Source organism: Pagrus pagrus (genome assembly GCF_965226575.1).
Source record: "Pagrus pagrus genome assembly, chromosome: 10".
Classification (NCBI taxonomy): domain Eukaryota; kingdom Metazoa; phylum Chordata; class Actinopteri; order Spariformes; family Sparidae; genus Pagrus; species Pagrus pagrus.
This window is the reverse complement of record NC_140194.1, coordinates 8,434,772-8,703,486: the sequence shown is the minus strand read 5'-3', so window position 1 is coordinate 8,703,486 and position 268,715 is coordinate 8,434,772. Positions and strand designations below refer to the sequence as shown.

Genomic DNA, 268,715 nt, shown 5'->3' with positions numbered 1-268,715 from the left:
GTGAACTTTAAAGTCTAAACAATATAATTATAGAAAGTTCCCGATGAAGATCTTTTTTATCGCGCTGTAAAGAAATGGCGGCATAAACGGTCTGTTGTTTCGCCACTTAACTCTTTGTCTTCAAAGGATTTGGGCAAAATCAGGAGCTAATTTTGTCAATTTTTATCCTTCCTCATGCCTCCCTTCCTTGCACAAGTCTCACATTTAGTGTAAGTGCCAAAGAAGTGTGTTACATGTGACAACCAACACACCTTTGGATGTGTGGGCCTGGAAAGCAAAAAAAAAAAAAAAAACTGGGTGAGACTCACTGTAGGCCAACAATAAAAAAATAAAAAAAGGTGAAAATCGGAATAAATGAAGCCGATTGTAGAGTAATCCTGTAACCAAATAATATTTAACACATGCAGAAACACTCCAGATATTTCCTGCCGCGCATGTGTATGTACACGCACTCCTGTACGCATGTCCGCACATACAAACAGGCTGTGTACAGTATCCGATTTGGCCTCTCCTCTGAGCTTTCTCACCACGACCACAATTCATTAGTAATTGACCGCAGCAGCCTCACTCATTAAACATTAACAGGCTACTGGTGAATAATTGATTAATGATATGAGGCGATCTGCAGCAGCATTCTGACAATAAGAGTGCATGGATGAGAGGGGGGAGAGGGCCGAATCAATGCACTCACTCACTCACTCACTCGCTCGCTCACTCACTCACTCTGTACTTAATTAACTCACACTCATGTTTTAGCAAGTGTAGACAAACTGCACACGCAACGATTTTTAATGACATTTCGGCGGCCGAAAGCCGGCGAACGTATTGACTCACAACCTCATTTAGAACGAGAAGAAAAAGACCTGAAGAATAATGTCACCACCTCTGCGCTCCTCAAGATTCCTATCAATCTTAGTTTTGGAGCCGATGACAGTTTTTTTTCTCAGCCGGTTGATGCCGTGTCTCATTTTCAGACAGAAGCCTAACCCAATTTCTTAGAGCAAACACTCTGCCATTTGTCAGTCCCAACAGGTACTCATGGAGTGTTTTTTGTGATTATTTCAGCCAGACTATTGCAGTCCTATTTGCAGCATTTGTGTGTGTGTGTGTGTTCCTGTGAAAAATTGTGGATGGGTCACAAAATTGCACCCCAAAATAAAAGAAAAAAGGAGGATGCTGGAGGGTCAACACACAACTACCACAATCTAGGATTACGCTCGTCTCTAATATGATGCCCCCGTCGCCAGAACAATTTCATTCGTCAGTGCCTTCAAGAGCTGTTACAAATCACTGCTGTAATAACAAACATCCCTCTGTGTAAAGGTTTCATTAGGTTTAGGCAAGAAAATTACTCAGGTTTGGGTTAAAATAACTACTTTATTAAGGTCAGGGGGACCTTTGTCTACCTCTCGCTTAAGGTTATGGAAAAACAGTACATACGGTCAAATAAAAGACACCAACAATGACTTTTGCAAGAAGACAGGAAGCAAATAGTCAACTATATCAAATCCAGTGTAATGTTGACCAATCTGTCTCGATATCTACTGTATACATGATATGCCCATCAGTACGTTAACATCTTTAGGAGACAGTAAATGGTTGGAACAGAGGGATAGTTATAAAAGCACCACTGTTACTAAGAAGCGATGAGAGTCATGTGATGTATTTCATGGCCTTGCAGGAAGGACGTGGAAAAACAAACAGAACAGGCAGGTTATCAGACGGACACGGACACTGACAGACAATGATAAAAGATATATGATATAAGATGACATTGGATTTGGTTCAAGATTAGGTTGCTGCCCGAAAGTTGTCCCTTTTTTCAATGACGCATGTGAAATATCAGAGCTGTGTGAGGAAGTACGCAGATTTTACAGCCAAAACACTCATTTTCAATCAAAAAAGTATTTCTTTAGTCAATATTTTGATTAGAACTGATGCTGTTGGAGTTAGATTCATGTACTTGTGTCGGATTAGAGAGCAGCAAAATGTTGATGTTTTCATCTGTGCTAATTTCAAACCGCCATGCTGCTACAGCAGCTAAACAATGGCTGACAGGGGTGGGGGCGGTTGTATAGCTCCTTTTGAAAGAACTAACATTGTAATGACAACTTACCACATTGTCTTTATCCTGCCTCTTTTTTCAGCATGCCAACAAGGTCGTTAAGAAAAATCGATAAGGTTGTGCCTGCACATGTGTTAAAATCTGCATGAGATGGAGTGAGGCAGGGACAGACGGTCACCAGAGAGTACTCTGCCACGTGACACTGAGCAGATACTGTGAGAAATTACAGAACCAAAGAGAACAAGGATCAAGACAGCAGGTACTCGGAGGCTAGAGGATGTGTCGGGTCGTTTCATCCTTACTGTTACAACTTACCTCGAGTCATGTACCAATTTACTCAGGGAGTGGGGCTGGTTGTAATAATACATCTTCTTGTATTTGACATCAGTTAAAGTGTTGTAATTTAACTAACTTCCTGTCCATTTTGCAGTTAGCGATGAATGTGACATAGCAGAAAACAGAAACTCTGCGTGATCGCCAGCAGACAGGACCGCCTCTTTATGGAGTTCTCTGTCCTGATTGGATAAAGTGGGCAGGGATACCCGAGAATTTCTTTTCTCTTTTACTGCGTGAGCAGCAGGAGGAGAGACGTGTGTTACTGACCAAACACTCAGTTGGGATATAGAGCTATTTAACACTTAATTCAATAAAAAATAAAAATCACTTACAGCAGCTTTAAGGGCTTTAAGGACTGTGATGTTATTAAGTGGCTCTGAACGATCCCCGGTCTCCCCCTTGTTGTCTTTCCGTACACCACATCCATCTATTGATCTCTCACGGCCGTCCACTCTCTCACACAAATACATCTTGTCTGTCCCCACAAACAGTGGACCTCAGCCAACAAATACTGTCCCCCTTAATGAAAACTGGCTTTTGGTTGATTGTGTTATTTTTTGTTTAATGAAGGAAACAGCTGATGGTTTTGTATACGGTGTAATGTAACATGGAGAAATGTCAGAAATCCCTGCTACCAGACTGTACCCTAATGCTTTTAAAAACGAGTAATTAGTAGTTTATATTTAATATATTGATATTTTCCTGTGGCAGGACCCACTTTTAAAAGTACAAAAAGGCAAAGACACAATGTGCACACATTTTAAGTGTCTCTCAAGAGCCTCCTGCGTGTTTGAGAACACGGCCAATCTGTGCTCGGTATCAAATTGGCCGATTTTAATTACATCAACTCTTTGATTGTTTTTGCCCCAAAAAAGCCTTCAAGCATCCCCAGTGATGGGAATTTCTCATTGTCAGTGGTGAGGCAGAGTTTCATTAAAGTTATCTGACATGAAGCTGATGGACATTCAAAACAGACAGGGCTGGTTAAAAGTGTGGGAATAATACAAATGATGCTTTAACGGCCCCCGTAATGATTTGACATGCAGAATGTAAACATCGCTGACTTGTCACCGTGGTTACGTCTGTGAATATAGGATGATCTTGTGCAATTTGTTGACACTGTACAGCGTTCATGCTGACTGGTGCACAAGCAATTTTGACAAAATGTTGCTGCAGAAGTCAGCTACTGGAAACAAATACATTCTTTTACCACGTTAAAATTGGATCTGAAACAGGGAACACAGGACAGGATACAGTTGACACACACACACACACACGCACACACACACACACACACACACACGCACACACAGTAGTTATGCTGACACTCACGGAGTGAAAATTAGGATAATGACAGTCATCTAGCAGCGAAAATAAGAGCTGGAGTCAGGCTGAGAGAGCACCGGCTCATCAGAGAGAGAATAGACTGAGATATGTCCACTGTCAGCGCTGATGAAACTCACCAGGACTTGGCAGGGGCCAGTCACAGAGGTGCTCGATGATGAATGGGGGCAGGCTCACCCCTTTAAATCAACTAATGGTGTGTGTGTGTGTGTGTGTGTGTTTGTGTGCCTGTGCTCGTACAAAGTGTGTCTTGCCTGTCTTGGCTCCTGACACTCAGAGCAGTTAAGGAAGCAGACCAGTTCATTATCACACGTTTTAATATTTAATTGTACGATTTGATAAAAGATGATGTTTCATTAATGAGGTGATCCATCCCTGGGTATCAAGAGTCGTCCAAACTAGCTCAGCGCTCTGATATTGAAACTTTTCTGCGTCTCTGTCATCCTGTTTTATGCTTCGGTTTTACTCGGGGATGCGGCGTGTTGTTTTCTGCTCTTCCGCATGTATTTTTAGCTTATCTCTTAATCAGTATTATCTAGCGTGAGATTTTGTTATCCGCTTGTGCATGTATGCTTTAAATAGCACAGAAATAATTTCATCCCTGTCCATTAATCTCCCATTTGGTTAATTATCACAGTTGCTAATTACAAACCTCTCGACTGCAGAAGACCTCCTCTGCCTGTTCCTTCCCCTGTTCCTCCTCTCCGTTCCCTCTCCCTTCGTTCGCCACATGGCAACAAGACAGTTTGCACAGGAAACTTTAAATAAAGAGGAAGTTTAACTATGACAAATCGATTAAATATGTCTGGGAACGTGCCCAAAACTCAAGAGATCTTCAGTCCTGTGCAGACAGCGACGTTGGATGAATCTCTAGCTCCAGCCATTAGATTCCCACCCACCCCTGTTTTTTTTTTTAAGTGGGTGCCTCGGTTGGTGCTGGCGATGTATCCTCAGCCGTCATGCTGCTATTTCTGCCCATGCCAGTCGCTCCAGGATGGCTGCTCTGAGAGGGGTGCTTTGAAGAGCTGTCCAGGTGAGAGCTTGGCAATGGCAAAGCTTTTTCTGCTCTTTCACAACACAGAGTGCCCTTCAGGGACTCAAATTGCCCTGCAGTGTAATGGATAATACTCAAATCCACACTGAAAACACACAATGACACACACACAGGCACGTGCACAAGAACTCACTGTAAAGCTTCCTATACATACCCGCCAGTAACGTATACACAAAGCATATGTGCACTCTCTTTTTGGGCACACACACACCCTCAGTTCCTTCACATATTAAAATAGCAAGTTGGACTAAACAAAAAAGGCGGAAGACAATTGCTCTGGCATGAAACTCTCCCTTGGTACCGTTTCAAACACAGGGAAAAAAACAAACTTAAGTGCTCTAACAGTTTATTTTTCTCTCCGGACTTCAGCTCTTCTCTCAGTCCACCTCTTTTTGTTTCCTCTTCCCATCCTCCGTTAATTTCGCCTCCCCTCTTCTAATCAGCGGAAACATAGCTAGACTACAGATGAGACCATATGTGCCTGTGTGTGAGTGTGTGTGTACGTGTAATTATGTGTGTCTAATTATGTGTGCTGTTCTATTCAAAGACACCGTGGAGAAGGCAACGGTGGGGTAGTGAAAAAGTGAACTCATCACTTGACAGATCCACAGAGGTGCTCCCAAAAATGCACTAAATGTGGACTCCAAGAGCTGCTCCCGCTGCTCTCTTCTCTCTTTCCGAATGCCTTGAAGTACACATCCTGTGTGGACTGACGTTCCCTCACAGAGCAACGGTGTTTTTTTCTTTGCCTCCAGTGTCTCCCTGTCCGTCCATCTGTTTGTCTGTCTGTGTGGTAGGATCCAACTGGACCCCTTTTTAGCCTCAGTTTTAATGTCCATAAAGTCTTTCCAAGGTTATGGGGGTGCACTGGATCTCTACAGCACATTCAAAGTTTTCAGACAGAATACAATAACTTCACCCCTGAGTTTTAAAATCCTTTCTTTGCTATGGTTTGAGTGGCACAAAACTTAATGCAACCAAGTACATCTGAATGATCTTGGGCCTCAGATTGTGATGAAGGGAGCAGCTGGCCAGGGAGGGAAAGAAAATGAATCATTATTTTTCGGTTGCATGGGCAAATTGTACATGTAGTATGGTAATATGATATGAATGGCCTTCACAGCTTCTTTTAAAAAAAATACTTTATGTTTCCCTGATGTCCTAAACATCAAGCCATCTACTCAAGATTGCTGTAAGATTTGACTTTCAAGATAAGTGCGTCCGGAACGGCTAATACATTCATTCATGCATCTCATTAAAGGTGAAATTTGTAAAATATGGCCAGAATTCAAATGTAGCTCCAAAGCTGCACTTTGCTTGCTGTCCTCGGCTCTGGCTCGCTAACTCAGATGGCTGTAGAGACAGTGGCACAAGAGTTAGCGTTTGCAGGGACCACAGATCACTTTGAGTTTAGCTCAATTAAGGTTTAGCAACCTGAGCGTGAAAATGGCTGGACACCAAATTGAGACTGAATACAGCCTCCAAGACTGATGGAGGCGATTTACAGCAGGGCTGACAAGAACTATGACTTTGGGGATGAGAAGAAACATCAGGTGGGGTTGGCAGAGGCCTGCAGTGGCAGAGCGCTGAGAGAGTTGGGCATCAGCAGCGGGAAAATACACTGTCTTGAGCAGGAATATTTTCACATCTTACTCTGAGGATTGTTTTCGAACAAACCCAAGGCTGTTTTGAGTTAATGAGGCAATTAAGCTCGTCTTGGTTCGATTCAAAACGAGAAACATGAATTCAGAAGGTCTACAGTTTTATTTGTCTGATTGGTTTTGTGTTAAAGTATTTCCTTTCTTGATATTTTACACTAAAGCCAAAGCTACACTGAAGAGTTTGTGAAACATGGTGGACTTGCTGGCTGCCATCTGAAACCAGCTGAAACTACAGTGGCTAAATGATCAGACTATTGTCTCATGTGGTACAAAGTTGTATTAAAAGATAACATGGGCTGGGGCTAGCTGGTTAGCATGCTAACTTCAAGACCTGCAACACAGCAGAAGTCTCTGACATAACGTCAGCACTGTTGTTTCTTCACATTCTGTTGATGATGTTCATTTTATAAACGTTCTAGCAAGCACACACATGATATTACATTCCCATAAGCACACAACCACGCACAAGAACAAGCACTTTTAAACATAAAACACATAAATACACAGACACAGACGCACACACACAGCAGATTGCTATCACAAGTGAACCAAAGTTATGTGGGTAATAAATCATTTCCCTCCTCACATAATCTCACGAATGACAAAGTGCATATAGATCAGAATGTATTTTATTCATGAAAGTGTGTGTGTGCGCCTGAGTACACAGATTTTCCTCATGACCATTTTACATTTTTTTTCATTTCCGGTGTGTGTGTGTGTGTGTGTGTGTATCCGTGTGTGAGGTGAAAGGATATGTGTGTGAACGGTGTCATACAGCCTTGGGGGTACAATTTTGAATCGTAGCCTTAAGGTGGTCCTCCTGATCTAGTTAACCAAGCCAGTTACTGTGGTGCACCAGGTGAGCCAATGTGAATGGATAATATCATGGTTTATTGGCTGCCAGACATTGCTATTGGGCCTACATGTTAAATATATGGTTAAATTTGGACCACTGATGCTAAAAACTGCTGCTAAAAACTGCTGCCATTTGCTTCTGAGATTGAATATTTTATGAATTTCTACCAAAAAACAAACATCATTTGTTCATTATGTCATCGATGAACCCCGATTTTTGATGTTTCAGGCTTCAAGCAGATTAGAAGAGGATTATTACTCTTCACATTTGAGTATTAGGCAATTTGTTACATTTTAATCAGCATCAGAATCTGCTTTATTATGCATACACATACAAGGAATGTGATTCTGATTTTACATGGCTTAGAAATAGACATTCATCTAAGAACAAGAATAACAAAAACTAAACAAATAGAGCATGTATGGATCTGTTGGTTGTTTGTTTTGGAGCCATGGTTGGGGCCGTAGATTCTAACCTGCACAGACCTTGTCCACATGCACACGGTTTCTGAACATCCATTTTCAGCAACCTAAAATGCTGTTTATATGTGAATAAAAGGCAAAAAGACATGGAAAAAGCTTTGTTTTAAGAATTACCTGGGTAAATAGGGCCCTACATATTCAACAAACAACCCCCTCCTTCACATTTTCTTTAGTATATGCACAACTGCATATTAATCAATCAGTCACTGTAAACCAATCAACAGTAATGAGCCATATGTAGTCCCTTTTATGATGTTGACATATGGTACACATGCCTCTTCTTCCTTTCATTCGTCCTCTTCCTCTACCTGAAGTAAAAGTAGCGAGCGGGCGACTTGCGTTTCCAGCTGGGCTGGGGCATGAATCTGTTTTGCATGCTGGCGCACAGTCTGCAGGAGCAGATCTGGAGTCAGTTTCATGTCTAAATTAGAGCACTCAGTAGCACCACATTGTAAATGAGTCTTAATGAGTTTCCCAGCCTTTATTTTCTGCACTGTTAGACAGCCCTATGGCAGCACTGAGATGTCAGCCGCTCCTGCTGGGGCTAATATCCTCCAACCACCATGATGACACTGCCACCAGTCATTCACATACACACAGGTAATTGCATGCTCCAGGCATATATATATTTGTGTGCGAGAGAGTGTGTGTGTGTGAGACAGCTTGCTGCGTTCACCAGGAGATTTTGAAGGAGAGTGTATCCAACATAAGGCAAAGAGGAATAACATAGTTGTTGATAAAGGACAGCACATGAATGATACCCCATAACAGTGCAAATATGAGTTTTAATGCAGCACATTATGTGACGGTGCATGTGTGTGTGTTTGGACACACATTTGTGTCACCTTAATGACAATGAATCTTAAAAACACTATATGCTGTATATGCTATCCCGAAGGAGATAAATGCGAAAGTGGAACATGTTTTTTGGTGTGTATGGCGAGTGCGTGTGCGCGTGCGTGCGGCAGTAATCATCTCATGACTCATCTGAATACTAAATCTCTCTTTTAGACTTCCATGCAAAGCACCTCAAATCCTCATGTTTGCTGCTTAATACAAAAACAAAAAAATCATGCTCGTTTTTGCATTTTTATCACACCGCTGGCAGCATCTGCCACGAAGACTTAGAGATCTGTTAGCTGAGTATGTGGGGCAGCATACATTAATCATGGCGATATTGAGTGGAGTGACAGATACTCATATCAGCATTTACATAAACAAGTGGAGCGGCGTATGAATCCAAATGATGTACCATAAAGTATGGATGATGTCAGACAAGAATTGTACCGCAAACGCTGAGGAGCATGAGGCTGTAGGTGACAGGCAATCCAAGGAGCAGGGATTGTAACCCAGCATAAGCCTGATAACAGAACACAGCAGTCACCTTGTCTTCTGCGGGTCAATCTGACAACTCTAATTGCTTGTGTCTGAGGGTGCTCGTCTTCTGATGTTTTTTTGTGTGCCTTGTGAGGGTAAAAAAGAGAGGGCTTCTCCCGGCTGTGGATTTAGCATGTCTGCATTCAAAGGGCAGGAGCTGATCTATGAAAAGAGTAAAATATTCGAGGGATGAGTGCCAATCTAATAAGGCTGCTAAGGATACGATGAATAGAGCATCACAACAACTATATGCACTGTAATCTGGGGGTGTTGCGTCACCTCTTACAGCTAATCTTCTTAGGAGGAAAAAAAGCAAGCGACAAGGACGCTGCTTAGCTAGCAAAGAGCAAAGAGGGAACAAATACATAAAGGAATCTAACTCTGTGAGTTTGCCTGTCTGTCTTTGTCTGGTTTTTCTCTTTCACTGCTGATCCGTCCTTGCCGAGCACACACACGTACTCTCCGATCACAGATGGGCACATATACTTCAGCAAAAATAGGAATTACAGACACTTGCTCATCAAATATAGTTTGAGAAAGTATGATTAATCAAAAATACAAAAAATGAATCCTATACAAATGTTAGTAGCCTTAATATGGGCCTGACCTTAACCCCCTACACTGTAAAGATGAGCCCTGCTAATTCATTATGTCATTGATTTGAAGCAACCAATCAGGATATTTTGATGGTGTGATGCTGCCAATTCAGTGCATGCTGGGTAGGCTCTGTCAAAAGTCAAAGTCACCATAGACAGCAAACACGGTGATGCACTACTTTTTTCAGAAGATAATAAGGCCGAGCATGTAGCAGACGCCTCTATCAAAAAGTGCAGTGTAGTAAGAGCTCTAACTGTACAAGCAACCAATGAAAAAGAGAAAAAAACAGTCTACAGTTTAAACCTGGGGGTTTTTTTTTGGAACAAAATACTTTAAATATTGTTTTTCATCCCAGGCAAAAATACAAATAACAAAACACTCTTAAATGTGTATTTTATTTTACATTCAATTAAAGTACTACCCATCTCTGCCTCTTGTTAGTCTCTCTCAGACTTTTATGTTGCTTTTCAATCACACTTGTTGCATGGTAAGGACAGTAACACAGATACAGATACCATCAGATCATTAGTAATAAAGGAGACCATTACCCTGTATGTGGAACCCATTCTATAGATTTGCAGGAAAAATGCAAATCTTAGATCATCTTATCATTTTGAGGTACTTTAATTTAATATTTCCATTTTCTGCTACTTTATTTTCCACTCCACTACATTTATTTGCCAACTTTATTTCCTAGTTACTTTAAAGGTTGAGATCACTCAGTGTTAATAGGCTATTTCTTATGACGTAACCAATCAGATAGCTGTAGTGTTGTGGGCGGGACATTAAGTAAGACCACAGAGTGGTGAATGAGGACAGAGTGCTGCTTCCGAGCCAAAGTTTTGCAATTTTTTATTGATTTATTTTATTGGCAACAGGACAGAAAAAACAATGAAACCAATAATCAGAAAAATGCTGATTATCGGCCCCAATAATGAGCCGGGCTGATAATCAGTCTATCTCTACTAGCGATCCGCTGATATTTCCTGTATCGCCACCAGCAGGTTGACATTTTACTGAAATGACTCATGCTAAACTAAGATTGTGAACCTGGTAAATATTATAGCTGCAATACATTAGCCTGTTAGCATTATGTTTGTGATCATCTTAGCAGCTCTGTGAGGGTGCACAGTGGTGCTCTGAGCTATAAATGCTATTTTCTTAGTGTTGTTAAACCGATGCAGGTGGGAGAAGGTGAAGTATTTTTGCTCCATTACAAATGTCTGTTTGTGAGCGTGAGCGTGTGCATGCGTGTGCATCTGTGTGTATCTGAGCATGTATTGCTAATCGATAGGTCGCAAGAGGCTGTTATCTGTTATCTGTTTTTGTAACAGTCAGTAGTAAATCCCTCAGGAGAAATGTTCACTATCATGGTATTACACACCGAGTTTCTCATTGTGCTGTCAGGCCACCCTTCATGTGAGCGAGCGTGTGTGTGTGTGTGAGCGTGCACGTGTTTCTTTATAGCTTGAGGGAAAAGCGGCAAACTCACGTTCAAGTGCAGGCTGGATAGAATACACACGAAGCGTCAATATTTGTGTGCAGAGGCAAAGATGTAGCTTGCAGGCTGTGAAGCACCGATAAATCTTAAAATATCAGGAATCAGAAAAACCACGCGTATCAATACATAAAGCTCCTGCTGTCCTTCTCTTTGTCTGAGGGCGTTTTAATTGTATTTAAACACATAGATAAGTGCACTATCTGTGACTCTAACTCCGCTTTTGGGCTGAATTTTTAGGCTGACTTGAATCTTTCTTGAAATTCCAATATATTTATAAATTTTGTGCTCTCACAGAAAAGCACCACCTTGTCTTTCCCTCCCTCTCTTCCCCACCTCTCCTTCACCTCTTCCTGCCTCAGCCCCAGCTCATTCTTCACTCCCACCTCCTTCCTCCTCCTCCTCGCTGGGTACAGGGCAGGGTAGCAGAACTGTCTCGTCTTTGAGACGTGAGGAGTTTGATCTTCAGAAAGTGGAATCTAGATAGCATGTCTCGCTGTGCTTCGGGGATCTGTACGTGTGCGCGCGTGCGCATGCGAGGGAGAATGTGCGCCCACATGTGTGTCTACGTTACGTATCCAGAGGAAGATAAAAGCCTTAACCCCCGACATTGCTCGGTTCTGCTAAGTAAAGCAACAGGAATAGGTCGCAATTTGAGCAGCAGAACCTCTGCATCGCCTTCAAAATTCACACAAAATGCAGTCATGAGTCATACTATAGAATGCCATCACCTCAACACACACACACACACACACACACACACACATAGACATCTACCTGCCCTTTCTGTCTTATACTGTTATTTTTAGACTTGAACATTGACCTTATTCAGCTGGCAGGCATAGATCCATAGATAGGTACAGCTCAGATAGATAGATGGTTGTTTAGTAGTACTAAAAGACACAAGTCTTTTGTTCACATTTGTTTTGTTTTGTGGGATAAAAGCAGTCAACAAAAGGCCCGTCTGAATCCAAGTAAAACTCGGCGAAGAGTTTTGTCCCACAAATGACAAAACAACAGAATATCTAACTGCAAACTCGCAAAATTAATGTGCAACTTTATTAACAAAGAGCCAAATTTGTTCCCATTTTCACTTGAACCCCGTCAGAAAGTGCCAGCAAACATAGATTTTTTTGCGACTCCTTTGTGTTAAACAAATCAAACGGTACAAGCGTCGTACGAACATCTCGGCGCTTCTTCATTCTGTGGATAACACGACGAATCAAAGCCAGTGTTTGGCCTTGATTTTGTCTTTTGAAAATCATTTCTTTTGCTGTCCATAATACAGAGAGCGCTCGTTCCCCTCCTCGCTGTGGATATAGTGCAGGAATGTCAGGGCTTCACTGAAAACGTGTGTGGTTGTGTGCTAACCCATTCGTGTATTTCTCGTATCTGTGCAAGCGTCTCTTTCTATCTTAAGATCTGCTGCGAAAAAAGATCTTTTCAGGAGAACATGACCCGAGCGTTTGACCACCACTTTCCATTTCTTCCTGTCAAACACATGACAACATGTTCCTTAAAGCCTTCCCACCCACACGCTTTGGGTTTACTTAATGAAGCCATATGTGTCTCCTGCATACTTCCGAACAGGTGTAGCTTTCAGACAGGAGCCGGTGTATTTTTGGCAGCTTGTGTGTGAGTGTGTGTCTCCCGCACATCTGTATGCATTTTTTTTTTTTTTTTTTTTGCAGTTGTGCGTTTGTGCCTGTGCACATGTTCAGGGAATAGGTGATGTGTGTTTGAAGTGCAGAAGCACCGACCAAGTGTTGCATACTGTTGGATGGCTTTGTTGCCAGATGAAACAGAGAGAGAGAGCGAGCGAAACAGAGAGAGAGGAAGAGAGAGCTGAGAGACGGAGCTGAACTTAAGTAACCCTCCCGCACTGTCTCTCGCTTTGAATTTTAGCAAGAATTTTAACTGAAGAGTTTAACTTTCCTGATTGTCGCTGCCTGAGCCTCTGCCAAACACTCGAGCTGTGTCAAGGTAAAAAGCAACAGCAACTTTTCTGGGCGCGTTAAACTCCACAGTTTCTGAAAAACACCACTGTCGGTAGCCAGGCTAAAGTATTACGCCCGCAGAGAGATGCACATGTACGGTACAGTATGGCGTTTGCATAATGAGAACGTTGTATAAACTTAATTTCCCGGAGGCTGCTCTCCTTGTCAGTGTGTATGAGTTTGTTTCCTTTTTGTCCACATGAAGCCTCAAACAGGACTACTTGCTCTTTTCAAAGCAAAAAGGTCACCGTCTCCACGAACCGAGACGGCCAGGGTTGTAAAACAAAACTCAGTGTTTCATCAGCGTATTACCATAAACATTTTACAGTAAATGTCTTCTCATCCTCGTCTTTCACGACACGTCAAAATGTGTACGGATACAGGAAGAAACACAGAGCCCTGTTTTGTAAACAGCATTTTCTGCTTTGGTTTCTGAAACATGAGTCATGCACTTTTTTTTAGCTTAGTGAAAAAGGTGCGGGTGAGGGGGAGATGCTCTTGGATTCAGCTGATTTACTTTCCCCACGGCATCGTGCACTTTTACGCTCAGTGGGACTCTTTTAGCCTAACCTTGATCCATGACTGAGGGCTGACTTCACTCCACTGAAGGTGTTGCACAAGCACTTTCTTTATCTTATTTCACCACAAAAGCTTCCCTCCCTTGTGTTTGTAGTTGAAAGCCATTTTAACACATAAGTCATTTAATTTGTTACATACGTAGAGACGTTATTTCCATTTGAATTTATCAATTAATTCATCAGGTTAAAGTTTCAACACAAGTTTGTTTATACTTTTACCCCATAGATCAATTCATTTTGGTAGTAGCAGATGTTTTCCCACAGATTCTATGCTATGATAAAATTAGTAATATAACTATCATTAACTTTTGACATAAAAATACTTCAGGTGTCTTGATTTTTGACCAAATACCTCTGTATGGATGTTGCGAAGATATTGTAGGGATGACTATTAGTACGTTCACAAAACATTGACACAATGACATTTCGATAAAGTAATGACTAAATGGTTAAAGGCAAGTATTAGAACAGTCTGGTAAGTTCAGATAATTACATCTCTTTACAGTAATGCAGCCAACCACAGAAAGATGACACTTACCATATCACAGTAAAGATAGATTTCCCAGCATGCCTTGTCTTGTCCTTGTCCAGTGTTGCTGTGTTATTTACAATATCCTGGTTTACACACACACTCATACACACTATGAAATGACTGCCGTGAGGTGTAGTCCCCTGTTGTTACCATGTACATAAGCATGCACTATTTTTGAGTTTGTAACTCTGATTGGTGTTGCTGGTGTGAGACACACACATACAAACACACACGCACACACACACACACACAGATTGACAGACATACAGACACACACACACACACACTCTCAAAGAAACCTGTTTATAGAAAGTAATGGAGTTACTTCAGCCTCTCTCTCCTCTGGTTTTTGTAGTTTCCTTCACTCGGGTGGATGCTAACATGTGGACAGCTACAGCGGTGAGGATGAGGTGGATGAATAAATCCACTGGTTTATCGCTCCCAGCATGCGGTCCTGTTTATAGGCAGCCTGTGAGGGAATTCAAATCGACTCCGTTCTGGCTCTCTCCGGATTTCTATTGTTAGACCCGAAGAGATTGGGTACCTTTCCTTTCCCTTCTTCATTCTCTTCATATTCCTAGTTTCTCCTCTCCGATTCTTTCTTCTTCTTTGCTCATGAAAAGCTGTTAAAATATATGGCTTCAGAATATGGAGAAGCTGGAGTGCTTTGTTTTGGCCGGAGAGCAGCCTCAGATGTGTTCCTGTTAAAAATATAGTATTAGAGAGATAAGAAAATTCAAGAAACAAACTGCACACACGGCCTGTCTTCTGTTTACTTTTCTTTTGTGTGTTGGCAGTCCCAAATGGCCTTTCTCTTTGTGCAGGCTGCAGTTTTGGTTTTTCACTTGCTATTCAGTACATTGATGTCTGACTCCAGACATCTCCAGTCGTGTTTGTGGCAACAAAACTAGGTATTTTAAGACAAAACATGATCTTTTCCTTCTTCCAACTGTGTGGTCTTTGTGCCTAAAACCCAACCAGTAATCACATAGTTGTAGTAGTGTCAGATAGAATAGAAAATAAATTGTCGACGTTCTGGCCGTTCGGTGGCATTAACTGATTGTTTTGCCACTTGGGGGCAGCAGAAACATGCTGTACACAACATCAACAAATTATGACCTTGTAAAACGAGTCTTGATTGTTTACACATTCAGCAGACGCAGAGCCCCATGAGCATTCACGCTCATTATAGCTCAGTTTTGGTCTGCACCAACTTCTGAGGGAAACATCTGAAACTGCTAAATGCTCCTCCATGTCAGAGAGTGAATCAGTGAATCCCTCCCCCATCCTGGGAAAAATATGATTTGTCCCCTCCCCAATAAATCCCTGTAAACACAGCTATGTAATATAAATAATATTAATAACACACAATAAAAGAATAAAAGCCCTTATTCCCTCTAAGCCCTCAGCAGTGGCACATGATGCAGGTGCATGTGTGGGAATCTGAGGTGATTGTTGATGGCTGATCTCCAGTAAGTAGTTCAAACAAAAGACTTCTTCTCTCACTGAACACATTTATAATTGCCACCACTCTTAATTTTCCCTGCACTGAAATACACGTCACTCTTTATTAGGGATGTCAGTGTTTCATAAGCCGACACCAATTAATCGGTGACTAACCGAGGCTCTGATTGAGGAGCACTGGACTTATTTCCACACTTTGTTTTGTCACTGTGGCAGCGCTGGAGGAAGGAGCATGCCGGACGCAATCTGTAACCAATTAACAGTTACAGCTGACATCCCTACTCTTACGTAAGCCAGCGGTTAGTGAGCCACAGTAACAACCGGTGTTTACAGCTGTTTGAATTTGAGTCAGTGAAAGAAGTGGAAAAGCAATGAAGTTTTCGTTAGCTGAGTGTTCTGCGGCAGAGGAACAGCACCGCTTTTCGTGACCCCAATAGTAATTTGTCTTGAGAAAATGTCATTCGAAGCTAGTTTTTTGCCCCTGAAACTGGTCTTAAAACCAAAACAATGTACTAAAAGGCACTAAAAAGCTCTGTGAACTGGACTGAAGCTGCAGAGTCAGGTGATAATTCTTTGTACACATACATTTTGTTAATGTGAAAATTACTCATTCTCATATTTTAGTTATATAAAAAGTATTTATATAATCTTTAAAATGAGAAAGAGATAAAATCTTGGTTATCTCATGCTTTCTGTTATCTCTCCTCTCCATTCCTCTGCTGACCGGCGGACGTTCAGCAGACTGTTAACATTCTGACCATGGTGAAGTAACAAGGTGACTGATCAGGCGAAGGTAAGGAGCTGTCACATCATTCATCACAGAAAACTACAGGAAGAGGAGAGGGAAGGATGCTGTGGTCAGAAGTCAAGGAGCTGTCCCTGCATGCATCTGAGACAACAGTGGGGTAGAATACAGATAAACAATCTGCCCCAGTAAAAGCAAATTTAATATGTCAAAAACCTCATTCAATAATTTATCATTACCTTGATTTCAATATGAGTGTAATGCTGGAGCTGTCCAGGATTTTCTTTTTCGACAGAAATGGGAAAAGACTGAAATGAGGAGGTCAGGCAAAGATGTCATCAGTAAGTGACAGAGATGGCTTGGGTCCTAATGGGGAACCATACTGTATGGCCTGCTTCACATTAACAATTTAGCCCTGAATATCTATTAATCTGCACGATAGACTCCACAAGTCAAATATTTATTAGCCCTGATTAGGAAATTCATATTTTAGATATGACTGTGTCTCATTCCTCTCGGCTCATAAATATTCACATCATTTCAGATGATAACCTCAGAAGATTTCAGACTAGACAGAGCTTCTCTGTCAAAGATCCGGCCGTCCAGACGTGTAACGTATCTGAAAAAGTTTCTCTGAACTTTGTTTCATTGAGTGTTGGAGATTTCAGTCGACGATTATGGCAGACACTTGTTTGCATTTGAGTCAAAACCACAATCCTGCCTTTTGTTGTGAGTTACTTGTTAAAATGGCTGTGTGTGTTGTTTTTTTCCCCTCCGTTTGTGTGTGTGTGGTTACATTTTGAGCAGTGCAGATGAGTAGGCCTGGGAGTTCTCTTGGGAACAGATGAAATCTTCAGGAGCAGCATGAAAAGGGAGCAGAGATAGAGAGGATGGTGTTTGCCAAATTAGCCTGAGATCAGATTGGATTGACTGAAACTGGTCTGTGTGTGGTCACATTGTGTGTGTGTGTGTGTGTGTGTGTGTGTGTGTGTGTGTGTGTGTGTGTGTGTGTGTGAATGAGTGTGTGATGATGTGTGTGCGCTCACTGGCAGAGTTGTGTCTTTACAAGTTGAAGAGACCTCCTATTGGACTATACGGGTCATGGGAACCTGCTCTCTCAGGGTCTCCATTGGCCATCTCTACACACACCCCCACTACACACACACACACACACAAACATCAGAGGTTGTAGTGTGACATAGTGCTTCTCCCTGTTGCTTTGCCTTCCTGTATCAACACTTCCCTCTAGAGCAGATTAACACCACTTGTTTTTGCCAACTAGATTACAGCTGTACGTGCCGTAACCTGTAGTGGAGACTCTGAGGGCCACTGGCCCCACACTGCGCTACACAGGCGTCTATATCACACGTCTTTTCATATCTGTGTCCACAGGTGGCAGAGTAGTGCTGCCATATATCAAAACACTCATGCAGCACAAACTGGAAACACACAAACTCATAAAAATGATGCCCATTCGCTCCTGTGACATTGTTCAAGTGTACAAAAAGACCTCAATCCACCTCAATTGTTAAAGACAGTAAGATTTCTATGTCTTTTGATTATAAAGCTGGTCAAGGTCCTATATGAATACTGTGAAAGTACACTCAATCCAGGGAGAAAAGCACACATATTCAGAAACTGTGCCTTTAAACGAACTGACAGGACTTCCGTTAAGTTGTGATGTCACAATGACACAGTCACCGCCTTCAGCCACGCCCCCAGCACATCTGTGGTTGCATAAACATTCATGGGACTGACAAGGTGGATTGTGCCTGCTCAGGTCTGTGAGAGCTGACCAACCAGAGCAGACTGGGGTTTTTTGGGTGGGAAGCCTTAAAGAGACAGGCGCAGAAATGGAGCCTTTAGACTGTTGGTTGAATAAAAGGCGAAGCAGCAATGCACTTTATGAGAAAAATAATGGGCTCATCGAACGTTAAAACATGTGAACATTTTTTAGTGGACAGCCGAAATAGAAGTATGAACCTGAAAATGAGCGTAATGTGGGACCTTTCAGTGGTTTCGCATTTTCATAATTGAAAACTGCATTGTAACATTTCACTGAGAACCGGGCACTCCGCTCTCCCTCAAAGAGCCTTTGCTCAGTGTAAACAAACGGGAAAAGGGGGAAGGCAAAATGTTTAAGAATGACATCAAAAATGATTATCCTTCTTAAATCAGCCGACAATATGATGCATTACCTCAATTAAGCTCATTTTGGGGGGTCGGATGATTCGCAATCCATTAAGCAATATGCAAATGGCTGTGTTTGTTTGGGGAGGTTGGGGAAGGATGGAGGCAGAGAGGGAGAGAGAGAGAGGGAGAGAGAGAGAGTGAGACGGGAAGAAAAGGAGTATTCGGTGTAATTGGCCAGGCTCCTATCCTCCGCTGTGGGCCTAATGAGGTACACACACCACACATACACATACACACACACACACACACACACATCACTTGAAATTTCAGATATCAACTGTGATGGCTGTTTGCTCTTAACTATGCAAAAATGCTTTTATGTATAATCAATAAACCTTGACAGGGAAGAGTTTGAGGGTATTGAATCTGGAATTGTGAGAGATATTAAACATCGTGTGTTTGTGTAGGTACATTAGGTGCAAGTGACGGGGACATAACGCAGCACGTCGAGGCTGACTTCTCTGTAACACAATTAATCACTCCATTCATGCCTCGACAAAGAAGTACAAGCCACAAAGAAAAGAAACGACAAGAAGAGAAAAGAAGCGAATCAAACTTGATTTGCAAATAAAAAGGTCCCATTGAGAACATCACCTGGCTGCCCTTTGGACTCCCTCCCCGCCTTTTGCACAGAGAGAGTAAGTGCACGACCTGTAATGAGCTAATCCGTGTGCAGCCGTGGTCAGGCCTGCTCAGGGAGACTGTGTTCTCTCAGGCTGAACCATCACTGCACTGTCGCCTCTCCAACACTTAATGACTTTCTGCTCCGTGGACAACTTGGGCCAGAGAGATTACATATAAAAAAGACTGAGGGAGAGGGGAGGACAGGGAAAGACAAAGAGAGCGAGTGTGTGAGAGAGAGAGAGAGAGAGAGGTTGGGGGGTGAGCAGTGAAGCATGCCAGGTTCTCTAGGTGGTATAAATTGGTTCAGACTGCATGTTGATCTTGATTACTGATCGGTTCTGTTCTGCCCTGCACTGTCCAGCCAACAGTAAACTGAACACATGGGCTAAACTTCATCTCGCCCGCAAATCGATATTTTGCACCTGAGAGTTTTCAGAAAGCAAGACAGGCAGGAGGGCTGAGCCTCCGCTGGCAGCGGCTCACAAATGTCAGTTTGCCAAGGATCTCCCAGAGCCGTCCCAGGGAGCACGGCTTGTGTACATCATCATCTATTCATTTATGTTAGAAAAGATAAGGCATCAGTGCTTCTACTGTGCCTTTATTATGCACACGTCAGCCCGAACAGCTGAGAGTTGTGGAATCAAGGGGCGTGACTTTAGGGCGACTTTTGTATGGACTCAACAATCAAGATGTAAAGTGTTAATTAGCGAGATTTAGAGGTTGCTGGAAGGCAGATTTTTCGTTGACCCGTTTCCAGTTTTTATGCTAACCTAAGCTAACCGTCCCTTGGCTATAGATTCATATTTAATGGACACACATGAGAGTTGTATGATCTTCTCATGTAGCGCTTAGCTCTCGAGAAAGTGAATAAGCGTACGACGCACAATGTTGTCTCGAACGAGGCTGCAACTAAATTTCTACATAATGTCGCTTTAATATGGAAAACAAGTGGAGCAGCATGTGACACCTTTAGCATTTCCTTCAGCTGCAATCGTTAGCGTTCAAGTTTTTATACAACCCTGATTTCCAAAACATTTGGGACGCAGTGTGAAGTGTAAATAAAAATAGAATGCAATCACTTGCGAACTACTGATTGTGTAATGGCTGTAAAACGATTATGACACCATCCGCGTAGAGATTGGTTCCATATAAACCTCGATTCACTATGCTATTCGGCCTGCCCACCCAGCTCGAAAAAAAACAAAAAACGAAGGACGAATTCTGGCACAAAGGAAGCACGTCTGCTGTTTCCGACCAAGACAGGAAGGGAGGCATTGTTTTTCCTGGTCGCTATCCTCAGGTAACAGTGGGACAACCGGAATAACTAAAAGAACCCCAAGATGGAGGAGCTGTGGAAGGCAAAGAGGGGGAGTGATAGAAACTGAGGTAAAACATGAGTGAACAGACGGGCATCCGCTTGATTGTGTGTGTCAAAGTCTGTTCCCTCACTCATGTGTTTCCTCTTACCACCCGGACTCAAGATGGTTCCTACCCGACATTCTTTCTACTAGATCAGTAAGTAACAAAACCTGAATTATTAATACAACCAGGTTTTAACTCTGCCTTGTCAGAGCACAAAGATCATAATTTTTAGGTCAAATTGGGATTCTTACGTTGTATGTGATTCTTACCACAGGGAAACGCTCGGAGGGAGGAATCGGAAAAGTTCTCTAGGTGCCCAAACTTTAAGAATCTCTTCCTTCAGCCTGTGTGATCCATCCAGTGTGGAAACTGCAGAAAGATGTGGCAAGATTACACCAAATGTTTGTTGACAGGAAGCAGGTCACAGTCAACAAGGGTCTCATTGTAATGTGTAGATGCTGTGGATGCGCTGCGCCGACGGACGGATGAGGAGGACTGAAGGCAAAGCCGAAGATGTCAGACCAGCCTTAATGAATCTCTCCCAACAACAGGATGCCAGCTGCTCTCAAAGTTCCCGTTGTCAGAATCTTTTCACTAAAGTTTGCAAAGTACGGCAATCTTCACTGAAAATATCTGATTTTCCGAGTCGTGGGGTGCCGCCGTCGTGTGGCATTGTGTCAAATGAGAGCTCATAACTCACTCGGATGCAAATGCCTCGCCCTACCTGAATATGAAACCCCCACAACCGACGCCAGTGTGATTTCAATATCAGATGGCTCGGCCTGATAACAATACCTCTATTATGCAAACAGATGTTCCTTACAGAAGTGGATCCAGATACAAGCGGCACTGTAAATGTAACGCTTATAAAATAAATAATATAAAAATCTTCTTTTCCTCGTCGTCCCTTGCCTCCTTTCTCCTCTTGGGCCAATTACGGGCCGAGTGGAATTTTGTTCTATCTCTGTGCATCTCTCTTCCTCTGACCCCTGGGCTCATTCTCATGCTAAACTACTTTTCATTTGCTAACGACGTGGCACGGCTTCAGTCGGCCCGTCTGAATATGTATGGAGGCTGCGAGGAGAGAACAGGTTTTATGGAGATGCGGTTCCATCACTGTCGCTCTCGCTCCCATAGTCCGCTCCATTACTGATGACCCCGCGTTCGGCGCATACAGTCGACGAAAAGAGCGCGTTCGAGTTTCGTTGTGTGTATATGCCAGGGTCTATCTGAATGAGTCCCGCCGCGTACGAGTGTGTGTGCGTGCGCATGTTTGTGTGTGAACAATAACCCCTCATTTAGTCGCCCCTCATTCGGTCATTACATCCACTAATGCAGAGTATGCATGGCTCCACTCATAATAGCACTTCTCTGATATGCAAAGCGAGCTCTCCACTGCACCTGGCATCCAGACACACACTTCTCATCAGCAACAGTCTCCTCACCCTAATTTGCTTCCTGTTCAAATGTAATAGGAAACCACTCATACAGGAAAATGGTTTGTTTTGTCTGCCTTGATAATAATGTGTTACGGGGTTTCGCTGAATGTGGCTGTGTGTGTTTGTGTGGAACAAAGGCTTTGTCGAGGTGCAGACAATGGGAAATTGGAAAATAGGAAGCAGGGCTACAGATGGGGATAAAAGTGTGGCTACAGGTGTGTTAAATTTTGCACATGCAGACATTGGGATAATTATTTTTGCTTTTGTGTGCGCCAGTAACGAACGAATCAGTGTCACAATCATGCGAGTAATGCAGGAGGATCTGGATGACAACCCATCGCTCGGGTAAATGTATTAACTTGGCCGAATCATCCTCAGTACATGTGATAATTAATCATCCGGCGACGTTTCTATTACCCAACACGTCTTCAAGTGTGTGTGTGTGTGCTCATGTACCTGTGTGTGCGTCTTTAGGTGTTTGTGTGGGCAGCAGATAGAACAGAAGGTGTGAAAAAGCGGATGTGACCGCAGGCTGCAGATTATGACAGTCAAGTCTGTCTATCCACACCTCGTTTTTATCCCCTCTCCTCTCCTTGACTAAAATCTAAATAACATCAGTCGAGTGTTTAAAGTTTTGGCAGCGGCCATGTCCTCATTTCGCCTCTTAATCGATTACTAATGCCTGGCAATAAGGGCTCCGCGCTGTGAAGTTGCACCTCGGGGGGTGGAGAAAGGTTGGGATTTATTAAAGAGGACCGTTCAGATGAAACGAAAATTTGAGTGAGGGAAGCCTATGTTACTGAAAATAACTCAAAGGCGAATGTTATTTTGAAAATTCAAATCCCTTCAAGATTTGTTTAGGTTTAACATCAGGTCTATCATAAGCCTGGGTATAAGTTTAGCCCGTCCCCGTGAATCCAGAATAAGTGCGTTTAGGATTTTCTGGTCTTGCAACACTGCGAGCTCTCCACTTTTTCAATGAGTCTCTAACACGGTGTATGTTCGTGGTAGCTCTGCTGTATGTGTGTCATATTGCAAAGGAGGAACAAACCCTGCATACCTATCTAAAAAAAGGTTGGGAAGGGACACATCACCATGACAACACAGGGAGGAGTAGGACGAACGCCATTAAAAAGATGGAAGCAATGTTGTGTATCCTGTTATCTCATCCCCGCACAAAAACATACATTTGTGTGTATGGATAAAAGAGGGGAAAAAAAGCGCGCACACGCAAGTGCACATACGGAAACCACACGCACATGCACTCATTATCCCTCCGACACACACCCACCCAGCACACACATTTTTGCTAATCCATTTATTCAGACCTCGCCTAATTTGCCACAGCGATGACAAACTGAAGTAATTTCCTGCACATCTTTTTATTCCAGTTCAATGAACTCTTAAACAATTCAGCTTGAACTTTGATTACTTGCCGCTCATTTGCATACTCTTAGTTCGAGCCAACGTGTCCTCACGCCGGTGTGGAGCTGAGGTGACCTTAAGAAGAAAATGTGAACAAGACAGGCACATACTGCACTTTTATTAAGAAATCCCATTTTGTCTTAATGAGGAGTGTTAGCAGCTTGACGAAATCATCAGCTGCTTTTTAATCATTGAAATCACTTATCATTTCTCAAAAAAGTTTACCTGAGGAGGAGGTGTGTGTGTGTGCGTCGGAAAAACAACGACAGGACGATGCTGTGTGGCAAATTTGACAACTGTTATCAGTGCGAGCCAAACATGTCAGCAGCAGCAGTCAAAGTGAGATTTAACACACAGATAATAGTGACATCTGGTGGTCACTCAGCAGAATCATGAGCCTCGTGTGTCAAGTTGAGCTGATGACGAACAATAGCACTGCTTATATCTCAGTTTAACAAATTTGCTCCCAAAGGGCGTGCAAGACTTTCTCCGCAGCGTCTCCGCTTTGATCCTACTTTGATTTTGTGTTTAACTGGCAGGCAAGTGAACCTTTGTCTTGTTTCTCTACATCTTTATCACTGCATGTACACACACACACACACACACACACACACTGAGAGTCTCTAGCTCTGGGAATGCTGGCTTTCCTCTGTGACATCAAATTTATTTAATCAATCCAGCACAACCCCAGCTGTCCAACATGAAGTGTTTCCCAATTATCTTAATGTGATTTGCTCCCTGCTGTTGGCTGCGACACTACTGATTACGATGTAATAAGATGCTGAGTGTACACACACACACACAAACACACACACGTATAACATATTTTTTTCTGTCTTCTGTACTCTCCTGTCATCGGATAGCCAGTGTAAGTAATGACAGGACACGCTGTGACAAAAGGGGTAGGGGGGACATAAACCCCAGGAGAGGAGGGATGGTGGGATGGAGGGACAGGATGGATGGAGGGATAAAAAGGCAGACAGACACAGAGCCTTTAGGCCCTGGTGGAGCGTACAGCACTGCTTCCACTGTCATCAAAACCGGCAGAACGGCAGGGCAGACATCATCCTAACTATGTGGTGACAGGGCGGACGAGACGTTAAATACACATTAGGAGGCGCGTCACAACCCCTACAGGGAACAGACAGACAGATGGAATGGAAGAAGACAGAAAGAGATGACAGATAGGTATATCAGTGCCTCAGCCTCAGAGGTCTTATGAATCCCAGCAGACAACACTCCCTCCCTTTGGTTTAATCCTAAAAAGTCAGGATGCAGGAGAGGTAACAGTTCTGGCGCCTATGTGACTTTGTGATGACAGTGTGAATAAAAAAGATATAACTTGGGAAGCGGTGTGTCCGAGGCGCGGAGATGTGAACATACAGCGCCTCGTGCGTGGAGGAACAAACGGCTGACAGCAGAGCAGCGGGTCTGCTGTCAGCAGGGCGACCTCGTGACAAACGAGGGGAAGGAGGGTTAAAAGAGGCAAAAAAAAGTTGTGGCTCCCCTGGGTATTCTTTGAAGACCACAGCCCAGGAGATAGTCTGACCCCTGGAGCTGCGACCACCCCTCCGACCCGAGCTTGTAACCTGGGCACATGGAGGAGAGAGCATGGGAAGCGGTCGCTGCTCTGTTTTCGGAGCCTCGAGGCTGCGGTGAGGAATAACATCTCCAAAGCCGAGAGCCTTAGATTAACTACCCAACAGTAAGAAAAGGAAATATAAAGGAAGAAAGAGTTCATTCATCCATTATGTATTAACCACTCTAGTGTATATGGTTATTATGCAGATTTAGCACAGCACAATATTATTAGTACAGTACTATTATTTGATCACAGACAATACGCTTGTATGCCTGGGCTTAGTTTCTACATTACATTAAACTGAGGAAGAAGTGGAATTTTTTATTTGTGTGTGTGTGTGTTGTCCACAGGGTGCCGAACCTCTGCAACATTATGACATCCCAGCCTCGGGGTCTATTGAAATCCACCAGACACACTCCCTCGCTCTGTTTGTTTCTGTATCTCTCTGCCCTCTGTGCCCCGGCCTGTAATCCTCCTCTGATTTCGTCAAAGAGCTCATTAGAAAAACCTCTTCAGTCTTTTTTTTTAAACCTTAATTATTTGTCTAATTAATTTCAGGCTCCCCTTTTTTAGTAAAAACTGTGATTTGGTTAATTACCACTGCGACCGTGGATCAGCAGCCGCTCTTTTTGCTTATTTATACCAACCACTTGAACTTAAGCCGCGCTGTTTGGAGCATTTTATGGGTAATTGCCTCTTCATTCAAGTATCACATATTGTATTGCCACAAATGAACCACATAACAAACTCTCCTAAAACATGCAAATGTCTACCGTATATCTTATTCCAGATGCTGAATTCTTTATGTCACATCTGTCAGCGTCGACTCTCACCTGATTCATCTCTCCACGTGTGTCACGGATCTTGATCCGGGACTGGTTGCCTGCGCGAGGACTATCTGATCTTATGCCTAACTGCCATTATAAAGTTAGAGCACTGACATTATAATGGTGCTCCCGTCCCTGTTTTCAATTTCACACTCAATGGCTTCCATGTGGTAGAGCTTAATTGGGGCATCATCAGGGGAGTCTTTGAAATTGTATGTCTGTGTGTGTGCATATATAGATATGTGTGTGTGCGTGCGTGTGTGTGTGTACAGAGTCCCACTGTTTTACTGTCAAAGAAGCTTTGCTAAGAGACTTTAATAACAACCACAAAAGCAGGTCTTTTAAAGAGCGTTTCCCTTTGTGAGCGCACGAAAAAACCCAACATCAATGAGTCTGTGGATCAAAAACAGAAAACCTCTTTAATGAAATAAACATCTGGAGGTAAAACAACTAAATCAGCACGACTTCAGCTGTGATTGTGAGTCCCTGGTTATCAAGAACGACGCATAAATTCATATAACTTCATAAAATGCGATAAAAAACACTTTATTATCTGTTTGTGTGATAGATATATTGTTCATAAGACGCTACTGCAGATAATTCTGCAGCAAAAATATTGTGCAAGAGAAGCGAACCCTCTTCCTAGATTTCCGCAGGGAGAGAAAGCAAAAGAACGGGGGAGATAGTTGACTTAACTGCTGCTGATTCTGTTTTCCTTTAGTCTTTTGTAGCTGTTTATAGAGAGTAAGGTGTCTTCAGCTTTGCTTTCAGCACAGGATGAGAGAGGGTATCAATGAAGAATGTTACAAAAGGTCGATTTCTGCTGTCGGTGGCTCAGAGTGCAAGGAAATGTGTGCCGTGGAGTGTGCTCTGTCAGTGGAGACAATGTGACGCAGTGCACTGATGGCTGCTCTGGATGAAAGGGGAATTAGGAGAATAAAGAAGACATATTATGCTCACTTTGAGGTCCATAATTTTATTTTGGGCCGCTGCTAGAATAGGTTGACATGCTTTAGTGCTCAAAAAACACATCAGTTTTCTCATTTTGTCCAGTGCAGCACTGTATTCCCCCTCTGTCTGACACGCTTTGTTTTAACTCCTGTCTCTTTAAGGTCTTTTACATGCACAAGAAACTATATAAAACAATGAAGGAAATAAAAAAAACAAGAAAAAGCATAATAGGTGTCCACTTTTAAAAGTGTGGTGTGTAGGATTTAGGAGGTTTTAGCAAAAGGAAATTGAATATAATGTTCGTAATTATGTTTTCATTAGTGTATAATCCCCTGATACCTGATAATGAGCCCTTTATATCTTCGGAGAGAGCAGGTCCTCTTCCAAAGGGCTGCCATGTGCACTGTCATGTTTCTACAGTAGCCCACAACAGACAAAACAAACACCGACTCTAGAGAGATCCTTTCATTTTCAGGGTGAGGGGTGTTCAGTTGGTTGTAACCTGCAATCTCATCGCGAGATGCCACTAAATCATACACACTGGAGCTTCAGTCTTTAAAGTTAAATCTGTCATATGGTAAAACAGTTTCAGATTTAACCAGGGTTTTGAACCACAAATGCTGACCTTTACGCCCCTTTCCCCTCCGACAGCTTGAGTCCATCAGCGGACTTAATTATGTATGGAGACAAACTCTTGACTAAAATATGTGCGTTTTATTGTGTGCGGTTTTGCTTTGATAAAACATGTATTTTGCAGTGTTGCAGGTGTGCGCTCTGAGTTTGACTGTTTGACCCGCCAGGCTCAGCCCAGCTCAAAGACATCAAACACATCAACCTGAAGCTCTATCACTAACCACACATCAAAGGTCTCAGTTCTTTCTGGCTCCATCTGTCCTTTCATTCCTTCCAGTCACTCCCCGGGCCCAGAGGGACTGTGTCAGCTCTTTGGGACGGGCAGTCAACAGACCATTTCCTTTTAAAGGTAATAATAAAATTCACTGGTCTGAGGAGGACAGTGAGTCCATGAAAAACAGGTTTACAACAGTGACATTCATTGATAGAGTCTACAAAATGGCTGCAGTTAAAGTCAGCAGGGGTGCAGCTTAGAGATTTTGTCAACAATCCAAAGACAGAACACAATAGAGATCTATAATCCTCGACATTTCCAGCTCGGGGGCCTCCGAATCATTCGAGCGCTCTTTCTCGTAATCAGCCATCGCTGCATTTCCCTTTGTACTGTACAATGTAAGTGATGGCTCATATAAAACTTTACCTGATGAACGAGGAAATGATGTTACAAGCCACAGTCTTGATAATAGTTATCATAAGCAATATTTAACTTTTATGGCTCAATTGTAAGAAATCAGAACAGATGTGATGTGCAGACACAGGCCATATGGATAGCCAGGTGGCTCAGGGTTTATACTGTAGCCAGGGGCAAAGAGCAAACAGCTGCTTTTGATTACCTTTAAGCTTTGACAAATAGAAGAGTGCAAAATAAACCAAGTCGAGGAATTAAGAGGGAGCCGCAGCTTGTTTTGCTCAATCTTAAATATTATTTTTTAATTCTGCTTTTCTATATCTACATCTCTGCTCTTGTAAATGCCACAGTATATAAAGTAAGTACGTAAATATTTGTATGTATAAACATATAAGCTAAGTTAACCCTTTCCTGGTTTCATGAGTACTGTACTTATTTGTGAGTGGTAACAATTTTCTTATCTAATTCTTGCCAAAAAGGTGAAAACATGTGTTTCCCAAATTCTTGACCTATTGCTTTAAGCCTAAGGTGCTGCTCATATGCTTTAACAAGCTCATACAGCACAATTAATATGTTTGCAGTACATGTGACATTGTTTCACAGCATGGAAAACATTTTTTTTCTGACATCGGGGCCTGCTTGAAGAGATTCAAGAGCAATTTAGGATTAGAGAAGTTTAGACAAGATGACTTTCGGGGCATTCAACCCATCAGTGCATGGAAAGGGTAAGTGACTAACATTTTATACATGCACAGTATTTTGACAGCATGTCCCACACTTCCTCAGACCTGTACAAGAGCTGACGTTAATGGAGACGCTATGAAAACAATCTGCTCCACGACTTGGATTCTATCGCGCTAAAACACGTGAACGTACGCGGTGAAGAGGTATGATGAAAGGAGTATGTGTCACATATGATGATACGGTACATTAACCACAGCTACCAGCTATATCCTCGAGGAAGGGCCTGACAGAAACAGCTTAAAGAGAGGGAGAGAAAAGCAGACGGAGAGGTTAGGGTACTTGAGAGTAAAGTTATAAACAGCAGGAGAGTGCGCATTTACAGACCTGCCCAGTTCTTTCATTCGGCCGATGCGTCAGTGGAACAGGTGTGCTGTATCAAGCTGTACGACTTCACATGACCACTACAGTGTAATAATATCCAGACCTGAAAAATGCAAGCATCTTACCCTGCATGTATACGTGTGCATGCATGAGAGCGTGTGTGTGTGTGTTCATGAAGGCAGGAAGCTAATCAAATGAAATACATTCCATATTAATGTGATTTATTACTGCTGTGTAGCCAAAAACCTGATATTGCCGACCGTCAGCAGAGGGAATGAATCTATTTCAATTCTAACTAACGACACATGCCACAGGCCCCAGGATGTGTTGTTTTCCTCTTTGCTGACAGCCTGTGTTCTTGTGTTCTCCCCCAAGGGATTGTGGGTTTGAAGAAGTCTGCTCTAGTTTTACTCTGAATGATAAACGCAAACACATTGAACAAAATGTGTTCACGTTTATTTAGGATTCAAAACTACAAAGCGAGTCTCGACAATTTCAGCCTCATTCAGACGTGAATCAAGTGGCCACATTGTATGATGCGTTTTGAAAATAAAAAATGAAAATTCAGCATTGAAATTTAAATAGGAAGCAAAAAATGTTTTGTTGTTTGAAACTTGACTATAGAGTAGTCGATAGAAAAGTAAGAGGAAACAATGCTGACATAAAATCTAAAACATTTTATCTTGGTTTCCTGTGTTCCTCTGTCAGACGGATAAAAGATTAGGAAGCTGGAGGAATATCAGCGCTCTTAGAGTTTGATTCTACCGCACAGGGTTGTGGCGAGTTCTGGCTGCTGGTACGGTTTGATCCATCCTCCCTGTAGCTTCATATCACACCAGGAGCGTTTCAGGATTGGAACATTTTTCCTGCCCGATTTTGTAGTCTTGCTAAGATTTTTCCTACATTTTTGTGCCTCTACCACAGGTAAGAAGGCTTCGTACAGTACTTAAATTATTTCTTTCTTGCTGTGTTTATTGTGTTATACATCCGCAGTCTGCACGATATGTTTGTTTTTAAAAATTTACCGGATGCTCTATCCTGTGTCGAACTTCGTGCTTGGCTTGATCTGCTCTGCGCAGCTTGACATGGCTCCCATCAAACATAGACTAAGCAGAGCGCAGAAGAGAGACACTTCTGAAACGCGTTGTGTTCCTGTATTGCCGAGAGTGGACACAATCAGCTCGGGCAGCAGCTGTGCCCACTGGAATCAAGCCCTTACTGTGTCTACCTGTCAATCAGAACACTGTCTCTAATTGGACGGTGCCATATTGTAACCTTGCAAACAAGGGGTCAGACTAAATTCACAAAACACAGCGATGAAGGTCATCTCACAATCACGAGATCATCAGGAAGGGTCACTCAAAACACGCTTCTCATAATAGGTTTTCCCTGTTACTGCATGTCAGTCATGATGCGGTTTCCTGTCCGGATGGGCCCAGATTTTTAATGAAGCCAAAACTGAGCCGGTGGTTACCATGGCAACACAAATGTCTTATCTCATTGCCCTTGCTCTTTTACAAAAGTTGGAAAAGGTCAAATCTTATGTTCTAGCAATTCCCAAAGTCAGAGATTATGCGAGACCTTGATATGATATGTTGTAAACCGTTAATGCTTTAAACACACACACATACATACACATGCAGGCGACCTCGTGCCAGACACCTCATGATTGATTACCAGCCTCGGGCTATCCCTCTGTCTGAACTTCCTGGTTTTTAAGCCTTGTTTCCTGCGAGGATCATTGCTTTTTGTGATGTGATTAACTCAGCAGAATGAGGTCATGATTCATGCTGGGGTCTTCAAACAGGTCGAGGTTAGACCAGAGACAAGAGACAGTTTCCCAGGTGGTCTGGCTTAGGGGGTGAGGGGGGCTGAAAGGTGGGGCTAAAGGGGGAAAGCCATGGGGTTTTATGTCGTGGTTTAAGGTTAAGGTCTGGTTTAGGGCCAGAGAAATGGAAGGTTGGGCTTTAAAGTGCATTTCATGTTTTTAGAGCAGCTCCAAGGAACTTTTCATTTTTGGTTAATTATGGCGGCCTCTGTGGACAAAAGTGGTATGAGCACCATCACTGCTCGTCGTAGTGATCTTAAGCTAGTGTTCCAGACTACAGAGTAGTTCTGTCCTTGGGCTGTGAAAGACTTAAAGTCATGGCCTAAGGCGTGCTGGGGATGACTTTAGGTCTATTGGCTTTGCGTTTTCTGGCTGAGACTTAGAGAAAACTCAATACCACTCAGATCTGTTTACTAAATATGAAGCTTCAGCCAGGATCTGGTTAGTGTGGGTTACCAGGTGTGATGAAGCTCTTCTGACTGTGTCCAAAGATAGGAAAAAAATCCACCTATCAGCCCCTCGAAAGCTCGCTTTTTGTTTTGGCTTTTGTTTAATCCATTAAAAAACGCTGGTTAAAAAAAAAGTGTAAACCCACATAGAGTATATCTGCCTGTGTGTTGACCAGCCAACATATGTAGTGTCCTCTTTTCGGTCTGTCCATCACTGTCTTGAAAACCAGTGCCCTCATATGACCCTGTTAGCCTGCTAATTGAGTCTCTTCCGTTAACAACCATATGGTATTGGTTTCAGTTGCACTGCTCCGATCTAATGAGCTATCCCATGTGGAAAAAAATGAAAGCCTTTAGATTTATAACCGACTCCTTCCAGTGATTCTAAGGACTGACCCGGCGATTTGAAAGGTTAAAAATGTACTCCAAGCTAGCACAAACTCAGCTAATGGCCATTACCGCAAATGAAAAGCAGATAAAGGGTTTCATTTAGCAAACTTTATCACTGCTTTACCCCTTTTATCCTCTCCTCCTCTTTCTCTCCTCTCTCTTTATTGTCCATTCCTCCTGTTATGGGCGTCAAAGTCGGGCAGCCCAGTGCACCCGGACTCCCAAGTGCTATACCGACACACAACCAGTCTTCACTTGCAGCAAAGAAAGTTATTCATACGTTGGGATTACGATAATGTGATTACAAAACAAGCAACTTTTAAAGATTTACAATGCCAAGTAAATAAACACTGGATTAAAGTGGGTCACATTCAGTTTGACTCCATAATGCCTGTTGGCAGCGCTGAAGCTTTAGCTGTTCAGGTGTTTTCACACCACATATTTTCAATTGGTTTTCCACACAGTACTCCATTCATGTAATCAGCCATTAGAGATTATTGTTGCATGACACAATTAGGTGTTACCAGCCTGTGACAGTGTTGCATTAACATAGAGCAACGGGGAGAACGGTGCCAGACAGTGAAATTCCATATTTAAAACACTGGGCTGCTGCTTTTATCGCTCCCATACGCCGCCACACACAGAGAGACTCGAAGGCTACAAGTTGCTTCCTGTTTCAGCACCAACACCCTGCAGGTTAATAAGCACCGCGGTGGATGGAAACCCCTGCCACTACTTCTAGCATATATCCCTGGCTTGTCCCAGTGCCACTTCTACTTAACAGTGAGTCATTGTACCAATCACTCCTCATTTCCTTTCCAGTGAAGGCTTTTGCTGTGTGGCAGCAGCCGGAGTGCAGTATCCAGCAGCATGACACAGCTCTCATTATGGCCTAATGGAGGTGAAGGTGTTTTTATGGCTCAGTCTGGCCTGCTCAGCCAGTCAGCTGCCACACAAGACTCTCTCAGAGGGCCTTATTACAAACGTCCTACCACGACTACTTACAGATACACACACACATACACAGAGACAGACACACACACCTGTAATTACTCAATCTTGCCAAGACCCTTAGACCCTTCAACCCTGCACTTTGTTATGTGCCTCCACCAGGGGCCCCTACCAAACCACTCTGTAAGTGGCCTTACTTTTATTGAAACTCCTAACTGCTGCGAATTGTTTCCAATTAGTCTAAATTGGTCAGTTAAATCGCAGGTTTATAGTGAAAGTAGGTGACTCGCTGAATCACCTCAGCGTGGATTGTGACCATATTAGCATTGAACTTCTCTATAATGATGCCGAGGCTCCTCAATGAGCACAATGTGTTGGTAATTGGGTGCTTAACTGCTCTTAATTGTTCTCAATTGTTCGAAATACAGTAACAGAGTGATTTATAACTTCCAACAGGGCCAGCCAGCACCAGACGTCGACGCTGAGTGTTCCCCAAAGTGAAGCCGTAGATTAAAAACACACTTGAGGTAGACTTTTGGGATATGGAAGTCACGCTCCACTGGCACGCACATTATCGTCAATGCGTTCCTCTGAGACCTAATGAAAGTCGTGTAAATGCATTCCATTGTTATAATGAATAGGTGCAGAAATGCAAGCCTAATCATAACTGGCTGAATGGGGGAGTCAGTGGTGCGGTAAAGAAGATTAGAAATAACAGCAGAGCTGATGGTGTATCAGTAATTTGATCATATAGTCTAACTCTGGCTGCAGTATGTTGGCATGTCTCTTCTAACTTCCAGCGAGGGGATGCCAGACTGCGGCAGAGGTACTTGAGCTCATGATTATGTTAAATAACTCACGTAGTTTCTGGTCTATATTGACAGGATTCAACAACACATTTTTCACTAGACAGAGAAAGCTTATTCTGATGGCCTCCGAGCTGGAAAGTTTACAGCGCTTTGGCAAGAGCAGCGAGGTTATCATAGAGTCCATCTCCCTTTTCTATTTCGTGCTCTTTTTTCCCCCCTCTCCGTCTGCCCCGACTCTCTCGCTCTTTACGCTTGAGTGACCACAATTACAAGCTGAAGCCAGCACAGGATGCGGCAGTGATTTAAAATGATTCATTTAGGGAATGCAGAGAGCCGACACACCGAAACACATACTCCCACCGCAGCCCCGCATCCCACCCACATGCACCAAAAAAGGCTAAACGTAGAGCTGCACAAAAAAACTGTAAATATCCACAGGTATTGATTGATTGTGCACAAGTTCTTCCCAAAGAACATTAAAATTGCTGCCCCTTTAGTTCTGATTAACAATGAAGTGTGAAACTGAAGGCTTCCCATGTACAACCTCACACTGTTTACTCTGGCATGTCAAATGCCGACTCCATCTTTAAAGGCGACCTGTCTCAATGTTTGTGAATGTGGGACCACCCCTGGGGACGAACCCCCGCCTTCTCTTACCACCCCCGACTGAGTGAACTGTGATGTTTGATAAGCTGTGAGAACTCTGCAGTAAATTCGGCCTAGTTGGGCCACAGGCACTGCTGTGTTTCTATCTACAGTCCTCTCTCTCTCTCTCCCCTCGGGTCTTCCCTATCTATCCTACCCCCACCATTTGATGACCTGAAAGTTCAGATATGAATCACATGTCAACAATGTAGCAGTAATAAAAACAACAAAAAAAAGAAAAGCCTGTGGAGATGGAGAGAGAGAGTGAAGCCAAAGCGGAGGGAGAGAACGAGCCGACAGTCCCCACTGGCACACAACAATTAGGCCCTCTGACAGGAAGTGGAGTGCACATGCCTCCTGTCTCCGCTTCCTTTCTCTGCTGCCAACATTTGACCCTCGCTGATACCGACAACCCCGACATGACCAGTGAATAACATCGCTGCGTCAAGCGTATTGTCTGAGAGCTCTGCGTGGGGCTCTGTATATCTGATTTATGCCACGTCGTGGAGGTGAAAAGATTCCAAAGTCGTGAGACGTGAATACAGTTTCAACGTTTTGGCTGTCATCTTCAGCCAAAGATAATAGGATGAGCGCGTGTTTAAACCACTCCTGTAGATTTTTGGATTTATTTTACACAGTGAGAACAGCTGATCGAGGGAGGAGAGGTCTCCCTGATAAAATGACACACAACGCAGCTGTGCATCATCACGCAGACACACACATACGCTCACAAACTACACATGGGGGGGGATGCTGTTAAATGTGTTTTGTTCAAAGACTCGCAGACCATCTGAGGCCGCATGTCAGCCTCCTCCCCTGAAGGTCTAATTTACACTTCTATCAGTCTCTCCTTCTCTTCTTAAGAAGTACTACCGGCTTATCCGATGAGATCCACAGATGTTTATTTCACCGCGGAGGAATGCGAAGGCCCATCAAGATCTCAGACGGACGTCAGCTCAGCTATTTAGTCTGGATACCATGCCAAAAGAAATGGACAGTTTTAAAGGCTCTGTCTGGATTTGACTGGAAGGGAAGTACCTGTTTTTTTGGACATGTTGAGAGGCATTGTTCGGGTTAAAATACACCATCAACAGCCAGCTCCACGATAGACGAGATACTGTCAATTCTGTGGAATTGAAAAAGCTCGAGTCAACACCTGTGATCTGTGAGTTTGGATTTCTGCTACACCCCATGTCTGCTCATGACTTTTCCCTTGAATAACTTTCATTTTTACAAGTCATGGCAAGATAACAACAGTCCATTTCCTAGGACAGACACTCCCTCCGTCATGATCGGTACTTTCCTCCTCTCTCCTGCACAGAGAAGATAAAGTGATGCTGATGTTGGCAGCTCCTCACTTGGAAACTACCTGAGTGAGACATTTGTGGTTTCCTGAGCAGAATAATTTGCAGATAGAGAACAATTTCAACATCTTTAACCGTCCACAGTGGAATAGCTCGTTCACCAGCAGAGACCCGAGATTGCTAATGATTGGGAATAAGAGATGCAACAGGAGAAATAAAGAAAACACTGTTAAAGTCACATGTGTTTTTCTTTCTTAGTGCGTTTTCCAGCAACATCACCTTTAAAATAACTGCGCTGAACAGGAAGTTATCTTCTTACAATGCTTTTCATTTTATTCTTCTTGTGCGGGTAACAAGGATAGATTTCCTGCAATTTTGAGTGTTTGATTTGAATGTTTTACTTTCTCTCCTTTTTCTCACGGAGCGGACTTTTACATTTCACACAACAACACACCCTCTTGATGTGTCACACGTTCTCCGTCCTTCTCCTCTCCCAGCTGCCGTACATCCCACCTGTTTCCACTTTCAGGTCACTTCACTCCTACTGTAGAGCTCGTTGCTCTGTAAAGCCGCAAAGCTGCGTGCTCCTGATGGAAATAAATAAATAATCCCACGCTCAGACACTTGAAAATCACCAACAATCTCAGAACATAAATAAACAAAATGGAGACACTTTCTCAGCGGGTGCTCACTCGCTTCGCTACAGTCTCAGTCTAATGGGCCTACATGTTTAGTGTTTACCTTTGGCAGTATGGCTTGGTGAATTTTGAAATGTATGTGTTCGAGTGTGTGTGTGTATGTTTGGGAAAATGCAGTTAATTGGGCTGTGGGTTTACTGTTTAGACTGTGTGTGCGCGATGTTTGAAGCTGTGACTGTTTGCCTCCCATTTAGTCGGGGAAACACAGTTGGTGGTGTTTTGTTTGGGTCACAGTGTGAGTATTAGAGGAAGAGAGAACACTAGATGAAGGCAACACACAAAATGAATTTTTATGCCTGAGATAAGCCAGTGTTTGTTTAAAAGTTACATAACTTTTGAAAAGGTTTTGTGGGAAGTTACAGGGAGAAAGTAAACAAAGATGAGGTGATAGGGGAAAGTCATTACAGCGCATTCGCCGCAGCAGTGATTGAGAGCGTACTCTAGAAGTATTTCACCGCTGGAAAGATGGCCCTTATTTAAAAAAGGCCTGTATTATTATCTTTTTCTCAAAAGGCACACAACCATCCATCCATCCATCCATCCATCCATCCATCCATCCATTATCTGAAACCACTTATCCTTTTCAGGGTCATGGGGGAGCTGGAGCCAATCCCAGCTGACATTGGGCGACGGCGGGGTACATCCTGGATAAGGCGCCAGTTCATCACAGGGCCAAACAACCATTCACCCTCGCAATCACACCTACGGACAATTTAGAGTAACTGATTAACCAAACATTTGCATGTCTTTGGATTGTGGGAGAAAGCACGAGTACCTGCAGAAAACCCACACAAGCATGGGAAGAACATGCAAAAACACCACACACGTGCCTGGTCTCGAACCCAGGTCCTTCTAGCACAAAACCTACAAAAAACAAAATGCGTGCATACAAAAATACTGAAGTGCAAGTTGATATAGCAGCTCTAAACTCCACCAGATGATGCGTTTTGCTCCATTCACTCGATTATACCACTAACGTTGTAGTGATACAAAGTGGGCAGGAAGTTGACAGAGCTGGCAGATGGCAGAGTGCACCTGTTTAAAGGTCTAGTGTGTAGGATTTAGTGGCAACTGGCAGTGAGGTTGCAGCTTGATCTCCAGGACTAGAACCCACTCACTGTGTAGATGTTAAAGGCTCATTCTAAGGTTACGAAAATGCAACAGTTCTTATTTTCAGGTGATTTTAGACAACACATGATTAAGAATATCATGTTCTCTCTAGACCCTTGAATTTTGACCTTGAGAAAACATTTCTGTCTGATTTATTTAAATATGTTTCCAAAAGTGATTAAACTATTTAAGAAGTTTAATCTGGCAAGTGAATACAACTTGCAAGCAAACTCCCACACACTGTCTAACTTGCAAAAATACCTGTATCCATGATACTCGGGTACGAGACCTTCATCAGGCATTTCTTTTCTTTTTTTACCTGATGAAGGTCAAGTACTGAAATGCTGCAAATTAATGTATTTTTGCAACTTTTGGTCTACTTGTTCGTCTCCTACGCACCTCATGAAATGAACTCTCAGAGAAAAGTTTTACATTTAAAACTAAATGCTCTCATAAAGTGTAAATACCACCAAAAAGAACAAGCTTCTCGAGACTGTTAAAGACATTACTTCATTTAATGTACTCTGCCTTTTTTTGTTTAAACTTCTGATGCTACACTTTCACATTATGGCGAGCATTCATCAAAACAAGCAGAGAGCATGAGCGGTTCACAGCGGAGCACCTCTAAATCCATGTTGTACAGTGAGCACTCTCCATCTTAGCAGCCACACACCGCAGAGAGGCAGTTACAGTTGGATCTATATTTTTACACAGTGACACCCGCAGTGTGAAAAACAGCCAGCGGTGCTGTGATATAGTGCACTGTACTAAAGATGTCCAAGCACAGCCATCATTTAGAAGTATGGCGACAGCTGTTTGAATGTGGGCCATATAGTTTTATTGTGTTTGCTGTCATTCATCATTTTCAGGGCACATTAAAGAGCTTTATGGTTACCTGTGTGGGAATCACAGCAGGAGAGGCTTAAGATAAGCCTGTGTGTGAAGGTGTCGTCTAAACCATTCATAAGCCACTACGCAGGAAAAGATACACAACACAGTAAATAAGATGCACCACAACGTCACATCTTTATCCACCTATTTTTTTTTTTAATTTGTGTTTATTTGATCTCAGCTGCAGTTCTGTATGTTCGAATTTTCTGGGGATACTCACGGTCCCTCCATGCTTGTTGACATGTCTAGTTGAGATCTAATTAATGATCTCTTATCCCTAATCATCGATAAGTAACAACCATTGATAATTAGGCTCTGCTCCAGTTGTTTTAGAGCACTACGAGCCTGGTGGCAGCTCACGTAATCGAGATTAGTTAATCAGTTCAAGTCTATTGGCACTAAAGCTCGGAGGCCTGCCTGTGTGTGTGTGTGTGTGTGTGTGTGTGTGTGTCCCAAGCAGAGTAGGAGCTCCCTGGGTGACCAGGCCTGGCTGACTGCCTTCTCGCTGGAGATCTTCACGATTACTGTTAGAAATTACTCACAGATTGCACTGCATTCTGTGCCCTTTGTGTTATTGTGCACAAGGCCCTCTCCCACATGAATACCACAAGCATGTTAAAACAAAAAAAAAGTCTTCTTTCTCTAAACAACTGAGGACTGCGAATCTACTAATGGAACATTAATGCCCGAGTTTATAAGAATTTCTGCTCTCTCACCTCATTTCGCAGAGCGTTTCAGCCTACTGGAGGCCATAACTTAACCTTCAGTGTTTTACCGACTGACAAACCTAAAGAAGATGGGACAGGGAATACGGACCTAACACTGTGAAGTGATGTATTGGCCACTTACGTATCCCAAACACATCATGTGCCAGTGAAAGTGTGCCCAATTTGTTAAGAGTTAATCCCTTTGAATGAGAGAAGGTTTTGCATCCTTGCTCCTCTCTGACTTCAGATAAGATACTCTCCCTCCTCCAGCGTCCACCATCTTCCACTGTTTACATTTTCGCAACACTGTCACAATTCATAAAGGGAATAATCAGCACTATCCAAGATGGTATATTCTTCTGAAAGCCACTAGCTGCTGATCTCACATTTCTGCAGCTTCCCACCTCATCCAGACTGAGCGGTTGATCCTCCTTAATGGAGGATCAACTGGATAACAACATTGTAGAAATGACTGAGGATTAAGGGGCTATTCTTTGGTTTGCTTTATCATGTCTTGCATTGCCAAATCCTTTCCATTCACTCACACTTCATATATCAAGGGATACGGATAGGCAAAACACAAAACAAGCTAGCATTTTGTCAGGAGTTCACATGGGGAGAAAGATAATAAGCATGAGCATGTTTTCGCATGTGCCTTGTGCACAACACTATACACATTCACATGCTGTCTATCTGTGTATACAACCCTGAAGCCAGAAAAATCACTTTAAAATGAAACCCTGGTTTTGTACCACCAAACACTAAAATGAAACCAAACTATAATCACAGCTGTAGTTTAACCACAATTTTCATTTTGCTGTACGACTCTTTTGTATTTTGAGGCTCAGCAGACATTTTAAGCTTCGGACAAATGTCTCCTCAAGGTTGAACTTGGCTCAACAATAGATGAGAGACAAATTTAAAATGTATTTTTGCTCCTGCCTCTAATTGGAAGAACGGACCGCTCACTGGGCTGACGCGGTCTCTGCTCCTGATTTTTAAATAACTTGGCAGCTGTGCTGGGAACGTTGCCAAAATCTTCTTAAACTATTTGCCAAAAACTGTTTCTCAATTAACCTTCAACAAAAAGTACACAATATTCTGGCAGTCGCTCTCTTTCTTGAGGCTAGGATTTTTTGGACACGTTTTAGATTGTACAAAGAGGCTACAAACAGTTGCTTAATGATACAATATGTAGGAATTCTGTATCAAAATGTTTGAAAAACTCCCAGGTCTTCATGTTTACATTATCTGTTCCTCCACTGATCACTGCTTCAGTCAGGCAGATTAACAGGAGTGAAGATAAAACAAATCTTTCAAAGGGAAAAAGCAATTTCTAGCTTTCCTCCAGTCAGTTAATTTCTCCAGATTAGAGCAGAATCCGATATAAACGTTATTCCTCAGGTCTGCCTCAGCCCTCCGACACTTGAGCCGTCTCTGAGCAGCTGAACGGCGGCTTCTCCTGACAGCACACTTATTTTGATAGAGAGCCGCAAACGATGGAAATTACAAAAGTTTAACTAACCAACATGTTAAAAGAGGTTAAGATACCAGACATGAACTGTAACATCTCCAGTTTGAATCCACCTTTGTGCCTGTCTCTCTCCCTTATTTCCTGTCTCTCTAATTAAGACAAAAATAATAAACATACTGAGTTTTTTAAATGTATGCCAGTTTGTCAGCTAAAACTGTATAGCCCCAAGCCCATGTCCAACACACACACGCAGAATGATAGAATGTAACTAAGTAGATGTACTCAAGTACTGTACTTAAGTACAATTTTGAGGTACTTGTACTTCAAATCTTCTGTTACTTTATACTTCCACTCCACTACATTTTGGAGAGAAATATTGAACTTTTTATCCCACTACATGCACTTGATAACATGCACTTGATAACTTTAGCTACTACATGCTTTGCAGATTACATCCTACATCAGAGCCAAACTAGCGCTATATTAATTTAATTTCTTTTATAGCCAGTTGGATTAAAAACGCATTCATTTTGATCATCAAAAAAATGCTTCATATTGGTTAATACATACGTGTAAATATAAGTATATAATTTACTTTTTTGTACTTTTGACACCTGAGTACATTTAATATCAGATACTTTAAGACTTTTACTCAAGTACCATTCATAAAGGTGACTTTCACTTTTACTAAAGTTATAACGATACCTTTTAGTCAAGTATGACTATTGGGTGGTTTTTGCAACGCTGCACACACACAGTGGTTAGCACGGCTCTCAGGAGAATGGGCAGGGATGGGGTGGACACTGGACACACAATTTATGTCATCGGGGCTGCTCATCACTAATGGTTTTACAGTGTGTGTGTGAGAGAGTGAGGATTTGGGAGTTGTCCTGAGGAAGTGCACACCCTGACACCGAATCTCCCATCGGGCAGGGAGGACACCGTTTTAACCTGTTAACCCTATAACCTAATCCTCTTAGGTAACTTTGAACTGGTCACATCTGCTGAAGACACACACCCAGAGCAGGAGCAGCAGGTTGGGTTAACCACCACCAAAGCACAACAGCGCGCATGTCCCATTTCTATTTAGGAGAGGGACGGGCTGCAGATCTCTCTTCTGGGTCCAACATCTCAGCTCTCATCTCAACTGAATGCGACCTCTGTGAGTACTTGGCTCTGACCTTTCCACAACTTCTGCTTAAGGAAAACAAAAATCTGTGCGCACTTGGACGGACTCCTGTCTGTGTGTACATGAGGGACAATGCCAAAGAAATCCATGTTTACTCCAGAATCACTGGGACCGCACGCTCCCGGTTAGAGGACACGCGGCCAAGGCATCCCACCCAGCAGGATCTGCAGGCTGAACCCAAATACAGCTGTTCTTTCCTCTCACCGGCGGTGCCTGTGGGGGAGTCTCAAAGGAGAAAACACCAGGTTCAAAAAGATGATCAGCCTCGGCCTTCTCCACGCGCACAGATCCAACTAACAATTATAAGATCTTCCCTGTGCCAGGACACGCGCCTCAGTGATAAATTCCATCTGAGTCACTCCCATTTATTGGAAAAGAGAAGTCATGCAAGGCTCTTAATCTCTCCACCCTACAATATTGTAATATCCTTAGATTTATATCCAGTGGCTGCTGGGGAAATTTTTCTTTTACATTTTCAGTACAGTATGTGAAAGTCATACGTCAGATGGATGTGCCAAAGCACCCTACTGGTGCACCACACCAGTCTATTTAAATGAATTTAAATAAAATACTCTGCTTGGAACAGTAGTATTTGTCTGATAAGGTTTTTCCACCCAAAAAGTATAATTACCACGTTAAAATGACCCTCATTTAAAACCTACAAAGTTTTCCATTAAAACATTGCACATTAGGTAACTTCTCCAGTCAGTGGCCTCGACCAAAGGCACCGGCTCACATCTGGAGTTGGTCCCCTGGCGATGGCGTTGGCTGACCGCTGCTCCTCCGGGATGTGCTAAATGCAGAAAACAAGTCTGGAAGTCCATAAATGTGATAAAAATAAAGATCTTCTTCTATTATTATATGTCTGTGGTGCTCAAATCAACCAGCGCACTGTATCTTATGTTATCTATAACATTCCTGTCATACTTCCATACCACTTTCCAATAAGACCTCCTTAATAAAAGGGTTATAAACTGTAATTAATGGCTTTATTAGGGTTTGAACAGTCATCCAAAACCTCCTCCAGCATTACACTTTCCTTTTTTTCCCATCTTTCATCAACCTCCTGGAAGAGGGCTGCAGAACATCTGGACCAGAATCCATTTATTATCAACTTCTAAACAACATTAACAACTGCAGACTTGACTGATTATTCTAAGCACGTCTTATTAATGCCTCTCTACCCCATTTTACTGTAATCCCCTATATGCTTATCTCATAGAGCATACATTTATTTCTAATTAGTGTTTGTTGTTTTTGCTGTGGACCTGTGCACTATCCAATAAAACAACACACTGTTACAGAAACACAAGGGGGGGTTGGATGAAGTTTGAGGATGTGTAGTGGCCTGGCTGGTGCAGATGCTGGGGGCCCCTCCCCTCCAGCAGCAGCAGCAGCAGTGTTCAACTGGGAGTTTGCCACCGGCGAGCTGCCACTCAGTTAACCAGCCATCCAACACACACACACACACACACACACAGACACAGAGGGTGCACCAAGAGTTCAAGAGCGCCAGTGTGTGTTTAACTACAATTAAGGGGAGTGGAAATATTTGGGGGGGAAGTATTCAGTTTATCCATCCACTGTAGATTTTGGTCGGGACGCGGTTGCGCAAGTGTCACACTACTCCCGCTCACTTTTCTCTGCGCGTCCGGCGATTAGAGGAGAGAGGCGCTGCTGTCCACAGCCGGAGAGGAGGCTGCGCAGGTAAGAGCCACGTTATTCCACTTGCGATCTGTTGCATTCAGGAACCGACATTACTTGATGTTAGCAGCAGTTTGTTTTTTTCTCTCTTATAAGGTTTTCCACACATGCTGTACTGCAGAATATTAAGTGTAAAGTGTGACCGAAGAAGTTCAGAGGACAGGCTGAGACGCATGAAGTTAAACTGAAGATGATGCTAAATAAAGTGTTACGTCTTCACCAACTGCCTCTCAAACATGTCCAGGCTTCATTATGAAGACAGCGCACAGCCTTTGGAGACGGTTTGTTGCAGATTTACGCATCTCCCTCTGCTGTTGATGCGTCTATCTGTGGTGTTTTTTTATATTTCAACTTCTCCCAGCTTGGAAAAGTTTTTTAAAAAACAGAACTCTTACTGCACATTTCTCCCAAAACAATATAAACAGCTTTGTTCAAGCTTTCACGCAACACAATGGATTGCGAAACGATTTTATGATCACATGAAGAGTTTGATCAAACCCATAAGAAGGGTGTAATCCTTTTCAATCACTGGAACTGTAAACATTAGCAGCCTCCGTGCAAACAGTAATTGGATGATAGTCATGCTGTTGGATGGATAAAAGCACTTTAATTGCAATTTCATGCAGCTGAAACCCAAAATCACTGCATGATGGCGCATGATTGCTTTATTTTACACGCTGAGAGATTTATGGAGTTGCAGATGTATATAGTAGTTTATATAGGGGGAGGAAGGGGGTCCAGATCCTCTCAAATTGAATGTGACTAGGTGTGCTTAATCAGCCAAGTCCTCATCCAGCAGATCCACACTGCAGAGCCGCAGCACATTAAACATGTTGATGGTGAACCTCCTTGTTTTCACTTGTGGAGCTCACTGCAGTGTCTCTGTCGCTTTACTGTGCAGAAACAGTCCTGCGGTGGGTTTAATAGTGTAGTTATTTATTCTTCATTCCCCTGCCTGCAGTCTAACAGTCTCAAGGACCCGCTCTCCACTTACTGCGCTTCTAAAGGTTTATCTAACTCCTTACAAGGAGCTTTGGGTTGAGGGGGTGTTGTGAGGGAGAGAGAGGCTGAAGGGACTGTCGAGGGGAGGCAGAGAGATGGGAGTTGTGTGGATATTGATTTCTCTGGCTGTGTTTCAAGGCTTTTGATCAGTTTGACTAGAGGTGAATAAATAACAGCCGCTTCAGCTCAGTATTAATTTTACGGCTGTTGTATTTTATCAGGTCTTTGTGTGTCAAATATCCTTGTTAGTTTGGATCATATTCAACCAACCTCATCCTGTTCTTCAGTCAAGGTGAAGTTGACTGAAAGCCTGCATAGTCGATAAAAAATGTTTTATGTCGTCTTGTCTTTGGTCAGTTGAGTCGTTTTAGGTCATCAGATTATACAGAACTTTTTTCGTCAACCCAGTCTTATTTCACATCACTTTTTATCTCATCATCATCTGATGAAAACAGAATTTTTAGTTGCCCAAAAGTACATGACAAACTTTTGAACAACACAACTAACACCCTGAGTCCTGACTGTGCCCCGCTGTCCTGATGAGGCGTGTGCAGCATGAACATCGCAATTAATGTCGTTCCAGGACCATCACTGATGATGCTGTTGTGATGTCATTGCTTTGCAACTTGTGTCATGTCATAATCGATCTTTTCAATTTACGAAACAGCGTAGAAAAACTCCACCTGAAGTGGGGCGTCATGGCTAAGTGGGTTACGTATAAAAGGCCAGGGTTCGTTTCCTCGTTTCACTTATTATTTTCCTTTTCAGATTGCTGGTGTAGTTTAGTTTGGTTTAGGCAACAAAGTTACGTTTAGGAAAACTTGATTTGGGTTCATATAGACCCTTTCACAACGTGTAACAGGAGTTAAAAACGTCTTTTTCCCCCAGAGTGACTTAGCTATGACATTACAAAGACTTAAATGGTCAGTTTCATTGATGGTCCTGGTCTGGAGCAGAATTAAGGATGTTTGAGGAACAACAACAACATGACGATATCAGATCGTACCGTGCAGTGCAGGAAACACAACAACAAACAAGTTTCCAATATTTTGTCTCCTCTTTTTTGTCAAAGAAAATAAAGTTTTCTTTTTTGAATCTACATTAAGTCTAAAAAGTTTTCATATTGATACAGGCACAGTTTAAAGATGTCTTCATCTCTTCTTTGTCATGGAAAAATGGTTGTTACCAAACATATTAAGTCCTCCTTTAAACATTGTCCAGTTATTACGTCGCTGCGGAGGTTTGTGCCAGACATACCTAATGCAGACTGCTATATGTACAGGCAGAAACAGGTTCAGTCGAGTTGGAGATGGGGCCGACTGAGCACTGCTGCTGAAATCACAGCCTGGAGATGTATACTTGTGAGCTCTGCGTGGACTTCTGACGCTTTGCAGATAAAACTGTATCCTTACTCATTTCTGTGAGTGCTGTGGTGGAGGTGGTGATTAGGAAAGTGGATTTGATAATATGTTATAATGTGAGACTGGTTGAAGGGCTTTTCAAAGGACTACGAGGGCTCCTTTGTTCACTGTATCGATTAATTCAAACTCCATGCTGTGCTTGCCTTGAGCCCCATAGCTGCTCTGACTCACCCAGGTTCTGTTTGGCGTGCCTGGACTGATCCGACATTACTCTAAAAATCACAGCATCGGTGTTCAGCTGTGTTTTGAATGGCCTACAGCGCCATTCCTGCGCTCCGTGACAACAACACGCAGTTCATGTGCCGAGGCTTTTTCCTGGACGGTGATGAAAACTGAACACTGAAAGAGTTCTTTCTCAAAACTCAACAGGTTTCGGGGTGCAAAGTGTTATTAAAACATACTTGTAGCCATGCTGCGTGCTAGCTTAACCTTATATGGTGATGTTTCTGGAATCCTTTAGTGCAGACGGACAAAACAGCCAGGGCACCTTTACAGCAGTTAGTGTGTTTAGAGAGTCTACAACGGCTAGGTGCCAATGACTTGCAGACAGACGGCCCGGCTGGGTTAGCCTGCCCTGTGGCTCAGTGTTTCCTCTGCCTGTGCTTAACTGTATGAGTGTTACCACATTACAAAAGCCTTCCTGGGCCAGAGAGGGAACAATAGAGTTGCGGCCCACATTTGTAGGAGACTTAAAATGCTCTTGAGAAGAGTCGTTGCATAGCACACACGGGTGTACCCCTGTATCCCCGGGCCATCCAAAGACAAGTGAGAGCACTTACAACTGTCAGTTTTCATGCCCCATTGCTCCCATCTGCCTACCTCAGGATGGTATTAGCTTACAGGCGCATATGCTCATACATGCAGACTCTCATACACATTCAGAGCTGTGCACCCGAGTCATGCCCTGGTCAGCATGTGTAGAGTTACTTGTTTTGTTGTCCCTTATCAACAAACCTATCAGCATGTTTATCCATGTGCTGTTGTCTCAGTTACATAGCTGCTTCTCTGTTTTGAATAGCCACTCGACTTTGTTTCCACTTGTTGTTTTTCCGTTTCAATCTTCTCTATTGAAAAGAGTTAAACCGCAGATCCAGTATCGCTTCTCACGCCCACTTTCCCACCTTTTCCATTCACCCTCAGTGTGACAGCAGGCCTGAGCTGGCACTGTCACAGCTGTATATGGTTGAGTAGTGAAGCTGTGGGCTACGTCTCCCAGAAATTGGAGGATTAAACGGCAAAATTTAACATAAAGCGAGTCTCCAACAAAGGCAGCACCAGCGCTTCTATCTGTCTTCGGTGTATTCGGTTACCGCACCAGCAGTTGCACAGAGTATTCCCTTACTGGTGTTTTCAGATAACAGCTTGGGGAGGGACGAAACGTGGACAGACAAGACCTCAGGGTAGGAATTTTATCCATCTCCCTCGGTTTATCCCCGCAGACGAAAACGGAAGGAATTCCACAGGAATGTCCTCTCGTCTGGGCACCGCCATTCACTGATTTCATGCAAAGCGTGGTTGTCATGAGACGTCTGTCATTTTTAATGTGGTGTTGTGAATGTGTTTATGCGATGCAAAACAGAGAGAAGTCCTCACATAAACGCTCGTAACAGGGCCGTGGAGTTAACTGTCAGGAGTCCACTGTTGTTCACTGTGTGAGAGGGGCTTTCTGTAATCAGGCAGCCTGTGGAGCTCTGATTTATTGGATTTATTAGAAGGTAGAGGGCTGCAGGAAATACAGACTTTCCTAATGGCGAGGGATCAAATGATCCTTGCCCCTGGTCCTCAGAGAGGTATCAGATATCCTTACCTGGCATGCTGTGTACTATGCATTTATTCATTATTTCGGGGTTAGTAACTGCAGTGTTTTCAACTTCAAAGCCCGTATCTGTCTTTATCACCACGTTTGCATGATTAAATTCTGTGCGTAAGGGGATATTTTGGCAATTTATTTTGCTTTGGTTTTTTGGAGTGATACGTAATTTCCCAGGAGATACACACATGCTGAGCTGATAGTGTTTCACCCAGATAAGGTGGAGTAATGTTTGTGTTTAAAAATCTAAAATGAATCACAGCTTGCTGCCTTGGTGTTTACTTTATGACCTGGGTAAACAAATTACTGAAAAAAAAAAAAGTCAGCTATAAGTGATGCTATAAAAGCTGCCAAAAAGGCTTTTCGTATAATAGTGTGTAGGTTGAGGTTTGTGATCTAAGTCCAGAATAATCTCGCATCGCCGCGAGGATCACATGTTTCATATTTACTTGTTATGGCAACAGTTAATTCTCAGCGTACAGTTAAACACGGTGAGATCTGGAGTAAGTATGTGTAGTGTTAACGCTGTCAAGGCAAAACAGTTTAGACAGAAGTCAGAACATATGGATGTTGGACCCGTCAGATCAATATTACTAGTATTTATCAGTGGACTTTGGACTGACAGTAATGTTTTGCTTTGTTTCAAGAAGTCCTTAAGCTTGTTATGCAAAGTGAAATATATGATCCTGTCTCTAAAATATACACCACATCACAGTGCCAGGACATAAGGAAAAAGAGTGGTGCTTGTCTGTGTTTGAAAAGTGTTGTGTTTCCTCTTTACGGCCGTCTTTAACTGGAGCTATAGCTTTCAGAACAACTTTACAATGTAATGCTCCTTGTGTATGCTTCATAGTTCGCATGTAGTGAAAACACAAACGGTGTGTGACCCGCGGTGGCTGTCCTGTATTTTCCCTATACGAGACGTGAACTCACACAGACTCACTGGGGAGTTGCATGCTTGCTTAAATGCGAAAAAAAAGAAAAAGATGATTGACTGTTGCCAAGAAAAACATCTAATGTCTTGAGAGCTAGAAACAATTACCTATGTTGTTCTGCCAGGTCAGTGCCTGTGGTCGGGGAATAAAGACAAATAGCCGTGCTAATGCACTCTGTCCTGTGGAGATGGAGGGCTTTGATAATAGTGGACTCTACAGGGCACCTGGGTGTTGCTAAATGCCTCATTAGGGGTGGTCTCTGTGTGAGAATGCCCGTGGCAAGAGCACTTCTTCACCATCTGCTCCGTCCTCATGTCTGCTGACGACTTCTCCATGAAATGCGACGTCTTTTAAAAGTCCAGCTGCTTTTGATTTCTTACGGCAACTTTATTTTTTATCAATTTGTACCGTTGTTAATTACTAGCTGCTCGTGAACGGTTATTTTTTACAGCGCGCCGCATTTGTTTGATGTCGAGCCCAAAGCCAGTATATTTTGAGGAGGTGACATCTTTAACATGCTATATGTTGGGCTGAGATCAGAAGCCAGCAGCACCATGTTGGCGGCTGGCTTTAAATCTGTCACCATCGCCATCAGGATTGTTTCCCATCACCCCCTGCTACGTGTGCCGGCCATGCTGCCAAAGACAACAGGGACTCTGGCGGCCAGGAAACAGGGGTGTTAGCTTAACCCACATGGCACAAGCTGTCTGTTTCTTCTCTTCCTCACCTCTCCCTCTCTTTTCCTCTATCTCTCGTGTTCACTCTTTCCGAATTATTGACTGAGTGGCGAAGCATATTTCGTCTTTCAATCTCCTGTTGTCATCCTTCTTAACAGACGGGGGGTTCTTAATGCCCCTCTTGTCACACTTGAGCTTACTGCTTTGTTTGTGCTGTATTCTTCTCGAGGAGTGCTTCACAGGCCTGCGCCGCTGACAGATGTGGGCACTCGAGCGGCGCAGAGAGATACATTACCCGAACGCGACTCACATGGGTGAAATCATGTCACTGTGCCCCCGCAGATACCGCGGGGAGGATGAGCCCCGCCACCAGCACTATCGCTGACGCTCAGAAGGAGTGCAAAGACTGCACGGATTTAAACCCGCTCGCTTTCTCGCTCTCGTCTCTGATTGCCCATCCATCACACACAGCTCCATATCTGTATTTCTAACCCCGAAGGTGTGAAGGTGCCTCAATTTGTCATCTTATTTAAACAGCAGCCTGTTTATCGGGGCCTAATCCTCGCCAGTTTAAAGCTACAGGGCGCTTGGATGGGTGCCACTCTGCCCTGATTCTCAGTAATGAACTCAAGTTTCAAACACCGCATGACAAAACCGGACAGGGAATAATAAATGAAGTGAAATGAGTTGTACTTTTACAGCCTGTACCTGTCTGCCAGCACGGCGTTTTTTTGCATTTAATCAACGCAATAATGAATGCATGTGCTCAAAATGTCGCCTTATATTATTTCCCAGGCGCCGCAGAGGCAGCATTCGTCCCAAACCGTGATTGTGTCTTCTCTGCAACACGCTTAGTTCCAGCATGTGAGATATGCGAGTGTGTGTGTGGCACGGTGGATCTATTAATCTAGGTTGACACTGTTTATGTTGTCACAAGACAGGTTGATATGTGTTATCTGACATGGGGGTGGAAGGAAAGTAATGAGGGAGAGGTAGCAATAAGGCGGGGGGAGCATTCTTTTGATGCATTCATTAATTTCTTCATCGATTGCCTGGTTAATTATTCGCTAGACGGCGGTGGAATGTGCAGGAATGCAGGTTTGAAAACACTGTTAGCGCTCAGTGGGTACGTGCTTAGGGTGATGCTATAATAAGGTTATCATGAGGTAAAGATGCTTTCCAAGTAGCAACTTGGCAGGATGCACCACTTTTCTTGAGGTGGCACAAACATACTGCTTAAAGGCATGTAATTGTGCTGATTAGCACCCGATTCAGACTAAATCGGGAGCAATTGATTAAAAAGAATGAGGATTCATTTCCCGTAAATCACTGGGTATTAGTTTCTTGGATTAGTATCTAGCTTTTGTGGATTTTAAATGCCAATAATCCTTTTTTTAGAAAAGCTTTTTAATTATTTGTTCATTAAGGCTTAGTTTCCAATTTCTTGGAAACTGTGCTTCTCATATTTGTGGAGGAAAGATATAATAAGTAACATTTCTGCAGTAAAGTGTCTGAAATTGACTTTGTTGTGTTGTGTATCCCAATGTTTCCAACAATGGATAAACCGAGAGAAATACATAACCTTACTCAAGTTAATGGTGCGTTTCATTTGCTCGCCTGCTGCCACAGCTACCACGGAAACAGGAAGATGATGCGTCAGAGAGTGAGGGAGGAATTCGGCAAATGTGACTAATCTAATGTGAATAGAAAAAGCATTACCTCATCCATGAACATTTATGTAACCCGTTTTTCATTGGTTGTTTTAACACTGAAATCTCCCATGATCCCCCACTACCAATGTCTTTTGTCTTGTTTTGATTGAGAGACCCCTAGTGGCAGAACTAAATACTACGTATTTAAAGGTCCAGTGTGTAGTATCCATCTAGCGGTGAGCTTACAGATTGCAACCAACTGAACACCCCTCACCAAAAAAGGTACAAGGCCTGCTCCCATTTAGGCCCCTAAATATCCCTAAATCTCACACACTGGACTTTAAATGTAAAGGGTCAGCGAAGAGAAGAAAAGAAAATCTCTGTGCCGGCTCATACTTTCAGTAGCAAGCCCTTTGATGATCACAGTTTCATACTTGAAGCAGTGTAGGTACACGCACGTCACATGGGTGCTACTGGAAACTAGGAGTAATGAAAACTTTTCAGTCCCAATTGGACGTTCGCTAACTTAGAATAACCGCAATTGGAAACGTCGTCACATTTTTCCAACGTGTAAGTGTCTAAGTTCCCTACTATAAATAACCAACATATGTCAAGTTTCTGCCACTTTACTTTGTCCCGTGTTCAATAAGCGCACATCGCTCAAGCTCTCCTCGCTTGTTAGTAACAGACTGTTCCCATGACTGTTCGCTCATACGTCTCACTTTGCGCTGAGTGCGAACCAGTGTCCGCGCCGCAGCCCTCTTTAATGCACTGTGAAGTCCCAGACAGGACACGGCCCATTTTTTTTACAGGCCATAAAGGAGGAGCTGACAGGGTCATCAGCCAATGCTAAAACTATTGGCGAGTATCATTTAAGCTAAAGAATTAAACTAGTAATCAAAGTCAAAAGAAGAATGAGGAGAGTGAGAAACTGAAAGAGGCATGGCGGAGTGAAAGAAAGTAGAATGCGACTGTTTTGTTAGCCTGACCTTTGTTGTGGGCAAACAGATTTAAAGGCAACACAAAAGGAAAGCCAGAGACAGGCAACAGCTGATGTAGGACAGGTAAAGAGAAGTGGACATGCCTGCAGGGTTCCATGGTGAAACAGCTGAATAGCCCCAACAGAAACCTGTGTACATATCCTGCATGCAGTTAGATGAGACTGCACATACACACTCATGCACACCCACACACACACACACACTTATGATTGCTCCTCCCTAGCTTGACTCTTCTCTCCGGTCTCCCTCCAGGGTTGCAGAAAAGGACAGAGTGAAAAACGGAACGAGACCTCTCATCCACACGCCATGAAGACAGAGGGCTCTGTAAATCAGAGTGTGAATGAAGTCGGGGCTCTGCGCTGCATGCCTGGCAGTAATTATGGCAGCACAGGGAAGAGGATTAAGGTACGAGCCCATCCCGGGGTCCCATTAGTGGGATTGATGTTGTTGGCCACCCTCCCTTTTGGAGCGAGCATCAAACAGAGTGTCCCCAGGGTCCAACTCAGCCACAGAGGTAAGAACTGAAATATTGTTGATTTGACTGGTTTGATATTTACATTTACTTTGATAATTATGTATTTTTACAGTATGTGTCCAGGGCAAAAATAAGTTTGTGTAATTTTTGAGTTATTTGGGATATTTTATCTCATGCCAACAGCCTCCACCATCTATTTTTCCACCCATTTCTGTCTGGTAGCACTTAGCCACTCCTTTGTCCTTATTTCTCTTGTGATTTTGAGCACACAGCCCAGAGAAAAAGTCAAAAGAGAGATTGGTAGACTCAGTCGCCCCGTTAAAGTAAATGGCCTTAGAAACATCACTATAAAGTTTAGTGAGAGATTTAAATCTCCCTGACTGATCCATGAGTCCACTTCATAATTCGTCATGAGTCCGTATTACATAAACCTGCAGTCAGTTTTAATAAAATACAGTGTCGATGCAGTCCGGTCCTATATGTCTAATTCACATTCAGAACATACACTACATGTCACGTTGATGCTCTTGGTCCATAGGAGACTGTCGCTCAATCTCTTGTGTGTATATTATCCGATCCCGGCAATATGCAGTCTGTCCATGTGTTTAGTTTAGCGTCAACTGAGTCTGTTTGCTTTGTGCCACCGGGGGGAAAGCTAAATTATTGCTCCCTCTAAAACCCATTCTAAACTCCAGCTCAAACTTTACTTCAAAGTCTCCATCCCTCATGCAATGTATCAGCTGCACGAAACCACACAAATGAACTTCAGTCTTGCTCCATAAAATTGAATCCCCGCTGTGACCTAAAAGTAAACTCGCTCTGACTTCAACCTCCAAAAAGCTCTCTACTGGTGAAAGGCTTTCCAAAAGCCAGTATGGCTGGAAATAGATACACATGCATGTCCTGAGTGTCCAACATAAATATATGTAAGTAGCTGCAGGAATAATGATTGCAAGGGACAGTGTTTACTCAGCAGTTAGGCTAGTATTTAGTTCTACAGTTTGTCTTATTTTATGTTTGTTCCAAACCAACCGGTTGATAAAATAAAGCAGTTCATCAGTCCGTAGATGATTGCATTTTAATGGGGCCATATATCTGAGACGACTTTTTTTCATACTTCATCGGGGTGTGTCTCTTGGAGCACGGCCGACTAAACTTTACTGTTCATTCAAGAGATCGGTCATCTTACTTTGGACCTCAGGTTAACAACAGCAGAACCATGCCCATGTTTGGCTCTCTCAGTCCAAATGAATGAAGCAAAGAAGAATCCATCAAAAGCAAAATCACCTCCAACCCAGTGCACACATCATGCACACAACTTGTCACCATATCATCAGTGCACGCTCTTCAAAAGCAACACCACCGAGCACTGATCACTCTTCAAACATCACATCGCATCACCCCTCCTGTGAAAGCCCGGCTCCAGGGAGTGAAGGGTGAAGTGATCAAAGTGAAATCATCCCTGATTGACTGAACACCTCCAAAACAACGCCCCCTCTGCTCCAAACGTACGGACTTTCCTCTGAAACTTCAGGCACAAGTTCAAGTTTCACCCAAAGTCAAAACATAGATGGTGTGGCTTTCTGCCAAATGACTCGAATCATCTGGTCGTGATTTATTTATTTTTCTAGATTTGTCACATATTCAGATCGTTGTTTTGCCTTTGTTCCTAATGCGTAACCAAAATGATTAAGTTACACCGCATGCATTCTGTCCACGTCTTGTTGCCTTTATTACTCATAAACCACAGTTTATTAAGTCAAGACAATTTATAGGCCATTTTCCCTCCACTTGTAGAAAGGCTCTGTACTGTACCTCCCTTCAGTGAACAAACTTGCTTAATATAATTTCAGTAAATTAAATCAGGCTGTTCTTGAGCTCTTTTGCCTTTTGTGACTAAACATTTGATAGAGGCTGTGACGTTACTCTCTGTAACCTGAAACATTGAACAGAACATCCTACACTACATATTAATGGCAGAAAGAGGCTGTGAACATCCAGCATGAAGCACTGCTAGCTTAAATGCAGAGTTCAACAATCAGCAGGTTACCTCTAATAAATATCACTCTAATTCATGCTTAAATGATGTAACACTTGTCCCAGTGTCCCCATAATAGAGATTAATATACAGCACCATTACTAGGGTTGGGCCGATTTGAACATTTTCAAACTGGTTTGATATAAGGTCGGACCGGGAACACTGAATTTCACCACTCGATGTTGCACAAGACTCAGCTGCTCCCAAGAGGAACATAATGAGAGCCGATTACTGAGACTGTAGCGCTACAGTCCATCAGGGCAACTGCAACCCATCGTGTTTTCATTTCTCACAACAACTCAGCTTAACTTAGCTTCTCTCTTTAACATCAAATTTATAGATAAAACAAGAGTTCAACGAGTCTCCCACAACATGTTCCTGATAAAGTTTAGAAATGAAGGGTTTCTGTCCACTGAAACGCTACAGGGCTTTTACTTTGAAACGGATACAGGAAGTGGTTAGCCACATGCTGCTAGTTCTCTCCACTTAATGTTATCTCTGACAAATGTTGGTTCAGTCAGTTGGCACAAAATCAAACCGCTTGAAGCTCTTGTACCGTACCGGCAAAACCAGGAACCTACCCAACCCTAACAGCAATCAATCTCTTTAAAGGAATCTAAGCATTACTTTTCTCACCCTGTGTTAGGCGATCTGCTGCACTTTTACAATGACGGACATTATAGTTTTATTGAACTTAAATCTAGTCTATCAGCAGAGCCTGAACCTGATGGCAGCGAGCCAGCAGGGTGATGCCTTACTCAAATAAATGTGTGGAGGAGAGTGCCCCAGAGCTCCAGCAGAGGAGCTAATCAGGAGTTGTTTAGGGGTTTAAGAGCGCTCTTCTTTTGGGAAAGGTGTGCAGCGCTATGCCATGCGGCAACAGCTAAGCAGGCCGTTTCAATGGGCTCATAGTACTTTGTGTTTACCGAACAGATTAGCGTTAGCCAAGGGCTAGCGGGCCTAATCTCTCTGTAGGGTTTAGTCCGCCTGGGCCATGATGTGTGTGTAGGGGTGAGAGATATGAACATGTGGGGGTGCTGTGTGTGTGAGCTTGTGTATAGGAGGAGGTATTAAGCAGGATTGCGTGGTGTGGAGGGGTCTCAGAAGTTCAAATATTGAAGGTTGGTGACCTCTCCAATCCTTCACACCAAGAGGGTAATCACAATGTCAATCCTTTCAGAGTGACTCCCACAGGACTCCCCCGCAATGAGCCAGTGTTTATTCAAGGCATGTTGCTATACTGGCGCACTGAAAAGACCCTGGTGATAGAAGAGATTTCCTCAAATCAAAGAGATCAAGGACACCGTTCTGAGCTGAGAATGGAGTCAGTATTCAGCTCCCAGACGCGCATGTGCCTCGGAAATCCAAAGACCGACCGATATTAATGCAAATAGTGTGTATACAGTATATTTTAACTCTTTATTGTCACACTTCATCAAAAAATTATGCAAACGCAGACGATGAGACAGGCAGGTTGAGCAACAAAAAGCGAGTTGTTCAAAGTTCAAAATCCATAATTGAGATTCCAAAATCCAAAGAAGAAACAAATGGCAGGCAAAGGAAAGTCCAAGGAAAAATCTAAAAAGTAGGTAAGAAATACAAAACTGAAGACAAACCAGAAGCCACGAAGAACAAAGCACGGACACAGAGGACACATGAGGAGCGGGATCACACACAGACTTAAATACACAAGGGCTAATGAACAAATGAAACACAGGTGTACACAGAAAGCTGGGGCGGGAAAACAGACAAAGACAGGAAGTGGAAAGTAAATCATGACACTCAAGTTTATGATCTACAAAATAAAAGACACAACTAACCAAAATCCCAAACCATGACATTTATATATAATTTAAAGTTTTGTAAACCATACCCCGATTCCAGAAAAAGTCAAATTCATACTAAGTAAAAAACAGTTTAAACATTAAATAACTTGTCTTTGTGATGTATTCAGCTGATTTATCGAATAGATTTGCTCATCATTCCATTCAGCTAACGTTTCACACAGCGCCCCACCTTTTTTGTAATTTGGGTTGTATGTCAGTCAACACTTAACTACACCATCATCTAATGGCTGAGCAACAAGTCATCCAACTGCTCTTATGATCTAATCTCAGATTGCTCATGACAGACATGTGCTACAGCCACAGCTCATGTTTCTGGAGATGTTCAGGCATCAGCAGAGTGAGGGCCAGTCAGGGGAGTACTTTTCAAATGCTCCTTTTAAACGGACGGTTTTAAAGTGAGAGATAAATGATATGAAAACACCATGATTAAGACATCCGACAACACATCCTCCAAAGCGGTGTGCTGTCGACTGCTGTGCTACTGTATCTCCTCTCTATCAGCATGTGTGGCTAAGGTGTTGAACCACAGAGGATTAGGCAGTTTCAAGTCTAGCCAAGACACGTTTTTCTCTAGGAGAGGAAACCCAGTGCTTGTTTTGGGGGATTTCGGTATGAGTGAGCTGAAGAGAATAAATTAATCTTGACATCTTAATCCGGCTGAGATATATTTTTTTCCCAACGCACCGTAATCTAATGCATTACGAAATGTATGCTAGGATTCATTAATCTCGTTGTTTGTCTCCTTATCTGTCTGTCACTCTCTCTGTGGGCCAGAGCTGCTGCAAGCCGGCAGTGTATCTCTGTTCCTGGGCCCCTCCGATGGCCTCCACTCCCACTCGCTGCTGTTGGACGAGGAGAGAGGTCGTCTTCTCCTGGGAGCCAGGGATCACATCTACCTGCTTGACCCTGACAATCTGGCCAGGGCCCCCAGAAAGGTACACTATGTTGTAAACAACACAGATTCACAGATCAGGAATGAGTTAGATGCAGTAGATAAACAGCCACTTTTACTTTTATGGTTATTCAAGCCATTTAATATACTTGAGAGCTTGTTTAGGGAGACTTTGAAGTGTTTACAGCAGTGTTAAGAGTCCCCACGCCCTCTGACAGAAGGATAGTGCCTGGAAGAAATTCAAGTTCGAACAGGAGATGGTGTCTCCCAATCCCCAGACATGCAAACTCATGCTTGGAGTCACTTGAGACAACCTAATCACCTCTGTTATTTGCTGCGAACAGCTCATTACTATAGAAAGTCATTTAGCTTCAGCTCATGACACTTATACCTGTCTTGCCATTAAGTGGGGTGATGTAAGGTATTATTTTTCCATTACTGTGTAGCTAAGCTGAAAATGCACTCAGCCGTGTTTTGTTTTAGAGAAGAGCTCACCTTTCAGTCAACAGCAGTCTGAAACTGTCTGTCTGGTGAGGTCAGGGACATCACGGTGGAGGGCACACGCACGAGTATATACACATTTACGGAGCTCACGCTTACGCATATACACAAACGCCGGGATGCATTTGGACGAATGCCACATGTTAAAGTTTGTAGACGTGAGTGTGTGTTTATGCAGCTGAGGCTGATACGCTGGTGGGACGACGGTGTGTTTATTTGATTTTTATCTGGTTGTTTTAATTCTTAGTCTTGCTCTCAAAGTGGTGCCTTTCTGTTGCCTCTCCGGTCATTGATACTGACGCCGGGGTGATATGCATCAAAAGTCAAATTCTCCCTGCCTTTTGGGACCAACCGTCAACCGCAAATGAGGTCGAAAGAGGCAAACTCAGTCTTTATCAGTTAACGAAGAGGCATACCTGGAAAGGGAGCCTCAGGCTGCAAACATTCCTGTTGTTTCAACCTTGATTTTCAGGAGATAACTTCTACACAGTGAACATTTTACCACCGCATTTATGATCTCTATATGCTGTTAAACTAGGCCACTCATCTCATATTCGGCGTCTCAAAACCAGTTTAATCCCTCATAGAGGCCGCAGACTGCTCAGTTTACAGATCACGTTGTAACACTGGTTTTCTGTATGAACTCCTCAGCGGCATGCAATGATTCAGAATCATGAGATGTTCTAATATTTGTGCCGATGTGTTTACACGCGCACTGAGGCTCCGTCGACCCATGAATAAGTGCGGCGATAGCTCTCCTTGGTAGGATTTAGGGGAGGTAACACGCTAAGCACATAAGCCTGTTATAACACATGTGTGAACATGCTGGGGTACATTGAAAGGACACAGGATGCTATACACAAATCGCTCTCCTGTACCAGCACCCGAAGGTGTTAATTATTGTAAAACTGAGATCAGGTTTTAAAAATGACGCAAAGAGAGGCGAGGAGCAAAAAAGTTAGCCGGTGATCAGTGAAGTTCCCACGAAGCGGCTGATGGAGCGTTATTTGCTTCTGCATAGTTACGAGTTTCCTGTAAAAATAAGCAGCAGCGAATAGGAATGTAGGTCACGCCCCGCCCCACAGGCGAACCAGCTAACGGCAGCTAACGTTACATTTAGCAGCAGTTAGCGCTTGCTTTAGCAACAAAGCTACCGGTAACTGTCACCGAGAAACTGCAAAAACTTTTTGCTCCTTAAAACATGACAGTCAATCACTGAATAAAGTTATACAGGTGAGTTTTTGTAGTTTTTGTTTTTAGAAATAAAGGATGCTTTTGTACAGCAACGTATCTGGCGGTGTTCCTCTTTTTATACACCCATGGCAATGTGATAAAATAAAGAAAGCGTTTATTGGATGAAAAATGTATACAGTCCATTAACATTTTTTAATGATTTTCCAGGAAGTTTCAAAGTTCCATTGAAAATACCAACAGAACAGCTTTTTCCCCACTGTTTGCCCTGATACTGGCGTATAAGTGAGATATGGAGCAAGACATATATGAAAAAAAATAAAATAAAATTTAGATAGCACTTTTCAATGAACAAAGGACTGGATAAAGTCAACTGTTCTGGAGGACACAAGTTTAGAATAACTACGGTAAAAGCAATATAATGTGCCTTCAAAATGGCTTTCATACATTAAGGAACTGGCCGGCCTGAACTTCTCTGGCAGTTTGCTCCAGAGTTGAGGGCACTGATGGCCTAAAGAGCCACTAAAAAACCTTCTGGGGGATCTCAGGCTGCACTTAGGCTGCTATCAGGGTTAGGGGATCAGGAGCTTAGTCGGTGGTACTCTTTAAAGTGATCCATAAAATTTTATTTTCCACTCTAAAATGCACAAGTAGCCAGTGTAGAGATGCTAAAACAGGAGTATTATGCTCTCGTCTTTCAGATATTGTGAGAAGTCTGGCTGCTGCATTCTGAACCTCTTGAGGCTTAAACACATCATATTGTTATTTTATTGATTCAACAGCTACGACTGCAATCCAACAGTCTGGCAAACATTTGAAACATTTAATGAAAGCGTAAGTGACAGTGGAGAAGTTTTTTGAAGATAAAGCTCAAAACTTGAATTATAGAAGCGTAAAATAGCTGTATGAACACTGTTTTGGATCTGAAGTAAAACACATTACGAGTTGTACAATATTTCTCCTTCTGTTTATCTGTCATTAGATTTACTGGCCTGCTCCCCGGGACCGAGTCGAGATGTGCAAACTGGCAGGCAAAAATGCAAATGTAGGTGCATCTAAAGAAAGTCACTTCTTGTCAAACGCGTGTATAAAAACATTGTGTGTTGTAATGTACCATATACCTGTTGAATATTAGTTCATCCTTGCTCTTTTTCTGTCCCGGCTTGTCCTAGTTGGAGTGTGCTAACTTTGTCAGGGTGCTCCACAACTACAATCGAACGCACGTCTACGCCTGCGGGACGGGAGCCTTCCACCCTAACTGCGCTTTCATTGAACTAACCGGCCACAGAGAGGTAAAGTAGATTTGAGTGAGTGAATTCCAGCAGGAATCATTTTGGCACGAGTTCAGGAGTTGGATTTAAATTTTTTGAAAGAGTAATATAATCGTGCTGTTCGTCTCTCAGGATGGCGTGTTCCAACTGCTGTCTACTACAGTGGAGTCTGGCAGATTGAAATGTCCTTTTGACCCCTTGCAGCCATTTACCTCAGTCCTCACAGGTAAGATGAGCCACCACTCAGTACTCTGGCGGTCCTCTACCTGCCTTATCTCTCCTGTGCTTCAGAATTTTATTACTGCTCAGCACCATTTACCCACGGACAAATTCTCCATTAGTTGTTTGAGTGAATTTGTATTGGTGGAGTATCTGCATCTCAGCACTTTTTCTGCACATGATTTGGTCAACAAAGAGGCAAGCAGACACATTTCTCAGGCAGCGATAAAGTCACTTGGCAGAGGACTGTAAACAACAAGTGTTTCTGAGCCTTATCTCTCTTTCACATGTTTGTTTCTTGAAATGTTTCTCAGTCTGTGCCCGTTTGTAAATGGCCTCACTAAGGGAAGCCAACAAAATTGTAAAAGCTAAATGATATGTTTTGTGATATGTTTTTATGGCATTGTATATAATTATAGACATTATTTGACTTTTCATGTACAAAAATGTACGTCTGTCTCTGTCCAGATCAGTACCTGTATGCAGGCACATCTTCAGACTTCCTGGGCAAAGACACAACATTCACACGCTCCCTCGGCCCTCCACCTGACCAGCACTACATACGCACGGACATCTCCGAAGACTACTGGATCAACGGTACGCACACGCTTGCGCGTATCCACATTGACATGTCGAGTGCACTCAAAACTTGTTATTGCTCTTTCAGCAAACTTCCAGCCTCTCTCGTGACACAAAGAGCCTCTCTGTGCCCTCAGGATGGTTATTGGCATTCCGATGCAGAGGAAACAGCCCACTTATTCATTTAGCTGGAACTTTTATATGAATGCCATAGCTGAGAAGGGACCACACCTACAGGGGAATTTACAGTGTGCCACAAAGTTCACAGTCTTAGTCACACAACCACATAGCCACACTAACACACACACACACACACACACACACACACACACACAAGCATGCGTAGTCATCACTGGGGAGGGAGTCTTCTCTCTCTGTGTACATCTCCAGGCTCCAGTGTTTTACAGCCACTGATGGGTTGTCGTGTATCAACAGTTGTCACAGGCGTCTAAATCCTTACACATGGTCTCCACATTTCACAACCGCACAGTCAGAGATGTTTGGAGTAATTACGTCTCTCCCTGTCCCTCTCTCTCAGTGTGTGTATACAGCATGTGTTGGCGCAGGGCAGGCGGGGAGAAAGAGCACATCGTCTCCTGCAGTGTTTCTGTTTCTGTTCCTGTGAGCCTGTGGAACATCTTTCCAGTGCCGCAGGACTAACAACGACCTTCTGTCGAGCGTGTTAGCGGTCGTACATTAAGCTGTTCCAGTCGGGGAATCACCCTCTGGTGGTTGGCTCGGCTTCTCGGGGTTGAGCTAATGTTGATGTAATGTCACTGCAACACTTAAGCTTTTGGACTAGTTCCCCTCTGAATCAGGACACTGATGGCAACATGCTGTTGATAGTCCCCCCACTATTTCCTGCATGTAGTTTCTGCTTTCCTTATTTAACATTCCTTTCTTCTCCTGGTGTCTTAATTCATTTAAAGGAGACATATGCTCATTTTCAGTTTCACGATTTTATTTTGGGTAACCACTAGAATAAGTGTAGATGCTTTAAGTTTTCTTACACAGCAGCACTGTAATTCCCCCTTTCTGTCTGTTTGTTTTGGCTCCTGTCTCTTTAAGGCCCGCCTCCCAAATACCAAGACTGTTCTGATTGGTCAGCTCACACACGGCTGAGCCTGCACTGCTCATTGCGTCTCCGGATGGCTCTGTCACGTTTTCAGCTTCCAGTTAGCATCACTAATATTAATATATATATATAATTCTACATACAGTACATGAGGCAAATATTGTGAACCCTGCAACTCAAAGCGATCCAGAGAGAATTATCATCCAACTCTGCTGTTCCCCTCGGCTCTAGAGAGTGTTTTAGCCTCTTTCAGCTCCTTGTTTTGGTCCTAGAGTCACTTAACTGTGTTTCACTCTGAACAGCTTTAACCAACCTCATTTCAAGCTGCAGCAGGCAGTTGTTTTCCCTTTTAAACCCACCGAACGCTAACTGTGAAGTACCAAACGGCAGACAGACAAAGTAAGCAACTAGCTGTTGAGTGTAATGGAAAATATTGCAGCTACAAAGCCAGATTCTTGGCTTGTTGTCTTTGGAGACCAAATTGGAGCAAAAAGAAGAATGAATATTGCTCTTCTATTCATTGTGTGTACAGAAAAACAACTCAAACTCTGCTGCTCTGTGTCTGCCTGATGGGAAACTGTTTGCTAACAACTTTAAAACTATGTCAATGCTGTGTTTACAGCTTGTTCAGCGTGCCAGGAATTAATCCAGCTTCAAATGCAGGATTTTCTTTCTTGTAATTAAATACCTATATTGTGGTATTACTACTTTTAATTAAAGGATCTGTATACTGTTTCAAACATGACTAGACTAGATATTTGAGCCTGGGTGTTCTCTGTGGCACGCTGCTGCCTAACAGATGCTGCACGACAGGCTGAAAATCATCGCAAAGTAAACAGAACTGCTTTTAAACTAACCTAAATATCCTTGCAATCACTGTATCATCCATTAATCCAACTGTATGGCACCCTTAAGATGTATGTGCAGCCTCAGCTTTAGCTCAGTAAATAGTTATGGTAGTAAATCAGACCGTTCTGTAGAGATACATAGCAAGACTGTAAATAAAAGTGTGCTAAGTGTAGTGTTAATGCCACCGCAAGGCTGCAGCGCATGGCAAAGCCATTACCGGACTTATTTTAACACTGTCCTCCCTCTTTCTCTCTTCCTCTTTGTGTCTTCAGAGGCCAGGTTTATATCTGCGCATCCCATCGCAGACACCTACAACCCAGATGACGACAAGATATACTTTTTCTTCCGGGAGGTGTCGTGGGAAGGCAACGACAAGAGCATCGTGTCCCGAGTGGCTCGTGTGTGCAAGGTGAGATATTACACATGAGAGGTGTGGAAAGTGGGAGGTATAGCGACGCATGGAGGGAGGATATAGACGGGTGGACAGGGAGGACAGAAAGAGGGGGGTAGAAGAGAGCAAACCCCGGCTAGGATACTATACACGACGTAGAGCATTGTTTAGTAATAAAAGAAATGGTGCTTCATTGGAAGATTAAGATAAAGTTTGTGCAATCTAGCGGGACTATAGAGAAAGACAGTTGGAGTACAAGACCTCTTACAGTGTGTGGGAGCCATAGCTCCTACAATGATGTGATCGGATAAAGATCTTTGTGTCGGCCACTACAGAGGTGTTTTATGTCCCCCAGGAGGAGGCCTTCCTGATACATTCTTCTTTTGTAGTCATCTGAAAGAGTCTGTCAGGGCCAGTAAATCACGGTCGGAGCCCCTTTGTGTTCTGCTGACAGGGCATTCATAGTGCTGCTGCCTACATCGTCACAAAGGTCGATGTAATTGAAAGATCTTTGCAGCATCTCATTGTCGCTTTTAAAAAAGTGATAAAGGATGGATGTTTTGTAGCAGCGCCATTCAAATCTCAGAGACATTGCACGTGTGGTACTAATACATTTGGCAGATGCCTTTATCCAGTGCAACTTACAGTGAGGACATTGAGCCTCGACTAGCAGCCTGTTCTCACCGACAGTGTGTCAAATTTGGCAGCCTGGTCAGTGTGTTTATAAGTTTGACGCTGTAGGTACACCTCTGGCGTCACTTCTTGAAGCGTCCCTCCAGTGCAGTAGTGTAAAGGGCGAGTTAAATCCAAGTCAGGAGGTGGTTGGACTGGTTCGAAACTTCATTGAAAGGTCTTGCGACCAGGGAGAACAGGATTTGCGTGCAGAGTGTGGCCAAGAGTGATTTGTTTTGAAGTTATGTTATGTACACGTACGTAAATGAAATAACTTACAGCATCTGTAGTCCTTTGGCAGGTCAGAGCAAAGAAACAGTACAAATTGAAAAGAGAACTACATATATGCACATCACAAATGTCTGCTTGTCAAATAAAGGCAAGTCATGAAGTCCTCAAGATAGAATGTCAAAGTCAGTGATCGTGGAGCTGAGCAGCTTTTAAGAGACTTTTTAAAGTGCTGATAGAGCTGCAGCTCCACACATCATCAGGCAGGGTGTCCATTGATTTGTGTCTGCTACAGAGGAAGCTGATTGCGCAAAAGCAGTGCAGAAAAATGGTACGGCACAATCTTGTATAGAGGATATTCAGGAGGATGTAATTTACTGAGGGAGTGTACTCTACACAAAGCTGTGTAGTGGACGGTTCAGATGTTAGACGCTGAGACATTTGAGGAGCATATTGTGCTTCAGTGCCCATTAAGTTCTATTTGACAGCATGTCAAAACAACTGTAAGCCCGGACGGCGCTGCACAGCTGACTGAGGACAGGATCAGGACGGATTCGTGATTGAGGACCTTTTGTGTGCCATACAGCGCGCCATTAGTCATTCCAAATGGGACTTGCCGTCACATCAGTATGCTAGCATTCGCAGGTCTGTTGCTACATTCTTAGAGAAAAGCTTTCAGCGTATTTATGACTTGGGAGTAAGCTGTAAGACAGACTGGAGGGAGATTCCTCCGGATTACAGCCCGCTGCTTTTCTTCCTCTTTCAGCTATCTCTCTCTCTCTCTCTCTCTCTCTCTTTGCATCTTGGTCTTTCATTATCTGTGTGTTTTTTCCCTGCATGTAAAAAGAAAAGAGAGCACTTCACTTCAATCCTCTTTGAAGATTATCACCATTGTGAAACATTGTCATTAAGTGCTTACATTTTTTTTTTTTGCCGTCTCTTAAACACAAGTGTGTTTTTGTGCGAGTTGACCCACAACGGTCTTCTCTGTACCACTTAGGCCAGCTTTAATGGGGAGGTTCTCTTAAGTTTTCTATGCATTACAAAGAGGTGCACTTGAACGCTCTTCACGTTGCACAATCAAAGGTTTCCTACTTAAAACAGCGATTCATGTGCTAAGATAAAAACCTGCATTGACAATCAGCAGCCTCACTTGATTTCAGCGCTCTCTTCCCACATCCTGCACTTCCACTTGTTTCTCTTCTCCGTTCATGTTTTCCCTCTTCTGCCTCTCCGTCTCCTCCCTCTCCCTTTTCACTTACACCCGACGCTCATTATACTAACAAGAAGGTCTCCTTTGTGCTGGTTAAATAAGCAGATCCATCCTCGAGGCACGAGGTTCACCTGTTTATTTTCCTGATTAGAGCAGGAAATCTGACTCAGACTGCGATTCTCTGTGCTGTCTCTGCGTCTAAGACCATGAGATAGATTACGGTTGGATTGTGGTTAAGTACAAAGCGTGTGTATTTTTAATTTGTGGTCGTCTTTCGGCCTTGTTGGACAGCTGCGCTACGCTGACTGTGGTTTTCTTACCGTGTATGTGCTTGTGTTTCAGAATGATGTGGGTGGGCTGAGGAGTCTGACCAACAAATGGACCACCTTCCTCAAAGCCAGACTTGTGTGTTCCATCCCCGGACCGGACGGAGTGGACACACACTTTGACGAGCTCCGTAAGTGACTGTGAGAACAAAAAAAGTGAATATGTAGGCCAGTAAATCATACAGAAAGTAGCTTCAGAGTGCACTTCAGAACGGGATTGAGTTTACAGTCGCACCGGCAGCAGCAGCAGCAGATATTATTGTGTAGCTGCTGCTTCATAAATAAGATGAAGAAGAAGGCAATAAAAATAAATAACCTTTATGTTTCCTGTCCGTTCTCTTATAGAGGACATCTTTCTGCTTCCTACCAGAGATGACAAAAACCCTATAGTGTATGCAGTCTTCACCACCTCCAGGTAAGTTCAGTATTCATCACCATCATCATAAACACCACCTGTGCTCTCCACTTTTCTCTTAATCTGGTCTCTTGTTCCCTCTCAGCTCCATTTTCCGTGGCTCTGCAGTGTGTGTGTACAGCATGGCGGACATAAGGGCAGCCTTTAACGGACCCTACGCCCACAAGGAGGGGCCCGACCACCGCTGGGTAGAATACGAGGGGAGGATACCGTACCCCCGACCGGGAACGGTGCGTTCCCCACCGACAGACATGGAGACAAACCGACAGCTCTGAGCTAAAGATGATTTTCTTCTCACTGATTAGATAAATAAAATCCACAGCTTTCTTGCTAATTACAAAATAATAAACATTGCCTAATTTAAAAGAGTGCGCCTCGGTGGATTCGAGGGTGAAACGTTCAAGATGCTGTAGGGAAATGCTCACATCTGCAACCTCATAATGTATGACACAGCCTCGGCTTTGATGAGGTCACTCGACATGCTAATCAGATTCTTGTTTCAGTTTGTTTAAAAAACATAATCAAGGGAGAGAAAGGGATGCATGGAGAATTTAGTGTGTGTGCTTCAGGTGTACAGCTGAGTGAGCACTGTGTTTGAGCCATAGTCTACACAGAAAGGGGGAACGGGGGTGACACACATGTTCCAGATGTGCTTTGCTTCATGCTATTCTTTATTTGACCACCAGAGGGAGACATGCACCAGCAAATTGTTTGACAGAGCCCAGTGGTCAACTTCTGCACCAGATCAAAATTTTTTTTATTCTATCCTTTAGTGTCCCAGTAAGACGTATGATGCGAGGATCAAGACCACCAAAGACTTCCCGGACGAGGTGGTCAGTTTCATTCGATTCCACCCTCTGATGTTCCGCTCTGTGTACCCGCTGACCGGCCGACCCGTGTTCACACGTGTCCGGGTGGACTACACCCTGACTCAGATTGTGGTGGACAGAGTTCTGGCAGAGGATGGGCAGTATGAGGTCATGTTCCTGGGAACAGGTGAGATGCACACCACTCCTCCAAGTTGTCTGTTGAAAAGTCCATATTTGACCAGCAGATGGCAGTAGATCACTATGAGTTGTTCTCAGCCTGATGCTGTTATGGTGTTAAAAAAATTAATAAAAGTAAAGTTGCACTTGAATCCCATATCCTGCTTGAACAGATATTCTTGGTCCAGTGTTGAAATGTTGTTAGAGAAGTTGTCAGTGTCCTCCTCTCATTTGTATTAGATGTGAAAATACTACAGTACTCATACCTGGCTGATTTACATTATCCACTTCTGAATGAAAAATACATGCGGTATGTTTTTTGCAATCAACCCTCCTCCCTCCCGCCTCTCTGTCGTAGACGCCGGCTCGGTTCTGAAGGTGGTGAGCATCACTCAGGAGAATTGGTCGACGGAGGAAGTGGTGCTCGAGGAGCTTCAAGTTTTTCAGGTTTTGTGCTCAACACAGCTACACGAACAAATCCCACACATCCACAACACAAGCACACACACTTTCATGCGCTGTGACTCTTCTCCCAGCGTGAAATACTCATCATGCCTCTGTTACACAAACATATTGTGGTTATTAATCAGCGTTTGTTGTTTTTTAATCCGACACTGCTCCGATAATGTTTGTTCACCGAGGTGTTAAAGCTGTTCAAGTTAGTTTGTTTGACTTTTTTTTTTGCAGGCTCCCACTCCTATACTCAGTATGGAGATGTCTTCAAAACAGGTTCGGCCTCATTCTCATCCATTTTAATCCCACACTCCCCCTCTCCTCTCTTGTCTCTGCCTTCATTCATTCCACGTACATTCATTTGTGTGCATAATGCCCGGTGTGGCACAAGACATACTGTTTTTTAGCCCCAATTCATTCATGTATTCAGTTTTCATCTCTCTCTTTAGCCTCCCTTGTTTCCTCATAGCTCTCTCTCGCCCTGCTGCCTCATTATCTTAGGGTCAGGGGTGTCAGTAGACACTTCAACCCCAATCACAGCTTCCATTAATCTCCAGCAGTGTTTGACCTGTGTGTGTGTGTGTGTGTGTGTGTGTGTCTGTATGTGCATGCTCACTGGTGTTTTCTGTTTTTGAAGTTCTGTGTAGGAATCTCTTTGACTTCAGACGAGTCAGAGCAGATCCGTTGAGTCACATTTGTAAAAATTCCTCACGCTGACAAATCCTTAAATGTTTGTGGTTTGTTTCAGATGTCTGCTTAAGGTTTTGATACTTTAAATCAGTTATTCTTGAGCTTAAATCACAGTTTCAACCCTAAGAAAAGTTTATTGGGTGAAGAGTATGTGTCTAAGGAAAATAAATAAATAAATAAATAAATAAATGCACAACAAAATTTCTAAATTTTCTTTTCAAACAAACCGCACAATGAGCAGTTTCATGGACTTCTTTGTTTGCTGCTCTTTCTCTCTGCGTATATTTTCATGCACCTCTAACCAAATGAATTTCCTGTATGGATAGTGAACTTGAACATGAAACTGATCTGCATGCCCCTAAAGAGTTTGGTGTGTGTGTTCACTATAGCAACAGCTCTACGTGGGTTCAAGTGAAGGGCTCGCCCAGGTTTCACTCAGCAGGTGTCACCTGTACGGTCACGCCTGCGCTGAATGCTGCCTGGCACGGGACCCCTACTGCGCCTGGGACGGACACACGTGTGCACGATACATCCCTGCATCCAAGAGGTACGCCGGAGTATTGAAAACTCACTTTGCCGAGTTGAATTCATTATGTAGCGGTAGCCAAAGCAGAACCAGACGCACACATTCATATTTAAAGTAATACACCATGTCCATCTAATCTGCAGGGTTGTTTAATTGTAGACTGCTTCATATAACTCAATATACCACTATATATATCACTACTTATAATAGGCAGAAACACTGTAAGATATAAAAATTAAAATTACAAAAATAATAATAATAATACAGTTCTCACACAAATTTGTATCAGATATAAGAACATTTGTGGGAAAATGTACTTCCTGGTGCAGATTTATGTCTTCGGTCCTTGCATGAGGTATAATTCTTTAGCAGTTGTTCAAGCTGTATAATGGAAAATGCCAGTTTAATGGTTATTTCCTAATTTCATTGTCCTACTTGTGGCAAAACAATTGTAATCTGACACGTGTGAGCTCGTTGTAAAATTAAAATTGAATGCAGAACTTTTACTTTGAAGGTGAGCTGCCTCTGTCTCCGGCTCTCGACCTTGCATGTTCAATTTTCTTTTTGAAATGTATTTTTTTGGCCTTTTCGTGGCTTTAATGATAGCTGGCAGGCAACAGGATGAGAGAGAGGGGGGACGACATGCAGCAAAGGGCCACAGGTCGGACTCGAAACTTGGGCCGCTGCTCTACCTACTGAGCTACTGGGGAGCTGCATGTTCAGTTTTCTCTGTATAAGTAGGATAATAGGACAAGTTGACTCTCTGGTCCAATGAAACATATTGTACGCCTCTGTTTAATGCGACAGTGACAAAAGCAAAGCGTTAATCACATTTAGACAACATTAGCTGTTGAAGAACAAGCATGAGTCAAAATACAGTTGTATTACCACAAGCAGGACAATGAAATTAGGAAATAACCCCTAAACTGGCATTTATCATTATACCACTTGAATAACTGCAGATGAAGTAAACTTCATGCACGGACCGTCTTGGTAGATTTTTGAAATATCGTGGCAGAGTAGATTAACACTAATAAACTTGCAAATATGTGTGATCCAAAAAAAGAAAACTGGTTTAAACTGCTTTGACCCTTCGTTGCCCTACTTCTCAATGGTATGTGTGTGTGTGTGTGTGTGTGTATGAGTGTGTGTTTTCCCGGGGCTGCTTCTTTATTCTTGGACAGTCAGGCAGAGTTCATTGTTCTTGCTAAATATGTTTTCTCTCTTTTGGTTTTCTCTTCACCTCTTCATCATTTCTCCATGCCAGAGGGTATAAGTCCATTTGAGGCATTGATTAGAGATGTGGTTCCTCAGCTGATTAATGCGACTGTCATTCCACACCTCCAGAGTGTAGCCCTCCAGGTGTTTGTGCACGCCGTTTGTGTGTCTGCGTTGTTTTTCGTTTTTTGCGCCCTCGCTTGCACGAATCAGGCTCTACAGAATCTATACCCTACAGTTAGAGGTCACACTGTCAGATTATTGGCCAGCGGGGATGCTGTTATGGTTTGTGGAATAGTGAAGGCCCTGCTTTTGGTCTCACGGGCTCTTTGAAAGCTGATCTTCACAGTGTCAGTGAGTGTAGGCCACAGATGTCCCATCACACAGGACTGACAGGAGGCGGAGGAGGTGAAATGAATACAAACTGAAGGAGCCCAAGTGAATAACACCCAGCTAGAGGCCAAAGAGAGTTGATTATTTGTTTTTTTTTCATTTCCACTTAAACATGTAGGTAGGAAAACAAATATCAAGCTGCAAATGAGGTTACAAATGAGTTACTTTCACTGCAGTTTCACTTGTTTCAGGCATTATGTAAGTGTCAGCATCTTGAAACAAGCCATCGCAAGGACAATTTCCACACAACTAGTACATTGAGGGTTACCAGTCATCAGTGGTCATCTTAAATCATATTTCAAGTGGTTGTAAAATATTGTTGCTGGAGGAAATTGTCAGGCATCTTCTTCAGATGTTCGTCACAGTGTTCCTGTTTTTCCGATATATGTAAATATGACAATCCAGTTTGAGATGTGTGAGAGGTTTATTAGCTTCTTTGCTCCACTCATTTGATCTGAAAATGTGTTTTATGTTTTCAAGAAATACATACAAGTTAAAGTGGTTGTTGGGCAGTAAAATAGTCCCTGTCAGTGTTATAGGTATGTTGCATTTTATTGCTGTAGATTTTTGAAGTTGAGCTGGTTTTAACTAATAGATCACTCTTTTTTTCAGCTTTGTGCCAGTGTGTTGTCCATCTGATCCAAGATTTATTCAAATACTTCATTTATCCTAAGAAGAAGGATGATTATTTTCACTTGACAGGGAGGGTCTGATGAATGATGAAAAGTAACTAGTAACTAACCGACTATCTGGAACAATATAGTGGAGTAGATGTAGAAAGATGCATAAAATGGAAAAAACTCAAGGAAAAAATCCTCAACTACCTTGAATTTGTACTTAAGTCAAGGACTTGAATGCATGTGATTAGTTACATTCCACATACTGTTATCAGTATTATACTTTATCTACTCAGTATTTGTGTCTGGCACGTAAATAAAAAACAAGATTGTAAAGAAATCCTATGAAAAGCATGGCACGTTACATGGACCTGTAATCTTAATAAACTATGTGTTTGTTTTCCAGACGAGCCAGAAGACAGGACATCAAGCACGGAGACCCTGCAAGTCAGTGCTGGGACACAGAAGACAGTACGTAGACTTTGTTCTCTTCAGAAGTTCAGCCTGTATCCGTTCTCGTAAAACCGTCTGTTCTTTTACTTGCAAGCTGTAAACACACATCCAGTGAATGAAAAAATAAATAAATCACTTAACTAGCCACCAGAGGAAACCTGCAAGAAGCCGAGCAAAGACTCGCGGATCAATGACTGTCTTGTTTTCTTTAGGTGTTGTCGGGGGACGGGTGGAGGAGAGGGTCCTCTTTGGGGTGCAGAGCAACTCCACATTCCTCGAGTGTATCCCCAAATCTCAACAGGCCCAGATCCGGTGGTACATACAAAGAGCTGGTTCTGAACGCAGGGAGGAGGTCAGAGAGTGCGCTCATCTACACACTTGTACACACAAACACACACCACCCAAACATAAATTACCTCACACTCTCTCTTTCCATTCCTACTTTCTCTTTCTTCTTCGAGGTGGACCTTGTTTTTGCTTTTCTTGACTTTACTGTACCTGAGGGGTCACATTTCTTACATGCCAGGTCACGAAGCAGGGAAGCTACCGAACCAAAGAGCATTTATTTGTTACATAAGTACTTAAAAGATTCCAAAAGCACCATCCTTCACTTCAACCGTCACCGGCTTTGACTTATGAGCCTTGAACCCATTAGCATCTGTTGGTGCTGCAAATCACGCCGCTGCAGGTCCTGCTTTTATTGGTGAAAATAAAAACAATGCGCGGGCCTGGAGGATAGAGTGGAATACCCAAGAGTCACATCTGTTGTGGAATTATAGGCAATAAAGGAGCGGTCCAGGGTCCGAGGTAGTTCCTTGAATAAAGTGATTTTTTGATGTTATTTATCCGGGGCTTTCTGACACTGTCTGCAGCTCCTCTGTCTTTGAGGAAGATATGACTTGAATGATTTAAACCAGACAGACCTGAGGAGATGTGGACGAGACATGAGTTATGTCATATGAAATATGAGGAAAAGAAAACAACACATAATAACATTTTTAGCCTGCATTTAACCTCTTTTTTGCATTTTCTCAAAGAATAGCCAGCTGCTTTTGCCTGTTGGCCACCGAAGGCGATTCAAGGGAGCCTACATATTCTGCTAGTTGTTTTCTGGGCAACTTGACACAACAGATGGTTTTATTCCACGAAACCAGCTGAGAAGTCATTCTTTGAAAGTGTTTCAAAAAGGGCAGGCACAAAATACTTGGCTGGTGATGGGACAAACCTTATCTCCATTACAGTCTATCACGGGCCAACTTAAACAATGACATCAAGCGGAGCCAGTTGCTAAATCAAACTCTTGCCTAAGTCAGTTGGGAGAAGAGCCAATACATCGTTATCATCAAGAAAAGCCTTCAGTGCCAGTAACTGCTCTTCTTTTAGTGAATTATATTCATCTGTTCTGAAGTAACTGGTGCTATTGCAACATCTACGCTAACTCTTGAGGAGCCGCCTTTTTTTTTTTTTTCCAACGAACAGTCGCAACGAAAGCCCGTAGCTGCCAGTCGTTCCTCAAAGGATTCTGACTGGTTCGAACTTCTTCAGTAAGACCTCAAGCCTCTCTAGGTTTTTACTATCCGTTGTCTTTTCAGTTGCTGATCAGTCAGGAAGCAGTGAAATTAACACAACCTGTTCCCTAATCCCCAACATTTATAAGACTTGCAACCTCTTACACGGTAGTACGATATCTTAGCGTCCCACCCTGAGCATGATCCTCCTGTCAGAGGAAAGTGGCCGCCCTGTGAATACGATCTATTGCGTAGGACGGACATCACTGTAACAGCCAGATTCTAGGAGACGGGATGGTGGACAGAGGAGGACGTACAGGGACATAAAGGTAATGCGGTTGCGTTTGAGGCGGTGAAAGAAACTCATTGATGATGACACCCGTCTCCTGAACGAGACAACAGAGACCTGCTTGCTCAGCACCTCAGCGTCCTCCCCCTCCCCTATCCAAACATACAAACCTTCCTCCACCCACTGCGAGTGGGCCCGCTCACCACTCAACCCACTCAATCCTCCTCTCCCTCCCCGCTTCCCACTACACTTATTTACTCCCACGACTGGTCCCCTGTCCCCTCTCTCAGGGGTGAATGTAAACACACTGACAGGTGCAGAGGTCACTTAAGACCCATGTGGTCCTTTACAGGCCTGCGTGGCAGAAAATCCCGTGATTTCCTGTGTGTGTGTGTGTGTGTGTGTGCATGTTTCTTTATGATCCCCCTACAGCAGAAATCATAACAGAGCGCTCCCTGGGGACAGCCATGTGTTTTGGGGTAATGAACACAATGGGGTGTTTTCTGTGTTTGTGTGTCTAGGCATGCAATGATATGTGACCTATTGTACCCTAGACAAAGTGATGAAGGAGTGAATGCAGGAGTTCTTCCTCCCTCCGGATTGTTATGTGATAGAGACAGAAGCTAAACAAATAAAGCAGAATATAATGGATAATATGACATTTTAAGATGACTTAAATGGTGATATGTATCCTGATGTACAACCTTAAAATGCAGCTTTAGTGTTTGAAGAAAGTCCAGATGTAAACCTAAAGAAACCAGATGGTTCATTATAATTCAAACAATGTTTTAGGGGAAACAAACATGAATATTTTAAATGGACAAACACAGCTGTATAGTACAGCCTTTACATAAATAAATGGATGTTACTCTTTGGCATGGCAGCCAGTCAACATTTTAAATGTCTGTAGACATAAATTACCCAAGACGAAAGAAAGCCGCAGCACAAATGGTTGGACTTTCAAGTAATTACACATGGTTGAAAGATACTACTAATGGGCTAATCATTTAAATTCAATTAAAATGGCTTTCAAATCGAGTTGAGTCTAATACTGAAGTTTCCTCTCTTCATTGTGCTCACAGGAGACACGTGTCTAGCTGTGAAATAAGCGCATAGCCTTTTGCAGTCCTGTTTGCTTCTCTCCCATGTGTTAATATTTATGATTAAGCACATGATTAATTGCTTTCTTGGCCGAACCCTAGGAATGCTGCTGTGCTGACAATCGACACAAAGTAAAAGGGAGTTCAAGTGAACCCCACCAAGCTGGAGGTCAGAGAAACAAGTGTACTTTTTCAGGTGATGGGAGAGATTAGTTATGGCGTGTTTTTCAGACTGTCTCAGTGGAAGACCTTTAAATGGAGGCTATTTGATTTTTTCCCTTGTCTCTATACGGAAATATGACTTCGCTGTCACTGAAGAGGTAGCTCACGGTGGCGCTGGTGGATAGCCTGATGTATGTGGCTCAGGAGAGCTCAGGGTAAGGCTGTTGGCTGCAGAGGTGCTGAGGGCTGGGTCACTGGAAACAGAGCCGCTGTTAGTTGGAAACGAGCTGGATCACTGAAGTCAAAAACAAAGTAAGATCTCTAAGAGACAGGCACAAAAGACAATGCACTAGCAGGAGCCATGTACCGCACAGTGCTGATGAAATCATCTGGCAGCAGGTAGCATGAAGACCAGAGCCTTTCCAGCAGGTGCTGATTGCCAATCTGCTGCAGGTGTGTGTGTGTGTCACCAGCTCTGGTGAGGGGAAACCCCGCCCAGCCTCTCAGTGCACCTCAGCAAGCACAACAAGCACAGAAAGAAAATGCCAAAACACAAATCCACCACAGAAACATGACTGACAGAAAGGGGGGCCATCAAGAGACAGGTGCTAAAACAGAGCATTTTAGTTGTGTGACCTGACAATAATAGACTAGATGTGTGTTGATTTAGTGTGTTCCATCTTGTAGCTGGGTGAGGTAGATGGATGCATTGTTTCTCTCTCGTGGGACAAGGCGGTCTACCTGCTCTCACAGCTGTGCATGTGGTGCTGGAGCAGGTGATGTCTTTAGTGTCCGGCTCATTTCGACCTCTCACTCTGTGCTTTTCTTCCCACTCTGTTTCCTCCCGTCTGTCATCCCTCTTCCTCTCCTGTCCCTCAACATCCCTCATCAGTCCCACCTTAATCTCTCCTCACTTAATTCCTGCTTTCACGCTCCCTCCTCCTCCTCCTCCTCCTCCTCCTCCTCCGTCTACTTTGTTTCCCCCTACTTTTCCTGTTGTCTCCACAATTTCCCACAGTCTCTTCCCTTCTGCGTCTCTCTCCACACTCTGCGCCAACACTTATTCTCATCCTACACTCGTACACACACTCCCTCTTCTCTTAACGCGCTCGTAAAGGTCAGCTATTAAAGATGTGAGCTGGAAGAGATTCCTCTGTCGTCCTCGCAGCATGTGAGAATGCGTGTGCGAGTGCCTGTGTGTGTGTGTGTGTGTGTTCACCACCTGGGGCCTGGAATGCTGGCCCATTAGGTAATTTCTAACAAGAAAAGCATGGATGAAGTTGAACCTCATCCACGGTGTTCATTAGAACAAAGCACAGATTTCCTGTAAGCATGGGAAGCTCTTAATATGTCAGACTTTGAAAGTACTTACCCACACTCGAGATTCATCTGACTAGTAAAAGTTGCGTTTCACTGGGTTTGCTCAGCATGCACGCACTGTTAACACATACAAATATGCATGCAAATGTCCCTGCTAGCACAGAACTCCAACTATACGCTTAAAAGCTTTGTGTGATACCCGGATACACACAGACACACAGGTACACAAATAAAGACAGACCATCTGGGTGAGTTTGAATGTCTGGCATTGGCATTTAGTCACAGATGCCTTGATTTTTGGATGGCAGAGCTACGAAGGCAAACAAATATACGCATGAATACTTATTGAGTGATTTTAAAGTCTACACAGAGACTTTGCATACCTGACATTTCACGTTTTAAATATATATCCCACGTGTGTGTCAGGTCAGTCAGGTGTGTCAGGAAACGAGTATGTGGTAGGAGACAGGCTAGAGAGCTTAATGTGGGTAAGGGTCAAGGTACAACGAGCCTCTGAGGCCTGAGGGTCTGCCTCTGGCTGGACAACACATCATCAGTGTCAGACCTGGAAACCACACACACACACACAGACACAGTTTCATATGCAGAAGGATATGAAAAAGCAAGCTACACACACACACACACACACACACACACACACACACAGGGAAATATTGTTTTGTCCATGAAGTTTAGCCCCTGGCCTCTTTCTCCAGCTTTCTTATCAGTTGCACCTCTGGGGGGTCGCCACAGGCGCGTGGGAGGTACGCTTTTGAAGCATCCGCACATGCACGGACACACACACTTGGACACGCACATGCTCTTTCCCTGTCCTCTGAACACAGCTGTGTTGTTTTAGGACCTGACAGCAGCCGTGCCACCTGATGAATCATGGCGGATGCTAAGTGGAAAGAGCGGACCACAAACATTAGCACACTACTTACCCTCACGCTTTAACGTCAAGCACACACACACACCGAAAACCCTTCTTTTGCCTTTGCTGACTGCTGACACTCATCACGCATCTAAAGATCTCTCCACACCACGTCATGACCCTCGGGCCCCCACAACACTGTGGGTTACACTCACCACACCCAATTCAATATGTTTCCTGTTTCAGGGGTCATTACCATGTTTAATGCACCTTGGATACAAATCAGGCGTGAAAAAATATGTGTGTAAACAGCTTGGCAGGTATCAAGCTGGTGTCGTTCTGATAGATGTTGTTTTGCTTGGTAAAAAAAAAGAAAAAAAAGTGAAGACAGCTGTTGTCCTTTGTGATGAAGCCCTCATGTTTCTGTCTGTCTCCCAGGTCCGGCTGGATGATCGAGTCGTCCACACAGATCGAGGTCTCCTGATCCGCTCCCTCCACAGCTCCGATGCCGGCGTGTACGTCTGCGTGGCTCAAGAGCGCACACACTTCGCCCACACTCTCCTCCGTCTCACCCTTCAGCTTGTTACGCACGGACAACTGGACGGGAAGCCTAAGCCCAGCGAAGACCCCGTGGTGGACCTACGCCACGCCGCCGAGTCCCGCCAGCGTTACAAAGACTACCTGAGAGTGATGAGCTCCCCCTTCAGCTCTCTGGAGGAGTACTGCGATTCCCTGTGGCTGGAGAAGAGGCCGTCGAGGGCGCGAGGACGAGGCTTAGGAGCCGGCAAATGGAAACATATCCAGGAAATGAAGAAGAGCAGGAACAGGAGACACCAGAGAGAAGGAGGAAGATAAACAGGGGTGGGTGGTGAGGACAGTAAAGCAGTGAGGGGTGGGGTAAACATGAAGCAGGATAATGAAGCAGATGTGACACAGAACTGCAAAGCTGCAATGACAGATCAACTCAGAGCTAATAAGTCTTGACTAACATTTAAATATACAGTGCAGGGGTTCAAAATAACAGTTTTAGTATTTTTGGGTTGTGAATACGTAATCGATCCGGCATGAAAGAGCATTTTATTTTAAAACGCCTTTGAAACTACAGAAATTATTCTGTCCTATTTGCAGATGACATGATTCAAAAATGGTTAGTTGTCCACAGTCGTCCGTTGACTTGATGAGCTGACCAGATGAAGGATTGCAACATGACTGATCTTTCCTAACAAACAGTACAGACCGTCAGGTAACAGATGCTATCATTTCATAATATTGAAACACATGGGTCAATCGGTGAGTTTCGGCGACCAGACAAAAAGACTTTTTACTCGTGGTGATGACAATGCATTCATGTTGAATGACTGTAAATATGTACAGGAGACACAGCATGCTCAATTTAACCTTATTACTGATCTGTATAACTAACGATCATCATGTGTTATGTTTGGGTTGACAAAACGACATATTTTTGTACAAACGTTTCACTCATATGTACTGTAGGTTGGATAGATGTTTTTCTTATTGCTGTTTTGGAAAGTTATTTAAATAAATTTGTCTGGGAGCCTCTGTTCTCTGAATGGCTTGCTTACGTTCTGTGAAAAGATAATATCAATATGCAGGGATCTACTCCTGTTTAAAAGTGCAGTACTAGGCACTCTCGAGCAAACAGCAGACAGGTTGAGAATGGGTTAGGGTTTTGTTCGGCTGAGCCTCTCCTGATATAGTAACACAAGTCCCTGTGCACTGTATGCAGATGTCAGAATGATTCAGGACCAGCTGGTGTCTTGTTGTGTGTCAGTGTTTGTATGTGTGTGTATTTGTGTGTGAAAGAGAGCGTCTTCAGAATAAACTGATAAAGCTGTGACGACATCAACATCAGGGTCACGATACAACACAGTGTGTCTGACCTCTACAGTGATTTTTGACTTACATAATCGCATCATACACGGTGCATGGATGTGATGCTCAAAACAACATGATAAGGATCTTCCTGAGAAACACATGATTAGAGTCATATGAGTCCAGCATTCAAACTGTCTTAGTGGTGACCTCTGAGATTAGATTCTGAGGAAGCTGCTAAAATACTGCAGGTATCACTGGGTACACATGTCCCATACACATATAAAGATACTGGAAAACATGTTCCTCAATAGCCTTTAATTCTTTTGCTCTAATTTACAGGCTTCCCTCATTACACAACCTTTTACTGGTTTACCATTAGCACGACCTCCATGCTGCTCATTTCATTATCTTTACTTGCCCTCAATATGCATACGTATGAGCGTACATATGAAAAGCATTCAGGTCTCCCATTTTGTTTTTCTCCATAGTGATTTCTTCATGTTTCTTGTAACAAAGACAATAAATATTTTAAGCACTTCCTCCTCGTCTATAGTTTATTTATCAGTCAGTGGCAAAGAACAAACTACATCTCCCCAAAAAGGGACACCAGAAATGGACCAGAACAGGCTTTAAAAGACTTGTGCTCCATGAAACTAATTCTTGAACCCACTTTTGTACACTTTGACCACAGTATAGACAGAGGCAAAGGTATACATTTCATTGAAACAATACTTTTAGATCATCAAAAAGCAGCATCTTGGATGTTTGTCTAAAATAAGTGTTAAATAGCTCTGTATTCTAACTGTTATAGAGTGTTTGGTCAGTAACACATCTCTCCTCCTCCTGCTCATGCAGTAAAAGAGAAAATACATTTTCTGGTATCCCTGTCCACTTTATCCAATCAGGACAGAGAACTCCATAAAGAAGTCCAGAGGGCAGAATCCTCCTGTTTGCCGCTACGTCCGGCGATTACCGCTCCGCGTTCATGTGGTGATGTAGAGAGGAGGGAGGGGATTGCTAACTGCGAAACAGACAGGAAGCCAGCTAAAAGAGTGCCAATGCTTACAACAGCCTTAAACCACTCATTTTTCAGGTCTTGCACATAATTTCCCCCTTCTGCCCCGAACTTTCAAGGGTCTATAATGCCATACTGTAAGAAAACTAGCGTGAAATTCACAGGAAATAACTGGCAGCAAGTCACGAATGACTGACTGTAGAGGAAATTACAGTATTTTACTGTGTTTTAAACAAAAACCTCCTTCCAAAATGTATGCCTATATGACAATCAACATCAATTGCCACACCCTATTAATAGCACAATGAAGCAATGTAAAGCTTTTACCAGACTGGGTACAAGTAAGTGATATTACAAGACTAAATCATTCTTCCTGTAGGTTACTTTCCCGGGAATCTCATACATTTGACGTAACCATCCATTCCTAAATAAAAGATCCTTTGTGAGATGTTAATGAGCTCTTCATAATGTAGACATAGTTGTGCGTCAGGCAGTTACTCTGCAGACGACTGTGCGCAGAGCTAACCTGACCTTCACATTTGGCTGGAGAAGAACCAATGAGTAAAGATGACTTACTGCGATAGACGGGCAGACAGAGGCAGTGGGGGGTCGAACAAGGAAACAGATTTCAGGGAAAGAAACCAGATTTTACGGAAGGAAGTGCCTAATTTGATGTGATTGGTGTAATGAGCATGCAAGTTGGCCCGGGACCCCTGTAGTGGTCTTACAGGACATTCACACATGGATAAAGACACATGCACACAGTATGCTCCTTTTCCACATGTCTCCGTTTTAAGTGGTTTCTTGTGTCCTGTGGTTGTGTGTACATGTACATTAGTAATCTGGTTTGAGGTGTATCCTGTTTTTAATTACATTTGGGATAGGGCATTTGCATGGAACATGAACAAACAAGTTCTTCATATTCCTGTTTACATGATCGTGACGGTATCCAGGTCTGTGATCATCTGCCTGCAGGTGTGTCCCGATTTCTCATCATCTCAGCCACTGTGAGATTAACATATCAGAGTATCTTAGTTTCTATCCACTGCATCCTCATGTCTGAACAGGTCCAATGCCAGTGACTCCCAAAATAATATACAGTACAGTATATCATTGTTCCCAAAATAACTTTGTCACAGTTCATCAAAAAAGAACCCAAACACAGACACAGAGGCAGGCAGATGAGCCGATATCCAAAGTCCAACAACCCAAAATGCAAAAAACAAAATGCAAGCAAATAAAAGTCCAAAGAAAAAAACTAAAGACAAACTAGAAGCCATGGAGAACAAAGTGGAAACACAAAGGACACACAAGGACCGGGGAACCGACAAAGAGTAAAGGAAAAACACAGACAGGTTAATGGACAAATGACAGGAAGCGCAAAGCGACACATGAGACATGAGGATAAACTGTCAACATGATTGTGGCTGGGCGTGGCTTCCCTGGTTGGCTGGAGCTCCTGCCTGTCACACACCTGCAGCCCATCTACTCATCAGCATCTAAATACTCTGGTCTTCTTCGCTGCCAGACTGTTTCTGCTTGTCACTGTGGTATTTATGGCTAAACAACTCGACTTTTTCCTCTTGTGATACTTTGTTTGAAATCTCCTCCACCTCTGCCACAAGACAAACACCTCTGTGGATTCACCTGTATCTCACTCACCTGTGCCTCCACCTCTGCCTCTACCTCCCAGTACCATGAGCCCCCGCTACACCACCTGCTGTGCCGCTCACCTTAGCCTGAGCCATCATCAACTCTCCTTTCACCTGAGCAAACCAATAAATTCCTTCAAACCTTTTCCCTTGACAGTTTTTTCTGGGCTCTAATATTATTTGCTATAGTATACCTGGTACAGAGCCTATTCATGGCTTATATGCCTCTATTTTCAGGATGCATTATCTAGTAATACATAGTAGAGTTTTAAACACATTTCAGTGTCTCTTTTGATTTAAAGAGAGGCTCAGAATTCAGAAAATGCCTTCAAAAACAATCATCGAGTGTTTGATGTCACCGCCCGGTGTTGGCTGGCACATCCACCAGCGAGCAACACAAATTAATGTCGGGTTTATGCAGCTGTTCCCGGGTGTAAGAATTTAAAGCAAAGGTGTTTTCCAATAAACACTGTCCTCACAGCAAAACCTGCACAGCGCCACGCCGCAACTCAAGATATCAAAAACCGTGACAGGAAGACTAAAGGGAGAGAGAAAGAGAAGAGCGGAATTAAGATGTCAAACCACGGAGGTTTTTCTGCTTCTATATTACAGGGTATTTACAGCTGTGCAGATGTGTGTGTTTATCAGGCGTTGACATTGAACCTCTGGGCCTCCGGGTGGAGAAAGCTAAGTGTTGTATGAGAGTTGTCGGGCTGGGCGGTATTGATGGTCGCCTGGGGGTGATGGAAGGCGAGTGGTATGTGCGTATGAGCTGGAAACAGTTGTTCCTTCGGAGTAATGACTACCTGTGCTCCCCCTTCCTGATTTACGGTCGTCCACGATCTCTCCTCACTCCTGGATTTGTGGCAGGACAGGCAGGATGCAGCGAACGTCCTAACCACACCCCATGATAGATGTTTTCATTTATTGAGTAAGGAGCTGCTTTGAAAATCCATGTAAATGAGACGTCTCCTCTGAGCGCTACTTGTCCCGTCGGTCTCCCTTGCTGTGGAGAAATGCTTCGATGTCCCTGCGTCAGCCGTGGGGGTCATCGCTGCTGATTGGATATCGGGCGTCGTTTGGTGTCGTGCATCCACGCATATCCGCTTTCACAGGGGTTTTGATCAGGCCCATGTTCTTCTCATTAGGGGTCAGGGGTTACATGAGAGGCGGCCTGGCTCAGACATCTCTGGTATCAAAGTACCAGAGTTTAGGGAATGCTCCTTTTAGATTTTATCAACAGAACTTGCAAGTTCGAAAATCCAAGTAGCAGCCGTACTGATTGTACTCACATGTCTTTGAGTATCATCAGATATAAAACACATGTAAATGTGGCTAAATCTTGTGTCTGTGACAGTTTAAGGTTCGTCTGGCCTGTGGTTTGTATAATTCACGTCAGTCTTTCCCGACTGGGTTCATGGGACAAGTTTCTCAATTCATGTGGCATAGAAATGTCATTCACTTAAACACTGAGACATTTTCAAACACGAGAAAACTTTTCTGATTATATAACCACTGTTGTGATGACACCACGACTGCTGCTAGTAGGACTGCGTTGGTAACAGCTGTTAGATCAATTTGGAATTACCTCTACGGATCAAGGATCAGTCGTTAAATCATTTTAATTATCTTATACGGAATCAGACGGAAAACGTCAAACCTACGGAAGCTACTGAAATGTGCAGCACGAGAGTTTGTCTGATATTTTTTGTACAGACTGCTGAGCTGGAAAGGGGAAGATAATATGATTATATGAAAAACATCCTTTAATGTTCATTTGAAAAGAAAACTGTACTTAAAGCTGTCCTTTTAACTAACTTCCTGTCCGTTTTGCACTTAGCAATCCCCTCCCTCCTGTCTACATCACCACACTCACACAACTGGCAGCTCTCTTTGCGTGGCCTTTTATAAGCCGTCGCAGGGAGTGCTGCAATTGGTAGGTTTCCCTGTTCTGCCATTGCTGGTGCAGGTTACGGGACAGGAGGATCCTCCTCGCTGCACGTTCATCTGAGCAGACAGGACCGCCTCTTTATAGTGATCTCTGTCTGATTGGATAAAGAGGGCGGGGATACAATTAAAGCAACTTTAATTTCGCCTCCACTTTTTAATAAAGTCCTTCACCATCCTGTTTATTTATGAAGGCGTCCGTCTACACAACTCTCATGCTACAGACATGTGAAAAGGATTATAGAGTAGCAGACCTCCACATTTAGTGATCAGGTTTCTAGTTGGACTAATTAATCAAAACAGCATTGCAATAATAGTGTGAAAATCCAGTGACTGAGTTACTGTATCCGTCACCAGTTTAAATAAATATAAGGCTTGTTTTACCTTCTTAAAAGAAGAGGCTAATTAAAACGGGCTTCTCTCGAGGATTCAATCTGATGTTTTTTATGATCTGGGGACAAGGTTGCTGACCTTGTTCTGTTTGTGGTCAGACTTTCACATCAATGCTGGACAAACTGTCCCTCTACAATATGACTATAACTTGTCTGAGGAAGTGTAAACTGAAATGAGATACTGTACAACCTCTCAATTTGCTGGGATGGTATGATACACAAAAATGTTTGAGTGATCGCTGTCTAGTGCTACTACCTTGCAAGAAGAAGCAAGTACTGAGTTTCCTCTAACACTGTGGTGCTTTTGGTCAGCTGATCAGGTTTATATAAGGTCTGCTGGATACCAATGTTCCACAGGTGAACTCTGAACTCTCCTCGCTAACCCTTTGAGGCCTTTCCGTCTCATCACCTCTCCTCCCATTTCCTCCCTTGGTCCTTTTCCATAGTTTTCCATGCATCTGTATCGGTTAATCTCTCAGGCTCTAAGGTTTTCCTGTGGAAGGCCCAATGAGAGTTGTGCATGATTAGAAACAACCTACAGTATGTGGCCGTCCCGTGCCCGCCGTGTATTGTGGAAACCTACTCCCACAAGAGAACACCTTCAGCCATGAAGGTTAATGAGCTCAGTAAACATGGAAATCTTCCAGAACATTGTGGGCTGGGGAGGATTTTCAGCTATTTCCCATGCTTGGGTGTGAAGAAAGCACTCTCATTTCAAGCCTGATATTGTAGATTAACAGTCAAATAATCGCCCTTATTTTCTCAAAATAACCATTTCAAACAGCCTCAGGTTACCGTGATTTCCAATGCGGTTGTAAGCGTAATGACTTCAACTCTGTCAAAATATATATTGTGTGTTTTTATACTGTGTCAGATTCTTGGAAATTTTGCAAGATATACTCGAACGCATTCCTGCGTTATGTTGTAGTGTGCTCTAATGCTGTGTTGACCTAAGTTTGACCCACAGGGTTCACACTAACATGTGGAAAATACAGAGGATTAAATATGACTGAATGTTTATGTCAGCCACCCGCCTCAAAATAATCTAAAAGACTTTGTTTGGTCAACGTAGAAATTTAACTTGGAGCGTATAAAAATCCTCATTAGTCTGTTTTTCAGAGTTTCACTTTTCAATTGTTTTTACATTTTGTCAGAAAGAGAACATGTTTAACTTGATCAAGATATATTGGTGCAACTAAACCCTGTCAAATTTGAACAAATATTCCTCAGCCAAACAACCAAGTTTGTGAATTATGTTACTTTCACAGTTATTTGACAGTGAGTCCAATGCTTGTGAAATGTTCCACAGAAGAAGAAGAATCATCTCCCTTTTCTGAAAACATACTAACTAAAATTTGTATCCAACTCTTTGACAGTTTATGTATTTTTGTTTACAGTGGAATTTTTTACAATATATGAGAAAAGTCAGACTTTGGTTGTTATACCTCAAATAAAAGCAATTCTCAGTAAAGATCACAAACTGCTTCCTAACTGTAGAGAAAGTCATCAAAAGCACACACGCAGAAATATATCACCTTAAAGCAGTATTATAAAAGGTCCCATATTATGAAAAACACATTTTCTCTGGTGTCTACATATAAACTGGTCCTCCCTGAGCCTACCAACTCCCAGAATGAGGAAAGCAAACCAGTCCTGCATGGTCTCTGCAGCCCACCCACTGGTGAAACGAGGATCCTACAGGCTGTTCAGATTCAGCTCCTGTCGTGACGTAACGACAGGAGGGATTTTCATAGGCTGAAAACACTCCCACCTCTCCCCGGAGACATCCGAGAGGGGGGCGTTCATCCCCGAGGTGAAGTTCGGTGTCCAGCTAAGCTAGCGTAAACTAGCAGTGTTTAGCAATGTCGTCGGTCAGGGCTAGACACGGTCAGTACAAAGCTGGCTTTGCCTCGACACTGACCCTCGTAAAAGGATCAGTCCCAACCATACAGGACCCAGCAACTGCACCCGAGCCACAGGTAAGTGTCGCCACGTGTTGATAGTATTTACAGTTGCCTACAAGTTTAGTGAAGTCAGCTTGATATTGGCTAACTCGTTAGCTCCGCTTCGGTCCGCTATGCAACGGCGTTTGAAGCGAGTTCAATGTTAATAATATTACGAGGGAGCTTGGTTGTCACAGTGAAAAGTCTGGAAACATGTGCAGACTGGAGACAGAGACTATGCGGACAGTGTCCAAGAGTTTGGAGACTGTTGGAGACAAACAGCTTTCGCTAGCTGTTTTTAGACGTTAACTGTTGCAGGTCAGTGGGGGATGGGAGCCGGGTGGTTGTGTCGGGGAGTCCTGCTGCAGCCGCAGAGTCTGTATTTTTCTGAGCCTCTCCTTCTGGGTCCGATTCTGGGTCAAACTGGTGTGGTTGAACGACAGCATCTCGGCGAGCCATAGTGATACATCCACCGTAAACATTAGCGCATGCTACCGCTAGCGTCAGCGGCATCCTCTCCCTGAGAGGGGCGCGTGGCAGGACGGAGCTCATTAGTATTAAAGGTGCAGGCACAGAAACAGCTGCTCTCAGTAGAGCGACTTTAGACAGCTGAAGTTCAGGACCACGGATGGGTTTGGGGCAATACATTTAGAATACAGTGTTGTTGGACTTCTGACAGCTGTGTGAAATGATGAAAAACAGTATAATATGGGACCTTTTTAAAATAAAAAATATAATATTAACAACAAATAACAATAAGGAACAATAAAAGAAAGACAACAAATAACACAACACATACTGATTTGTAGTACTGTAAGCATATACAGAGTTAAAAAATAATATTAGGCTGACAGATATAGTCATTTTATTGTTGTTGTTAATCAGTAGATGGTAACTACAGTAGCCTGATGTCAAAGGATTTCAAGGGATCTTGGCTCATTACACAATTCAAACTTACATTTATCTAATACTTAAAGGTGCTACAAGTAAGAATTTTAGTTAAAAATTTAAAGAAGCCAAACAAGAGTAAACACTGACATGGCTTTACGCCGCTGGAGACAGCTCTTGGCAAGAAGCGGGATGAAGTTTGAAACTTGCAACATTTCTTCTAGACTGGTAATTTAACAGCTGCTAACGTAAGGCTATTAAGCAACAACATACAAAGGTATCTAGCTGTATAATGTTACAGACAACGTTAACACATAAGCTAAGCTAAATTAGCTGTATGTTGAAAGAAAGGCCAATGGGAGAGACCAAAACATTCTGGTTACATGCTGAGTGAATTTGATACGCGGCCAATTCTTACATATAGCACCTTTTAGCACCGTCTTTCAGCTGGAGCAGAACCTATAGAGCAACTGAGTGATTCATACGTCTGCAGACAATGCTTTAAAATTATACAGCTAATTTAATGTACTTAATGAATTGGCATATCAGGTTAAGTGTCTTGCATCAGCCTGAGCCTTATTGCATTAGGGATTACAGTGTGTTGAAATAACTGGATGTATGTGTGTGTATGCAACATCGGAACGGACCACATTCCTAACTGTATGTGTTTCAGTATGTGTGTTTATGTGTGTGTGTGTGTGTGTGTGTGTGTGTGTGTGTGTCTCATATTGCTGCTGGCATCCACAGACCCCAGGGGCGAACATAGTGTGCATATCCATGAAATAGATACGGCTTTCAGCAGAGTTTGATGCCACACCTCATTGACCTTTAGCCTTTCAATCGGTTTTTCCAATTGGTCACATATCTTTACTTTATCCTTGCTTGGCTGTGCAGCCACGTGGACTACACTAATCTCATTTGGAAAATACTTGCCTGAATCATGTATCAGATATCGGCTGTACGTGTAGGAATACCATACCATATATATTCACGTTCAAAAACGAGTGCCTTCATAGCATCACTTCTTTTTTTTCTCATTTTTTATTTAACTTCTCGAGCACTTTGGCAACGTTGGACACTATGAAGAGTCTTTAAGCAGTTCAGCAAAGTCACCAGAATAAAATGTTGACATGCATATGTTCAATTTGTACTTTTCATATATTTCATATCAACATTTCTACAATATATTTCATATTACACTCAGGTTATGTCCATAAACTGACTTGTTGGAGGGGATGGTGGTGGTGTGACAGCTGGGTGAGGCGGATGCCACGTAAGAGAGCATTGTCTTGCTGGGACAAGGGTATTTTTAAAGAGATGTCATGACAACGGCGAACAAATTTTACAGCGACAGGACAAGGTAAGCCTAAACATGATCTTTCCTTAACCTTAAAGGTTTTATTGATACCGTACAGTTTTTGCACCAGCTAACATTAATGTTGCCAACACTTGTGAACGTTAACGTTGCTCTCACTAGCTAGCTAATATTAACGCTGCTAACACTAGCTACCATTAAGGTTGCTGACGCTCCCTAGCTCACGTTGGGCTAACTATCAAACAATTAATTCACAATCACGATAAGGAAAAGAAGAAAAGAGATACTTTTATTCTGCACCTTACTACAAGCTCTTTAGATAAAACATTTTTTTTGTCTACATGAAAGCATTCTCAATATGACCTATAAACCTAACCTGACCCTACACACTGTGTTCTTGCAACATAAAACTCAAAATCGAGCATAAAGAAATGTATAGATTTTCAACTTATCCATTGTTTGTAGAAGCGTACATTGCTAACATTTATTCTGCCAGTTTGGTTGAGCAGTTCAGCTACTGGAAAGACATTTAAGCATCAAGTGCCCATCTGTCCCTTCTCCCAAATTAAGGTGACTCACGGAGGGTAATTTCTGTTAAGCCCCTCTGATGGATGCAGGGACTACTAACGAGACAGTAGTACATGGAGATAGGCTGACAGAAAATGATACTAAAGGTAAAGAGTGAGAGGTTTTCATCATATTGATCTGAGACACTGAGTGGGATACTTGGCAAGTGGTCAGGGCTATCAGATGTTAGGGTGAGGAGAGGAGAGGGAGAGGAAGGAAGCAGCGGAGCGGGAGAGAGAGGTGAGAGAGGAAAGTGGGATACTTGAATGGGATTAGTATCCCTCTGCAGCCTGATGGCATGCGGTGGCATCTCCTCCTTCTTCAGTCATACCACATCACATCATGCCACTGAGGATTTGGCGGCTGAAACCGAACACCCCTGCGACGCTGCCCTCAGACACGACTCTCTCCGCTTGACTCCAGGGTGAGAAAAATTCCTTTTCCTTTTGAAAGCCAATTTGTTATGCATTATAACCAATAACAATAGGTTTTAGAAGCTGTGTTTTCCCCGTCATGGTCAGACTCCTGCCTGTTGGGGTCACTAATTCACTTGCTCATTCACCTAAACTGCGTGAGTGTGAGAGCACTGTGCAGAGCAGCCTGTATCATGCAGGGGTGTTTCTCTTTCCCTGTGTTTTTACCTGAATCTGGCTGATGTTGTACATATATGGAACATTATAATACTATTGTGGAATTACATTTTCAAGTTTACATTATCATTTTAGTCCCCTATGGCCTTCCATACATTGTCTTTTTATTGGCACTGACTGGTTGTGATATCTTAACTTCTTACATCACACTAAGCATGAAGCGACAGTATATCACTGGGTTTTGTATCTTTAGGATAAGCTGATGAGCAAGGATCAATATTGAAAATGTTAGATCAATTTTATTGTGTGTCATTCCTAATGTTTGTGTTGTTTAAACATACAATTACAATATAAACTTCTGCCTCGGGTAGCGAGTCGAGTGCAGAGCCGGACTCTCTGGAGAATAAACACATCGAATACTGATCTGATCCAGAGCTGTTTGCTGACTGGGGAGAGCTCAGAGATTACTTTATAAGTTTGGGGATTAAAAAGTGGATTTATCTTCACTCCCATTCATCAACCTGACTGCAGCAGCGATCTGCGGAGAAAAAGTTTTATTCAGTCTTGCCTGCCAATTTTCCCTATTCCAGAAGTAGCATAGGGCAACCAAAGAAACCGCACCGTTACTCTGAGTAAACTTGTGGATTTCTCTCTTTAAACATTGTTGGAAACATTTGAGATAATGTAAGTACACAACTCAACAATATATATAACAAAGGTCTAGGCATTTTTAGACATTTTAATGCAAAATTCCTGCATATATGTATCTTCAAACTATATGGCCAAAACCTGATTTCATATGCTGTGTTCAGGTGCTTGAAAATAAAATAAAAAAATGTGTAGTTTATCTAAGGAAAAAAAGCATGCATACCAATCAATGCTATCAAAAGACATCTAAACATGTGCACATGTGCTGTGGGCTTGATGCAAACACTTCCCCCCTTAACAGCTTCAGTTAAACCTGTTTTGATTCTCCTTCTCAATTATCAGCTGCAGTAATGAGCACGGTAATGAGATAAACAGATCTTCACATTTCTAAAAATATAACGAATCACATCGGAAGGTGCGATGGAGCTCAAATGCTTGTGGCTGGCTCAGAGAACGGGGACTTTAGCTGTGTAAAGGTATCATAGCCCCGTTTAACACGTTAACAAACAAGGTGGTGTAGGGACTCGAAAGACTGCATGTGTGTTTCCGTGTGTGTGTGCACTCCTGGTATGCTCTAAGTATTTTCCAGAGGTGTGAATGGTGATGAGTTGCCAGCGTCGGGAGATCAAAAGCTCAGATGAAAAGTTTGTCACTATAACAGCTGCAGCACTGTGGATTTCCACTTGATACTTGCGAGCACAGTGAAGGCTGCGGGCACCCCCATTCTTAGGTCTCTGCTGGATGACTTTGTTTCCTATAACTCAAAACACTTACACAGAATTTATTGAGACATTTCTGCATGTTTACCCTGGTTCGTCACATTTTACAAGGTCCACATTGGCTGTTTCGCAAACAATCTGTTGTTCTTTTGCAACTACACACACAATGTTCCTCTGTGTTTTTCTGTGGATGATTTCCAAACATAGCTGTTTTATTAAGAACCAAGGGGTATTTGATTTAAGTCCCCAGGTGCCTCGCCAAATTCGCAACAACGTTGCATAAGACAAAATCTGGACAAAGTTTACTTCCAGGAGAGGCAGTAAAACGAGGAACTACGGTTACAGGCTGAATAATAAAATAAATCCAACTATTAAACCCAGCAGGAGGATTTGTTTTGACCTTAAGAGATACTTTCCCCACTGCATGCAAAGTGCAATATCATCACCAGACTAAGATATATATAGACAGGCATTTCACGTGTCACATTTCTATTTATGATTGCTAACAAGATTCGGTGCTGGCACCCCGGTGAGAAAGGAAAACACCCGCAGTGAAAAGGCAGTTAGTACAGGCATTCTCAGTATTAATCAGTTTCATCTGAAAAGATGAATGGACGGGCCGCGCTCCTATTGAGGGAAAATTCCCCCTCCAGATTCATGGCCATTCACATGTCCCAGTAATGAATGCCAGTCATCAGCAGTCTAGCAGTCCAGTTAGCCGGGGCTATTGTATACAGCTGGAAATGAAAAACGACATCCGCGGCTCGACACTCCATACGTTGCTTCATCATTCATAAAACTGATGTCATGGCCTGGTGATCGCAGCGGGTCTTCACGTGGCTTCCTTGTATTTTAAACTGATTTGTGTGACGGATGATTCAGTGCTTTCATAAAAGCGAAAGCTGCCTGCGCCTTCCTCGCCTGTGATAAGCCCCCGTCTTCTAGCATTTGTCTTAATGAGCCCATTCTACATTCATTACGAGCGAGCTAATTACTTTCCTTAATCGTCACCAGACACATGGTAGTCTATTATGAATATTATTTATGATAGACTGTAAAATGACTGTATTTTTGAATACTTTCTTTCTTTCTTTCTTTCTTTCTTTCTTTCTCCCTTTCTTCCTTCCTTCCCTCCTTCTTTCCTTCCTACCTCCGTTCCTTCCTTCCTTCCTGTGGTTTTGGTAACCTTACCCATATGGCTCGGTCTTTGATGTCTTTCCCAAATCCAAGTGCATGTTGGTTGTCATGTTGCTTCGTAGCAGGCGCATTCCTGTCTTCCAGCGTGTGGGCCTCCCAACACACTGACACAAACACACACACACACACACACACACACACACACACACACACACACACACACACACACACACACACACACACATATCAGTGTCTCAGTCAAATCAAAAAAGACATTCTGCCCCATATTCTGCCAATGCTGGTCCAAAATTATTTAAATTTAAGAAAAGTAGTAACAAGTTACAACTATTTAAATGCAGCCAGACGTGCTTGCACAGAGAGAGGTACGAAGGCACCAGTTTTGGCAAGCATGAAGGGCACCGCGATCATCAGGACAGAGGATGTTCGGTAGCCTTCTGCATTTGACAGATGACTGCGCTCACTGCCGTTTTATGGCACCTTCAGCCATGCTGAGAGTTGAAATATGTGAAAGAATAAGCAGAGCATATATTTCACACCAGACATGGAGGTCACATCCAACCTGCTATGAATTTTATGGTGGTTCAGATTCCCACTCAGTAGATATATATATGCGTGTGTGTGTGTGTGTGTGCGTGTTTGCTAGATACAGAGAAAGTGAGAGAGACGAAATAAAAGTCACAATCAACTTGATGAATGGTGTAACATTCTCAGTGGAAAGTGTCATTTCACGAGATTCATGAGTCTCGGTCCTTCCAGCTGTTCAGGTCTGCGCGCTGGATTCAAGGCTCAGCCGTTACTGTCGGCGGTGTCTGATATCTATCTTGGGAGTCCTAGACGGTTTAAAAGTTCATTCAACTGTACTTTTTGCCTCATTAATAGACGAGCATTTACTACTGTTTGTACTGTAATCACACCGCTGTCGACACTTATGAATTACCCGTTTTTATATCGGATAACATAGTAGGAAAATCAAATTAATGCGTAATATAAAAGACAAGCTATTTAATGGCGAAGGGATAATTTCCGTGATCATATTTTACACAAATGATCTCAGTAACCTTTTTTTTCACTGGCTTTGTTTATGCAAAGAGAATGCTAATGGTCATTCATTATTATGTGTGTCTGTATAAGTGTGTGTGTGAGTGAAATGGTGCAAGAGAGAGATAAAGAGAGGCAGATTGATCACAGAGAGAGGTATTACTCCCCTGTGAGTGTTGTAAGGGCATCACTATTATGCAGATGAGCGCGTTAAATGTAGTTGGACACCGCCCTGCATGTCATTAAATGTATAATGGTAGTGGGACCTTAATGTTAGGCTGCTATTTTAATGCGATCCATCCTTCCCCCTGTTGTACGCTGAACTACACCGAAACCACCATTAACCACCTGGCAGAGCCTCTCGGTTGCTCTCACTTAATTTTTTTTTTTTTTTTTACATCTCTCATTCTGCTCGCTGTGTTCAGCTCATTCTCTTGTTCCCTCAAATCCTGGTTTTGTCTTTGTCTGCCTCAGCGTGCGCTCTCTCTCTTCTCTTTTCTCTTTGTCTTGCATTCAAACCCAAAATAAAAATACAGACAGCAGCCAATTACCTCCGGCTCATCCTATTATGCCACTGGGCAGCTAGCGTAAATATAGCGGCCCATACCTGTTTGTAATGATGAGCTCAGAGGACCACAGTGAAACCCATTACCCCAATTACCCAATTATCTCAAATGACGGGTGATTATCAGACATCATAACCAGTACTGCTGTAGCACCAACTCTAGAATAGCTGTTTTCCTGGCTTGAATGTAGCTATTCATGTCTCCGTTTTCTTAGTGTCAACACAGGCGCACATGCAAACACACACACGCATGCGTTTGGTCCTTGGCCGGCTGTCATACGCCTGTTTTGACAGGTCACTCAGTGCAGTGTTTCCTTTTCTGAACCATTCAGGGATCACGGATGAAGCTCTCGTATTCGATGGCAAAGGAAACAGAGCTGTTAGTGCGGGGTCACAACCTCTCACCAGACATGTGAGAAGACTGTGTGTGTGTGTGTGTGTGTGTGTGTGTGTATGTGTGTGTGTGTGTGTGTGTGTGTGTGACACAGGTCACACTGTTCACCATCCAGTGATATGTTGTTTTTGTAGCTCCTCTGCCTCCCTCTATCCATCCATCTGTCCACAAACCCAGATCCCAACACTCGGTAAATAGGGCTCTGTTAGACCTCAGAGAAATAAAAACTCCTCTAAGCAGACAGCAACACAGATTGCATCTCTGTCCTTAAATCAGTGATAATAGCCCGAGGTCTTCATGAATCTAAAGTCAAGAAGCTCCGGCAGTCCTACTTCCTGATGATTATCCATCTCCTCCCCCTCTTCCCGCCCCCTCGTCTTCATCTTCCCCCACCCACCTCCTACAAGTCATGGCATCACACCCAGCGATGATGGACATCTCAAGCACAGACCACTGTTTACTCAGTCTAAAAATAAGAGGTCGGGCTACAAACGCCATAACTCGCGCATGCCTGACATGTAAGGTGCAGCAGCTTGTATTTGCGTGTGTGTGTGTTTCTCTTTGAGAGTTGGAGGGGTCATTGGTTCGGTCATGTGTGTGTATCTATGCCAGGTAAAAGAGATGTCCAATGAAGGACGGAGGCTCCTGTGTCCCATGGGCCACAGTGTCACTTGCCCCCTGTCTTGCCTCTTGCCCTCCACACCCGCCCTTCGCTGGTGGTAATACAGCCAGGGCTATTCTTAGCTTCTGTGTCAAGCCTGTCTCTGGGGATCAGTCGAGGGGTCTCCGTTACATGACGCACACACAAAGACGCACACACATGCACACAGGTGTCTTGAGACATCTCTATTTGATCTTTATTAAGCCCTCTAAGTCTAAACCCAATTTAAAGAACAGCCCTCGAAGTACGTGATCATGTTCCACCGCGACTGAAAGCTCAATTAATTGAGCGCTATGCAGATTCGGTTGCTCCAGCAGGATGCCTGCAGTTGACATGTTACTCATGACGGCCTGACATGACACAATCCAGAGAGCAAGCAGTATTTATGGACTGCAGTTATATGTCTTGCGAGTCTGATTTTTTTTCTAGCAGAATGCTGACACATATTTTATTCGTATTTTCAGTGGCATTTGGATAAATTAGCTCGAACACTATATTTTATGTAGGTAATAAAAATATTTCAGTATGAGGTTTCAGGAGCATGTGTTTCCAGTTAAGGTGGGAATGCAGAGCCCATACCTCGCATTGGAAAGCGAAACATCAGTTCCTCTGCAGTTGTAACTTAAAGGGTCTGTACGTAAAAATTAAGTTTAAAACGTTGAAGAAATAACTCAAATTAAAACTGTGGTGCCCTCAATCCAACATTTGAGGATGAGGAAGTAACGCTGCACAAGTATTAATTCAACAGATGGGCATTTCTTACATTTATCACCTTTTGGCATCTGTTTCTGTAATCTGTTTGTGAATTGTTACCCCTCCTTGAATCCTTACAGGGTCATATGGTGAGGTTGTGGTGGTAGTGCTAATGGTAAAGTTTAAGGTTAAGGTTGGGGGAGTGAAATGTAGGTGAGAATGTCTGTATGCAACTTTTCATTTGTGCAGCTTTGCTCTCCCTGCAAACTGCTCGGTGCTGTTGCAGAGGAAACCTGAAGTTGGTCTACAGCTTTGCACAGACAGCTGCCCCTGAGTGACTCTGCATGTGTCACATCAACACAAAAACTGATGCTATTGCCCCTTTATTCACCCCTGGTTACTCTAGCCTCTCCATGATAATGTGATAGCTGTAACTCAATACTGCTTTTAGACGTGTGAGGCTTAAATCTGCTTCCTATTACAAATGTATTACTCCCAACACGCACTACATAAGAACAAGCCTGCCTGTGTTTGCTAGAGAGACGGTACCACCTGGCTTTTGGTGGCAGGCTTGTGTGTGTGTGTGTGTGTGTGTGTGTGTGTGGGGTTCACATGCCTGGATCAGGAGTACAGTTGAAACTTCCCTCTCATGTAAATCCTGAGGTAAGCGGTCCGAGCACGTAGCACTTCATAACAAGGGCATAGCCTTACGGACCACACGCATGATCGGCACCCTGCTAAAGCCTCGCAGAGGGTAGAAAATCCTGTCAATGTGTCTCTGTGTGTGGCAGAGGAAGGGACATGAAGAGGAAGGTCTGGATTAGACCTCAATACAGCTGTTCTGACCGGGGCGAGGGCCAAGACACTCCTCACTTATTCAGTCAACTTCACACACATTACACACATGAACACCCACAAATACTGCAGCAGGATTACAAATGTTGCTTTAAATAATTAGGCACATAGATAAGTAAATCACACTGAAGACATTGGTGGGACATAAAAGGAACAGACTGTGCGAGCTTTGATCGCGGATATTATGACATTTTATAGCTTAATTCATTATTAAAGGGTACACATAATTGTGTAATTTCCCATTAATTATGTGTGGCCTTATTGCCAAATTAGATTTACCAAATGTAAAAGAGATTTTACACTTAAATTGCCTAGCTATGAATCAAATGACCTTCTCTGACCATGGAGAATTTGGTAAATACAACATTATTTGCCAATAAATATGAGCAACTGGCGTAAATTTGCAGTAATCCAAAGGTATTCCTTGTATTGTACGATGCCCTGGATGACAACATTAGGGTGCTGTGATTGTCTGTCTGCCAGTGACCATCTCCTTCATCCAGCACCACACTCCAGGAACAGAATTACACCCCACAGCAGCATATTTAAAGGCTCACTGGCTACATTGGTCTACACTACAGTGTCATCTGATTCCTTTTTTTTTTTTTCGTGTGATGATACTTTTCATTTGTATTCTTGCGATCAAAAGGCATAAGGCTACGCAATCTATAAAAAAACATTAATTTAAATTCAGTTAAACACACAGTATCCTGTAAACTAGTACAAAACTGCAAATACTGGTTATTAAACAGTCTCAATTTGAAACTGATGCCATTACTGTATGTATATGACCTATAAGCATTCAAGACTAGCAAAGATTGTATGGTGTAGTGCTGAGGATTTTCACTCTGCTGTTATTTTTTACACACACACAGGCCTGAAGAATACACACGTGCACAAACAGGACCTATATACATGCAATAAATAATGGAGCGATGTGGCTTCCCTGTGGTCAGACACCACAAAATTTGGCCGTGCCACAGAGGTGAACTGGCATTTCTCCAGCTACCAGTCCACACACCGTACTGACTGATCCGTGTGTGTCTTGAACCAGCCACCCTCTGATCCCCAAGCCAAGTCCCTACGGATCAAGCTTCTGCTGCCTCAGTCTATGTAGGATAACATAACCTAGGGATATGAACAGTTCACCATCTTCCCATAACAGTTATTTATCTAACATAACCACAAATTGAAACATTATCTCATACCACAGCTAAGAAAATTGCATATAAAAATAAATAAGTAATAAATTATAAATAATAACAATAAAACTCTCTCACTTCCAAAACAAATGCATGCAAAAGCAAACATGTGGGAATATAAGATGGCTTTGGTCTACACGGGGTGCAAGAATCAACAAAAAAGGAAAGTTTCTTGTAGCTGCTTTAACAAAAAAAAAAAAAGCCTAACACACATAAATGAATAACTCTTTGCTTTTGTTACAAAAATATGTACTCGGTCTATTGCTGATCACTGTTCACCATGTTGTACACAGTGCTGCAGGGCCATGTGTTGCACAGTGCTGGTCTACCATACTTGGTTCAGTGGTTGTGTAAAAGAGTCTGCAGTCGTTTTGCTCTGCAGCAGAGCTCTAATGCCGCGTTTCTGGTGGTTAATGGCCTCCCATGAGCCCGCTCCTGTTTTACTACCCAGCCTGTGGGAGGGAGGGAAGGAAAGAGTGATGGTGCCTGGGGGAGAAAAGAAGTACAGAAGCCCAGAGAGAGAGGGAGAGAAAACCTAAGTTGGGATAGGGAGAGTTTGCAGGATGAAAGGAGGAATGATGCATTGATATGAGATGTGGAAGTAAGAAGTTGACAAGGGTAAAAAGGTAGAGGGGGACAGGAATTGTGGTGTGAGACATGGTGTAAGGTGACCTAGAGCCCTGCAGCCAGCCTGACTCCTGCTGATGGATGGGCTGTACACCAGGAGACGTCAGACTACTGGAGCTAAAAACTTGACATTTACCCACACGACATCCTGAAGTAGTGAAGTGCATTTCTGCTAACGAAATTATACACAACTAGCCTCAAACATCAAACCTAAACTGAGTTTGGAAGTACAAATGCAAATCTGGCTGTACCCAGTCACCACCCTGACAGCATGAGCTATTTATTTCACACGGTTTCTGTATGTGTGCGGTGTGTGTGTATGTTTTACTGGTTTCTGTATGTGGCCTCCAGTGTGCAAAGGTCCACCATCAAGTTCAGGGTCACATTCGCACCCATTAATCACAGACGAGGCACCAGATTGAAGTACTGCCTCAGCGTCTCTGCCATTCTCTCCCATTCAGCAAGCTGAGGTTGTGGTTTGCCGTTCAAGGTTCAAAATCTACTTCTAACCGCCCGCTCTGACTGCTGATCGGGGGATTTTCATTACCTTTTCATCTGTGTGGTCTATTTTATGAGTCCATCATGATAAACTCATTGCGCGCAGACAAACAATGCTCTAATATTCCAATGGTTTTGCAAAAAGATCAAAAAGGTAATTTTAAAAATAAAAAAAATTCCATTCCAGTACTGGTGCAACTATAAAAAAATAGTATCTTGAGTATTTCACTTAAAGGTGCAATATGTAAGACTTGGCCACCTGTTGAATTCATACTCCAAAGGAGCCACATATTACCAGGATGACTGCTAACTGTTGCTGCAGTTAGCTGGTTAGCTCAGTTAGGTTCTAGCGGTTTTTGCCTGGGATCTCGGAGCACTGGGGGAGTGCGAGCACAGTAGCTTTATACCACTGGGAGGTTTCCTAGCCTGGGACAGGAAGGGGGACCCAGCGGGGCGCAAGGCAAGCAGGCAACAGAACCAGGCTTAGCAGCCTCTCAGTGAACACAGCTGGACCAGGACCGAATACAGCCTTAGGGACCAAGAGAGTTCAGTTTGACAACAAGGAATACATTACAGAGGCGATTTACAGTGGCTTCTGAGTCTGAGGACATGCAGCATAAAGATTGGGACAGGAGAGGCATGAGGCATTCACCTCTGGAGGCCAGAGCTATACTATTGGACTATTGCCACTTGAGGCATCAAAGTGGTATTATGAGAAAGCAAGGGCTAGTGAGCATGCTAACTTAATCAGATACTGTGATGTAAATGAATCAGAGCAAGCACAGCAGACTATAGGCAAGGTCATACTTATGCGTCACTTAATAATAGCTTAAAAATAATTGTTTTATGTGACCATAAACAAAAAAAGGATATTTGGGGTGAAGGAATTCTTGAATGAATCCACAAAGAGAGCAAATCTTTCCGTCTCCATTTATCTTGGGCTTTATGGCAAGCCGACAGGAAGCTGTGGTGGCAATTTAGTACCTCTGTAGTCAATAGAGTTGGAGTCAGTTATAGGGCAGAGAGATGAGCAGCCACACCAAAGCACCCTCCCTGCAGTTATATATAGAGCCTGTGCACCCCCGCCCTGCTCTGGAGGTGAATGGGCCATACGCAAACACATTCTACAGCCTGACCTGTTTTCACACCCACCTCCTCGGTTCTGCTTCTTTTTCCTCTTCCCATTCTCACATCTCCGACATCCCTTGTTTTTAGTTAGTGGTTTGGCAGAGCGGCACGGTGTGTGGTTTAAGAGAAAATACAAAGCACAAAGCTGTCTCGTGGGATAGCTATTAGCTGAACATATCGGTTCACTCCCTGTCGTGACTGTTGCCCGAATTAGTATTTATATATGTTTAAATACAAGGTTTCCGTTGCACTTTTGATTTAATGTCTTAGCAGTAGCGTGCAAATTAACACCCAGACTGTATCTGAGAACACACAGACAAGAGTACACTTTGTTTTCTCAAGATGGTTTTATATTGTGCTGACTTGTTTATAATGGTGAATTAAATGATTTAGGATTTCAAGACAGTGAGAGAGGCAACAAATAGAGAGAGGGTGAGAGGGAGAGGAGGGATGAGAGAGACGAGGGTAGGGGGTGGGGGGGGGGTGCTGACAGCAACAGGATGCATGGACAGTGTCACAGAGGCCAGTGCGGTGTGGGATTGGTCGAGGCCTCCCATGGCGCTGTGAGTGTTTTCGGCGTGCGGGCTGTGACTGTGCGAGAGGTCGGAGCTGGATGGACACTGTGGCTATTGTCCTGAAATGGCTGAGTGCTCATTTCCTCTCACTGACCAGGTGCTGAGGCCAAACAGATGACCTGCGAGGAGTCTGCGTGTATATGTATGTGTGTGTGTGTGTGTGTGTGTGTGCAAGCACTTTCACATGTGTTGCTTCAACCATCAATAAACATTTTAGTGTTAATGGGTTTATATGTTAGCAACAGCAGAAATGATTTACAGTTACAGCTCAAGATGTGATAGCATTACTGTACCCTAAAGTGAAAAATAAATCTAAATTAGTCTATACTAATTTTTTGTTAAGCATACTGATGAAAATGTAACCTAATTTGTAATTTATTGCAGGTGTTAAATGTGCACTATATTGTTAACATATCATTAATTGTATATTTCTATACAAAGAGATAATAATTTTTTACATAAGTAAAAAATGTATTCATGTCATGTTTTTTTCAAATTTAACTTTTAACTTTTTAAACTTTTTTTTAAAATAAATTATATTGGCAAGAAACTAAAAAATTAATGACACTATACTTTTGTACATTTGCAAATTAAGTATATTTTAACAACATTTTGTTAACACTATTTTGGGTGGGTGAAAGTATCCAAGAGAACAAGGAAAATATGCATTTAGTGTATTCATTTCGATTTAACACAACTCCAAGTATAGTAATTCTAAACACTTTAAAAGTACATTAAAGCATATGAAATATACTATATATATATACTATATATACTAATATAAGGTAGTTAATGCCATTACGGCATTGTCAGTTCTTGCGTTGTCATTAGAGTACTTGAGATGTAATGTAACATGTGTTGGTTAACGCTCATATTACAAAACGACAGCTTTACTGCAACAGTCTGCACACTGTCATTGATATTGCACCATGTATGAAAGGGTCAGATAGGAAAGCATGTGTGTTTATGTGCCCAAAGATTCGCCCAAGTCCTGGCTATTTAACTCTCAGTCTTTATTGGGTTTGTGCCCCTCCCCTCCTTCTCCTCCACATGTATTCTCTGCAGAGTTAACTCATGAGGTGTTGTTTTTATTGCTCTTTCTTGGTGGGTCCTGGCCACCACATGGAGCTCCTGCTGTGAGCGTAAATCAACACCTTGTCGCACACACCAGCTTATAACCACCTGTGACGAAACACCCAGAGAAAAGGGACTGGTGGAGTAGAATTAAAAAACGAGAGAGCCGGAGGGAGGGAGATGTTCTCCCGTTCCTCCTTTTTTTTTTGTTCTTGCCGTTCATCACGTGGCTCATTGGTGACTGAATAACAACAACAGTGCCAGGAGACACTTTCCATTCACACACTTTCCATTTCCCTCAGATGGACTGACAAACACAGACACGCAGACACCAGTCTGCAGTGTCACCAACAGCTGCTGCCCCGTAACCCTTGAAACAAAAAAGGTGAAGAAGGTTGAGAGAAACTCAAGGGTGGGAATGGTGCGAGACGTGTTTTCAGAGAGCGTTTCTGAAAAGCTAAAAAGACTAGACAATGTGATTGTAGCTGGAAGGCTGAAACAAAGAGGATTATCTAATTTCTTTGTTGTCACATTTGACTGGTTTAGTGTGGCCTCAGTAGCACCATGACAAATTAAGGACACGCTCTCTGCCACACTCTCTCTGTGGTCCAGATGCTTTGTCTATTATGAACCAGACACTGACACTCACCTGATCAATCACATTTACTCACTCTGGATCACAAATGACACGATCGCAAACACCAAATAGGGGACAAATACTTAAGGATTCAGGGAGTTCAGACTGAATCTTTCCTTCGTAATGTAGTGGCATCCAGCGAAAAAACGCAGGATGGTTTGGCAGAAAAGTTGAACCTTGAAATCAAATACATTGGCATGGAAAAAGCCTTCAGACACACGGATCTGTTTCTCAAACTGGATTTCCTGGATCATATTTCATGTCTCGCCGGTAGCTGAAGCAACATGCCCCTTGTTTTTAAATCCAGGGTATTTTAAATCCTCTGTATTGAGTCTGCACCGGGCCCAAAATGTTTTCGAGGAGCCCGTAATTGCTAGCAGTGCTCCTGGACACACCTATCTAAAGCTTCTCATCTTCTACAGTCACCTATAGTCCACGCAGTCGTCGGTCCTGCGCAGGTCTAGTTACCAAACATTTCCGTCTCAGGTAGAAATAATAAATAGTAAGGCTGGGCAGGTCAGATTAGAGAGACCGGTGTGTATTTTCATACAGCTGAAGACAAGGGCTGCATACTAAAGCTCTAATGCCCTACAGATGGTTCCACTCACTGTAGTCAACTACAGGACGTACCCTCTCTCCACGCCGGCTATTTGATATGCTGAAGCTTGACCAGACCTCTGATATGTCTGCAGAGACTTTGTGGGAGGATAGACAGGAATTCGTCAAGGATTTACCACATCAGATAATAATCTGCATGTCATAATCTACAGTGTGCAATCATCATTTCTCACTGATTCAGGTTTTCCAGAAAATTATTAACCAACGATCGTCACTGGATCACTTTCGGGGAAAAGTTCAGTGCTAGGCAAATAAAACAATACAGTTATCTGAAGACGCTTTCAGTCAACAAGAGTCTCCAGGAGACAGTTTTCATTTCAACTTAATGTCACAGAAAAATGTTTTTATTTCCAGACTGTTGACATTTAACAATTACAGACACATAAATCCATCCAGAGTAAACATTCTTCTTTCCATGATAACGACTTGCGCTCTCATGCTTCTGTAAAACTAACAGCTGCAACAAGTCCAGGCAGGGTTCTTATGGGGGTTCATCTCCAACAACATTTTAGAAAAGGTTGAAAATCATTAGATTAAAATATCATAAAAGTAGATGAGGGAGGTTGAGAATTACTGTTAAGCACCGTACGTGGACGATGTAAATGCAGATATGTATGGCAACAGTCACAAATAACAGAGATGATGATCTCAGACTGCAGTAGAGTATTGTTTTAAGCCCAGCCTGGTTGGTGCTCTGTTTCAACAGGATGACCTGGGCTTATATAGCCTACCCCATTTGCCCGTCTCACCATCTATCTGATACGCTGAAGCCTGACCAGGCTCCGATAATGTCTGTGTAGACATTCTTGGAGGACATACTTTATACAGCAATTCGTCAGGGATTTACAGTGTCAGATAATGATCTGCCTGTCATAGTCTACAATGTGCATACAAGAGCTCCTACTGGCTCTGGCTGTTGGGAGAAAAGCTCAAATCACTACAAGGTTGATTTAACTGCCACCCACATTGTGACTGCAGGTCAACTTAAAGGAAAACCCCCAACACATAACATGCTTTTAAAAAACACCTATATGTAAAATACAATCATGTTACAAACCCAATGATGCTTTATGAAAAGTTAAATAGCGAAGGACAGAGGAAATCTTTCACTGAGGCAATGTGATTATGATTTTGGGCTTTATAAATAAAATTGATTTGATTTAGAAGTTTTGATTAAGCGATACACGAGAGGGTGTCACCGCAGTGATGTTTACAGACGCATGACTGTCGTGCCATGACGTTCAAGCTCACCCTCAAGTGTAATATTACCATTATGCAAATTACCAATGAAATAAAAGATTTAATCAAATGTTGTAGGACAATAAGCTCTCAAAGACAAACAGAAAAAACGTCTTGCTTGTGTTACTTTGTTTTCATGGAAACACACATTAGGGAAGGATTTCCTCATGGCCTGTATGAACAGGAATAATTACAGAAACCAAAACCTGTTTCGGTGCACTTATGAGTGCCTGACTATGGTTTAAAGTAACACTCTGAAGAGATTGGTATTTTGTCTGATATGGTGCAACCTGCTAATCCTAGTCAAAATGTGCAGACCTGCCTTTTGTTCAACAACCAGAGAGTTGACAACTTTGCTAACACAGCCAAATATTAAACCAGTGCAACAACACAAGACACTTAATTAGCCAGCTAATGTTACTGACTACTCAACAGCAACAAGTCCAGCTCACCATCTGTCATGCGGCCTTTGATTTAGTGAAGCTGGCGCCAACGACTACATGCCAGTCTGAGATTAACTCTTGCCTCTTGCTCGGCCACTGTCTCCTTTCCTCTTCTTAGCTTCCTCCTATATTGTCCTCTTTGGTCTTTTTTTCTCCGTCATGATGTCCTATTCCGGCCCCAGTGGCGCTCCGAGCAGAGTCGGCTAACGGAGCTAACTTGTAGCTACGGTGCACTCTGTATATCACAGAGTTGAGGCAGAGCAGTTTGAGGACTTCAGAGGGAAAACCAGAAAACACCAAAACCGATCCCTGATAGTTGGGTGCTGTGTGCGAGGTACTGCCTCTCAACCTTCTACAAGTCATTGTACCATCAGATTGGTTTTAAAGCTGTTATTTTAAGGAAAAAGTTACATAATGTTGATTTAAGGCAGACATTAAAAATAACCTATCATTTCAGACTAATGCACCGAACAGCACAGAGTCATAATAATGAATAAAATCTATTGTTGGAGCTGATTTTCAACCTTAAATTACACACACCCCTTCCGCTTTCTTTAAATCTGGGACAAGGTCAGGAGTTGTGTAATCAGAATTCGTCTCGCTCTTTTTTGGAATTACTGTCCGGTCACATTCGTTTCTCTCTTCACTTCTGCATTACCGCGGTGCAGGTTGTTAAAGGGCATCTGCAGCGTCTCCGTGGCGCGGTGCTCTTTACAGGGGAGGTCAAAGAAGTGTCACGTATTTGAAATGGCAGAACGGGAATATGCGTGATTACTGGTGAAAGGTTAGCTGTGGACCCACGAACGTTCACATTTACGTCCTCACTTCTTTCATTAAACGGAGTGCTCCGCTCGTTCAGTCAATCTGCTGAATTTACACAAGTTTTATGTCTTCAGCCGGGGTTCACTGACTTTTAATGAAAAACTGTACTTTATAACTTTGATTGCTCAACAGTGTCCAATTTGGGCGATTAAGTTTAATTTCAAGCCAGTAAACAGTATAACTTGCTCTGCTGCTCTTCTGTTGTTAAGCCACTAATCACACTGGAGCCTTGAATAACTGTTGTTTACCGAGGTCCACCAACAGTATGCTAATCTGTACAGACACATAATTATCTCTTAAGACTTCTTGTTGGCTCTTGGCGACTCTGTTCCTTGAATTCCATTAGACTCGCAACTTTTTGGTCATGCTAAACCATCTTGTCATTTAATTTGAATTAAACGAGATTTTGCTGATGGAGCGGGTCATGCCTCGGTTCAGCCATTCATCACGCACTTTATTTCATTATAATCAATTTCATAACGGACAAATTATTCATCCATGTTGTTATATGTAATGCTATTAGACTGGGCCAGTCTGTCTGGCTCTCTCCCCATAGGAAGACAGACAGGAGAGACAGTACAGCTCCTAGCACAGAGAGGCTTTGTAAAGGTAACACACACACACACACACACACACACACACACACACACATATGTGCATCCATGTGCATACGCACACACACTTCCCAGCACCGCGGCGACAGGCAGTCCCACTCCGTTAGGGGTAAAAACACAGAAATTAAACGCTGCGTGCTTGTGGTTTTTAATTTAGCGTGCTGACAGCCATCCAATAGTCCTGTGGTGACATTGGATAACTTTACGACCCTGGTAAGCGCAGCCCGGGACAGGGACCAGGACAGACACCCACTTCAGCTTCAGCCCTCCCCTACACACATACAAACACACATACACACACACACGCAGATCATTGAAAACTGAACTGAAACAACAAGACTGAATTACTACTGCAGATGTTCACCGTTTGATCAATCACTTGAAATACTTAATGCGGGGACATAATGGAGCTATTGATCATTTAGTGAAAAACATTTCTGTGGTGAAATAATAATAATATTGTCAAAAATAAAAATTTAAACAGTTACTCACTCACAGTAAGCCAAGTCTGCGTCGGTCGCTGTGGTCTCTGTAATTGCCTAATTTAGAACCAAATAGCCACTTTCCTGGACAACGTTTATAGCAGCCACACACAAGTGCATTGTGTGTGTGTACGTGGTTGTAAGTATTTGTTGGGACTTTACCATTGTGCTGATTGCCAGTTCAGTAGTGCTGACTGTATAGTATTTGTGTACTCTGTACTTCGGACATGTAAAGAATTTATGGTTAAGAAAGCATCTCTTGTTCTCAGGTTACCATAGTTCCATTACTAGCTGTTGAGTGATGAAAACAGATCTGACTCTTCGCATTTGCCCGGTGAAACCTTGTGGCCCGGTGTCTTTACTATTGATTGGCTAAACCCCGTCCTGAGTTGACGGTATTGACATGCTGTCAAGCGTCTCACTGCCATTTGACTGTGCTCGGTGTGACCTTGGTAGTGTAAGCTAAAGTGTAAGCTGTCACTGTAGTGTGAGGAGTAAAACTGTTCAGATCAACATTTACAACGCATCAAAAAACATGGCTTCCTTATTAATTTCAACGAGACCACCATGTTGGCACAGCAGGTGTGGCGAAATGGTGCGCTGTCAAAAAACGTATGGTTGTCCATTGAAGAGTTTGTGTGATAAAATATACATTAGTACACATTCCAATAGAGAATAAATGATGCGGTGGTGACTTTACACAGTTGTAAAATCCTGTCTTATAATATGATTAACCTTTTTATTGTAACATTAATAAGCCTTTCAATGAATGGTAGTACTGTTTCATTTCCCACGTTCTCATTCCCAGGTCATCAAATAACCTTTTGTCACTCCCCCCAGCATTAAATCAAAGTCCTTATAGGCAACTCTTGCCACTCGACAGCCACCGTTGCAATGCTCCCAGGCATAACAAGACCAGGCCCCTATCTCAATGAATGGGGAGAGAGCCAGAACTTCCCTTTAATGGCCCTGCGACATAAAAACTGCATGTATAGACTTGCCAGTGAATCTTATAAAATCTGCTTTAAAAGTTTGGTGACTTTGCTGTTAAATAAGTTTTAAAATGCCTTTTCCCCACAAGTTATACTTCTATTGGTTTTCGATACACTAACTTCTTTGAGTTTAATGTCTTATCTGTGGATAAACTCGCCTTGCTTGGGAATCTTGCGAATTATTGTGATATTTACTCCTCCATGCTCATGAATCTCAACTGTGTGCTCCAGTCAATGCAACAGTGAGATTGACTGACATCTATCCTGGTTCAGCTACTATAAATCAGATGATTGGCTTTTTTTGGGGGGGGAAGGGGCCGTAGATGTCATACAACTGGAGTTTTCTGTTCAAAATACCTTCGGTGATCTGTCTCTGTCTTATAATGTCTCTGATTTAAAACAGACACAAACCCTTTAGTTTTTTCCAATACGTGGTTAACACTGAACAAAGGTCACAGTTTGGTTAGGCAACAAAACGACTTAGTTAAGTTTAGGAAGACATTACGAACGTGACAATAAGTGACGTCGTCTTTGTGAAGTTACGTACATGACGTTTGTCTGACTCAAGTTCAGTACATTATGTACTTACATAAGTTTGGCTTGACATGCACATGAAAAGAACAGCCGTCTCCCGAGTTAAAGTCTGGTTTTCATTTGACCAAATCATCAAGCCCAATCTCAACTCCCCTCACTTGCTCTTAACATCTAATATTGCCATGGATGGGTTTACATTGGAGTTAGTTGATAGCCCACTGCGTTTCATACGGATGTTTACAGGTTGTGCGTCCTACTTGTTTGCTTTAGTGCACTGCTGTCTTGGGCCTGAAAGTGATCAAATCCAGCAGGAATGTGTCAAAATTTAATGTATGATGTAGTTTTTTGCATTTATTGGAATTTGCACGCAGAGCTGATTGATGATACGAGATCACAGACAGCCATGGAGTCACTTAGTTACTACAGATGCACACGATTGCGCATAAAATGAACATACAAGAGAACACATGAGTAAAAAACCATGCCTGTGGTCTATGTGTTTTGCTTTCTTTATGAATACAGATGTAAAAGTATATGAATCGGGGCGAATGCTGCCTCAGAGGTGGCCTTGTGGGGACATCTTGAAAGTGCTTGCTCTGTAGGTGCTGGATATGTGGCTGCTCCATTGCCGCATGGTGGTGACAGTGTGTGTCGAAGAAAACCACGTGCGATGCCAAGAGAATAGTTCCGTTTCTATGTGTGTGTTTTTATTGAAGCTCGATCTAAGTGGATTGTGGTCAAGGCTCATTGGACATCCAATAATAGGCTCTGACGGTGAACTGCATTAACATGATGTGAGAACGCGTGTCTCCAAATTAATACTCAATGATGTGTGTGTGTTTTCTGAATGAAGACATGCAGAAAACGGGTCATATGAAGTCATGCGTTGGACTGTCGGAGAGGAAAGATTTGCTGATCTGCTGGAATAGTCTGAATGGTTACCAGGCAGGCTGTTCTTCTGTGTACAGCACTTTGGAGAGTTGTAAATCTTGTTCATTTGGGAACCATAGGCTCTACATACTGTAGCCTTTTTATGTGCCTGTGGCATCTGGAACACGCAGTCAGTCACACAGACTCCGTGAATGAGTCACAGATGAGTCTTTCTCCGTTGACTGGATCTCTGTAGTGCCATGCTTGTATCCCCGCACATCCTCTCTCAGCAGGGAGACACTCCACATCTGTGATTCCCCACCCACACTCTTCATTCACTCTCGATACCTTGCCCGTCTCTCCCTATCATGCGCTCACTCTTTGCCAAATACTGCATACTCCCAGGTTCCCCACAGAGGCAGGCAGCAGGCGGGCATGCCCACTGCCAGCCCCTCGGTCTCCTCTGAGAGCGGCTGACGTCACCGCTCTTCTCCCAGGTGACTCTCCGAGGCGCATCAACACTTTCACACACACCGAGATGATTTTTCACATCAAACCAGTAACTAAGGAACTGTGTGTGTGTGTGTGTATGCGGACACACACGAGCACAACTGTGTTTATGTTTTAAAAATAGATGGAGAGAGAGAGACAGAGATGCTAATGATCAGCGGTTGGCAGATGGTAGAGTGATGTAGCGAGGAGTGATATTACTGCCCACTTAAACTCATCTGCTGTTACTCCAACCCCCAACACTACTACGAGGCTGGACTCAATGCACACTCATCCACAGTATATCTCTCTCTCTCTCACGCACCCAAAGGCGCTGGCTCTCACACACACTCTTTCAGATACACGGGACTCTGTACGAACACTAATCTGGATTATTAAGTGTAAGTGTACACCCTTTTGTTTGTTTAAAGCAGCATTCTTCCAGTATTAAGAGATTTGATATGTCTGTCTTGGGCGCGAGACAGAACAGTTGTTGTTAGTTACCCATAGAGACGTCTATTGTCTTGTCATCGCTGATATCATGCCGTCAGGGTAAGGAGTTTCAGTGGTCACATCTTTTGTCACGGCAATAAAATGAGTCTCAATTGCAGTTTGTTTGTGTTGTTGGGCTGGGTAACAGATACAGAGGGGGCATGCCATGTGTTCTCATAACACAATCTGGTGTTTTCCATCACATCCGTATAGTAACCAGGAGAACGACTGTGTGTGTTTGTGAGTGCTTGTGTGTGATTTATGATGGCAGCTCGGTTTATGGAATTATGAAGTGTTCAGTAATAAACTCAAGGCTTTTTATGAAGTCCGTAGGGTGTCATGATTTGCATATTGGTCTGGAGTTAGACAGGGATCTTCAGCGGAGGAAAACACTCACAGATCTTGTGACTCATTTAGGCGTGAAGCTTGAGGAAATCTCCTCGGTACGATTGGTGTACATTTCACATGTCGTTTGTTTCGCCGGCCTCTCGGGAGCCGTATTTTCAAAGTTGCAGTATTTATTTTAGAGCTCAAAGAAATCACAAATCAATCAGATCTTACGTGATAAACTGCAGAGGGTCACGACTGATGATCTGCATACTTGCAAGTACACGCCCGCTTACTGTATACCTTCAGTGACTGAGGATCTATGATCAAATTTCCACTTCTACAGAACACCCTCACATCACTCACTGCAGTTTATCTCTACTCGACCATCAACAACTATGGTAAGGGTCACCCAAACTATAAATATATGCACCTATGGGACACACAATGCATGGTCTGATGGCAAACAATAATTAAAATCAGGCCTCGGGGTGCGTTCTAATGATGCATGCTGTCAATAGAAATTAAATGTAGCACATAATGCCTTGTGAAATAACTGGTGTAAATTGTGCAGTACTCCGTGGGATGTTATTCCTCACGTCCGTATGTGTTTACACTGATCTTTTAAGTCTCTAATTAAAAGCTATGTACAGGGATGTGCTCTCTTAAGTGAGAGGCTGAAAGGCGTGAAAGCGTATTTACTGCCATGCTGCACTGTGGGGACTAGTTAACGGTGCTGACAGAGGCTCGTGCTGGTCCGAATACTGTAACGCGTGCACACACACACACACATTGATGCACACACCATTAGGGAGAAATGGATAGAGCACAGCTGCCCTGTCTCAGGAGAGAGACAGAAGAGACTACTCTCCTCAACAAGACCACTCCACACATTGTATGTAACTACAAACTAACGGCAAGGAATGAAACAAAAAGTGACACATTTTAAACAAATCAAAGCCACATGCATGACGTTGAATTTAACAAACAAAGCCAGTGTCATTATGAGTGTGCATCCCAGAAAGCAGGCTGCAACTTTAGAGCTGGGACAAAGTGCTGAATCTCTGTCGAGGCATTATATTTGGGCCAGCTTGAACTGAAAATGCATTGTCTCCTGACATTTAGTCTAGATTTCTCTCCTCACGTGGTAAGCTGTTGCAAAGCCAGAACCACGCACATGGTTTTTGTTTCTCCGGGCACAACGCAACAGAATACCTCTCATTAAGTGTAGCTGACCGTTACCACATGGAGGTGAGGTTAAGAGGGGTTAGCATAACTCTTCTGCTACTGCTCAACCAGAACCTGTAAAATGCGAACCGGATTCCGAGAAGAAGGGGCCGAATGTTTGAATATGGAGTATGCAAAAACACAACTGTAGCGAGACAAAACAGATTTTGCTTTGACAAGCTTGGACGAGAGCGGCGCAGTCACAGAGGCTGTGTTGTGCTTTGAAATTTCTCTGAGCACACTGTGAAATGGCTGTAGGAAGTTTGAAATAATATCAGTGCGACGGTGAAAACTGCCAACAACACGTCTGTTGAATACAAGTGGAAATTGAGCTTCCCCCCACCACCTATTGTCATCAGGGAGGGTGGCAGAAAGCATGGAGTCGCTTATGCTATTTCCTCTCATTACACCCTCTTCACACACAGCTTTAGGGTCAGTGTGCAGAGGGCTAATTGAGCCTTAAGATAGCGCAAAAGAAATGTGCTACTAGTTTTCCACCCACCATAGTCTGTCACTGGCATGAGCAGCTAGCGGTTATGAAACAGTCACTCCTTTTGAATGTTTGCTGGCAGTTAAATATTTCTCTCGCCAAGACACTCAAAGCAGAATCACCTGTCACCTGTCAGTGATCTGCTGGGTAGTCTCTAAGAGAGGTAGACAGAAGACTTCTCAGAGAAAGCTTTGGGGTTTTCTTCAGCTATACTTTACTGTATCTTAATCCCTGGATATGTGAAGGTTTTCTTTGGCAGGAGCACTGCTGCCTTTAATAATTTCCAGAGATTGGAAAATTACCCAAATGTAATTAAATTAGGGCTTTCTGTTTTTGATTACTGTGGATTGTGGCATGTGGCTTTAACCTATAAACTAAATATTTAACAGAGATGCAAAGATAAATAAATAAATAAATAAATAAACAAATGTCAATGCTTTTTTGAAGGCAACGTATTTTGAGATATCATTGATGGAATCTTGTCCTTCTGTCCTTATGTGGGCTGCTCCTTTTCTTCATTGGATGCCATCGCCTGCTATGTTGAACTCAAAAGTCTCATTCATAAGTCAAGAGTTTCGGTGGTGATCAGTTCACACAGCCTTCTTAAATTTCTCAAAGTTGGGGACGCACATCCATATTTTTGAGAACACCACCACAGATATCTGAGTAAAAAAACTTTGGTCTTTGTCTTTGTGCAAAATCTTTGGTGCAAAGTTAGTTACGGCATTAAGTAGCTTACAATTAGCTCAATAGCTTAGTGCGTGTTGTGTCACACTGTGAGAAACACATAATACAACACAAGCAAAACACGTTCTGCTCAGTCATCATGATTATTAAAACACAAACCAGCTGATTCCCAAGCTGTGCAGGAGAACTAATCTAATAAGTGCCACTATTAGGGCTGAGCGTACAACTCGGGTGAAACAAGTATCCGGTACAGAAGAGATGCTTTCTCAGAGTCAGTGCGTCAATATGCATGAAAATCCTCAGCTGTGGCCACATCATTCTGTGCTGCGCTGTACAGTGAGGGCTATGTCTTATGCCCAACGCAAAGTGGTGTACAACTCAGTGCAAGTGCCATTGATAGTTTCTGACCGACGCGGTTTGTCATTTTCACGCCCACGTGTAAGTAGCAAGTGTATTTGCGCCCATCTGTGCACCCATGAGCAAAGTCTGGTCAGGCACATTGGTGGCACATTGCTATCAGCAGAAAGAGAAAGCGCCATTGAAGAAAAACATGTTCGAAAATCAATGGCACAGTATTTTTTTCCACTTTCAGTAATTTTAAATGTGCACAGTAAAATCCCTGCAGCAAATAGATTGGCACATTTAAGCAGCAAAACAAAAAGCTGTTAAGTTTTAAACTTGACAGGATAGAGAAAACTCTTCAGAGGAAACAGAATCAAACTATTTGCTTCTGCAATAAAAACTTTTAGACAGCTGTCTGATGGAGATCACAATTTCTCAGGAGAAGTAGTGAAAATGAGAACGTTAATTAACCAAATTGTGACGGATCCTGTCGACGTCTGGAGATTTAAATAGCCTAATCAATGAAGTTAAGCTGCCGTGCCTCCAGCGTACAGTAAATGTGCACATGGGTCTCTCATAAAGATGCACTTATTGTTTCTGATGCTGGGAGATCGCTGCAGGCAATGTAATTAATATTTTCCCCAGTAAAGATAAATAATTGTACCCACCCGTATATCCCATCCGGGAGATACATGTATCTCTACACACACATACGCACATTGGAGTTTTTCTCCTCATTTACATAGTTAGTTGTCGAAACCGAGTACGAATACAAATACAGATGATTTAGCTGGTTGAAAAGATACAGATACAGATAATGGTGTATAAACCTCGAATCACATAACGATTATGTAAGTTTTCAGTGTGTTATGAATGCTACTGTAGACAGCCTACCTGAAACTTTACAGTTGGCCATATTTCCCATTGTTCCCAAACTTTGGCCATGTGATTTGGTAAGAAATTACAGTAAATGATAAAACATGTTGCACTTATGATTGTAAATTTCATGACACTAGGTGAAGATGACACTGTTAAACAGAAAATCAAACAAGAATCTGTTTTTTTAACACGTCAGCATGTTAATATTGAAAAAGTCAGAACAGTCTTTTTCCTTTTAATAACTGATTATTTCAGTTATTGTTGAAATACAATCCTCATCTTCGCTCACATCAATGTGATAATGTATCTTAACTGTGTCTAAATCTCTGACCCACCGTCAGTCGCTATCTCAAAGGTTATCTTGGAACAACAACCCCCTTTACACCAGCTCAGATTTCCCTCACTCCCCAACTAATGGATCTGCTTCCAACTGTGAGCAACAAGTCTTCTTTTAGAGCAGCCTTTCATCTTTAAGATAACACAACTTTGATTTAGTGATAACATGTGCTTGTGCACTTTGCAGTAAGCTATTTGTTTATTGCATCCACTAACCCAGAGTTTGCTCAGCGCTCCTGCTGTGTATTTTTACTTGAATCTCCTCTTTCATCTCCAATCTATCCGTCCACATCCCCTCCTTTTTGAAATTATTTGCTCCCTGTTTCAATCTTGATGCTCTTTTAAATTCCCTCATCGTCTCTCCAATTCTTTTTTCCACCTCTTTTCACCCGAGCCACACACCATCCTCCCCACCCGAAGCCCCCTCTCGGTGCTGACACAGATGGGCGCTCAGTTAGTTCATGCTAGCTGACCCATTCGGTGAACCCTTCTGCCCCACCGGACGCTTCTGTTTGCAAACTGTGACAAAGTATCAGATTTACCCTTTTCTGTAGGTGCAGGAAGCGTGGAGGAACAGAGATCTGGGCATGTTCCTCCATATTACCTATCACGCCCCCATCGCACCCCGCGGTGCACACACTCACCGACACAGGTTGACATGCCTGCGCGTGCTCACACACACACACACACACACACACACACACACACACACACACACACACCAAACAGACATTCCAGGAAAACCAAGTGTGAGAAACCCTCTGTGGTTAGACTGCTGTTCTGAATAAAAGTCCGCCTTTGTCTATGAAGGACAAAGCCTTATTAAATTAAGTGATTATTTGGCATTTGCTAAAGTTGCTCCAAGGAACTGAATTACACACACACACACACACACACAAAGATATCCTAATTAGCTAAATGAGTCATTAATTTTAGCAGAGAGTTATTAAGATAAAGTTAATGAAGGTACGGCTAATTAAGACATGACGAATCGACATGTCTGCAACACCCATTAACACGTTATCTACTGCCTCTCTGTTATCTCACTTAATCTGCTCTAACTGCAGAATGCTCCCTGGAAATGAGACATTAAAGTGTCATCCAGCTGCTTTATCTTACAGATTGACAGTAGCAGGGACTTGGAGGGAAGTTAGTTTTCTTTAGCTTTCTTTACACTTTTACGTCATCGTTATTTTTGCACAAAACTATTATGCAGCTCGTTCCTCTGGCTTGAAACATGACTTAGAAAGATATGAGGTGGTTGCCTGTGACTGCTGTTGGCGGAACAACAAATGGGTCCAAACCTTTTGTAACGCCCACTCTAAAACATACCTGAACAACACGAGAGGTGAGGCAATAGCTTGCTAACTAATGTTGGTGTAAAGCAAATAATCTCAACCAGGGTTATGGGAGAAAATACTGTAGTTACTGTAATACTGTTTGAAAGAAAAGTTTAGACATTTAGACTGACGTCTGATAAACATTTCACTGGACTGGAAAGAACTGCTATTGCTGCTGGGTGGGATGTAACTTGTTATAGTGTAACTTTACCAAGACATTTTAGACATTAAGTTGCTCGTTACAGTTGTTGGTTAGCTTAAGTGTCCTTAATCAACAAGAATTTATTCTTTTTTTCATGCTCCGCATTATTATTCCCTTTTTGAGTTGTGTCTGAACGATCTGTCACGTAGCCATGCTGCTTCAGCAACCCTTTTACAACTTGCAAGCAGTGTTAATAGTCGCAATCACAATTACAAGATAAGGCGGTGTTTAGACCAAACAGCACTTCATTAAAAAGAAAGAAAAGAAAAACAGCCTCCTTATTCATTTAATTGAAACTACTGCATTGGCAGCAGTGTGCACGGCTCTGGTAAAATGCACAGCCATTCAGCAAAAAAAGCTGAATCCGGCTCAACTTTTCTTCACAAAGCAAAAGCTATTTGGCATTAAACCGTGTTGGCCAATGAAATACGTGCAAGAGAACATTCACTGTATTTCATCTTTTCAGCAATACCTGAAACAACAGCAGTGGGACCAGCTGAGTGCAGTTACCTTGTAAATATGACACAGTCAAATGGTAATATTTATGGACCTGTGTGACAGGATAAGGATGCCTTAAGTAAACATTGCAGAGAACACAGCCTGAGGGGTACTTCTTCTCCCTCTATCTATCTGTTTAGGAAGGGAAGGTGACGGACCATGTCGAGCAGAGTGTTAAAACGACCCAAATGTCCCGAGGTGAGTTTCGATTTGTTTTGAGAACGCTTTCTAAGTACACCATTAATTTCCGTTCCTCCCACCTTAAATGCTGACCTTCCTCTCCATGGAGAGTGCAGGGTGAAGGGGCGGGGCCAGATTATGATAAGCTTGTCTGTGCAGGTGTGAGTGACAGCAGTCAAAAGGTCACTCGTGTCTCCAAAAGCTCAACAATACCATCAGTGCTTGCAAAGAAAAAAGGGACAAGAACAGAAAGCTCATGTGAAGGCTGTGGCGTGAAGAAATATTGCAAATGATAAATATAAATCACGAACGAGCTTGAGTGTTTGTTCACAGCATTATCATTGTTCTGTGGTGTAATATACTGTGGTGTTATACATCCCACGAGCTATACTTTCCAGATAATATTGAGCTGGACTTGAGCTGCTTTTTCTCATCTACTTGCTAACTCCAACACAGCACAATATATTATGCAGCAGCAGGGGCAGACCACACACACCAGGGAGAGAGGGAGCCAAGCATGATAATACACTGCTGCGGGTTCGGTTAATTACTCAATTTAACAATGTAGCTTACATTGTGTTCTCAATTATGCTTTGTTACATATTCAGAGCGATGAAGTTCAGTGTGTCCCTTTTTTTCCACTCAATTTGATTGTTTTAAACAAACACGGCAAAATATTCAGCAGTGGTACGAGGTTTGGCACCGGGCTACTTTGTAATGCATCTCCGAAAGAAAGCACATCATTAATGGTGGAGAGATTGCCGTGTTTTTAAAACAGAGTGGTTATTCACACGAAGGTGGCTTTATAGCTAGTGGAAACTTAAAATGGTGAACTCTGTAAGCCAGAATTAATGATTACTTGTTTTGTCCTATTTCATTTCATCCTGAATTTTCACTCTGATTGGTGATTTTATACAGACCCTTCCTGGAGCCAGTCGAGAAAAGAACCAGACATGTTTTGGAGAAAAGCTTTCAGAGTCATTCTTTGGTCATCTTTCAATGAAATACACTCATCACTTCTGATATAACCAATTGCTATAGAAGCTACGCTAACCTCTTGAGGTGCCACTATTGCTGTTTTCAAATGAGCGGTCGCTTATCTTGCTTGTCGTCACATCTAAACCTCGCCTATAGCTGCCAGTAAATCATCTAAGGGCGCTGATTAGTGTTACCACTGTGTGTTGGGCCGCAAGCGCACAGCTAGCCAAAGGGTTTTGGGAGATCACATGCTATCTTGATCTTGCGAATTCAGCTGCCTTGCAAGGTGGCTCTAGCTACCAGTCCACTTCTGTAATGGCTGGTCCACCCTATGGACTGAGCAACTGCCGCCTCCAGTAGAAGTAGATTAGAAAACTGAGCCCTCATTAAGAATCATTTAAATCCATGTTTACAACACCCAGAGTAGTCAAATTCAATAGATCCATCGTAATGATGAAAACAAATTGATGCATGTATGCGATGTTTCCCGATCGGACGGAGAGATGAAAGCTGCAGAGCACGGCGGTATAATTGGAGATGGCAGGTTTGGCACTGTAACCCTCTGTGATCACGGGCGGCGAGGCAGAGACTCTGAACACAGAGGTCAAGGGTGGCACAGACAGAAATAGAGTGACTGCGCATGTTGGGATGGTTTGCTGAGTTCCTTTGTTTGTGTTTGTATTCAATCAGCAGCATTACCAGAATGTGTCCGCTCACTGTAACAGTGGCTGCCTTCATCTTCCTTCACCCATGGGTCACTTAAGACTATACATCTATGGGCGCCGTGATGAGGCACCCAAGCAGAAGAACATAAGGCTTGGATGAGGATGAGTTAAAGGGATTAGGGAAAGGAAGAGTGGATGAATGAGATTTTTAGACTTGGAGAGCAGTGGCTGTGTTGTGTTTGATGCCTTGGCAGAGACCGGTCCCTGACTAATGTGGCGTGATACACTGGGTACTGAGAGCAGGGCCAAGGGTTCCTTCCTGGGCATGAGTTTCTGGGTTGGAGCTTCTGCTTAATTGGACAGCTGGACCGTTTTCCCCACATATTTTCACATTAGAGGATGCTGCAAGTTTCTCTTCTCTTCTGTTCTCTTCGTGCCTGCCCAGTATTGACATTACTTCAGTGTGGGGTGCTGGCTATCAGCGCTGTAATCAGAGATTGAAAGACGGATATGTGTTGTTTCTCTCTTCGCTCCAGGTAACAGCCTTTCTCACTCGACCGTGACAAGCCCGGCAGTTATTGATACTTTAGCTAAGGGGGTCATACAATAATACCCCCCTTCTCTTTCTTGGGGTCCTCCCAACCCTAATTTGGAGCAGAAACTCTTCGTAGTCAGCGAGTGCCGTATATTACCTTACAGGAATGCAGGCTTTCTACTTAGACGTGAAACCAAACACACTGTCCTTTCATGATGACTTGTTTTTGTCTGCAGGGAACTCATTTTGATAAATGCTTTTTATGTGACACGAAAGTTGATCCGTTAAAAACAAGTTTCAATGAAGTGCTTACATCGATGAAATATCACTGTCGCTGCAAGGCGCAGATTGTGAGGAGGCATTATGCAAATTGGACATTAATCCTAAATGCTACTTGCCACAAGATTATTTATGAGCCGGATGTTAAATATCTTGTAAAATTTTTATAGCTGCACCTGGAAGACTGCAACAGAAGCACGTGTGTCTGAAGACATACCTGTGGCTGAGGGAGGACAGAGGTGGAACGAAGGGTCGAGGAGTTAGTCGTACATGGAAAGAATGCAAAAGATGAATTCTAGTGCAAATATATAAATACGTTTCTTTATTCTCGAAAAAATGGGAAAGTACTGTGGTGAATCAAGAGTCAACACCTGGGCTGACAGGGCAGGATGAAAGACATGTCGTGTCACATTTCTGCTATGTGTCCAGCAATAAGCTAAAATGAGGTGCAATTTCCTCTTGACTAATTAGTGTGGAATTGGTGCTGTTTTATCAACCTCCCCAGGGCAGAGTGAGCTTCGGGCTGGAAGCAGGGGCAAAGAGGTGTGAACAAGAATGGGAGACGCAACAGAAGCGGCATCAGCCAGAGGTTGTCGTCTGTTGGTTTATTACGGGACAATGCGGGCTGAAACCCAAGCCATTTCTTTGGCCTCATCGCTGTCAAAGCAGCAACAAATAACGACCCGAGAAGCTTCTTTCTCACAGGTTATGTTAAGAGCACTGATGCAGCCTTCGGGCCCTGCAGCACGTTAGTTATGACCTCACTCTGAGATGCTTTGCACAGTTGAGTGATGTTCACCTGTGGACACTGATTCTTCCCTTTCCTCACAAACATCATGTAATGAATGATCCTGTCCTCTGGCCCCTTGTTATCAATGGAACTGAATGGCATCAACTTCTTCTCTCCTTTTGTGCTTTCGGTCTTCACTTTTGTTGCTATCCATGTTTTTGTCCTCCCTTTTTACCTCACTCCCCCCTAGTCTTTTGTGGCCCTGTGTGATTTAGAGGAGGTAGATTGTTTTCAGTGAGGACAGAAGAGTCCAAGGCTGAATGGGAATTATTGGGTTTATGTCGGAGTCAAGGTTCTGATTGAAGGTATAAATCTTGGTGGAAGGACGGAGGCTCATGGATCCCTTCTGTTTGACCTCAGCTTAACACCAGGAACCCCATTAAAAGAGACGCCCTAGATCGATCGATCAAGCCCCTCCCTCCCCTAGACTCCCCCTTGCTATTGACAAGGTCAGTTAATCCATCGTTAAATGTCAGAACACACAATGTTTATGGGCTCAACTGGCACTGCTGATGTGCACATTTAGGGGTCAGTAATGGCAAGCGACTTGATTAAAATGCACAAAGGAGCACGACAAGGACATACAACCTGTAAATAGGAAAGAACAGTGATCAAAGTAAAAATTAAAGCATAAAAGCTTTCGCACATAATAATTTAGTTTGTGCTTCTCTTAATCAAACTGTTATCAGCAACTATAAAATATGTGCAGACATTCAGGGTCTGAAATGTGAATGCTTCAGTGCCACAAACCTGCATTCTTTGTAATGGCCAGCAGCAGGCAACTTCACTGGTTTCAAAAAGAAGCTTATGAGAAAATAAATTCTCGCTTGATTTATTACCACAACAAACAGTTTCGGAATGAGTTCATGGTCTCAATCGGTAGTTTCAAGTTTTCTTCAATTCAGCATGATATTAATTTAGTAAATTATGGTTACATTTGAAACAAAACAGACGATGAAGCAGGGTATGCTTTAGGGCGCGGCTACCTTGTGATTGACGAGTCACTACCAGGGTGTTTTCGTTGGGCTCTCAGTCAGATCAGACCAGGATATCCACCCTACCTCCAAACATACGGTCACCCCTGGCCTTAAAAAAACAAGATGGCGACGACTATAATGCCAAACTTAAGGTTTTAGTAGTCCTTGGTGCAGTTTAGACAAATATACTGTATATCAGAAAAATTCAAAACAGTAACTGTCAGCATTGATTTAGGCTTGCCATGACCAAATCTTACCCATAAAGTCGGCATATAAGAAACAATGCGAGATTGATTGATTATGAGTTTTTGTTGGTGATTTGAACAACTTTTGACTTGACACTGATGAGAGATATTGTTACCAGACTGCAGGAGTTACAGGCTTAGAGGTGAGGCTTAACCCAGAGTGACACAGGCTCTTAGCTGACCCCCTTCTTCTCTGATCAAAGACTCAGCAGAGGTATAATCCCAAGTCTTCAGTATTGGTTTTTAATGAACTCTAACCTTTAACCCCCAATAAGCCCCAGCATACCATGACAGTAGTCACTGACCAGCGACTGAGTTTTCTTGTCATGTTGGCTCTTGTGTAAAATTACGGTCATACAGTGAAAGTGTTTCCCTTTAAACCGTCATGTTTTTGTTTCTCGTGGAGCAAAACCATCAGAAAATATTAAGTGTTGATTATTATTGCTCGACTCTGTATGAGTTGGCAGAGACGTGTAAGCAGGGAAAGATGCATCTGTCTCAGGAACAGTGTATCAGCAGATTTAAACTGGAGAAACAGTAGCTCCTGTGTTCTTGGAAACTACTTTGCCACTGCCACTGCCCGCAATGAGCGGAAAAAAGAGGTTTGAGTCGGTCACGTTTGCCTCGAAGAAGTTATTGTTATGTCTACTTCCAGAAGGTATACCATTTCATGCTGCGCTACGGTTTAGTGCTTTACGGCTCTTTCCCTCCCTCTTTCCAAACATTTTTCCTCTTCACACCTCGAACTACACGGGGTTCTGCGGCGTAAACCACCAGGAGTGTGACAGAGACAGAAAGTGAAGTGTATGGTCATAGGTTTGTTATAGCGTGAAGGAAGTGAGCTGTGTGATGTCTAGACTGCTGTCACTCTGAGCTGGGTCAATAAACAGCATCAGTGATGAGTTTCAGCTTGTCCATCTTCACATACAAACGCATTCACATAGACGCACACTGTTTCTCTGTCATTAAAAGGTCCTTTCTCTCGCTGGAAAGTGAGACTTTGCCCCGAAACATCAGCTTTGCAAACACAAGTGTTTTTTTCCCAAATGATTTATTGATTTGTGCAGTAAATCAGCAAAACTGCAGACGTTTTAAGACAGATTTAATGATGGAATAGCCTAAAAAAACATTGGTTTATAATAGATTTTTCCAGACAAGTTGTGTGGGTCTCACTGTTGTTGCATTGCTTCTTTGCCACATTATATATTTGCTGTAACTTCCTGTTTGTAGTAGAAAAACAGAGCTTGCTTGGGTGTGATAACATTGAATTTCTGAATATATTTGGAAAGAGCCACAAAGGCACGCATATGTCTAAAATGTGTCTGCATTTTTGTTAGACAGGAAGCATTTTTCTGGATCAATGCAGATAACCATCAGCAAGCCATTCAGTAAGAGGAACAGTTTACACTGTCCAAACTCAGTTTATGAAAGGATATTTGGAAAAGTCTTACAGGATTGTACAGCAAGTGTGATGGTTTCTTTCTAAGGAAGCAATAGTACTAATATTATTCTTCGGTTAATGCATTAATAGATAGCCGAGACAGAAATGGTGCGTGACTTAAGCTGCACTGTACGTCTGGTTTTTATCTCCCCACCATAAAAGCTCGGTTGGGTCAAATACAGTTTAGAACAGAAGCTGATTCACCACGATAGCAGATCGCTCTGACGAGAACTCCTCCAGAGGCATAAGCATGGAAAAGACTGTCAAGGAAATTAAATGTGTCTGCCAAGTGGTGCTGCACAGCACCTCTGCCTATCTCCACATATCATTAATATAAGTGAGAAAAGTTAGAACTTCACGTGCTTAGAGATGATATCCTGGAACGAGTCCACGCTGCTGAACTAAAGAGCAAAGCCCTGGAACGCTACCAGCTCCAGGCCAGTGTACCACAGCTGACCCTGCGCTCCTACCTCCAGGAAGGAAGGCAAACAAAAAGAATCCTATTACATTATTGTTATGTGACTTTTAGGCCTTTCACAAAGTCATCAGAAGTTCAGCTCACAAATATTGTGTTCATAGGTCACCCTTTCAACTCTCTGCACTGTTGTTCACGTTGTGTCTTATCTAACACAATCACATGTTGAAAAGATGTCTTTACTTAATACACCAATGAAGACCTGCTGATTATCTTCCATATTGACCTTATTTCGAGAAGTACATGACCAAGAGAGGTGCTGTCACAGCCTCTGTCCTCGTTCGTGTAATCTCCGAGTGTGAGTCAGAGAGAGGCTCCGTGTTTTTGTTGTTCCCTGCAGAGGTGAAAAGCAGGTAGCCTGAAGGTTGAAATATTGATGGATGATGATAAATTCATGTGGCTGGTGAAAGATTGAAGCACATCCAACAGCAGACGCTGTGTCTTCCGATAGCCACTGTTAACGCCCATCTGAGGCAAACTGATATTGTCCCCTAGAGAGGCGATCCTGTGAATGAAATGAAATTTGCGCTCTACAAAGTCTAATGTGCTTCCAGGATGTATGTTTTTTTCCCTGCATTGCACAATGCACAGTCTCAGATTTGCCATCGCAGATCCCCTTGGTTGTCACAATAAGGGTGGGGTTGCTTCGGTGTTGACGACAATGCACTGTTCTCAGTAATTTATTCATAACTCTGAGGATTTTCGCTGTATTTTTCATCAATTTTTCATTAAGAAAGAGTAAATCACCAACAGCGTGTGGTTTATTCAGTCATGAATAGTGCACAGCACACTGTCTATTTATGCCGTACTCTCATGAGCCTGCTTACACAGAAGAGTCGGAGCGGAGAAGAGTTTTTCCACACTTTTGTTAGATGACAGCGACGAAAGATGCACTCAAGTATGGTTTTACTCTGTCCCAACTAATGTTATGTTCTAAATAGTAATGCTAGTGTGCAGCGTGGTCGGATCTGATATGTTTTTCTTGTATATTGTCTCCCGGATGCTCCTGGGGTAAGTTAGTGAGGGCTTGAGCTGATTCCAGTAGCTCCCAAGGTGAAGAAAGGCCTTCTCTTTTTCCTTCATACCAAGCCCTGCTGGCTCACACAGCTGGCTTCCATCACTGCATGCTTTGTGTGTGTCTGTGCGTGTGTGTGTGTGTTTTATGCCCATAATAACGGCAGTGCCAATATATCAGTCCTGTCAAAGGCAGCAACCCAATATCCATGGTGGTAGTGGGGCAAACCACGTCACCGCATCATAGCTCATCTCGTCTGGGGCATGGGAATAAAATGTCATATATGTATTTAGATTCTCGTATTGTAATTTATTCCGCTTTATTAAATCATTCGAAACAGGTTATTCTATACACAAACCAGTAAAATTTACTCTTTACGCTTTTTTTCCCCCATCGCCTGTTCCAATCACTGAATGCTACTTGTCATAAAGCTAATCTTAACTACAGCTGGGTGGGTGGACGCAGGGGGGAACTATGCAGACTGGTATTGTAAAGGGTAGGTGGGCGGCAAACGTGGTTAATTTCCTTGTCTCGGGCTTGTGGTTTGTTTTGCTGAGCCAAATCCTCTCATTTAGGAGATTATGTTCCCAGGCCTGTGGAGAGTACTGTAGGTGGAGGTCAGAGAAGATGAAACGGAGAAAAATGGAGAAAGGAGCGACGGAAAGAGTTTTTCAGTGTGGGGTATAGGTGCAGACGGATGGAGAGACATGGCAGCAGATGGGGTTAATATATGTACTGGTGTGGAGTGGGGGTAGGTGATGCTCAGTAGAGAGGCAGAAGAGGAAAGCAGCTTGTGTGTGGAGACATCTGAGGGTTGGGGGGTGTACTCGTGTTGGCAGGAGGTGTGGTGAGGTGGGATGGGCATTGTTTAAGGAGGGCTGAATGAACTCTGATGGGGGGCTCCACCTTTCAATGGGTATTGACAGATCTCCTCCACTGCTGTTCCTACTCCAGAGCTCTCATCGGCCCATCTTCCAAACATACCATTCCTCTCCACGAGTTAAAGAAATCCCCCCTCTCTTACTGCACTCACACACATGAGCTGATTAACTCTGAGATGGTCAGAGTACCCTGAGCCCTCTGTCTGAGTGAATAGAAGACTTGGGACCATAAAGCTGAATTGGTGCTTCAGAAGGGGGGGATCTCCTTTAAACTCCCTTTGAGTTCTGTAAAAACCAACACTTGGGCCCAATACCATTTCCAAGTTTTACCCCTCCCCCTCACTTTCAAGTGCTCCATATGTGGAGACAGAAAAGCATGGAGGCTCGCAATTAATTCAAGACTTCATGCCATCAACCACGTCATCAATTAAAAAGGAACCCTGCTTCTTCACTGGCCACTAATGTTAGCGTTGCTTTGTAGGCTAACATTCGCCACCCGCGCCCCGACCCTGCCAGTCTGCACTGATATCAGAGGAGTGGTACCAACTACAGCAACTCTAACCCAGCACTGAAATAGGCCAGAATGCGGGACAGTCGTGCACAAATCAGCAATAAAAATGTATGGTTAGCTAGCCAGCTAGTTGGCTTCTGAGACATCAGCAAACTGATCATGTTTGTTTATTGCTTGTTATCAAGAATAGAACCATAATACAGTGAAACAACACAGTTCTCATAACCCTCAGTTGGAAGGGCCATGTAACCTTACCACTATGTCTCACCCCTCAATCCCATCAAGAATCGAGACAACCTACCCCTGAACGTGAACGCGCAAAACAGAGTGAGAGAAGTAGGGCTAAGTGGTAGGGGTGGGGGGTGTATTGGGATTGGGCCATAGTCAAGGACGTGCCCTTCTTCACATTGGACCACTGTTATTCAGTATATTTTTTAACCATGGCTGAGCTGAGAAGCAAAGAAGGAAACTATACAACAACAGAATAAAGCTAAAGAAAAGTTTGAATATGCACAGAACTTGTCTCCAAGCCAGTCAGAAAAAAAACAAGATTTTTGAGGGACAATAAAGAGCCACAGTTAAGAGGAGAAATGAAAAAGATCAAGAGAAAAAAAGTTAGGGAGAGTTAGAATAAGATGTGAATTGAGAGGGTTCAGTGGGGTTGAGTGGATGAGTGGAGAACTCTTGAGTTGGAGCCTATGAATACATCGCCTATGTCAGGAACTGGGACATTCTCACCACCGCCTTTTTCCTCTTTGAGGAGGGGCCAAGAGGATTTAACAGCTGATTGTCAAGTCTGCATATGAATCTTTTGATAAGAATCAAACAGAATCATAAGTGACAGTACTTCAGCCGAGAGCTTGAGATGGCATTATTGATGCCACATACAGCACAAGAATGCTATAGCTGCTGTTATCCACTTAACATGCTGTTATCCACTTAGCATGAAAACACTTTGCCAGTTATCAACATGCAGGGAGTACGGCCAGTAGAAGTGTGGGGTAACATTCTCAAGTGGGCCATTCACTCCTAATTCACCTCAAACAATCGCTCCGTCTGGCCTTAGTTATGGCAGATTGTGTTACATGATCCCCGGAATAATGAACTGGTACGTCAACACTGCCAATCCCACATAGCAAAGAAAAGGATCTGTCTATTCCAGCCCCTAATCCAGTCTGTTTGGGAAGCGGAGTCTGTGGCGTGACACTTGTTCCCCATAGTCTCCAGTGTTCTCGCTGGAACCTCCAAGCGCCAGCTCACATTAGCATAACCGTGAGGCCCATCCACTCACTACAGGATTAGTTCAGCTCTCCTCCCACTGTCTGATGGCTCTTTATCCAGATGGATACAGCCTGTTAGAGGTCTTAACCACACCATTGCCACTAAAGTCATTATCATTCACCACGAGGAGGAATCAGCTCACCGAGGCTCTGCTGTGTGGAGCGAGATTGACATCTCATTTGGGATGGTTTAAGAGAATAGACAGGGAACTCCCCTTCAGACGATGATGGAGGAGCTAATAAATGCCCAATCAATCTGCCTTTATGCTTAAGTGACTATTAACAAATTGTTAAGCTAGTCTTGTAATGTTTTTTGTAACGCTATTATTTTTGGATTATTTTTGTGGAACAGGTTTTCCACCAATAGCAGCTTAAACGGAGATCTGTGTAAGAGTTTGTATTCTTCATGTTCATGTCAAGCGCCCAAATTTGGTAAACGTACTGTTCTGTATCTCATCCTGGAAATGATGTTCAGTTCTCGGGACTTGAGCTCAAGACATTTGCCACACCGTTTAGCTTGAAAATTAGGTTAAGCTTTAATGTTACCTCATTCTGGGAACTCCTGTGTTCACCCATGTGATGTTTTTTAAAACTCCAGTGGCGCCATCACTAAAGAGATGGACAAGATGTATTTGTCTTTTGTTCAGATAGTTCCATAGCATAGCTACAACACTGTAATGGCAGCTTCACCACTAATCCATTGGACTCAGGTGAAGTAGATAGCTTGATGTTTTACATTGAGAGGGAGCCAGTTAAATAGCATGCAATTGTAAGTCTCTTTGCAGTCTCACTGTCTGGCTTCCTTAACCGGGAAAACTTTATCTGATATCTAATGGGCATCTGTGTAAAATGTGTTTGTTTATCCTGTATTTTTTATATATATATATATATATATATATATATAGTACTTAGGGTATGTATGTGATGTGTGGGTATATATATGTACATGTATGGTTGTAATATATGTGTATATATGTATGATCAGTGAGTGATTAATTTATGAAGTAGTGTGTTGGATAAGTGTATACTTCTTTCTACTCCTACTATTCAGCTGACTTAAAAAATATTACCAGTAGCAAATTTTAATATCCGTATATAAATTAAAAACTGTAAAAATGCATTTAAAATTGTGCTGCTTTAATGTGTCCCTCTATTTTGTTAATAGTAAAAATTGTAAATCTAAATACTGCGCTATATTTTAGGGTCTCATCTTTACTTAACGTACTAAATCTGCAATTTTTACTCGACTGAGCTCCCTCCGAATGTGCTGCTTTCATACTCCGCTGTATTTTCCTGTTTTCCCACTAACCTCTTGCCTTGCTCTAACCTCTTCTACTCCTACTACTCTTGCTTTCACTGTTTTCTTTTCTCTCATGCTTTCTATGCTCTCTCTCACCCTCTCTTCCACCTACACTGCACTCTCTTTTCTTAATCCTTCCCTCCCTCTCTCTCTCTCTCTCTCTCTCTCTCTCTCTCTCTCACTCTGAATATGCTGTCTGCCTCAGCTGTTCTCAGTTGCACTGTGTGCCTTGTGCTGTGGGGACAGGGCAGGAGCTGCGCTGAGTGGGGCTGAACTAGTCCAGAGCAGTGTTAAGTAGAGAGGGAGAGAGGTAGATAGAAAAAAAACAGTGTGAGAGAGAGAGAGAGAGTCAGTGCAGATTGTGCTTACCAAGCACACTGGATTAACAGCTGAAACAAACTGGACCTGTTTTTCTGTCTTTAGCTGAAGGTAGAGACTCAGCGGCAATGTGGATGGCTGCTTAGACAGAGCTGCACGCCGGTCGGGTAAAAGGACAAAACTATGGCAGTCGTACCCTCGCACTCTTCCCACAGTTTAGCGTGGTGAAGATCTCTCATGTGTGCTTAGATTGGTCAGGTTTACCTTGGACTTACTGGTGTTGAAGGCTCACTTGCAGTGACATTGACCCATAACCCCCAACTCTGCTTTGCAGGTTCCGTCTCCCCTGGACTTGGACTCTAATTTTGGCTTTTGACCCCTGGAGCAGGAAAGAGTTTTTTGATTTGGCAGGGGACGAGCCCTGCTGAGAACCAGCCTTGACTGACCCACCAGCATTTATTCGTAATCGCTGGACAGCAGGAACATTTCTTCTATTAGATCTGAGACTGACCGCTCTGGAGGCGTGCACTTAAAAGGACCTCACTGGCCTCTATTGCCCCAGGACCATGGGCTCTCTCTGGGGCAGCGTTATGCTGCTGTGTGGGGTGGTTCTGCTCAGGACGGAGGGCAGCGCAGCCCAACAGACCAAGAACAACGTCCCCCGGCTAAAACTCTCCTATAAAGGTGAGTTCCTTGGATTTGTATTATCTGTCATAAATGTCCTAAATGATTCAGCTCTTCACTGCCTGCAGCTTTGCTTCTTGATCATGCAGATTAAAATCCCCAAACCAAATATGGTGTACTGTAATGATGAGACAAGCAGTGCTGACTAGAAAAGAAGTTGTAACCGTGAGATCCTCGATATCCCTGTGAGAGGCACCTGTAAAAAAAAAACAAAGTAAACATTGTTGAAAGATTTTTTTTTTACAAGACTTGTCAAGCTTGACAGCTTATCAGCTGTATGCTGTAATTGTGTGATGTGATGTGTGAAAAATTTGCATGTCAGTGCAAGTTCCCGTTTCATGTTCATTCAGTATTGCAGAAAAGTCGTCCGGATTTTGTATTTATATTCCATTTTCATCCACTTTAGCTGGAAAATAAGAAAAAAATTGTTTTTCTCGTGGAAGCCTTGCGGCAGTGTTTAGAAAATTGTTCAGTGAAACAATCAGCTGGGACTTATAAATAGCAATTAGTGATAATTAATATTTCACCACATGTGCTGTTATGCCAAGAAGAGACCTGTTTAGTGGTATTTAGGAAAGTAACTCTTGCCAAATCAGAGGAAGTGTTCCTGAGTGTCCGTTACAGAAGTCTGTCTCTGATGCACGCTCTCTTCCTGTCGCTCCGTCTGTCTTTTGATCAACTGCTGTTGTCAGTTTTTCGATGAAAAGTGGTGCCAGACATGGACTCCCTGGCAGTTGAGCGTCATTCATCCCTCTCTCCCTTCCTTTCTTTTTTTTTCCTCCTGGATGTCATTTTTCCGCTCCGCTTTTTTCCTGCACGGTAATTATGCTCAGGATGAATGGTGCAGGTCTGTTTCAGCAGATGGCTTTCCCAAAGAGAAATGCTTCTCGCTCAGTGCTGGGAGATCCATAATTATACACACACAAGCATGCGCGTACACACACACACATGTGCGTGCGCACACACACACACATAGCCATCTGTAGATAGCTAATGATACCTGTGAGCATATCAGTCACTTAAAACAACATGCTGTCAGTTTGGCGAAACACGCCCATGCAGTTATATCTCTATTAGACGTCAGGCCTTCAGGTAGCAGCCCGGCCAGCTTGGTTATTTGGCTGCCATCTCCACATTGAATTTTTCCATTAGAGCTCATTCACATTTTGCCCGGTGGGGACAATATCTGGCACCATCCTTGGCTTATGATAGTGAGCAGGTATCATTTCCATGCCTGCAACGTGGTGGAAATATTATTCACATAATACTGTAGAATTTCATCAAACATTATCCACTGTAGGTCCCATTTGGCAAGTGACATGGGATTATTGCATTATGAATCATTTATATCACCATATAAATTATTTATTACCCCTGTTGATAGGTGAAGCAGGCTCAGATTTACTTGTGGGGAGGAAGAAATCAGATGATTCACAGAGCGGTACCTGCCTAGACAGCCTGAGAAGTCGCCGAGTCCTGAGCACAGATCGTCTGATCAGTGACGCATGGGACTGGGAGGTGAAGGAACTCTGACCCCTGCAGGTCGTTGGGAATACTGGGAAAATCGGTCCACATGGATGCGTCTGTGTGGGTGCAGGCATCCACACACACCCACATGTTTTTGAATCTACCGAAGACTTAAGTCTTATGAACTCAGCAGGGAGGTGTTTATCTCGAAAGCGCGAGTCTGACCAGCAGCCTGCTCCCCCACAGTATGAACACAGTTAGGCGCTCTGAAGCATACATACCAACTTCTCTGACCAACCACCACACACACACACACACACACACACACACACACACACACCTCCCCGCTAAACCCCAGGAGATTCCAGCAGATCTTTTGAAAGTGAGGGTCGAGGGGCAGAAGGGCAATGGAGTAGGGGGAAAGATAACAATGGTACCCCATGGCTACCTAAACATGAGCTAAGGTCCAACTGTATCAACAATTAAGTGACTAGGTGATGATGAGGCACTGGGAGGCCGTGAGTTTACAGTAAACCCCATGTTATACTCGGCATAACTGATATGAGATCGATTCACACCCCTGGGGTCAGAGGTATCCTCAGGGGAGTAAACAGATATCCATATGGTTTGCAAGTTTATGGGCCACAAGAAGTAGAGCACATGTTGTTTACTGTCCGAGGAAGAGAAGAGAGGGTGCTTTAGTTTTATAGGATATGGGTGTACTGCCAAAAGTACTCCTTCTTTTTGACCTGTCCACCCCTTTCCTGAGCAGAGCCAAGGGCTTGCACCCAAGCACACACACATATCCAAACACACATACGGGCAAATGGATTCTCAGCAGCCCAACTAACATCTTAACTGTCGAATACCAAGAAATAAAACGAGAATTTGAAAAATTGAAACTACAGTCGGTGGTTTCATTACCCACAAAATTCTCCTTCGAGTAGTCATGCAGTCAGCTGCTTGTGTGTTTGTGTTGTTCTCGTTTTCATTCTGTAGTGAATCGACTTCTACATCAGTGCTGGAGAACGGAGGAGTTCTCTTAAAGACTTTTAATCCATAAGCACGTTAAGAATCTTCGGAGCGGAGTTGGGTTTCTCGGGGTGTGTACAGTATAAACTCTGAACGGCCCTGAATGGTCATGGGAAGGTATCTTATACACTCTGGAGGCTTTCTCGGGTTCTGGATAGTCTGTTCCCCTCCAAATGGAGGCATGTTTAAGATTTGTTCAGCAGTGTTTGGTTTTTGTTTGACTCTATCTCCAGCAGGAATTGTTGTAGTCATTTGACTTAGTCACATCTGTACCAGCTGCAAAGTAAGATGCTCTGAAGAATAAATTCACTTATTCACTGATTACGTCTGCTTACGTAATCTCCAGTGCCCGTGGCTATTGGCTGTCAAACAGGCACAGTTTGATAAAACAGTCTCCTTTAATTCAGTGACGCCTGAACTAGTACATTTAAAAAACATACTAAAGATCCTGATTTTCATTTTGAATTTTTTTATTAGATTGTACCCACTCATAGATACCACCCACCTAAATATGCCTAATTTCTTTCGTCCACGCAACTTTTCTTCTTTTAGCAATTAACAAAAATCACACCAACAGTTAATGGGCTCGATTCTGGGTCGAGACTCATCATCCATCCAAGTTTCATGCAATTCCATTCTGTAGTTTTTGTGTAATCCTGCTGACAAACCAACCGACCAACCAAAAGGACACGGATGACAGGATTTCGTCAAACAGTAACCATTGTAATCAGTTGAACCATGTAATCACAATGCGATGATACATATCAAAATTGGACTATTGCCCAGCCCAAAATATGTAACTCAGAATGTGTGACACTAACTTTATTTAATGAAAAGTGCACAGATATCTTCAGTATACACTTTCATTCATGCAGTGCACAAAAATTGACAGACCGATATTCCTCCAATATGTTAAGAAGGCTTTTTCCTAGAATTTCTACTTGACACTGAACAAATTACTCGACTGATGAGGCTTTGTGCTGTTTGCCCCCCAGGCATGGATGAATCAGTGCCTGTCTTCACTTCAAGTGACGCAGTGATACTTTGTGTTTTGTCAGTGTGCAATCACACATTAAGTCATGAGAACTGAACCGGGGCCAGAGATCAGTGTTCCCATACAGTGCGGGCCACACGTGGGTTATTGTTAGGAAGTGTTTCTGCTTTTTTCTTAGGAAGCACTTAGATAACACTCTGTGTGCCCTCCAGTCGGGAGAGAGAAAGAGAGAAAGATGCGGAGAATGTAGGCTAAAAGAGTTTATTTTTATCGTTCTCACATGGGACTGTTGATTCTTTGCATCCATTCCATCTGCCCCCTTATCTCTCACTTTCTCTCTATTCCTCTTTCTCTCTCACTTTCCATTTTTTTTTTGCTTCCTCTCGCTCCTCTGCTCTCTCCGTCCTTCACTCACAAATTCATTGTTACAGAATGTAGTAGTGGTGAGGGAGGAAAAGGGAGTGGGATTGAAATAGAAACAAAGGAAGGATAGAATAAAATTGGTTTTGGATGAAAGGGATGTGAAGGAGAAAGTGGGCAGAAAAAAAACAAGAAAAACAGCTGTTAAAAAGTGACTTTTGCGGGATTCTTGACAGGCTGACTTCAACAGTTTTGGGGTAAAAGATAAAATTTGTGAAATATGGCAGGGCAGCAGCTGACACCTGTTACTGGCCACACATTTGCCTCCGCATCTGTTTTTTCCGTCTGCCAGGTTTGTTTGTCCGTGTGAAAGTGTCTGTGTCTCTTTTTAATAAAGCCACGCAAGCACAATATTAAACCAGATTATTACGGTGACAACTTTGTTGCCGAGCTCGTATCAAGCCCCCTTTGCAGAAAGAAAAAAAAAAAAAGGAAAAAAAACAACTTAGGTTATTGGTCTGAAGTTGCAGGTGTTGCTTTAAATGCACTGGGTGTCAACTCATTGTATATTTAACCAGAGGGGACACCAGTTCAGACATGTATATGTTACCACCTCTGGCGTAGCGCGGAAACATCCTGTTACTTTCCAATAACACACATGCTCCGTAAACACACACACACACACCGATCCACGCACAATACCCATAGAGTATCTGTCTCTGGATGAATAGCTTTTAATAACTTAGCAGTAGTCTCTGTTGAATGGTCTGTTGCCATGGACACTACTCCCATAGACAGTTTTGTGTGTGTGGTGTGTGTGTGTGTGTGTGTGTGAGTGTGTGTGTGTATGGTGGGTGGATGTGGCGATGCTGTTCTCCATTCTCTCACACAGGGATGTGGTTTGAGGAGAAGTGAAGTGCAGTCATCATGTCTGTGCAGTTTCCCTACCGCTCCTTGACACTTTGCTGTTTATAAAACAAGGGTTTAATACCGTGGGCGATTAATTGTTTCCTTTATATAAACAGATTACATACAAATAACACAGAAACAGTGTTTGTATTGTATTATTTTTATTTTTATATACATATATGTATATAAAAATGTATATATCTATATATTTTTCATCAGTGTGTATTTTTGTGTGAATCATTACCCTGCTGCGTGTCAGGTAGTAGGAAGGAATTTGTTGTAATATGCAAAAACAAAAGTATTTCCTAGTTCTGGAACACAAGTGAAAAATATTACATGTGGAGGATGGCTTCTCTCTGTCTTCGTCTTTCCCTCCCACACACTGGTGCAGGTGAAAAAGGGTCAGAGGTAGCAGGTGGGTGTTATTGTTCTGTCAGCGAAGGGCTTACAGTGGATCCGCTAATGATTGATCACCAAGGCTACGGAGGAACATAAATCTGGGACACAGCTTTGGGCCGGGCCGAGCTATACTTTTACTGCAACTTTTTATGACCTTGAGCTTCTTTCCGGGCTCAAGACAGCGTCTGTGTTATGTGCAGCCCAATAATCCCTTCGTAAAATTAAATTACTATTATACCGAGATGATTTAACTAATAAAACACAAACAGAGTGATCATCTGTAGCTGGTTTCAATTTCAGCAAAACTTTTACAGGGACATAAAAACACTTGATACCAGTCAAGACAGTAAATATCTGGAAGTCTTTATTAAATCCTAATTAAAATTGTGTAACTGCTCTGGCTTGAATTGTACGTCTTCGCCACTTTTTGGCTGCTTTTGTTTTGGAACCAGGACTGGGAACCATCTGAGATCTGTTCCTTTACGACTTCAAGAATACTTTCAAATCCTCGTGGACTCATTAAGTCAAGTTAAGATGTCAACTTCTCGGAGGACTTTGAAGTGGAGAGCCATGATTTCATATTTACAGTATGAGACTGTCCCGATCAGCGCTGAGGCAAAGGAAACCAACTAAATCACCAAGACAATGAAAATAAAAACAGGGTGTCGACCCATTGTATGTGACCGTCCTGTGTGTACAGTAGTGTCCATGTGAACGAGGCATTCACATGTACATGCATGGAGAAAAAAAAAGGTTGTGAGTGCCCGAGGCAAAATGTAAGGAGTCGAGGAAGTTTGTAACTGGAGCCAAGAGGGTCTCTATTTTTTCCTTTCTCTGCCACAGCTGTGTTTCCTCACCTTTTAACGATTTTTCCTTTCTCCAGTCCAGATTATTTGTTTTTTCCATTTATCTCATAACCTTTTGTTTTTTTCACGTCCTGTTAATGGCTATTGTTGCCAGCACACTGGCCTCAAGAGTCAAAACAAAACAATAAAACTAGACTAAAATACACAACATGGATTTGATTAGCATTTATGCAACAACAATGATTTCAATATGCATGTAATGGATATTTCCATATTATTTATGCTATTCACAAATTACATTTTTATTATGAAGGTTTTATAATTCATGAATTGTAAATAATGAAACATGTTGAATGCCACACAACATGTTGTCCTCTCCAGATGTTGTAGTCGACATAACTCCTGCCACTTCGACTACTCCTCTTTTTTTTATTGATCTGCTCTCTCATGTCACCACACACAAGCGGCCTACAGCCATATATTAAATTTACATTCACATCTTTAACGTGTCTGGGATTACATCTCCCAAAGTTTTGTTGGACAACTTTCTTGACCCGTGCTTTTAACGTGGGATTTCCTGCTAAAATGTGAGACTTAATGGATGAGTAAAAAGCCGTCGGCGCGATGCCCTCTCTTCTCCAATTTTCTTTTCTCTTAAACCGGCTTCAGCTTTTGTCCTCTCATTCTCTCGGGTTCTGACACACTTCAGAGAGGGGGCATTCTCCTTGCTAAAACATTCATGAACATATTTGTTATTTACTCCCCGAGAAAGAGTGAGAGAGTGACGAAGAGAGAGAGACAGAGAGAGAGAGAGAGAGAGAGAGCACCAATGGCACCAGTCTTCCTCTGTTCCATAACTCTCCACCCTTTTGTGTGGGTGGTCAATGGGAGGGGGTCACAGTGTGGTTAGACTTTGCGGGTGAGAACAAAATGTGAGAAGGACGGGGCATGAATGTGTGTGTGTGCACATGTTACACAAAAGGTGTGATAATGCCGTTGCCATAATGCCACCTTTAGAGGTCGTTACGGTAATGAGATCCTCAATGTCTGTTTGTGACAAGTTCGGCTTTCCGCTGTGAAAGCAAATGTCGCTTCGTTGCCAGACTTGGCAGACCGTTGCATTACACTGCAAAACGTGAGCCGTAGCCCATAGTAACGTGTCCTAATAGCCGATGTGGTTTAGAGTAATCCTGCAGTTTGGACTATGACATATTAGCGCAGTCATATGACATGACATATTCCGCCCTGTTTTCCACAGCGAGTGTACCGAGTTGTGCTTGGCTCGGCTGCTCTGGTCAAGGTCACATCCCCGCGCAGACAGTCTGATCACTGGCTCCCAGCGCTGGCATTACCTGCCCAGTCCAATTTGGCTTGGCAATGGTTTGTCACTAACTGTCAGTTGCCTTGCTTGGCAAAGCTGTGCAATTTCTAGTTTCTCCTAAAGGGAGTGGAATCTGTTGGAACACAAACACAACATTTACACGTCGAATAAAAACACATAAAACGAGCAGTGAACGGGGCTCTGACAGAAAGAAGAAGCAGACCAGTCTATTAGAGATGCAGCCAAAAGAAAAAAAGTAACATCTTTTAATGTATTCAGCGTTCCCTCAGGGCATGAAGCAGTGATCCTTAAACTGTAACTAGACTAGTGAATGGAGAGGTGAACCCGTGGTCAAGGAAAACTCTGGGTGGTTGGAAATATTGAAAGCTCTCTAAAACTGCGTCTGCGTCTTCTGACAAGCCTGCTGGAAATTTAACAAAGTAACTGAAAGAAGTTTCAACCTGACGGAGTTTTTCTTTTAATTTCATGCTGCCAACTGCGATTTGCACAAAGTGATCATCATATTATGCTGATCATCACTTTTCCTTCCACTTTTCCCTGCAGAAATGCTGGAGTCGAACAACCTTGTGACATTCGAAGGCCTGGCCAACAGTTCGGCTTACCACACCTTCCTGTTGGACGAGGAGAAAGGGAGGCTCGTGGTGGGAGCCAAGGACCACATCTTCTCTTTTAACCTCCTCAATGTCAGCAGAGACTATGCACAGGTAAAACCATAGTTTGATTTCCAGTCAGTCTGTCTGCCGGTTTTCCTCCATTATCCATTTATGACGACTGCGAGTCTGTTTGTGTTTCCGACCGACTTTAATATCTGCCTTGAGTGTGCCTCTTCATCCAGAGTGCCAGTCAGGAGCTCAGGTATCTCGGGACTTTCTTTTCTGTTTCTACAGAAAAGTGCCTCATGCATATTTCAGACCAGGCCTGTCGCACACGATCACACGCTGTGCCAGGCATGTTAGCTGCTCTCCGCACACCTGGATGAATAATGGAGTAAACTGAAACAAAGTGGAGAACAAATCGCATTGTGACCCCTTCAACCCTCATATATACACATGCATGCGCGCGAGCCGTAGCTGTATCGACTCACTCTGTTAAATTGATTCTGAGGGTTGGGGGGCGATTCTTCTCTAACGTGCACGGGAACTGTGTTTGTGTTGCAGATCCCTTGGCCAGCTTCTCCCACCAGGAGAGATGAATGCAAGTGGGCAGGAAAAGATCTCTCGGTAAGAGCTAAAACCATCCATCTTGCAAGTGGGTGTCAGCATTTTGGCCCTGCACTCCCACAAATGTTTTGAAAACGTCTTTGTTCTCTTGTTCTATAAAGGATGTGCAACCCTGCAGGTCTAAAAGTAGACCTCACTGGTAGTTGCATTGGGATTACGCGGCATGAGCGCTTCATATATATGGCATTTTAATCATAGACGAGATGAGGTTTTTTCTTCTGTATCTTTCAGCTTGTTTATACCAGTGTGTTGACGTATACAATCTGTCATATGGACAACACACCGCATAGCTCACTACAGGTCTCATCATAATCTCAGAGCCAAGATTGAGACCATCATTTGACCTTAATCACTTATCAAGCCTCTGGGCACTCCACTTAATAGACCGAGGCCTGGGAAATCACTGTGCAGTCTGCCAGACCTACTGGTATAACAGTGCTGCATGAATAATGACTGCTGTCATATATTCAGGGATCATAGGCATTAGCGTTGCCATGTTATTAAACTGTAATTTTCCATGTTTCTCCCTTTGTGCCCTCAGATTTTTGTTCGTCCAAATGTCCCATTATTTTCAGGTATTTTTAGACTGACCTCAGGCAGCATCGAAACTGGACTTAGCCTTGATTCGTTTGCTGTAAACCAGTGGTGAAAGAAGTAATCAGATCCTTTACGTAAAGCAACGTTATGTAACTTTTTTACCGTAAAACAACAGCTTCAAGATCATTTTTATGGTATAGAGTCTTGTAATGGTCTACATAAAGTTGCTTGAAGTTAAGGTGAAATATATAAGAACTGGCTACCTATTGAATGAATACTCCAAGCAAATAGGGGGCAGTATACCACTAGAGTAACCGCTAACTGCTGCTACCTGTAGCTGCCGTTAGCCTTTAGTAGGTTTAGTTAACAGCGCTGCTAGTGGTCGTATCAGCTGACTCTAATTCGCGGACTTGCAGCTGGGAGCACAGGGGATGTCTTGGTGTGGTTTGCTAACAGCTATCACAGACTATCACCTCTTGAGGTTCAAAGTGTGGCTAGCTGGTTAGCATGCTAACCTCCCTAGATATCGCAACACAATATTTAGACGACTTTGACGCAATGTCAAACTCAATTTTTTACATTATTCTTTTATTATTTTAGTAAATATTTGAATGTTTTAAACTAAAAATCTTGAAGTGAAAGTGCTACACTGTGAAAATACTCCACTACATGTAAAAGTCCTGCATCCAAAGCCATACTTAAGTAAGAGGATACAAGTATTATCATCACTTTATATACGGTATATATGTTCTAATCTAATCTAAAAAGTAACTAAAAACTAAACAAATATTGTGGAGTAAATACTCATATCAAATTTGTACTTAAATAGAGTGCTTGAGTAATTGTACTTAGTTACATTCCACCACTGATCCTTTCAAACAGAATGATAATTTACCCCATTTAAATCTTACAAACTGGTGTCACCCAATCAGATTACATTATTTTGAAGCACTTTATCATCTGAGTTTATTTGTTCAGGATATTCATGTATTAAATTCGATGAGCTCAATTTAACGCTGGATCTGAAACAAGGAGTCTTTTCTTGTGGCCTTAAGATCCAGGGTTTTTTTTTCAGACTCCTTACCTCACTCAACCCTCGCATGACAAGCCAAGCATCACATCTCCCTGTATCTGGAAGAGTGCAGTTTTTTAAAGCTGCTTGTGTGGTATGCTGGAACTCTGTGTAAACACGCTGAGAGGTTGTCTCTGCTCCCCGCGAGCTGTGTTATGAATTCTATCTTCAACGGGGCCTAAGGCAAAATGCTGGAATGTAAAAATCATGGCGATGCCGTTTGTGCCTCAGTTCGCTGCGTGAGCATTGGCCAGAACAGGGCAAAGCTCTCCTGCCCTTCTACCCTTCTCTATGGCTGATTTGAAGCACCGTGAAGTCCTTTGTGTGTTTTCTGTAAACATTGTGGCAGGGATGAATAAGGTGCCCTGAGGGGTGGTCTTTCTGTTACAGAGATGGAGGAGAGTGAGAATTAGAGGGAGGTGGAGAGAGATGGAGAGTGAGTCCGCTGATGCTCCCTGATGTACTGTAAACAAACACTTCTGGAGATGAAGCGGAGAGGAAAGAAAGAGATAGATGGGTGTGAAAGATGTGACGCTACACCCACAAAGCGGAGCAAAGGAAAGCTGTAGCTATTCCACAGCCTAACAAACATAAAGTCGATGTCCCTAATCCCTGACTAATTGTTGACCAAGCGTATGAAGGAAAAATACAGTATAATAGCAGTAAAGGTTCAATATTCTGCTCACTATTTCTTCTCTGAGTCTAAAATCAAATCAAATACTAGAAATGTTTTCGTAACAAACTATCTGGATATTATTTGTTGATTGAATTGTAAGTATGATTGTCACTTTTTAAACATCTGCTCACTACTGATGATGCTGCAAGGATGTTATTATTATATCGAAAACCCACTAATGTAAGGTATGACATGTGGACACACCCGGTGGTGGGAGGCTACTTTGAAAGCATAGCTTGCAAGCTAACACTTACTTCACACTGGAAGAAGTTAAAGTAGAGCAGAACTACCCAGGGAGACAACTGGCTTGGTTAACTTAAGCTACTTAAGTTAACAGCAACGAAAAAAAAAAATATTTAAGCGATAATGTACATGTTACAAAATTGAAATTGTTCCAACAACTTCTCTGAACATTTGTTAATAAATAACAATAATCAATACTTAGGACTAATCAACACCTAGTATTCAAATTTTCCTTTTGGTTTTATGGCCAAAATTCTCCGTAGTTTCAGTAGTTTACTATACAAACAAATGGCAAACAAGTAATTTAACCACTATGAAAATACGAGCAGGGGTGGAAGCAAGTAATTACAGCTGCTCGAATTACTGTAATTAAGTGATTTATTGGGGTACTTGAACTTTTATGAGTATAGTCTCAAGTTTGACAAATTACTCTTACTTAAGTATGCATTATACCATACGATCTCATTGAATTCATATCTACACCTTTTTATCTACACTTTTTCTAGCCAATAAGTCTATCCAATCACGAACGGGGCAAAGGAAACCTGACATACAGACAAAAAATAACTGAAAAGTAACTAATACTCTGAGTAGCATTTGAGAAGAATAATTTGTAGTTTTACTTAAGTATTATTTTGATACCTGTAGTTTTACTTCAGTAATATTAAAGTAATGTAGCCATAACATCAGTACTCTTTCTACCACTGAATATAAATGTAATCGAACTACCAGCAATTTACTGCTGAATGAAGTTGACTATTCCCTAACTCTGGACACATCTGTTTGGTTCGAGTCATCTTATGTGCATCATCACGCTGGATATTCAGACGTATGACAGGTCTCAAGGCGCAAAGAGATCATACCGATACTTACGTACATGTTCATTACTCAGATAAATAAATCGCCCACGCAGGCCATATAAATCTAAGGAAAGACAGCTGCTTGAATGACAACAAAGGCTTACACAAACAGAGGCTGCCGTCTGCTGATGACCTAGTAAAGCCAGATGAACTTAGTCATGCATAATTTGTGGCGCTATTCTCTTTTTTCATCTTTTTTTTTTCTCTCTCTCTTTGCATATGTGATGACACATTCAGTTTTATTCGAGGTCAGCTCTGCTCAGGCACGTGCTGCCAGAGCACGAGGAAATATGCCATATGGCAGCGGTGCAATGCATACAACACATACAGATGCCTGTTGTGCTGCACAAACACAAAGGCACACACAAGGAAATGATTAAATACATCTGCAGCATTACAAGTAGTAAATACCAAACACTGAAGTCACTGAGTCCAGAAAATAGGTACTAATTCCAGAAAAACAAATATCCCCATGTTACAATAACCAGAACATCACTTATTTATTCTATACTGACAGAATGACAGTCAGCCAGTGTTGTCCTGCATTACTCTGGTTAGCTCAGGATCATTATGATATGAGATGATTTTTTAATGAAGGCCTCTTTTGTTTTTCTGCAGTCTAATTCCCTCCTGAATGGATTTTACAATTATTCCATGGAAAATGACATGCAGCCCAAGTGTATAACATCTCTGAAGCGTTCAGTGAATGATGTCAGTGAGTTCAGTGTGTGCAGAGGAAGAGAGAAAATACGGAGTCATGGATGATAATGTCATTAGCAAGGTCATAATATTATTTCCAGAAGTATTACTCAGCAAAGTGCTGGAGTTCGTACGGGCCATTCTCTGGGGAATTACAGCAGATTTACTGTAAGCCCTCTGTGGCCTGTGCTCTTAGTGACATCTGACCTTTTTGTTTATCCAGCCATTTCACCACTGAGCCAAAGATTTTGCACAACCATCGACCATATTCACATGGCGGCCATTTTCCGTTGCGCCATGCTTCAGGTGGAAGACTCGACTGCTGGGATGTTATGCTGCTGTGCTCCAGGTCCCATAAACACAGGGAATCTGACAAATCCTTATAATTTCACCACTTCCTGATTGATCAGCAAATGAAAAGACTATGGATAGTGAAAATATGGGACACTGGGCCATATTTCAAGGAATAACAACATATTTGACAATCCCTGAGCTAATGTTAGCATTCGTCCACTTCCTAGCCCACATAACTGTTCGATTGCATCCAGTGTGTTTCACTTCCAGGCTTAAATAAATGTCCAAAATGTGTGTTGAAATGCCTCTTATTGTATTGTTTAACACTATCAAACAGTAATGTGAGCTAGAAGGTAGAATGCTATCATTAGATGTTGTCTCACATTAGTTAATGGGTTATCGAATATGTTGTTTTGCTTTAAAATAGAGCCCAAAGTCGTTTTTTCATTCGCTGATCAGTCAGGAAATGGTGAAATGATAACAATTTGTAATTTATATAACTTGCAACCTAAAACAGCAGTATGATGTTTGAGCTTCCCACCCTGAGCGTGAGGCCAGAGCACAATGGCCAGTGTGTGAATATGGTTTATGGCACTAAAGACTGTGACAATGTTGCTTTAACATGATTTTCTGTCGGAGACCGGTTATTCATCCTGCTTCATCTGTTCTCTGGTCCTTCAGAGGGAGTGCTCAAATTTCATCAAGGTGTTGCAGCCGTTCAACCAGACCCATATCTATGTGTGTGGGACAGGAGCCTTCCACCCCGTGTGTTCCTACCTGGAGGTGGGCAAGAAACCAGAGGTACGGGCACACGTTACATTTTCTTCACTGCCTCCACTTCCTGCTAAACACAAAAATGTGTTATTAAAGTTGTTAGAGTTTCCTATCATAGTAAAGTACTTAAAGTTGAGAGAGACTACGTCTAGTTGGGTGTGAGTGCATACTCTCCCAAATACATGATTTGCTAAGTACATAAAAATGGTTTTATTCAGCAAAATGAGGTGGAAAATTAAATACGGGGTTTCATAGTCTGTGGGATTTCCAATTCATCACTTTAATATGGAGCTGCTGTATGTGTGTGTGCATTTGAGTATGAGCGAGGGAAATTGCTCCCCTCTCTTCCAAATGTCACTGAGTCAGACTTATAAATGTGCGTTTCCCATTCATTAGACGGCTATTTACAGACAATTAGAGGCAGGAAATTTCTCCGAGAGGTCATCTTCTGCCTGTAGATCATAAATTTAATTCATCTGATGGGTTCCCTATGAGCCCCGAGGCCATCGAGTCGGTCCGAGCGACGAGATTTATTATTTGTGTTCTCAATCCTTTCCTCAAAGATGGCGGAAACAAGTTTTTTTCAGATTCCTTCTTTGGTTTTTGGTTTTCCACATTGTATGGTAATGTCAGTAGATGGGTTTTGGATTCTTTATCTTCTTATTTCGTGAACTATTTGAAACAAAATCATGCATTTCAAGGTATATATGTAAAGCCGGAATGTCATTTGTTGATTGCTGTACATCTATTTTTCTGTGAGGGCAACCTCATGCTTTGGACTATAATTTCAAATATATTTTTTGTGGTTCATTTTAAAATACTACAAGTTTCTCCCAACTTGGATATAATTATGTGCTGACAGCAAAATGGGTTCCCCAGAACTGAATCCACTCTTTACTCCATGTATATTTTACATCCTGAGCACCAGAAAATAATGTGAAACCGTGTATTTGATCGTTTGCTACAACTGTTTATCTCTTAATGTCCAGGACAGCGTGTTCAGACTGGAGTCTCACGTGGAAAATGGCCGTGGGAAGAGTCCTTATGATCCCAAGCTGCTCACTGCCTCCATGCTAATTGGTGAGTTTAAGACCGGATGCACTGTGCTGCTCTTCTGTGCGTTGGAGCGAGGTCAAATAAAAACATGGGAGTCTTGAAAACACCCTCTGCCTTGCTCTTTCATTTCAGCACATATACGGGGTGTAAAGTAAATGGGAATAACAGAACAGGACATTCCTGTCATTCATTACAAGTGGATCTGCTCTGTAGTTTGTATTTACACACATGGGAACCCCTCATTGGCACGACTGTAAACTCTATTTCAATCTGAATGTACCTCCTCTAAGTGCTGGGCGGGCATGGCAGATGACACTTAATTGAGTTTTCTTTTCACTGATCCCCCTTTTTGGCAAATAAAGCAGGACTATGTGAGCATGTCTTTCCTCTCTACCCCCAATTATTGCCAGTCACATTGTGTTATATCACACCGTTTAACCTAGCAGATGGCCATTTTCCAGCCCATCACCCCTCATCTCCTCTCCCCTTTCTCTCTTCCCTCTCAGCAGCATTATTATGTACTCCCCCTGTCTCACACCTCTGTCCTGTCCCTCCTCATCTGTCCCTCCATCCGTGCATCCTTCTCTCGGCTCGCGTCTCAGTCCTGCCCGCTGTGTTAATGCCAATTTCACACTCCCGATGTTCATCACTTCTATCACCGTCTGTGTTCTCTCGGGACACCAGGTCTACTGTACCTGTACTGCTAAGCCTCTGAACAATTCCTGAGACTTTACACCTGCATCATCGGGGAGAAATCGCCCCTCGCTGTTACAACACTAACACAACATCATTCATCTTACTCGCAGATGGGGAGCTGTATGCTGGGACGTCAGCTGACTTCATGGGGAGGGACTTTGCCATCTTTCGCACTCTCGGCAAGCATCACCCAATCAGGACGGAGCAACATGACTCCCGGTGGCTAAATGGTGAGAAAGAAGAGGAAAACTGATGATCAACTCTAACAGCATATTCATGATTGGTTTAAAAATGCAGTACTTCTTGGTCCTTAGTTTTAAAAACTAACTTTTTATTGCTTTCCGTTTTATGCGGATGACACTCAGTTGTATTTGTCTATCAACCATAATGATCTCAGCCAACTAACTAAGCTAAATGGCGTTTTTAGCAGTCACCGTAGAAGATGAGTGAGGTGAGGTGTATTCAGTAGATTGCAATTTGCAACCTCACCACTAGATGGTGGACTCTGGACTTCTGAAGGACTGAGAAATGAATGTATGCTTTTATTTCTTCACAACTATGCCATTTGTAATACTCCTGCTGCTTTAGCTTATAAGCTTGTTTGTCTCTCTGTGCGTCTCAGATCCCAGGTTTGTGGGTGTTCATCAGATTCCAGAGAGCGACAACCCAGAAGATGACAAAATCTACCTGTTCTTCAAAGAGAATGCTATGGATGGAGAGCATGCTGGGAAGGCCACACACGCTCGCATCGGACAGCTCTGCAAAGTATGCACACGCACACACACACGCAAGCTGGCTCTCACACAGAAAAATTCAGACGCACACAAAAGAAGCGAGAGACAAAGACGCACGCACTTTCACACAGACATTATGTGAAATAGCTTCTGTATCTGGAAAAACACTTGACGGGTGTCTGAGTGGCTTTCATAATGGCAGGTTTCAGGGGCTGTTATCTGTGATTATTTTTAGCCTGGAGGAGAGTGGGCTTTGTTGTGTGTGGTACAATCGCCCCCCGAAGACAGAAACCTGAGAGAAATGTTAAATGTCACCAGAACCTGAGAGGCAAAGACGCTGTCAATGGCAGCACTGTTATCCTAATGCCAGGCTTTGGCACTGATTGGCTCTGCTACAGCCTCCAGCTGCACGGGGATGGTTATGTTAAATCGCTGGTCCCGTATCAGCTTTCGCGTTCCAAATCCTATTCTTATTCATCTAGCAGGAATCCACCCAGCTGACTGCAGATCAGTGAGCGATGTCCAGCCTCAGCCTCCCGTTTAACTGCATATCGTGCCTCTGTCATAACAGCCTGACTACCCAGAATGTCAGGAATCTGCTATGCTCAACACAAGACAAGCCATCCATTATCTAGAGATGTGCGTTAATTTGGGCCAATGCATATTTGGACACATTCTAATTCATAAATCAACACCAAGTGGGATTCGATTTTATGAGCCAGCACTTTGTGCCTCTGTTTGCGTGCTATGTTCTGGAAAACAAACACTATACTGTGAGCCACAGACACATATTAAAAGCATGTGTAGTGGAACATTCAGAACTCAGACAGTCGTCTTCAGCAAGCGACCTGATCTGGTTGAAATAGTTAAAAGCTGTCGGCTGTAGCTTTCAAAGGAAGATATATGCTTACATACGTTCTATATCCATACCTCTACACACACTGCATTAGTTCAAAGTTTTAAGTATGTATTTATATACTGTGTATTTCCATTACCAGCTGAATGAATCTATTTTGTCATATAATTGACACTATAGCGTGTATAGTATGCATTAAAAGGCATAAGAGGGAGGGAATGACAGCATCTCTGGCACAGGGACGGCAGTTCTCATGCTTTATATCCAACCAGCAAAAGAGCGCCTCTCCTCATTCAACCAAATGGTAATGAGGCATATGTTCTCAAAGCTCAACAGAGGAGAATGAAATTAGGCAATGCAAGCCCATTAACATCATAGAGCTAATGCATTTTTTTTTTTTTACCTTTCAGACAAGACATACAGCTGCATACAAATTCAAAAAGTTAGCTGATTCAAGCTGAAAAAGTTACTTTGGAAAATAAAACAGTGAGTCTTGTCATTTCCAAATGAATGAGCCCTTGCCCCTGCTGAACGTCTACACGTGATCTGTCCTACAGAATGATCTGGGAGGACACAGGAGTCTGGTGAATAAGTGGACCACCTTCTTGAAGGCCCGACTTATTTGCTCCGTTCCCGGCAGTAATGGAATAGACACACACTTTGATGAACTACGTGAGTGATTACTCCTGCACTTTAAAACATGTTTTACACGATGTTTGTTGAATGTGTGATGCTATCAGTGGAGATTTTGTGTGTAATACATGGTGTCTTCTCTTTGGCTTTCAGAGGATGTTTTTCTAATGAGCACAAAGGATCCTAAGAGCCCAATCATCTATGCAGTATTTACTACATCCAGGTACTGTGCATGACATTTGGGTCATAATCACTGACTAGATTACCTGTGTTTTCAATATAACCTGCCCTATCCTTACCTGACTTATTCCTTCTGCTCTCTAGCAACATCTTCAAAGGTTCAGCCGTGTGTATGTACAGCATGACGGACATCCGGAGAGTGTTCCTGGGTCCTTACGCTCATCGAGATGGACCCAACTATCAGTGGGTGCCCTTCCAGGGACGTGTTCCCTACCCACGTCCTGGCACTGTGAGTACAGCAAACGCTAAACTGGAATGTCTGTGAGTTATGGACGAAGCGAAGTTTGATTTGATTTATGGTATCCAATTTTCTTTTCTTCACAGTGCCCAAGCAAGACGTTTGGAGGATTTGATACAACCAAGGACCTTCCTGATGAGGTTGTGACCTTCGCCAGAAGCCACCCAGCCATGTTCAACCCTGTCTACCCCATTAACAATCGACCAATCATAGTCAAAACAGACGTGGACTACCAGTTCACCCAGATAGTGGTGGATAAAGTAGAAGCAGAAGATGGCCAGTATGATGTCATGTTCATAGGCACAGGTATGCATTTCCATACATACTATGTATTGTCAACTGAAATATTATCATTGATTCACTTATCAAAACAGAAAGATAAGTGTATTTGATAGATTAGATATTAACCCAAGACATGTGTGCTTCCATTGTGTGCCAGACATGGGGACGATACTGAAAGTCGTGTCCATCCCAAGAGGCTCCTGGCACGACCTGGAGGAAGTCCTTCTGGAAGAGATGACAGTCTTCAGAGTAGGTTATTCTCATATCACAAACATCAATTCTTCAGCAACGATGGCTGTAGGATCAGCAAGAGTTGACTCGTCAATCTGTTTTATCGCAATTTCTTACAGGAGCCAACAGCCATCACAGCGATGGAGCTTTCAACTAAACAGGTATTGACTGTAGCTCCTATTGTATGTAAAATGAATCTGTAGTGACACATGTAGCAGAACAAAGCAATGTAGCCGCAGAGGAGACGTTAATCAAGATAATTCTGAAGGCTGGAGATAAGCCACCTGGACTGCATCAGGGAGAAACATGGAGATATGAATCATAATGAAAAATTCACAAGAAGCTACAGTGTCCCATAGAGAATGAAAGCTGTTTGTATGACACACCTTGCTGCGCAGGCTGAAGTACAGAACAAAGACACACTTGTCTGCCGTTTCACACACAAATGAAGGGGGAGCCACCTTATCAGACAAAGATCTCAATTGTCGGCCTTTCAGCAACTGTCAGCTCGGCAGCTTAAATTGCAGGCAGAGACAAAACAAGTCAGCTAATTGACAGGTAGGAGGGTGCTGAGCACCTGTAGTGAGATGGTCCGTCCACATTCCTCTTTTATTGTTGCTTCACTGACAAACATAAGCCGAGCCAAACATGGCTGCATTGTTCAAAGCACACGCCACCCATTCAGACTTAAAACCTAAATTGTGGCTCCTAAGACATAAAATAGCTGATATTGACTCTTTCTCTCCTCTACCTGCACAGCAACAACTGTACCTGGGCTCAGACATCGGTGTATCCCAGATGCCTTTGCATCGCTGCGAGGTTTACGGCAAGGCCTGCGCTGAATGCTGCCTGGCGAGGGACCCTTACTGTGCATGGGACGGTACAGAGTGCTCCAGATACTTTCCCATGGCGAAGAGGTACTGAAAACACACTCAACGTTCACAGTTTTCATGTCGCCATCCTGCCATTGTGGTTTGCAAGCTGCTCAACATCTTGTACGCAGTGATTAATCAGCGCCTCACAATACTGAGCAGTGTTATTCAGTGTTGCCTACAGCACAATATGACAGTTCCAACCTGGCACAACAGCAGATTTTGGAAGACATTTGGCTCGGCGAACACATTAAATTTGATGAATGTTTTGGATAAATTGACACATTCTTGAGCTGAAACATACCGCAAGTCGCAAAAACTACTTTTATGGGTTGTTTTTTTACTTTGAAACTTTTGTACAAAATATAGTGTTGGCCATACCGAATTGGGTTTTTCTTGGTATCTGATCAGAAAGGAAATCAGTGGTATTATGCCGCGTTCACATGCTTTTGGGATTGTTCATCTGCGTCGGAATGTTGGAGCAACATGGAGGCCAAAAAGAAGTCGTTTTGCGTTTTATCGCTCAGCACCTTCCAAAACCACGTTGACAGCTGCTTCCAGTGTCTGAGTAACAAGGAAGAGAGACGGAAACGATATAATGATTATGCAATGTATGACTTTGGTGAAAGTTTCTTACCATGAACCCAATGTTTACTTTGGTCTGCATTCGATTCAGCGTCATATGATGTCAACTAGGCAACTTGCTTACCAAAGTTTTTTCTGAGTTGTTGACTTTAGAGGGCATTCACGTGACGTTTTCCAGTTGGAAAAACGTTTTTCTGATCATTCTGACCTCACAGATGCACATCACTAATGCAAAGAACATCAACAGAAAAGTGTATATGTTTTGCACGAGAGCAACCTACTTCCGATTTAATCATGCTTGTTTAAGAGGAACCTTTGTTCAACATATTGAGTCTGTTTCACAGAGCTGAAACCAGATTATAGTGAAGTCTTTTCCAGATTGAGGACCTATGCAGCCAGACTGCGTTTCATAGGCTGCAGCTAGGGCACACTTTTAGTGCAGGCTTTGTATATTTGCCAAAACCCCCTGAAGGTATAGGGGTCATGTTTCCAGCAGAAAGCTAGAAATATAACCTGCCTCATGTGTTTACTGTAAATTAGAACCAATGTCAGTGATGTCTGGAGGCTGTCTGGGTGAACCAGGGGTGAGGAGGGTGTTAGAGGTTCTCTGGAAATGTGCTTGTAGTAGTGGACTGATCTCTATGTGCACATGTATGTGTGCAGCCTCCCACTCATAGCTCCATGGGGCTTATTGATTTGAATGTTCGCTGCACAGTACCTCGCTGTTAGTTGGACTCCAGAGTCCTACATTCAAAAAAGAAGACAGCCAGAGCCAAACTCATACCTCCAATTAGCAACACGCTAACGCTGGGTTTGGAACAATGGGAAGCAGAGCGGGAGAAGTTACCAGTTTGCTTTGGTGTCTCCATAGTTTCTTCAATTATTGTTTACAGAAAATATCCTCAAGGTTGTGTTTGATAGAGCACTCGAAACTGTCTCTTTTGCATCTGCAGGCCTGAGAGTTGACAGGCTGAAATGATTGATTGGGTTTGGATTCTTCTGTTACACACACCCTATAATTAAAGCTTTACAATGATACTATGGGCTGCCTGCTGGTAGTTTATCTATTTGTGTTGGCCTCCGCTATTGCCGCACACCTAGACACCTACACGCACGTAAACTCCCTGTGCACACACGTACAAAGGAACCAGTGTGTGCTGACTCATGAAGGTGTTTATATTTGTGTTTCTGCAGGAGGACAAGGAGACAAGATATCAGGAATGGAGACCCGCTCACACAATGCTCAGATCTGCAACACCATGGTAAATTTTATTTGTTTTATATATTTTTTTTAAATGTGTGCAGTGTGTTGTAAAAGACTTTTTTTACTCTGATTAATAACATGTAATTTTAGAATTTGCAAATCATACTAAGCAAATAATCTAAGCTTGTCAATTTTCCAAATGCTCAACACAAAGAGCTCTTGTTTTGAGAACCGATTTCTTCTTTGAGCCTTAAAAATGCTCCCAAAGCTGCTGCTGCTGCTGCTGCTGCCGGCCTTTCCTCAAAACACTAGAGAGACCAGCTGAGTGTGCGTGGCTTTGTGTGTTTGTGTTTTATGTGTTTCTGGTGGTGTGAAGATTAGAGTCGGTCCATGTGAAGCTTGTAATTAACATGGTCAGGATTCCTCCGAGTCTCCTCTCTGTCGCCGAGCCCCCCGCTCCGCCGCCCTGTTAGCGGTCTCGGTCCGAGAACAGGACTCACGCTGCTCTCTTTCTCTTGATTGTACATTTCTTTCATTTTCAATGAAAGGGAAAAGAAAAAGGTTATTGGAAGCTGCTGATTTGATGAGGAGGGACACATGGAAAATACTGTTACCTGTAGCTACGCACTCAGCTGGCAGCAGCACTTTTGTTTGTAGATTTTAGCCAAAGATCACAGCTGCCAGATTCAGCACTCTATAAAAGAAAGAATTAAAGGAAATAGGTGTTTAAGAAAATGAGGGCAGAATAATAGTATACTGTATTAGGTTTCATCGGAGTCTGAGTTGTTAAATTTAACAGGATTGAGGAGATCAGTCTGACTGACCCTATAGTGCAAAAGCTCTCTAACTGCATAGCACTGCACATACTTGATACTGCAGAAAACCCAGATTTTTCCCAGATCTGCCTGTCCTGCACATAATGTAGTGTGATAAGAAAAGAGACAGGATGATGAGATAAAATAATGTTAAATGCAGCCATTGAAGGGAGTACTCAGGAAGTGCTTAAAGATAAAGTTTCTGACAGATGGTTTTAGAGTGAAAATCACAAAAAAAAGCTGCCTAGTGAGTTCAACTTTTTGCCCGTTAAATGAATCATCTATCATATTCGGCTATGCACACTAGAAAAATCGTTTACTTTCACAAACTTGTGTAACTAATATACTGTGATTTTTTTGTTTTTTATCTAGATGAACTAAGTGGGCAGTCGACTCTCCTGGATAAAACTGTGTATGGTGTGGAGAACAGCAGCACTTTCCTTGAGTGCAGCCCCAAATCCCAGAGAGCCATGACTTATTGGCAGTATCAGCGCTCCACTGTGGACCGCAAACAAGAGGTTGGTTGGCGCTGCCTCTGCACACACTTCATCAGTTTTGTTGAAACAGATTCAGATATAATCCGTCTGCAGAGCACATAAGTAATGATAGATGGTATTTCATAAGGAAGATTATTTCGGATGATATTTTCTGCATATTTAATACCATAATTGATTGCGCTGAGGCGTAGCTGATTAGATTTTTAGGAAATGTTGAGTGTCGTATCTTCCCCATCTTTATCTCTGTGTCCTTCACTCGATTGCTTTCAATTTTCTCAATCTCTAGATCAAATCAGAAGAACGATTCATCCGCACAGACCAGGGCCTCCTGATTCGCACGCTTAACAAGAAGGATTCTGGGATCTATCTGTGCCAGGCAGTGGAGCACGGCTTCATGCAGACGCTTCTGAAGGTGACCTTGGAGGTCATCGACACCGAGCGCCTGGAGGATCTGCTGCATCGCGATGAAGAGCCCGCCGCCAGCCCCCCTGCCCAGGAACGTTCCCCACCTCAAGAAACTCCCAATCACAAGCTGTGGTACAGAGACTTCCTGTCGCTGGTCAATCACCCGACTCTGAACAGCGTGGACGAGTTCTGCGAGCAGGTTTGGAAAAGGGAGAGGAAGCACAGGAGGCAGAAAGCTCACCTGGTGCAGCAAGTACAAATACACCAGCAGCAGCAGCAGCAGCAGCAGCAGCAGCAGAAGGTTGTGGTGAACCCTCACACCCACATGCATGCTCAAGGGCTGGCAGCCAAGTGGAAACACCTGCAGGAGAGGCAGAAGGGACGCAACCGCAGGACCCATGAACTGGAGAGGGCTCCCCGCAGTGTCTGACCCATAAACCTTGACTTTTAACACCCAAACCTGAAACCACACCCAGTTCTCATTCTGTAACCCTGATTAACTTACCCACCTTTCTCCTTCATACTGAGACTTCTTCCACAAAGACTGAATAGAAAACTGGAAAAAGGTAATACTACCCTGTTCTGCCGGCTGCTGTGTTCTGTGCGTGGGCAGCCATGTTTACAGTAAGCCAGTACAGAGGACCGCAGGAAACAGGATGTTGTATCACGCAATGCCATTGGAGCATATTATCACAGCTGGCCTCTGTGGCCCGAACACTGCAGAGGGACAGTGTCAACCAGCACCAAGAACTGGATACACATACCCACCCTACAGACATGACTGACTCCATGTTCAGATGGCTGCGTCGATGGCATTGTCTCATGGCATGCTACTTAGGTGTCTTTATCAGTGTGAAACTAAAGTAGATACCTGATCGTACCTTTTCTACTTCACAATAACGAAAGAAGAGGAGTTGGGATTGTATTAAAAAAACAGCACGGAGAGTAAACAGACTTACAAGCACAAAATAAGTGAAGCACAAGATGGGATATTTGGTCAGTTTTGGTATTAAAGATGGTTAAAACAGTCAAGACAATAAAGTTAAAAGCCCAAGCACTGCAAGAAACTGGGAGCGACAGTCACCATTTTGTCAACAAATCTGATTATGTAGCTAAGATCCGTCTGTAAATACTGTATTCTATGACGTCTCCTCGTACTAAAGGGAATGGCTCGCAGTTGTCTTGTTGCTTTCTGTTGTTTCCCCAGATAGAAATTTATTTAAGAAAAAAAAAAAAAGTCTTTTGGGAAGCAGTTGTAAACAGGGAGATTTTGTACTCGTCTGTGTGTCTACGCCCTAGATAAGCTTCCCAAACAAAGTCAGGTTTTTATTATTCTGTTTTGTTTATCTTTCTCTCTCGAAGCATCAGATTCCTTCCAGTGTCAACAGTCGTTAAATGGGCTGTCACTTTGCGGGGATGTCTGCCAGCTGCATCATCTCGGTGCACGCCACGTCACGCCGAGTTCTTCCATGTTCGTTTGATTTGTACACACCTCGTTTCCACTACATGTGTATTTATTGATATACAGTTATGTACATTGTGAACATATTGTTATTGTTTTTCTTGCAGTTCATCATTTGGTTGGATCGATTTGATTGACATCACTGATCTCTTAAAAAAAACAAAAAACTGTATGATCACAAAAACTGTAGTAAGACTGGAAGTTATTTATGGGTTTTAGGTCAATATCACGTACATTACATATCAGATTCACTGAGCAATAACTCAGTATCCATACTGTATATTTTTTCTTTCACTTTTATTGCCTCATATCCATATTCTTCTTCACAGGCAGTGTAGTGTAAAGAAAACATTTCACTGCATGTTACAGAGAAAAAGACTCAATCCTTTAATACACAATGCACAAACACAAACCTGGAATGTAGCTGTGAACATTATGTAAATATAAACACTATGGTCTATGTTCGACACTGTGTACTAGTGCATGTGAATACTATCGTAGTGTTCCTGTTTTGCTATAGCGACGATATACTAGTCTGGTGTTGTCACCGTTATTTTGTTGTTTGCTTACGCAGTACACAATATTAACTATTTCAAAGATGTATATAGTATTTCTGTTAGGACTCTAAACTGTATAACTGATAATTCCTCCAGTAGGTATTCATAAAAAAAAAGAAACAAACAAGATCTCAACGGGATGGTACCGCAGATTTAATTGTGCACAGACAACATTGAACAGTGTCAGATGAGCAATGCAACACATCAGTGTGTCAGATGACCTTATCTAGTAAGTGTTCGCAAACCTCATCTGCCTTTGGAAGCCATGACGGGGGGAAGATGAGAAACAGCTGGAGCCGGCCAGCTTGAGAAAGTGATTTCAGGGCCAATAAGACGAGCTGAACACCAGCGTTGTGGAACTTTCAGTAGAGATGGGGCATATGATAAGATCATCATTATAAAAAAAGAAAAGGGTCCCTCACCGCGTCTGTCTTGGACACACAATGAAAGTGAGGAAATGAAGTGCTGCTGCTGCTGCTGCTTTTTGGCATGATGATGATGATGATGATGGTGATGGTGGTGATGTATTCTACTGATCTAATAAATGTCTCTTCATAAAGTGCTGGTTTCATTAAATCTATTTTTAATGTGCCGTGTCCTGCTGCTATCATGATATGTGGTGAGTGAAGAGAAAGGCTTCCTGTAGCGTGGATGATCAGATTAGATTTCTGAGGACCTTGATTGCATAATAATGAGAAAAACTTTTATTAACTTGTATAACTTATCTTTCATTTAACATTTGGATATATTCAATGCTGTACTAGCCCGTAATGTCCCGACACCTAACAAGTTCTGTATACTGACATAGAGAAATGGGCTAATTAATGATTTAATTAACTGAAGTAATTAACATAACTGAAAATATATTAAAAATCTGAATCGTTATAGAATATCAGTGAGCTCAAGTGCCTCGTATATTAAAATGTGTATTGAAAGGTGCGGTTATTAGGTGCCTCAGGCAGTGGAGGGATTACTGTAAGTTGTTATTAAGGCCTTGATGTGTGATGTGATTTGAATAATACATGAGGTCCCCGACCGTCTTGAACTGAAATCCAGCTGCTGTATTTGCATATCAACAGGAGTTGGTGGTTCAAGATACAGTATGACTTTGGCTTCCAGTGTATGCGAGCAGAACCTTTAAAAACAAAACAGAAAACCAACATGTTGCAACCAAATATCAGTGCTCAAGGGGAGAGGCAGGAATTAATTTCAATAAATCCTGCAAAGACATATGAAGTGTGTTTTACTACTGCCCTCTAGTGGTTATTATGGAGAAGCACAGAAGCCCTTACGGTACATGGAAAAAAGTGGTTTCACATTTTCATCTGTTGAGAGCATATAGTGACACAGTCTTTTAAAATGTAAAAAAAAAAAAATCAAAATATAGCCTCTGTTGACACCTCTGGTCACCTTAGATCCAAGGTCAAAGGTCAGTCAGCGTATGTCTCACCTGGGGTCTGACCTTCACCTCTGTACTCGGTTCAACTGCTGCTGTGGGAGCTCATGAGTTTCAGTCCAAACTGCCTCAGACGCTTCAAAGGGAACATTATTGAGAGGTTCTGGTGTTGAAGGTGTCAGCTCAGAGAACACACACACACACACACACACACACACACACACACACACACACAGAATCAGTAGCAGCGTGCAGTGTTATAGTCAAGACCACGTAAACCGAGACCAAGTCATGACCAAGACCAGAGTGTATCAAGACCATAAGAGGTTGAGGTTGTTTTTCCTCGTCTCACCGTCCACTTCACGATATACAATTTTTTGTACAAGCATGAGATTTTCTTGGTGACTCTTGTCTTCCAAAACAAACCGTCATGAAGAACAGAATTTATCAAACAGTAATTCAATTCAGTGATATCCCCGCAGTTGTGGTCTTGAACGGTCTTGAAATAAATTCCAGAGTCGTCTTTGTCTGAGGCTGAGACGTGACCGAGACCTTCAGGAAGTGGTCTTGAGACCAAGTCCGTGTCTGGAGCAGAATGTGGTGGGTGAATGGATAAAGCACAGGACTTCTGGGTTATTATTGTTGGGTTATTATTTTTAGACTTAGTTGATTTAAATTTTGAAGTTTCCTTTTCAGTTCTCTGTCAAAGTTTGGTTAGCATAGGGCAACAAAACAACTTGGTGAGGTTTAGTGAAAGATGGTTTGGGTTAAAATTGACCTGTAATTCCATCTTTTTCCCCAAGTTGCAAAAGTAATCACCACAATGTGATTAGTCAGTTACCTTGATGATCCTGGAGCAAAATGTAATATGACTTTCCAGGAAAAGCAGCAACACGATGATCAGATTGTGCATGATACCAGGCTGACTACAACATTATATAGGATTTTAGCAGTAACAATTAGCCCTATAAACCACAAATGCTGAGAATGCTTAGGCAGAAACAGAAAGAAGGGTACGGATGCAAAATTGCAGCATACAGCACAAACTTTCATCAGGTCATCATGAGCTTTTCAGAGCTGTCTGCCTCCAAACACAATGCTTCTTGATAGGATTACTCTGTGGCATTGCAGTCATACCTGCAACACAGAGCATGACTGCCCTCCGGTGGCTGAGGGGACCTCTTTCAGCACGGTTCAGCTGCAACATCCCACCCCGCCTGATGGAAAATAGCAGCTCCCCCCTTTGACTCACAGCCAAGGCCACGGATGAGTGAGAAGGGCCTCCCTGATACTCACACAAAGGGACCACTACACCCAGTGGAAAAACTGACACGAGAGTGACAGAGCTGGAGAGCGCGAATACAGAGATGTGGGAGTTAATAAGCCTCTTGCTGCTGTTTTTACTGCACTGAAACTGCTGTTTGTGGAGATTAATAGTCAGTGAAGCTGGTTCAGTTTTGTATAAAGACACCGACACACTTTTCAGTTATTACAATTCAATTCAGATCAGTTCTTTTCCAAGAACCTTTATGAACATTAACATTTATGGTTGTGATACATAATGCATCCTAAATAACACACAATGAGTAACAGCATATTATCTAATAAATCATAAGATGAAGGAAAATGTGACAAAATTGCACACAATGCAGAGACTGAATAACTGGAGGGCGTTTCAAAAGAAACTTGAGTGTGATTACTCACCTTGCCTGGTTTTATCACGTGAAAGTCTGCTTGCCCCAGCGTAGCCTCCTCACAGGAAAGGTGTGGATTAGGAGTCATCTGGCAGGCAGCTGAGTGAATACGTTAGGCGCACACACTGCATTAGATGCTTGCCCTCAGACACTTATCATCTTTTACTGCAGCTGCATCCTTTACTGCAGCTATGGGGAAGAGGCATCGGCGTATTCCCACTCTATCAGGAGGCTTGGAAGAAGTGAAATGGAGCAGAGATAGGGTCATTTATTTTACACTAGTGACAATACTAGTGGGTTGCTGCTTCACTAGGCCCAGTAGGGTTCTGCTGGAGGCATGCGCAGATCAACTGGTGCGTTCCAGCTGGTCTGTTCTGGGTCACCTCGAGAGACAACACGTCAGGCAGTCGGGGGGAGATTGATGGAAAAATTCCAAAAGCAGAAGATTCAGCAGCAAATTATCGCATATACATCCACATTGTTGCCGATGTTTAATGCAAACTCCAGACATGGATTCTCCCAACAGAAGACTCGCCACACAGCTGGGAGATGCTGGGAGAGCCGCATCTCCATCAGAGCTGCGGCCAAACACGACCCACTCAACCACAACATGTCTGACACTTACTCAACTAAAGAATGACCCCTGACAGCATCCGGCCCATTAGCCAGGCGAGAAATAACATTCAAATGTCATAACTTGGATCTGCCACCTTATAGCAGAGTATGGTATATCACATCGCTCTCTGAGTGAGGTAATGATCTACCCTTTCCCCTCCAGCTGTCACTTATCAGAGGCTTGGTCATAGAGTCAATACTGGCGGTGGAAGTGTGTGTATGTGAGGGTGAGGGTTATAAACTTATTTTCTGGAAAACTTAATTTTGCAGGATGGGGTGAGGGGATTTGCTAGCTCATGGATGAATAATGCTTTGAAGCATGGTCAGATTCGTGTGTGTCTGCGTGCGCTGTTATCCATCAAACTTAGGCAGCGTGTTAGCGTCGTGTTAGCATGCAGGGGCGCATCCCTCGCCCGGGGTAAAACAGAGGACAGCGTATTTAGCTGTGGCAGCTTGGCAGCAGCGGTGCTGGTGGTGTGGTGTACAGTTGGCAGGAACCTCGAGTGCTTCTCGGCTGTGAGTGACAGCATGGCACAAGAGGTTTATACTGGTGGTATGACAAGATCTTTAGCTCATTTCCTAAATGGAAAAGAGCTGATGTTATGTTATATTTATGTCTGTCACATAGTCATGGAGATGCCTGCTAACTCTCATGGAACAGACATGTATGGACTTCTCATTTATTTAGCAATGCATGCCAATATACTGCATCATATGGAAGAGGATTCGGGCCAGTGTAAAAAAAAAGGGGAAAAAAAGTGTTTTGACTTTTTTTTTTCACAATTCTGACTTTTTTCTCAGAATTTTAACTATAAACGTGAGAAATCTGAGATTTCTGACTCAGATTTTTGAGATTATAATTTTTTTTCTCAGATTTTTTTTCCTTCTGAGTATAAAGTCCTCAGAATTCTGACTATATTCTGAATTCTAACTTTTTTTACGTGAGAAAAATTAAGAAAAACTCTGATTTTAATCTCAAAATTCAAACTTTTATTTGTCAGAATTCTGACTATATTCTGAATTCTGAGTATAAACGTGAGAAAAACTGAGAAAAACTTCTGATTTTAACTTTTCTTCCTCAGAAATTGGACTTTAAATTCAGAAGAAAATCAGCATTCTGAATATAATATATATAAGTATAAGTATATATATATACTGTATGTATATATATAAGTTTAAAGTCAGAATTCTGAGAAAAAACTCAAAAAGTCAGAACTCAATTTTACAGTGGCCCTGATTCCTCTTCCATCGGATCACAGCTTCTACTCCAAAACATGTCTCCTTTCATCCAGACATTTCACATAATGGTTAAATACATAGAAATCCGAGCTGAGCATACGCACAAACACACCCTGTACAAATTGCGGCGGCTTAGCCAGACATGATGACATCAAAAAAAAAAAAATAATGTCCATGTCCCAAACAATAAAAATGTCAAAGTGATCTTTTAAGTATTTGATTGGTTTCCCTGAAGCAAAATAAAGTCACACCTTAATCTGCTGGCTGTCACTCTCAAGAGTTGCCTCTGTAGTTTTGACAGTTCACAAATACAAACCTCATTTTTTAATCAGGCCATCCGTCAGGTTTTTTCCCATCAGACACTTGAGTCGGTTTTGGAACATCCTCCGATCAAGTAAACAAAAGAAGAGTGAACTCTTTCCCTCCCCTCACCTTTTCTAGCTCACACTTGACTCACGTGTAAACATACAATTACACTGGAATAAACTTCGCCATGAATGGTCAATCACGCTAAGTCTGTTTGTAAGCTCCTTGAGTTGTTTATCCAGTGGCAATGATGTACAAGCCCAGTAAATCAGCGTATGTGTACAGTGCTTTGTAATGTAATTGTCTCTAGATGGTCTAACATTAGCTTTGGCGAGAATGTGAGTCTGCGTGAATCTAAATGACAACGTGGAAGTGAGTGTTTATCAGCCGTGTCGCGGTCTGACGGATGGAGGACAACGTGAGTTTACATCGAAGACATCGCAAGATAAAAAAGTTCCCGTTTCCAGTTCGTGTTTACGCTTTTTTAAGTGCTTTGAAAAAGGTGCAGAAAAGGTAGAATCAAAGCAACGGTGGATGATTATCCTCCATAAGCCTTCAAGGGAAAGGCTGTCGACTACAGCAGATATCAGACTTAAGGCGTTATTGAAAACAAAAGCGTGAAAAGCTGCTGAAAGGAGCTGATGAGACAGGAGCAAACAATGGATAAATGAGGTCTCAGGTTTGACCTCAGCAGCCCCTGAGATGGGTCAAAGGTTCGTGCACCAAAGAACAGAGGTCAGCTTCTCCAGAGAAACATGTCTAGGTAGCCTGCCGTGTGTCTGACTTGTTGCTCGGCTGCTCCCTTCCACACTTCTAATCTGTAACTGATTGAGGTCTGCTTCGGGCTGGCTCCAACTCCTGGAACACATCAGCCGGCGGAAGGCTTAGCTCTGTGTCATTCTGGCTCAGCCCTGCTTAACCAATATTAGGTAAACACAAAGAATCACTGCCTCCTTTATTTGAAAGCAACAGATCCTGGCAACCGTGAGTGAAGCCTTTCCAAAACTTAACCCAATTTTTAAAATGACCAAAACTTCGCACGAATTTGGAAGTAAACACGCCTACAGTAAATCCCCATCGCCATCTGTGATCCCTCCCTCTCTTGCATTGTTGATGCAATTTATGATAAATTAGAGACTTAACAATCCTTAAACATTCACTGCCAAAATTCATCTTTGTCAGCACAGATTAGCCATCGCGAGCAAACAGCACAGAGGCTTTACCATTCATGTAAAACAGTGTTACGTTAACTCAGTCTAGACGTAATTAAAACCTTAAAAAACATGTCGGCATACATTTGCATTTCTGAATCTTTATGTGCTTACGAAGCAGAACTAATGTGCAGAGAATGAGAGCAGCACATTCATTATTAAACTTCTTTATGGTTTCCTCTGTCTTCTATTCTCTTTCAGGCGGGAAACAGGAAAAACACAACACGGGAGCGCAGACAAGACTATCAGTGATCATATTTCACTCCTTTAACATTGAGAAAACAAATTCCAAACATTTTATGCAAAACACGAGCTTGCTCAGTCTAGTTGTTACTGATACAATGCGGCCAACAGTTTGATCATTGTTTGGTAGAGATTGTTTTACTTTATCTTGTTTCCCAGGAAAAATGATTCTGTTTAAATGTATTCTCCCACCTCTTTGGACATAATTGTTTTCTTTCAGATATATAAATGTATAGTAAAAAATAAAGTTGACATTTCACGTCACATAAATGAGACTGGTTGTTAAAATGCAGGTTGTGCAAAGTTCTCAAAATAGCTCTCCAGCTACACAGTCTTAGTTTTAGAAATTCATCTTGTTTTGTGTGTTGATTTATTGATACCTGTCAGGATGACAGGGTAATTTTGCAGCCCAGCTTGCTTTAATTGCATGCGTTAGCTCCAAGGTGTTTTCTCGACTAAATTTAACCATTAGCTAACCTTTCATGTGGTGCACACATGAAAATAGCACATCTGTTTTGTGCTGTTGCCACATTATCCCAATTGTGGTCGAGGAGAGAAATTTCCTCAGCCACCACATCACCCAGCTCATGCTGTGCGACGCTTTGTTGATGAGGATAGACTGGTGGCTGAAAATATGTGACAAAACAAAGTGTGTTTTCTTCCAGGAAAAGTGCTTGTCAGTTGGCAGAAAGTGTTGACTGGTGACCCTTTATTGACTCTGAAAACCCAAGTGTTTACCTTCAGTTCTCCTCAAAGTCATAGCGGGCCTTGACATGGTTTTTGTGGAGTTGTTAGTCCAGTAATTACAGGCACATGAAGTGACAAACAAAGGCTGTGGAGGTTGCAGAGGCACGAAACAATCAGACAGTGCAGACACCAGTTTTACTGGCATGGCTGTGATCAGACCACGCTGAACCACACTGACGTCAGTCTAACACTGTAACTTATTAATGGGTTTATTGCTTCATTTCTGTTTTATTTGGAAGAGTTCACTGGTGCGGGACTGCTAAAAACTGTTTTAGTTGGAGAGACACCCATGTTGAAGTTAAAGGTCCAGTGTGTAGGACTCAGGGATATCTATTGGCAGAAATCTACAGAGGGAGTCTGCCATGTTGCAACGCCATGTTAATAGCCAAGAACAGAAAAAACACTGTTTCTAGCGAGGGCTTTTAATTGTTTCCCATTTGGAGTGGCCACCATAGTTTCTTCTACAAATTTGTAATGGGAGTATGAGGTGAGGGGTATTCAGTTGGTTGTAATCTCAGAACTCACTGCTACATGGACCTTTTACATTACAACTCAAACAAGGGGAATATAACCAACTCCAAACCCAAAGTGTGTCTTTTTTTGTTAAGGGGGGAGTGGTGGCTTATTGTGCCTTTATTCTGACAGGACTGCCAAAGAGTTGGCAGGAAAAGGGGGGAGAAGGCAAATGATGACAACCAGATCGGATGAGGCACAGGGGCACCCCACTAAGTGTCATTTTTAAACTTTGTATGGGTGAATCAAACAAGATACAATGTGCCAACTGACCTTTCCTAAATCCTGCCCATTTTTGCCCTGTGGTCCAATAACAGTTGAGCAAGCTTAGTACCAGGATGTACCTCGGTCAAAGAAAAACAAGTTAACAACAATAATAAAAGATGTTGCTTGTGGACCTCTAAAAGCGACACTTTACACCCTGACCATACTTATTCCGGTCCCAAAAACAAAGACAAATTTAAAGAGTGGATTAGGTTGAGTGGTAGGTAGACCTCATAAATAGTAACATCAGAATGTGTACAGTCACATCTTAGGTTAGCCAATGTTAGCAAAACACTAGCTAACTGACTAGCTCACGTATAACAGTCAAGACAGGAATAAATAAGGGGTGTCATCCTCACCCTTTACAAGACTGAGGATCGTGTTGGACACTGAGGATCGGTCAATACTGAGCTCCAGAGCTGGGTTTTGTTATCTTTGTATCCCTGTTTCCAGCCTTTTTGCTAAACTAAGCTAACTGGCTGCTGTCTGGATGCAATATCGTTGTTCCAATGGCCTTTTAATCTGAACCAATATTGGTCCAAAAAATGTCCCGTTGGACTAAAAGCCCATTTTCAGAGCAGCGGGCCCTCAGAGCATTTGGCTTTTGATTTTGATATAACAGGCTGTCTGACAAATGGGCTTCTGGTGCAGTGGGACATTTTTGTGACCATTGGGGTTTCAGAATAATTGGCTGTCGGCACAATGTGCAGTCCCTGCCGACTGAAGCTTCATATATAACACACGTCAGAGCGGTATCAGTCTTCTCATCTAACTCGGTGAGAAATATAATACAGGTTTTTTTCCCCCAATTGTTAAACCATTCCTTTAAGATGTAATGCATTTGGCCCAGCTGGAGAAAGATGCAAAGGCTATCTTTGTTTTTAAAGGTTATGATACTGCCCACAACATTCTTGTGACTGTGTATTTACAGTAAATCAGTTTGCTTGTGTTTCTCTGGTGTGTGTCTTATTGTGATGTAGAAGACTTCGAAAGGTTATTAATCAGCGTTAGGGAGAAATGTAAACTCAGTGACATCTGCAGATGGATCAACAGGGGAGTTTGACACGGGTCACTGATAGTGCCAGTCAGAGTGATAGAGTGCGGGTTAACAGGTTAACTTGATAGTTCTGGCAGAAGGAGCGGCACAGCTGTAACAAGCATTATCCCCAATGCCTTCAACTTCCCACTCACATTTTTACTCATGATTAAAACACGCTGCACGTCGGTGTACGAGCGCTGGGTGCAACTGCGAAACTTAGTATTGAAGGGTCGTTTCACACCTCTGTCGTCTTGATAAGTAAGGCCTGGGCTCAGACGAGGACAACGTGCTGATGTGAAGCGTGTTTGGCATTTGTAGGAGGAAAAAAAACAGGAAACAACAAACACTGGCCCGTAATTTACTAAGACTGACATACCAGCTTAAAGATGCACCCAAAGTATGACTCACCCACTGAATTCACGGATGTGGATACTGTATGTAGTACTTTTTCGAGCATTTGGTCTCAATTAAACTCATTTTGTTTTCACTCCGTGTCTCCCGACTTCAAACGGGGGTTTCGTTTTTATATAGTCGCATGTTTATTCGTTGATTGGTTCGAGCAATTAATGACAGGGCTTAAACACGAGAGCTGGCTTTTTATTGCTTACAGGCGGACAGTCAATCCATATAGGACTCTGAGGAGCTCGCACTACTTCTGAGCCACTTCAAAGCCGACTGTCAGAAAATGGAGTCAGAGAAAACGTACCGCATTTCCCCCGCTGCAGCAGCACATATGGTGGTCCGCTGCCCCGGGGCGAGATGGGAGCAGTCTGATTCGATTTACATGTCGCTATTCATATTTCATAAACATAGAGGCGCACGCATAAACACATGGTGTCTCACACACAGACGGACGCCGAGTACATTTACACCCAGAGTCACACTGAGAAAAAGTTGTTTTTCCAGTCAAAATGTCTGAATTGATGCCATGTTTCAATCTCAGCGTTCACATATAGCACTTTGCTATTGAATGATATGTGTCCGACATTTCTGCGTGGGAATAAATCACAGCCCCCGCAAGCTAGAAGAAAACAGCTGTAAGTATATGTTGAAGGCAGATGTTTAGTCTACGCTTGTCTCCATTATTATTCCATCGATCTCTATTTTGTCTGCGATCATAGCTGAGCGTGTTGAGGACAAACTGTCAAGACGGACACCACGTTTACAAAGCGGTCTGGTTTTTCAATCCCAAACTTCGCTGCATAAATACTCTCATGACTCTGTGCCAGGCATGACTGATGACGATGCACAGGAGGATAAAACGGGTACTTCCACATGCTCAAAGTGTTTTTTTTCCCTTTGTGCAAAAACATGACAAAACTCACCTGAAAGCACATAAACACAGGCAACACACTCAGCCACACTGACGCACACACCTGTAGATTATATGACGGTTACCATGATGACGGATGAGGCCAGATGGTCATTTCCACATATCACTCTGGAGGCGTAACCCATTCCTCCTCCTCACCATCTACAACTGCAGAGCGCTGACCTGGGCTGGGTTTCCCATTACTTACCCTATAACTAAGAAATATTTCCTCCGAGCTGAATCACAGGAGGCGAAGGAAGCCAAAACGGTCGCCATGCAGCCTCTTTCGATGCTTTGTGACCGCCTGAGCATGGATGATACATTGTAGTTTCTGGCATTACATTATTTGGCGAAAAGAGAGGGCATTCACCACGCTTTGGTGCCGCGGATGCTCATGCGAAACGCGCGCCCACTTAGGGCCTCACCTGAGGGCCAGCAGCACTCACTGTTAGGAAATAATGGAGTGTAACCGAACATTAAACAGACTTCTTTCCACTTACCTATAAACATCTGTTAAAAGTGGCCTACAAGGAGGATTTCATATGCGTGAAGGTGTGCGCAGTTTTTATACCATAATGTTCACACTCAGCAGACGCAGACGAGCCAACCATAACACACCTGGCTTCTCAGTCAGAATCGACCTACATCCCGAATCCCTCCCAGTTCGCCCCTCCGCGGCTAACAGCGGCTACCTCTACGCTGCGTGAGCTCTCTGATACCATCTCCAAACCCCACAAAATAAAGATAAACATTTGTGTGTCTCATTGAGGTTTTGTTACCCGGCCTCTCGAGCTCTGTTCCATACAGTAATCACTGATGTGTTGAGCGGAAACAAACTGCTACCTGCCTTTAAATTCTGACTGATGTCTCTGCAGTTAGTGTGTGCCACGGGGACGGACATCAGTGGACATATGATAGCCACCTGTGTAAACGGTTGGAGTATCTAGTGGCTCTGAAACACTGGATCCTCAGAGTGCTGCTTCTGTTGCCGCGGGAGACCAGGGGGGCCTGACCTCTCTTTAGCAGAGGGGAGCCCTGCAGGCGGTCATGGGTAGACATACACTAACATACACACTGTTTCATGCATAAATGCATGTACGTATACTCACCCAGTGAAGTCCATCTTGTTTTACACCTCTCTCCTTCTCTTTCTCGCTCTCTTGTTAGACACTACACTGGCATAAACAGTGTGTACGCTGGGGGGGGGGCAGGCGGGAGGAGCGCCTGTCTCTGCGGGTCAAACGGGAGGCGAGGGGGGCTTCTGTTGAACCGGGGCGGATATTGACACAGCATTAACATGAATGAAAATATTTTCAGTGTTCAGGGAGCATGAAAGGGACGCCGCCAGACGTTTGGACATGGCCTATTCAAACAAACGCTGGACATCAGCACTCAATCAAACAGTCTTTTCACACAGCTCGGCTTCCTAAAACAGCCAGCCGAAGGAAGCGGGCGTTCAGTGACGTGACAGGCTGCGGGTTGTGTTTTGTGACCATGAATCTCGAAATTCGACGCATTCGCAGAACTTCAGATAGCGCGGAGCAAATATCTCTGCAGTGCACTGCGTGGTGAATAAATATTCCAGGTATTGGTGGAATCCCAGGGTCGCGTGTAAGAGGATGGAATTTCAATTTCGGAGCTGTGCTGCATTGTGAAGGCCCTTGCTACAAGCTACTAGCAGAGTCAGAATCGCACTAATGGAAACATCAAGGGCTGAAAGTGCAACACAAATCAAGAAAAGGGGCGGGAAGAAGGGACAGAGGGATGGTTAAAAGCAGCGGAGAGGTGGAGGTAGATTTCTGACTGATTACTGCTATTAGACCGGGTGAAGGAAGGAGAGACCCATTCACTCAGAGGGGAGTGGATGCTGTGCCCACCGGCCTGTGTGCATTAGCCTCTTTAAACAGCTATTAATCTGATGTAGTGGCTTAAGAGATCGGAAATGAAAATCTTCCGGAGCACCTTTCATCAGGATGCGGGGCTAAAATATGCTCTCGCATTAATGCACCGGTTCAGAGTGATGAAACTAGGTGTCACAGTCAGTCAGATAGTGTCGGCTCCATGGGAAGCTGACATTGAACAGTTGTCTCACCCTCAACAACAGATGAGAGTCTATAATTGCACCAGGCGAGGGAATAACAGGGATAGTGTACGTTACGAGACCACGGCGCACACAAAGTCCTTCTGTTCTGGCAGGGAACAGGTGCGACGTGGGAGTTGGAGTTCTCAGATCTCGGGGTGGTGCAAGGGGGTGGGGGGTGCAGCTGCTGCAGTCAAATGCAATCATTTCCAATTCCATACTACAGCGTGCGTCTTAATTTATAGGCTTGCCATTTCTTGATGGGCATATATTCACACTCACATTCACACTGCCTCTCTTTCATGATTTCTGCCAATCGTTTAGCGATTCATGCGATTTTTTTCACCAGAGTATGTTTTTGCTGTCAGTCAATGCAGAGATTATAATTATAAACATTACAACTGGGAAATGTTCTCATTAAAAATCCCTGTTTTGCAAATTAAAAACGCAGTTATACCACAATGTGAGCCAGACACAGATTTGGGAACAGCAAAAAGAAACTTCTCGGTTTTTTTTTTTCTTTCTTTTTTTCGCAGAGAGATGGAATGTTTCCATTTTAGGGATTAGCGTGACTTAATGTTGGTGTCACCGAGGAGCCATGAGAAAGAGACGGAGACAGAGAGAAACAGATGTATGACAGAGGGCTTTACGGGAGACAGACAACGCTCTGCTCCGGTAACTGGACGCCTGTGGGACTTTCCTGTGGGACACGTTTAAATTCAATAATGACTCAGGTCACATCCTTTTTTCTTGAGAGTTTACTAATCAGATTCAGAAAGCTGTAGACCTTGAGACTAAACAAAAAGACTACAAGGACACGATACAAGACTGCATGTCAATGAGTTCAGCATTAATATTTTACAGGATACTGACGATACCTGAATGCTTGTACTCACCCACAGGTACAAAAACTGACAGATCCTAACTCAGTCAGAATACAGGGGGAGCAGAGAGAGAGGAGGAAAGGCAAAAAAAAAGGGTTAGACAGGCATGTTGGGATACATTAGGGAGGAAGTTCTGGACACGAGGACAAACTAATAACTAGGTTTCACCGAGCTGAGGAGTGTGAGAGATTGGTAGATAGACAAACAGAAGCAGAGATTAAATGGGAAGGGAGAAGAAAATTGCCATGAAAGAAACCTTGTGCATGAAAAGCCATGGTAACAGTGATAATGACTATCCACATGGAAACAAACACAAAGAGGCCAATAATTGAAAATGAAAGAAGTGCCTGAGTTAAGAGGCTGAAAACCTTGGCTCGGGTCCATGTTAATGCAGCCGAGGTAGGAGCAAAAAAGGAAAAAAAAAAAAAAAGAGCGTGTTGAAGGAGGAGGGGAAGGGGAGAGGAGAAGCGAGGGGTGGTCTGCAGAGTGACATGAGAGGCAGCAGAGGAGCCAGGGGAGAGTCTCACAGAGCTCTGCCTGGGAGACACACATGCACACTTAATCCAGACAATCTAGAGGAAGGAGGCGGCAATTTTCAGCCCCTTCAAGCTGATGCACACTCCCCACGTTACCAACCACACACAGACACACGCACACAGGCTACTCCTCAGACACACCACACCATGGCAGGTGGCCTCTGCCCAGATCAGTAGCTGTGGTAGGAGCCATCTTAACTGAGTCACTGAGGTTTGAGCTGAGGTTTTGGATCCTCCCTGACTGTTGGAGCGTGAGCAGAGTTAGGAGCCAGAGCTTCACTTTCTTCCCCAGTGCAGAGGGACGGCACGCCAGGCACGAGGCTCCCCACTCCTCCGCTCTCTCACTCTGCCTTTTCCTGGGCTCATGTCCAGAGAGTGACTGGCTCCAGTGGACCCAAGAGGAGGGACACAGCCTGAGGATACAGTACAGCAGCTCCAGCCCTGCCTGCCTGCCTGCCTGCCTGCCTGCCTGCCTACTGGGACAGACAAATACATTGAGGTTTTACAAATCAGCAGTTCCTTCACCTGGGATTCACTTGATTTATTTTTTGGGTTTTTTTTCCCTCTCATCAGATCAGAAAGCCTGGATCTGAGCTGGGCATAGAGACAGACAAACAAAACAGAAGGACTGACATATGGACAGAGAGCAGTGGGCACTGCGGCGTGAATGTAGCAACTGGACTTCTCTTCTCCCTGGTTACTAAGACCAAACAAGGATAATCGCCAGAGCACTATCCTGTCCACCGAGGTGGTGGGTGGATGCAGCTTTCAGCAGGCTGCTATAGGCGAAAGCAGTGACTGTATAGAAGCTGCAGAGAAACAGCTAGTTGATCCACAAAAAAAAGGACCGCTGCCTCCAAGAAGACTTCAGTTGGATGGTCATCTCTTATTGAACTTGTAGGGCAAAGAACTGTCTCTCCTCTCATGGACTTATGTTGAGTGGACTTCTTTCAAGATTTCTGCGCAGATGAAGGTGGAGTGTGTGTCTCAGTGAGGATGGCAGAGTGCATGAGGACTGTGTATCTGACTCTGATGCTGCTGTATATTGTTCTGCTGGGCACGGCTCGCGCAGCCCACAGCATCTACCCGAGGATACGGCTCTCCCACAAAGGTAGGAGACACCTACTGCGTGTTTCTTTAATCACCTTTAGTCTATTTTGGCAACAGATGGTGACGTTGCACAAATCCAGCGCTCTGCACAAATACAAAAGGCAAAGACAGGCTGTAGGTAATGCAGCATAATGTGTTCAACTGTCTATAATAGTCAGTGCAGCCTCCACAAAAACTAGCATTCTCTATTTAGTGGCGTCGTTGCAAGAACGGGATCTTTCCCACTATAACAGACATCTCAGTTTGAAGCATTATTCACTGCAGCATTCCTTAAATTAACAGTTAAACATAGTTCTTTATACCTGTCATTGATATCTTCACTGATATAACAAGTTTTCACACATTTTTCTTGAAGATATATGTAAAATACAAGTGTGTATGTGTGCAAAAATATATATATTTATGACCAAAAGTGCACCACTACAGAGAGAGTGCTGTAAACAAGCTGAAGCCAGAGAAGCGGCATCCTCTGTGAAGCGAGCAGAAGAAGCTGCAGGTAATCATTACCACGTAATGAGACGGTCATTGAAGATTTATGTTTTTAGCCCGAGAGAAAAAAGTCACCATCCACGCTGGATCTAAGACTTCTGCTCTCACATACTTTTTCTTTTTTTTTTTTCTCCGCTCACTGTTGATGTTGAAGGAGCCTCCTCGTAGTTTGTTTTGATCCCTCGGCCACGGTGGCTGAGAATCCACAATGTGGCTTTCTCTCATGCCATGGTGGCAGAGAGATGAAGGCGGTTTATTTGGACATGCCAGAGAGGGAAAAGTGTTTGTGTGTGCCCGTTTTTTTTACAGTACGTGTGTGTGGGAGTGTGTGATATGGATGGGCATGCACTGGAATGCGGACAGACTGTCGTGTGTCTCTTCGACAATCGTGGGGGTTGTTTTAATCTTTTTTATCTTATCGAGATAAAACTCTTGAGTAAACACTGGCTTTTTTCTCACAGTTTCTTTGATGTCTGTTGCGGCAGAAGGTGATGATTCCACATAAGCCTGTTAGTCATGGTTGGATATAGGTGTGGAATGTGGATGGTCAATAACTCATAAATGCTGCGCTGCGAGTCAGTTATGATAGTTGACAAGTTTGTTTCATCAGGAGGAGGGTCCTTGTGTTTCATGTCCTGTATACTTTATTTCCAGGCTTTTAGCTAAGTGGAATTCGTCAGCTGCAAGACAATAAATAACTAAATACTGTAAAACAGTTTTCAAGTTAAAATTAATGGAAATGGTGGTAGAAATTGAATGAATTTTAGAAGAAAAAGAGACTTTTTGCACATCTGGCTGCGGTTCATATATCAGCCGAGTAAGCGGATGGGTGCTCATGTGCTTAGTCATAAGTGTCACATCAGTATATGTGATGATCGTGACTTTCATATCACCCAATTCCTTAACCGCCCGAGGGGAAAGCTGCTACAGTGATTGACACCCCACACCTCTCTCTCTCCTCCGATACATGTTCTGGCTAGCACCGAGCGCTATGAAAAGGCCTCAGTTGGATCCTATCATTATGGAATGAAAAACATCTAAGCCCTAATATATGCCTCATGGGCTCTGTGAGTGATTTTTTTGCACACACCCTTCAATTCACACAAACCCCATACACACACACACACACACCCACAGGCAGGATAGTGTGAATTCTTTACACGCCAATGACTTGGATGCCGTCCAGGAAGATGGATAGGGATGTGGTTTTAACTACTCAGCCTTGGGACTAAGAAAATATTACCATAACATCTGGTATCAAAACATGGTGGATAAACTAGATTCTCCTCTCTGACAGAAGGATTGATAATGGGCAAGAAAAGTTAATCATATCAGCGCAGAATATATTTTTAACCTGCGTCTGGTTATATGGCCCACACCCAATGTTGGATCAATAGAAACCTCCATAAAATATCGGATCAACTTTCTCCTGCTTTCTGGGAATCAATTCCTCCGGGCACATTATCGTGTGTTTCAAGGGCGACCTTACTACCGTGCAGCATGAATCCCTGCATGCTTTGATGTTAGCCACACATCGCATGTGGTGTTGAATTATTATTACTCTCTCTTTCATCTCTTCACCGTTTTCTTGTCTAGACTTCTGGACCAGCGGAGAAAAAAATTGCAAATTTCCCCATCCGTTTCACTTTCATCCCAGTCATCCTTTCATTTACTCACACCCCAATTAACTGCGGTTCCAACAGGCCGTTACCTAAATCACACTGAGTATTGAGTTACGATCACAGACTCTCGGCCGTCTTTAGAGAGGATCGCGCCGAATATTTAAGTGCACAGCTTCCAAAGACCTTAACCACAGGCTAAAGATAGTAATACAGCTCAATTGCTTGGACTTTTAGCCAATCAAACTGCCTAAATCCTAGGTTATTACATAGAAAGGCCCTGCAGGGATATGTGCTGAGGATATAACAGAAATTAAAATGTGCTGTTTTTTTCTGTTCAGTTTTTGTGTTTTTGGACAGAGATCCATGAGATCTGGTTCTGCATCATCCAAGGCTCTTGGCAGCGGCTTCAGATCTCCACGCCTGTGGTGGCCTCTGGAGTGAAATGAGCTCTTCTGTTAGGAAACCCATCAATTCTGCCGCTAATGAAGCCGCTGCACAGCTAGCATGCGTCAGAGTCACGGCAGGCTGCAGGTAGACGGCCAGGTGTAGATTTATGTTGCCGCCTCTGCAGCACCATCATCGTGCTTGGCTTGCGCTTCAGAGAGCGTGATACAGCAGATTTCGTGTTAGTGATGACCTAATCAGAGCAAAGTCACTTCCAAAAGCTCTTCACTTCTTCCAGTTTAAAGTGATTATTATCATAGTTACCCGTGCAGTTGGCGCTCACTTCTAAAGGTGAGTTTGTGTTGGACGCTCAGTTCCTCTTGATGTGTCACTTAAAATCCAATCAGGTTAATTCATACCTGGCTTAGTGAGGCTAAGTCCTACCTGTCCAGAACTGCTCAAGCAATGTGCACTTACATGAACAATTACTTAATTAAGAAACAGAGAATCATCCATGCTCCCTTGCTCCCGTTTGAGCAAAAGAAAATGGAAAAAAAAAAAACAGTTTTCGGATGTTTTGCACAACATGAGTCGGCAGGTTATTACTGCAGACGAGCCCGTCTACAATTCCATAAAAGTGTCAATGCGGGCAGCTGTTGCAAACATACAGAATAAAACCCGACCATTTCAGAATGGTTATATTGAGCAGGCATTTGTTCAGCATGTCTGCCAAAGACGTGTTTACTTAGATGTCATGATGGTTTACTGAGATGTGAGGATTTTTCTTCAATGTTTCCGTGAAGCTGAATTAACTCATTCTGATACTAAGCTGTTCTGACAGGGTTAACATCAAACTGTGTACATCGCTCGTATAAATAAACACACAGCCCAACATTTACCTCATAGATAATCTAAATAAAAGATGGCTTTACAGCTGAATTTAACCATATACCGTGTCAATATAAGTGTTTGCAAGACACATACTCAAAACTGCATGGGTGAGAACGTCGGTGAGCTTGTGCAAACACATCGGTCAACACATTCTGAACCTCTCTTCGGGCATTTCTTTTCTTCGGCACTCACTGTAAAATTAAGAGAGGCAGAGGCACATGCATGTGTGAACACAGGGATTACTCAGGTAGCAATTACTGATGTATGAAACCTTTGAGCTGTAATTTTAAATCTTCCTCTCCAGACAAGAAAAAGCTCTCTATATATTTAACAACCATGAAATGACGTGGCTGGAGGTGACTTTCTTCTGAGGGTGAGACGGGGAATACCAGTATGGCCTTAAGTTGTGTCTGCATGAAATGAAATCAAGTTTTTTCTATAAAAACCTAATGTGCAAAGTGAGTCCCATTAGATTTCTTCCGCCTACATGTGCAGAGACCTATAATTAACATTTACCACATTGGATCGTGGCCATAGGGCAGTCATAGACCCTATATCAAAGCACTGGAAAATGGAGGGTATGGTGATGATTAGATAAATCACACCTTTTAGGTCAGCAGAGGGAAAATGATATTTTTTCAACCCCCTCCCCTACCCTCCACACTCACCTCTCTCTCTCAGCTGTCTCGCTTTCTCATTTTGTCTGTGTACGCCTCAGCGTCCTCTCCTCTCCCATTGTGTTATGTGTGTGCTCTGCAGTTCATTAATGAGATGTCCAGAGGGGAAGGCAGCTGGTGAAACTCTAATATCCTTTCTGACCTTTTCCCGGTGAAGGGACCAGGGAGAGGAGATGAGTTAAGTTTTCGGAATGGGAAAAAAGAGAGAAGGCACGACTGTAGGAGTCTTCAGAGAGTATGTTGCAATGATAAGAGAGGCGGGAAAAAAGACGATGAAGGATGACAAGTGACACAGAAAATGCCGAGAGGATATTGTTCATTGTGAGCTGGCAGTTAAAAGCAAAGCAAAGCTTGTTTTCATTTATTTCGCTATGCGATGAAGAAACAATGAGGAGAACTGTTCATCTGGAATTCGGCTACAAGTTATTTGTTAAACTTACAATTAGGCCTGTCAGGATGTTTATTTTATCGACTTTTGTAGAATATCTTATTTTTTCATACATATTACTGGCTGACTTGATCATTTTTGCCGACCTGACTATTGTGGTGTTTACATGCATGTTTGTTTACAAAAGAATGTCATCAACATTTTAGCCAACATAACTCCACGATATCTAGCAGGATTTTCCTTCCCGTTATTCCCGTATGTACCTGGACATGGAAACTTAGCATTTATTTGCATTTTGGTCATTGTTTTGGTTGTGTGAGCTCTCATTTTATTTGTGTTGTATTTTATTTAGGACATCTTAATACTTGTGGTGTCTGAAAATTAGGAAATAAATCTTCATCTTCATCATCATTATCCAGCCTGCTCTCACTCCCAACGCTGTAGTTACCCCACTAGCATAACTTCTTGAAGCAAATTGATTTTAGCTTATGTCTCATACGTAACTTAACGTATGTGGTGTTACTTACATCACTTATGTTACCTGACGTTGGACCCGTCACTTACGCCATGTTGCAATAATTAATGTTGTTATTTTAACCCAAAGTATGAGTGTGGTTTTGGAGCCTAAACCCAACCAAGTGGTTTTGGAGCCTAAACCCAACCAGGTGGTTTTGGAGCCTAAACCCAACCAAGTGGTTTTGGAGCCTACACCCAACAAAGTAGTGTTGGCCCAGATCTTACCAAACCGCGACCATTTAGAAAATGTTAATAACAGTGCAAAAGTTTTTATTTGTATTAGATGTGATCAGTTTGTCAGCAGGCTATATTTTGAGTCTAACCAGACATTGTATATTACATATTATTGCTAACTTGACCGTGGTGCCTTTGTTTTGAAAGTCTAACAGGACATTTCATCTTCATCTTGCTGACTTGACCGCGGGAGGGTGGGTAAAGCATCGTAGTTTGAAGCTTAAGGCCACTGACCAAGCTAGTGTATTGGAAGAGTTGTATATTTCAATTATGTCATTGGCACAGAATGGTCCTAAAATGACAATAATATGGTTTATCACAATATATTATCCAAGAAAAAGTAGTTATTGTGACAGGCCTGCTTATAATAACACAATTAAAAGTGGAATAAACTGAATAACTAATCTAATAACACATGCAGAAAAGAAATCTCAAGTTTGAGTTTGTTCAGTGTGTTCTGCTCCTTTAAAATTTGAGCAAACTTGTATTTTTTCTGTGCTGCAGTCATTGCTTTAGGTATTCCAGGCAATTAACAGTTAATATGAAAACCAGTTTACACTTTATGGGTTTTGACATATAGCTATATGCACTGACAGACAGGAAGCCACATCAATAAGAAATTCATTTGGATTCCAAGGTCATATACATGTACAGTAGAGGCAGTATAGTTTGGACCAGATGGGGGATAAGCTTTGATCAAGTATCAGCCAAATACAGAACATTCCTTCATTCAGAGCACATATTAAAAGCTGACACACATTCTGTATGTAGATACCTTCAGTGTTTTAATTAGACGTATATATCTGAACTGTCAGTGCCGAAGGTATCCTCCAAATTCATAGCATCAATCAGGTTACAGACCCTTTCCTCGATCTTTATTACAGAGAAACATACTTTGCTTTCATTCTCTAACTCACATCCTGCTTGGACACTCCATGTGGCTTTCATTTGACTCTGACATCATTCCACCCGCACACACACACGAGGATATGGGAAGACAAGGCTATATACCGATAATGGCATAACACCCCAGTTCTCCAGCTCCTGACCCCACCCCCGGGGCCTCCCCAGCCTCGCTCCGGCCTGTACGGCATGAGGAGAACAGACCCCGTCCTTATACTTTAACTCCAGCCTGCTCCAATAATTCTCTTTGTTTCTGTTCCAGCACGAGCGCCATTACTCAATAAGTAAACCTCCATAGGCTTATTTTTCAGGAAACATGAGACTGCCTACCACACGTTTAATTTTTGACATGAAATGCACGCTTAGCGTTGGCGATAGATATCAAATTTAATTTGTGTTTTTAGGTTTCTAGAGGAATGTTTTTTCATCAACTTCTGTGTGCATTTATCTCGGTTCCTTGACTAAACCCCGCTGTTAAGAGACTTATAATCAAAAGTTGATTGCTACTGCACACAGATACACATATTGTTCTCCCCACTGCAGCAAAACAGTGTTCCCATACACAGATACAGAGGAGATCACAGGGTTTATTTTGATTTCACATCACCAAATCTTCTCAGGAATCTCTCGGCACTGCTCAGACAGCCGATGAAAGTGTCTGTCTTGAGGGAGTCCTTTTTCTCTGTGTTTTCCATTTGAAGTGGGATCACAGTAGGGCCATGTGTCTCCCTGGCTCAGTTGCTGATGGAGAAACGCCCTCCTCCTTCTCCTCCTCTCGGCTCCTTCGCTGACGGCTGAGGAGTCATCACCGGCTGCAGATGGCAGAAAAACTTGGAGAGGAGACAGGACAGAGAGGAAATGTGGAAATCCCCCCGTTGCCTTCTTCAGTCTGAGCAGTGGCTTCGACTGTCTGACTGGTGCACATAATGACAGAGGAGAAACCTTTTAAATTGTGCCCTCCACAGCATCTCTTACTGTGTGTCAGTGTAATCACATCCCACCAATTGTGTTTTACAGTGACCTTGTAATCATGTACAATTAAGCCGATTAATCAACTCCTTCTTTTAATATAAATGTGATTACAGTTTACAGTTTCCTCTCACTTGTACTTGTATGGTGGCAGGGAATGGATGTTCTTTCTTTCTTTCTTTCTTTCTTTCTTACTTTCTTTCTTTCTTTCTTTCTTTCTTTCAGTTTCTTCCTTTTTTTCTTTAATTTTAACATTTCAAGCTGGTTATTGTTAGTCTCCTCACACGATAATGGAAACATTCCATGCCATACACATGTAAAACACATGTAAAACACATGTAACATAACATGCCATACAACTCTTACAAATATGTAAACAAAATCATAGAATGAATGTGATCTATTTGTAGTTGTGTGTGTGTGTGTGTGTTTGACTGTTTGTGTGACCAGTGTTTTCAAAAGAACCCAAAAGTCATACTTAAATAAGAACAAATATATTGAAGTAATGATAACAGTGAAAGTCATCCATATGAGTAGTACCTGAGTAAAAGTCTGATATAAAAGAGTATCTGATATTTAAATGTACTGGTAACACTTTACAATAAAGTACACAACAATGTGAGTAGTTACCCAATACACTCATGAAATATTTAATCATTACTTATTCTCTGTGTGGACCTCCAAGTAAAGTTAAATATTAATGAGGTAATAAAACAAACTCACTTCAATGATTCATAATTGCATAAACAAGCTGTTCTTAGAGGAAAATAAGGTCCCCAGGACACTGTTTGAAGCTAGAGAGGTGGCAGGGTCCGCCAAATATAAATAAAGTAAAACAGTATGAAATTGTGTTGTCCTTTAAGGTCAGGTGGTTTATTCAGTTTATTCAGTCATGAAAACAAAGAGAGTTTTTTTATTTAGTTTGTTTCAACATAAAAATCATTCTCTTCTGATTAAAATGTCTTCTACAAAACTACATAGTGCACCTTTAAACATGATACTGAGTAGTTACCCAATAGACAATAGATAAGACAACTCATGAAGAAAGTGGTCAGTATGTTGATTCACAGATATTTATGAATTAATCATTACCTATTGATTCCTTCATATATTATCTGCCAGTCTGTTCTCTAGTGACTCTTCATTAGTCCTGAATTCACAGCAATTCAGGAATTACTCATTAACTATCAAGTGGTTCCTGATTCGTTCTTTATCAGCTCCTCAGTAACTACTCACATTTTTGTGTACTTTATTGTAAAGTGTTACCAATGTGCTTCAGTATCATAAGTTCAAATAAAAGTAAATTATACATATGTTTGCATGTAAGTTCATACTGAAAAAAACACATAAATAAAAGTACATTATTTGCCCACAATGCAATGGAGTGGAAGAATAATGTAACAGAAAATGGAAAAACTCGAGTAAAGTAAAAGTACCTCAAAACTGTACGTAGCTACAGTACTTGAGTACATTTCCTCAGTTCCATTCCATAACCGGGTGTGAGAGAGCGAGAGAGCTGTCAATGCATCTCGCTGTGTACGTGTCCGTATTAATCAGCCGCCGCTCATCATAATTCACAAAGACAAGTGAAAGAAGATGGAAAAAAGGGTTTGGCTTGTGCACTGTTTAGTCCGTCACTTTAAATAGCCGTCTAAGTTCGTCGTCTGAATAAGTGGCAGCAGATTTGACTTCTCTTAAAGAAGGAGCTGATTGTTTGAGAGCTGGCTTAACACTTGTAGAATAGTAGGAGAGGAATGTTTTGCAGGACTGTCCTTGATCCAAGTTCAGCTTAACTCAGAGGTTACTGTGAAGAGATAGAGGGGACAGTGTGTGTGTTTGTGTGTGTCTGGTGTGTGTGTGTGTGTGTGTGTGTGAGAGAGAGAGAGAGAGAGAGAGAGAGAGAGAGAGCGAGTGCTCCAAGTGTGTGTGGATTAGATAATTACAGGAAGCATGTCTGAGCCCTGGCAGAACACCGCTGCCACATCCCCTCACTCTCTGCCACCTAACCGGCCGAGATCTAATGCTACTAAAACAAACAGCCGCTTGTCTCCAACATGGAAATCTTAATAGCAACAAAATATACACACAGTCACCCACTCCTCTGTGGATACCTAATCCGATGTTAAACAAATAAAACCCTCCACAGAACCTATGCTGCCGTTGCTATGAGTAATCTACAGAACCGGGATAAACACTGTCTCCTACCTTGGAGATCAAGTATCACTAAAAATATACAGATGCTAGGAAAACAAATCATACAATTACCCCCTGCAACCTCAGCATGTAGAGACATCTCAGCATCATTTGAGGTAGTTTGTTGGCATAGTATTACAATCATGCGTGTCTAGCTGGCATTTTTTTCCTCTCTTCATTTAAAGGGAGTTTTTTTTTAGAAGAGTAGTGCATGCATTGAAGGAGAAGAAATGGAGAGATTACAGCCTGTGCAGTGCCATAAATTTTGATCTCGAACCCAGCCTGGTGTGCTTGAATCTGTCTGACGTTTCAGCAGCTCTGCTAACACACACCAGATCCCCCTTTCTTCTTTTTACAAGGACACCCTGGTCCAACCCGGTCATGTGTTAATGAAAAAGTTTTTCAGGCCAGTGCAACCCAGAGGAAACGCACACCTCTGGGGCTTCACTTAGTTTAAATCCTTCACCCTCAACCTTTTCCAGAAGCTCACGGAGAGCAGAGCCTGTCGGGTTCAATCAGGTGTGTACAACTGGGCGTTCTGCCTGTGTGTCTACTACTACTGATGAGTGTGTGTTTATATGTAATGACATATCTGTCATGGGCCGCCGCTTCCTTTTTAGAGAAGGATTTCAAATCACCTAAAGCGAGACTGACAGGGAGTGGCTGCTGATCTCAAACTAATGGCAGATAAAGAGGCTGGTTCCGTTTCCTGTCTGATAAAACTATGACCATGGGCCATGCTGTGGACATCAAATGCCTCCCATGAATCACAACCTCATTCCCAGGACTCATAACCAACTTCCTCTGTCCGGCGTCCACGCTTCGACAAAATGTCTTCATGTGCCCCCTTAATTGAGCTTTGTCAACAATAACAGCAGTATAGTCGTTGGTGCCAAATAGGTCGGCTTTGAGCTGCCTGGATGCTTTTGTGCCAGCTGAACTTTTACTGATGATAAAAATAAAAAGGCCTAGCTGAACTGAGAGAGAGGAGACATAGGTGCCACATGAGAGGGACAGATGAGATGGAAAGATAACCCGGCTGTTGCTCTCTGCTCTCTTGGGGAAGCTACCAATCAAAAACACATGTTGCAATGTGCCCTTGGCCATGGGAGCAGTTGGGACGGAGGTTACTGGAGCAGCTACAAAACCCTCCAGGATTGGGTTTGGTCAAATTTGATCTTTGCCGGTTAGCACAGGCAAGAAGCTCGATGATACTCCACGTCGAAGATGAGCACTCTATCTAACCAGACAGCTATTCGTACCTTAATTGCAGACCTCTGTTGTGTTCCTGTATTTATTTTTTTTCTCTTTGTGTGTTGTTGTCTGCAGAGCTTTGGCAGTTAAACAGAACCTGGGTGTTCCAGGGACATGGAGCGTCTCTTCAGCCTCAGACCATGCTGCTGGATGAGGGCCACGAGAGGCTTTATGTTGGTGCCAAGAATACCCTGTTCTCCCTCAGCCTGGACCGGGTTAACACTCACCAGAGAGAGGTAGGCCTGTGTTCATCCCTCCATGCCTGTTAAGGAAGTGAGTATTATATTGAACCCATTTAGCCACAGGGCAAGAGGTTAGCCAAACTGAGTGTGCATATGTGTGTCTGCAGGTCTGTGTTCAGTATAAAACAGTACTTTTTCTTTAATGTGAGCGTTTTTATTGAGAAACTGAGAAGATGACGTAATAACGGTGGGATTATTTTGCTTGGTCACATTTTCTGCACATCTTTTATGTGCTATTTTAAATATGAGTGCAACTGTGTATTTTTTCAGATCCAGTGGGCCAGTACAGAGTCTCAGATAGAGGAGTGTCTGATGAAAGGGAGGGAAAAGGTAAGGGACACCCTCTACAGGACTGCATACAGATGTGGCTGAGGTTGACTATCAAGGGCAAAGCAAAAATGCCCAGTTCATAATGCGCATTGCAGTATAATTAATTTATTATATAGGTAGATAATTCCATTATAGGGATACATACTGCCAGCATGTATTAATTGAATACATATATCACTGTGCTCATTAACCTTTGTTTAACCTGAAGGACTGATGTTATTGATGATGCAGTAAAAGCCTGGCATTTTTCCAGCACACCATTTTCTCTTCTTGGCCTCAGTCTGCCCTCGTGACCTCTCACCCGTCAACCCTTCTTCCCATCGGCCGCTTCATCTCTGTATCTCTTCCAACAGCCGGAGTGCGCGAACTACATCAAGGTCCTGCAAAAGTACAACCAGACCCATTTGCTGGTTTGTGGAACAGGAGCCTTTAACCCCGCCTGTGGCCTGGTCAGAGTGGGACACACAGGGCAGGTGAGTCCCGAAAGAGAGAGGAGTTGATTTAACGATAAATTATTCAAGTGATATTCAAAGGGTTCCTCCTGTCAGACACATTTCAAAGATTAGGGGTTGAAACCTCCTCTTATGACATTGGAGTGTCCTTCGAGACCCTCATCCGTCATCAGTAGTTGTGGCGTAAACAGAGGCGACTAGGCCGTTCCGACATGCTGTCTTCAGCTGTTGCCTCTTCTCTCGCTTTACTCTGGCAATCTTTATATCATCACAATGCCATGTGCTATGTACGGAAGCCCTGAGGGGGCAAGTGAGAGTCATGTAACTGATGGAGATGGAAAAGCATTGACGCGTGCAATTCATTCACAACTTAACACTATCAATCACGTTATCGAATAGAAAAAAAACACTGCTTACCATTAACCTCACTGTTTTAAAGGCTAATACTAGCAACCCCTGCTCGTGTCCTGCCAGACTGCACTGATTTTAGAGCGATACCAAGGGTGTGCAGTAACTGTGCATTAACTTTTCTTAACTGATGATCACACAAAGTCATTGTAACTTTATTAGTTGACAGAGAGCAGCAGGAGTTCATGATATATCCTGAATTAATCTGTGCAGTAACTCTACATTAGTCGTGCATTAGTTAAGCATCGCTAGGACCCTTATGATAAAGTTTTATTGAAAAGGCTTTCACATTTCTTCTTCATGCAGTCAGCCAAATTTCCCATTGTGCTCCTCCACTCGAGTGTGTTTAGATGACCGGAGCCAAAACCTTCTTCGCACTGTTTTGATAATGTTTTAGCCAGGAGCTCTCAGAATTGTTAGTACAGCTTGGACCGCTGAGCTGCTAAATTCTTTGCACATGCTACTGTAGTCGAGTTTATCCTCCTAGCAACAAGTGAATGCATGACCTGAGGTGGAGGTGGAAAAGACAATGAGCTTGGGGTGGTGTTTTTGTTTTTTCAAGGAAGAGAACCGTTCAGCACAAGGTTCTCATTTGTATATTGAAAAAAAAAAAGCTGACACTGCTGCTGTCCAGGTAAAGAGGGGGGACAGACCAGGTGCTGCTGTCTGTGGGAGCAAATTTGAAGTCAGGGAAGATGAATGCTCTGTCTCACTCAGGGGTCAGTTCAGATGTGTGTGTGTGTGTGTGTGTGTGCGTGTGTGTGTGTGTGTGTGTTTCAGGCTGTGCACACGGGAGTGTTTCGCGTGCATACTGGTGTCCATGCAAAATTGACTGCATACATCTGTGCGAACGTGTTTGTCTACAGTATGACACATATCTCCCAGATGTCAAACACAGAACAGCCCTAGGTGTGTGTGTGTGTGTGTGTGTGTGTGCGTGTGTGTGTGTGTGTGTCTGGAGTGTATTTAGAGAGCGAGGAGGGGAAAAGGTTTCCACCCTGCATTCCAGCACTGGTCCAGTAGGTCGACCAGTCCAGGAACCAAGCTCAACCATCCCTCATACCATTGGAATGCTCACAGACTGAGCAAAAGTGGATCAGTCCAGGCAACCTAATCTCTCCATTGACTCACATAAATTTCATACTCGTTGTACAAGATTACACCCAGTCTATAATTACCATTAAACTTGAGCTGAATAATATTTTGATAATAATAAACTATGATATAAAATACTATTGCTATTTATCAAGTCAACCACTGACCACCAAATCAAGTATTGATGCCCTACTGGCCCAGACATATAAAAACAAGCCATATATCAGAGGACTGCATGCAGAGTAATATTGATCGACCATATTTACCTATTTTCCGTTTGCTTTTGATAGACCACGCTACATGATGGATGAGTTTAACCCAGAAACTGACTTCTGTTACAGTCAAATGCCGGGCGGTAGTCACAGCACAGTAGGGTTCCTTGGCTACTCATAAATCAATATATGACACCCCCTCTGATCTGCCAGTGACAGTCATAAACACTGTGGTGGCCCAAAACATATGAGCTCTGGTTCTAGAGGGAGTTCAGGGTATGAATGGGTGTGTGTGTGTGTGTGTGTGTGTGTGTGTGTGTGTGCATTTTTGTCACCTGCCGTGCAGGACAACGAGATCAGAGGAGAGGAAGTAGTGAGCTCACTATGGAGTAAGAGCAGAGGATAGTCGGTTATACGAATTCAGACAACAGTCCTTCATTCGGTCATCCATCACTCCTCGTCTCATCTATCTTTCTTCCTCCTGCTCATCCATCACTTTCCCATCCCTCCTCGCCATAATTCACTCCAATCTCTCTGCACACGTCACCTGCTGGGGTTTGTCTCGAGGTTGCCAGAGCTTTTGCAAGAGCGCAGTTTTTCTTTGTGTACGAATAACTGTGCTCGTGTCTGTGTGTGTTGTCCTCAGAACAAGCAGTTCACTCTTGAAGAAGACAGTATAATGAGCGGCAGAGGGCGCTGCCCGTACGACCCCAACAGCCCCTGCACGTCCACGCTCTCCAGTAAGGCACCGCTCACTCTGTCACTCATCACCTCGCCATCAGCTGAGCTACAAGCACAGTTGTGAGACTGCAATGAATGTTTTCATTTCAGCTGGGTGAAGACATACCATGCAATTTTACACTGATGACAGGCCCTCACTTTAAACAAGTCAATGCTGCCATCTTGTGGTCGTTTTTCATGTCAGCATTTCAATCACTGCAAAAGGGAGGCTGCACTTTTAATGTTTACACATGAACTGGGGTTAATTGAGTTTATTTGTTTGCGTGTGTGTGTGTGTGTGTGTGTGTGTGTGTGTGTGTGTGTGCATTAGGAGGAGAGCTGTATATTGGCCTGTACACTGACTACTGGGAGAATGATGGTGCTTTGTGTCGACTCAACAACCAGACCTACACACGCACGGAGAGGGACGACAGGCAGCAGCTCAGTGGTCAGTATGCATTACAGGAATGTGATCACATTTCCCTTTAAATGCAAACATTTAGTATGTGTGGTAACAACTTCTAAGTATGACAAAGAAAAGCAGCAAATCTTCACATCTAAGAAGCTGGATTTACTTTCAATCGACTAATTGATGATTTCAGAGATTCCTCCCGTAAAACACCTTAAAATGAGCAGGAATTTAAAAGTTTATAACAGGCGTAACTGTTTGCTCCACTAACTTTTGTTTTCTTCTTCCTCCAGAACCCAAGTTTGTGGGGTCAGCAGTTATTCCTGACAACGATGACAGGGATGATGATAAAGTTTACTTCTTCTTCACTGAGCGGGAGACGGATGCTGATGGAGCGAACAAGGCCGTCTATACTCGCGTTGGACGAGTCTGTGCGGTGAGAATGCTAATGCTTGTGTGGAAAGATTTTTTTGGCAAGATTCAGCCAAAGCCAAAGTTCTGCACTCACTTTCTATATGTGCCTCCATCTGTCAGAATGATCAAGGAGGGCAGAGGATGCTGGTGAATAGATGGAGCTCCTTCCTGAAAACTCGGCTCATCTGCTCTGTGGCCGGGACAAACGGCATCGATACACACTTTGATGATCTCGGTAGGGCTGCATGCCATCTTATTTTTTATGTATTGTTATTTTTACTGTGTGACAGTAACGCACACATCTGTGTATACCTCAAGATTTGAAGCGTCACTGTGGTATTGAGGATTTTTGGTACAGAACAAGCATAGATTGACATATACTGAGAAAATAATGCATCAGTCAGATTATACAATAATTGATTTCAAATACATCATTTAATGTATATTTCAATACATATAATGATATTAGATGTGATTTTTTAACAGAAGCCTCTTCATATCAGTACAATATGTAATTACATGTGAAAATATAATGGGAACAAATGAGTTATAACATAGTAGATCTACATAAAAAGTATAGGAAATATATTCCTATTTCATAAGGGTGTGCCAGACCTACAATAGTTGTAAACAATTGAGCAGTAAAGCAACTCAAGTCAACACTTCTTTCCATAAGATACACAGCCAGTAGTGTAGAATGACTAAAGCCCCAGTGTGCCTCACATGTATCACCATTACATTCAAGTCACAGAGCTAAGCATTAAATCTACTGGAAAATAAATAAACAGTGATCTTCGTAAAAACCAATTAAGTCGTTTACTGCTGTTCTAAAGATATCTAAAATCCACAAGGACTCTTCCAACCATCTGGACGGAAAATATATTCTGTCTGCTGCAGGATCAAAGAGAATGTAATCTGTTTCCCAGCCGAATAGGAGAAATCTTAATTCCTTCATATACAGCGGTGCTTTCAGCTAAATGTGAAGCACATAAAAATGTCAGCCTAGTATGGCTAACAAACAACAGCTAACTTCTACATCTGGTGTTTCAGAGGACGTGTTTGTGCTCAAGAACAAAGATGGAAAAAACCCAGAAATCTTTGGCCTCTTTAGCACAACAAGGTGAGTCCGTGATGCCGTCAGCATTTCATTATGCAGTCATGATCTTATCATCTGTCTAGTTGCTAATAAAACCTTCTTTTGCAGCGCGGTGTTTAAAGGCTATGCAGTGTGCGTCTATCGCATGGAGGACATCAGAGCAGCCTTTAACGGTCCATTTGCCTTCAGAGAGAGACCTGAGCATCACTGGACGCCTTATGAGGACAGAGTCCCTTACCCTCGACCTGGATCTGTGAGTGTTATAGTCTGAGTGAGGAAGTGTTTATGGGGCTTCACTCCTTGATGCAAAACAATATTATGCATTCACAGCACTCTTCATTTGTCCACGTCTACGACAGACATCCCTTGAGAAGGGACAGTGTTGAGGCCATGTAGGACAGCTCTGGTGAATGTCAGCACTGTTGTAGCTACCTCAGCAGGTCATACAGGGACAGCACGGGCCAGACGACAGCATGTCAGCCTTTTTTCTACGCTGCATAAAGTGCCAAGGCAATTAATGGCCCTCTTGTTTCTCTGTCTCTGCTCCTTCCTTTAATCTCTCTATTTCCGTCACACTATCTCTCTAACAGTGTGCCAGTAAGGTGAACGGAGGGGGCTTCTCGAGCTCTAAGGAGTTTCCTGATGAGGTTTTGAGGTTTGTGCGTTCTCATCCCGTGATGTATCGTCCAGTCCTTCCTCAGCACCGCAGACCTGTGCTGCTGCAGACAGAGCCGGGGAGGAGGAAGCTGACCCAGATCGCTGTGGACAGAGTCCAGGCACAGGATGGACACTACCATGTTCTCTACATTGGCACTGGTACAAGAGTGACTGCCTATTATGTATATCCAGAATGCCATGCATGACTTTTTTGCACAATGTTACTATTTTAAAAATGAAAGACAAGAGTGAGATGCTCAGAACATTTGGGTGCACAAACACACTTGACGTGACATTTTGATGGAATAGTCAGATATAAAAAAATATATATGAGTGTTGTGCATATACAAAGTCGGTTTTTGCAGTGGTTGTGAAAGAAGTGAAGAATTTTAAGTCATCATCTGTAAAACTTTGGTATATGTAACATTAATGTCTTCTTGCATTAGATGACTCAGTGGTGTTGAAAGTTATCACCATCTACAACAAAGACACAGACACTATGGAGGAGGTGCTGCTGGAAGAGCTGCAAGTATTCAAGGTATTTTTAGCTATAGAAAATGAAAATGTGAAACCGAAGTAGACTTTGTAACCAGGCAAATTCTGCATTTCGCTGCCTACATATCACAGTCCATCACTGCTGCAGCTAGAGAGATTGTTTTGGATTCATTGATTGCTAATTTGTGTCCTTCCTATCATCAGAGGGACACAAGTATGATTGTGCAGCCAGCCTGCTGAGAGATCTTCAGAATGATTTGAATGTACTTAGATCAGTTACATTTTAGATCCGGCCTGCAAGCAGCGGCTGCTGCCATTTTAATTAAGACCTGATTTGGGATGGACAGAAGCATGACGGGAGGCCTCCAGTGACAAAGAACTTCATGTCAGCTCTTGTTAATTTATTCTTATAGCATGCGATGAACCACTGATTCAGTCAAATGTGTCCTATTTGCAGCTGCCAGCGCCAATAAGAGAGATCATAATATCACCTAAAAGGGTAAGAGGACCATCTGCATCCCTATACTGTTGTTTGTTCATGCAATACTGTTGTTTAGCCACAAGATGTTAACATTGCAACAATTTCCATTGCTTTGTTTTTACATAGTTACATGTACTGTAGCAGTGTATGTATATTCATGTATGTATATTATCTGTGATTTCAATCAAACTGATTCAAGGATTCAAAGGCTTTATTGTCAATTGTAGAAATAAGCAATTTATCAATGCATAAATTAAATTAATGTTGATTAAAGGAGACATATTATGCTGGTTTTCAGGTTCATCGTTTTATTATAATTATATTATAATAGGTTTACATGCTGTAATGCTCAACAAACTTGTCAGTTCTCTCATACTGTCCAGTGCTGCGGCACTTTATTTGGCCTCTGTCTGAGGTGCTGTTTTAGCTCCTGTCTCTTTAAGAGACAAAACCCAGTCTGCTCTGATTGATCAGCTCACACACGCCTGAGCCAGCACCGCTCACCATGTCTCCTATCGGCTCTTTTGTGTTTTCAGCTTCCAGTTGGTTTCTCTTCTACTGTGAATATAGGCATAAATTATGGAAATGTGTGACATTGTGACTTAGTGTGATGTCATGAGGTCACAAAATTAAAGGCGGGACTACTGACGAGGCGTTTCAGGCACTGCAGGAGCTGTGGCTTTGGACATGACATGCACAAGAACCTATATAAAACACTGAGGGAAAGGAAAAAAATAAAGACGCATAATAGGTCTCCTTTATTTGAAATATAGTACTAATAAATAAAAGAGGGAGGATATAAAGGATAAAAATAAAAGAACAAACTGTCTTAATGTCAACGCTCCATGTTCGGCTCCACAGCAACAACTGTATGTGGGATCAGAAGTGGGAGTGGCCCAGGTCAGACTGCATCAGTGTGACCTCTATGGCTCTGAATGTGCTGACTGCTGTCTGGCCAGAGACCCTTACTGTGCCTGGGATGGTCTCACCTGCTCCAGATACTACCCTGCTGGAGTCTACACCAAGAGGTACCAGCACACACGCTCTCTGAGACAGAGCCCTTCGTTTCCTGCCTGCAGATGTGTTTGTGTGATATCAGCTCTTCACACCTTTACCGGCTCACTTCTGTTTCATCATAGCATCTTGGCCTGAATGTCACAATGCTCTGAGGCTGGTTTATCAAGTCAGTATCACAGGCTCAGAGAGACGCGGCAGCCAGCTGTTATGTAATGCCTATCAGTATGCACCTGATCACCGCCCTTCCTCTTTTCCTCTCTCTTTCCTGTCCCTCGTTGCTTTTTTCAATCTTTCCTTTCACCCATCCCTCGCACTTCATCACACGTTCAAAATCGCTCTCTCTCTACTTCCCTCGCTCCTATCTCAGCAGACGATTCAGGCGGCAGGATGTTCGCCATGGCAACGCCGTCCAGCTGTGCAATGGGCTGCAAATTGACGGTTAGTGTATAAACTGACTGTGTGATGGGTGTGCGTGTGTACGTGCGCACGGGCATGCTTGTGTGTGTTTATCGCGAAAATTTTGCCAAATAGTGTGTACAAGCAAAGAAATGATGCAGTTGTTCAGAAGCACTAGACTGAACACGAACAAATATGAACTCTTGATATGCAATCACAGCTGGAGGTGAGAGAGGGTGGTGATTCTACTGCGGGAGGAGATTGGGGTAGAACAATTCACTCTACAGTTAATGAAAGGTCATGGCGGTTCTTTGCCATGTCTCTCGCCTCACTGTCTTTTACGGTGTGTGTGTGTGTGTGGGTGCAGACGAACAATGGCAGAGAGCTGAGGAGCGGCTGGTGTACGCCGTGGAGAGCAACAGCACTTTACTCGAGTGTGTCCCTCGATCACTTCAAGCCAAGGTCCTCTGGTTCTTACAGAAAGGAGGCGAGAGGCACGAGGTGAGTGGGATCTCGGGCCTGCCATGAACAAGATGCACACTGTGTAGAGCCCCACGAGGAAAATGTGTTTCTCCTTTGCACCAGGGTAGTGACTTTGGAAACTGCATTTGAATGCATCAGAATTGATTTTAAAAGGTTTATAGCAGTATCTGAACTACAGCAAACAGCAAACCGTAATACTGAATGATTATATACATCCCAGAACATTAAGTACAGAGCCACAGTATTGAGTGCATTATTGAAGGACTACCATTCCTTTATTTATCCCTTACTTAGTTTAGCTCTAAAGGTTTTTTAATTAGAATCCCTCTCGGAAGAGAAGCAGCAACAGTGCAGAAAAGGCCACATCAATGACTAGAAGAAAACTGTGTCTCTTTCTTCCTCCGTGTAGGTTCGAGGTGATGAGCGGGTTATCTTGACCTCACACGGGCTGCTGTTCTTGCGTGTGAAAAGCTCTGATGTCGGCGTGTACGTGTGCCAGACCGTGGAGCACGGATACGTGCACACGCTGTTACGCGTCTCACTCCAAGTGCTCAAAGGGGAGAGGGTGGAGTCAGCGATCCGCAGGCCTAATGATGGGGGAGGAGAGAAACCTGCAGCTTCGTGTCACTCCTCAATGGGCTCCCCACCAGGCCCCAGCATCAGCCCCAGAGCTCTGGTGCCTTCCTCGCTGCCAGGCCCCCACTCCAGGCTGTGGTACAAGGAGTTCCTCCAGCTGATCGGCTACGGGGATGCACAGAGAGTGGAGGAGTACTGCGAGAGAGTGTGGTGCTCAGATAAGAAGCGTAAAAAGACCAAAAGGAAGTACGTTCCTCCGAGTGGCGAGAAGAGAGGGAAGGGGAGAGCAGAGGAGAACTCCCACCGAGCGCCCAGGCACACCTTGGGCACCTGAGGAGACCGACTGCACATACACAAACCAACACACGCACACACACACAGTCTAAAGGTCAGACTCTCTCTGTGTTTGCACCATGTAAAAGGTTTTCACTTTGCTTTCAACAAGAGCAGTTACAGAAAAAAAGTAGCAGGTTACCTTGTTTTGTAGCTACATTTATCACCCAGTAGTTTAACTGTTACGTTTTAACCTATTTTGAGAAGCAACTTTTTGCCTTTTTTCCGTGGGGTGAACCGATTATCCGCTGCACACCCTGGGTAAATACTATGTATGTCAGTGTCAGTACAGAGAGGAAGCCCCGGGTGGAGACGGACGACTGATTAAGCCACGTTGCCTCTGATCTGAATGGGACAGAATATAATATATCAGCTCCTGTGGACCCAGCTGTCATTACGAGCGCACACAGAGACTGCTGCACGAAAACCTCCGCTCCACCTCTCATTCAATGGCTCAATATGACAAACTCTTACTGTATCTGTTATGAGAGAAAACAACTATGTTAAAGGTAACGGCCTTCTAATCTTTTTTTGGGACTATGATAACTTATTTTCTCCGTCTCTATTTTGAGTTCTGTAGTCGTTTAGATGTCGTAAACTGGAAAATATAGTGGTGTTGTTTTTGTACAGTGGAAACTGCTTTAAGCTTTACATGATTATAACGTGGTCATGGCTGTGTTGTGTGTGGCTACAATGGCCACAGTAAAATGTTGCAATGCCACTATTATGGATATTCGAGGCATGTTTTAGTGATAATTATGCCCCCTGTAGAAATAATTACTATTTAAGCACTTGTAAAAACTGTAACGGTAGATGAAAAGCGGTCCTATGAGTGGATATTATTATTATTAAGTGTCTACATTTACACCCACAGTTGTGATCAAATGTATCGACAGTATTGTGTGTATTGTGTTTTTAATTTAAAATTCAGGGTTGGTCTTGCGTGCACATCTGGCAACTGTAAAAGTGTAGTCCAAAAAGTCGGCCCCTCCTCTTTCTTATCACCCCTTCAACCCCCTTTTGTTTGTCTGTAATGATGTTGCAGATGGGATTCATAATTACCACCGCAAACAGCTATGTAAAACACTGCAATTTACTCAGAAGAGAAAAAAAAGACAAATAAATGTTAGAGTGACCATCCGAGCATGTCATTAGCAAAACTGATGAGTCAGCCTCTCATGAATATTCAGTTCTGAGATGACAGAGAACAGAAACAAACAATTTGATGTTGCATTATAGTGTTTCTGGTCCGAAGGATCACTTTTCTCCAATGTCGTGCCTTATTTACCTCTTCATTTTGTCACTTTATAGTTTTGACCTCATTGTCTGTACCCTATTCATAATGTGGTAAACAAACAAGCAAAAAAACCCTCAATCACTTGGTTTCTGTCAGGGCCTCTATATGGTCACCGGTCATTCTCCTGGAATTTTCTCCAACTAAGACATCGATTGAAAATACTGTGTCTGCTTATTACCACTTATAAATACCTGCCATTAAAAAAAGATGGACCATCCTTCCCTGGTGTCACCTCTGTGGTTTGGCCATCAATAATGACAAAGTATACTCAGTCCAAGTGCACACACACACACACACACACACACACACACACACACACACACACACACATTGACCGAGCCAATGATGCAGATATAAAGAGGTAGAGTTAGCCGTGTGCATTGTTCACTCGGATTACAACAAAAAAAGTTCAAAACGAGAAAAAAATCCAAGGTGCTCTTCCGGCAAAAAGGTTCAAATGAGCTTTTTAACCTTTTTGCCAGAAGAGTGCCTTGGATTTGACCCTCTCACAGAGATCCAAAGAAAAAATCCAAAGCACTCCTCTGGCTAAAAGGTTATTATAGGCTTTTTAACCTTTTTGCCTGAAGAGTGCTCTGGAGTTGTCCTCTTTTTGAACTTCAGTTTTCTCCTGTATCACATTTTGTTTGAACTTCCTGAGCACTCAAGACTTTTTCTTTGTGGAAAAAAATAAAATAAAAGCAGCTACAAGGACCTCTCGTTACCGTTGATTCTGGCGGCCCCTGTGGACAAAGGTGGACAAGCACTAGGAGCACCACCGGACAACCCATCCTCAGCACTCCACCATAGAAAATAGTTGTAATTTTTAGTATCTGACCAGTGGCAGACATTAGAAACAACTATATAATAATGGCCAACCTTCTCACTGATGGTCTCATTTGCTTATGTAGGTTATGTCAAAGCATCGGTATTAAATTGAGCCTGTTTTATATAACTAGTTGCTTGTAAAACAATAATTTCTTTTTCATGATTACGTAATTCTGTCAAGCAAATTCACATCATGTTAACAAGAATGGCACTTGGTAGAGTGCATACCTCTGCCAAGGCCCAACAGTCTCCTTCATCCACACTCATAGACAACCAGCCAATTAAATACGCTTGATTTTTTCAGTTAAGATCCATGCTTTAATCCCTGAGAAATTAATGAAAATATCAAATTGCCAAATTCTTCAGAGTAAATGAGAAAAAATTTCCTGGATCCATCCCTTTACCCGGGGGTCTATTCTGTTCACATCCTCCATCCAAGTTTTATGGGAATCCATTCAGTAATTTTTGTGTAATCCTGCTGAAAAACCAACCAACAAACACAGAAACGTGGTTGCAAACATAACCTCCTTGGCAGACGTAATACAAAGTTGCTTTGTTAACTAGTATGCCATAAGCTGGTATAATACAAAATCTTGTACATCCAGGAGGGACTGCTTCTTTTTTTTTTTCTCACGGTGAGCCGCGCGCTGGGACACCATACTCATTCAAATTCTGCGGAGGTCTACCTGAGTCGGTGGGGTGCTGAAGGCATTTGAGAATAGAAATTCATGCTGCAAATTTATTCCACATGGCTACCATAGCAACAGGCTCTGAACCAGTTCAGCTCCCCTCCTCATCAAAGCTCCCCCTCCTCTCTCTGTCAAGTTTTAACACGGTTACTCTGGCCCCTGGGCCCCGCTGGCCAATGGAACCTGTAGCCGCTCATACATCACACTCTAATATATCACACTGGGTCCACTAAGTAAAGCTGGAAAGTGCCTTCTTTTCTTCTGGGACTGGAGCTGGCATTGGCCTGCTGGATGGAGCTGCTGACCCTACTGACAGATGCCATGTGAGCAACTTTTGGAACAGATCCATGCCTGAATCTGGAGCTGCAGATATTTTGATCCCGAAATTATACTTGTCAAGGCCCAAGAGGCCAATTTAATATAATGAAATGCTATAAATCGGTTTATTGATCGACAGAGGGATCAAAAGGTCAAAGGTTCACTACAATAAACTGGCTGCTGTACATGTTTCTGTCGCCGTGCACAGATAGACGGTGCTCATCCTTCTCGCCTTTTGGCGACCCCTCTCAATTTTTTTCCTGCCGGCGTTTGTTGTCCTCACACAGCGCCGTTCCTATCAGGAGCCAATGCACCAGAACGCTTTATTACAAGTGAAAATGTCAGAGGGAAGAAGAGGTTATGAGGCAGTGGGAAATTAACATTGGGCGACAAACAGAGAACGAACCTCTACAGCTAGTATCACTCTGTATGCTGTCAGTGCGTACAGTACACTGCATGTGTACATGGTTTTTGCGACGTTTGCATACAAGTCTTTTCGGGTAAGTCTGTGCGAACAAGGATGAAAGCCCAGCAGGCATGAATGGATTGATTTCGCCCTCCCTCTCTTTTCTTCCTTTGATTTAGGGTTATCTGTGACATGCAAAGCTAACCTCATACACATCTGAAGCAAATGTCTCTCGCTTTCATACCGTTCATTTCATATTCACTGCATAACCTCTGTTGTTTCTTTAATCATGACCTGCAAGCTTTAGATTAAATCCTCTGAGAAAGAAAGTGATGTTCATACTTTGGATTTAGCTGCTCAGTGTAGGATTTTCTCAAGTTTTATGACCATTGTTTTTGTGTTCAGACGGAGTAAGCTTATCTGTAGATGTTCTTGGCACATCGGGGCTACAACTGAAGGTTAAACATCAAATACAACACTCTGCACATCATCAGGTGATTTGATAAGCAAAGAGGAGCAACTATCAGTGCTGGCACAGGCAGCCTGCCCTGCATATCAGGCTAGGTACAAAAAAAGGCTGTAGTTTTGAGGTAAGGTGTGTATTTGTCACCGGCAAACACAATGACCGCATACGCATAGAGATACGCACACAAAACATACTAAATACATAAAGGGAATCTGAAATAATACAGACATCAACACATTGTACACACACGCAGCGTGCCAGCATGTACTGTGTGTTATCTCGCTGACACAGCTGTCACTGAGGTACAGTATTTCCAGCAGTACTTCAATAACCAGCACAAAGAGAGGCTGAAATGACCCCTGCACAACGTCATATTGCGCACGCCTCTATTTGTGTCCCACATTCGCCTTCCAAAAGCTCGCAGGAAACCCACACGAGCTAATAAAAATTCACTCCATTCATTCAAACATGATTCACTGGGCTGCACGTGTGCGTCCCACGAACCTTGGGAGGAGTTGGCATGTACTAAAGATGCCTACCACCGATCATCCTATGATGTTTCCCACAGCTCACATACCTCATAACACACAGGAGGCTCAGATAGGATAGCCGAGGGAGTGAGAAAGATGGGAGGCGTAGATCATCTGGCTTTTTCCTCCTGCTGATAGCCGGGGGAAAGCAGAGACGACAGAGTGAGTCAGTGAGAGAGAAAGTGTGAAGCGAGCGAAGCGGTGAAAAGGAAATGGAGTCAAAAAGGTAAGAATAGAGGAAGTCGTAGCCGAGGAAGCGAGTGATGTTGATCTCTGTGCTCTCCTCACCTTGAGGCTGCGCCTCTCATGGGACAAACACGTCTTTGAATAATATCGCTGCCTTATCTGGCAACCTGAACTCTAAGTCTGCCAAGAGAAGTGGGACAGGTGCCTGATGCAAGTGAGAAGCACAGATGCCCTCAAACATGGTGAAAGTAAACATGTCAGACAGGTATAAATGACTAATGCTGTTTAGAACAGCTATAAAACAACAACAGATCATTGTCATGAATTTGTATTTATAGAACGCGTGTCCAGCAGAATTCCTGAATCCATCTGTGCAGCTTTGTTTGGGTGGATGTCTCCTTTATTACATGCATTAAAGAACTATATGCTCAGTGAAAGCAATGCCCGTGCCATGAATGCGTGTGTGCATGTGTGTGACGAACACGAGTGCTGTGTCATTAATCTGGGTGTAATCACTGCATTTGTGTCCCTGTGGGGGCTGTTCACTCCTCTAATCCGTCTCTTTATCCCTGCATCTCTCTCATTACGTAACTCTTGACCTTTGCACCGCGCGGCAGCCCCAACAGCTGGCCAAGGCTGTTAAACAACAAAAAGCACGTGCAGTCAATCACCGCACCATATTGACTGCACACAATGGGGACGACAGGAGAAGCAGAAATCGAAAAGGTGTAGCATTATAAACCGCAATACACCTTCTACGGTTTCCCTTGAGGATCACTTTCAAAAGCTGACTTTAAATACAGCGATATGAAATATGAATGCTTGGACCTCCACACTTGTGCCGCATAGCAGAAGGAATTCCTATGTATCTATTACTGGAGATCCCAGAAGATGTTTATAGCTGAAGAAATTCATCTATTGAATATTCAAGGTCTTGTATTTGATCAAGTAAGCATATGTTGTATGCAACCAGTATGTTTGCCTGTTCCACTGGGGCGAGTCGGATGTTGACTGAGCTTCTCTACTAATCTAATCAAAATGCCCAACTTGATATTTTCTCTCTCTCTCTGAGTCCATGTATATTTATGTGTGCGTGTGGACCTTGTTTTTAAATTTTTTACAGTCAATAAATATAACCAACCGTGAGAAAGCAGAAGAAAATATTGAAAGAGTTTGGACATCTTTATATAAGCTGCTGTATCTTTACTCTACTCGTAAAGGTCATTCTTTATTAAAGGAGATCTACAGTATTATACTTTTTCGTTTTTTTCTTTCCTTCAGTGTTTTATATTGGTTCTTGTGCATGTAACAGATCTGCACCAACAGAAGCTCCTTTATCCCACAGAAAACACTCCTCCTGAAACGCCTCGTCAGTTGTCCCGCCTTTAATTCCGTGACTTTGTGACATCACACTATGTCACAGAGTCACACATTTGCATTATTTATGCCAAGCAGCTAGTTTGGTGCAAAAGAATTGATTTAGCACAGCTGCTCTGTTGTTGTTAGCGCTGGCTCAGGCGTATGTGAGCTGACCAATCAGAGCAGACTTGTTATTATGGAGAAGGGCTCTTAAAGAGACAGCAGCCAAAACAGAGCGTTTCAGACGCGGGGAATACAGTGCCGCAGCACTGGACAGTATGAGAAAACTGATGTGTTTTTTGAGCATTTAAACCTATAGCAGTAACCCCAAATAAGATGATGACCCTAAAAATGAGCATAATATGTTTCTCCAAGAAAAAACAAATCAATTAGAAAATGGAGATAGGACGAAATGACTAATTCATCTGCTTTTCTCTGAAACAACACCCCAATCATTCCTTTGGGTGACAAATAACTATTGATGAAAATAAAGCAGATTATAACTGGGGTATTTTGGTTGAGGTGAATGTGTAGCTTTCCCCCACTGCCGTGATTAGATAAGAGATGAGGAAAACAAAGCACGAGACAGCGTCTTACCCAGCGATGATTCAGCCAGGTCCTGTGACTCAAAGCCGCATTGAGAGACTCTGCTTCAGGCTGAAAGGTACCAACAGACTTTACAACTGCAGAGACAGAATTTCTCCCGCAGAAAAAGTACGGATTTATTGGAGTGATCTAATTAGAAGTATTAAGCAGACTGTTCACCCTTTATGACATTTTCTGAAACATTCTTCAAAGCGTCTTGTAGAGCACTTACACTTTGCAAGTGATTAAGGTAGATTTGTCTCAAATGTGATACATCACCTATTAACTCTCAGCTTTGCTTTTACCATCCAGTTCTTGCCATGCAGATGACTACAGTAAAAAAAGAAAAAGGCTGTAAAAAGCAACCGTGATTGTGCGTATCTTCCTCATCAGTGCATAAAAACACTTCATCAAATATCCACATTTGCAAATGGTTCCCTTAAAATCGCTCTAACCTGGGAGTGTTTTGGAGAATTAGTTTTCTCCCACTGCCCCTCGACCAAAGCAGCTGTGTTTGTCAGCACCAGCCTGAGCTGACAGCATTTCATGATAACATGAAACAAGTCAACTATGAAATTAATTCTCCCAGTGGAACATTACTATTACAAAGGTACCAGATGCGGTCTACTGTATTATCTTTCTCTGTGGCTTATTACAAAATTCTTTGACTTTGAAAATAAACAGACTTTCAGTGGGGCTGCCTGTTTTTCCATATCGGAGGTGAATTATGAATTATGGCTCAGTATATATAAAGCAGGGTATGTTCCTCTGTGTTCTCTCAGTATTATACTGTACTCATTTATTTTGAGGGAATATTTCCTTGAGGTTATGCATGAATGTTGTCTATAGGTCTATCCGATATCATCCAGTTTGTTTTGTCCTCACAGCGTCATAATTAATGCTCCAGGAACGTTATTGCAACCGACCAATCACGCTGTTGTGATGTCATGAAGCTTAGCGAAAGTTCAGCCATCTCTTAAGCATGGCCTCAAGGTCACAAGCACAGTCTCCCGCCTTCCCTAATCTCCTCAAGCACATTCTCCCCCTTCACGCAATCAAAACATGTCACGTTGTCCTCTCGCCAATCATTCGGTAAGCTGTCAAATTTAAAAGCGCGTTCTCTCTCTGCTGTCATTTCAGCATCGCAAAGACATCGCGCCCCACCTCCTCCCCTTCACCGCCTCAACCGCAGATGCCTGGCCATCTTAAGTGAACGCTCCAATCCGAGGTCGTTGAAGTCGTCCTACATCAAACTCCATTCCTTACCACCACCAGTGTCTTGGCTCCGGAGTGAAGTCTCATTTTTCATGCTGAAAACACCTAATATGTCAGACTGCTTCCCACGGTGTCCCGCTTCCTGCCTGGGTCTAAGTGCTAAAGTAGATTCCTTCTGTTCACAATAAAAATGCATCTTACTTTACATCCTCTCACTTGTTTTGCTTCTCTCCTGATTTAAATGGCTTTGCTACTTGTGTTTGTGTTGTTAAGAGGACATCATTATACATAAGAAAGAGACAATGTTCATATTCTGAGCAGGCAATTGCGGTTGAATGGGTTGAGTACAGCTGTTCCACCCAGGTGATTGGAGTTTATATCCCCATTGGACCATATTATTATTTTTACAGTAAGCTCACTTCTCATTTTGCATTTCCTTTTCAGTTCTCTGTTGCTGCTTGGTCACAAAAATACTTGGTGTGGTTTAGGAAAACATGGATTGGGTTAAGATATACTCACAACATTTGACACATGTATTTTTCCTGGTCTTTTTCCCAAGGTCTCAAAGCTATGTATCTACAGAAGCAGCCATTGGTCAGTTACAATGATGAACTTGGAGCAACAACAATCACGATGTTCCAGGAACAACACCGACCCGGCGTTATCCGATTGTGGGTTGTCTGCTTTATTCATGAACAACATCATGCAACATACAGCAGATAACATCACCACTTTTCAAAGACAGTGTGTTATTTACATTTCTGCTTCGGACTGTGATGCCCTCGGGCATTTTAGGTCACACATCATTACAAGTTCCCATTTTATGGAGTTCTAGACATTTATCATTTATAGAGTCACATGAGTCACACCAGTTTCTGTGTCACACACATGCTTTTCTCATTTCAAAGGCACTGCCATTTATGGATAATACACATGCATTAGATGAGAGTGGATCATGTCACAGTGCTGATTACAGACTGCAAATATGACAGAAGCAGAGTAAATGCATACATTCTCTTCTAGTTATATAGTAGGTCTGTAGATTAAACTCTTATGCATCAATCTATTAGATGGTATTGATCAATATTAGGCCTATATTTATAGATAAACATGGCATGCATGTTACAGCAGGGTATTAAACAAACAGCTGGAAGCTACTCTGGGAGCGTACGAGCAGGCCACATGTTTCTGAGTCAATCCACACCTGGGAATCGATTTTTTACTGACAACTTCGCAACCCAGCCTGCTTTTACTCAAGTGGAAATCTGGTGTATCCAGGTGTAGGAGTGTGGCAGTAACACTTGAAACTGAGCTCCATAAACTTGAAAGATTATCCCCAAAACCTACTGCTCAAAGATTTTATGGGCCACTGTTTTCAGCGAATACATCAGGCGCCAATAACACGGCAATGTGTGTGCATTATAGCAGCAGGCAGCTGGGAGCCTGTGGTTGCTGGTGAATATTTGATGAGAGAATGGATCCTCTCCCTGGGCAGGTTGAGTACAGTGTGCATACTCAATCACACACAGACACACGGCCAGGCGCACACATATGCACGCTTATACCAGGTGGTGCAGTTTCTCTGCTGTTCCACGGTCTCACGCCAAGCAGGTGCCAGTGAAGGTGATATTAGAGTATTCTGCATAACTCAAGATGTAAAGCACACCAGAAAGTGATGCCTCTTATTCTCCACGGTCTCCATCTCAGAAATCATTGGGACACACTCGCGCTCACATGCAAGGTCATCCGTGCCTTTTCACCAGCAGCTTTCGAGTGGCAAGAGAGGAATACCAAGAGAGAGTCAAACACAAAGATGTCAATAAATTGAGCAACTGGAAGTGCACTTATCCGCCCGTTTATTTTTATCTTTGTCAGTATTTGTAGCATTCCAGCCTTGGAAGAACATACCAGCAATTTGCAATTTGCAGCAAGTGTTTTAGTGTATTTATTACCGTTTCCGAATAAATGTGCAACTGCATTAGCATATCTCGGGGGGTAACTCATCTCTGACAACAGTTAGACATACAGTTGTGTGTGAAATGAATGGAAACACAAGTATGCATGTTTGGAAAATGCTAAATAGACCTGACAGGTGTGAATACTTCTAGATATGATGGAAAGCCCAAAGGAATTGATTGATAAATCATTCCTCACACTGAATTTGATCAGCTTGAATTTCTTCGAAAGTAAAATATGCACTATGTGTACAGTATCTGTTGGCTGAACAAGGTTTTCCTCTGACACTGTACACTGGAGAGGCAGGAGTCCTCAGGTAGTCTTAAACCCCATCTTCTTTTACACCTCTTCAATTATATACAGCCTGCTGTCTAGACCCGATCACCGCACCTCTACAAACATTCTGATGTCCATCTCCCTGCCCACAGCAAACAACTCTGTTCACCGACGGCAATTTACCGCGCGCTGCATACCAATGATCGTTATTATAGTCGGTGGTTGGGTGAATACATTTGGCCTGCTTCAGTGGATTTTGTGCTTCACAGGCTTGCCCACTCTGACATAAAAAAGGAAGTAAAGAACACAATGCAGATGTGTGCACTTACCGTTAAATATTAGAGGCCACTTATGGCTCCTAATGTTAGATGTGTCTGATGCAATACAAGACATTCAGGACTTCAAACTCAAGCCACTTGCCAGTTCAATGAAAGGCTAACATTAGCAACGAAGCAGCTGCAGCCCTGCCGTCCTTGGAGCACCATTAAGACTCCTTTTCAGCCTCATTCCTGTTCTCACATCTGCTGACGATTAGCTCATTTGCACCAACATACAGTACATCACACTCTCCCTGTATATTTGTACTTTATATTTCTGTATTTCTTTTACCAATACTGTATTTTTGCATATTACACATTGTACACATTCTGTATATATATTTTTTATCTTATTATTATTGTTATAAAATGGCATTGAGAGTGGAAGGCAAGGGAAGAATTTCATTGTACAAGGAAACATTCTAGCTGTGCATATGACAATAAATGCAATGAATCTTTGAATCTTGAATCTTTATGCTATTCATCAATTTTATTTCCTCATTTCCATTATCAGACGATAAGCAACCACTGTTCTCCTTTCCTCCTCCCATCCTTCTCTCCTGTGCCACTCTGACTCTGATCAGCAGTGATTTCCTGCTCACTGATTTGCAGGCTTCGGGGGGCGTGAACCATGTTATCCTTAGAATTCTCCCATGACATGGCAGCAGAGGGAGGGGCTGGTGGGAAAAGAGAGATAAGAATAGGGGAAGTGGCGATAAGGGCGCACTGATGTCTTGCGGGCGCTGTTCCTTTAAGAGTATTTTTAGTATGGCAGATAGCAGTGGTCACTCGTCGGGAAAAAAAGGCTGGGTGGCTTTAGAGACTTGTGCTCAAGCATGATGCTGGAGTGAGAAAGGGAGAAGGCGAAGCAGCATATCATGCTCCCTAGTGACACGCAGCAAGACTGCCAAGGCTTGGTAACTCTACCTGCGTATCATGCGCATTCGAAGACAATCAAGTTATCAGTCAGTCAATTACATTGTTGTAACCTTTGTAATGTGTGACAAAGTGTTTGCTTGAATCTGTCTGTAGACAAGCAGGTGTTGAAGAAGAGAATAGACCCATAACTTCATTTTCCAATTACTCAGTCAGTAGAAACCAATATGTTAGTTTACATATAGGCTAATTATATGGTACAAACAATAAGGCAGATCACATTGCACAAGCTATCCCGAGGGGTTTAAATGGCATACTTGAAACCGAATTCATCAAATGTGAACTTTAATTTTCTATTCGTCGTTTTGGTGCATTCCATTTCGAGAGTAGTGTCGTGAGTCCATATTTTCCCCTCCTCGGGGCAGATATGTAAATTTAATGACACTGGCAAAGTGTGTGTGATCAGGTTACTGTATAGATTACACGGTGACCCCTCCAAACACACAGGCACAGAGACCTAGAGACCTAGAGAGGACAGCAATACACCTCCATGCAGGTTACCGCTCCACACCGCTCCAGCTCTGCTCCAGAGAAAACCATGCCGGGGAAAAACTGCTTTGCCTTCCTCAAGGGTCAACGTCAGAGGTGTGTGTGTGTGTGTTTTTACAAGCTATTGCCAAAATACTTTTGCGAGTGACTACTTGGCTGTCGTGGTAGTGGAAGTTGCAGTCTCATCCATGAGAATTACAGCCGAGGGAGTTGGAAACTGCTCAGCAGCATTATGCTCCTGTGTGTCGGCTTAATTAAAATGAGACCGAGATAAGTACTGCTTCCGAGCTCTGTTTGTTTGTGTGTGTTTGTGCATGAGAGAGCCAGATAGAAAAAAAAGAGAGTGAGTGAGAGAGAGAAAGATGGGTGAGTGGGTGCTGGGATCGGGCTCGACTGTGCAGGGAAGAATACAAATGATGGGTAAATGTGATGTCTTTCTAATGGTGTGTGCCTGAGTGAGCAGAGAGGCAACGCTCACAGAGAGGAGAACCACAGGGGGCATCTGGTCAACGCTCTGATGGGACATGCCCTCATGTCTATATTCATGTTCACAAGATGGAAATTTCGTAATATTTACATTAATAGCCGGCATTAATGGACTGTATGGCACAGGTTCAAGCATTCATGGGTTTCCTCCCGCGGTCAGAAAGACTTGGAGTTTAGGTGCAAACTAGACCACTAAAAGGCCTGTACTGTGCTGTAGGTGTGGATGTACTTGTATGTCTGTGTCCTGTGATGGAGTGGTGACCTGTCCTGAATGTACCCCACCTCTCTTCCTATAGGCGTCAGACATCTGAACCTTGAACAGGATAGGTTTCTTCTCATGGAGATCAGCTTTCAATTTCAGCTGTACGGCGTGTACCGCAGTTCATTAGTGCTTCATTTAAATGTAAACCGGAGGCACACAAGATCTTAGAGGAGGCTTAATGCCCGTCACTGAACAGGTTACGCTCTTTCATAACACCCATCATCAACATTCAGGCATTATAGCAAGCAATGCCTTTGGATGTTAGATGCGCACCTTAACTTAAGAAACTGCAACATGTCCTCTTACCTAAATGACTGAATGCGTTGATGCCAGTGACTCCAAAAACAAAATATAGGACTTCTCCCACTACAATATTAGACAGTTGCAGAGTACCTTTGTTGTCACGTGGTTAATATTAGGAGATGGTTGCAGTTTGGTTTGGTTTACGCTCCAAAACATCTCGTTATGGACATTATGTAACCGTTATATTATGTGTGTGACTTCTGTTAAAGGGTCTCTGTGGAACACCTGCGTTATGCCTGAAGTTAGCGGACTCCATTTCTAATCTAACGTTAGCCACTGTTGCTCCCTGTTAGCTGAGTGGAGAGTGGCACTGAGACGAGGCATGCGAGAACATGCAAATAATTACATCCTATGGACTGTAGCCAAAAACATCCACTGTCCAGCTACATTAAGAGATGTTATGCTATTTCGTTTATTTGTGTGTGCATGTAAAAAGGTCTCAAATGTTAAAAAGGTCAAAGTCTGCACCGACAGAAGCTCCTCTCTCCCACAGAAAACACTGCTCCTGAAGTGCATCGAACGCCTCGTCAGTTTGGCACGTGAGATTTGATTTAGCACAGCTGCTCTGCCGTCACTCTGGCTCAGGCGTGTGTGAGCTGCGCAATCAGACCAGACTGAATATTTAAGAGGGGCGTCCTTAAAGCGACAGCAGGTGAAACAGAGCGTTTCAGACTGAGGGGGGAATACAGTCCTGCAGCACTAGACAGTATGAGAAAACAGATGTGTTTTTTCAAGCATTAAATCATGGAAACCTATTCTAGTAGTAACCCAAAATAAAACTATGATGCTGAAAATGAGCACAATATCTCCCCTTTACAGAATTCATCCACAGGCTTGTATAGGCAGAGACGGGGAAGCTCTCATTTTTTACGTTGCGTTACAATCTGCTCTCATGTGGCCAATAAAAAAGGGATTAATACATGTAAATTGCTACAAATTGTTACATAGAGCCTCTTTAAGTGCAGTACATTATGTAAGTTAATATACGTTGTTGTTTGGTTTCACATGGGACGCGAACAGCAGTCTCCTCGGTCAAAGCCTGAGTGTGTCCTGGCCATGTAACATCAGGTACCTAAACCCTATGATGTCAGTTAAGTACATTATGTAAGTTAGTATAAGTCAATATGAGACGAGCAGCAGTCTACTGGGTGAAAGTGTAGGTGTGTTTGAGTCATCCTGACTTCCTCCTTTGCTTGTGTCGTTGTTACCACAGCTACTAGAGAACAGCGAGCATAAATATGGTTTGTAATAAATGGGTTTTTCTGGTGAGGACGGGCTGAGAAATCACGTGACTTGAAGGGCTGGATGTTGAAAGAAACATTTACTACAAGCTGTTAAAATGAATGTAGGCCTCGCGTCTCCATTCATATCACAAAATCGCACCACGCAGACAGAAGCTGAGCGACTGATGCTCTTCATCTTTTGAAATTCCTGCTGGGAATTCTGTCTGTTTTCTGAGCGCGTCTGCTTGAATGGAAAGGAATTTAATAAAAATAAAAAGACAAAGGCCTTTGAAGGGAAAATTTATCTCAGTCCCTCATGTAAATTTACTCACTACACATGCGGTAAAGCCAGACAAAGGGACCCGCAGGTGAACCGTGTTTTAATATTCAAGCTTTTCAAACCGTTCCCCATGAGCAGCGTGAATTCCTTTCACTCCTCAGTACACACGGGAGCATCCAATTCACTTTTGGGGTCCGTCTTTGCTGTTGAATGCTGCGCTTCAGCTGTGCGAGCGCGGGATTTAAGTCTGGTTTGGCATTATCAGAGGGTGCGTGGGAGAGAAAAGGATGGTGACAGTGGAGATTGTAGTTATTGCTTTTAAAAAACTGACAAGCGGGGAGAGATCAAAAGAAAAGAACATGATGGTACCGCATCTGGTGATTGCCTGCTGTCTTACAGCCTTACATAATGTTGTTGACTGACAAACAAGACTCAGCGCGGAGTGGGATGAAAACAGTTTAACTACATCAAAAACATTAATCGTGGACATGTTGTTTGTTTAAAACCGGGCCAAAGAACCACACTTCTGACAGTGGTTGGAGTTAGACAAAAAACCTACAGTGACAGCCCCGACCACACTGATACTCCACTAAACCAGGAAGACGATTGTCACATGACGGTGACAAAAAAAGATTTTTTAGCACCAGATTGTGAGGATGAGGTAGATATAAGCAGTCTAAGATTACTTAAAGGATTTCCGGCCCGTGTACAAGCCCAAAGCTACAGCCTATATCCCCAGATGGAGATTGTGCTGATGAATGTTTCCTGTGTGTGTATGCATATCTCTCTCTGTGTGTGTGCGTGTGTGTTTGTGTCAGCAATGAAGCCAAATCTGGCGCTTTCCAACGAGGGACCGTGGCGATCCTGCCGCTCACACATCACGCATGACGTAACTCTTCCACACGCCCACACACCACTTGCTCTCCAATCCTTCCCACACATCTCACTCACGCTCACCACATGCTGAATAGGAGCTGATCTACTGTATGTCGTGTGTGAATCTGCATGTGAGTGTGGGGGCGTGTGTGTGTGCTCAGGAACTGAAGGTGAATGGCAGAGGGCTGATCTATAGAGGTGAGAATATTCTCTTTATGCTATTGTGCATTCTCTTGCTCTCGAATCAAGTTTTCTGAACCTTTAATTTGATAATAATTTTACAGGAAGTGCAGGCAGCAAATGCATTCACTGCCTCAGTGGTATACCGCACATTTTGAGTACTTTAACAGAATTGTTAAGGATTTCCTTTTCAAGGCTCATGGCCAGCTTTGAACAGAAGTCAGCATGTCTAGTCTCTTCATTTGGCTTGAGCTTAAAGGACAAAGGAAGATAGCCGGCAAGTTTTTTTTTTTTTTTTTTTTTTTTTTTTCATCACTCAGACGGTAGCACAGGAAAAGATTGCCCAGATTGTCTCTTCGCATCACGTCTGCTGTGTGGAAAAACTCTTGTCAGAATGAGAAGGCCAGCACAGGAAGAAAAGAGAGAGGTTACACTGACTGGAGAGGTGCTTTGTGCCTTTGGGTGCCTCATTTTCTTTTACATACATCTCTATTAAGTATTCCAAAAAGTAAAATGCAACCATCAGCAACAACCTTTAATTTGGGCCCAGGAGGATATGCCTAGACAGTGTGTGTATATTGCTGCATATTAAAGAAAGGCGATCTGGTGCAAATGTGTTTGTTATGCAGGATAACATGACATGTGATTGTCTGTAGACATTTTTGCTTTACGAAGCATATTGACTGATGTCCAAGACTGCAAACTGTGTGGATTATATCCCCAGGTCTGGAGGCAAGTCTGTATGGAGAAAGCAATTACTTTTACTCAACTAACAAAGAATAAGAAATATGAAATGGCCGTTTTAATGATAATTCAGAGATGTATTGATTTCTGCTGGAATGAGTTGTGTTTCTCTGTGGGCTCGTACTTAGATCGGGCTGAAGGATGGATGATGTTTATGAACTATACGATGGAGACCGATGATGCAGCGGTGTATGGGCGACAATATTTGCTGTTTCATCACATGGGGTATAGACAAATATCTTCATAAAGACAAAGGAGACGCGGCCAGCTCATTTTCAGTGATGACCTGGCACACGGCTGCATACACACACGCAGGAGTGGAAGTAACCGATTACAACTACTCAAATTACAGTAATTAAGTCACCTTTGGGGGGGAACTTGTATTTTTTATTCATTAATTTCACTTGTACTTAAGTATGCATTACACCATGTAATCTACTTAGTTGCTTTTGAAATCATAATTGAGTACTGAGTACAATTTGAATTAACATCTTAACCTTTAATCTGCATTTTTGTAGCCAATACTTTGTACTCTTACTTAAGTGTTATTTTAAAACCAGTCGTTTTAATTGTAATCGAGTAATATTTCAGTAACGTTACTGTACTTTATCCACCACTGCACATATGTGAATACATAGCACTATACATATATATTAAATGTACCATGCCTCTCTAGTGCTCTATGTTAATTTATGTCCAGTGCACATTAAAAACAGAAAGATAGGAGAGAGTAGTTGAATAATAAAATATTATGTGAAAGGGAATTCAAATTGAACCGAGTAGCCTACATCTGATGTTGCTCTCGGTCAGCACACTGCAGCTAATATCACATCATCCCTCCATACCACTCATGATCACCGCAGTGACATTTCATATATCAACGGTCGCCGAGAAAATGTGCAACACATCAAGCAGGAGGGTAAATCTTAAGGTCTTAGCTGCTGATAACACGTGACTGGTTGGGGGGGTGAATAAATCGCCTTGTCCCCTTTAATTTCAATTTCCGTGCGTGATATATATTGTGATCACCTGTCAGATGCGGCGCCTGCGCACTGGAGCGGGAGGCGGAGTGGATGCTGATCGCTCTCTATCAGCTGCCCTGTGCCCTCCATCCCTCTGCGATCAGACAGACACGGACAAGGGGGAGATCCGAGTCGGTTTGGGAGGCGAGGACAGGGAGGCAGATCCGCTGTCCGTGAAGGTACAATTTTCCGTCGCCTTCGCCGGAACACCGCGCGTCGGTGTTTGACATTGTGACCGTGGAGGGTGAAGGATGCTCGGCTGCAGGATGGGAGGAGATGATGAGTGGGGAGACACGGCGCGGATAACAGATGGTATTTCGGGAGATGACAGGGCTTTTGCTGGCTTTTTCTCGGTTTGAAAATAACTCAGGATCCGTACAACAGTTGAGAGTTTCCCGAAATCCGAACAGACTCGTGGTCAAGGGCACAGAAATAGGCGATAGTGTGTTTTTTTCGTGTTTTTTCCCCCCTCCATCTCTGCTCACCCGTGCGCATGGAGCTGTCATCACCTCTCACCCTCTGCGGACTAACGTGATAGCGGCTTTAGAGTGGTCTGGCGTAAATGCATGCTTTTTTTTTTTTTTTTTTTCATTAGGATTAAACGCTGTGGAGACATCAGATCCACTCGACCGCCTCTGGGTGGACCATCGCTGCCGGTGGGCTGGCTGAGCGTAGTAAAACCTTAAAATCCAGCAGCCGGGCTAAATATAACGACAAATACTTATCCCAGACCTGTGCTGCCCTTCATGATGCTTTTGTAAAGTGTGTCTGTCCACTTCCCATGCATTTATATGATGGGCCCCTACCCGGATGTGCCTGCAGTTTTCTTTGGAGAGAGCGCTGTAAATGTCCCGTGTTTACGCGTCTCGCTGCTGTAAAACATGTCCTGCATGAGATTTGTCGCTGGACTGCTGTTCGGGTGATGAATGAGGGGGGGGAACCCGAGGAGGCGATCAGCAGAGAGAGGCGAATTATTTTATAGTAGTCTGGATCTGCTCGGATGCTCGTCTGAATCGGGGTTTGTAGTAGCCGGGTGTGTTGAGAGCGTACTGCGGGGCTGAGAGGCATCTCCGAGGGTTGTGTACGCTGTGATCAACAGAGCGGCTCCGACCCCCCCTCTCCATGGTCCTGAAAGCAACAGTCGGCGCCGAGTAAATCAAAGCGAGGCTGGATCATTAATGCCTCTCTCTGTAGGCTTGTGAGAGGGCGGCGATTGCCACGCGAACGGTGATCGTTTCAGGAGCGATGAAAGCAACGTTTTGTTCGTCAGGCTCGGTGGTGTTTCCTCACATTTACAGTGTGCTCGGATGGAAATTCCTTCATTGTGAAATTACTGATCCAGATGAAGACAGAGTTAAAACCACATGGCTTTATGTAACAAGGCTGAGTGGAGTTATTAGAGACAACCTGATTACAAATCTGTCTCATTCTGTGAGAAGAGGATCAGAAGCCCACCTTCTGCAGCGAATCAATGGATGAATGATATTAGGTTTCCTCTGTGTGTTGTTGCAGCAGGTTTTGTTTACCAGACAACATATTGGCACAGACAGGGCTGTAAATGTGGTTCACAAATTCTCACGCTCTCTTTCATTACCCCTCCCTCTTGTCTTGTTCGCTGTCATCTCACACTTCCTCTCTGTCTTATTTCTCATGCATTTAGGAAGTCTGATGTAGACGCTGAGCCAGAGGAGAGCCCAGGGAGCAGCAGCAGCAGCAGCAGCAGCATTGGGGCTGTAGATGCCCTCTCCACAGCGCCGGCCCCAGCCCCCCCTCAGGCCTCTGCGGGAGAGCCAGGACAGAGAGGAGACAGCTCCTGCTCTGACTCCGACAGTCCTGTAGACTCCAGCTCCAGCGAGGAGGAGGAGGAGGAGGACGAGGACGACGAGGAGGAGGAAGAGGAGGGGGAGGAGGAAGACCCCAATATGTTCTCCTCCAAATTCCTTAGCGGGGCCAACCCGCTCAATGCCGTGTCCTCTGCTGTGAATAAGTTTGGGTTATTTGGAGATGATGGAGAGGGGGATAAAAAACAGAAAGCACCTCCCCAGCAGGGGGGGAAGCCACCTGGAGAGCAGCCGCCAGGAGCAGGCCCTGGTAAAGGCCCTCAGCAGCAGCAGGGACCACAAAAATCAGGCCAGGGCCCCCCTATGCAAAAGAGCCAGCCTCCTCCCAAACAAGGACCACCACAGCTCCATGGGAATGGACAGGCTGGACCCCAGAACAAGCCTGGTGGGCAACAAGCGGCTCCAAAGGCAGGGACACAGCCTGAAGGCCAGCCACAAAAAAATCAACCCCATGGTTCACCTAAGCCTGGAGCTCAACAACAGATTCTGACTAAAAGTGGAGCGCAACCAGAATCTCCAAAGGCATCGTCACAGCAACAGGTTCCACCTAAGACAGGGATGCAAAAACAGGGACCTAATAAGACTGGTGCACAGCATCAAGAACCTGCAAAGACTGGAGTACAAGAGTCAGCAAAGGTTGGACCTCAAAAACCTGGCTCACAGCAAGGGTCACCTAAAGTAGGACAGCAACAGCAGGGGTCACCAAGAGTTGGACAGCAACAGCAAGGATCACCGAGAGTTGGACAGCAACAACAGGGCTCACCTAAACCTTCACAGCAACAACAGGGTTCCCCTAAAGTTGCACAGCAACAACAGGGCTCGTCTAAGTTGGGACAACAACAGCAAGGCTCCAGGACTACAACCCAGCAGCAGTCCTCTGTTAAGCCTCAGCAGCAAGGCTCCAAGGGACCTGGTACACCGGGAGCAACCAAAGCTGGATCTCAGTCAAATGCAGTAGCTAAATCCCTTTGCCCAGTGTGTAAGACAACAGAACTTAATATGCACACCAAGGATCCTCCTAACCATAAAACGTGCACACAGTGTAAAACTGAAGTGTGCAGCTTCTGTGGCTTCAGCCCTCCAGACTCCGATGTAAGTAGTGGCTGAGTATTTTGCTTGTATATTATTTCTTATATATTTTCATATGTGCATGCATTTATTTCATGAAATATATATTACTATACATACCTTTGCCTTGAATTTTATATGGTTTTATTTTATTGACAATGAAAGCTCTCCCCCCATTCAGTGTAATAGACCATATTCACAAGGTGGCCATTTTCCTCTGACATCAGACTCAGGGTAGGAAGCTCAAATGTCATACTGCTGGGTAGTGCAAGTCATATAATCGTAGGCAATCTGACAAATTGCTTCCTGATTGATAAGCAACTGTAAAGACAATTGGACCATATTTCAAAGTAAAACCACAGGTTTGATAACTGATTAGCTTCCATTAGAAAACAGCTAACATTAGCATTTAGCCACATTCTAGCTATCCTTACTGTTTGATACAATACTGTTTTCATATGATATGATTGGGATAGGCGTAAATAATTCAGAAATATACATCTGGGAGACATTTTTCTAAACCTGGAAGTGAAACACACAGGATGTAATCAAATGTTAATGTTAGCCAGGAAGTTGTTAAAAGCTAATATCAGCTAATGAGTTATCAAATATGTTGTTTTACCTTGAATAATGGCAGAATGTGCCTCCAAATCTTCACTATCCATCATCTTTTCAGTTTCTTTTCAGTTACTTTATCCCAGCATTCAAGTTTCCCACCCTTTGCTTGGCGTTTGCAGGCCACCCTGCGAATAAGGTCTATCATATTAGTGTGGTCTTAATCTATAAAAGGTCATTCAACACAAACCTTGACAGGATATACATACATTTGATTTTATTTTTACCATTGGATGATATCATATACAGTAATACTAACAAAGTATTTAACATCGTTCTCAGACTGTCTTTAATTCAGATAAAATTAACATGGGATGTGTCTTCATTAGCATGGCTGAATTTGTTGCAAGTTATAAAAGTAATTCATGACGCCACTTAACTCATTTTTTATGATACCTTTTTTATTGTACTTTGTGTTGTTAAGTATTTCATCATTGTCAAAATGTATGTGTGTGTTTATTTTTTTTTTTGTACAGGGGCGTGAGTGGCTTTGTCTTACCTGCCAGATACAGAGAGCTCAAGGAACTTCTGAACCACCGGGACCTTCGATGAAAAAGCCCACGGCCACTAAAGTTCCTGCTACTCAAAACCAGACACCATCTCCTGCTGCAACTGTCAAAAAAGAGATGTCAGCACCAGGCTTACCTCAGAAAATGCAGCCAGCCAAGGGTGAAGCTAAAGGACCACAAAGTCAAAAACAGGCCAGCCCAGCGTCTGTTCAGAAAACGACACCGGTGACCCAAAAAACATCAGGGTCTCAAAAACCAGACCAGACTAGTCAACCTGCACGTAAGCAAAGCAGTGCCACCGCAGCTCCCCCGCAGGAGTCAGGAGGTTTATTCGGCTTTGGTGGTGCTAAAACTGAAGCTGCTAAGCCTGAGGCGTCTGTGACTGGGAAGATGTTTGGTTTTGGTTCCTCCATTTTCAGTTCTGCATCTACTTTGATAGCCTCTGCTGTTCAGGATGAGCCTAAAACCACACCACCAGTCTCCCCTAAAATGCAGTCAACAAAGGAGAGCAAACCACCTGCTGTGCAAAAGTCAGTGCAAGACAAGAAACCAGAGCAACCCCAGCAGGCAAAGGGTCCTCCAGCAGGACAGGCCAAAGTGGACAAAGCTCCATCAGAGACTCCAAAGGCAGCAGCAGCCTCTCCCAATGTTCCTAAAGCAGGCAAGTCCGCTTGTCCAATCTGTAAGATGGTGCTCAACGTGGGCTCGAAGGATCCTCCCAACTACGACACCTGCACTGAATGCAAAAGCACTGTGTGCAACCAATGTGGATTTAACCCCATGCCAAATGTTAAAGAGGTAAGTCACATGTGATCTTGAATGAAACGTTGAGGAAAGAGTTTCCCGAGTGATCTGATTGGTTTCACAGAACATGTCTGCTGGTTCAGTCAAGGTTGTTACATTAGTGCTCAGTGTCACCAAAGTGTCCATTACTCAGGTACAATACTGTAGCATGCTCATGATACTTGTGAATTAAGCTCTTTGAAGCTAAGTTTCCTTTTGATGCTCAGAGTGGTTGCTTTCATGTAAGTGTTATTCCTAAATGGTACGACTCATTTACATGAGTAGATGACAAAGCAGCACTCATTTTCAAGTCAGAGTTAAATTTCAACTCATGTAAGAGGCATGATTTAGACATACTTTATGCTTATTTTTCTCCATTTTTTTCCTTTTCTGGAGATAATCGGGATTATTGCATGGTTACATACAGAATTTAGAGAAAATTGATCCATGATCAAACAAACAAAAAAAACCCCATTTCTTAACTTTTTGTCAAAAGTTCACACTGTGTTAATTAGTGTTGCTAGAATAAGGTTAACGTCACTTACTATAAGAGTTGGACACTCATACTAGGCACACACACACACACACCCACACACCTAACTGGGATTGTCTTGTCAGGAGTACCACATGCAAAGTAAATGGGCATGGCATCTTTTAGGCTATCTGAAGACACAAAGGACTTGACACTTGACTCTGTAATTCAATGCACAGGTAGTAGGCTACCTTGCCAAGGACAGTCCAAGGCTACTTGATCATGTGATACTGCTCAAACTAATGGCTACAACCAAACCTTTGGTGGTCAACCAAAGTCAAGATCGAGAAATCATTTTTGTGCTTTTTGCAAACGCTCTGAGAAAGTGGATGTTTTAACATGCATAGTTTAAACCACTAAAACACCTTCATTTAGCTCATGTTTTTAAAAGGTTACTTTTGCACCTTCATGATGATATAATTAGTTGATTAAATTAAACTTTAAACACATTTTAACTAGAATTTTGCACTCAGTAGCCTGGCAGGCAGGTCTAGGGGATGTGGATGGGTAGCAGCAGAGGTTTAGTGCTATTTGTTTAAGTACTAAAGCACACCGATGATGTGCATACATGCATGCATGCCCATTGTTAAGTTGTGTGTGTAGCCACTGTTTACATAAATTAGTTGTGACTGTAACGGACCACATGATCACATTTTAAGCTGACTTCATTCAATAGTTTCATCATGTTGAGAAATTATGCCTCAGTCAGCCAAACATCTAGCTAAGTAGCATTAGGCCATGTATGCAGTAGGTTGTAATCACAATGGTATCAAACAATATTGGTGAAAGAACACAAGTAGTTTGTGTTTTGACTGATTTTATTTATTACTGTGCAGAGAAAAAGAAGCCACATTATAAACATCCATTCTGAGGAAAAGTTGCAGTGCAGGTAGTCTGACTCACCTGATGTAGACTGTGGGGATAAGCCTCAGGCAGCATTCACCTCCCCCCTCCTCTATCTGTGTGATACCATTTTCAAAATTCCTGTCGCTCGGGGAAACAACAGAAATAGCTTCAGAGCAAGCAACGTATGTGCTGTCAATGCCAGGCTACACACAATGCTAACCTGGTCGCTATTGGTATGAACAAGAACAAGCTAGCAGTTGTTACCTTTTGTTTTGTGAGGATTTAGCGATTTTAGGGGGAAAAAATTGACAGGGCACCATTGCTGCATCCTGGGCCAAGACGCCCAAGACGATTGTGATTGGCTTAAAGAAAACCAAACAAGCCAGAGCATTGTTACCCACTGTACAAGAATGACAATGTGTGCAGCTGACACAGTGCTGTGCAGATAGGCCTGGCTATGCAAGACTACAGTGCAGGCAGAGGTCAAGCTCAAAGGCTATTTGCAGCTACCAGCAACTTTTAAGATGGAAAGTTTTCTTGCATGTCACTCAGTGCATGAGTTGACATTGTGATTATTACTGGCTTCCTTACAAACGCTTTGGTGATGATTGATTCTTCAAGTCCTTAAAAATATGTATATGAATTTCATCTGGGTTATCGAGCAGTGAGTATTCCATGAACTGACTTGGAGAGAAAAAAATGGCAGCACTACTCTTATAGGAAAGAGGGAGTGCAGGGCAGATTGGGTGTCCAGTTTGTATGCATGAGAGTAGAGGAATGAAGCGACAGTATGCAGATTCCAAATCAGCAGCTATGTAAAATGTCTACGAGGCTCCAGGCACCTGCCTGGCACAGTTAAATACAATAGTCTGATATACAGTTTTATAATGAGGTGACTGTTAACAAAAGTATAAATAAGGAAGGAGCTGGGTGGCGTGTTTCTTACATCATACCTCTTAAGATTATGTAAGAGGCATTGTGTGCCTCATCATTCCCAATTTTTGGATCAACCCAGTCCTGTCTTCAACTAAATTGCTGTAGCCATCTACAGAGTCTGCTCACAGTATTACATCAATCTTTGTATGTGTGTGAGAATGTGTTTTGTATTACTTTAGGAAAATACTAAACGTATTACTTTTGTTTTACTTTCATCGTGTTTTGTAACTATTAAACCAAGCACATGAATAATTTGTTTTTTTGTTCTGTTTTTTTTTTTTCTCAGGGAAATGAGTGGCTTTGTCTGAACTGCCAGGTGAAACGGGCTGCTGCTGGCATTGAACCTCAAAAAGACACATCTTCGGTCAGCTCTTCATTAAATAAAACTCCAACACAGCCTGCCCTACAAAAGACTTCTGCACCGGGCTCTCCCCAGAGAAAAGTATCTATGCCAGCAGCACAACCAGCCAAGGCTGAAGCTGCTAAAGGACCAGACAGTTCTAAACAGGCCAGTCCAGCTCCTGGTCAGAAAACACCTCAGGAGAGCCGGAAGACAGGTCCTCAGAAACAACCAGACCAGACAAGGCAAACTGAACGTAAGCAGAGTAATGCCACTGCAGCGATGCAGCAAGAGTCAGGAGGCTTCTTTGGTTTTGGGGGTGGTAAAACTCAACCCGATGTTGCGAAGCCTACAGAGTCAGTGACTGGGAAGATGTTTGGTTTTGGTTCCTCCATCTTCAGTTCTGCATCCACTTTGATTTCCTCATCCGTCCAAGATGAGGCCAAAACCACACCGCCAGTTTCTCCTAAAATGCCTGCTGCAAAGGACTCCAAATCCCCCACTGCCAAGAGACCAGAACAGGAGAAGAAACCAGAACAACCCCACCAGACCAAGGGCCCTCCATTAGCACAACCGAAAGTGGACAAACCTCCATCAGAGCCGCCAAAGCTCCCAGTCACTTCCAAAGCAGGCCAGTCTGCCTGTCCTCTCTGTAAACTGGAACTCAATGTGGGCTCTAAAGATCCTCCCAACTACAACACCTGCACAGTGTGCAAAAACACTGTCTGTAACCAATGTGGATTTAACCCCATGCCAAATGTTAAGGAGGTAAGATAATTGGAATACTACAGATCACAGAAAAGATACTTGAGCAATAATCCTTGCATGAGATCTCTCATTTTTGATGTAGTTCATGTCTTATTATAAAGTAGAATACATTCTGTTTATAACAGCACTGATCTATTTGACTAACTGTTTGCTCTAATATAGGTGAAGGAGTGGTTGTGTCTAAACTGCCAGATGCAGAGAGCACTGGGAGCATCTGAGCCTCCAGGAACTCCCATGATGAAACCTCAGGCCTCACCAAATAAAGTCCCTGCACCTGCCAATGCCCTAAATAAGGAAACTCCCCCTATCGATAAACCTCAAAAGAAAGACTTTCCAACAACAGCTGAATCTAAAGTAAAGGGGACCTCTGCTCCAGGCTCCCCTCAAAGGCAACCGTCAACACCAGCAGAGCAGCCAGCAAAGGCTGAAGTAGTGAAAGGACCAGAAAGTCAGAAACAGGCCAGCCCAGCTCCTGGTCAGAAAACACCTCAGGAGAGCCGGAAGACAGTTCCTCAGAAACCACCAGACCAGACAAGTCAAACTGGTCATAAGCAGAGTAATACTACCTCAACTACACAAGAGGAATCCGGAGGGTTCTTTGGATTTGGTGGTCCCAAACCTCAACCTGATTCTGCAAAGCCTGCTGAATCACTGGGTGGAAAAATGTTTGGCTTTGGTTCCTCTATCTTCAGTTCTGCATCCACTTTAATAAACTCAGCTGTTCCAGATGAGTCCAAAACTACACCACCAGTTTCTCCCAAGATGCCTGCTGCAAAGGCAACCAAATCACCTTTAATTCAGAAAAAAGAGTCAGAGAAGAAACTAGAGCAAGTCCAACAGCCCAAGACCTCTCCATCACTCCAAGCCAAAGTAGAAAAAGCTCCATCAGAGCCTTCTAAGATTGCAGCTGCTTCCCCAGCTGTTCCTAAAGCAGGCCAATCTACCTGTCCACTCTGTAAGGTGGAACTCAACATTGGCTCCAAGGAACCCCCCAACTACAACAAGTGCACTGAATGCAAGACCACTGTCTGTAACCAATGTGGATTTAACCCAATGCCAAACGTGTCAGAGGTAATAAAAGCAAATATTACAAAACTCCTAAATTACAAAAAAAAGCTTTGAAATTATGCAATACATAATAATGGAGATTAAATGTAACATATGAAAAACCATAATCCAATAGGGATGTTTTGACATAGTGAAGTGATTCCATGCTTGCATGTTTCCAAATGTTTTAATTTGACATATTTTCTTGTTGCAGGTAAAAGAGTGGTTATGCCTGAACTGTCAGATGCAGAGAGCGCTTAGTGCATCTGAACTCACAGCACCTCCCATGAAACCTCCCAATGCAGCTAACAAAATTTCTCCATCTGCTGTACTACAAAAACTAACAGCCCCATATCAAGTGGAAACTCTAAAGAAGGAATTACCAAAATCTGATGAACCTCTAAAGAAGGAGACTCCAGTGGCTGATACACTTCAAAAGAAGGGGAGCTCCACACCAGGCTCTCCTCAGAAGACACAGCAGCCCACAGCAGTGACACAGGCAACTAAGGGGGCTAAAGTACCACAAAGCAACACACAGGCAAGCCCAACTCCTGGTCAGAAAACTCCTCTAGATATCAAGGGGGCATCAGGTTCTCAGAAACCAGCTGACCAGGCAAGTAAACCCGAACTAAAAGATGTTAAGGTCATCCCAGATGGGTCGAGTAGTCCTAAAACAAGGCCTGATGCTTCAAAAACAACAGAGTCCGTGACTGGAAAGATGTTCGGCTTTGGTTCCTCCATTTTCAGCTCAGCATCCACCTTGATATCATCTGCTGTCCAGGAAGAATCACGGACTACCCCGCCAGGGTCTCGTAAGATGTCTGCACCTGCACAAGTCTCTCCCAAGATGTCTGCTGTTCCCAAGATTTCTCCAAAAACGACACCCTCAGTTTCTCCCAAAATGTCGCCAGCAAGAGAGCCCAAAATTCTTGCTCAGAAGCCAGAGCAGAAGAAACCAGAGGAGTCCCCCCAGCGCAAAGAGGAGAAAGCTCCAACACAGCCAACAAAGGCAGCAACAGTATCCCATAAGGCAGGCGAGGCCACCTGTCCACTGTGTAAAGTTGAGCTTAACATTGGCTCTAAGGACCCTCCGAACTACAGTACCTGCACTGAGTGCAAGACAACTGTCTGTACCCAATGTGGATTTAACCCAATGCCTATGGGAGAGGTAAGTGAAGAATACAAATACATCCTCTGTGGCATTTTTTTTTTGTCATACAGTATACTGCATGAATTTTCAGTATTTTCCCATTCTGCACATTTAAAATAACATTTGTTCTACAATTTGTGATCTGTAACCCTTTTATAATAACCTCATTGACCTGTAGTGCAGTTTTGAAGAGTTGATATGTTTCTTCTTATACCCAGGTTGTTGTGAATTACTTCAATTCCCAATTCCAAAGCAAAACATAACCAAGTGTCTACTGTATTTTAGGTGAAAGAGTGGCTATGTCTGAACTGTCAGGTGAAAAGAGCAGTTGGAGCATCTGATCCCCCAGGTCCTCCCACAATGAAGTCCCAAACATCACCCAGTAAAGTTCCTTCACCTGCTGCAGTTCAGTTGAAGGATTCTGCTAAACCAACTACACCTCAAAAGAAAGACAGTCAAGGTCCTGCTGTGCAAAAGAAGGAGACCGCAGAACCACCGTCACCACAGAGAAAACAGTCTACACCATCTGTGCAGTCAGGCAAACCTGAAGCTGCTACAGCACCATTGAAACAGGTCAGCCCAGCACCTGATCGTAAAACACCACAGGAAGGACAGAATACAGGTCTAAAGAAGCCACCAGATCAGGCAAGCCAACCTGGATCTAAGCAGAATGTTCCCACTGCTGCTCCACAGCAAGAGTCAGGAGGCTTCTTTGGCTTTGGTGGTCCTAAATCTCAACCTGATGCCGCAAAGCCTGCCGTGACTGGAAAGATGTTTGGCTTTGGTTCTTCCATCTTCAGTTCTGCATCTACTTTGATTACCTCAGCTGTTCAGGACCAGCCCAAAACAACTCCACCAGTTTCTCCCAAGATGTCTCCTGCAAGAGAGATCGAGTCCCCTGCTGCTCAGAAGGTGGAACAGCAGAAGAAAACAGAGCCATCCCAGCAGACCAAGACACCTCCAGTGGTACAGGCCAAAGTGGCCAAAGCTCCATCAGAGCCTCCAAAGGCTGCAACATCTTCCCAAGCCACTGTCAAACCAAACCAATCTGCTTGTCCACTCTGTAAGGTCGAACTAAACATGGGTTCCAAGGATTCCCCCAACTACAACACCTGCACTGAATGCAAAAACACTGTCTGTAACCAGTGTGGATTCAACCCTATGCCAAATGAAACAGCGGTAAGACTAGAGAAAATAAATAAATATTTGATAAAATTTGAATTCTACATTTTGCAGCTGGTATGCTTCAAAGAGTTTCACCACATTTACATTTTTAAAAGGGTCTCTTAGTAGCTCTTTATTGTGTTTAAATTATGCATGCCTTTGTTCATTATTTTCTGGAAATATTAAACATTGAAATATCCAATTAGTTTCTGTTACTAGATGAATAAAAGCTACTGAAATATAACAAAAAATCCTCACTGCCTCACATACATATACAAAATGTAGATCATATAAACATCTTACCTCACATTTTGTAATGGAACTTTTTTTTCTTCTCCTTTTTAGGTGAAGGAGTGGTTGTGTCTCACCTGCCAGATGCAGCGGGCTCTTGGAGCAACACAGCCCTCAGGAGTCACTTCTGTCAACTCTCAGACACCTGCAAAACCCCAAAAGAAAGACATCATCAGCACAGCTGAGCCTGAAAAGAAAGAGTTATCGGCACCACACTCACCTCAGAGGAAACTGTCTACAGCAGCACAGCCAGCTACAATCGAGGCTGCTAACAAGCCAGATGGTCAGAAACAGCCCAGCCCAGTTCCACAAAAAAAGCCACAGGAGCCTCAGAAAATGTCAAGTCCGAACAAAACACCTGACCAGACAAGGCAAGCTGAACGTAAGCAGAGCAATGCTACTGCAGCGACGCAGCAAGAGTCAGGAGGCTTATTTGGTTTTGGTGGTGGTAAAACTCAACCCAATGCTGCAAAGCCTGCAGAGTCAATGACTGGGAAAATGTTTGGCTTTGGTTCTTCAATGTTCAGCTCTGCATCCACTTTGATAACTACAGCTGTACAGGACCAGCCCAAGACCACTCCACCAGTTTCTCCGAAGATGTCTCCAGCAAAAGATGTCAAATCCCCTGCTGCTCAGAAGAAAGACCAAGAGAAAAAGCCAGAACAACCCCAGCGGACTAAGACACCTCCATTGGTACAGGCCAAAGTGGACAAACCTCCATCACAGCCTCCAAAGGTTGCAGCACCCTCCCAAGCCGATGTCAAATCAGGCCAGTCTACCTGTCCACTCTGTAAGGTTGAACTCAACATGGGAACGAAGGACCTTCCTAACTACAACACCTGCACCGAATGCAAGAACACCGTCTGTAACCAGTGTGGATTTAACCCCATGCCAAATGTCTCAGAGGTAAGTGAGATTCACTCAAGATGTGTGTATTAATGATGGGTTATTATGAACTCAAATAGTATATTGCCAATCTAAAAATTGACGATGTGGTGTATCTAAAACAAAATATTTTAATGTATAACAGACTTATTTGTGCTATATTATAATGCTACCATACAAATGCAATTAATGTTTTACAGGCAAACTTACTCAAAATAATATGGTTTCCCCACAGATGAAGGAGTGGTTGTGTCTGACTTGTCAGATGCAAAGAGCTCTCAAAGCATCTGAAACAGCAGAGCCTCCAATGATGAAACCCCAGGCATTACCCAACAAAGTGTCTACACCTGTCAGTCAAAAGAAAGACATTATCTCTACACAAAAAGCAGAAGTGCCAGACAAAAATCAGAAGGACAGCACAACAGCAGGTGCACCACAAAAGAAAGAAGAAACTAAACAACCACTTCAAATGCATATTACCCAAGCATCAATCCCAGGTGCTGTTTCAGCCCCGACAAAAGAGGAGAAAACCAGTCCAGCACTGACCAAGGAGGTCCCAGCCTCCACTGCACCTCCCGCTAAAGAGACAACAGCTGCAGTTAAAGACCTAAATAAACCACTGCCTGCTCAACTTCCTGAAACTGCTGTCCAGAAGAATAAGGATATCACTCCACCGAGTTCCCCTGCAACTAAAAAATTATTAGAAAAAGAGGGGAAAGATGTAAAAGTTCAGAAGCCAGGTGATCAACCAGTCACATCCACTGATGAAGTAAAGCCCCAGCAAGCCCTAAACAAAGAATCGAAACCTGTTGAAACATCAATGGCCAAATCTGTTCCTCCGGCACCAAAGCAAGAATCAGGAGGTTTCCCCATCTTTGGAAGTCCTAAATCTCAGCGTGCTGCCTCAATATCAACTGAAGCGGTGACCGGGAAGATGTTTGGATTTGGTTCATCCCTCTTCAGCTCGGCATCCACCTTAATAACATCCGCAGTTCAGGAGTCCCGCACAACACCGCCAAGTTCACGCAAAATGTCTGCCCCAGCACAAGTCTCCGACAAGATGTCAACATCTCCAAAGCCCAGTCCCCCAGCTTCCCCAAGGATGACATCAGAAAAGGAGGCCAGACCTCATGCTCAGAAACCTCATCAAGAAAATATACAAGACCAACCACAGCAGGCCAAGGCTCCTCCGTCAGGACAGGCCAAAGTTGCCATGGGTCCAGAGCCTGCCAAACCAGAAGCCTCCCAAGCTGCTCCCAAAGTGTCCCAGTCTACATGTCCACTCTGTAAGGCACAACTTAACATCGGATCCAAAGATCTTCCCAACTACAACACCTGCACTGAATGCAAAACCAGTGTCTGCAACAAATGTGGATTTAGTCCTATGCCAAATGTTACACAGGTAATTAAATACTTAACTTTTTGTAAAATTGATTTCCTTATTCAGCATTTTTGTTGATTAGTTTTCTCTAATCTCTGCCTTCAATTCCAATTACACAAAATCATTTATTTGGATCTATCAAAGCTGCTTTGAATGCTAATTTTTCCCAAATGAAAAGGATGTTACTCATGTTTTGTGTTTGTTTTTCAGGCGAAGGAATGGCTTTGTCTCAACTGCCAGATGCAGAGAGCACTTGGAGCTTCTGAACCCCCAGGCCTTCCCATGATAAAACCACAACCTTCTCCAAGTAAAGAGGTCTCTTCCACCCTAAAGAAGCAAGAGACCCCAGTGTCAACTTCTCAGGAAGACATCTCTAAAGTCCAATCCAAAAATGAGCTTGATAATGTTGCTACAACCAAAGAAAAAGTTTCACCGCCTTCACAAAAGCTTACTGAAGAGACACCCAAAGGACAACCAGGTACACCCCAGCAACAGCATCAGCCAATAGCTGTGACTTCTGTTGCTGAGTCTGCTCCTCCACCAGATCGAGAAGCTGGCAAGACACCCCTACAAGAGCCTGCAAAAGCTGTGACTTCAATTGCTAAGTCTGCTCCTCCACCAGACCGAGAAGCGGGCAAGACGCCACCACAAGAGCCTCCAAAAGTTGCAACTTCTACTGCTCAATCTGCTCCTCCACCGGGTCCAGAGACAGGAAAGCCACTCCAACAACAACCTCCAGAAGCAGTGACTCCTATTGCTAAATCTGCTCCTCCACCGGGTCCAGAGACAGGAAAGCCACTCCAACAACAACCTCCAGAAGCTGTGACTCCTATTGCTAAATCTGCTCCTCCACCGGGTCCAGAGACAGGAAAGCCACTCCAACAACAACCTCCAAAAGCTGTGACTCCTATTGCTCAATCTGCTCCTCCACAAGGTCCAGAGACAGGAAAGCCACTCCAACAACAACCTCCAAAAGCTGTGACTTCTAGCGCTAAGTCTGCTCCTCCACCAGGTCCAGAGGCTGGAAAGCCAGAGGCAGCAAAGCCAACCCCACAACAGCCTCCAAAAGCTGCAACTTCTATCGCTAAGTCTGCTCCTCCACCAGGTTCAGCGACAGCAAAGCCACCCCAACAACAACCTCCAAAAGCTGGTACCTCTCCAGCCAAATCTGTACCTCCACCAGCTCAGCCTGCAAAACAGGAGTCAGGTGGCTTCTTTGGTTTTGGTGGTCCCAAGACACAGCCTGCTGCAGCACAGTCTGCTGGGTCAGTGACTGGAAAGATGTTTGGCTTTGGGTCATCTTTCTTAAGCTCCGCATCTACTTTGATAACCTCAGCTGTTCAGGATGAACCTAAAACTACACCACCCACTCCACGTAAGATGTCTACTACAGCCCATGTCTCTCCTAAAATTACACCGCCAGCCTCCCCTAAAACATTACCTGCAAAGGACACCAAGCCACCTGCCGCCCCAAAAAGTGAGGAGAAGAAACCAGAGAAACCACAGCAGGAAAAGACTCCTTCAACAGTACAAGCCAAAGTGGACAAGGCTCCATCGGAGCCCCCCAAAGCAACAACAGACACCCAAGGGGCTCCAAAAGCAGATGTGTCCACCTGTCCACTCTGTAAAATTGACCTTAACATGGGCTCCAAAGATCCTCCCAACTACAGCACTTGCACCGAATGCAAGACAACTGTATGCAACCAGTGTGGATTTAATCCAATGCCAAATGAGGCAGAGGTAAATCACTGTACCCACATGTTTTGCCTGTGCTAGAACTTCCTTTCTTTAAATTATTTCAAACAAAGGATACTTGTATTGATTGATTAAGTTAACATTTTACAAATTTTGTTTATGGATCAAATTCATTATTTGACAAGACATGTAAATATTGTATCATGATCAATAAGTTGCAAGGTTTAAATATCAGTACTTCTGATGTTGAACATTTCAATTGCATTTTGACATACAGTACATTGGTTTACTACATTAGTACAGCAGGTTCATATTGTTCATTTTATCAGTAACTATAAATTCCAGACTCACATGCATTAGGAATGAACAGATTGTATCATTACAATAGGCCTGATTGTAAATTAATGATCCTTGAATGAATACAGTACATGCGAGACAAGGAATGCCTGAAGTGGCTAAATATCCTCTGCACTCAAAATTTGAATACAATTTGTCCTTGGGGTTTGTCTATAAAAACAGTGTTGATGTCTGTTTTTCAACAATGATCTTGACATTTGATTGTACTTTTTTTTCAGGTAAAGGAATGGCTTTGTCTGAACTGCCAGATGCAGAGAGCGCTAGGAGCATCTGAGCCAACTGCACGTCCTGTAGTGAAACCACAGCCCTCCCCAAGCAAGGTATTTACACCTCCCATCCCTGAACAAAAGGATGTACAAGTCCAGAAGGAGAAGTCTACAGAAGCTACAGCAGTCAAAAAGGAAGTCATTCAAGCACCTCTAGAGAAAAAAGAAACCCCCAAAGCTGAGGCTCTATTGCCAACTGCAGTCCAAAAGGCAGAAACACCTCGACGAGGTTCTGTGCAAAAGACACAGGTCCTTCCAGGCACTGAACAGGGAAAAGGCCAGGGTGTCACTGGCCAGCAACAACCTGTTGGAAAATCCCCGCAAGTACAGGTTTCTCAGACGACAAAGCCAGAAGTCAAGGCAGGTCCCGCAAAACAAGAAGCTGGGAAACCACCACAACAGCCCCCCAAATCTCCAACCCCTGCTGCCAAATCTGCACCACCACCAGCTCAGCCTGCTAAACAGGAGTCAGGAGGCTTCTTTGGCTTTGGTGGTCCTAAAACACAACCTGCTGCTGCAAAGCCTGCTGAGTCAGTAACTGGAAAGATGTTTGGCTTTGGGTCATCTTTCTTAAGCTCTGCATCCACTTTGATAACTTCAGCTGTTCAAGATGAACCTAAAACTACACCACCCACTCCACGTAAGATGTCTACTACAGCCAGTGTCTCTCCTAAAATTACACCTCCAGTTTCTCCTAAGATTACCCCTGCAAAAGACACTAAGCCACCTTCTGCGCCGAAATCAGAGCCACCTCAACAGGCCAAGCCTGCTTCACCAGCACAGGCCAAAGCAGAGAAAGCTCCATCAGCGCCTCCAAAATCCACAGAAGTGACCCAAGTTGCTCCTAAAGCAAGTCTGTCCACCTGTCCACTCTGTAAGGTCGAACTCAACGTGGGCTCCAAGGATCCTCCCAATTACAACACCTGCACTGAATGCAAGAACACCGTCTGCAATCTTTGTGGATTTAATCCAATGCCTCATACAGGAGTGGTAAGTGCAATAAATTTAATTTCATATGTCATTTTCACACAAATGTTAAGGAGTGTTATAGGTTTGACCCTGAAAATTGTCCCCTTATAATTTCCAACTCACACCCTGCAATCACAGAAGGATTATTATGGCTTAGCATTATGTGTTTTCCTAGACTGTAATGAAGTCAGCAGTTCTGATGTAGTTTTCACTTTTCAGTAACCATGTCTGATATGGAGCAGCAAAACACTAGTTAGGGCTCTGCAGAAGTGGTAGTACTCCCATTACAGTATGCAGATTTTTTGTGAGGACCATTCAGTGCTTATGGCAAAGTTTGCACTGTATTATACATCAATTATATTTGACAAACACATTCACTTGAGCTTGTAAACAAATATATAAGGAAGAAAGCATACGTGGTAAACGTTTTGATGCAAACATTCAGAGATATTCAAGAAGGGAGATCATTAGAAGTGAATGTTCATTGTGTGTTCAATGTTCATTCAAGTGAATGAAACTGTTCATTTGATAGTTTCTATTAAGTGAAGAGCACCTTCTTCTTGTACGATTAATTAATATGCTTCTTTGTTCTTCCTTGTTGTTTGCCTTCCAAGGTCAAGCACATCTTATTTTGAGCGAGAGTTTGCAAGCGATAAAATTGATTTTTTAGTACTTTTTAGTCTTTCTACTTTGTGTGCAAAGGATGAAAAAACACGGAGATTGGCTGTCATGCAGTCTTTTATTTCTTTTGAAAATGTTGAACAATAGGCTGAATTTATGATGTTGATTTGATTTTCTTGACAAAAAGCAGGCGTTACAAGCGTGGTGGAACAATAGATGAGGGTGCTGCAGCCGGGAAAATATATATGGAGAAGTTGGTTGAATTTGTTTTCAGACTGTGACTTTGAACGGTGGTCTGTGTGCTGTTAATTAAGGTACCCTATGTAAGTCATTGAGCTACTTTGAGAGGTCCTCAAACATCATTTCAAACATACTTAAACTCAAGATCCATGATGGCTGCTATCCCTCCACCAGAGTGGCCGGAGCTATTACATAACGACTCATGAGAAGAGTGCTTCAGCAGACCGGCGCACAGAAAATGTATTAAAGTGATTGAGGGTTGTGCAACAGCATTAGTGAGATGGGACCTGCTGCCATAGCAAACCAGGGAATCTCCATCCCCCGTGAGAGATCTGAGATGGCAAAGCCCTGTGATATGCCAATAAGCAGAGGTGAAACGGATTAAGTCCAACACAACACTGTGCAGTACATTAGGGCAGCAGACATTTCCTTTCAGGCCATCTGCTCTCTCACAGATCAGTGGCTCCATGTAATTCAACAATTTCCTCTTTATTTTATGTGGGTGGCAGTGGCACGTGTGTACTTGTTTTGCGACACACCCACGCATGCAGGTCATAGTTGAATGCATGGCTGTGGCTCCTATATGTAAGGTGCAGTAATACTACCTTTCTGAACAGCTCACATTTCCCTGTAGGGTCGGTCAGTTTCTGGCAGCAGTAGTAACAGTTAATGCCTGAAATAATTTGTAAATGATTTGGTGAGCCCATTGTTCTTCTCTTAGTTACTGTACTTCACTGTTCAGTTCATTCAAAGGACACAAGACTGCGCTGCAACTACTTAAAATGTGGGTGCAATTCAGTAATGTGCCCTGTCAGTCATGTTATTCAGTCTACTGGCGGCTTTTGAATAAGGTCATCTCTGATGCTGATACTTTCATAATGTGAGGTCCTATTAAACGGGAAAAAACGTTGGCTACGTTAAAGTGTGAAAAAAATACAGTATGTAAAAGATGGATTTATTGAAATATTGTGAAGCTTTATTCAATTTCTGGCCAAAGGAAATTCCTGCTTTCCATGAAAGACAAAGTATTACTGGCTGACAGTTATTTTTATGAGAATGAGGACAATGTTCTCGCATTCTGTTGTCTCTTAGTAAACAACAAAATCCCTCTCCGTCATTTTTGAGTAAATGTGCTTTATTTTTTTCTCTTTTCCATAATTCTGCCTTCAATTTGTTTTCCCAGCGTAAGATTACGACACACTCGGCCCAAATGGCACATTAATATGGGTAAATAATGCTGACAGAGATGTGCCTGTTATGTAATTGACACTTCTCACGTTTTTTACGGACACCAGAGAGGAGGAAGTGCCTTAGGGTGGATGTTGGATGGGGGAGGGGACAAGCATGGATGATTAATGCTGCGTGTACAACATAGATTTATTCCTCTTAATAGCAAAGGAAAACAGAAAGAGTTTGGCCTTAACGCAACTGAATAGGATGAGTTGCCATACTTATTGCTGTCCTATGACCTGCTTTATCTAAAGTGGCTGTGCCTGGCAGTTCCCTTACATGACTGTGCATGGCTCTTTAGTCGAAGGGCAGAAATGCCTCCTTTTAAAATATGAAAAGGACTTGTGAGGTACAAAAGGAGAGGAGGCCACTTTAGGCAAATGGAGTGCTAGCAGCAAGTCTGTCCATTTTTCCTTTTGCTTGCTCTGCCTCAGCTGATGCCATCAAAAGCCTGGGAGTGACTGTTGTCTGATAAGTAGGACACACGTGTGTCGTGCTTTGCCAGCTTAGGCTTTGTGTGTGACAGATGAGACGGTATGAATGATCGTTCCTCAGCATTTTTTCAAATGTTAACACATAGCTATATCTTTGGCTTTAAATAGATTTTCATGTTTATAGTCTTCCAGTAAAAAGCAGTCTTCACCTTATATTTTCTCTTTAAATATGAGTTTATTTGAACATCCATTGGATGAATTGTCCCTACTAATCAAAGCTAAAAGCAATTGACAGACATTGCACACCGATTCATAACAAAATGCATTATCTCTGACACAGGCCTGCAGAGAGTACTCTGAAACCTGCAATTTAACACTTTTGAAGTCTTGTCGTTTCCCCAAAGTTTTTTATATTCTTTACACACACCAGGTCTATGTGCAAGATGTTTTTTGCTGAAAGCCAGACAACCACAGACAGTTGGCCCCTTGATAAGGAGGCGCACCTAGTGACAGTGTTAAAAATAGTCCCTCTGAGGAGAGACCAAGCATACCAGCTGCATCCTTGTTCTTTTTTTTACAGCCTCTGTCAGAAGTTACAATGAGGCTAGCAGTGCTAAAATTGAGTAGGCACGTGCTTTGGACTCGATGTTGCGTCAGAACATTGTTAAAATTGTCTTATCGCGCTGATTTATTATTCACATTGATATATTTATTTATTGCCACTGCCGTTAGTTGTTTCTTTCCACACAGATTATTGTATTACACGTAGCTATGTTCCCTGTCCCAAAAGAAGGAGTAGGACCTCACCAAAGCTTTGTCAATGTACCTCCTAGTGTCTTTATGCCACGCCCTCTCACTACTTCTTCAACCCCAATCTTCATCCTATTGCACTTTGCCATCAAAGGGAAGTTTGCTGATGCACCATTCGACAGATTGCAAAAAGCAGTGGGTGTATTTCCTTGTCTTTAGAATGAAGCACTCTGCTTATTACAGATTAGTAGGTCAACAATCCCTATTATCAGAGGGCTTGATTTATGAGGAGTTCTGCTCTGTGGGGGCTGCTGAAAGCCAAGTATATTAGCCAGTTACAGCTTGTGCCAAAGGCATCTGCCAAGAAATCAATAAGAAACTTACCAGCTCCAGCATCAACAGCAGAAAAGCACTGATGAAAGGCTGAGGGAAACAGCAGTGTAGTCCACAGCCCAAAGGACATCCTTTCAGTCTAGCTATCATCAAATGTAAATTTCAGGACTACTTGGTGACTGGTCTCTTACTAGTACGAATGATACAAACTCAAATTAATTGATGAAATTATCACATTACATGATTGCAATTAGTACAAGGATCCATTAGTGTGGAAATGCAAGAGTGACAGGCCTTTCCTTGTAAGAGCAGTTTGATAGATGTTTGATTTACAGTGTATTTGTTGAACCATACACCTGCCGTACCTCAACGCTGATAGTGAACAAGATTAAATTCTCCTTGGCAGTTATCCATAATGCACGGTAGGCGGTGCCAAATGTGTATGTAGGATATGAATACCAATAAACACGTGTCAAATTCTAATGAAAGTATAAAATATTTAGATTTCTTAAAAAGTCAATGTTAAATGATAATTTGAGCCCAATGTGAATGGGACCTTTTCTTAAGGTGTTGCATAAATGCATAAATGCTGAATGTCTGGCTGTGAATAAAGTGAACGGGGCAATTCTTTATAAAGCTCTGCAGATCCGGCCTAATGCAGCACGCCTGTGTGTCAAGAGCATAATTTCCTGACTGCTGTCATTGTGAAGGTCTGGTAATCCAGCTCACAGGCTAATCGTGGGGAGCAGCCTCTCCCATGGCTCTCTGCTTGGGGCTCTTGCTCTTTAGTCATAAAACAGATTTAATTAGACAAAAGGATGATGGCGACTTTCCAAACCCTGTGGCTCTGATGTATGGCTCTGAGACTGTGGTGCTGTGAGGCAGTGACTGGTTCTGGAGGAGAATGTGATGAGATTAGGTTTTTTTGTTGAGTGAGATGTTTTTTTTTGTTTTACCCTGATTTTGAATTTGTAGGGTAAATGATTATCAGTTGCAAGGTTGGTGCAGTGGTGGTGTATAATGTTTAATCTTGCTGATTTGTTTGGCCTTAGTTTGGCATACAATACACAATGCTGAAGTTTAACCCCTCATTTGCATACTTTTGTAATTGCTTTGTCCATCTGTTCTTTACTTGGGTTGAAAAAGGTCATTTGTCATGTTGAGACTTGGATCTGTGGGATACCAGCACCTGGAGAGGTGTGAGATTGCAGGAGAGAGAGAGAGAATACAGTAGACCATCAGAAAGACTCAGGAATGCAAGGCCATGGCTCAGCCATCTGCGAACACTGCTGTTTGATCGTACTCTATCAGTCTTAGTTCACAGTCCCTTTCATGTGCGTACTGTTAAAGGGGAGCAGAAGCTGAATGGGGGAAAAGGCCACAATGTTTGATTTTAATGAGTTATGCAAATGTGTTTTTTGACAATCCTGCAGCTCTTTAACAACCTGTGAATTGTTAGGATGTGTTAATTTCAGAGTGCAGTTATCTTCAGTGGCTCAAAATGAGTGTAGTTTGCCCAACTTTGATGCTACTGATTGTTGGAATGGCAATTATAGATATGTAAAGTATGTCGAACCCCGATTGTAATTATGTTATTTCATCATGAATCAGTTTCTTTTTCGGAATTATGAAATTGATCTGTTTTTATATCCAAGTGCAGTTTATCTAAAATTGAAAAATTAGTTGTTGTTTTTGTTCATATTGTCTCAAAGCTCAGGACTTCATTTGTAAAGAAAGAATATATTTTTAAATACCCTTTCCTCCAAAATGGTAACTACATACAGGTGTAATTCAATTTATTGTCATTGCTATAAAGATAGCATCAGTGCATATGAGCTACCTCTGATAAGGCTAATTTGACGGGTCTATGAAATTATCCTTCCTATTAAAAGTAGGAAGAGCTGGTGTTTGCGATTACTCATTTCTCATTTGAATGGCTTCGGTAGTGACATATTATTGCTGATTAGCATATGTATGTGATAAGGAGCACGTTTCTTGTTAGCTGTGATTACATCCTGCAAGCATGACAGAGGAGACGAAGGTGAAGTCGAGGGGTGCGTGGGAATTTTATCATTGACAGATGTTTGAGGCAGTATACTGGGACACACAGGTTTGTCAGCCTAAATGAATAATATACTCAATTTACTCAAGAGCCACAGATGTATGAGCTGTTCTGTATTCCAGATACAATGAAAGGCAGTGTCGAAAGTTTGTACAAAGAAAAAAATATAACCCTGTGTAGGATTTATCTTTTATGTGGACTCTTGTGACGTACTGTTTGTCCAACTTCAAAGGTAAACATGAGTGAGACTGAGGTAGCATGAGATCACATAAAACTGGGGTTTAATGATTTATTGACTTACAAGATTATCAGCATCATGCACTATGCTGATGAGGCTTTGTTTGTCACTGTTGGGAACCAATAGGATTATGAAATTCCTGAGTGAAGCACAGCTGACTGGAAAAAAGCATCTCAGTAGCAATTAAATTAGATATGTCAGTGTCGGTTCTCATCAGCTGTAATTCTACTTGCCATGAATGTTTCTCAGCCAGTGGAAGTTACAGCAGTGCAGCTGATCTTTTCTTGAAGTGTTATTGCTGCCCAAAGTCTCAGGGTAGAAAATGAGCATTAACATTTTCAACCATGCTCTATCTGCAGTAGATGCTTGCTAACATTCTTTTATTGCCAAATATCTAACCTCTGTAAACAGCCTTGGACAATTGGAGGGTTGAAACAATACATTATTCCTAGTAGGGCAAAACAATAAAAAACTACTTGATGATGATGTTTTATCAGATCATTTTAAATGCCCCCTCTATCCTTGTCTTCCTGTTTAGACAAGTATTGACATGTTTCGAGTATGATTGCAACAGGTCTTAGCAGTGTGATATTTTAGGCTTGTTTGTGTGGAAAAAAAATTAAATGTCCTGCACAGCTGGATTGTAAAAGCAGGCCTAAGCCGGGGTATGACAGAGGGTAGATTACATCACTTACCAAAGCTCAACTCAGCACATGAGCACATCATTTACGTCATTACATCCTGAATCACTGCTAAACTCCAAGACAAAATGTGTGTGTTTAGAAACAGGTTGAGATTCTTCTCCTGTTTATGTAGTGCATCAAAATGCACTTACAGGTTACAAAACATGTACATTAGAGTGTACATGTGGCAACTGTCGTTCCATAATTAAGATGTATTGGGTGTGTATAGGTTCTAATAGTTTATCTTGTGGATAAGGCAGTTAAAACTTGGAAATGGTTTCATAAACAGGATATGTGTGCGGTATAATCTCCTCCTCTGTCCTGTATATCAGAACTGCTCTCCCCGGCTCTGCAGAGGCAGGCGCATTGCTGTGGTTTGGTCTGCTAGGTTGCTACAGACACACTGTTTTATCTATTGACAGCTTTTGCTTTCCTCTCCTCTTAACTGCCCGTTAATGGGGCTTAGATGTGATAAGAAGTGCGTCTTCATAGGATTCATTTTTTAAACTAATAACATTGCTTATAAAATGTGATTAGCTCTGTTGCAAGGTAAGCATTTTTTCTTGCTGTCTTACAAGTGTCGTAAGTTGTAGTGTTTTAGCAGCGAGCATGTTGATATTATAGACCACAAGCTTCGGTTGAAAATGTCATTTATGGTTGATATTCCTGTGTAATTGTTTTGGTTGTTTACATTTTTCAGCAATGGCAGTGCAGGATGATGATTGAATTATATTACTTTGAGTGCTATGGTATTACTCAGCATATGAGACAGTGCTGTATTGTACCATGTTCTAATCTATAGATAGTGTCAACGATGTCTATAGTAGTTGAAAATATGAAAACTATGAGTTATCTGCTGCAGCACACAGTGCAGCATTGCTTTGGGACGTATGACATTTGTTTTTTTTCCCACTAATATTTGACATCCATATCATTTTAACTTTAAAGTTGCAGTCTAAGCCCCCAAAACACATAATTGAAGCCTGGTATGACATACAAGTATTCTGAGTACTAGGTATAAGTTTGTTTTTTCCCCCCTTTTTTCATGTTTGATTGTGTCTGTAGTCTTTGGTTTAAAATGTTGATAAATGTTACAAACAAAAGAGTTAAGGCAGTCTTATTCCAGTAAATTAGGTTTGTTTTCAACAAATTCTAAGCCACAAAATATTGGAACAATTTAAACTACCATTTCAGTGTAATCCAGTTCCTGGTCTGGCTACTTTTCAGGGTGTGTTTTAATTCAGGTAGTAGGAACAACTATTCTGCAGGAAAGCTAATCCACGCCTAACAAATACATGCCAAGACGTTATGGCTAAAGCAATAGCAACAAAAGGAGTGGCTGTGACAGACACACCATTCACCCTATTACATGACACTGTACCATCAAAATTATTTTGAAGCTGTTATTTTAGGGTAAAAAAGTTACATAATGTTGGTTTAAGTCAACATGGAGCAGGAGGTTGTAGTGGATAAGTGAGCTGCATAAGGAAGCAGCACTGGCATGAAAAGCAGACTGTGCTTTTCACTAATATGAATATGATTGTATATTACAAGTTTGCTGGTAGCCAAGCAGTTTGTGAATGAGCCACTGATGATGGAGCAGCTGATCCTAATCAGCTAATGCAAGCATTACTTGAGTCCTCTGTCCGGAATAAACCAATGCTTCAGCTATCTTGTTGAAGAAATAAATAACTTTAATATATTCTGATAGCATTAGCTCTGAGTTAGCAATGTGAAATTGCTTTATCTTGGATTCATTATGTTTTAGGCTCACTCAGGCATTCCACAACAAGCCCCATTTTTCTTATCTTGAATTATGAAAAAGTCCTCTCAGCCTATTATCAAATGTATATATAACTGAAAGCCTTCAATTGTATATGCGATATAGCACAGGTCAGACAATGTGTTATTGGGCCTGTGAGGTTTTTATTTTAATCTTGGTAAATTGTGTTTCCTAATGGTATGCTGTTTGTTTGATTACAGAAGGAATGGCTGTGTCTGAACTGCCAGACTCAAAGGGCTTTGTCGGGACAGTTGGGAGACTCAGGAAAAATGCCCCAGCCTTTACCTGTATCTGCCAAGCCAGAGACTCAGACCACACTTACAACCAAAAAGGCAGAGCCCCAAGCTACTCCCACAAAGTCGCAGCCCTCACCTGCTGCCATCCAGGCAGTAACAACAGTTCCAACCTCAAAAGAAAAGATGGATCCTACATCTGTCAAGATGGAAACCACGGCCAAGGCAGCCTCTGCACAAATCGAGCCCACAACAGAAAAGGTTTCTCCTGTTACATCAGAAAAACAGCCTTTAGCAGGATCCACAGCAGAACACCCCATACCAGCTTTGGCCCCTGTGCAAGAGACAGTAGTAACACCAAAGGTTGAAGTTCCAAACACAGATATTCCCAAGACTGTAACAGTGGCAGAAGAAGATTTGGCAAAAATGGAGGACAGCACGAAAGAAAGTCACAAAACTGAAGAGTCTAAACCTGACATTTCTAAAGTCAAAGTTGAGGCAGGTGTAGCTGTGGCTTCCTCTTCCCCAGTGTCTGAGGCTACAGTTGTACCTACCTCCGCTATTGCTGCAGAGGTTGCTGTGAGTGGGATTGTTCCAGCTACTGAAACACAGCCAGAATCGTCTGCTCCAGAGAGGATTGTTAAGGAGGTACACCCAGATGATCATATCAAACTGACAGAGCCAACAAAATCTTCACAGCAAGTTGAAGTGAAATCAAAGTCACAAGAACCACAGCTGCCAGTCGAAGCAGAGCCAGCAATAGCAGCTGACCGGAAGGAGGTGGTTGATAAGCTGGCTGAAGGGAAAATGGACGTCACTTCAACTCAAGAGACACAGCCAGTTTCTACAAACATCATCATAAAAGTAAGAATGGGTCCTTTTGACTGACAAACAATGTACTATTTGCAAACCAATCATTTGTTAGTATTCTTCGTACCTCAGTTTCAACATATGATGGCAGTATGATTATTGTGATGACAGCTAAAATAACTGATGAAATTTAGATGACTGTTGTGGAAAGATGTGTCTTGCATCTCGTCTCAGAGTTCAATTTTGTTTAGTTTGTTGATGTGTCTTCTGCAATTTCCTAATTTATATTGACAAGACTCGATGAATTATGTATCTTTCCATTGAATTAGACCATTTTCAGAATTACTCTTGATAGCATCCTGCAGTTACAAGTAAGAACTTGTCAAATATTTGGCAGTATATGCTTCAGAAGTCTAGCCCCTTCACTGACCAAATCTGATGGTTGTTGTTTTTTTCTTCACATTTTTAGGACCAAGATGAAACCAAGAAAGAGCCACTGAAAGAAAGAAAGGTCTCCCTTCCTACAGGGCAGGTTGAACTGGAAAACATAGTTGTCCCTGCAGCAGCTGAAAAGCCTAAATCCAAAGGAGAAGAGCATGATGAAGACCAACCCCAGATTTTACCCATATCCCAGAAACTGGAAGAGGGGCAGGTGGTTAGTGATAAAAGTAAAGATAACATAGATACCTATCCATCCATTTCAGTAAAGGAGGTGGTTACAGTTGAGAGAAGGCGCCTAAGTTTCCAAGCAATGGATGAAAGCAGTGAAAGTGAGCTCACACCCTCACCTAAAGTCCAGAGGAGAAGGCTGACGGTGACCCAAGTTTCATCCAGCAGTGAGGACATCAAAACTGAGAGTGCTGACTCCAATGCAGAAGAAGATGAAGAGTTCATCCGCAGGCAGATTATGGGTATGGGTGATGAAGAAGAAATGTCTCTTTCAGAGGATGAAAAAGATAAGGATTTGGCAAATGAAGAAGCTCTCAAGGAGACTGAACTTGATAATGCTTCAGTGATACCAAAAAGTAGCACAGATAAAGATGATTGCCCAGCCAGGATAAAAGTCCTCCTTAAAACTGACACTGCAACTACTCAAGAAGTGGCTGAAACAATACCCAGCACTACTCTAAAGAAAGCTATTCCAGTCGTGAGACAGAGACAAAGCACTGATGAAGAAGTAGAGAGCATCACAGAATCACTGTCAAAGGGATCATCTAGTGTTCAGGCATCTAGCTTTACTCCAGGATCTTCACCTACGTCAGCCTCATCTCTGGAGGAGGACAGTGACAGTAGTCCCAGTCACAGGAAAATCAGTGGGGACAAACGGCACCGTAAAGGTAAGCACAGGCAGCCAACTCAGCCTCTCCCTACCATTGAAGACTCCTCTGAAGATGAAAAGATGAGGGAAGAGGAGAAGTCTAGGAAGGACAGAGGGGAATTCAGGGCAGATGACCACCCAGTGTCTCCAACTGAAAATGCTTCCTCCTCAGAGGATCTGAGACAGGTCACAGTAATCGATGAAACCAGCAGAACGTCTGGCTCTGAGTACTCTGCCAGTATAGAATCGGAACCAGAGGCTAGGCGAGCTGTACAGAGAGGAAGTAAACCTTCACCAACAGTGATGCCGTACTTTCCCTCGGATCCATTTAAAGAAAAGGATACTGCAACAAAATCATTGAAGAGCGCTGAAGAAACATATGAGGAAATTATTCAGAAGACCATAGCTATTCCAGGGGAGAGTCCTCCTGATATTGAGCCCCTCTATGGAGGAATGGCAATAGAGGACTATCTTTATGAGTCCTTAGTTGAGGAGCCTGAGTTTAAGATTATTGTCTCTCAAGAGGAAGAACTCAAACATGATACTTCCACTGAATCTCTCAAAAAACTCAGGTCTCCAGAGGAAGTTTATGAGGAGATGATGCAGAAAAAGAGAGAACTGATGATGATAGAGCAAGAGTTTCAACAGGCCCAGACAGCCATGGAATCTTCCTCATCAGGTGCTTCAGTCACTGGGCCTTCATCAGTTGCTGAGACCTGTGTGGTGACCATACCCACAGAAGAGACATCTATCACCGGGCAAACTGACATGCCCCTTAAAGGCACTGAAACTCTAGGCGAAGTGCCAGAGAAGAAAAAGAAACGACCAGCTCCTCCACGCCCCTCTGAACCTCCTAAGCGCTCTGAGGTCCCTGTTGTTCCCAGTATGCCTAGTGGATCTATAGGTTTTGTTAGGCCTATGGTTCCTCAAGATCCTGCACTCAGAAAGGCATTGTTCCCTATACCAGACCTCAAGATCACCCAGTGTTCATCTGGGGAGGAAGAGGATGACAGTCTTGCAGATGAGTACGGTGTTGGCATTTCCTCGGACATTACACCCAGTGATGATTCTGAGACTAAAGAAGATCCGTCCACAAGTCCACCTTTGTCTGAAATTGTTGAGATGGAACCTATCTGTGTGGTCTGTGAAATTCCTGAGCCAAAACCTATTCCAACTCCAATATCAGCCCCAGAACTAACCACTACACCTTCCCCTGTATCACCAGTGTCACCTCCAACTTCACCAGCCACTCCAGATTCCAGTTTGGCTTCTAATGCTACATCTTCATCCTCATTCCAGGCTCAAACACCTCTGTCACCAGATTCAACTCCACTGTCTACACCAACACCGCCAACTTCATCTGTAACCCAATCACCTCCAGAGATCTCACCACCATCACCTGCCACAGCTGCAGTCTCTCGCCCCACTCCAAGCACAGTTATAGTTACAATACCAGATGTGGTGTCAGATCCCTCCAAAGCTAAAACAACTGCTGTCGGTCAAGCTTCTACAACTGATGTTGCAACTCCAATACTAGTGGGGATGTCTACTCATGTACCTGTTGTGGTTCAAATGCCCGACTTGGTTTCATCTCCATCTCAGGAGCCTATTGAGGCTCCAGCTGTTATACAGGTCTCAGCACCATCTCCGACACCTGTTGTTGTCTCAGCTCGACCTACAGTCGTAGTTGCAGCTACACCTGTTGCAGTCTCTACTCCAGCTTCAGCCCAAGTTGTTCCTGCTTCTGTCACTCTGGCCTCATGCCCTGGGCCAGTCATAGTTCAGATGCCTGACCTGGTTTCAACTACATCTCCAATCTGTGCACAATCCCCACTACCAGTCTCAGCACTCGTATCTACCCCAGCTCAAGTACAAGCCAAAGTGGTGCACTCAGTCCCTGTACAACCAGGTGTCTCCTCTGTGAGCCCAGTAGTAGTCCCAACTTTGACTCAAACAGCCCAGGTTCCTGCACCAGCCCCAGCATCAACTACTATTGTTAAAAAGAAGGTCCCACCCCCTCCACCCCCTCGGTCTACTTCAGTGTCATTACCTGAGCCTAATACAGAGCTGCCACACGTAAGGACTGTTCAGCAAGTCACCCCTACTGTGACCACCACTGTAGCTACAGGAACCACTGTGGCTGGTCAACCAATGCAGTCTGTAGCTGTGGATATACAGCCAAGAATGGAAGAAATGCAACCAGATAATGTGGCTGTACCTCAAATAGTGACCCCAACCAGACAAGGGCATGTAGTCATCATAGTGCCCAGTATGGAAAACAGATCTCTGCATGGACAAATCCCACAAGACAGAGCTAGTACAGGGCCAATTGCTTCCACTCTTTCTGGGCCATTAACTAGTCAAATAGCCACACGCCCTGTTTCGGATATACCCAGCACAGACACAGCTTCACTATCCATGAAAGTGTCAGCAGTGCCAGTGGCTTCAGCTCCACCACTTCCACCTAAACCAATGGTAGGGGCAAAGGTTACAGACACAGTAGAAATACCTGTAGCAGATACACCTCCACCACATCCTGCTACTTTACCGAAGCCAACTGTTCATTCAAAGCCCCCAGTACCCACTGTGCTGACGATTGCTACAGCAACAGTAGTAGATGTTGTTGTTTCAACAACTGGCCCCAGTCAAACCGCCAAGCCTCCACCACCCATACCACCCAAGCCTATATCAATTCCAGCAGGACTGGTTTTCAGCCACAAGCCAGGAGAGAGTGTCAAGCCACCTCCTTATGTGGTCCCCAAAGCTGCAACACTGCCCAGGACCAAAGAACCTCCAAATGCTCTGTCACTTACCCTGACACGACCTGTGGAGTCTAAGTCGGGTGCAGCATCTCCTAAGTCACCTTTGTCTCCCAGACATGCCAAATGTTTGCAAACCTATGTTGTGATAACCCTTCCATCGGAGCTTAGCTCACCACCAGAAGGAATAACAGTCCAGGCACCTGTAAGACGAGGCTCCATCCCATCTACAAAAGTGGCAGAGGTACGGGCCACACCTTCAGAGCAGAAGACACCCACTGAGGCATTCTCAGCACAGGCAACAATTAGGAGAGCCTCTGTCCCCACTGTAAGGCATCCGCCTCCTATACAAATAGTTCCAACTGTGGCGGTACAGCAAGTGACACCCCCTGAAATAGTAACTGCTAAAGTGCAAGCCTCTGTGCCTTCTGTAGTGCAACCATCATCATCTGTGGATGACACCATAGTGTCATCAGGTCAGGACTTTATTCAGGCACATAGTGTGCCTCCTCCAATTAAGAAACCGTATGTGCAACAGCAGCAACAACAACAACAACCAATTACTCAGCCACTGCCACCACCTACAACAATATCTGAGGTCATCGCAATGCCCACAGAACCAAAGATACTTATTCAACCACTAACAGTCCAAGCCACAGCAAGAGCACAGGCTATACCATCTGTTGCTCAGCATCCAGACATAGCCTCAGAAGTCATAACAATTCCACCAGAGGTTTCAGCTGAAGCACTAATTCCTCATGCCCTGATACCAACAGTACCTGTACTGCCACAGCCTCGGACAGATGTTGTCACTGTACCATTACAGCCTGAGGTACCTGTAAGTGGGTTAGTTCCCCAAGATAGACCAGCTGGAGTCCCCTCAACTGTTATTTATCCACAAGTTGGAACTCAAATAGAAATGCTACAAAAGGAACAGGATATGCCTACTGATGTCATTGCCACTGATGCAGTTATAATAAGATCACCAATACCAGAAGTGAGTCAGCAAATTCCTGTTCAACAGCAACATGTGGTAGTTGAAGGTTTTGACAATACTCACATCATTGCTGAAGTCACATCAGTACCACAAACTGTTCAGCCTTTAGAAGTTTTGCCTTTATTTACAGATCAACTATCCACACAGCAACCACTTATTGTACAAACTACAACATTTGAATTACCTACAGAGGTTATTACAACAGACTCAACTGCTAGGATACCAGGAGTAGCAACAGTATTTCCAGTACCTCATCCTCTACCTGTAGTAGCCCAAGACACACCTGAAAGAGTTAAGTTAATGCCAGTCACTACAGATGGGAAGATGACATATTCTACAATTGGTGAAGTATCACCTGTTGTGATGGAAGTCCAACAAATGACAAGGCAGCCAGAAGTACCACATGTAACTTATATCCCACAAGTCTATGGAGCACCGACATCCTCAGTCACGCCACATTCAACACCCCCAGTGGAGGTCATAGCATTACATCCTGAATGCGAAACACCCAGAGAAATTCTAACAAACATTGATGTAAGAAGACCTTCAATAACATCATCAGTTATGCAGCCCCAGACAGTGGCTGGGATGCCAGTTGGAGTTATTACCACTGAGGAAACCACCAGTAGGAGAAGGACATCTATATCATCTATAGTACAGCCACCATACACTACAAGTGAGATATTTACCTATCCCACAGAGTATGAAATGCCAGCACAGGTGGTTACAACTGAAGCCTTTGCTGCCACCAGGAGAGCATCCATAACCATGCAGCACCCACTACCGTCACAGATAATAAACATGCCAGCTGAAAGAGATGTTCCATTTGATGGCCATGCTTCTCAGGTGCCCTACGGGAGAGAGTCTATTCCTTCAACAGAGCAAAGACCACAGGTATTAACTTATTCATCGGAATATGATCGTCCTCTGGAGATAATAACCACTGAGGCATACACCAGGAGAACCTCAGTACCCACTGCACATGACATTCCTCAGGGTGTATCTGTGGCTCCAGTCACCATCACTAAAATTCAGCAAGAGTCTATTGAGAGCCAAGAGATTAGAGGACCAGAAAAGGTGGTCTCCAGCATGAGTCACATGTATTCTTCTTCAATTTCCACCTCAGGCCAGCCTCCTGAAAGCCTGCCTAGCCTGGTCACTCAGGTGGTCACCACTGAGGTCCAGAGGACCACTGTTTCTGTTGTCCATGAAAGACTTCCACAGGTCCCTCCACCCAGTGTAGCAATCACTATACAGCCAGATGTAGCTAAAGTCCAACCTCTGCCAAAACAGAATGGGAAGATAATCTACCCTGGTGACGTTATCGATTTACGTACCATGAAGGTTGGCGTAAAGATGACTGAACAAGGCATGGACCTGACACCACCTGAGTCATGTCGACAGTCTTTTTCAAGTGATTCTAGTGGCCGTCAAATCACAGCAGTGCAACCTGAGATTGTAAATCTTAGTGCAGAGATCACCCCTGCAACCACACTGTCAGTTGTCTCTGACAGCATCACAATAGTCACATGTACCGCCACCATTGCCTCATATAAAAACACTCCAGCAGAGAAACCACTTGATTTACAGGGACCTGTTACATCCTTGCCTCTGCCTCTCACCACATACAAACCATTTGAACCGCTGGCACAGATTGTATACAGACCTGTGAACTCCCAGGCTGTAGTCAGTGCTGTAGTACCCACAGCTCAAGACATACCCATTAATCTTTCCTATGGAGTGTCCCCAGGGGGCAAACAGCCCACTACATTAGTCCCAGCAGCTATCAGCAATGGAGGTCCTATCCTTTCTCTAGAGGCTACAGGAGCCATGGATCTATCAAACTATAGACCAGTGAGAGCTATGGTAGCTTTGTCTGGCACAAGCCCAGGAGTGGTGACCACTGTTGTAGAAGATGATGGGACTCCAGTAGACCTTACAGCTGGAAGGAGGAACGTGTGCTGTGATGTCATTTACAAACTACCATTTACTGGAAGCTGCAGAACACAGCCTCCAGTCACAGCCCAGCCGGACAACCGTTTTGGCTATAGAGATGACCACTACCAATATGATAATGCTGGAATGTATGGTATCAAAGGCATGAATGGTATAAAAGCCTCAATGTCTGAGACCAACCTGACAGAGGCAGGACTGTTCTCCTACGATCCCAAGAATGACCAAGATTATCTTCGTGGACCTACAGATGACGCTATAGACCTTACTGCTGCCAAACTTTCTGCTGGTAAGTATCTACTTGTTTGCAGGTTTTTTATTACCATCCTCTACGCTTGCTTTATGGGCTTGAATTTGATTGGTTTAATAGATTTGAAATGTTTATTTACAAAGTACTTCTTGTCTTTAACTTTTATTAAGTTAAATAATTTGCTTACTGAAGACATGTTTGTTTGTTTTTCTTTTAAGTTAATTATTAATTTATGCTTTCCTGTAATTGTTTGATTTGCGTTGCTCTTTAATATGCATGTTTTCTTGTACTCTAAGTATTAACGCCTGTTTTGGTTTGGTTTTTTTTTTTCCTTTTGTCTTCATACAGATGCATGTGTGTGCCTGCGTGTGCTTCCTCAATATTTTGGTTTTGCATCTTGCTAACCAAAATGACTACAGATGTGCATGTGCAATGGGAGACTGTAAATCCAAAATTGCATGACTCTCAATTCATATACATACAGCATGTTTTTACCCGAAATTATAATGTATCTGATTAAGTAAAATCTATATCCTTGATTGTGGCAGGTAAAGCTCTAGACTACACTAGCAAATCTCCTGGAGGCTACACTGGGATGACTACAGCTCCATACTCCCAGGTCCCTGCAGCTGGGTTTGGTGTAAATAGTGTTCTAAGAACCTCAGATGGAATAGTTTACTCCTCAGTTGCTGCACCAGTTCCATCCACCTATGCAATTACAACTCAACCAGGCTCGATCTTTAGCACTACCTTAACACCTACATCTACAGTCCAGAACCAGTCGTTGCCGCACCCATATGGTTTCATCCCCAGTACAGACCCAGGGCAGATAATTCCTTATGACACAGGGATACCTAAGGAGCTTCTACCCACTGCGTTGGCTGACATCATAACAGGCTATCCAGACATGTATTCAGACACCACACTTGAGGCAATTGCTGCCTCTCTGGATGCCTTAGCTTCCTCCCCAATATTCCCTGGCTTAGACAACACCAAGATGGCCCAGTATCAGATGGAGAGGGAGTTTCTCGAGCTGGAGAAGCTTAAGCAGCTTTGTCTTGCTGAGGAGCTGGAGTGGGAGAGACAGGAGATCCAACGTTACCGTGAACAGGAGCAGCTTATGGTCCAAAGGGAGCTTGAGGAGCTCCAGGCCTTGAAACAGCAGCTCCTTCTGCAGCAAGAGGAAGAGCATCATGCCCACATGGTGGCCCAGCAGGAGACGTATGCCCAGCAGAAAGAACAGTTGCAGCAAATTCAACAACTCCAACTGCAACTCCAGCGCCAGTTAGATGAGCACTATGGTAGCACTGGTACCACAGGGAACCTACTAGATGCTAAATATGCAGGGGTAGGGGACAGTGGCCAATACTGGCCTGTCAAAGACGAGTCTACAATTCCATCTATTGGGACACAGTTTGATGAAAGTCAGGACCAGCTTAATCTAGTAAGGAAGCTTCAAGCTGATCAGGACACAGGGAAAAAAATAATTGATAGTGGAGTGCAGACAGATGATGAAGACTCAGCAGAGAAGCAGCATGTAGGAAGGAGAAAGAAGAATAAGAGAAATGTTGAAAGCTCAGCTCAAACTGATGATGAGGACCAAGATGAATGGGACGCTCCCACAAAAGCTCGACGACGCTCTCGAAAACATAGCAGCGAGGGAAAACAAGGCTCCAAGGTTTCTAGCATTGCTATCCAGACAGTGGCCGAGATATCTGTCCAGACTGACCACTCTGGAACTATCAAACGACCCACTGTCCAGATGGACACTAAGGTAGAAATCATCAAGCATATCTCAGCTCCAGAGAACTCTCAGAGAGGTGGCAGTCTGAGCTGTCAGACAGACTCAGACAGAAGGCAAACACCCATTGAGGTGGGCTACAGCACACACCTAACAGCAGATGTCCCCTCTAAGTCTAAAGTCTTCTACAACCAAGTCTCCCCTCTGTCACCGGAAAAATCACTTGGAGGGCAGAGGATGCTGACTGCTGATCCAACGAGATTTTCCTCTGGCCCTCGCACATTGAAGGCTGGTCAGAAGTCTCTGTCTGATCCTAAATCCCTTAGTCCTTCCACAGAAGACCGGATGGGTGGATACTATGCAGACAGCTATTCAGTAAGTCATAGCAGAATATAATTGGGACAAATTTGAACTCTCTTATCATTATTGATAATTCTGTGTTTTTAATTTTCCTTTTTTTTATTCAGTGATTGACAGATTTATCATTTGTTTTCGTGTTCTAGGGCCGAGGTTCTCCCTCTGGTACAGGTAAGAAGGTAAAGCGGACTCTGCCAGACCCCCCTCCCGAAGATGACTCTTTGACAGGACGGTCAGGCTACAGCACCAACTCTGCTCGTCGGCGTCTTGCCCGTAGTACAACAATGGCCCGGGCTAAGATCCTGCAGGACATTGACAAGGAGCTTGATCTGGTGGAGAGAGAATCTTCTAAACTTCGCAAGAAACAGGCTGAGCTAGATGAAGAGGAAAAGGAGATTGATGCTAAGCTACGGTGAGATTCTAAAGATTAACTCAATTTGGCTTGAGCTTTTGTTCAAACCCTTTGACATCAATTCAAACAAATAATGTTAGTAACCAATCAATGTCATGAATTGATTACATCCGATATTCTTGCATCCGTCCCTCTCATGCAATCATTATTCCTAATTCATCTGCATAATTCCCCTCTTACCTTGATAGCTTATGGGCTAAAAGGCTGCCTTGACATCACTCAGTGAGACCTCTCCACACTCACACATAGTAAAAGGTACCAATGTGTGGGAACCCAAAACATTAATTGCCTCTTTGGTTGTAATTTTATTCGAATTGTTAGTGCTAAAATTGTAAAACAGTATGTACCCTTTATTTCTTATAATTGTAGGTACCTGGAGATGGGTATCAACCGACGTAAGGAAGCCTTGCTGAAGGAAAGAGAGAAGAGAGAGAGAGCCTATCTCCAGGGGGTGGCAGAGGAAAGAGACTACATGTCAGACAGTGAGGTTAGCAACATCCGAGAAGCCAGGGGTGATGGCCTGGAGAGACCACGGACAGCTCCCCAGTCAGAGTTTGAAGAATTCATCCCCCCACAGACAGAAGCTGATTCCCAGTACAACACACTAACTAGTCCCTACTCTCATTATGCCCAATATGTTCCCCAGACCCAAACCACCAGTCACTATACCCAACAGAACTTATATCAACAGCAGTCCCTTTACCACCAACAGGTGTCTCCTTATCCAACCCTATCCCTCTCCCATGCCCAGGCTCAGCCTGGCAGCTATCAACACGCTCTGCTCTTGCAGCAGGGAAAGCAGCGTCAAACCACCCTCTCTGATTTGGAGCCTAAGATCACCACTAGCTATGAATCGATGCGCAACCAGCCTCTGCTAATTGTGCCAGCCTCCTCAGAAAGTGGCTATGGGGTTGCTCACTTGGGGGGCAAGTATGGCAGTTTGGACTTGAGGCTAGGGCTAGAGGAGAGGAGTATGGCTTCTAGTCCCATGTCTAGCATTTCTGCTGACTCCTTTTATGCTGATATTGACCACCACAATGCCAGGAACTATGTGCTGATAGAGGACATAGGGGAGCTCACCAAGACCTCGACTGGGCTGAGCAACACCGGCTTGAGTTCTGGATTCAACCTGCCTGATAAGGAGTTGTCCAAGGCAGACAGACTACTCAGGGCAGCAGAAGTCAGGCGCACAGCAGAGGTAAATAATACATTGTTACATCATTTGCCCTGCTAATCTCCTCATGTATAACCCTGATCCCCAAAAAGTTTTGACGCTGTGTGATGAGTAAATAAAACCAAATGTGAAAATTTGCTAACCTGTTTTTCATATTAACTTTCTCTTTTAGGTGGCAGATTTTTTAGGCTCATCTCGACTTCAGGGTTATAGTAAAGGAGAAGATGACACTATGGAGGAGCCCTATGAGCTGAAGCTACTGAAGCAGCAGATCAAGCAGGAGTTCAGGCGAGGAACTGAGGGACTAGAACACTTAACAGGCCTGGGCCTGCCCCAGTATCTCCCCAGTGATAGCAGTTTTCGCCACTTTCCTAAAGGAGAAAAGTATAGCATTGGCAGGCTCACCCTTGAAAAACAAGCTGCAAAGCAACTCCCAGCCGCTGTGCTTTACCAGAAACAGATGAAGAACAAAAAAGCCCTGATAGACCCCAAGGCCATCACTAAATTTTCACCAATTCAGGAGAGTAGGGACCTGGAGCCTGACTTTGCAAGCTACATGGGATCTGGGGCCTCCTCTGTGACCAATCTGGCTGCCACAGCTAGGCTGCTTCAGGATGAGATTACATTTGGGCTAAGAAAGAACTTGTCGGAGCAGCAAAAATATCTAGGCTCCTCCCTGGGGGCCAATTTAGCTGGTTCTCTTAACCTTGGGCAGTCCCTTGGACTGGGAGCCTCAATCAGGGCCACTGCCCAGGATGATGGAACTCACCCAAGTGGCACCCGTTCTCGACCCTCATCACGGCCTTCCTCCCGCCCCTCTTCTGTCTATGGCTTGGATCTATCTATAAAACGGGACCTATCCAGCTCCTCACTTAGACTTAAGACAGAGGGAGAGGTTCTAGATGCAGCATTTGCCCCTGGGGTGGCCAGAGCAAAGCCCACCAGTTTACCTATCAGCCAAAGCCGGGGCCGCATCCCCATTGTGGCTCAGAACTCTGAGGAGGAGAGCCCTCTGAGCCCAGTGGGGCAGCCTATGGGTATGGCTAGAGCATCAGCTGGACCTTTACCTCCCATCTCTGCTGACTCCAGGGATCAATTTGGGTCTAGCCATTCCCTGCCAGAGGTACAGCAGCACATGAGGGAAGAATCTCGGACGCGTGGCTATGATCGAGACATCGCATTCATCATGGATGACTTGCAAGGCGCCATGTCTGACAGCGAAGGTAAATGGAGTCTGAGACTGTTACAGCAACTTGACTGTGTGGACCTGCTTGTCTCGCATGCTAATGCTGAGTGGTCTTACTGACTTTGTGCATTAACTGGTTCTTTCTCAACCATCAGTTCTCCAGATAATTGTTGTTGGTTGTTGGTTACTATATTTCCCTCTGTCACGGTAAATGTCACATTAGATGTTTGCATGCTATTTCCTTTCTTTTGAATGTCTTACTCACCGATACATAATACTCTAATGGCCTGAGTTTATGTATGTCACTAATCAGTTCTATCCATGTTTGTTCTGTGATTTCAACAGCATGCTTTGTCTTTTGATTTTTCAATGGCTTTACTTTATCATAGTTAAATGGTCATCCATACAATTGATATGAATAAAGTATATGGGCTTGAACTTGATTCACATATGTTAAAATTAAGGCAGCTGTATTCTTAGTGAGAGCCCAATATTTTTTTAAAATCCAAGCAATACATATTTTACAATCACCCTAAACAAAATATCTACATTGGGAGCTTTCAGTGAATACATGGTCGACCTAACACAGTCATCAATATTCATAAATACTGAGAGATTGTTGCATATAATTGCACACCTGCGTGGTTCAGAAATGTACAGGTGTAGAATATCTGAATATTTTTTGATACTTAAAAGTGAGATACCAAAAAATGACCTTTTAGTACAAGTTAACATACAAAATATAAGCTTCGTAATGTGCAAGAAATTCTTAAATGACAAAAATGATGTTAAAGTAGAACAATATAACATTTAATCATGTTCTAAAATGTTAAGTGCCTCATAAACATAACTTATAAATCATGTACAATTATGCCTGTGCATAGAGGAATATAGTTGTGTTTGGTTGATGGCATTTACAGATGCTGTATAGACTGTAGAAACCTGTAGTAAAGGATTTTTACATGAGGGTATGACGAGGAGTGTCTAGGGATTCTCTTATTCTTTTTTCCAGCCCCTCCTCCACCAATCTCCAGAGCAAAACACTGTTTTTGTGAGAAGTAGGCCATCGCCTCAGAAAAAAGTGTATTTCCTTTCTCAGGCACCCTTTCAGCTAACAACTAGCAGCAGGAGGTTTAAAGGAATACTGCTGAATCATGGGTGTCTGGATGCACTTCAGTGTTGTGCAGTCTAGGCATTCACTTTGTGTAGTTGCTTCTCTATAACTCATGGCAAGTCAGTGACACACACCCATCAATTTAAGTGAAATCTAATTTGCAGGAGATTTTATTTTAACCCGAATTGCAATGCAACGTCTTTCTCTCAAGGACAACCATGCAGTAACGTGTAATGTTTAAAATTACATTTAGCATCGTATTATTGTGTCTCATCTGTGTTATGTTAACTGTATGTCTTTGTTTTTGTATATCTTTAATTTTCTATCTGTATCTGATTTTGCATCCTTGCATGTTGTGCAATACATACGTTTTCCATTTCCATCTTAATAAAGTGAATGTTTTCTGCTTGTTGGGTGTTGCTGTGGATGTCTCATTAATATGTGAGATGTCTATGTCCCCTCGGGATTGACAGCCACTATTGACATGTACTATCTCCATCTCTATAAATGTGGGATTGGTAGTGTTTCATTAGGTTAGGTAAATCCATTTCTGTAGATATCAATATGCCATATGAAAAGTCATTATTCTTAAGATTTAATTAGATTTAGCATATTCAGCAGAAACATGTACATTTGGACAGTGAAATACAAAGCTATAAAATGTCAGTGGCTGTTGCAAAACACTGAGTAGAACAAAGTCTAAGAGGGTTTTTTTGCCATCCACATTGATTTTCAGATACCTATCAAAATGCCTAATACTAACAAATATGTTTAGCAATTTTTAGCTTTGTTTCTGGACCATTTACAAAGGATTGGTATAGTTAAATTCTTGATAAGAAGGTGATATGTCTCCTGACCCCATGTAAGTGTCCGTCTGCCTTGATTACAGCACTAAGTGAATCCATGCTGGCTTTGAACAGAGATGAGGCCAGAATCTTTCATGAAAGTATCAGACACGGTAGAGTATTTTACAGTACTAGTTTAAAAAGACCTTACTTCAATGGTACTACTATGGCTCAAGCTTACATTAATTGATAGATGGCTTTTTTCCCTAAAATGTATTTTATATGTTTTTCACAATGCTTTTGCTTAAATCTGTAAACTGTCTGACAGGCTCCTAGTGTCAGACTTTCAGTAGTTTCAAGCATGTATCTTACATTGACTACCGCTTTCAGTGCATGTGCTGAAGTATTCTCACAATACAAATCTAGTCTTGAGTAGTTCCTGTAGTTTGTTAGAGTAATGAAAATATGTTGAACGCCTTTCTGAAAAAAACATATAACTTTGTACCCCAGCTGGAGGCCCAAACTGGAATATAGAAGGTGAGACAGCATCTCAATTTCCATGTAGTTACAGTAGAGACTGTTTGCCTCCATGTCGCATATCATGGTCCTGAATCATCCACTTTCTCTGGTTGATTTTGTAAACATACCAGACTCATTCTGGAATGACCCACATCTCAACAGTATATACATGTCATTTAGCGGATCTCTAGTAGTCGACATGTCAAATCCATTCTGTAAAGAACCCCATCTCAATGACACCAGGTCTTTTTTATGTGTCATATTACTGTAGTGGCTTCAGTTATACATCATTCTGGAATGAATGCACATCACAGTGGCTCTGTGAGCATATCAGTCCCATTCGCAGTATTCATGTTCATGCACTTTTGCAAAAAAAATCACGTGTATATGTGTGATCATGCATAAGTGTTAAAATATGTTTGAATTGCTATTCAGCGCAAATATGTACAGGCAATTTTGAGAGAACTCTGAAGGTCGATGTTGCCACTTTTTACTGATTCTTGATCAGACAACTCAAATACTGATCAGAACTGATAAGTGCTCTTTAATCTAAGAAATGTAGATAGGCAACATTTACCTTCAGTAATAAATGGTCATAAGGCAGTTTCTCTTCATCATTACTGGTGCATCTCCTTGGTGGAATTAGATCATTGATAATACAAAGAGACGTTTGGCAGATCTGCGCACATTCTATCCTTAGTGACAATTTATTGAACACCAAAGTGATGACTCACATTTCTAATGGAGCACATTCCCCACCAACCTGCTTTGTTACCATGGCTTTAGATCATTTTTTACTTTTTAGATGCTTAAATTTTTGTGAGCTTTGCAATAATTATGCTAAATGTGTGCCGCCAGAAGACATCTAATATCAGTCAGACGTTGCATATCATGCTTAAAACGTGTTCATGTCTGGTGAGCTTTTTTTTTTTTTTTTTGGGAAGGGAGGGGGATAGTACAGTATCTCACAAATACATTAAATAGTTCATTACCACTTGACAGTTATTAAGCTTTTAATCATAAACCAAAAGGTACAGTGGAAGTGATACTTATTATTATTATTAGAAGAAGAATAAAAACACACAATGGGACAACTCCAACCCACAGTGTTGTGGCTAAAATTATTAGATATCACAATATATATTTATATATATTTCCGGGCTTCTTTTAAGAACTATGATTCATAAAAAGTATCTATGAAAATGTGGAGCCCTTACACTCAGACGGGGAGCATTGCATGGTATCAAAAGCATGCCAAACCTAAAATGCTCTTTGAAATTTTACTCATCCTTCATTCAGTGTTTGCAGTAATCATTTGATCCCACAGACGGGTCGGATAGAGTGGAACAGAGTTTATACTTCTCTGCTTTCACCTATCCAATCAGGACAGATCGAAGATCTTCCTGCTTTTGAGCAAAGGGGGATGGATGTGAGACACACTTTATGATGCACACTAGAGACTTTAGTCAAAGCTTCGTTGAAAGATTGATCTCTGCCTAAATTACACAATTTACCTTGTGTAAAGCAGAGATTTATCAAGTTGTCAGGGATACAGCAGGTGTGTGCTTGTGTGTGCATGGCTTTTAAACCACTTACTCTCCCTGCCTAGCCTATCATCTGAGGAGAGAGGACACAGATTGGTTTGATAAGCCAAGGGAAGGGCATCCGCAGAGCGGAAGCATGTCAGACAGGAGACAGGTGAGATCCAAGCTGACAACATTCACCTGCACACTGTGATGTTTTCTTACTTGGATTTTCGACATGTAAACCTGAGATGTTTCCTGAAGGGAAACCTCTTTCCTTCATGCTCTAAATTCCTTCAAATCTCCCTCAGATGAAACTGGTCCCTTATAACTTCCCTCACACTCGCATCAAGCTTAAGAGAGACCTGAAGGACACCAGTGTGTCAGGTAAGGCAAACACAAACATATCATACAGTGATTGTGCACACAATTATTTCCTATCACGGCTTTACTAATTAGGATTTGTATGTTTACTTTCCCCTCAGGGAATGGACTTGGGATCCGTGTGGTGGGTGGTAAGGAGATTCCAGGGAGTCGAGGAGAGATTGGAGCGTACATTGCCAAGGTTACCCCTGGCGGCGCGGCCGAGCAAACAGGAAAAGTTGTTGAGGGTAAGAGGAGAATGAGAAAAGGAAATGGTATAAATTAGTTTTTATCTTTTGAAAGGAAAAAGCCCCGGAAAAATAATGTATAAGTGTAAAAAGAATATCATTTCGAAGGCCTGGAAGATAAACAGTGTTAAGGCATCTTTAAGCTATCAGAGCCATGTGAGCCTCCAGTAAAAATCTCTGCCTAAATCACTGAATTCCAGATGGAGATGTGAGCGGCTGCTGTAGCCTTCTGTGTTGTGGTCTGTCACGTCTCATTCCCTGACACATCGCATCCAAACACAGAAAAAAGCCTGTCAACTCAACCCTCCACAGCACTGGGCTATGTTAGTCATTAGGCTATATTTAGCTTCAGAGACACAAACCCACAATGGCAGGCATTGGAGAACACACACACACACACACACACACACACACACACACACACACACACACACACACACACACACACACACACACACACACACACACACACACACACACACACACACACACACACACACACTCATAATCAGCTTCTGAACATTAAAAAAAATCCCCCCACAATTTGTACTTTATTAGAATTTTCAAAGGATTGATCTCCTCATGTTTATTATTTGGACAGAGAAGTGTAATGTTATAATTCCCGCTGTTTGAGGATATTTTTAGGAAGGAATTGGTTCTAGTTTCTCTCTTCAATGGGAGCTCCACCATGGGGACCGCCATGACTTTGCTACTGCACGAGGGAGGGAGCGAAGGACAGATCATCTCATGTATTTCTTCTTCCGTATCTGGTCTGATGTATTTCATCCTTTTTTATTTTTTGTTTTGAAATAATACAATAGGACGTGTTGGACTGGGCTTCGTTTTCATGACATTAATACTAAGCAGTGAAGAAATAGAAATAGCGGTCAGCTTGGCAATGTTTACTTTTCAGCGTATGCTGAATTGTTACTATGCAAATGTGATGTTTGTTTTACTGAAAGAGGATGGCAGCGGAACATGCCTTCAGGTTCAGAGAGAAATAAAGTGGGGGAGGATACGGTGAATTATATCCGGAGCAGAGGGAATAATGGCTTGTGCAGAAGGATATGGAGATATTAATTCAAGCTTCTATTGTCGCAGCAGCTGCTGAGTTGCTTCGTAAGCAGAAGTCCCATCTGAAGACCAGTTTTCAGTTGTGTAAGTGAGGCCTCATGCTGGCCTTGGGTTGGAAGTTTGAGTTTGCTGTGCACTGATTTTTATATAACATTAATAAGATACACATGTTAAAGCAACATTATGTGCCTTTTTACCTTAAAATAACAGGTAATGTAATCTGGTGAATGGTGTTTCTGTCTCAGCCACTCTGCCCCCCCATCACTTGTTTCTGCCCTTGTATGTAACTTCAGTGAGAGGGTAGGAGCTCAGTGTCACATACATGTTTACCTCGAGATACATGACGCTGTTATGATGTAAATAGTTTTGTCTGTAATTAGCACCTGTATTACATCTGACAAGATGTTGAAGACCAGGGATTTGTGTTTACCAAATCATCCAAAATGCCAATTTCTACATAATTTTGCTTTAATATTAGGTTTTGGAGTGTGTTGTTTTGTTTCACTTCTTGTCCTTCTGACCATTCTTTGTTTGAGCAAAAGCAGGACTGTGTGCAAAACCCTGCCTTTATGTTGCTGTGCTGTGTGTGTAATGCTACAATGATGCAATGTCAAAGTGGACACAAAAGCCTAATTGAAAATGAGATTATTAAAATTTTCCACTCTGTGTTTTACAAATTGAACTATTACTTCTGCTATGTGAGCATGTAGACTGCACCATCCAGACTGAGTCGTGTTCTGTATGTAGGGATCTGGTGGAATGAATTAGCCACAGGTTATAACATATTGTCTGAGAAATGTTTTATCTCTGAATCTGCATGCTTGCTTTTATCACAACACAGGAATGCAGGTGTTGGAGTGGAACGGAGTTCCTCTGACAGCAAAGACCTATGAAGAAGTGCAGTGCATTATGGGCCAGCCATGTGCCGAGGCGGAGCTCTGTGTGAGACTGTGAGTTACATCTGTCATCATTTACCCCTCTGTCCCACTGAAACTCCTACATGTTTAGTTGCAATATGGTAACTACACACCCATGTACACCTTCTCTCCTCCCTCCTCTCCCTTCTCTTCATTCCACACCCTTTCATCTGACAAATATCACTCTGTGACTGATTACTGCTAAGATACACTGGTTGATATTCCATCATAAATTTCCTGTATGGATCCAAACAGTGACCTTAATATGCTGTCTGACCCTGAGCACCCACAAGTCCTGGAGCACCATGTCCAGCTTAAGGCTGGTATGTACGAGGTTTCGTTGATATGTCTGCATGCATGCATGTTATATGTGTACCGTTATCCACATAAATACAATATATATTGTTATGCACGTTTGTCTCAGTAGGTGGACAGCGTTCCCCTGGTGTGGACCCTAATCAGTTGGCTGCAGAATTGCAGAAGGTGTCCCTGCAGCAGGGACCTGGTGTGGCTGGAACGGGGGTTGGGCCTGGAGGTTTGGGTGTACTCTCCGCACTGGAGCGCTCTGCCCTCCTCCACTCGGGTACTGGATCAGCTGCCTCCAGTGGTGTACCGAGTCCTGGCCAGCCTGCTTCCCCTGCCATAAACAAGAAACAACGGCCCAAGGTTAGTACACTTCAGACATGCTCTTCTAGGTCTCCAATTTTCCAGCATTGCTAGGAGCAGCTATGCTAGACTCCATCGACTCTTTACAAGATTTGCTCCTGGCTTTGACATTCAAACATGACTGAACCACTTCTTTGTTTTGTTCATAGTGAAACTCTTTTGTTTTTTTATTCTCCAATGGATAAGTCAGAATACACAAGCTCTGGTTTTTAAAAATGGCGGTCACAAGCGATTTTAGTTGATCTTCAGTCACGATAACCACGCACCCCCACTGGCTCCGAACCAGCATCTGAACCACCTTAGTTAAAAAGGGGTATCCGTGAAACCCTGTGTGATCTATCATGCGCCTCTGTTAGTGTTGCATCATACGGCAGTACAAAGAGGAGGTCTCATGTGAAGGTCAAACGGTGTGATTGTGTTCTTCGGAGAATGACAGGTCAATTATAGTGGGACCAGAAAACTGTCTGGTACGCTGCATGACCCTGGGTCTGGGTTCCTTCCCACATGAAATGGGCAGTAAGTGCTTCATTACAAACAAATGTGTAAATGTTTGATTCGCGGCAGGCCTGTCACACTGATAGAAAAGCAGAGGATACATTGTGTAACACAAATCAGCATAAAATGTGAAACAGCCAGTAGAATATTTGTACATTGTAAATTGTGAGCAATAAGCACCTCACATGATTGATTAACCTTCTCAAACTTCACTCGGGGACTTTTCCAGTCAATTACATGGCTCAGATAGTCAAATCTCTCTTGAGGCTCATAGATCCGGTGAGAAATCTTTACTCGGCATCTTCTCCGCAAGGACACTCCATTCATCTGCACACTGACAATATCTCAAGAGTGAAGTCAGAGCACCATTTACTGAAACCTAATCTTAAGGTAATGGCTGAAGTCTGATATTAACTTGTCTTTTTCTTCCACACCTTTTTTTCACAGCAATCAGAGATAATGAGGATACCTCATCCCATCACTGGAGAAATTCAGGTAGAGAAGTACTAAAAGTATGAGAGATTTCTTTCTTTCAGATGTAGTAGATGTAAATCTTTCTCACACACATCTTTCTCCGCTCCACTCGTTCCCTCTCAGCTCCAGATCAACTATGACAGGAACCTCGGAAATCTGATCGTCCACGTCCTGCAGGCTAGAAACCTGGCCCCGAGGGACAACGACGGCTACTCTGACCCTTTTGTCAAGGTCTACCTCTTGCCAGGGAGAGGGTGAGCTCCGAGCTTGTTTTGAGTCTTTCACGAAATGTCTGGTCTTTGTCTCCCTTTCTGCTTCTGTGTCTGTCTTGTTTTCTCTCCCCCTATTTCTTTCTGACTTTGTATCGACTGTGCTATACGGAACTGACTAACTACTTGAGTTTGTACGAGAGAATGAGACCGGACATGATGACATGAGGCAGTCAGTTGTGGTGTAATTTGATGCGATCTCTATCAATCAATGGACGGGTGTTTTAGACTTTATACGAAGCTGTGAGAGGGGATCCTTTTGAAAGATCCCAGCCTACATGTGTGAAAACATAGTTCACAAGCTCTTCCTCTTCATGCCCACTTTTGACCAAAGTTTTCCTATTGTCGCCTAGTTTCATGTCCTTCCCTACTCCTCCTTCCTCCTCTTATCCTGTCGGCTCCGGTATCTTCCCAAGAGTCAGTGAATATCAAGCGAGCGGATCGATACAGCCTTTATCTGCTCTGTAACAGTATCTGCTCTTAGATAATGACCCCATCAGACCTGTTTATGAGATTATAAGCCCTCTCTACCTACACGCTGTGTAGGTTAGAACTGAAAGATCCGTAGGAGAGCACTTTTGTTCTCATGCTGTTTCATTTGAAGAGTATTTTGTCTCACATTAGCCGCAGAGTGCACAGCCACGCTATCTCAAAAACAGCTCTGATATAGTGAATCAGGCCCTCACCCATGCACCAGTCGTAATCATTGTGAAGTTTTCACATTGCTTAGGCACAAAAACAGCGATGCACCCTGCAGAGAATATTGATTGCCTCAGGTCTCTATCCTTTACTGCCTTTTCTTTGAGCTCTCTGGGCTTCTCTGACTGTTTTTTGTGTTTTTGCTTTTCTTGTTTGTGATATCTGCCCTCCTCTTCCTCTTCTGGACTCCCTCAGCCAAGTCATGGTTGTCCAGAACGCAAGGTAGCGTGGTGCTGATCTTTGCTTTTAGTTTGGTGTCACCTTTTTTAGTTCTCCAAATTATGTCTCCAAAGTGGTTCTCCATCCTTTTGTTGTGGCCTTTGTTGTCCGTCCAATTATCTGCTGTACTTCATGGTGTTTAAGAACACTCCTATCATTGCTTTATTCTCTCTATATGCTTCTCCCTTTTAACACTCCTCAGCTGCTATCTCTGGAGTAATTTGTGATTTTTTGTAAAAGCATCTCAGTCAAAACAAGACAATTGAGAAAAAAAAAACAAAAAAACATCTTACATCTGAATTTGTTTTCTGACGCCTCCACAGATTGTTTTACAAGCATCTATTCAGCCATTTGAAATTTTTTGAGCATATCAGTTTGGTGATTGTGTTGCCTTTGGGGTCAAGAAGGGAAGAGAATGTTTAATTTCTTACTGACAACCAATCATTCTGAATATCATGACTTATCAGTGCTGATAACAAGAGAAGGACCAGGTATGCCCAGAAGACCATGAACCCAGAATGGAACCAGACCGTCATCTACAAGAACATTCACTTAGAGCAGGTACAACACACACACACAAACGCACAAGCACACACACACACACACACAACTTTCATTCTGTCTCGCCTGTGCAGTTTCTGTACTTGCTGTGGGCCCACTTTTGGTATAAGTGTCTTATACTCTTATTAGGATTCTGTCCTCATGTCTTGTCCCCAGGGCTGTTCTCACTATCCCTGTGAAACCTCTTATCAGCACTCCCAAGACTCAAGTTAACAACCATCAATCATCCGCTCTCACACAGTCTCAACACAGACTGCCTAACTGCGTGTCATTTAACGAAAAAGAGTTATAGAAACTTGGTAATCAGGCGCTACCGTGTACATGTGCGCGTGTGCCCTGAGGTGAGCACGGTCGTTTTGTGACAGAGCTCTGCCCAGACGGTAATTGCAGCTGTTAGGGATGAGTTCAGATGAGGTAGCTCTAGCGGTCAGAGAATAGAGGCCTTCTGCGGAGGCAGAGCTGGCTCCTCTGGGGCTGCCCTCTGTTAATCACGTCTCATTGCTGGCAGGAGCTGCTTTTAAAAATGCTGCAGCATCACTCATTTTGCCCACTCCCCCCTCCCTCTGAGATATTTTGCCATCTCCTCCCATGTGTTCTTATACACACATCCACAGATACATGCACAGATGCATGGACATATATTGGAATATAACAAATCTAATGTAACTTCTTTGCTGATCACAGTAAATTACCCTTGTATAATAGTTTTGCATTCATTCCAGCAGTGCACATACTGTGTGCACGAGCTGTTTTCTTTCATGCTTCATCCACCCACATGCAAACAAACAGACACACTCACACATACAAAATTGTCTCCCGGACACATGCATAAGCACACAAGATCTGTCATTATAATCTGCGCCGCTCTCTCCTCTTCTTCACTCTTTCTATCCAGTTAAAGAAAAAGACGCTGGAGGTGACAGTGTGGGACTATGACAGATCCTCCTCCAATGACTTCCTCGGAGAAGTGAGTGCTTTTCGGAATCCCACGTCTGAAAATGTCAAATGCATTTAGGATTTAACTCAGACAAAAGGTTTCTGCTGTTTTCTGGACCAACTTTTCTTTAAACAACCTAATAATATTAGACTTATCTCTCTCCTCCTATAAACTCTGAAGTCAGCCATTGCTTCATGCCCCTCTGAACAGCGCTACATATCTTGTGCTAAATCCAGGATGCCTGACAATTCTTTAGTAAATTCTTATTCTTATTCTATAGCAAATTCTTGTCTACCTTCCTACAAATAACTTTACTTGTTCCTTTGTATCAGTGAGTCTTTTTCTACACGTTATACCTGACTGAGCTTGGTATTAGATTATTTTTCCCCTCTAAATGTCACTGTGTGCGTCTCTATGTTATTTGTGTCTCAGGTGTTGATCGACTTGTCGAACACAACCCAGCTAGACAACACTCCCCGCTGGCTGCCTCTGAAAGAGCAGAGTGAGAGCATTGAGCACAGCAGAGCCCACCATGCGGCTCAAGGCCCATCAGGGTCTGGGTCAGGTCAGGGTCATGGTCAGGGACATGGCCAAGGCTATATGTCAGTGCCTGGGATGGGGCCTGGGCAAGGTATGGGACAGGGCCATGTACCAGGACAGGGAGACGGGGGTCATGATTCACCTAAAAACTCTGTAATTAAGAGCCGAAGCCATGGAATCTTCCCTGATCCAGCCAAAGGTAAAAGAATGCACACATCCTCAATTAACACAATTTCCATGAATGAGTTAATCCTATATGATTGGTTATTCTGAATCATGACTCCGATATTATTATTCTTAGAAGGTTTCCACTTTGCGGCAAAAAAGTGTTATTTATATGGTTGCCGGTTAGTTGTCATAGAGATAGAGTCTGTTGCCATAGATACAAAATGCTGATCATTATTTGACAGCTATAATTACACTCAATGTGCTTGTCAACTGCTACATGGCACAATCAGGCACACTGTGGAGCAGAAAATATTAAATACTGTGAGCAGTTTGGAATATTTTCATCTTTTTTTTTTTTCTCCGGCCCATTAGCAGTCTGAACTCTTCATTTCATCTTCCTCCAGACATGCAGATGCTGCCCTTGGAAAAGTCCCACAGCAGCCCAGGCAGCTCCAAATCTTCCTCTGATGGCCAACTGCGCTCCCACGGCCCCTCCCGAAGCCAAAGCAAGAGCAGCGTCACTCAGGCCCACCTCGAGGACGCTGGGATAGCCATTGCTGCTGCCGAGGCTGCTGTGCAACAGTCCCGTCTGCAACCAAGTAAATCCCTCCCCTACCCATGATACACTTCCTGTGACATGCTTCCTTTTTCCTGCGCATGCAAAGCTTTTGTTGAGATTGTTTGATGAAAAACCTGAACCGCTGTGTGTTCACCTCCTTAACATTTTACCTTTGCCTTCTGCTCTCCTCAACTAACTTTTTTATCTGAGAGCAAAGTCATTTGTTTTAGATTAATAACCCTAGTTTTAAACTGCCTCCTCCAAGTTAGATCGATCTTGTCGCTAAACAAAATCCATGGCAGCTGAAAGACTAAAAAGCTGAGATATGAGAAAAACGAAACTTTCTGTAAAATTCTTATTTTATTCAGTCTTTAAATCAAAAATTAAATATGTATGAATCTGGCACATTCACAGCACTAAATACATAATAATATTATAATATGATATAATATTTCACATTCCCCATCTGTTTAATATTTTTGCCACCTATTTGGGTATATTAAATAGGACAAAAGGTGTCATAAAGTATGTTCCTGTAAGTTCTTAACACAACATAACTTAAAAATATATATACATTTCATAACTTCCAAAATAAGAGCCCCAGACCCCCCTGTTTCTACATGAATTGTGCATGTGCCAATCCCAAGCATATGGTTTCTACAGAATCCCAGTGTGGAGCTCTCCAACCCTTATACAGAAACCAAACTGGGATGGCAATCCCTTACAAGCCTTGCACCGTGTTAACATGATTAAACCAATATTTGTTCATGTTTTATGCATAATCTTTAGTGTGATGTCCTCAAAAGGAAGAACTGTGTTGTCATCCCTTCCTGAGATAAGTTAGCCCAGTGTCAGAGCTATTTGAGCATGCAGTTGAAGCTCCCCCGCCTACTGTTCCCTGGCCACTGAGGACTTTGTGATGCTGGAGTCTCTTTCTGTGTGTGCATGCGTGTGCCATAAGAATGAACCCTTAGAAAAGTCAGAAAACACACAAACACACACACACAGACACACACACAGTTATGGCACACAGGCTCCCCGCTCCTACCCAATCCCCTGCCCCTACCCACCGCCTAAAACAAAGGGGACACAAATGTGAGGCTGAACCAGTCAAACCAGGAAACACAGACACACCGAGATGTTCAAAAGTCAAGAGGGGGCTCACTCTGCACTCACCGGCCAATGAGAGTAAAGCGGTCAGCTAACCAGGAAGAGAGGTGTCGAGGGAAGGTGAGGCAACGTAGGAAAAATGTTATTAATAATTAAAATCAAACTAAAAACTAACAAAAAAAAAAATAGTTAAGAAACAAAATAAAGTCTAACATATGACCAAATGTGTAAATAATTAAAGCAAAAAATAAATATATTTTAATGATTTTCATGTGTGTACTGAAAGTGTCGTGCATGTGTGTCTTTCATTTGTAACTTTTGTTGTAACTTATGTTTTCGTGGCTATAGAAGTGGGATTCCCAACTATTGCCTTTGAGTCACAGATTGTGTTTCAAATATAATCTAATTACTATTAGTCATTGTTTTGAAGCCAATATAGACAGTGGACACTGTGACCATGAAGGCAAAGCATATATCCATCCTCGGTCTAGACAGAAACACTTCACATATTCCCTGAGCTAATCACACTTTTTCATACTGTATGAGCATAACTCAACAGCAGCCAGGAGCCAAGAGGAAATTATGAAACCTATGGAAACATCCATAATGTCTCACACTGAATTAATCTTCCTGTGTGATTTAAACTTAGCGACCATCATTTATTTTGATTGAAGGGACTGGCAGTGGCCTTGTATGAGTTAACCAAGGTTACCCACTGCACTGCTAAATGCAAGGACGGGGTGTCATCTGCATTAATCTGTCCCTCCCCTGATATGCTGTTATGTGATGCTCAGTCAAAGTTATGTGTGACAGACAGCATCACTGTCAGTGATTGATAGCTGGGGGTGTGAAGTGTTTCAACTTATCTGTTGGACGTGCATGCATGTGTGGCAAATGCTGAGTCAGTGAAGACGCTCTGTGTTTGCTGCTGTGTAAGAATAACTCCCTGCAAAGTCAGATACTTTGGATAGATAGATAGATAGATAGATAGATAGATAGATAGATAGATAGATAGATAGATAGATAGATAGATAGATATTTCCTCACCATCACACTCACTCTTGCCACCCACAGGACCAGGACACCGACTGGGTGATGTCTCAGGGTCAGTGGTGCTGTCTGCCCCGAGTCTTGTGGGAGACGCCTATGGAGGTCTGGATGGGGACGAGGGGGCAGACACTGGAGTGGACAGTGCCATTTTTCAAGTGCCACGGATGTAAGACCACAGCAATGCCTAGTATTGCCTTGTCATTCTGTATGTTTGGTGGTGTTTCTTGTGAATAAAGCAGTGCTCGTTTGGTTGTTTTTTCTCGCAGCGGTAAGACTATTCCCAACGGCACCGACAAGAACCAACTAGGCACTCCAGAAAATGAAGGCAAGTTCTGGAAATGACCTCTGTTTATTGTAAAACCTGCTTTGAAAGTAAAACATATGATTTCTGATGTTTTCTTATTTGATCGTAGGTCTCCATCTGCTGGATACATTGTGTAAAGCCTATTTGTTTATTTATTTATTTGTATTTCCCAGCCATTCATTTAACCACCTCTACAGTGTGTTTTCATAATGACTATAGTCAATTGTGGAGTCAAATGATCAGTCAAGTGCTTATTGTCAATTAGCGATATTTACCCAGCCTAATGACTAAATGCATGGCTCGGGATGGTGGAAGACAAGTGGATGTCACACTATCCTACCCGCTGTCATAACTATATCTACGGTTCATGAAGCTCAGGTGTCATGATGCCTCTCTTCCATCTCTAGTTTCAATTTGTAACAATGAGTCCAAGGTCAACTTAGGCTGTAAGCCTGGCAGCTGTTACACAGATACAGTATGAGGGCCAGGGGGTCATTTTCATGGTGCCTGATGACTCACTTAACACATTTAAGTCAGCCTGTCTTAGTAAAACCCTTAGACTTCAATGAGAGACACACGGCAGCCGATAAGACCCATATGAAAGTGAAGAGATGTTCCCTGACCTGGTTTGATTCTGCTGAGCCCAGGTTTAGTGATGCGGTATTTTTAAATAATTTAAATGATCTTCAGTGACACGAGGAGAACACACTTTTCTGTGCAACTGCAGGAATATGCAGGTACAAGTTCAAGGTGATTTTCATAACGCAGTGAGAGTTTGTAACTCCTTCATGCTACTCAAACATAGAACATATATACTGCTATTTATATACAGTACATATATACAGAAACACACATTTTTTGAATTTGCGTCAGAGTGAATGTAAAGAGCGTTATACAGTAGATGTTCGACATCAGAGAAACACCAACTCTGACTGTATGTGAGTACCAAGCATCAATAATGTAAACACATAGTCCACCTCTCCTTGTCCCGATGTAGCCCTAGGCTCTGTCAAATCTGTCCGCCCATCGAGTGCAATCTTTTTGTGAAGAAGACAGGTCTCTGTAAAGATGTGGACACAACAACAATTTTTAGTTGTCCCATTAGGTCCATTTCATGTTCCTGGGACTGGACATTAGCAGGGGCAGCCTTAAATTCAAAAGGGATTAGCATGACTGCTTACCTCTCCTCCCTGGGGCAATCAGCCTGGTCAGGTTGGATGGTCAAACGATGCCGTGGGCAGTGATCATCTCAAAGTCGGTTGCTAAGTCCAACCCATTTTCTTCTGCAATGCTGATGAATGTATTTCTGCCGTAGGCAATATGTGTTCCAGCAACAAAGATGAAAATATAACAGTTAAAAAAACCCACAGATGTAGGAATGACTGTCCACTATGTATTTATGCGCTGCACATTCTGTAGCGTAGGGTTCAGTCAGGGCTATCCAAATAAAGAAATACTGAAATCTAAAACTTAATTTTAAAAACTGATCCTCCACATCTCTCTGTCGTTGTTGTTTTTAGCTGGTAAAACACAAGTGATGGGGGAGATCAAGGTCGCTCTCAAGAAGGAGGTGAAGACAGAAGGGGACCAGCTGGTCTTGGAGATTCTTCAATGCAGAAACATCACTTACAAGTTCAAGAGCCCGGACCACCTACCAGGTCTGGAAGTAGCATGTATTTGTGCACATGCATGGGTGCAAGTATATAAACTTGTGCTCTTAGTATTTTTGAATAGGTTGCAGGTTCACTAATCCATATTCATCATTTATCTAACTTGCCTTCAGACCTGTATGTGAAGCTGTATGTGGTAAACGTAGCCACTCAGAAGAGGATCATTAAGAAGAAGACCAGAGTTTGTCGACATGACAGGGAGCCCTCTTTCAACGAGACCTTCAGATTCCCCCTCAACCCAACTGGACACTCCATACAGGTATAACAAATACCCAAATGAGACAGTTACAGACTAAGGGCGCATTCACACGAAGCAAGATTGTCCTTCCTCTGCAGTCACCAGCGGGTGACTGGAGGAAGGTTGCTCCAGCCGCAACCGGGCCTGAGCAAGGTTACCTCTTGTACATACGTCGTCACTTTTTTGTGGCTTATTCTGTGTCGTTTTGGTCATAGATGGCCCTCTCACAATCCTGAAATTCTTGATTATGCAAGGTGGCGTCAAACGCATGATTATGCTTCATGACCTCGTTGCACACCCGTGCTTGTGCTCGTGCATGAGCAACCGTACCATGCCAAAGCACACCTCTTCCAACAACACTAGCTGACCTAGCGCTGCAGTGTGCTGCATCGTAGGCAACTAGCCGTGTTTCAGTTCCTTGAAGACGTTTCACCTCTCATCCAAGAGGCTCCTTCAGTTCTAACTAACTGGAGGCGAGTTGCAGGCTTTTAAACTCTGTGTGGGAGTGTCCTTTCAGAGTCGTTAGGGCCACTTGTGGGTCGTTGATTTCAAGAAACTGAAACATGTCCAGTTGCCTACGATACAGCACACGATACAATTACCATGGCCTGGATGACTGAGAACCTTCATCAACAAAGACCCAAAAAGCAACATTAAAAAAATGTTAATGGCATCCAACCTACTCCTCGTTATTTAGTTGAGCTTCAAATGATGCTTAAAGTTCGCACAGTTTCTCTTGGCAGTCCCTTAATATTACAATACTAGACTGGGAGTAGCCACATAAGCTGAGCAACATGCTAACACCCAGTTCAACGAACAAAACAGTACCAACATAAAACATGGCAAAATTTACAGCTTTCAAAGTCAGGTCACGAACGTGGTATCAATGTATTCTCTAGCTCGTTGCTGGAGCTGTCCATGACAAAACTACACAATACAGTTTAATAGTTTTTGTCATTGTACGGAAATCTCCCCCAAAACAAAGGTAACCCACCGGGTCTCTACATCTTCAGATAGGAGTAGATGACTTTTGTGTTGGTTCTTTTGGCCAATACCAGAGAAATTGGCTAATTTGTTTGTACCTTCCACGTCTTCACAACAATAGCAGATGGCGAGGCTGTGTTACGCAGTGACAAGTTACAGAAGTAAGGCCGGACTTCTGACATGGTGTTTCAGGCGGTTCAGGAGTTCAGAATAAGCAATGACGAAGTTGTTTCTTTCTCCAATGTACTTTTTTAGCTGTTCTTGGTGTCCAACGGAGGCAAGTTCATGAAGAAGACCCTGATAGGAGAAGCCTACATCTGGCTGGATAAGGTGGACATGAGGAAGAGAGTGGTCAGCTGGCACAAGTTGTTCGTCAGCTCCACTCTGACCAACCCCTGAGCACCACACCAAAAAAGACAAAGACGCGTCAGATCAACGAAAGGTGAAGCCAGAATGTTCTAGTTCAGAGATCCGGTTTGACAAAAAGATGAATGAGAGAAAAAAAAATAATCAAGACGAGGAAAATAAAAGATCCATTTAATTCCTCCATTCTTCCTTTAACTTCCTCAGTTCATGGGTTATAAGAAGGAGGGAATCATGTGCTAATATCATGACAACTGTATCAGTCCAAAACTGCCAGCACACATGTCCACCTCCTCCCATGTCGAGTCTCCGCTGGCTGTAGACTTTGCTCGTAGGATGCAAAACATGCAGGCACTTAAACAGACTTAGCAGCAATATGGCTTTGAGAGCAGTGATGTCTTTCTCACCATAGTTCCTATTCCATCATCACACATAAGACTTTTTTTGGTGCTGTGCAACTGAGCTAACATATCCGTCAGAGGGAAAGATGACAAAAACAATGAATTTGACTTTGATCACAGAATCATCTCCCGAATTAGCATTGTGTTTTTCTTCATATGGGAGTCTTTGTTGTAATGCCCAAATGATGGTTGTGACGTGTGTGGACATAAGTGGTCTTGAAATATGTAATGATGAAGGAATGCATAATGTTTTTGTATGATAGTCTTTCAGTTTCATGTAAAAACGGAGAAAAAAAATAAAAATAACAAAAGCCTATTTAGAACAGAGTCAGCCGGTTGACTTTTGCTATGAGATGAAGATAACATGTACAGCACTTCAGATTGTAGATATCACACATGCAGATAATAGAGCATATCAGAGAATCACATTGTACAGTGTGATGTTTATATAATATACAAAGATATCAGATGCAGAATATATCTAAATATACAGTATAAGAGTTCTCTTGTCACAATATGTAATAAGATATAGACATATGATCTCTAGATTGAGGCTGTGGGTGGCGCACTGACAATCCAGTAGGCTACTTTAGTCTATGGTGTAGGCTGTTATGTGAATGTGGACCTATGTGAGCTCACGAGAAGCAGCTCCTTCGGTCCTCTGATCACACTGACGCACCACTAGATATTCAACAGGGCTGTGATAGATTACAATTTGGTCGAGGTCATCATCCAGTGGCATGCCATTGCGTAGGGTAGGTTAGATTTACAATAAAAACGAACAGCATTTCATGTTTTGGAAGTCCAGCACACATGCTGTATTTGAATGTTACAAGCCAACAGTGGAGGATGACAAGAGTTCATATCTGTGTCATGTGTACAACATTTTACTACAAGGCTGTTGTAGTTGGTCAGAGTATGCTAATATTTATTTCTGTGTAGTCCATCACGTTGGAATGGACGTGTAATTCACACAAGTTGTGTCAAAACCATACGTAGATCTGCAACTGTCAACAGATTAGTATGGCAGCTCTGCTTTCTGTGTATTAGTAAAAGCCCCCCGGTCGGCGTTTTACCCAAAAAATCATTTCAAAATGAAGAAGAAAAAAAAAAAATTCTTACCAGTCAACTGTCGAGGTTCCCTGTGTGTGTCTGGCTGTGCTGTAAAACTCACTATGCTGTTTTGTGTCAGTGACTCCCGTTGCAACACAGTGAACCAGCCTCTTTCACTGCCTGTGACCAAAACTCTCACTCAGGCCCACCGGGGTTCAGTCATATTTACAGTAAGTCAGAAGAACTAATGTGGAGGAGGTGACCCGTGTATTCATCCTGTCATGTTTTGCCACAGCATCTACAGAATAATAATAATTAAAAAAAACACTATCACGTGACCCTCAGACTTACTGTCAGTGTATTTAGGCATATCACAGGGCTGATGCAATTTTTGTAAGAATTAAATAGAACTGAGGAGAGACAACCAACACACTTAGAACAAGATGTCACTTAAATCTTCTAGCAAAGGATAACAAAAGAGAGAATATAATAAGAAAGGGAACATGGTTGATTTTTCAGATAATTATTTTGCTGTGCCAATCTTGATTTTTATTTTTATTTTTTAAATTCCAGACCCATCAGTTCTTAATTCTATGCAACATAGATGTGTTTGATAAATGTTATATCTGTGAACACACTGTCTAAAAAAGATATGTCTTATAGAAAAATAACTTTAATTTGTACATCATTGAAAGGAACTATTAACTATATTGATTTTTTTACTGATTTTAATATAAATTGATGTTAACAGCTGTTGGCATCCACATAGAGCTTGTGCACTTTATTATTACATTGTTGATTTCCTTGTCCCATTTTAACTGTCATGACTTGCAAGATTACGTGTTTTGTGTTTCTGCACTGAAATGAATTGACTCATGGTGTATGTGGTGGCAGAAAAATATTGTGGTGTGCATTTTGTATCTATGTGGCAAAAGAAAAACACGCAGACACGATGGGGTTCCTGAACACAATGCACAATCTGGGGAGAAATTTCCTTACTTCGTCCTGCTCATAGTCTACTTAACAAGTCTGTGTACAAAGTACAGTAAATAAGACATATTCCCCCCATTGCTCAGTCATGACTGTTTAACCCCTCGTGTTTCATTAGACTTTCCCTCAAGCTACTGTTTGTTCAGATCAGCTGTTGCCTGTAATTGTGAAACCATCCATTTGTTGTTGTTCTGAGGGGTGTGAATGTGAATCAAGTCCTTTGACATGTGTACATAAAGTGTTTATTTTCTACAAAGACTGAATGTTTTTATTGTCTGAAGTTTGAGCATGTGAGTGTTGAAAAAAATCACAAAAGACTTATTGTACAGCAATGCGTGTCTATAGTTGTATAAGGGGAGTTGACTGTGTAATCAAAACATGTGCTGTCAACCAATGACTATCTGTGCAACCACGTCCCGTATACGGCAGAAACAACACAAAGGGAAAAAAATCTATTCAACTTCAATAGTTGTCTGAGACTTTATGTTTTGGATGTTGCATGTTTTGTTGATGGTTTGTCAGTATATTTTGCCTACAGATTATGTTTAAAAAACAGAATATGTATAGATTTATCTGTATGCTGACTGTAAAGAAATATGCTTGTAAAATTGTCTTGTTTTTCACTCAGTGTAAAAACAACAAATCTAATGTTATGGTTTTGTGGTTGTACACAGGATGTGTTGAGATATTATGCAAATTGTGCTGTAAAAAAATCAGCTGTTTCCCCCGAGTCTAAAGAATAAATATTAAGAAGAGCTATATTACACATGCAGAGCTTGGTGTGGTTTTCTTTTGGATTGTAGAATAGAAATTTGAGGAACATCTTATTTTTACATCAGGATTAAACTGTAATTTTTTCCAGTCATAGGCAAACAGACATTTTGACTTTCCAATGTACAAAAAGCAAGCAGTCTGGTACAGTGTCATACTTGATACAACCACCAGGTGGTGCCAAAGTGATACACATCTTGGCTTTAATTATTAAGGATACATCTACAGTAAACAAGTAACCCCTCTGCAACACTTCAGTCCTTATTTTTTGAGTAGTTTTATCATAATTTATTAATAAAGCTTGTCAAGGGCAAGTGCAATTCATATTTAGGACTAAAAAAGGACTAAACATTCTGTGTCTAGCATTGCACTTCATCACGGACGTCATTCCTCCTACAACAACTCCATGCTCAGTCATGCCTTTGATGCTTTATTTAGCTGTGATGTGAAGTCATGGTCAGACTGAGACTGGGCTGTTTGACTGCTGTAGAAAAAAAATATTTCTGGTTCTCGATGAAGCGGGTTGATAAGAGCAGAAGAATAACACTTTTAATAATGATGATAAATCTTTGTTTTTTTATTTGGAAATACCAACACAGCCCATTGACTTCTTTGTCATTTGCGTAAAACATGACAAAGTACTTTGATGGTTTAATCATCATTGTCATCTTTTTAAAAAAAAATGAGCTTGATATGACAAATAAAGAATGGATCAATATAAATTACGGATCAGCCAAAGACCAACAAATGTGTGTGAGTCCCTGAAACCTTGGTTGGAGCTGGCTCAGTTAGAGCTCGATCAATTTAAATATGATCAAAAAAATCTAAGTGTTGAAATACAATTGCTTGCTGGAAGGATGCCAAAGGGAATAGCAACTTAATACATAATGCATGCACAACAGCGCTCTTAAAAGCATCATAAATTGCAATTGCAGACATGTAAATGAGAGGCAGGACATGATCCCCTGATTTCGAATCTAGATGCTGCTGGTGGTAAAAATATTGCAAATTCATGCACAATACTCATTCACAATGATAATAACAGAATCTCAATATTAGGTTAATGTTATCATCCACACTGGTTCTTGGATGCGAAGTGACTCACAGGCAATGCATACAATAATTCAATTCATTCATTCATTCTGATATGTTTATGTATACATTATGTGTAGTCACATGGTTATGTACTATTGTGTATTACTACCACATAATGTGACATATGAATTATAACACTGTTATTGTACCTGCGCACGACCTTTTGTAAAAGACAAACAAATAAATCTAGTTTAAAAAAAAAGAAGTACAACTGTGTGCACCTGGTTTAAGGCAGCAGTCTGTCACAGCAACTGATTCTTGTGATTTTCATGAATTACCTCCAGATGGCAGTATCCTCTCTCACATAAACTCAACCGTCACTGTACAGTATGACTGATTTGTAACTGGCAGTGCTTTCACATTACCGTCAGTGCAAGAGACCCATGTCTACAGGTGGTTCGTTTCTTCTGAGGTCAGGATTAGACTGTTTAAAAACAGTTATGTTTGTATTTTTACATTTTACTGTTGGTAAAACTAATGCAGAACTACAGGACAAACCATGTTATTAGTCTTATGCAGTATAAGCAAAACTGTTTTCTTTTGTCTGAGTGAAATGAATAATAAAATAGATGGTAACTTAAGTCATGTAACCATACGGACTATGAATAATATTTGTGTTGTCTGGTGTCTCGGGCTTTAGATGGAGATACACTGTTTGCGCGGGTCTGTCTGACAGATGCCATTAGTTTTTATTCAGGTCTTTCACTAATATCCATCTCTTACACTGTGTGTGAGCAGAGATACAGCAGTCTGGGCATTAGTCTGATACCCCCTCCTATTTGAAATGTAGTGTGAGATGTTCCTGATTTATAAAAAAAAAAGTACTGAATGGGGATCCTCTCTGCTCTGCTCTTGGCTGTCCTGCTATTATGTTCCTCCACCCCAAATAACACCTCCAGCTCTCACCATTCACTTACTTCCCTCCATCCCTTTCGCAGGTGCATCTGTGTGAGATGCCAGCTGTGTGAGTGTGAGAGAGGTGTAGCGGGGGGACAGTGTGTGGAGGGCGATTGGACGGTGGGAGTGAAGGGATGAGGGCAGCGGAGGAACCGAGGGGGGAGAGGAGCAACAGTGCAGCAGAGTGAGAGCAGGGGGAGAGTTGTGGATGGGAGAGACAAAGAGGGAAGGGTGAGGGGATGGAGGAGGGGAGGGTGAGAGGACACGAGAGATGGTGTGTGGTTGCCAGGCAACGATTGATAACCAAATCCCCAAGCATCCTGCTTGTGCTGCCCTGCCCTCCCTGCAGGCCTGAATTACACACACAAACGCACACACACACACACACACACACACACACACACAAACACACATGCACAGACAGAGTAGGTTTATGCTCTGGCTGTGTTATTCAATTATTCAATAAATTAAAAGTGTTGATGCTCGTTAAATTCAAACTGATGACAAAAACTGATTTTAGTTACCGCAGCGGTGCAGCAGCTTGTATATATTCTCTGTATTATATCATTCATACATTCCTGTTAGGATGCGCAGCACATAGCCACGAATTCAATCTTATAAAACAGGTATGTGATTGATGGCGGTGAGATTTATTGGGCTTTTACCCTACTTTGCTCATAAGATTTTACACCATATGTGTGGAATCAATACATCTGTCACACTGATTCCCATGTGGGACAGCTCCCCTGCTCGCTGCCACTCAATGCTACCAGTATGACTGATAGCGAGTGGCAAAGATTGTGCTATCAAAGCTTGTAAATTCTCCCATCCATCCCTCCAGGTTGTAGAGATTGAGGGGTTGCGGGGCATTTTAAAGAGGCAACCCTGCATCTGTATTCAGTGTGCGTGCGCTCGTGTGTGTGTGTGGTACCTGTGGTCAGACCCTCCTTTGAGCAGGTGTTTCTTTATAGAGAGGTTAAGAGAATAAAAAAAAAAACAATTTGCTACCAATATGGAGAGCTGT

General features: G+C 42.9%; 4 protein-coding genes across 16 annotated transcripts; all 4 read left to right on the top strand.

Moving 5' to 3' along the window:
- Window positions 1–43,221: 43,221 nt before the first annotated feature.
- Window positions 43,222–78,603, top strand: sema3d (sema domain, immunoglobulin domain (Ig), short basic domain, secreted, (semaphorin) 3D). Of its 2 annotated transcripts, none has more exons than XM_084363418.1 (18): window positions 43,222–43,467; window positions 52,215–52,476; window positions 57,097–57,257; window positions 59,889–59,951; window positions 60,079–60,198; window positions 60,310–60,403; window positions 60,865–60,993; window positions 63,172–63,308; window positions 65,746–65,860; window positions 66,075–66,144; window positions 66,230–66,374; window positions 66,918–67,140; window positions 67,489–67,577; window positions 67,818–67,859; window positions 68,663–68,820; window positions 71,434–71,498; window positions 71,693–71,832; window positions 77,172–78,603. In XM_084363418.1, exons 2-18 carry the CDS (start codon window positions 52,269–52,271, stop codon window positions 77,586–77,588), a joined length of 2,376 nt encoding a protein of 791 aa, XP_084219544.1. In that variant the 5' UTR covers window positions 43,222–43,467; window positions 52,215–52,268; the 3' UTR covers window positions 77,589–78,603. The 2 variants fall into 2 exon arrangements, with proteins under 2 accessions (XP_084219544.1, XP_084219545.1); XM_084363419.1 differs by lacking the exon at window positions 43,222–43,467 and adding an exon at window positions 47,196–47,287.
- A 6,833-nt stretch (window positions 78,604–85,436) lies between these two features.
- Window positions 85,437–153,435, top strand: sema3ab (sema domain, immunoglobulin domain (Ig), short basic domain, secreted, (semaphorin) 3Ab). 5 transcript variants are annotated; one of them, XM_084363415.1, is made up of 20 exons: window positions 85,437–85,557; window positions 87,614–87,769; window positions 115,417–115,474; window positions 127,481–127,830; window positions 135,683–135,843; window positions 136,297–136,359; window positions 141,422–141,541; window positions 142,504–142,594; window positions 143,377–143,496; window positions 143,889–144,031; window positions 145,414–145,528; window positions 145,643–145,712; window positions 145,814–145,958; window positions 146,054–146,273; window positions 146,407–146,498; window positions 146,600–146,641; window positions 147,240–147,397; window positions 149,132–149,199; window positions 150,329–150,474; window positions 150,740–153,435. In XM_084363415.1, exons 4-20 carry the CDS (start codon window positions 127,713–127,715, stop codon window positions 151,286–151,288), a joined length of 2,421 nt encoding a protein of 806 aa, XP_084219541.1. In that variant the 5' UTR covers window positions 85,437–85,557; window positions 87,614–87,769; window positions 115,417–115,474; window positions 127,481–127,712; the 3' UTR covers window positions 151,289–153,435. The 5 variants fall into 5 exon arrangements, with proteins under 5 accessions (XP_084219541.1, XP_084219540.1, XP_084219542.1 ...); XM_084363414.1 differs by lacking the exon at window positions 115,417–115,474 and adding an exon at window positions 88,617–88,715; XM_084363416.1 differs by lacking the exons at window positions 87,614–87,769; window positions 115,417–115,474.
- A 13,601-nt stretch (window positions 153,436–167,036) lies between these two features.
- On the top strand, window positions 167,037–189,916 carry sema3e (sema domain, immunoglobulin domain (Ig), short basic domain, secreted, (semaphorin) 3E). 2 transcript variants are annotated; one of them, XM_084364113.1, is made up of 17 exons: window positions 167,037–168,067; window positions 178,662–178,822; window positions 179,099–179,158; window positions 179,512–179,631; window positions 181,972–182,065; window positions 182,377–182,493; window positions 182,748–182,890; window positions 182,989–183,103; window positions 183,919–183,988; window positions 184,073–184,217; window positions 184,555–184,780; window positions 185,068–185,159; window positions 185,574–185,615; window positions 186,459–186,625; window positions 186,985–187,052; window positions 187,378–187,511; window positions 187,903–189,916. In XM_084364113.1, the coding sequence occupies exons 1-17, from the start codon at window positions 167,953–167,955 to the stop codon at window positions 188,401–188,403; spliced, it is 2,370 nt and encodes a 789-aa protein (XP_084220239.1). In that variant the 5' UTR covers window positions 167,037–167,952; the 3' UTR covers window positions 188,404–189,916. The 2 variants fall into 2 exon arrangements, with proteins under 2 accessions (XP_084220239.1, XP_084220238.1); XM_084364112.1 differs by having other exon boundaries at window positions 167,039–168,067; window positions 186,982–187,052.
- Window positions 189,917–203,803: 13,887 nt separating this feature from the next.
- Window positions 203,804–265,694, top strand: pclob (piccolo presynaptic cytomatrix protein b). 7 transcript variants are annotated; one of them, XM_084364352.1, is made up of 37 exons: window positions 203,804–203,880; window positions 207,289–208,561; window positions 209,629–210,459; window positions 213,045–213,866; window positions 214,029–214,937; window positions 215,128–216,081; window positions 216,349–217,242; window positions 217,573–218,424; window positions 218,639–219,805; window positions 219,995–221,524; window positions 222,055–223,092; window positions 231,646–232,542; window positions 232,958–239,804; window positions 240,314–241,881; window positions 242,010–242,275; window positions 242,645–243,473; window positions 243,622–244,672; window positions 246,639–246,707; window positions 247,045–247,071; window positions 248,663–248,751; window positions 248,888–248,963; window positions 249,062–249,187; window positions 251,103–251,211; window positions 251,434–251,501; window positions 251,603–251,844; window positions 252,787–252,834; window positions 252,937–253,067; window positions 253,977–254,003; window positions 254,468–254,561; window positions 255,457–255,528; window positions 255,931–256,237; window positions 256,611–256,805; window positions 258,950–259,091; window positions 259,192–259,250; window positions 260,750–260,887; window positions 261,013–261,158; window positions 262,377–265,694. In XM_084364352.1, the coding sequence occupies exons 2-37, from the start codon at window positions 207,551–207,553 to the stop codon at window positions 262,518–262,520; spliced, it is 23,775 nt and encodes a 7,924-aa protein (XP_084220478.1). In that variant the 5' UTR covers window positions 203,804–203,880; window positions 207,289–207,550; the 3' UTR covers window positions 262,521–265,694. The 7 variants fall into 7 exon arrangements, with proteins under 7 accessions (XP_084220478.1, XP_084220479.1, XP_084220480.1 ...); XM_084364353.1 differs by lacking the exon at window positions 203,804–203,880 and adding an exon at window positions 205,693–205,807 and having other exon boundaries at window positions 231,649–232,542; XM_084364354.1 differs by lacking the exon at window positions 203,804–203,880 and adding an exon at window positions 205,693–205,807 and having other exon boundaries at window positions 251,606–251,844.
- Window positions 265,695–268,715: the final 3,021 nt, after the last annotated feature.

Bases quoted from the DNA above. Each gene is read 5' to 3' on its own strand.
- pclob (XM_084364352.1), top strand. From the start codon at position 207,551: ATGTTCTCCTCCAAATTCCTTAGCGGGGCCAACCCGCTCAATGCCGTG. The intron at 221,525-222,054 runs GTAAATCACTGT...CTTTTTTTTCAG, and splicing joins CAATGCCAAATGAGGCAGAG to GTAAAGGAATGGCTTTGTCT. The intron at 251,845-252,786 runs GTTAGTACACTT...TTTTTTTCACAG, and splicing joins ACAAGAAACAACGGCCCAAG to CAATCAGAGATAATGAGGAT.
- sema3e (XM_084364112.1), top strand. From the start codon at position 167,953: ATGGCAGAGTGCATGAGGACTGTGTATCTGACTCTGATGCTGCTGTAT. The intron at 182,066-182,376 runs GTAAGGCACCGC...TGTGTGCATTAG, and splicing joins CTGCACGTCCACGCTCTCCA to GAGGAGAGCTGTATATTGGC. The intron at 182,891-182,988 runs GTGAGAATGCTA...TCCATCTGTCAG, and splicing joins GCGTTGGACGAGTCTGTGCG to AATGATCAAGGAGGGCAGAG.
- sema3ab (XM_084363416.1), top strand. From the start codon at position 127,713: ATGGGCTCTCTCTGGGGCAGCGTTATGCTGCTGTGTGGGGTGGTTCTG. The intron at 135,844-136,296 runs GTAAAACCATAG...TTTGTGTTGCAG, and splicing joins TCAGCAGAGACTATGCACAG to ATCCCTTGGCCAGCTTCTCC. The intron at 136,360-141,421 runs GTAAGAGCTAAA...CTGGTCCTTCAG, and splicing joins GGGCAGGAAAAGATCTCTCG to AGGGAGTGCTCAAATTTCAT.
- sema3d (XM_084363418.1), top strand. From the start codon at position 52,269: ATGAAGACAGAGGGCTCTGTAAATCAGAGTGTGAATGAAGTCGGGGCT. The intron at 60,994-63,171 runs GTACGCACACGC...TTGTGTCTTCAG, and splicing joins CGAAGACTACTGGATCAACG to AGGCCAGGTTTATATCTGCG. The intron at 66,145-66,229 runs GTAAGTTCAGTA...GTTCCCTCTCAG, and splicing joins GCAGTCTTCACCACCTCCAG to CTCCATTTTCCGTGGCTCTG.